The 287,457-nt window shown below is 51.8% G+C and overlaps 1 protein-coding gene and 1 pseudogene across 7 annotated transcripts; one reads left to right on the top strand and one right to left on the bottom strand.

The window, feature by feature from the left end:
• Positions 1-52,640: 52,640 nt before the first annotated feature.
• PHC2 (polyhomeotic homolog 2) lies at positions 52,641-194,319 on the bottom strand. Of its 7 annotated transcripts, XM_043500098.1 has the most exons (16): positions 193,924-194,220; positions 146,588-146,643; positions 125,036-125,251; positions 99,509-99,667; positions 98,498-98,575; positions 97,245-97,409; positions 92,024-92,113; positions 91,198-91,501; positions 78,542-79,002; positions 78,029-78,194; positions 60,643-60,845; positions 58,350-58,479; positions 56,819-56,933; positions 56,265-56,406; positions 55,231-55,522; positions 52,641-54,128 (listed from the first exon to the last, which is right to left on the bottom strand). In XM_043500098.1, exons 3-16 carry the CDS (start codon positions 125,162-125,164, stop codon positions 53,974-53,976), a joined length of 2,589 nt encoding a protein of 862 aa, XP_043356033.1. In that variant the 5' UTR covers positions 125,165-125,251; positions 146,588-146,643; positions 193,924-194,220; the 3' UTR covers positions 52,641-53,973. The 7 variants fall into 7 exon arrangements, with proteins under 7 accessions (XP_043356033.1, XP_038232853.1, XP_038232851.1 ...); XM_038376925.2 differs by lacking the exon at positions 146,588-146,643 and having other exon boundaries at positions 193,924-194,319; XM_038376923.2 differs by lacking the exon at positions 146,588-146,643 and having other exon boundaries at positions 92,024-92,179; positions 193,924-194,231.
• LOC119845219 lies at positions 133,763-135,629 on the top strand (annotated as a pseudogene).
• Positions 194,320-287,457: the final 93,138 nt, after the last annotated feature.

Consider the following 287,457-nt stretch of genomic DNA (forward strand, 5'->3'; position numbering starts at 1 on the left):
ACATATATCACATTGGGTGTCCAGGATTTCCAGGTTTATGGATCTTGGGTAGCAGATAGAATACCCCTGATCCGGGTTCCAGGGGTATGTCTATGTGGATTTGTTCTTGTGCTTTTTCAGGGAGTTTCTTGAACAAATGGTGTAGTTTCTTTTGGTAGCCCTCAGTGGGATCAGAGGGTAATGGCTTGTAGAAAGTGGTGTTGGAGAGCTGCCTAGTAGCCTCTTGTTCATATTCCGACCTATTCATGATGACAACAGCACCTTCTTTGTCAGCCTTTTTGATTATGATGTCAAAGTTGTTTCTGAGACTGTGGATGGTGTTGTGTTCTGCACAGCTGAGGTTATGGGGCAAGTGATGCTGCTTTTCCACAATTTCAGCCCTTGCACATTGGTGGAAGCACTCTATGTAGAAGTCCAGTCTGTTGTTTCGACCTTCAGGAGGAGTCCACCCAGAATCCTTTTTTTGTAGTCTTGGTAGGAAGGTCTCTGTGGGTTCGTATGTTGTTCAGAGGTGTGTTGGAAATATTCCTTGAGTCGGAGACATCGAAAATAGGATTCTAGGTCACCACAGAACTGTATCATGTTCGTGGGGGTGAAAGGTCACTTGTGTCACTTGCCAAATGCATGATAAGACAGCAGTGACATGCACCCCTCCATTACAGCCTGTTCCTCTTTCTGAATCTGCATGGGAAAAAGTGGTGATTGACATTGTTGGACCCTTTGATACTGCTCCAAGTGACTGCCATTATGCCATCACTTTAATAAACTATTTCAGTAAATGGCCTGAGGTAGCATTTACATCGCAAATCTCTTCTGCTACAGTAATTAAGTTCCTCTCTTCAGTTTTTAGCAGGGAAGGTAACCCCAAAGAACTGGTTTCAGATAATCGTAGTCATAGATTCATAGATTCATAGATACTAAAGTCAGAAGGGACCACTCTGATCATCTAGTCCTACCTCCTGCCCAACGCAGGCCACAGAATCTCATCTACCCACTCCTACAAAAAACTTCACCTATGTCTGAGCTATTGAAGTCCTCAAATCGTGCTTTAAAGACTTCAAGGAGCAGAGAATCCTCCCTCAAGTGACCCGTGTCCCATGCTACAGAGGAAGGCGAAAAACCTCCAGGGCCTCTTCCAATCTGCCCTGGAGGAAAATTCCTTCCCGACCCCAAATATGGGATCAGCTAAACCCTGAGCATATGGGCAAGATTCACCAGCCACATACTACAGAAAATTCTTTCCTGGGTAACTCAGATCCCACCCATCTAATATCCCATCTCAGGGGATCAGGCCTATTTATCCTGAATATTTAAAGATCAATTAATTACCAAAATCCCATTATCCCATCATACCATCTCCTCCATAAACTTATCAAGTAGAATCTTAAAGCCAGATAGATCTTTTGCCCCCATTGCTTCCCTTGGAAGGCTATTCCAAAACTTCACTCCTCTGATGGTTAGAAACCTTCGTCTAATTTCAAGTCTAAACTTCCTGGTGGCCAGTTTATACCCATTTGTTCTTGTGTCCACATTGGTGCTGAGCTTAAATAATTCCTCTCCCTCTCCGGTATTTATCCCTCTGATATGTTTATAGAGAGCAATCATCTCTCCCCTCAACCTTCTTTTAGTTAGGCTAAACAAGCCAAGCTCCTTAAGTCTCCTTTCATAAGACAAGTTTTCCATTCCTCGGATCATCCTAGTAGCCCTTCTCTGTACCTGCTCCAGTTTGAATTCATCCTTTTTAAACATGGGAGACCAGAACTGCACACAGTATTCCAGGTGAGATCTCACTAGTGCCTTGTATAACGGTACTAAAGCCTCCTTATCCCTACTGGAAATGCCTCTCCTGATGCATCCCAAAACCGCATTAGCTTTTTTCACAGCCATATCACATTGGCAGCTCATAGTCATCCTATGATCAACCAATACTCCAAGGTCCTTCTCCTCTTCCGTTACTTCTAATTGATGCGTCCCCAATTTATAACTAAAATTCTTGTTATTAATCCCTAAATGCATAACCTTACACTTCTCACTATTAAATGTCATCCTATTACTATTACTCCAGTTTACAAGGTCATCCAGATCCTCCTGAATAATATCCCGATCCTTCTCCGAATTGGCAATACCTCCCAGCTTTGTATCATCTGCAAACTTTATTAGCACACTCCCACTTTTTGTGCCAAGGTCAGTAATAAAAAGATTAAATAAGATTGGTCCCAAAACTGGTCCCTGAGGAACTCCACTAGTAACCTCCCTCCAGCCTGACAGTTCGCCTTTCAGTAGGATCCGTTGTAGTCTCCCCTTTAACCAATTCCTTATCCACCTTTCGATGTTCATATTGATCCCCATCTTTTCCAATTTAACTAATAATTCCCCAAGTGGTACGGTATCAAACGCCTTACTGAAATCTAGGTAAATTAGATCCACTGCGTTTCCTTTATCTAAAAAATCTGTTACTTTCTCAAAAAAGGAGATCAGTTTGGTTTGGCACGATCTACCTTTTGTAAAACCATGTTGTATTTTATCCCATTTACCATTGACTTCAAAGTCCTTAACTATTTTCTCCTTCAAAATTTTTTCCAGGACCTTGCATACTACAGATGTCAAACTAACTGGCCTGTAGTTACCCGGATCACTTTCTTCCCCTTTCTTAAAAATAGGAACTATATTAGCAATTCTCCAATCATATGGTACAACTCCTGAGTTTACAGATTCATTAAAAATTCTTGCTAATGGGCTTGCAATTTCAGGTGCCAATTCCTTTAATATTCTTGGATGAAGATTATCTGGTCCCCCCGATTTAGTCCCATTAAGCTGTTTGAGTTTCACTTCTACCTCAGATATGGTAATATCTACCTCCATATCCTCATTCCCATTAGTCAATTTACTTTCCTGGAGTTTAAAACTTTTCTAGCACAAAGGAACATTTTACACAGAAGGTCATCCCTATATTACCCTCAAGCCAATGGGGAAATCGAATGGTTTAACAGAATTTTGAAAGAGAGTTTGCAAACGGCTAAACTGGAAGGGCGATTGTGGATACCCTTCACTACTGATTTCTTGCAAGCATACTGAGCTATACGACATGCCTTAATGCAAAGATCACCCTCAGAGTTACTGCATGGGAAACAGATGAATACTAAACTGAACATTGGTGGAATGTTAAAGGCAGGACCTGATGCCCCAACTGAGGATGATGTGAGAAAAGCAGTTGAACAGAACCAAGCAAAGTCTAAGGCAGGGGTCGATAACCTATGGCACGCGTGCCAAAGATAGCACGCCAGCCGATTTTTAATGGCACGCTGCTGCCTGCTGGGTCCCAGCTGCCGGCCCCGCTCAGCCTGCTGTCAAACCCAGACTGGTAGCGGGCTGAGCGGGGCCTGTGGCCGGGACCCCGGCAGGCAGCAGTGTGCCATTAAAAATCCTGCCCACCCCGGCTGGCTCTTCTCCTCCCCCCTGCCCACTCCCCCATGCGGGAGGGTGAAGAAGCTTGGTCCTGCCGGCTGCTGCTGCAGGGCAGGCAAGCTCCCCCTTCCCCCGCCTCTTCCCCCAGCTTGCTGGGTGCCTGCCCCTCCTCCTCCTCCTGTCCCTGCCACTGATCAGCTGATGGCCCTTGCCAGGAAGGGGGAGAAGTGGAGCCACAGCGCTCTTGCTGCTCCGGGGAGGAGGCGGAGAACAGGTGAGGACGGGGCCTTGGGAAAGGGTGGAATCAGGGCATATCCCATCCAGCCCCCTGCCATGAGCTGCTCTGGGCAGCTCTGCCCTGACCCCTGCATGCCCCCACAACCCCAGACCTGACTTCTGCACCTCCTCACATGCCTCCAGCCCTCTGTCCTGACTCCTGCACCCTCCTCACACACACCCAGCCCCCTGCCCTGACTCCTGCACCCCCCACACATACCCAGCCCCCCCCACCCTATGCCCTGACCTTTGCACCCCCCACATTCCCAAACCCATCCTGAGCACCAAACGGGAGCTCCTGCACACCTCCCACGACATTCCCACCTGCACCCTCACACCAAATGGGAACTGCCCACATAAGCACTACACACCCAAACCTCCTGCCCCAATCCTAAGCCCCCTCCCTCATTCTAGCTCCTGGCCAGATCCTACACCCCAACCCCCAGCCCTGTGCTCAGTGCACTCCCACCCTCAGCTCAGTGCAGAGAGAGAGGAAGAGAATGGACTAGAACCAGGGAGAAGGTGGGTACCCACTCTATGTGGGCAGGGTCGGGATCCCAGACTGGCAACAGGCTGAGTGGGGCCAGCAGCTGGGACCCTGGCTGGCAGGAGCCGGTGGACGGAATACCAGACTGGCAGCAGGCTAAGTGGCAGCGGGCTGAGCCACTCAGTCCACTGCTGGTTTGGGGTCCCAGCCGCCGGCCCCGCTCAGCCCACTGCCGGTCTGGGGTTCTGGCTGCCAGCCCCTTGCCAACCGGGGTCCTAGGTGAACGGAACCCCAGGCTGGCATCGGGCTGAGCGGGCTGGCAGCGTAAGATCAGCATTTTAATTTAATTTTAAATGAAGCTTCTTAAACATTTTGAAAACTTTGTTTACTTTACATATGACAATAGTTTAGTTATATAATATATAGACTTAAATAGAGACCTTCTAAAAATGTTAAAATGTATTACTGGTACACAAAACCTTAAATTAAAAGGAATAAATGAAGACTCGGCAAACCACTTCTGAAAGGTTGCTGACCCCTGATCTAAGGCTTTCACAGACAAGCGGCGGGGTGCTCAGGAACCAAAGTTTGAGTGTGGTTCCTTCATTAGAATACAAAAACCTGGAATTTTGCAAAGGGGACCATAAATTCACAGCTCCTCTTAAAATCATAGAGAAGAAGGGACCTCGCACCTATCAACTTTCTGATGGGCGGGTATGGAATGCTTCTTATCTTGCACCTGCCTATGCACCAAGAGGAGATTATGCCAACACCAAGTCTGCATTGGATGACTTCACCGTAGTATCAACACAACAAGACATTGCACTGGAACCGGGGCTTGAGAGACGGCCTGTAAGACCCAGACGACCACCTGTCTGGATTAGAGACTATGTTATGTAGTATCTACAGTGTTTTCAGTATAATATTTCTGCCAACAGTATAGTGTCTTGTTTCATATTTGTTCCTGTGGTTAGAACAATAATATTTATTTTAATTGGGAGAGTTTCTTAAGAGAGGCGTGAATGTGGTGTTTAGATGTTGCTTGTAATTATTAGAATTGGGAGCACTGGCTATTGGGAGTCTGAAAGGACAGGAAACAGGAAGGAGGGTGTGGAGTTGAGAGGCTGGGAGAAAGCTACCGAGGGTGCAGAAGCAGTTTGGTAAAGAGGGTTCCACTTTGAAAATAAAGTCCTGTTGAAGCTTATTAGTACCTTGCCCAGTTGTTACAACATTTAGCGAAGCTGTTTCTATAGATAGTGAGACCCCAATGGCCTGACCCCTCCTCCCTGTATCAGTTCCTTTGCTGTAAATCATTTGACTGTTAAGTGTTTGTGATCCTCTTTTGGGGGCTCCTGGCTGGTGTTGACTTATCTGAGTCTCCCCAGAGCAATAGTGTAAATCACATCTGGACAACAAGACTGAAATCACTGGGCCTCTTTCCCCTCCAGGAGGAGTCTCTGCCCTTGCTGAGTAGCTGCAAAGGCCTCTTCCTTTAGCAACTGCCCTTCAAGGAATCCCGCCTTTGCCATGTCCTTAGCAGGCCAGGGCTGTGCTCGGCTTCATTCTAGATATGGTTAATGCAGCTAGTAACCCCTCCAAAAATCCCTGATCCCCAGCAGGCTGCAGCTATCCCAGTGCCAGACTCCACCATGCTGCAACCTGCTTCCAGCACCTAACCCTACTTGGATTAGCTAAACAGCAGCAGTGCCCCACTGACACCACCTAGCCGGGAAGGGTAAGGTGGCATTGTGCAATTGCCACCGACACCTTTCAGTGCAGCAAAAATCAAACTAAGGTCCCTCCCTTCAAATCATACCCGTTGGGTGGGCGCCACATCATTTCCCTCCCAATGGACATATCAGGGTAGGGCAACAAGCATGACTGGAGGCCTAGGAAGGCATCCAAAGAAGCAGAGATAGGAGAGATTAGGGCTGTTTGGACAGGAAATTTGATACAGAAACACTTTTGGCTTCTCTAAGATTACCCCATCTCCTAATGTTGGATCATATTAAAGAAGATCTGCATTAAAATCACAAATGAGTTTGATTCCCCATAGTTTAAATTCCAGGATATTACTAATTAAAAAGTCTCTTGGTTTTTGGTACTGTTTCTCTTCCCCTCTGTGTGAAACTTGCAAGCTGCTAATTGTGTTAGTACATTCTAAGACAGAGTCTTCTCAAAGCAATTCTTTGTAACAACAACTACTCACAGAGAGAGAGACTCAAAGCAATACTCTGTAACAACAGAAACAGCACCCAGAGACTCCCCGCCCTTTCGCCCCTGTATTAATCTCACTTTGTTAACAATTGTGATTAAAATAGAGATAGAGGATGTATGTGGATGGATGCTTGATGTGGATAAAAAGAAAAGGAGTACTTGTGGCACCTTAGAGACTAACACATTTATTTGAGCATAAGCTTTCGTGAGCTACAGATCACTTCATCGGATGTGAGCTGTAGCTCATGAAAGCTTATACTCAAATAAATTTGTTAGTCTCTAAGGTGCCACAAGTACTCCTTTTCTTTTTGCTAATACAGACTAACACAGCTGCTGCTCTAAAACCTGTCTTGGTGTGGATAATAACTGAATGACCAGGAAGGTGCCAGCCTAAGAATCCAGTGTCCATCGGCTGAAAAAGGCATCAAGTGGAAATAACCAGAGGACCCCTGGAGGGCAGACTGGAATCCACCCAACAGCCTCAAGAATAGGAGAACCAAAGAACAAGATAACATCTGGCAGCACAGAGCTGTCAGGAATGTGCCATCTGCTGATTGATTCAGCAACAGTATGATGAAGCAATTCCCATAGACTGGCATAGGAAGAAATTCCTATAAAAATAGACTCTAGAAAGTGAGAACTTTGGGGTCTGATTCTGCAAACCAACTTCCAGGAGCATCAGATGAGCATCTGACAAGGCCCCGTTCCCTCCTCATGTCCAGGCCACCTGGCCAGTGGCTTGGCATGAGCAACTCTAAGGCTGGTAACTATGATAATAACCTTGCAGAACCTGTGTATGTGTGTGCGTATGGATGAATGTGTGAATAAATATGAGATTGAATGGAATGTTATAGCTATAACTAACTGCTTACTATGATTCTTTCTGTATTCACAATAAATGTGGCATTTTGCCTTTTCCCCTTTAATAAGATCCTGCTGGTTTTTATTTTATTGGTATAACACTAATACAAGAACAAGGAGACATTCAATAGCAGTGCATGGCAGCCAATCTAAGACCGATAAAAAGGAACACTTCTTTTACACAGCACATAATTAGCCTTTGGAACTCACTTCCACAAGACATCACTGAGGCCCAGAGCGTCTCTTAAGAACATAAGAACGGCCATACTGGGTCAGACCAAAGGTCCACCTAGCCCAGTATCCTGTCTTCCAACAGTGGCCAATGCAAGATGCCACAGAGGGAATGAACAGAACAGGTAATCATCAAGTGAGCCATCACTTGACATGATATATCGGACTTTAGCAAAGTTTTTGATATGGTCTCCCACAATATTCTTGCCAGCAAGTTAAAAAAGTATGGATTGGATGAATGAACTATAATGTGGACAGAAAGCTGGCTAGACCGTCAGGCTCCACGGATAGTGATCAACGGCACGATGTCTAATTGGCAGCCGGTATCAAGTGGAGTGCCCCAGGCATTGATCCTGGGGCCAGTTTTGTTCAACATCTTCATTAATGATCTGGATGATGGGATGGATTGCACCTTCAGCAAGTTCACAGATGACACTAACCTGGGGGGCAAGGTAGATATGATGGAGGGTAGGGATAGGGTCCCACTGATCATTTTTGTTGCCCTCCGCTGGACTCGCTCCAATTTGTCCACATCCTTTCTGTAGTGGGGGGCCCAAAACTGGATGCAATACTCCAGATGTGGCCTCACCAGTGCCAAAGAGAGGGGAATAATTACTTCCCTCAACTGGCTGGCAATGCTCCTACTAATGCAGCCCAATATGCCGTTAGCCTTATTGGCAACAAAAGTACACTATAGACTCATATCCAGCTTCTCATCCACTATAATCCCAGGTCCTTTTCTGCCAAACTGCTGCTTAGCCAGTCGGTCCACAGCCTGTAGCCAGTGCATGGGATTTTTCTGTCATAGGTGCAGAACTCTGAACCTGATCAGATTTCTTTTGGCCCAATCTTCCAATTTGTCTAGGTCCCTCTGCTGGGGCACATGTCTTACAAGCAGAGGCTGAGGGAACTGGGCTTGTTTAGTCTGTAGAAGAGAAGAGTGAGGGGGGATTTGATAGCAGCCTTCAACTACCTGAAGGGGGGTTCCAAAGAGGATGGAGCTCGGCTGTTCTCAGTGGTGGCAGAGGGCAGAACAAGGAGCGATGGTCTCAAGTTGCAATGGGGGAGGTCTAGGTTGGATATTAGGAAACACTATTTCACAGGGAGGGTGGTGAAGCACTGGAATGGGTTCCCTAGGGAGGTGGTGGAATCTCCTTCCTTAGAGGTTTTTAAGACCCAGCTTGACAAAGCCCTGGCTGGGATGATTTAGTTGGTGTTAGTCCTGCTTTGAGCAGAGGATTGGACTAGATGAACTCCTGAGGTCCCTTCCAACCCTAATCTTCTGTGATTCTATGATCCCCTGCTGCCCATTCCCAGCTTCTGGCAAACAGAGGCTAGGGACCAGGGCTTTGGAGCTGTGCTCCTGCTCTGCTCCAGCTCCAGGCAAAAACCTGCAGCTCCACTGCTCCGGAGCTGCTCTGCGCTCCCGCTCTGGGCTCCATTCCAAAGCTCTGCTAGGGACACCGTCCCTGCCCATCCTGGCTAATAGCCACTGTTGGACCTATCCTCCAGGAATTTATCCAGTTCTTCAGCTCAGTGGTAGCTATTTGCTTTGTCCTGAGCTCTCAACTTCTCTGAATTCCTTCAATGTACATCTGATGCTCTCCTTGACGCTCAGTGGAATTTGTTTAAGTCTCTCAGGTAGGTGAAATTGAATTCCTGAGCTTTGTACAAAACAACAAACCTGAGCCACATGTGATTCAGAGACACACAGCCTCTGGCCTCTCCATCCCCCAGAGCCAGAACTCAAGGCTGAGTTCTTACACCAAATTGCTGAAGAATGTAATTGAATCTCACTCCATTTTCCACAGACTGACTGTGTTTAGTTCAAAGCCAAGTTTAGCCTCATGGCCTTCATTCAGCTTACCCAGATAGGCTTTTGGGCTAGCTATTCTCGTCTATTTTTGGGAGTTGTGTTGTAGCCAATCACCATGGATCTGTGTCCCCTCCATGTTAATTAGGCTGGCAATTACAATGTCCCTTGAGGACTTTCTGGCATCTCTGGCCCCTTTGCAGGTTATAGAAAGCTATGATTGGGGCAGAATTGCCAACTTCAAGAGATTAAAAATCCTGTCAGTCTCTTGATGTTTGGACTCCCCATAAATGAGGCAGGGGGTAGCTCCCTTTTATGGACACCCAACCAGCCAGTTAGCTGTAAAATCCCTCTTGGTAGCTGTTCTCTGCTTGCTTTACCTGTAAAGGGTTAAAAGTCCCCCAGGTAAAGGAAAGGAAGTGGGCACCTGACCAAAAGAGCCAATGGGAAGATAGAACTTTTTTAAATTGGGAAAAAAAAACCTTTCCCTTTGTCTGTTGTTCTCTCTGGGCTGCATGGACACGGAGCAGCAATGGTGTAAGCAGCTTTAAGCCAGGTATGATTATAGATTATCAATTCATACCTCAAGCCTACTTATCTGAAGCCTCAGCTATGTAAGTAAAATTAGGAAATGTCTAGAAAGATACAATCAGGGTTATTTCTTTTATTTCTTATTGGCTTGTGGATCTCCACTGTGCTAACCCCAGATGCTTTTGTTTGTTTGTAACGTTTAAGATGAACCCCCAAGAAAACTAGGTTGGGTGCTTGGTTTTTGGAATTGCTCTTTTAAAATCTAGCAAAAGCCTAAATTCCAGATGTATTTTTTCTTTTTGTTTTTAATAAAATTTACCTTTTTAAAGACAGGATTGGATTTTTGGTGTCCTAAGAGGTTTGTGCATATGTTGTTTAATTAGCTGGTGGCAACAGCTAATTTCCTTTGTTTTCTTTCTCAACTCTTCCCTGGTGGGGGGGAGAAGGGTTTGAGGGTACCCCACAGGGAGGAATTCCAAAGTGTTATTTCCTGAGTTCAAGGGGTTTTTTTTGCATTTGGGTGGTGGCAGCGTTAACCAAGCCAAGGTCTGAGAAAAGCTGTAACATTGGGAGTTTAATACAAATCTGGAGTGGCAAGTATTAATTTTTAAAATCCTTGCGGGCCTCCACCTTCTGCACTTGAAGTGGCAGAGTGGTGATTCAGCCTTAACAGCTGGTAATTACAATGCCCACCCCCCTCCACTCCTCAGATATTCTTGTCAACTGCTGGAAATGGCCCACCTTGATTATCACTACAAAAGGTCCCCCCCCCCCATCCCGCTCTCCTGCTGGTAATAGCTCACCTTTAAGTGATCGCTCTCCTTACAGTGTGTATGGTAATACCCGTTGTTTCATGTGCTCTATGTATATAAATCTCCCCACGGTATTTTCCACTGAATGCATCCGATGAAGTGAGCTGTAGCTCATGAAAGCTTATGATCAAATAAATTTGTTAGTCTCTAAGGTGCCACAAGTACTCCTTTTCTTTTTGCGAATACAGAATAACATGGCTGCTACTCTGAAAAATGTCCCTTGGGGACTTTCTGGCATCTCTGGCCCCTTTGCAGGTTATAGAAAACTATGACTGGGGCAGGACTGCCAACTTCAAGAGATCAAAAATCCTGAGTCGAACCCTCCCCAAAATTGTGTGATTGGTCCTAAAATCATGCCATTTTGAAAATTAAAGATCATACTGTGTTCTTAGGTCAGTCTCTTGATATTTGGACTTTCCCTGCCCATCTCAGGGAGTGGGCATGTGACAACTGGTGCTCCCCACTCTCCCACATGTACTGGGTAAGGTGATTTTAGCCCCTGCTGCAGGGGCTCTCACCCCTACATCTGCCCCTCTCCTGTCCAGCAATTAACCCTGTCCCCCATCAATTCAGTCCCCCAGCCCCCATCGTCACCACCCCGTCAGTTCAAACCCCCCACCCCATCAACCCCCCGACCTCAGCTCACCCTACTAGCACTCACCCCATCTGCCCAGAACCCACTATCAGTACAGCCCTCCCCCCGATCAGCACCCACCCTCAGCACTTCAGCCCCCCTACAGCTCCCAGGCCATAGGTCTGCCCTCTCAGCCTCACCTCTGCACTTAGAGCTCTTCACTCACGTCAGGTTTGGGGGGCTGCTTGGGGTTGCCTCTCTCACTTCCCAGGCTGGCAGGGGAGCAGCCACCTGGTGCTGACAGCTGGAGCCCTGGCATGCCCAGGGCAGTTGACAGGATTGCTAAGTAAAATGAAGCCTCACTTTTAGAACTCTCAAATGTTGGGATTTTTTTTTCCAGTTGATTCAATTGCTTATTTGAGGTTATATCTGAGCTGATGTTTCTCTGCCCTGTGCCACGCTGCCTCTTCCCCACTGGTTAGCCTGATCGCTTTGTGTATCTGAGAGGTACATACATCCCCATTGTCTTTCAGAGCACTTGGAAGTATCCTTCGGTTGCGGGGGGTGGGCTGGACTGGAAACCCATTTCAAGAATGTGCCTCAGCTGAAGAAAAAATCCTGCCATTTGAAGGTTCTATTGAGAGATCATGGCTGAGGCCTGATTTGACTGAGAAATCGTGACTCACGATCAACGTTGGAATGTGTGTGGGGGTGGGACTGAGGAGGAGGAAAGGGGCAGCCGATCGTGTGATGCTGTTCTGGATATAGGGAGAGAAGCGCTCACACTATGGTCAGGTCCTGTTGATAAAAGCCTTGTCAAGGGTTAATAACCAATGACTACTGTTGGAAGCAGGTCGTGGCCTGGTGCAGTCTATGTTCTAGCCAGTTAGAAGCACAGTAGCAGCAGATGTTTGGACGGCTTTGAGCCATGCTTATAAGCAACATATTGAACCATTGGACTCCATCACAATCTACAGCAATTGGTTAACCATCTATCAGCCTCTTACAGAGCCTTGGCATTGGGTGTGCCTAGAAAGGCCTCAGCAGCTTGGCATGTCCTCCGTGTGGTCAGATGCTGGGCTGATCTAATCTCCCAGGCAGGTCGCTCTGCAGCTGGCTCTCCTCTGGCAGGAACCCTTTGGCTGCGGCTCTCCTGGATCTTGCCCTGTCCTGTCAAGCCAGTTTCCTGGATGGAGCCCTGAGCCTGGCTGCAGCTGAGATCTGACCTATTCATTGCTTGGAAGACCCAGACTAAGGCCTGGCACTGGCAGCTGAAGCGGACTGGGAGCCAGGGGAAGGACTGGAGCCCAGGGCCCATGTGCTCCTGGCAGCCTGACCCATGGAGGAGACACATAGCTCCAGTTTGCACCAGCTGATCTGGTGAGTGACAGTGAGCCAGCCCATGGGCCACCCCTGCACGGACCCCTGAGGCCAAGTCCTCATCAGGAAGGGAGGGTCAAAGCTCCTGGCAAGCGGAGCGAGGACAAGAGTCACAGAAGCTGCCTGGCCAGCAAAATCCCATTAAGTTCCCAGACAACTGCTAGCCAAGGCCTCCCCCTTTGCCCCAGAGAAACTCTGGTGCTGATAGACGAGCCGCCCCCCCCCCAACTCACACTCGACTTGTGCCTGCCAGAGACAGCTCTGATGGGGGAAGCACCCCCTTGCTGAGAGAAACCACCGATTCAACGCAGGGTGCCGTGTTTGCCAAGCCCCAGGATGCAGGCATGTCTGGCTAAGGGCAGCCTGTCAAGAGAAATTTGGGGATCCGGGACATCATATTTGCTGGGACCCCACCCTCTCCCATGAATTTACTTACACAAACGTTACAGATGTTTGAGCTTTGGGCCCCAGTACAGCAGTTCCTCTTTCCCTGCCTCTCATCAGCCCTGCTTAGGGGTGTCAGCTCCTCTGCTCTTTACAACAAACATAATATACAGGAACCACCCAGGCATGGCATGGTCCAAACCACTGTGTTCATTAATGATAAGTGGAAGGCACAGCTACACACACTCTGATTCAGCAGCAGGGGTCTAGCCACACAACACAGGCAGCACCACTAAAGGACTCACAACTATTTAAAGGGGACACTACCCAATTCCTATATGCCACCCGGGGCATGCTGGGATGGGGTGGGCAGCAGGGTGGCTGGAGCTCTGGGAGACTGAAAGACTGTCAGGCAGTTCAAAGGCCTTTGGAAAGTGGGGGGGGGGGGGCAAACTTGTCAAATGATGCAGAAGTGTAGAGGTGAAGTTAGGCAGATTCAGCATGATTAGCTTTGCAGCTGTTAGACAATTAGATCCCTTTCAGGGGGAAGTTAAGGACTTTTTCAGGTAGCACCACAGACCTAGCTTGAGCTAGCTGTAACCACTGCGTAAGGAAGTCACTAGGACTGATAAACAAGTGAGTGTGATGCAGGTGGTTGTGGGCAGACGCACACAAAGCACAGCTGAACATGTCCACAAGCCAAGAGAGGGATGAAAGTGGGGGAGTCGGCTCAGAAGGTTTATTGCTAGCCAGGCTCATGGGGTGACACATGATAAGAGCCAGTAATATTCGGAACAAACCTGGAATTAGGGTACCATTTACCAAGTTAAGTTAAACCTGACAGCACCTTTGGGGTCCATTGTATTAATGCAGGTGTGTATGAGTTATTGTGGAAGTGTGTGTCCCCTCTGGGAGCGTGGAGGGATGCAAATGAACTTCTCCATCATCAGCCTTTGAAGCCCCCACCCCACCCGCTCAGAGGTATCCATATATTGCTTCAAACTGGATTCTCCAGAGTCCACTCGACAAAGAAAAGACTTCTGGCTAAAAAGCCTGGGTTTTAAGCTGACTTGGGGACTTCTCCTTGATCCAGCAAATGGACAGGACCCCTGTTCCCCTGGAGTGCTCCAGTCCTTAGGGGAGGGTTGGAAGGACTTGGCCTTACAGTACTGTTTGCTTGGTCTGAGCTGAAGCTCTAATGAACTTGTACCTACAAAGAAATCCCTAGGGTGGCATGGTGCCTGGTGAGTTTATTGGCATGCATGGAGGTGCTTTTACTGTTTTTAATATGCTGTCTCTGGGGTGCTCTGTACCTTCAGACTAACACAGACCTGCACAGGAAGTGCTGCATGGTGACAGATGTCTGTGGCAATCACTTTATCAGGCTCCAAAGAGGAAGCAAGCAGATCTGTGTAGGTAGAGCGTGAAGATAAGACGTTTTCCACCTTACTTCCCTGTTCTATTGGCCCCTGCGCCTATGCTGTGGTGGTGGTAGGCTGGGGGGAGAGGTGAATGGGGGGAGAAGAGGGCAGGCGAATGACTGCATGTGCACATCTCACACTGGAGGAATTTACCCTGAGGTGTCACCAAGAGGCAGAGAAGTGTGCTGTTCAAAAAGGCTGTGGCTAACTGGGGAGCTATGCCATGCTGCTATTTGCCAGGATGATGCCCCCACAGCTGGTGCAGAAATAGAAGGGCCAATTACCTACAAAAGGAGGCTGGACAGCCATCTGTCTTAGATGGCATTTAGGCCAAGTCTACACTACGGAGTTAGGTTGACTTAAGTTTTGTCGACAATCATGTCACCCTAATAAGAGCAGGAAAGCGTGTCCACACAATGCTCCTTGTGTTGGCTGAGTGCATGCATAGTCATTGCTCTTGCATTGACAGAGAGAGCATTGCATCATGGGTAGCTATCCCACAATGCAACTTGCCACTCATTCAGCAACCAATCCCTGTAACACACCCCGTTGCCTGCTCTGTCCCCATATCTACTCTAGCAACACCATCAGAGGACCCAACCACATGAGCCACACCATCAGGGGCTCATTCACCTGCACATCTACTAATGCGATATGTGCCAGCAAAGCCCCTCTGCCATGTACATTGGCCAAACCAGACAGTCTCTATGCAAAAGAATAAATGGACACAAATCAGACATCAGGAATGGTACCATACAAAAGACAGTAGGAGAACACTTCAATCTCTCTGGACATTCTATAATGGATTTAAAAGTAGCTATACTTCAATAAAAAAACTTCAGAAACAGACTTCAAAGAGAAACTGCAGAGCTACAATTCATTTGCAAATTTAACACCATCAATTTGGACTTGAATAGGGATTGGGAGTGGCTGGCTCACGACAAAAGCAACTTTCCCTCTCTTGGTATTGACACCACCTCATCAGTTATTGGGCATGGACCACATCTAACCTGGTTGAATTGGCCCTGTCAGCACTGGTTCTCCACTTGTAAATTCCCTTCTCTTCATGTGTCAGTATGTGTCAGTATATTTATGCCTGCATCTGTAATTTTCGCTCCATGCATCTGAAGAAGTGGGTTTTTTACCCACAAAAGCTTATGCCCAAATACATCTGTTAGTCTTTAAGGTTCTGTGATGGTGACCCCCATGAGGCTTTAGGGAAATATGCTTCTGAATATATATATGATATAACTGGAATATATTTTATGCTACATATGCCATGTAACATATTTATGTAAAGGCTATGATCTACTGAATCTATTAATCCTATTTTTATGCATGTATCATTTTTGTTTTCGCTTGATTTTTAAGTAACCTTTGTAAAGCGTTTGGTCAGTTTCTTGAGAGAGGAATGTGCAAATTAGGTGCCCATTCAAGAAGCACTTAGTGAACAATGGATCTTGGAATGCTCCAATCCACATAAGAATTCTACCTGAGGACATTCAAGGAAGCATGTGAACCATGGCTGCTATCTGTAAGTTCTGAGTCCTGCATGGGCATGTGACTTGGCCAAGTGACTCCAAAACTCCATCTTGGAGCTGGACTTTGCATAGGAGAGAGGAGGGGGTCTCCACACACAAGAGAAAGTCTATTTAAGCCCATGGGAGACCCCTCCATTTTGTCTTCAGCTGGCTAAAGAGAGAGCCTCTCCAACCCCAAGGATACCTGAAAGAAACTGGAACAAAGGACAGTAGCTACAGAGGGTGTGAATGATTGTTATTGCTGGACCCAGACTAGAAGGAGACTAGTCTGTAAAAGGAAGCTTACTGGAACTGATGATGTTTTATCTGTATTCAGCTTTCTTAGACATAGACTTGCATGTTCTATTTTATTTTGCTTGGTAACTTACGTTGTTCTGTCTGTTATTACTTGGAATCACTTAAGTCCTACTTTTGTATTTAATAAAATCACTTTTTACTTATTAATTAACCCAGAATATGTATTAATACCAGGGGGATGAGGGGGGGACAAACAGCTGTGCATATCTTCCTGTCAGTGTTATAGAGGGAGAGCAATTTATGAGTTTACCCTGTATAATTTATTTGGGGGTTTGAACCCCATTGGGAGTTGGGCATCTGAGTGTTAAAGACAGGAACACTTCCTAAGTTGCTTTCAGTTAAGTCTGCAGCTTTGGGGCACGTGGTTCAGACCCTGGGTCTGTGTTGGAGCAGACTGGCGTGTCTGGCTCAGCAAGACAGGGTGCTGGAGTCCCAAACTGGCAGGGAAAGCAGGGGCAGAAGTATTCTTGGCACATCAGTTGGCAGCCCCTAGGGGGGTTCTGTGATCCAACCCATCACAGGTGCCACCGGACTCCTTGTTGTGTAGACTAACACAGCTACCCCTCTGATACTTGTCACCCTCTGGCACTGGGAGCTCTCAGAATGGATTGTGGGGTTTCATGGGGACGTGCTCACCATCCCATGATGCAGTTCTTTCTGTCCTATCATTCCATGGGCTTCCTACTTTGTTTTGCACCATTTTTCAACAGCCCTTGTAAACTGTGCACCCGCTATCTCTGTCTGGCAGCACAGATTCTGAGCTGCTGACCAGTCTGGTGATGAGTGTTATGAACACAAAACTACTGGTCCTGCAGTATTTTGTGAGCTGCAAAACACAGAGTGAATCAGTGATGCCTGCCCTGCTGTCTGCCATGGAAACAAATAATTCAGGATTTCTTCTGGCATCCATGGACCAGCTTGTCATGGTGGACTGTCAGTACTGGACTTGGGAAACAAGCACTGAGTGGTGAGATCACACCACAATGCATCTATGGGATGATGAGCAGTGGCTGCAGAACTTTCCAGTGTGCAAACCACCTTCCTGAAGCTATATGAAGAGCTCACCCCACCACTGCAGCACAAGGACACCAGAGTGAGAGCTGCCCTAGTGGTGGAGAAATGAATGGTGATTGCTGTGTGGAAGCTGGCAACTCCAGACTGCTACTGATCTGTTGCAAATCAGTTTGGAGCTGGAAAGTCCACCGTGGGGGCTGCTGTGATGCAAGTGTGCAGGGCCATTAATCACCTCATGCCATGAAGGTTTGTGACTCTCAGTAATATGCAGGAAATAATTGATGGCTTTGTGGCAATAGGATTCCCTGACTGCGGCAAAGCGATAGATGGAACAGGTATCCCAATTTTGGCCCGCAACCATCTTGTGATCAAATACATCAACTGAAAGGGCTACTTCTCCATGGTTTTGCAGGCACTGGTGGATCATCAGGGCTGTTTCACTGACATCAGTGTGGGGTGGTCAGGGAAGGTATATGATGCATTCATCTTTCAGAATACTGGACTGTATAGAAGTCTGCAAGCTGGGACTTTTTTTTTTTTTTTCCAGATCAGAGAATTCCAATGGGGGATATGCAAATACCCATAGTGATCCTCGGAGACCCAGCATACTGCTTGCTCCCATGGCTGATGAAGCCTTACACAGGGAACCTAGACAGCAGGAAGGAGCACTTCAACAACAGGTGCAGCACATACTGAATGGCCGTTGAATGTGCTTTTGGCTGATTAACAGGTTGCTGGCGCTGTCTTTTTGACTGGTTAGACCTCAGTGAGGAAAATATTCCGATAGTCATTACAGCCTGCTATGCTCTCCATAAGATTTATGAATCGAAGGGGGAAAGGTTTCCCCAGCAGTGGGATGCTGAGGCTGATTTTGAGCAGCCAAATACAAGGGCAATTAGAAGGGAGCAGTGGGAGGCTGTTCAAATCCGGGAGCCTTTGAAGGAGCATTTTGAGAATGATTCCCAGTAATATGTCTGTATGTGATGCATTTGGCCAGGCAATGTTTGCTTGCCACCATGAATTACCCATGTAGTGCTTGCTTCTTGAGTGTTAATTGCAAGGAGCAAATATTTCTGCCTATAGCCACTGTTTCAATGTTAGCACTGAGCGATGTATGTACGTCATAAATAAAGACTCATTTTATTTCAAAGACTCAGGTTTACTAACAAGATAAAACACAAACTTTTGGACAAACAGGGGACATGAAAATGAGGAATAGTTTTACAGTTAGAGCTCTCAGAGCTGGGTGTAACTCCAGTTTGCATTGGAAAAACCAGTCACCAGGCATGGAGTGCACGGGATACTGTGAGGGACCAGGAATGCATGTTGAATGAGGTGGGGGAGTTTGGGGAGGCCATGGACTGGAGTACTGTAATGGTTGGAGGGGAAGTCGGGCATAGACTTGCTCTGATTGCAGGCTAATGAGGGACTTCAACATCTCTGTCTGGCCTTCTAGGAGCTTTATCATCTACTCCCACCCCTGTCTCCTTTCCTGGCTATCCAGCCTGAATCTTTAATTAATTGTCTCCCTCCATGCTCTTGTTTCACTATGTGCTGCATCTGTTGACTGCAGCACTTTGCGAAACAGATCCTCCTTACTCCTGGGTTGCCACCTTATCTGATAGATGCACTCCACCAGTGTGGAGGAGTGTGTTCGCAAGGGCTCATCAGCAGAAAGCAAAGAAGCAATGAACAGAACCAGTATTGTGAGTGTACTCACAGTCGTGAATCACAAAAGTTACACACCCCTCTTTCTTGTTGTCCCTTGGCTAGCACAGAGGTCACTGCAAGTCCCAATTATGGTGAGTTTGCAGGGAGGGAAGGGGGAAAGAGCAAGAAGGGACAAGGGTGGTTTTCAAAGGGGGTTACTATAAACAGCTAGGGAGTCTATTCTGAAATTGGTAGCCTTTTCCACAGGCTAGGATAATTGAACCCAATATCTCACTTCTAAGGGTAACCTAGGATGTAAGGGTGCATCTCTGCATGTGTGTGGCTTCAGACTGGCTCCATATGCTGCTCACCTGTGTGCCGCTTTGGCCCCTGCAGAAATAATTGTTGGTTGTCTCAGCAAAGGTTCCTACGGGGGGGGAGAAACAAGACAGCTCTGCCAAGAAACCTTCGGCAGAGGATTGCAGAATACGTACAGGAAGGTTTCCTAGAGATCGCTATGGAAGATTCAAGAGACGTCCCCATGTACATTAATGAACTTTTCTGCTGTGGCCCCACTGTGTAGATGAACAGGCTCTGTTGTTAATTTCTGTCCCTTATACCTCCTCTACCACATAAAAGTACATGAGAGCTCAACCTCCTCTCACCATCCAGTATGAAAGCAAAATGAGCACTTACCAGAGATCCTGTCCTACATCCTGTGCCCCAGAGCTGGAGTGCTGGGACTGGCTAGACCGCTCCAGAGTGAAAAGAGGTCCTTACTCACTGCACCACCTGATGACCCTGCTTTGTGCTCCATATTATGCTCCAGCTCCACTTCCTCATCCACCACTTCGTCACCAGGGTTGAGTCCACCGTGCAGTAATGAGGTCCCCCGGGGACTGTGGTGAGCAGTCTCAGGGGCAGAGGAGCCTGCGACTTGGACTCGAGAGAGAGAAGGACTTTTGCAGTAACAGGGTTCCCTTTGGACTGCTCGCTGCAATCCCCAGGGGAACCTTGTTACTGCAAAAGTCCTTCTCTCTCTCGGGTCCAAGTCGCAGGCTCCTCTGCCTCTGAGACTGCTCACCACAGTCCCCAGGGGGACCCCATTACTGCACCATCCTTCTCGCTGGTCACACACTCGCAGGGGTTAACCACCCCCCAAAACCACTCCTCTCTGAGCCTTCAGCACGCCTGGTCCTCGTCAATCTACTTTCATTTTACTGCTCCCCAGTCACTTACTGCAGGAAGCACCATGCGCAGGGTGCAGTACATCCCAATGCTAACACCAGTTGTCACGGAGGCCCCGGGCGATGCTCTGCAACTGCTCCCCATGAAGCCGGTCAGGATTTTGGGGAAATCTCCTTTCTGTGAGCAGACTGTCTTCAGGACACACAGAGTCTTCAGGACAGAGTCTTCAGGACACACAGCTCACTCCTTCCTGGGTCTGACCTTGGAGCATCCTCTGCCCCTCCGTGCGCTTCCCACAGCGCGTCCACCCAGGTGGGGTCCTGGGAAAGCCAGAGGGTCCTGCCCCCCAATTCTGCAGTCAGACGCGACTCTCAGCCAGCCAGTAAAACAGAAGGTTTATTAGATGACAGGGACATGATCTAAACCAGAGCTTGTAGGTGCAGAGAACAGGACCCCTCAGCTGGGTCCATTTTGGGGGGCAGTGAGCCAGACAACCACATCTGCACTTCACTCCATGTCCCCAACCAGCCCCAAACTGAAACTCTCTCCAGCACCTCCTGTGGGCTTTGTCCCTTTCCCAGGCCAGGAGGTCACCTGATTCCTTTGTTCTCCAACCCTTTAGCTCTCACCTTGCAGGGGGGAAGGGCCAGGAAACAGATGTTGGCTATTCTCTGTGTCCAGACCCCTGCACACACCTGTCCTCTAGGGCTCTGCAGCTTATCCCACCACCTAGATATTAAGAACTGCCTAGGGGAAACTGAGGCACCCACACTATATTCAGAGGAAACATTAAGAACAGTCGCGCTTCGTCACAGTGGGTTTGCTGCTGAGGATGGCCTGAAGCTCCTTGTAGAAGAGGCATGTCTTCAGCACCGCACCAGAGCTATGGTTAGCCTCACTTGCCTTCTAGTATGCTTGCCTCAGCTCCTTTATTTTGCATGATCCTGTTGTGTGTCCCTTTCCTGCCCCTTCTCCTGCATGTCACGAGCAATTACCCTGTAGGTATTGCAATTGTGTGAAGCTGCTACTGCACAGACTCCTCTCCCTATAGACTCAGTAGAGCCAACAGCTCTGGTGTGCTCCCCGCGGGAGAGCGTCTGCTGCGGAAACCTGCCATGGTCAGCTGCCAAGATGCTGTGTGAACTGTGCATGAAATTTCAGAAATTCCTGGACCTTTAAACAGGGGAGGGGAGCATACCTGTGTACCTTCAGGGCAGCAGAGTTCAAAATGCTGACCAGAGTGATCAGGATTGTATTGTGGGGCACCTCCTGGAGGTCAATTAGGGTGACGTAACCGAGCAAGGTGTCTACACAGACGTTGCATTGCTCTAATTACGTCACAAAAAGCTCTATGCTATTCAGAAAGGTGGTTTTATTATGTTGGCCTAGCAGGGGAGTTACATTGGCAGGAAGAGCATTTCCAGGGGTACATTTCCACTGCTAACTTTGTCTACAAAATTTTGTTGTGTAGACAAGGCCTTAGATGCAAGAAATCCTGCATCTTTGGCAGGGGGTTAGGCTAGATGACCTTTGCGATCTCTGCTAACCCTCTGGTTCTCTGATTTTATCTATATGGACAGTCCCAAGAAATCTGCCTTGCAATAAGAAAAGGAGTACTTGTGGCACCTTAGAGACTAACAAATTTATTAGAGCATAAGCTTTCGTGAGCTACAGCTCACTTCATCGGATGCATTTGGTGGAAAAAAAAAACTTTTTTTTTTTTTTTTTTTGCTGAAGACCTCCTGGCACTCCAGGGCGATCTCCTGCCCAAGACCAGTGGTTACTGGCTGCCGGAGGTGCTGTCCAGAACACACCAGGTTCAAGCGGTGGTCTCGCAGCCCAGCTCTCCACGACAGGTGTAGGTATCGGGACCATTGCTGGAGGGTCTGGGGTTGTTGCTCACTGGTGTTATCCCTTTGCTTTGCTGTAGTACTGGGCCAGGGCCCCCAAGTGCTCCCTCTCCTCCAGTGGGTCTGCAAGCTGCTCCAAGAGCGTGGCGTCCTGGGCTGCTGCATTGGACCGCCTGGAGGCATGCATGTGACTCCAGTGTGTGAACTCACCATGAGGGGGCATGGCAAAGGGTGTCCCTGGCTGCATGCCAGCAGGGTCATAACTAGGGTGGGGTAAGTGGGGCAGCTGCCCAGGGTGCAGAGCTGCCAGGGGTGAAAAAAATGGGGTAGCCTGCAGGATTGGGCCCAGCGGTATCAGGTTCCCCCCGACCCCTGCAGGATCCAGCCCAGCAGTGTCCAGCCAGAGCCCACAGTGCTCAGGCCCCTGCAGAATCGTGGGCCCAGTTGCCTGGCTGGAGCAGGCTCCCCAGCACTTGGACTCCGATGGGGTGGCAGGTGAGCAGGGCGCTGAGGGCTCCATGGCTCCTACTAAGCATGCTCAGTAACATCTACTGCCCTCACTGGGCAGTTCATAGTATGGGATCCACAGTGCTAGAGCACTATTAGCCCAAAGTGAATACAGCTCTGCAAGACTCCTAATGGAATCAAAATTAGCTCTGCTATTACACAGTAGAAAAAGGAGAAGACACATTTGAGAGACACCCCCAACCTCTCCCCCTTCACTCAACGTTGGAACCCATGTCCCTTGCTTAGCAAGTGCTACTTAGTTGATGGTGAGTCCCTCCATCATAACAAAAAGCCAAGTACAGTTCCATTGTCCTTGATTCACATAATCAGGATAATAACACTTTATTCTTCCTGCTCCAATAACAAAGAAACTGAGGATCCCACAGCAGCCAAAGTGACCATCTAGGCGGGGTGGGTGGGCCTATGCAAATGAGATCAGCTCCCGAAGTTCTTTTCCACAACCTGCCACAACTCACCACCAGATGTCAGGGTAGAGCTCATCCTGACTCTGCTTACACTTTTATTCTCCAATGTGTCATTGAGAGAGGCGGCTGTCTATGCTAGCCACAATCTTACTGCGGGGTGATGGGGAAATAATTGATTACCTGCCTTTCGTAACTGTTGTTCTTCGAGATGTGTTGCTCACTATGTCCATTCTGTTCTAGGTGTGTGCAGCCATGTGTGCAGCCATCAGAGATTTTTGCCTTAGGGGTACCCATAGGGTCAGCTGTGGCACCCCCTTGAGTGCCGCGCTCATGCGTTGGTATATCAGGCACCCCCGACCTTACACCCTCTCAGTTCTTTCTTGCCAGCAACTCCGACAAAGTGGCAGAAGAACAGGTAACAGAATGGACATGAGCAACACATCTTGAAGAATAACAGTTATGAAAGGTGGATAACCGTTTTTTCTTCAAGTGCTTGCTCATATCATTCTAGGTTACTCACAAGCAGTATCCTTGGAGGTGGGCTCAGTTTTCACAGCCTAGTGGCTTGCAGTACTGCTCTACTGAAGCAAGCATCGTCCCAGGCCTGCTGGGTAAGCGCGTAATGAGACATGAATATGTGGACAGACGACCAGGTGGCCACCCTGCAGATGTCCTGATAAGCACTTGAGCTAGGAAAGCTGCTGACAAGGCTTGTGCCCTGGTTGAGTGGGTGATTACAATCGCTGGAGGTAGCACCTTCACCTGGTAGTAGCAGCAGCGAATGAAAGCTGTGATCCAAGAAGAAAGCCTTTGACCAGACACCGGACAACTTTTCCTCCTGTCAGCCCCTGCGACAAACAGCTGTGTTGATTTGTGGAATGGCTTAGTCCGTTCAATGTAGAAGGCTAGCGCCCTCCTGACAACTAAGGAATGCAGCTGACACTCCTCCTCCAACTTACGTGGCTTTGGCAAAAAGACGGGCAGATCTATGTCCTGGCCCTTATGAAACTGGGAGACCACCTTAAGCAGGAAGGCCGGGTTTGGATGCAATTGGACCTTGTCCTTGTAAAAGACTGTAGAGTGTGGTTCTGAGATAAGTGCCCTAATCTCAGAGACCCTGTGGGCTGAAGTCATTGCGACCAATAACACAACCTTTCAAGAAAGGAGGAGGAGAGAACAGGAAGGCAGAGGCTTGAAGGGGGGTGCCATGAGCCGGGATAACAGAAGATTTAGGTCACATGGAGGGACTGTGTTCCTGAGATGTGGGTAGAGGTGCTTGAGGCCCTTGAGGAACCTGGCACTCATGTCGTGGGTGAAAACCAGCCTGCCCTCTAGTGGCAGATGGAAAGCTGAAATAGTAGCCAGATGGACCTTAATGGATGACAGGGACAGGTCTTGGAGTTTGTGGTGCAGAAGGCAGCCCAGGATTAATTGCAGCAAAGCCCGCTTGGGCTTAATGCCTTTATTTGAGGACCAGTACGTAAACCACCTCCACTTGGCCGTGTGGGTCACTCTAGTGGTATAGCCTGAAGAAATTGTGTCAAGCACGCAACGGTCCAAGGTCAGCTGAGACCAGGCCAACCGGAAAGGGCGTAGACAGTCAAGGAAAAAGCAGGGGAGTGGATCCTGGGCAGTGGCTGAAGGGTCATCCTCAGGCGCATCCTCAAAATGCCCATTTCTGGCTGCCCTGGTCTCTAGAGGGGCCAGGCTGGGCAGAGGAGCGGGATGATGAAGGGTGCCGTCGCTTAAACCCCTTGCCTTTCTCCTTCTTTCTGTAGGAGCTGGACCGGGCAGGACCCCCATACCCCTTTACGGAGGCGGAGGAGGTGGGGGATGGAATGGCTTTCTAGTCTGCTGAGGGGTGTGCAGACCCAAGGACCAGAGGGTGGCATGGGAGTCTTTAAGGCCGTGGAGCCATGTGTCGATTGCTGCAAGAAGAGTCCTGCTCCCTCTGACGGGAGGTCTGGAAGGACAGTCTGCATCTCCTGGGACAGTCTGGAGGACCACAACCAGGAGCTGTGCCTCATAACCATTGTGGAAGCGACCACCCTGGAAACCAAGTCCGTAGCATCCCAGGCTATCTGGAGGGCGCCTCTCACCACCACTTCGCCCTCATCCACCAAGGTGACAAACTCCTGGGCTCAGTCCTGTGGAAGGCTCTCCTTGAACTTGCTGATGGAGGTCCACAAGTTTATGTTGTACCTGTCTAGCAGGGCCTGATGGTAAGATGCCCGGAACTGCAGACTGGCCATTGAATACATTTTCCAGCCAAACAAGTCCAGTCTCTTGGTATCTTTATTTTTGGGTGTGCCACTGGCCTGGCCCTGTCTGGCCCTTTTGTTGATAGCAGACACTGCCAGAGATCCTGCAGGAGGGTGGGTGTACAGATATTCAAATCCCTTTGCCGGGACATAGTATTTATTTTCCACTTTCTTGGTAGGCGGAATGGAAGAGGGGGTCCTGCCACACAGATGTGGCAATTTTCAGGACCCCTGGGTGGACGGGCAATGCAATCTGGGCCGAGATGGAGGAGGGGATGATACTGAAGACTTTGTCAGACTCTTCCACTAGCTCCCCAACCTCCAAGTTCAGGTTGGCAGCCACCCTTCCGAGCAAGGCCTGGTGCTCCTTGAAATCATCTGGGGCTGCTTGCTTGCCAGGGGCCCACCACTGCCTCGTTCAGAGAAGAGGAAGATGATTGCACAGCAGAGGGAGGGGCGGCTTCCCCGTGCCTGTCTAGGGATGGGTCCTTGGGCACTGGGCCCGCTGTGCCACTCCCACAGGCCCCGAAGCCCAAGGCTGGGCTGGAGGCAGTTTTTCTGATGTGGCCTGAGAAGAACAGTGGGAGTTTGGGACCAGCACCCCATGGGCTCCAGTACTGATACAGGGTGGGCCACTGCCCCTGCTGCCACGCCACCACCATGCCAGTCTCATGGGCTGTCAGTGATCCGCCTCTCCTAGGTGAGGAGCTGAACTCTCCCTATGAGTCAGATGACTGCCCTTCCGGTGAGCAGGGCGGAGCCATAGATGCCTAAGTCTGTCACCTGACTCTTGTCGGCAACTGGTAAGGAAAGGGTGAGGAACGGTTGTTACAAGGAGGAGGGAGAAAAATTGTTTTTCTTAACCTCTGAGGACAGGACAAGAAGCAATGGGCTTAAATTGCAGCAAGGGCGGTTTAGGTTGGACATCAGGAAAAACTTCTTTACTGTCAGGGTAGTTAAACACTGGAATAAATTGCCTAGGGAGGTTGTGGAATCTCCATCATTGGGAATTTTTAAGAGCAGACAAACACCTGTCAGGGATGGTCTAGATAATACTTAGTCCTGCCTTGAGTGCAGGGGACTGGATTAGATGACCTCTTGAGGTCCCTTCCAGTCCTATGATTCTATGGTGCCTGCCCGAAGAGTGGAACCAGGGAGTTGGAGATGGCTGCCATGACCAGGAACAATTCCGCAATGAGGGGGACCGACACTGGGGGAACCGCCTAGGTGATGGGGATCTGCGCCATGGCGATCTCTGGCAGGAGGCCCAGCAGTACCGCAGGTACAGAGATCGGCATCGTGACTCAGGCATCCTATGCCTCGCAGGTGGCGAACTTGGTGTTAGAGACCTGGGTCTTTTACCTAATACTGAGGCTGCGGTGCCAGGGTCCTAGGTCATGGTGATGGGAATCGATGCCTGCGGTCCAGGGACTGGTGACGCTGTGGTGCTTTAGGAGGTCCCATAACCAGTTTGCTCTTAGAGGTCTGAGCCTTAACTGGGTTCATCGCCTGGCTTGGTGTCCACGGTGCTGACCAGCCTACTTGGTCCATGGCTGCCGGGCCCACCTTGTCTCAGGTGTACCTACAAGGGGCCATGATCCCCTGACACTCTCGGGAGTCAGAGGTGGATCCCTGGCTGGGCCTAGGGATCCAACCACAACAGTACCCCCGTGTAGTTCCAGGGCAGGCACTTGGTCTAACACCGTTCCTTTGCCTGTAGCCCCTTTGTCCTGTGGTGCCGATGGGCTCTTGGGCTTCAGCTGCTTCTTTGGCACTAGTGAGAGGGAATGGCGCCGGGCAGGTTCTGGTGCCGGCGGTGCACTGTGTGCCGACACCAAAGTATTGGGCGTGGAGTCTGACCGGGAGGGCTCCTAGGTAGGATAAAGTGCAGCCTCCATGAGGAGGGCCCTCAAGTGGAGATCCTGCTCCCTCTGAGTTCCAGGGTGAAAGTTTTGGCAGATCCTGCGCTTGTCTTTTCTGTGGGATTCCCCCAGGTGCTTCAAACAGCTCTCGTGGGTGTCACTAATGGGCATTGGCCGGGTACATGATGAACATGGCTGAAAGCCTGGGGAACAGGGCATGGCCTGCTCCGCGGCAAAGTCCCAGTCGGGATTCTAACTACTAAAGCTATTATCTAACTACAAAGGAGATAGAACAATGGGCTGAAGGAACCGCTAATGCTCTTGCAATGCAACAAAAGATGCTCTGACCAACCCTTACGGGCGGTAAGAAGGACCTGAGAGGGTGTAGGATCGGCGGCGCCTGATATACAGACCCCTGAGCACAGCGTTCAAGGGGGCACCACAGCCACCCTTAGGGATACTGCTAAGGCAAAAACCTCTGGCAACTGTGCACTGTGGGCACACGTACAACTAGAATGGAATCGACATGAGCTACCACTCAAAGAAGAACCACCAGTATCACTTTTTTTTTTATAAACAGAAATGCAATTTTATGTCTTTCTGAATGTTCCATGCTATTCAGTCATTGCTGTATCCATATTTATGTTATGGTTATTTTCAGTCCATGTTTTTTTCAGTACCTATTGTGTCAAAGTTCCTTCTCTACCTTGGTGGGTCTTGCGCTTATTGGCGGATTTGCTCGCCTTGGAGTTTCACGGCAGCCCTTAGTTTACCCATTTTCATGAACCCACAGTCCAGGTCAACTCCTCCTGTGTCTGACCAGGAGTTGGGAGGCTTGGGGGGAACCCAGGCCCGCCCTCTATGCCGGGTTCCAGCCCAGGGCCCTGTGGAGTGTAGCTGTCTAGAGTGCCTCCTGCAACAGCTGTGCAACAGCTACAACTCCCTGGGCTACTTCCCCATGGCCTCCTCCCAACACCTTCTTTATCTTCACTATAGGACCTTCCTCCTGGTGTCTGATAATGCTTGTACTCCTCAGTCCTCCAATAGTCCGCGTTCTCACTCTCAGCTCCTAGCGCCTCTTGCTCCCAGCTCCTTACACGCGCACCACAAACTGAAGTGAGCTTCTTTTTAAACCCAGGTGCCCTGATTAGCCTGCCTTAATTGATTCTAGCAGCTTCTTGATTGGCTGCAGGTGTTCTAATCAGTCTGTCTGTCTTAATTGTCTCCAGAAGATTCCTGATTGTTCTGGAACCATCCCTGTTCTCTTACCCAGGGAACAGAACCTACTTAACCTGGGGCTAATATATCTGCCTTCAATTACTCTCCTGTAGCCATCTGGCCCGACCCTGTCACATATCACCTCCCCACGCAACCTCTGCTCAACGCTACGGGGTTGGGCAACTTGGGACGTCAGGCAGTGTACTCGTGACAAGCCATCTGCATTGCCATGGTGGCTTCCAGCCCGGTGTTGTATGGTGAATTGGAAAGGTTGTAGTGACAGGAACCATCTTGTCACCCTTTCATTCTTCTTTTTATTTTGCTGCATCCACTGGAGAGGTGCATGTTCGGTCACAAGGATAAACCGTCATCCCAGAAGGTAATAACGTAGTGTTTCATAGATTCATAGATACTAAGGTCAGAAGGGACCATTCTGATCATCTAGTCTGACCTTCTACACAATGCAGGCCACAGAATCTCACCCACCCACTCCTATGAAAAACCTCACCCATGTCTGAGCTATTGAAGTCCTTAAATCATGGTTTAAAGACTTCAAGGAGCAGAGAAGCCTCCCTCAAGTCAACCATGCCCCATGCTACAGAGGAAGGCGAAAAACCTCCAGGGCCTCTCCAATCTGCCCTGGAGGAAAATTCCTTCCCGACCCCAAATATGGGATCAGCTAAACCCTGAGCATATGGGCAAGATTCACCAGCCACATACTACAGAAAATTCTTTCCTGGGTAACTCAGATCCCAACCATCTAATATCCCATCTCAGGGGATTTGGCCTATTTACCCTGAATATTTAAAGATCAATTATTTACCAAAATCCCATTATCCCATCATACCATCTCCTCCATAAACTTATCAAGTAGAATCTTAAAACCAGATAGATCTTTTGCCCCCACTGCTTCCCTTGGAAGGCTATTCCAAAACTTCACTCCTCTGATGGTTAGAAACCTTCGTCTAATTTCAAGTCTAAACTTCCTGGTGGCCAGTTTATACCCATTTGTTCTTGTGTCCACATTGGTGCTGAGCTTAAATAATTCCTCTCCCTCTCCTGTATTTATCCCTCTGATATATTTATAGAGAGCAATCATATCTCCCCTCAACCTTCTTTTAGTTAGGCTAAACAAGCCAAGCTCCTTAAGTCTCCTTTCAGAAGAGAAGTTTTCTATTCCTCGGATCATCCTAGTAGGCCTTCTCAGTACCTGCTCCAGCTTGAATTCATCCTTTTTAAACATGGGAGACCAGAACTGCACACAGTATTCTAAGTGAGGTCTCACCAGTGCCTTGTATAACGGTACTAAAACCTCCTTATCCCTACTGGAAATGCCTCTCCTGATGCATCCCAAAACCGCATTAGCTTTTTTCACAGCCATATCACATTGGCAGCTCATAGTCATCCTATGATCAACCAATACTCCAAGGTCCTTCTCCTCTTCCCTTACTTCTAATTGATGCGTCCCCAATTTATAACTAAAATTCTTGTTATTAATCCCTAAATGCATAACCTTACACTTCTCACTATTAAATTTCATCCTATTACTATTACTCCAGTTTACAAGGTCATCCAGATCCTCCTGAATAATATCCCGATCCTTCTCCGAATTGGCAATACCTCCCAGCTTTGTATCGTCTGCAAACTTTATTAGCACACTCCCACTTTTTGTGCCAAGGTCAGTAATAAAAAGATTAAATAAGATTGGTCCCAAAACCGATCCCTGAGGAACTCCACTGTTAACCTCCCTCCAACCTGACAGTTCGCCTTTCAGTAGGACCCGTTGCAGTCTCCCCTTTAACCAATTCCTTATCCACCTTTTGATGTTCATATTGATCCCCATCTTCTCCAATTTAACTAATAATTCCCCATGTGGCACGGTATCAAATGCCTTACTGAAATCTAGGTAAATTAGATCCACTGCATTTCCTTTATCTAAAAAATCTGTTACCTTTTCAAAAAAGGAGATTAGGTTGGTTTGGCACCATCTATCTTTTGTAAAACCATGTTGTATTTTGTCCCATTTACCATTGACTTCAATGTCCTTAACTAATTTCTCCTTCAAAATTTTTTCCAGGACCTTGCATACTACAGATGTCAAACTAACTGGCCTGTAGTTACCTGGATCACTTTTTTTTCCTTTCTTAAAAATAGGAACTATATTAGCAATTCTCCAATCATTCGGTACTACTCCTGAGTTTACAGATTCATTAAAAATTCTTGCTAATGGGCTTGCAATTTCAGGTGCCAATTTTTTTAATATTCTTGGATGAAGATTATCTGGGCCCGCCGATTTAGCCCCATTAAGCTGTTTGAGTTTCACTTCTACCTCAGATATGGTAATATCTACCTCTATATCCTCATTCCCATTTGTCATGCTACCATTATCCCTAAGATCCTCTTTAGCCTTATTAAAGACTGAGGCAAAGTATTTGTTTAGATATTGGGCCATGCCTAGATTATCTTTAACCTCCACTCCATCCTCAGTGTTAAGTGGCCCCATTTCTTCTTTCTTAGTTTTCTTCTTATTTATATGGCTATAGAACCTTTTACTATTGGTTTTAATTCCCTTTGCAAGGTCCAACTCTACTCGACTTTTAGCCCGTCTCACTTTATCCCTACATGTTCTGACCTCAATTAGGTAGCTTTCCTTGCTGATCCCTCCCATCTTCCACTCCCTGTATGCTTTCTGCTTCTTCTTAATCACCTCTCTAAGATGCTTGCTCATCCAGCTTGGTCTACAACTCCTTCCAACGAATTTTTTCCCCTTTCTTGGGATATAGGCTTCTGATAGCTTCTGCAGCTTTGATTTAAAGTAATCCCAGGCCTCCTCTACCTTTAGATCCATAAATTCTTCAGTCCAATCCACTTCCCTAACTAATTTCCTTAATTTTTGAAAGTCAGCCCTTTTGAAATCAAAAACCTTAGTTGCAGATTTATTTTTGTTAATCCTTCCATTTAGTTTGAACTGAATTAGCTCATGGTCACTTGAGGCAAGATTGTCCCCTACAACCATTTCTTCTATGAGGTCCTCGCTACTCACCAAAATTAAATCTAAAATGGCATCCCCTCTAGTCGGTTCAGCAACTGAACTGTTTCCATGGCCCATTTCAGAGCTAGGCACTCTCTTTCAACCACGGCATACTTATGCTCTCTTGGGAGGAGTTTCCTGCTGAGGTAGAGGATTTGGTGTTCTTCATCTCCGACCATCTGCGATAGGACAGCTCCCAATCCTACTTCAGATGCATCTGTTTGTAAAATGAATTCTTTGTTGAAGTCTGGGGCTAGAAGCACGGGGTTACTGCAGAGGGCTGTCCACAGATCCGTGAATGCTTTCTCTGCGGCATCTGTCCACTTCACCATGTCTGAACCCTGGGCTTTTATCAGGTCTGTCAGGTGACTCACTCTGGTAGGAAAATGGGGAATAAATCGTCAGTAGTACCCCACCACACCCAGGAATACCCGGACTTGCTTTTTCCGATTCGGCCGGGGCCAATTTTGGATAGCCTCTAGTTTGTTTAGTTGGGGCTTGACCATGCCCCTTCCTACAATGTAGCCAAGGTATTTAGCCTCAGCTAGCCCTATAGCACATTTGGCGGGGTTGGCTGTGAGGCCAGCCTGTCTTAGCGTGTCCAGAACCGCTTCCACCTTTGCTAAGTGGGTTTCCCAGTCTGGAGTGTGAATAATCACATCATCCAGGTATGCCGCTGCATAACTGGTATGGGGCCATAGGAGCTTGTCCATAAGATGCTGGAAGGTGGCAGGTGCCCCATGCAATCCAAAAGGAAAAACAGTATATTGAAACAGACCCTCTGGTGTAGAGAATGCCGTCTTTTCTGTCGCATCTTTGGCAAGGGGAATCTGCCAGTATCCCTTTGTTAAATCAAGGGTGGTCAAAAATCAGGCATTGCCCAGGCGGTCAACTAACTCATCGATACTGGGTATGGGGTATGCATCGAATTTGGATATCTCATTCAGCCGGCGAAAGTCATTACAAAACCTAGTGGTGCCATCAGGTTTGGGCACCAACACAATCGGGCTTGACCACTGACTGTGGGACTATTCGATGACTCCCAGTTCCAACATCCTTTTTACCTCTGACTTGATCTCCTCCCTTTTTGCTGCTGGGACCCGATAGGGCCTTAAAGTGACCTTTGCCTCAGGGTCTGTGATAATGTGGTGATATGCTTCGGTGGTCCGGCCTGGTTTGGTTGAAAACACATCCTGGTATCGGTTGATCATCTCAGTTACCTCCTTCTTCTGGTTTGGTGTCAGATCAGTGGATATCCTGATCTGCTCCTGCATCAGGGTTTCTTGGGCCACTACATACGCCTCTTGTTGGTGCCAAGGCTTTAAGAGGTTAACGTGATAAATTTGTTCTTGTTTCCAGTGTCCTGGCTGCCGCACCTTGTAGGTTACTTCCTCCACGGGTTCAAACACTTCATAGGGCCCCTGCCATTGAGACAAAAGCTTGCTTTCTGCCGTGGGTACCAACACCATCACCTGATCCCCTGGTTGGGACTGTCGGACTTTTGTCTGGCGATTGTAATGGGTTTGCTGGGCCTCCTGCGCCTTTTCCAAAAGTTCCCATACAATAGGGGTGACCCGGGCTATCTGTTCTCACATCTGCAACACATGGTCAATTATATTTCTCCCCTCATTGGGTTCCTTTTCCCAGATTTCTTTTGCAATATCTAGTATGCCACGGGGGTTGCATCCGTATAGTAATTCAAAGGGGGGGGGGGAAACCCAGTTGAGGGCTGAGGTACCTCCCAGATTGCAAACATAAGGTAGGGTAGTAGGGTGTCCCAATCCTTCCCATCTCGACTTACCACTTTCCTTATCATTGCCTTGAGGGTTCGGTTAAATCTTTCTACCAGCCCATCGGTCTGCGGATGATACACTGAAGTTCTCAGGGTATGTATATGGAGCAGCGTACAGAGGTCCTTCATTAGCTTTGACATAAATGGGGTACCTTGGTCTGTTAATATCTCCTTTGGTAGCCCCATTCGGGCAAAGATCCCCACCAACTCTTTAGCTATTGTTTTAGAGGCCGTGTTGCACAGGGGGACAGCTTCTGGGTAGCGAGTAGCATAATCCAGAATGACAAGTATATATTGGTGGCCCCGGGCTGTCTTCTCCAGGGGTCCCACTAGATCCATGGCTGTTCACTCGAAGGGGACCTCTATGATGGGAAGGGGTACTAAAGGTGCCCTCAAGTGGGGACGGGGACTGTGCAGCTGACACTCTGGGCAGGATGCACTGTACCTCCGCACTTCTTCATGTACTCCGGGCCAGAAGAATCATCGCAGGACCCATGCCAGGGTCTTCTCTACCCCCAAATGCCCCCCCCCCAAAATGGCTATGGGCCAGACTTAATACAGCATTCTGGTGTTTTTGAGGTATTAGGATCCGCTGTACCTTCTGCCCCTGTACTGGTGCAACCCGGTATAAGAGATTCTTCTTCATTATGAAGTAGGGTCCTGGTCCCTGGGTTTTCCCTTCCACGGGGACCCCATCTATTTTGATCACCTCCTTCCTAATATTGTCGTACCTTGGGTCTTCAGCCTGGTCCCATCCAAAATTTCCTCTCCCGGGGCTAATCTGCCCGAGATCTAGGGGGCCAGCCTCTGTTGCCTCTGGTTCAGAGGTGTTAGGGGGTGGGTCAGACTTGGGTGCTTCTCCCTCCTGGGTGGCCTCCTTTTCAGCTGCTTGGGTCTGGCTACCTACGAGAGTGAACCTCTGGCTTTGGGTCAGTATTCGGGTTCCCAAGGCCTTAGAATATCAGGGTTGGAAGGGACCCCAGAAGGTCATCTAGTCCAGTCTAGCCTTAACTGCCCTTCTTTCCCTTTTTGTCTTTCTATGCTGTGTGGGAGTGGAGAACAAATCTGGGGATATTTCAGAGAAGGTTGGGGGTTGACAGTCTACTGTGAATGCCTCACTACTTTCAGGGCTTCCCCCTTTCTCCAATTCCTCTACCGGAAGTAAGTCTCCAAACCCTGGGAAGTCCCTCCCTATGAGCACTGGGTATGGGAGTTTAGGGACTACACCTGCTGCTACCTCGGTAGTGTTCCCCTGAATCTCGATTTTTACTGGGACAGTGGGGTAATAACCAACTGTCCCATGGACACACATTATCCCCGTACACTTAGCCCATAGCAGCTGACTACACTTCACGAGCTTCCCCGAGACAAGCGCGAAAGCACTCCCCAAATCAACCAGTGCTGTGTTCTCTACTCCATTTAGCTTCACTGGTCTGGTGTACATATGTGGGGTTACTGAGACCCCCCACAAGGTGGATTAGGGAGCATGGGTCTGCCCAGTTCCCCAGGTTACACTGCATAGGCTCCTCAGCATAGGGACACTGTGCAGCCATGTGTCCCCACTCCCCGCAAGCGTAACATCTGTATGGAGTCCTAGGCATTCCCTGGTCTCTTGGTTTGGGTAGTCTAACATCACGATCCTCTTCCCCCTCAGTGCTCCGACTCTTTGTGGCTTCTGGTGGGCCTTCAGCCCCTCTCTTCTTCCACCTAGGCTCTCCTGGTGGCCCAGTCACCCGAGCTCTAGGGCTTGGTGCTGCTAGTTTAACAGGGGGTGCTTCTTCCTTAACTGGTCGGGTCAGCACCCTCACCGTCCTTCACCTTTCTACCAGCATGACAACCTCGTTGTAGGTGGAGGGTTCGTTCTGGCGTACCCAGGTGCAAAGGACTGGCGGTAGTCCTCTCATGTACCGGTCGATGACCAGAACCTCTAATATCTCCTCTGGACTCCGGGACTCAGTTCGTAACCACTTTCGTGTGAGATGGATGAGGTCATATAATTGGGACTGTGGGGTTTTGTTTTCCTGGTATCTCCACTCATGATATCGCTGGGCCCGCACTGCGGTCGTTGCCCCAGATTTGGCCAGGATCTCTGCTTTCAGCTGGGGTTAGTCTGCCACAGCCTCTTCAGGCAGATCATAGTAGGCCTTCTGGGCCTCCCCACACAGGAATGGAGCGAGGATGCCAGACCACTGTTCTCGAGGCCAAGCCTCCCGCAGGGCTGTCCTCCCAAAGGCCAGGAGGTATGCCTCTACATCATCCTCCCGCGTCATTTTCTGCAGCCAATTGCTGGCCCGCATGATCTGCGTCCCATCATGGCTGCAGTTCAGCTCTGTAAGGGCCTTTACCTGGTTTATCAGTTCCCGCAACATAGTCCGGTCTTGAGCAGCCTGGTCCATCAGCAGGCGATTAGTCACTTGCTGCAGCTGCACTGCCTCCAGTTGGGCGGCTGCCTGGACATGAGTAGCCTCCTGCTGGGCAACCGTGGCTTGTATCAGTGCCCGCACTACCTCCTCCATTGTGGTGAAAAAAATAAAAATAGACTCTCTTCCCTTTTTTTTTTTTTTTTCCAAACACCCTCCTTCCTCCGCTGCGCTGTGCACACCAGATCCCACTCCTAATACCAGTTGTGACAAAGTTCCTCCTCTACCTTGGTGGGTCTTGCGCTTATTGGCGGATTTGTTCGCCTTGGAGTTTCACGGCAGCCCTTAGTTTACCCATTTTCATGAACCCACAGTCCAGGTCAACTCCTCCTGTGTCTGACCAGGAGTTGGGAGGATTTGGGGGGAACCCAAGCCCGCCCTCTACTCCAGGTTCCAGCCCAGGGCCCTGTGGAATGCAGCTGTCTAGAGTGCCTCCTGGAACAGCTGTGTGACAGCTACAACTCCCTTGGCTACTTCTCCATGACCTCCTCCCAACACCTTCTTTATCCTCACCACAGGACCTTCCTCCTGGTGTCTGATAATGCTTGTGCTCCTCAGTCCTCCAACAGTCCGCGTTCTCACTCTCAGCTCCTAGCGCCTCTTGCTCCCAGCTCCTTACACGTGCACCACAAACTGAAGTGAGCTCCTTTTTTAAAACCCAGGTGCCCTGATTAGCCTGCCTTAATTGATTCTAGCAGCTTCTTGATTGGCTGCAGGTGTTCTAATCAGTCTGTCTGTCTTAATTGTCTCCAGAAGATTCCTGATTGTTCTGGAACCTTCCCTGTTCCCTTACCCAGGGAAACGGGACCTACTTAACCTGGGGCTAATATATCTGCCTTCTATTACTCTTCTGTCACACTATCAATGAGTTTACTTAAAGGTTGTATAGGAGGATACTATAGGGATGTTAAAGGATTGTGTGAAAATTAATGTGGCACCTACAAGAATCATATGGTAGCTTTGATTGTCTATGTACTGGGATAGCTCAGTGGTTTGAGCATTGGCCTGCTAACCCCAGGGTTGTGAGTCAATCTTTGAGGGGGTCATTTAGGGGTCTGGGGCAAAAATTGGGTATTGGTTTGAGAAGGGGGTTGGACTAGATGACCTCCTGAGGTCCCTTCCAACCTTGATATTCTATGAAATAAATGCATTCTCATTATTCTACAATATCCTAACTCAGATCATCTAATAAACCTGGTAGGGGGTGCAAATATACTTGCTTGCCCAGGGCACTAAAATGCCGAGTTACAGCTCTGCGTGCCAGCAGGTAAACTGGGAGGGGTACATCCAATCAAACTGAGCTCAGGGACAGTTTTGAGGATACAGGCAAACAAAGAGGCCAACCCAGATATGCAGCAATGTGATCTGGGATAGCAGTGGAAGGACCGCAAATAGTGGAATAGTTCATTCAAAATGGCCTGATCACTTTTGTTACAGTCTGTATGGTAACACCCATTGTTTCATGTTCTCTATGTATATAAAATCTCCCCACTGTATTTTCCACTATATGCATCCAAGGAAGAGAGCTGTAGCTCACAAAAGCTTATGCTCAAATAAATTTAGTCTTTAAGGTGCCACAAGTCCTCCTTTTCTTTTTGTGGATAAGACTAACACGGCTGCTACTCTGAAACACCTTATTATGCAAGGCATTGAATTTAGCCATATGGAGTGGAAATCTGTCAACTTCATGAAAAAACTTGTACAGATACAGAAAGACATCATCTTCCTTTCCAAATGCAAACAGATGGACATCATACCAAAAGGAGTGAAGGTAAAAAATCCATTACAATCTACATACCACACAGATTATGCTGGTAGATTGTGCCACACACTCTCAAAGAAACTGCAGAACCACCTGATCAACATCCTCTACAGCAAACAGGGAAAGATTAAGAATGAGCTCTCAAAACTGGATACTCTCATAAAGAACCAACCTTCCACACAAAATTCCTCATGGCTGGACTTTACAAAAACTAGACAAGCCATTTACAACACACACTTTGCTTCTCTACAAAAGAAAAAGGACACTAAACTATCTAAACTACTACATGCCACAAGGGGCCACAACAGTGGTTCCCTTAACCCACCCAGCAATATTGTTAATCTATCCAACTATACTTTTAGCCCAGCAGAAGAATCTGTCGTATCTCGGGGCCTCTCCTTTTGCCCCTCCACTCCCACAAACATGATACAGTTCTGTGGTGACTTAGAATCCTATTTTCGATGTCTCCGACTCAAGGAATATTTCCAACACACCTCTGAACAACATACGAACCCACAGAGACCTTCCTACCAAGACTACAAAAAAAAGGATTCTGGGTGGACTCCTCCTGAAGGTCGAAACAACAGACTGGACTTCTACATAGAGTGCTTCTGCCAATGTGCAAGGGCTGAAATTGTGGAAAAGCAGCATCACTTGCCCCATAAACTCAGCCGTGCAGAACACAATGCCATCCATAGCCTCAGAAACAACTCTGACATCATAATCAAAAAGGCTGACAAAGAAGGTGCTGTCGTCAACATGAATAGGTCGGAATAGGAACAAGAGGCTGCTAGGCAGCTCTCCAACACCACTTTCTACAAGCCATTACCCTCTGATCCCACTGAGAGTTACCAAAAGAAACTAGCATAATGACAGGTTTCAGAATAGCAGCCGTGTTAGTCTGTATTCGCAAAAAGAAAAGGAGTACTTGTGGCACCTTAGAGACTAACAAATTTATTAGAGCATAAGCTTTCGTGAGCTACAGCTCACTTCATCGGATGCATTTGGTGGAAAAAACCGTTTTTCCACCAAATGCATCCGATGAAGTGAGCTGTAGCTCACGAAAGCTTATGCTCTAATAAATTTGTTAGTCTCTAAGGTGCCACAAGTACTCCTTTTCTTTTTGCAAAAGAAACTACACCATTTGCTCAAGAAACTCCCTGAAAAAGCACAAGAACAAATCCGCACAGACACACCCCTGGAACCCCAATCAGGGGTATTCTATCTGCTACCCAAGATCCATAAACCTGGAAATCCTGGACGCCCCATCATCTCAGGCATTGGCACCCTGACAGCAAGATTGTCTGGCTATGTAGACTCTCTCCTCAGGCCCTACGCTACCAGCACTCCCAGCTATCTTCGAGACACCACTGACTTCCTGAGGAAACTACAGTCCATCGGTGATCTTCCTGAAAACACCATCCTGGCCACTATGGATGTAGAAGCCTCTACACCAACATTCCACACAAAGATGGACTACAAGCCGTCAGGAACAGTATCCCCGATAATGTCATGGCTAACCTGGTGGCTGAACTTTGTGACTTTGTCCTCACCCATAACTATTTCACATTTGGGGACAATGTATACCTTCAAATCAGCAGCACTGCGATGGGTACCCACATGGCCCCACAGTATGCCAACATTTTTATGGCTGACTTAGAACAACGCATCCTCAGCTCTCGTCCCCTAATGCCCCTACTCTACTTGCGCTACATTGATGACATCTTCATCATCTGGACCCATGGAAAAGAAGCCCTTGAGGAATTCCAACACAATTTCAACAACTTCCATCCGACCATCAACCTCAGCCTGGACCAATCCACACAAGAAATCCACTTCCTGGACACTACGGTGCTAATAAGCGATGGTCACATAAACACCACTCTATACCGGAAACCTACTGACCGCTATGCCTACTTACATGTCTCCAGCTTTCATCCAGACCACACCACACGATCCATTGTCTACAGCCAAGCTCTACGATACAACCGCATTTGCTCCAACCACTCAGACAGAGACAATCACCTACAAGATCTCTATCAAGCATTCTTACAACTACAATACCCACCTGCTGAAGAGAAGAAACAGATGGACAGAGCCCGAAGAGTACCCAGAAGTCACCTACTACAGGACAGGCCCAACAAAGAAAATAACAGAACACCACTAGCCATCACCTTCAGCCCCCAACTAAAACCTCTCCAACGCATCATCAAGGATCTACCCCTTCCTGCTTCTCCGTGTGGGCACCAGTGATACTGCCAAGAATGACCGTGAGCGGATCACTGCAGACTACGTGTCTCTGAGAAGAAGGATAAAGGAGTTTGAGGCGCAAGTAGTGTTCTCATCCATCCTCCCCATGGAAGGAAAAGGCCTGGGTAGAGACCGATGAATCGTGGAAATCAACGAATGGCTACGCAGGTGGTGTCGGAGAGAAGGCTTTGGATTCTTTGACCATGAGATGGTGTTCCAAGAAGGAGGAGTGCTAGGCATAGACGGGCTTCACCTAACAAAGATAGGGAAGAGCATCTTCGCAAGCAGGCTGGCTAACCTAGTGAGGAGGGCTTTAAATTAAGTTCACTGGGGGAAGGAGACCAAAGCCCTTAGGTAAGTGGAGAAGTGGGATACCGGGAGGAAGCACGAGCAGGAGCGCGTGACAAGGCAGGGCTCCTGCCTCATATTGAGAAAGAGGGACGATCAGCGAGTTATCTCAAGTGCCTATACACAAATGCAAGAAGCCTGGGAAACAAGCAGAGAGAACTGGAAGTCCTGGCACAGTCAAGGAATTATGATGTGATTGGAATAACTGAGACTTGGTGGGATAACTCACATGCCTGAGTACTGTCATGGATGGATATAAACTGGTCAGGAAGGACAGGCAGAGCAGAAAAGGTGGGGGAGTTGCATTGTATGTAAGGAAGCAGTATGACTGCTCAGAGCTCAAGTATGAAACTGCAAAAAAACCTGAGAGTCTCTGGATTAAGTTTAGAAGTGTGAGCAACAAGGGTGATGTTGTGGTGGGAGTCTGCTATAGACCACCGGACCAGGGGGATGCGGTGGACAAGGCTTTCTTCTGGCAACTAATGGACGTTAATAGATCACAGGCCCTGGTTCTCGGGAGAATAACATGAGGGGGAAAGGAATCCAGGAGAGAGTTGCTGTATTTTAAAGAATCCTTATTGAGGTTACAGGGACAAACCATCCCGAAGTGTAGAAAGAGTAGTAAATGTGGCAGGAGACCAGCTTGGAATACAGTGATATCCTTGCTGTTCTTAAACACAAAAAAGAAGCTTACAAGAAGTGGAAGATTGGACAAATGACCAGGGAAGAGTATAAAAATATTGCTTGGGCATGCAGGAGTGAAATCAGGAAGGCCAAATCACACCTGGAGTTACAGCTAGCAAGAGATGTTAAGATTAACAAGAAGGGTTTCTTCAGGTATGTTAGCAACAAGAAGAAAGTCAAGGAAAGTGTGGGCCCCTTACTGAATGAGGGAGGCAACCTAGTGTCAGAGGATGTGGAAAAAGCTAATGTACTCAATGCTTTTTTTGCCTCTGTCTTCATGAACAAGGTCAGCTCCCAGACTACTGCACTGGGCAGCACAGTATGGGGAGGAGATGACCAGCCCTCTGTGAAGAAAGAAGTGGTTTGGGACTATTTAGAAACGCTGGACGAGCACAAGTCCATGGGGCTGGATGTGCTGCATCCGAGAGTGCTAAAGGAGTTGGCGGATGTGATTACAGAGATTGGTTTACATTCATAACTGATGCAGCAAGCCCACAGGTGCCAGGGCTATGAACTGCCAAGCCTAGAGGTGCCAGGGCCTGAGCACAAATTAAGCCCTGCATGGGTTGCAGGAGAGAAGGATTTGGAAGAGGCACCAGGAATGCTGGCTCTGTGACTCATAGAAGATTAGGGTTGGAGGAGACCTCAGGAGGTCATCTAGTCCAAACCCCCGCTCAAAGCAGGACCAACCCCAACTAAATCATCCCAGCCAGGGCTTTGTCAAGCCAGGCCTTAAAAACCTCTAAGGAAGGAGATTCCACCACCTCCCTAGGTAACGCATTCCAGTGTTTCACCACCCTCTTAGTGAAAAAGTTTTTCCTAATATCCAACCCAGACCTCCCCCACTGCAACTTGAGACCATTACTCCTTCTTCTGTCATCTGCTACCACTGAGAACAGCCGAGTTCCATCCTCTTTGGAACCCCCCTTCAGGTAGTTAAAGGCTGCTATTAAATCCCCCCTCATTCTTCTCTTCTGCAGATTAAATAAACCCATTTCCCTCAGCCTCTCCTCGTAAGTCATGTGCCCCAGCCCCCTGATCATTTTAGTTGCCCTCTACTGGACTCTGTCCAATTTGTCCACATCCTTTCTGTAGTGGGGGGCCCAAAACTGGACGCAATACTCCAGATGATCCTCACCAGTGCTGAATAGGGGGGAATAATCACTTCCCTCAATCTGCTGGCAGTGCTCCTACTAATGCAGCCCAATATGTGGTTAGCCTTCTTGGCAACAAGGGCACACTGCTGACTCATATTCAGCTTCTCACCCACTGTAACCCCTAGGTCCTTTTCTGCAGAATTGCCGCTTAGCCAGTCGGTCTCTAGTCTGTAGCAGTGCATGGGATTCTTCCTTCCTAAGTGCAGGACTCTGCACTTGTCTTTGTTGAACCTCATCAGATTTATTTTGTCCGAATCCTCTAATTTGTCTAGGTCACTCTGGACTCTACCCTCCAGCGTATCTATCTCTCCTCCCAGCTTAGTGTCATCCGCGAACTAGCTGAGGGTGCAATCCGTCCCATCATCCAGATCATTAATAAAGATGTTAAACAAAACTGGCCCCAGGACCAACCTCTGGTGCACCCCGCTTGATTCTGGTTGCCAACTAGACATCAAGCCGTTGATCACTACCCATTGAGCCTGATGATCTAGCCAGCTTTATATCCAACCTTATAGTCCATTCATCCAATCCATATTTCTTTAACTTGCTGGCAAGAATACTGTGGGAGACCATATCAAAAACTTTGCTAAAGTCAAGGTATATCACGTCCACAGTTTCCCCCATATCCACAGAGCCAGTTATCTCATCATAGAAGGCAGTCAGGTTGGTCAGGCATGACTTGCCCTTGGTGAATCCATGTTAACTGTTCCTGATCACCTTCCTCTCCTCCAAGTGCTTCAAAATGGATTCCTTGAGGACCTGCTCCATGATTTTTCCAAGGACTGACGTGAGGCTGACCAGTCTGTAGTTCCCCGGATTCTCCTACTTCCCCTTTTTAAAGATTGGCACTACATTAGCCTTTTTCCAATCATCCAGGACATCCCCCAATCGCCATGAGTTTTCAAAGATAAGGGCTAATGGCTCTGCAATCACACGAGACAACTCCCTCAGCACCCTCGGATGCATTAGATCCGGAACCATGGACTTGTGCATGTCCAGTTTTTCTAAATAGTCCTTATCCTGTTCTTTCACCACTGAGGGCTGCTCACCTCCTCCCCACACTGTGCTGCCCAGTGCACCTGTCTGGGAGCTGACCTTATCTGTGAAGACAGAGGCAAAGAAGGCATTGAGTACTTCAGCTTTTCCCACTTCATCGGTTACTAGGTTGCCTCCCCCATTCAGTAAGGGTCCTACACTTTCCCTGACCACCTTCTTGTTGCTAACATACCTGTAGAAACCCTTCTTGTTACCCTTCACATCCCTTGCTAGCTGCAACTCCAATTGTGCTTTCGCCTTCCTGATTACACACCTGCATGCTCGAGCAATATTTTTATACTCCTCCCCAGTCATCTGTCCAAGTTTCCACATCTTGTAAGCTTCCTTTTTGTGTTTAAACTCACTGAAGATTTCTCTGTTAAGCCGAGCTGGTCACCTGCCATATTGCTATTCTTTCTGCACATCAGGATGGCTTCTTTAAAATACAGCCAGCTCTCCTGGACTCCTTTCCCCCTCATGTTATTCTCCCAGGGGATCCTGCCCATCAGTTCCCTGATGGAGTCTAAGTCTGCTTTCTTAAGTCCAGGGTCCATATTCTGCTGCTCTCCTTTCTTCCTTTTGGTAGGATCCTGAACTCGACCATCTCATGGTCACTGCTGCCCAGGTTGCCACCCACTTCTACTTCCCCTACCAATTCTTCCCTGTTTGTGAGCAGCAGGTCAAGAGGCGCATGGCCCCTAGTTGGTTCCTTCAGCACTTGCACCAGGAAATTGTCCCCTACACTCTCCAGAAACTTCCTGGATTGTCTGTGCACCGCTGTATTGCTCTCCCAGCAGATATCAGGGTGATTGAAGTCTCCCATGAGAACCAGGGCCTGCGATCTGGAAACTTCCGTTAGTTGCCGGAAGAAAGCCTCGTCCACCTCATCGCCCTGGTCCGGTGGTCTATAGCAGACTCCCACCACGACATCACCCTTGTTGCTCGTGCCTCTAAGTTTAACCCAAAGACTCTCAACAGACTTTTCTCCAGTTCCATACTGGAGCTCTGAGCAGTCATACAGTGCAACTCCTTCCCTTTAAACAGGTCTCTTAATAAAGCACCATTTTAGTTTTACACACGTGGGGTCCTCTCCTGTTCTAACGCAACAGGTGGCACATGACTCTCCCATGGACGTGTACTGTGTGGCCTCCCCCAGGTCTTCCCAGCTCTATATTCTACACAGGTTTTGAGGTTAGTTGGCTTGGGGGCCGGTGTGTTTACAGGAGAAAGGGCTGAGGTGAAAGAGAGCCAGTATGGGCCAGTGTGGCATCCGGTGAAAAGTGGCTGCCAGTACCAGCCCGTAGCAGCTGACGTAAAAGTGCTGCTGCAGCAAAGGACCCTGCTTAAAGTGCTGCCGTGGCAGCCCTTGAACGTCGTCGCCCCTTTCCACCCCCTGGGCCGCCGATGGGGAGGATGGGGGCAAAAGGAGCAGCTGCTCCGGGGCTGGCGATTTAAAAGGGCCTGGGGCTCCAGCTGCCACTGCCATGGTAGCAGTAGCAGCGGCCAGAACCCTGGGCCCTGTAAATCGCCAGTGGAGCCCCAGGTGGTGCAGGCCAGGCAGCATGAATGGGCTGGCTGGGGGATGCTGACCCCCAGCCCTGCCCCTTCTGCCCAAGGCCCCGCCCCTTCTGGGGGCCAGAGCCGGCCCCCTTACCGGTAAGTGTTGAGTGTTACTTTCACCCCTGGAAAGAACTTTAGAATGAACCCCCAACTTGACCCATTTCCTATGACATATTATCAAAAATTTCCACCAACTGGAGGACTTGGAGGTGGGAGCGGGGGGCAGGGTAGGGGAGTCAGTGAGCCCGCCCCTCCCCCTGCCACTCCACAGAGGGTGATACCACAGAAATCCTGATTCTGTAGCTGGTCATGAATCAAATGACGCTGCCCTGACCTTTCTATCACTAGCTTGTCCAAAGGTATGAGACTTCCCACTTTGTGCCCCTAGCCTGCATGCAGGGGCTGCTGCATAAATGAAGAAGCTTGGGACCCAGGGTCATGCAGGAGTTGGGGTGCTGGGAAGTGGAGCGAGACTGAGGCTTTGAGGTAATTCCTGTTCTGCTAATGATTCACCAAATCCAGGCAACTGATTCCTGAACAGGGCCATGTGTTGGGAGCCAGGACACCCACGCTGAACCTGAGCAGGCCAGAGGGCCCACACGATAGTTCTGGGACACTGTTCTGCACGCATCGTAGTGTTCAGCAGGAGTCTCTTGCAGGGACATGAACTCAAGGCTGCGTTCACCTTGCACATTTGCTAGGAACCCAGAACCACCCCTTGCTTTTCACTGCCCCCAGCAACATGAATCATAGAATATCAGGGTTGGAAGGGACCTCAGGAGGTCAGAGGAGAGGAAACGATTCTGGCCCCCCTCCCCAGTGACTCAACGTGCACAATCAGGTCTCGTGTTGTTACTGCTGGAGCTCACGCCAGTGATACCCAGAGTAGGGGTGTCTGGCAGACGGTGGTGTCGACTGGCTGCCAGAGGGCACATTATGTCTTGGGACAAGTGCCCCAGACAGCTTCTTTGGCACCTGCCAGTGGGCAGACCCCTCAGCTTTGGAGACACTCAGGCATTTCCTTGCCACATGCTAGCAGCTGGTGTGCTGCTCTCAGCATCCAGGGGAATGTGTGACTTGCATGGCGCACACCCAGGGGGTCAGGCTGAACAGTTTGTACCCATGGCAGAGCGGAGCAGGGAGATTTACCACTGTTGTTTTCCTGCTGAACCCCTCCCACTCCAGAGCAGCAACAGGAGGTCACTGTGACAAGTTAGAGGGGCCTCAGGGGTTCTGTGTAAGTCTCAGCCCCAGCCTTGTGCCTGGCTCCATGCAGGCAGCAGCAGCTGTAGGACTGGACATTCAGTAGATTTAAAAATAAATCAACTGGTGTAGGTTTGAAGGTGGCCCTGGCCCCACAGGATCTGTCTCCAATGCAGTGTCAGGCCAGGGTGAGTAGAACTCAAGTTAGCAGACCAGGGGTTTGTTAACCTAGGGCTGGAGCATCTACACTGATTTGTAACCCCATATCCCAGACTTCCTAGTTCCAGCCCGAAAGGTGGCAGCTCTAGCCCTTTGTTCATGGTGCAGTGTGGGAAAATGTTCCTAGCCATCAACATGTTTTGACTTGAAAGTAAACAAAGGTATCTACCCATCAGAGGAGTGATGTTCTGGAGCTGCCTCCCAAGGGGAGCAGTGGAGGCAAAAGACCTAGCTGGCCTCATGACGTCTCCGAGACGTTACGGAGAGATTGCTGAGGATCATCTGGCCCTCTGACTCCTCCCCCTGCTACTTATCCATGTGGGCACTAATGATCCTGCGAGGTCTGACCCTCAGCAGATCAGAAGTGACTACAGGGCTCTGGGAGTAAGGATGAGGGAGTTGGGAGCACGGGTGGTGTTCTCTTCAGTCCTTCAGTCAAAGGTAGGGGCCCAGGCAGAGACAGATGCTTCCTGGAGGTGAAAGCCTGGCTGCGAGGATGGTGTCACCAGGAGGGCTTCGGCTTCCTTGGCAATGGGATGCTGTTCCAGGAAGAAGGACTGCTAAACAGAGATGGGTCCCCTATCGATGAAGGGGAAGAGCATATTTGGATATAGACTGGCTAACCTAGTGAGGAGGGCTTTAAACTAGGTTTGAAGGGGGCAGGTGACCAAAGCCCACAGGTAAATCAAAACATGGAGACCTGGGAGAAGGGTCTGAATCTGGGGGAAGCATGGGCTGTTATAGCAGAAATAAGGGAGAGACAAGACAGAACTGAGGATGGGGGGAAATCAAATCAGTATCTTAGATATCTGTATACAAAAGCGAGAAGTATGTGGAATAAGCAGGAAGAACTCGAAATGCTAGTAAATAAACCCAACTATGACATAGTTGGCATCACGGAGACTTGGAGTGATAATACACATGACTGGAATATTGGTAGAGAAGGGTACAGCTTGCTCAGGAAGAACAGGCAGGGGAAAAAGGGAGGAGGTGTTGCCTTATATATTAAAAATGTACACACTTGGACTGAGGTTGAGATAGAAATAAGAGACAGACTTGCTGAAAGTCTCTGGGTAAGGATAAAAGGGGTTAAAAAAAAGGATGATGTCATGGTAGGGGTCTACTACAGACCACCTAAGCAGGAACAAGAAGTGGATGAGACTTCTTTTAAACAACTAACAAAATCATCCAAAGCCCAGGACTTGGTGGTGATGGGGGACTTCAACTCCCCAGACATCTGTTGGGAAAATAACCCAGCAGGGCACAGATTATCCAACAAGTTCTTGGAATGTATCAGAGACAATTTTTTATTTCAGAAGGGGGAGAAAGCTACTGGGGTGGGTGGGGGGCTGTTCTAGATCTGATTTTGACAAATAGGGAGGAACTGGCTGAGAGTTTGAAAGTGGAAGGCAGCTTGGGGAAAGTGATCATGAATGGTAGAGTTCATAATTCTAAGGAATGGTAGGAGGGAGAACAGCACACTAAAGACAATGGGTTTCAAGAGGCAGACTTTAGCAAACTCAGGGAGTTGGTAAGTAAGACCCCATGGGAAGCAAGTCTAAGGGGAAAAACAATTGAAGACCGTTGGCAGTTTTTCAAAGAGACATTATTAAGAGTACAAGAGCAAACTAGCCCACTGTGTAGGAAAGATCGGAAGTATGGCAAGAGACCACCCTGGCTTAACCAGGAGATCTTCAATGGTCTAAAATGCAAAAAAGAGTCCTACTTCCAAAAAAAGTGGAAACTCAAGTCAAATTACAAAGGATGCATATAAACAAATAACACAAGTATGTAGGGACAAAATTAGAAAGGCCAAGGCACAAAATGAGATAAAACTCGCTAGGGACATAAAGGGTAACAAGAAAACATTCTACAAATACATTAGAAGCAAGAGGAAGACCAAGGACAGAGTAGGACTGTTACTCAACGAGGGGGGGGGGAGACAATAACAGAAAATGTGGAAATGGCAGAGGTGCTTAATGACTTCTTTGTTTTGGTTTTCACCAAGAAGGTTGGTGGCAATTGGACATCTAACATAGTGAATGCCAGTGAAAATGAGGTAGGATCAGAGTCTAAAATAGGGAAAGAACAAGTCAAAATTACTTAGACAAGTTAGATGTCTTGAAATCACCAGGGCCTGATGAAATGCATCCTAAAATACTCAAGAAGCTGACTGAGGAGATATCTGAGCCATTAGCAATTATCTTTGAAAAGTCATAGAAGACGGCAGACATTCCAGAAGACTGGAAAAGGGCAAATCTAGTACCCATCTATAAACAGGGAAATAAGGACAACCCGGGGAATTACAGACCAGTCAGCTTAACTTTTGTACCCAGAAAGATAATGGAGCAAATAATTAAAAAATCAATTTGCAAACACCCAGAAGATAATAAGATGATAAGTAACAATCAGCTTTCTTTGACAAGGTAACAAGCTTTGTGGATGGGGGGGGGAAGTGGTAGATGTGGTATATTTTGACTTTAGTAAGGCTTTTGATACTGTCTCGCATGACCTTCTCATAAACAACGAGGGAAATACAACCTAGATGGAGCTACTATAAGGTGAGTGCATAACTGGTTGGGAAATTATTCCCAGAGAGTATTACCAGTGGTTCACAATCATGCTGGAAAGGCATAATGAGCGGGGTCCCGGAGGGATTGGTTCTGGGTCCGGTTCTGTTCAATATCTTCATCAATGATTTAGATAATGGCATAGAGAGTACACTTATAATGTTTGCGGATGATACCAAGCTGGGAGGGGTGGCAAGTGCTTTGGAGGACAGGATTATAATTCAAAATGATCTGGACAAACTGGAGAAATGGTCTGAAGTAAATGGGATGAAATTCAATAAGGACAAATGAAAAGTACTCCACTTCAGAAGGAACAATCAATTGCACACATACAAAATAGGAAATGACTGCCTAGGAGGGAGTACTGTGGAATGGGATTTGGGAGTCATAGTGGATCCCAAAGTAAATATAAGTCAACAGTGTAACACCGTTGCAAAAAAAGTAAACATCATTCTGGGATGTATTAGCAGAACACTCCTGTAAGCAAGACACGTAAACTAATTATTCCGCTCTACTCCATGCTGATTAGGCCTCAACTGGAGTATTGTGTCCAGTTCAGTTCAGGAAAGATGTGGACAAATTGGAAAAGTCCAGAGAAGAGCAACAAAAATGATTAAAGGTCTAGCAAACATGATCTATGAGGGAAGATTGAAAAAACTGGGTTTGTTTAGACTGGAGAAGAGAAGACTGAGAGGGAACATGATAATCATTTTCAAGTACATAAAAGGTTGTTACAAGGAGGAGGGAGAAAATTTGTTCTTCTTAACCTCTGAGGATAGGACAAGAAGCAATGGGCTTAAATTGCAGCAAGGGCGGTTTAGGTTGGACATTAGAAAAAACTTCTTTACTGTCAGTGGTTAAGCACTGGAATAAATTGCCTAGGGAGGTTGTGGAATCTCCATCATTGGAGATTTTTAAGAGCAGACAACACCTGTCAGGGATGGTCTAGATAATACTTAGTCCTGCCTTGAGTGCAGGGGACTGGACTAGATGACCTCTCAAGGTCTCTTCCCGTTCTATGATTCTATGACTGAGCTTGATAAGTTTTTGGAGGGGATAGTATGATGGGACTTCCTACAATGGCATGTAGCTGATCTGTGACTGCTAGCAGGAAATAGCCCCAAAGGTCAGTGATAGGACACTAGGTGGGGAGGGCTCTGAGTTTCTACAAAGAATTCTTTCCCAGGTGTCTGGCTGGAGGGTCTTGCCCACAAGCTCACGGTCTAACTGATGGCCATATATGGGATCGTGAGGGAATTTCCCCTGGGTCAGATTGGCAGAGACCCTGGGGTTTTTTCACCTTCTTTTGCAGCATGGGGCACAGGTCACTTGTAGATTTAAACTAGTGTAAATGGTGGATTCTCTGTAACTCAGAGTCTTTAAACCATGATTTGAGGATGTCAGTAACTCAGCCAGAGGCCAGGGGTCTGTTACAGGAGTGGGTGGATGAGATTCTGTGGCCTGCGAGGTGCAGACTAGGTGATCATGATGGTCCCTTCTGGACTTAACATCTATCAAACAAACTTGACTGTCCAGAGGACAAAGAAAGTCGTCCTGTGGGATCCTTTTCACACTCGAGCATGAATCCAGTGGGGCTGCATCTACACTGCAAAACAACAGGGCTTGAACCCTGGGTCCCAGCTTGACTCAGGCTTAGACCCTCCACCCCCATTGGGTCCAAGCCTGGGTTAGTGTGATTTGTGTGTAGACAGAAGGGAGAGTTAGGCTGAGTTTGAACCCCAGGCTTCCACTGCAATGTAGACAGACCCATAGTGCCATTGCGGCACTGTTGTTTCCATGCACAGTCTTTAGGTGTCAGCAGAGGCTCGAAATGCCAGAGGCAGCCTCAGGCTTAGCCTGTAAGGGGGGGAGGGAGGGGAAAGTTTACTGGGCCAGTAGCCATGGGGATGAGCTCAGCTGCCCCTGCCAAGGAGGCACGCCATCCCCTGCCCCACTGAAATCAAATGGGCTTTCCCAGGGGCAGCCCATTACCTCTTTGAGGTCATTGATCCCCACACAAACTGCAAAGTGGGCTAAACTCACCCCAGCCATCCCCCCAAAGGGCCCCTCCCCCTTGTGCTGGTATCTGGGGATCATGGCCCCACCCAGCCCATTTAACTCTTTCCCCATTGCTCAACACCCTGGTTATTGACATGCTCTCCTCTAGGTTGTCAGACGGAGGTTCCCCAGAGCACCCAATTATTGCAGGCAGCAGGCCTGCCACCTACCCACTCCAGATACGATGCCCTGGCACTGCGAGCGGGTGAGAGCAGAACCCCATGCAGACATGTAGGACCATACACAGCCTAGGGCCCTGGGCCATGAAATCAGAAGAGGGGAAGAGGTGTATCATCCAGGCTAACCCCAGGCAGGGCCGGAGCCTTGCCTGCAGCCCAGGTTCTGGTGACTTGCCCTACTTTAGTTGAGAGGGCCAGGCCACCTGAGAGCCAGCTCCACCCTCCCAAAGGGCCCCTCCCCCTTGTGGTCCAGGAGATCTCACTGGTGGGGGGGTTTCCCTTTCCCCCTAGTTACTGGCAGTGCTACCACTACGACTAACCCTCTCCCCGGGACACTCGCTCTCCTCGAGCTGTAGGTTCTCTCATCCCCACCTCCAGCAGATGGTCTAACTCCTCCGCTGCTCACCTCTGAACCCCCTTGGTTGTCCCACACCCTCCAGCACCAGCCACGGCCAGGGACGCTCCCCGGTGCCTCCTGCGTTGTGCCCCTCTGCGCACTAGCTCTCCATCCATTAGTCAGCGTGCAGTAGACTGACAGTGAGTTGCATCAAACCCATTTCTAAAGGAGCGGCCCGGCTCATATTTCCACCCTCTCCCACGCCTGCTGTGTGGTCCCTGGGCTGTTTGCAAAGCCTCCCAGTGCGTGATCAGCACACAAGGTTAACCCACCACTTACCCCTGGGCGTGGAAACCTCAAGCAGCATGAGCCAGCATTGAACCCTTCAGCGTTGTGCCCTCCACGCCCTGCGACACCATTCATAGCCAAGGAACGTCCAGAGGGAGATTGAATCTGCTCCTAAACTCCAGCTGAATGGGAGGCTAATCTGCCAGACTCTATTCTAATGAGGTGCTACCTCTCACCCCCTTCACTGCCCCACCAGCACTCCTGCTTTGACCCTTGCAAGCAAAGGGGAAGGGGGGAGGATACTGAGCCGGGGGGGGGGGGCGGCTTTGGACTTGTTGGCTACCTGAAGCAGGGCCTGAGCCACAGCATGAATGGTGCTACTGGCACCTTCCAAGAGCGGATTCTGCATCTGCTCCCACTGAAGCTAGTGGGAGCATCCAGCATATGCAGCCTGAGCAGAGGGCTGCAGACAGGAGACATTGGCCATCTCTGCCTCGGCGACTCCAGGTGGCAGGAGCATGCTCAGCTCCTTGGCACTTCATCTTGGAGCACGGCAGGGCACAGAGCACACTCCCCGCTTCCCCCCAGCAGCCTGAATCCAAAGTGCTGCCAATACCAAGGGCAAGCAAGTGCCATACTGAGGGAGCCAGGCTCTAAGCTAGGGTGGGAGAGACCTGGGATCAAGGCCCTGCCTGGGGAAAGACTTTTAGGCCCAGATCTTCAGAGGTGAGATCTTCCATTGAGCTCAACACGAGTTAGGTGGCCAGGTAGCTTTGGGGATCTGTGCCTCAGTTGCCCCCCACAGGGATATAAGCCCTGCCCTACATGAGGCAATCCATTGAAGACTGGAGGGGCTCAGCTAGCAGGCCTTAGGCTGTGACTATGGGGGAAAGCAAAGGATATGAACAGAGCTGGGGGGCAGTTGTTGGACCGTTTTGCCAAGAAACTGGCATTTCACTATGTGAAACCAGTTGTTTGCCTGTTTTCCAGGACTCTTAGGGGGAGACTGCTCCTGTTTGGGGCCCGTCCAAGAGGCGTGGTGTTTTTTCATTCGTTGGTTTCTAACTCTCTGCCCCCTTCTCTGGCCCAGCTGGTTGGTCGATCAGGTCACAGGGCAGCCAACTTTCCAGCTTGGAAGTTTCAGTTTTGAAAAATATTTTCAAAAGTGAAAAGAAGAATTCCAGCCCCTGGGCCCTGCTCAGCATCAACCCGACAGAGCAGCTGCTCTCACCCTCCCCCTTCCTCATGGATTTCACGAGCTCCAGCCACCCCAAGGGGTGGACACCGGCTTTTCTTCCCCTTTCATTCAACTTCCTCTCCAAACCACCAATTTCAGCTCTTACCACTGGGACACTGGGTAAACCGGAGCCAAAGCAGCACTGCCAGAGCCTTCAGTGTCGAACCAGGAGCCAGAGGCGGGTCTCCACCCAGGGCAGGGCAGAAAGGTTGCACCTAGCCGAGCCCCCGCTCCTGCTACTAACCAGCCGAAGGGGGGCTGGCGCCCAGCATGCTTCTAGGCCCAGAAAAGCCCCCGAGTGGAGGTTTGTGGGGGTTTTTTGTAATGTTTATTAAAAACCAGGGGAAAAAAAAGGGGTTTAAAAAGACCTTCCCAGCCCAGCCTCCCTCAGTCTAGAGCCAGGAGTGGCTCCCTAGGTGCTGGGGGACACTTGCAGCCAGCAGCTCTGCAGTAGGGAGGGGAGAACAGAGCTACATCTCTCCCCCTCTTAGGAAAGGAATGATTCTCAGTGGGGCTTGGAGCCCCCCACCCCGCTGCATGCAGGCAGCCTTGGCAGTATTATGGCAGCCTGAGGACAGGTGCCAAGGGAAGCCCCAGGGAGGCCTGTGCAGATGCCCCCCAAGCCAGCATGGGGGTTGCTCTATTGGCATGAGCCAGCTACACTGGCCCCAGTAGCCTGGAGGGACAGCCCCCCCCGCCCAGCACAGGGACGGATGCTCTTGGGGCACTGGGGCCAGCGGTGCCCAGGCCCAGGGAACACAGCAGGCCCTACTCCAATGCATCCCCCTGCCAAGGGGCACGGGGCACTCTTGCCCCCACACAGCCAGCCAGGAGCCTGCTCCCCATTGTGCTGTCCCAGGAGCAGGGCCCCCACCGCCCAGGAGCCATCACCAGTGGGACACGCTGGCTTCTGAGTTAACAGTCTGAGCCACAGGATACGCTGCCACCCTCAGCAGCTTTGGCCGCAGGCTGGGAGCACAAACGGGGGCCCAGGAACTGGCAGCCTGCCCTGGGGGAAAGAGGGGGGAGCCATGCCTGGCACCACAACCACACAACTTTAAGGCAACCGTCCTGTTTGGCATTGAGAGTAGGGGTTGGGTCCAGCATGAACCCCTCAACCTCTCCAGGGGGTGGCAAGTCTGCAGTTCTGGGGGGTGAACAGGGGGTGCCAAAGGGGCTGGAGAGGGGAGTGGTGCTCCTGTAGGTCACACAGCTAGGTGGGTAGAGGGGAATCAGCCCAGCCCTGCCTACTGCCAGCCAGCACCTGGCCATGGGGGCCACTGCCCCTTGAACAGCCCCATCCTGCCCTGCAGCCAGGATCCCCTCTCCCCTGTGCACTGCAGGGCAGTCTGGGACAGCAGGAGGGGAAACTAATGCTACAGAATATGTATAGTCCTCAAACCATAGCCTCCTGCCCCGGCAAAGAGGTGGGATGACAGAGGTATCCAGGCATCAGACCCCAGCTGTGGGATTCAGGGGCCCTTTGTGCTCCGGGCAGCAGGGAGCTCATGGGCCCAGTGTTGTCCCCCAGCTCCTATCCACAGCTACAGCCTGTTCCCAAAGGGCTTCCGTGGGCAGGTGCCTCTGCCCTGCGTGGGTGTGGCCAGGGGGCTGCCCGTGCCATGCACGCGGGCGCCTCTAGGAGTCCTTGAGCATGCTGATGCGGGCGTAGATCTTCAGTGCTGGGCCCAGCTTGATGTTCATGGCGCTCATGAGGTGATCCTCCTTCAGCAGCAGCAGGGCCTGCCCGTCGATCTCCTGGGCACGAAACTCCTCCGCGATCTCCTGGCACCCTGCAGGGAGCCAGTGAGCCCATCAGAGCGGGTGCCAGCCCAGCCTTCCACCACCACCACCCCCTTGGCCAGCTCTGCCCTCTCCAGGGAGCCATCACCACCTCCCTACACCAAGCAGATCTGTGCTAGCTCAGCGCTGGATGGGAGCCTGAGCCAGTGCAGGGAGAGCAGGACTGGCAAGGGGTGCTGTCCCCTCGCAGGCAGCCCCAGTTGTGCTGGAACCGTCTTGGCAGAAGAATAGAACAGAATCTGATCAGGTTACCCAGGCACCATGGCCACACCTAGCTCAGGGGAGCCCTCACTGGGGTCCCCTGGCAGCTATAACTGCAAACAGTGTTTTTGTTCCTGTCCCAATCTCTTGCTGCGAGCTGTTAAATAGCTCCTGTGTCCCACCCCACAGGTGGCTGCAGTGCTCCCAGGCAGGAGCAGGGATGCGCCACAACCCCATGCCTCCCACTGGAAGGGCAGTCAGCACAGGGCTCTGAGGTGCCTCGTTTGTGGTGGGGGGAGGTTGGGAAGACTCCTCCCTCCCAGGGAGGCCCAGACAAACCCTCTGCCTGGGTCACACAGAACAGCAGGTCAGGTCAGGGCATCTCACAGCGAGCAGGGGCTGAAGGATGATGACAGCAGAGGCCAGGAGAAGTCAAGGGGTGCAGGAATGCCCCTGGGGGAACCCCTGCAGGATAGACTGACACCTCAGACAGAGGGGGGGCAGTGGCTGTCTGAGGCCCCAGCATTGGAGGCAGGCACGCAGGGTCAGCACAGGTGAGAGGGAGGGTGGGGTGATTGATGAAGGCCCTCATAGCCTGGCCAGCTGCTCTCAGATTTGGGGGCAGAGTGGTTTGCTCTAGCTGAAACTGCTGCCGAGCTCACTAGCTTCTCTCTGGAAGTCAAAACCTGGTTCCCCATGCTCCTTCCATGCCAACTCCAGCCCATCCCTGGATAGCGCAGAACAGCTGCTGGACTCCACACCAGAGCTAGCTGCATGTCAGCAGTGGGCAAAGCAACACCCCAGACATGCAGGCCTCAAAGATCCCGCAGGCCCTGGCTGACCTAGGGCCCATGTGGCAGGGAGGGGAGCAAGTCCGGGAGGGTCCCTCACCTGGCAAGGAGCGGATGAATTCATAGACATCCTCCACATTCCACTTGGTGGGCTCGCTGGGCAGGAAGTGGTGCCCAATGCCCACAAGGTCCCGCATGTGCATGTCAGGCAGCTCCAGGTCACGCTCGCCCTGCCGCCGGCGTGAGGTGGACGAGCTGGCTGAGAGGGGTGACAGTGGCTCCTCGTAGCTCGAGTTATCGGAGCAGCGGCTGGAATCCTCCTGGCTGCGGTTGAGCTGGAGCGAGGCTGTGACGGAAAGCGGCACCGAGCCCGTGGAGAGGGACACCGGCGTCTGCAGGGGCAGCGGAGAGGTCAGCCTGTGGGGGCCCAGCCCCCCACCGCCCATGCAACACCCACCTCCCCAGTCTCTTCTGCTCTGCAGACGACTGGGAGCCGGACGCCTGGGTCCTATTGCTCCCTGTGGGGAACTAGGGCAGGACTCCTGGGTTCTATTGCTGGCGCTGGAGGGAGTGCAGTCCAGTGGTTAGAGGGCAGGGGTCGGAGCCCAAAGTCCTTAGTTCTAGTCTCAGCTTCAGCAGAAAGTTGATTGTCTGTCCAGAGGTTCTTAGGTTCTGTTCCCACCACACCCACCCCCTCTCAGCACATTACTGCCTCTCCCTCCTGACTGGGCAATGGGGCTAACTGATGGTTAAGATCAACCTTTTACCCCCAATCGGGGAGATTGCAGATTGTATTCCTTACGCCATCCGATCCCAACCCGAATTCCACACCCCTTGATAATCTGAACCTTATTCCCCGATAACCAGAAACTTCTACGCTTAAACTCTACACCTTTTTTTTTAATTTTATCATCTTAATAAAATTGTAACCCCACCTGCCTGCCCTACAGCGGCGACTACCCCTCTCAGCCCTCAGGCGAGCAGGAGGTGCCTGCAGAAGCTCAGCGATTTGCCAAGGGCCAGTGGGTAGCCCAGGTCCTTGACTTCTAGGCTCGTGCACTAGCTGCCTCCTGGGGACCCTGGGGGAGGGAAGGGGGTTAGGAGCACCACCCTGGGGGGAAGACTGCAGCTCACCTGTTTCTTGGTGTCCTTGCTGAGGACAGGTAAGGCTCCCTTGCAGGTGCGGCGGCGCCCGTGTGCGGTCGCCCCCGGTTTCTGGAGCTTGCTGCGGTCAGGGTGGAAGAGCCCCACCCGCTTCGTGCACCCCACGTTGTACCTGACAGGGGACCCAGGAGGGGGGTCAGTGATGGGGTCTCAGATCAGCGGCCTCACAACCCTGCCACGCTCCCCACAGTGGCAGGATGAGTGCAGATGGTGCCTGGGGGAGCCCTGCACTAGGCAGATGCACCAGCCACAGCATGGCCCTGCCAGCACCCCAACCCCCAGAGCCAACATGTTGGAGGGGGGGAAGAGCCCCTGGCCCCCGCATGAGGCAGATGATGCTGAGGGATGGAGTGGGACTCAGGGGCTTTGCCCACGGTGGCGATCACATGCACGAAGGGGTAGGGAATGCTAGATGGCCTTGCCCAGCAGCAGAGCCGGGAGTGCTGCTTGGTAGTGGGGTCAGGCGCCGCTCAGGGGCGGCGGGGGTGTTGGTTGGTTGTCAGGCATCGCTCAGTAGTGGTTACCTCTTGGCACAGGCCATGGAGCAGAAGCGTTTGGACCTCTTGAACTTGTAGGCGAAGTCAACACGGCCGCAGAGCTCGCACTTCAGCTTCGGGGGGTTCCCCTCCTCTTTGGATTCTGGGGACACAGCAGGACACAGGGACCAACAGACACACCTGGCTCTTAGTGATGGCTCGCACAAGCCTGGCATGCAGTGGGGCCTCAGCCACTGCCTGGGCAGAGCAACCCTGCCTCCCCCGGCATAGCCGCCCCCCCTCCCCTCCAGCACAGCCCCATCTGCAGCCCCTGGGCCACAGGCGAGCACCAGCCCAGCACAGCCAATCCTCCTCCACCCATCCCCCCACACACACAAGCACCCACCATAGGCAAGGCCACTTCCCCGCTCCCCCTGGCCAGACAGCCCCCCCAGCAGGCTGCTCCTGGCAGATGCCTTGGTTGCTCTAGGTGAGGGGTGACTGTCCCTGACTGTTCCCTCCTGCTCAAAGGCCAGACAAGGAGATATAGGAGCCCTGCAGACGCTCTGGCTTTCAAATTGCTGTGCTCTCCCATGCCAGACAGGCAGGCCTGCCTGCCTCTGGGCGCCATGGGATCCTGCTTTTGGTGGGTGGGCAAATGAGTGTTATTCCTGGAGCCGCGGGCCTGCGGCAACAGCACATGTGGGTCTGGCCTACACAGGGATCCTGAGATGTTCTTGCATCTTAACCCAGCAGCCCTGAGGAGACTGGAGAACATCTGGGTATTGGGGGCATCTCAGACTTTACGTGTCCCCCCACCACCACTTTACCCACATTAGCAAATGGTTGCTGCACAATCGGCTTGAATGACTCAGCCCTCTTTTCGTTCTGGCCCCCACTGCCAGAAACCAGGCTGCCCCTGAACCTGGAAACCAGGCCAGGGTCCCAGGAAAGGCCCCAGAGGATAGGCTCTGGCCCCAGCCCATAAGCCTACAAGCTGAAGGTTGAGAGCACAGCTACCTCTCAGCTCCCTGCTTATCTGCCCTCCCCCTTTCTGCATTTCCTTTGTTCTCCACCCTCAGCACCCTTTTCTCACCCACAAAGTGTTTTGCAGCCTTCATGGGCCCTCACAGCCCCTGGGAGGGGAGTCAGGATCATCATCCCCTCACTCAAATCTTATGGATGGGGAATCTGAGGCACAAAAGGGGAAAAGTGACTCTCTCATGGTCACCTAGGAGGGTAGTGGCAGAGGCAGAAATAGAACCCTGGTCTCCTGACTCCCAGCTCTAACCATTAGCCTGTGCTCCCACCACCCTATTCCCTGCTGTCGTCTCCTCCCCCTCTTCCCAGTGGGAACAGTGTCAAGGGCTGCCCTGTCTGTGCTAGGGTGAAATGTCCATCCCATAGCATCCCCTTTAATGGGGGCAGTGGGGAGGTTTGACCCTCAGTACCCACATCAGGCAGCCCCCGACCTCAGCTCTTAACGAATGCGATGGCCACTCCCTCCCCTGACTAGTGGCGTGGGAGGATCAGTGGCACGTGGCACAGTTCTCTAACGCCTCTGCTGGCCAGGGCCTACCTTGCAGATAGGGCTCCTCCATTTCAGAGTCAGTGGTGGTTGTATTATCCTGCTGTGGGAGTTTCTCAGCCAAAAGGCCCTGGGCATACTTCTTCTTGAGATTCCCCACGAGCAGTGAAGAGCGCCCCACCTGGAGAGCCGGAGACACAGGGCAAGACAGATTAGAGGGCCGCTCTGCCTGCAACCTCGGGCTGGCTCTCGGCAGGCCTCCAAAAACCCTGCAGCGGGCAGAAAGGAGGGGGCTGCTCCCTGCCCCTCTGGGGAGTTCGGCCTAGAACTCAGCTCCAAAACCACAGACCTTTGCTGGGGGAGTTGGAGGAGAGCTCCCCCAGCTGGTGGCAGTGGTAGGTCTGTTAGCGGCTCTGTGATGCAGCCACTGAAGGGCAACAGCAGTGACCCACCAAGCTAGGCTGTTCTGGTGGGCCAGCTAGGTGGGCAGGGGGATGCAGAGAAAAGCAAGGCTTCTGCTTCAGGCCTAAGCACGCAGCCTTTGCCATGCTCCCTGCTGCACCAGCTGGCTCCAAGCTGAGCTCTTGGCCTGCATGGAGCTGAATTACTCAGGGGCATGCCCTTGTTCACACTGGCGCAGCAGAAGCCCACTTGGGTTTGGAGTGAAACTTTGCATATCAAGGCAAACTGGCATTAGAGGGTGCCAGGTCCAGAGGCTGAAACGATTTGCCCAGCCCCACATATTGGAGAAAGCCGCCCCTCTCCTGTGCCTCTAAGGTGCATTTCTCCTCCACAGAGTGCAGCAATCTTTGCCTCATCCCTGCCTCCCCGCTTCAGCGCCCAGATCACGTGCTCAGTGCAGCCTCCCTCAGTCACACAGCGTACACACACAGGCCCCAGTCCTGCATTACCCATCTGCTGCGAGCAGTCTCATCACAGTTATGCAGGATCGGAGCCTGAGTCGAAGGGCCACATGAACACACAAGCATTAGTGAAATCCACCCTGGGCAGAAAGCCTTGGCACCACCGATATCCTGCAGGTTTAGGAGGGGCATGTATCTCATGCCGGGCCTCTGTGTGGGGGTGAATTTCATCTGCTGCAATTTGCAGAGTCTCACAGCTCAGTCACCGCTCTGTTTATTTTCCCCAGGGCTCTCTCCGCAGGGAGGGCTGGCTCCTCCCCTGCCAGCTCACCCGGGAAGACAGTCGAGGGAGGTTTTGGTTTTGTTCGGTGGAAAGTTGATCTTTTTCCTCTCGCTCTAAAGCGGCTCGATCATTTGCGCTCCAAGTGGAATATTCCCCTTCAGACAGAGACCAGGCTGAGATGAGACTGAGCAAGTTCAGAGTGGCTGGAACTTTACACCCCGCAGCTCTGCTCCTTCCTCAGGAGCGCTTTACACCATGCGCTGCTGGGCCGGTCGCTCCCTATACCGACCCAAGCGCTTCGGCAAAGTGGGGGGAGGGGTCATATAAATAAATTTCTACCCTCAGGCTGAAGCTGACTAGGCTCCAGGCCCCCTGCCCCCAGTTCCTGAGCACTTCTTAGCTCTGCTAGGAAGCCAGACAGGTTAACAATAACTTTATTTACAAGGACTTTTAAATAAATATTGTAATAATAAAACTGGTATCGATGCCCAGAAGTGTCCCCTGCCCCTTTCAAAGGCAGTAACTGCCATTCCATACTGTCACCTACAGTGCACGTGACTCCAAGGGTTTCAAAGCTCATTTGAAAACAGCGACAAGTTCGAATCATAACCCTTTGCTTAGTGCTTTTCAGCCCCGCCTCTCACAGCACTTCCCAAAGTCTCATTATCCCCATGGCTCACATGGGGAAACAGAGGGAGAGCAGTTAAGGCCCCCATTTTCCAAAAGTGGCCTTGGATTTTGGAGGCCTCAGGTGCTCCAGTGGACACACCTAAGGCCTGATTTCCTGAAGCACTGAGCACCCTCTGTGGGCGTGCACCATCCCAGACAAGGCCCAAAGTGTCTAAAACTGGGCACACAAATTCAGAGGCCCCTTCTAAAAAGGAGCCTTACCCAGGATCACCTGTCAGTGGCAGAGTTAGGACTGGAACTCAGGAATCCTGCCCCCCAGTCCTGTGCTCTAACTATTAGACCACCTGGCCCAGAATAGCACCCCACTGTGGGGGCAGGGTCTCACAGCAGAGGTGAGTGCCCCCCTCAGGCCTCATGAGCTGTGGCACGGCAGTGACTGGAGGCCTATGCTCAGCTGGCTCCTGCTCTCATCAGGGAAACGCAGAGCGGGAGCGAGACCTGCGCATGCGCCAAAGCGAGAACACAAAAAGAGAACAGGGTAAAGGGGGGAAAAGAAGAAGGTGCGTACCGGGAACGGCTCTGCCCCCTCCTGGATCACAAACCCTTCGATAACATGCGTCAGGACTTGTGGTTTCACAATGGCCTGTGGTGGTTTATTCTCACCATTCTGGGGGGCAGTGCCAGCAACAGTAGAGGCAGAGTTTCCGTTCCCTGATGTCATACCGGGGCTGCTGGGGTCGTTCTGCACATGAACACGGTCCTGTCCCGGCTCTGCAGGGGGGAGATGAGATTGAGCTGCAGGGGTGGGGCTTGCAGAGAGACACACAAATACACCCGCAAATGGTGACACACAGCGAAGTGTGCTCACTGCCACAGAGCAGAACGCAGCCAGCTCGAGCAGTGACAGCATACACACGGAGTGCTACAAGCACTTGCACACATGGATAGGAGTGGCAGGGTGGGCCAGGCCTCCCATCCCCTTGCTCTCCCCAGGTGGGGTGGGCATGTGGCAAGGCGGTTGATCTTAGCCTGTGCGGGATCTGCCCCTCTGTTCCATTCAAGCCTCTGCACTGTTCAGTGGGGCAGCCATTACCATACAGCTGACTCCCCGGCTGTCCCCCAGGGCAGGATGAATGGGCCCAGCGCAGCAAGTCACATGGCACTCTCCCCCCAGCCAGCCGGCACACACAGGCTGGATTGTATGCAGCTGAATGCTCTCCAAGAGCCCCCATGCGCAGAGTCAATGGACAGAGCACACTCCCCTCCAGCTGGGACTCTCCCAGGCACAATGAACAGAGGGGAGCACCAGGAGGTCTGTAGGCAGCTGACTCCACTGTGCCCAGATGATCTGGAATCAATCTCTACAGGGGATCACTACAATACACCAGATCCTGTGCACAGCCTGCCCCGCCCCGCCCCCCCCCCCCAAACTCTATCACTCCTGGCACTTAAACCAGGGTAGGCAAGCAATGAAGCATGGGGACCCCATCCCCCATGGAACCCTACGGACCATCCTTCTCTGACCTTCTAGGGCCTAAACAGACACTAGAGCCCTACCCCCAGTGCCAGGCAGCAGGCCTCTCCAGCCCCTCACCTCTGCCAGCCTCCTCATCTGACACTCTGCTACGGGAGGGCTCAGCTGGCCAGGGCAGGGTGCTGGAAGCAGGACCAGCTGGGATGGGGGTGAGAGCCTCTGGGTGCTCCGAGGATGCTCCCGCATACAATCTGGTGCGAAGGGGATCCCTGCCAAGTAGTGGAGTGATTCCCCCTTTGCTGCAGCCCCTGGACGCTGTCCTAAGTGCCCCCTGTTCCCCCAGCACAGGAGGGTCTCTGAGGGGCAGGGCTGGGCCAGCAGCACGGAGAACACAGAGATACTGGATTGATCCAGACTGCAAAGCTGTCCTGGGCTACTGTAGGTTATGCTGGGGCCAGCCCTGATGCTAAGGTAAGGAGAGCGGTATAAGAATCTGTAGAGAACAGGAAGGGCTGCCTAGCCGTTAGCAGAGCCTCAGCCCTGGCTGCCCCACACAAGGAGGAGCCATTAGAGCGCAGGGCCCACAAACTGGCTACGGAGCCTTTGGCTGATAGAGAATGCATCCGAGTCAAGCCCCGGCTGGCAGCGGGGGAACGTGCCAGTGCCCCCTGTTCACCGTGGCTGCTCTCTGGCCCCACGTAAACCAAAGTCTGGCAGGTCTCAGTCTAGTCCCATGTGGGCAGCTGTCCAATAATCAGGGACCACTAGCACCCCCTCCTCAGCAGTCTCAGCCACAGCACGGGGGGGGGGGGGAAGGGGCCCATAAGGCCAGACACAGCAGAACAGGCACACTGTGGATCCGGGGCCCATGATGTCCAAGCCCCTCCCTCCCCCACAACAGCATCGCCTCTGGGTCAGGGCTGAAACATAAAGAGGCCACATGCGTGGGATGCCTGTCCCACCACCAGACCATTTAACAGAGGTTGCCAAGCTAGAGCTAGCACTCAGCATTCGTGCCCCTGAGGCGCTGCTCCGGCCACCTGGGCAGGAGCTAGGCTGTGAGAACAGTGCTAGCAGGGCACAGCCAGGGGATTTATGGCATCGGTGTAGAGCAGGGCCCTGGAAGCACTCGCCTCTGTCTTAACAGCAGGGAGCCTTTCCCATGGCAAAGCTGTGTCACCCCCCAAGTTACCACGGCGCCTCTTCTCAGTATGACTGTGCAAAGTAAAGTCCCAGGCAGAGCCAGGGCTGAGAGCACGGCAAGGCAGCTTTGTGAGCATGCAGTGTCAGCACGTATCAAAGTACTATTCACTGAAGGAAACCTGCTTTGGACTACGCTACCCAGAATCCCTCACAGGAAGCACAGTGTGGACTCAGAGCAGCAGCCTGGTGATTTGCTTGCTGCAAACCTTGTGCTTGCAGTGGGTCCGGGTCCTAACCCCTACATGTCCGGAGAACAGCACAGGCCAGGGCAGGCCTGGTTCCCAGGAGAGCTGAGCCCCATGGATGTGTGCCAACCCCTGCAAAGGAGCCTCTCTTGCCCCCATCAGGGACATCAGTGCACCTTACATCCATGGCAGGGGGAACCGCTGCCCCATCCGGTACTCCCAGCCCACGCACCCTTTCCCTCCCCAGAGGGTGGCGTTTTCTTCTCCCTCCCTCCACCTCCGCCCCTGCCTTCCCAGCAAACATCAGTGCATCAGTCATTAAACATTAAACAAATGCAGTGGGAAGGGGCCCAGTGTGGCTGGGAGCAGGAGGTTCCCAGAACCGGCATGCGCTGGCTGGGCCCAGCCCCTGCTAGAGTCTCATTTGCTCCTCTTAGAACAATGTGGCTAGGCTAAGGCAGGGCAAGCAGGCTGCGGTTTAACTTACCGCCCTGGGGAAGGGGTGGAATCGGGCTGCCATGGCTGCTGGGCATGGCTGTGGGCTGAGTGCTGGGTTCAGACTGTGGGCACATGTGCAGTTAGTGTAGTGCACAGACTGTGCAAATGAGGGGAGCAGATGGGAGTGGGGTGGGGGCAGCAGGAGGCAGGGGCTGAGAAACCTAGAAAAATAGGGCTGGAAGGGGCCACTAAAGATCATCTAGTTAGCCCCCTCCCCCCCCAGGACAGGACCAAGAAAACACCACCTGTACAGAGTCTGCAATTAGAGAACCCCACATCTCTGCCCAATGGCTGGAATTGAGAGTCCTCCCCCTACTGCCCCCCATCCCCTGCAGCTGCAGCCCCAGCCCCATTCCCCTGTCAGGCTGGCCCTGCAACCCCCCACTCCACATTACAGTGCAATGGGCAGGACGAGGCACTCAGGGTGATGAGATGAGACCGGCGCAGGAGCCCAGACAGACCCAAGGCTCTGAAGAGGAGCCTGAGCACAGGCTGGGACCCTCTGTACTCCCTATAGCTCAGCCACAACCGGGTGGAGGAGACACACAAGGAGGATCATAGAATCATAGAATCATAGAATATCAGGGTTGGAAGGGACCCCAGAAGGTCATCTAGTCCAACCCCCTGCTCAAAGCAGGACCAAGTCCCAGTTAAATCATCCCAGCCAGGGCTTTGTCAAGCCTGACCTTAAAAACCTCTAAGGAAGGAGATTCTACCACCTCCCTAGGTAACGCATTCCAGTGTTTCACCACCTCTTAGTGAAAAAGTTTTTCCTAATATCCAATCTAAACCTCCCCCATTGCAACTTGAGACCATTACTCCTCGTTCTGTCATCTGCTACCATTGAGAACAGTCTAGAGCCATCCTCTTTGAAACCCCCTTTCAGGTAGTTGAAAGCAGCTATCAAATCCCCCCTCATTCTTCTCTTCTGCAGACTAAACAATCCCAGCTCCCTCAGCCTCTCCTCATAAGTCATGTGCTCTAGACCCCTAATCATTTTCGTTGCCCTTCGTTGTACTCTTTCCAATTTATCCACATCCTTCCTGTAGTGTGGGGCCCAAACTGGACACAGTACTCCAGATGAGGCCTCACCAGTGTCGAATAGAGGGGAACGATCACGTCCCTCGATCTGCTCGCTATGCCCCTACTTATACAACCCAAAATGCCATTGGCCTTCTTGGCAACAAGGGCACACTGCTGACTCATATCCAGCTTCTCGTCCACTGTCACCCCTAGGTCCTTTTCCGCAGAACTGCTGCCGAGCCATTCGGTCCCTAGTCTGTAGCGGTGCATTGGATTCTTCCATCCTAAGTGCAGGACCCTGCATTTATCCTTATTGAACCTCATTAGATTTCTTTGGCCCAATCCTCCAATTTGTCTAGGTCCTTCTGTATCCTATCCCTCCCCTCCAGCGTATCTACCACTCCTCCCAGTTTAGTATCATCCGCAAATTTGCTGAGAGTGCAATCCACACCATCCTCCAGATCATTTATGAAGATATTGAACAAAACGGGCCCCAGGACCGACCCCTGGGGCACTCCACTTGACACCGGCTGCCAACTAGACATGGAGCCATTGATCACTACCCGTTGAGCCCGACAATCTAGCCAGCTTTCTACCCACCTTATAGTGCATTCATCCAGCCCATACTTCCTTAACTTGCTGACAAGAATGCTGTGGGAGACCGTGTCAAAAGCTTTGCTAAAGTCAAGAAACAATACATCCACTGCTTTCCCTTCATCCACAGAACCAGTAATCTCATCATAAAAGGCGATTAGATTAGTCAGGCATGACCTTCCCTTGGTGAATCCATGCTGACTGTTCCTGATCACTTTCCTCTCCTCTAAGTGCTTCAGGATTGATTCTTTGAGGACCTGCTCCATGATTTTTCCAGGGACTGAGGTTAGGCTGACCGGCCTGTAGTTCCCAGGATCCTCCTTCTTCCCTTTTTTAAAGATGGGCACTACATTAGCCTTTTTCCAGTCATCCGGGACTTCCCCCGTTCGCCACGAGTTTTCAAAGATAATGGCCAAGGGCTCTGCAATCACAGCCGCCAATTCCTTCAGCACTCTCGGATGCAATTCGTCCGGCCCCATGGACTTGTGCACGTCCAGCTTTTCTAAATAGTCCCTAACCACCTCTATCTCTACAGAGGGCTGGCCATCTCTTCCCCATTTTGTGTTGCCCAGCACAGCAGTCTGGGAGCTGACCTTGTTAGTGAAAACAGAGGCAAAAAAAGCATTGAGTACATTAGCTTTTTCCACATCCTCTGTCACTAGCTTGCCTCCCTCATTCAGTAAGGGGCCCACACTTTCCTTGGCTTTCTTCTTGTTGCCAACATACCTGAAGAAACCCTTCTTGTTACTCTTGACATCTCTTGCTAGCTGCAGCTCCAGGTGCGATTTGGCCCTCCTGATATCTTTCCTACATGCCCGAGCAATATTTTATACTCTTCCCTGGTCATATGTCCAAGCTTCCACTCTTGTAAGCTTCTTTTTTATGTTTAAGATCCGCTAGGATTTCACCATTAAGCCAAGCTGGTCGCCTGCCATATTTACTATTCTTTCGACTCATCGGGATGGTTTGTCCCTGTAACCTCAACAGGGATTCCTTGAAATACAGCCAGATCCTCTCAAACACTCAGATCCTGCCCTCTTCCCCCATGGGGGCAGAAGGGATGGTGCAGCGCTGGCAGGAGAACGTGATTAACAATGCAGGAGTCAGGGTCTCTGCCCATTGTCAAGGAGGAGGAATGACACACAGCCCCAGAATGAAAAGGAAGATTGACAGGGAAGCCAGCTGAGGGTGGCTAGGAAGTAGCAACAGAATGGGGCACCAGAACCCTGTCTCCCTTCAGAGAAGGGTCTGTGTGATCAGAGGTCAGCAGGTGGGGTGAGTAGAGATGCCAGAAGGGGGAATGGACTGAGCCTGGAAACGGCTGGAAAGCCTGTGAGGTTGGGCGAAGCGCTCCGCATCACAAGGAGTCCACGGAGTCCAGCCCCAACAGGGATTCCCCCAGACCATGGGTTGTGCTGCTGATAGGGCTAGACAGACAGATAACAGACACAGAGGAAGGAACAAACATGTTCAGGGTCACCGATTGCCTTGAGGTTTCTGGGAATGGGAGCAAAGCGGGAGCCTGAGTTAAGGAGAACAATGGCCCCGAGGAGCCAGGCTGAGGAGGGAGTCCACGTGCTTCAGGGGTTTCCTCGAGCAAAGGCCAAAGGAGATGGCAGATGGGGATGGAGAGATCTGGAAGCAAGTCCCAGGAGCTGCTGGGCAAGAAGATGATCCAGATCAAAGCAAGCAATAGGGCACCCCGGGGACAGGGAGCCCAGACCCCGGGGCAGGCCTCTCCAGGAACAATGGAAGAAGTATTAGCAAGTCCAGAAGCAGACCAGACTGGAGACTCCAGCGGCTCCAGCCCAGGGAGATCAATTGCATCAAAAGCCCAGCTGGGACTGATGCTGTTGAGATAAGATACAAGGTTCTGGCCACCGAGGAAGTGCAGTCCCGGTGCTAGGGGAGCCATGCTCTAGGGGAGACTCCTGCTGTGCTAAGGGCGCTTGTGGCAGGGGGTAACCCTCTGTTCTGAGATGGGGCATCTCTGCAACACTCCCCTAGGAGAAAGCAGCACTTGCAATCGGAGTGGCTACAGACAGCTCAGGCTGGTCAGTGCTGGGGGTGGGGTGACCTTTGGTTTCTCCTGCACACCCCTTTAACATCAATGTCATGTTTCAAAAAGTTGCCAGAGGCCTCCATGCACTGCAAGGGGAGTAGCATCATTCCTCCCTGAGTTAAGTACCCCCTCCAGGAGCAAAGGGGAGCTGCCTCCATGGCCCAATCATCCTTTTCTTTTCTGCAGAGGCTGCCAGACAAGCAGCCCCAACAGTGACAGCTGCAAGGGTGGATTTCTTGTCATGTGGACACCTGTCAGTTGAGACCCCTCAACTCGTTGCATACAGAGGCTCCTGAAGTGATTTGAAAACAGCACTCCTCTGTCACTACCAGTCTGGGCTAGAGTCCAGAGACTAACCCCCTGAAGCAGCCAGCCCCCCTTCCTGCCACACAGTGAGTATTCCAGGGACTCCACCAGCCCCTCTGAGATCAGAAGCAGAAGAGAGAGAGAACGGGGATCCTCTGGGGCCTAGGAAATCCTCACCAGAAAACCCCATACTCACTGCCTCTCCCATCACCATCCCTGCAGCAGCACTGCAAACTACACTCTGACTACGCTCCACCTGGCCATGCCAGGCTGGGAGCAGAGGGAAGAATGGGGCCTGGCACATGCCAATTCACTAGGCCTATGGACCAGGCCCTACCGTGCCCCCGCTCCCCGGCATGGGTTGCAATGCAGCTCTGATCACAGTTTGGTAGCCTCAGCTGAGTGGCTTATTCACACTCTACTTGGAGGTTGGTGTGAGGAGCTGGCTCTTGAGTTTTCAGCCACCTAATTATGTCCGGGCCTGTAGGCGTTGTGGCTCGCTCTGCATCAGTACTGAATGCTAAATACTTCTGGGGCTCAATGCCTGACGGTGCTGGTGCCCCCAGCGACAGGCAAAGTCAGCGGGAGCTACGGATGCTCAGCACCTTTGCAAGGCAGGTCAGGAATGTGCACGCACACGGGTTCCAGCAGGTTCTAGGTCTGGGCGTTGCCCGAACAACCTGCTCCATCTGGATCTGGATTCTTCCAGTCTGCCGGGGCCAGCTACGGTTTCCATCTCGCACAGACGCCACACACGCAATCCACCCACCAGCCTGGCCACCCACCCGACCCACGTGAGCCCCAGGGCACAGCCACCCTCCCCCATCGCTCACACGCTGCACAGCGGCGGAGGGGCAACTCGTCCGGCCCGGGACTAGCGGCCTCCCCCCCTCACGGGCCCTGGAGGCACCCGCGGGCCGCTAGGAGCGGAAACGCCCATGCCCCTGCGCCCCCATAACGACCGGCCACCGGCAGCTGGGCTCCCTGCCGCCCCCCGCCGCCCGCGTGCTCCGCTGAGCCCGGGAACCGAGCTCGCGGCGCGGCCCCGCGCTGGGGTCTCCGGTGCACCAACCTGGGCGGCTCAACGGCGCAGCGGCCGGTCCCGCGGCCCCGCCAGGGGGCGGCCCCCCCGGAGCCCCATCTCCGGAACGAGCTCTCGGCTCAGACAAAGGGCCAGCCCCGCGGCCGCTCCCTGCGCCCTGGCGCTACGGCTGGGAGGGGGCCCAGCTCCGGCCCGGGGCGCCCAGCGCGGCCTCCGGCCTCCCGCGCCGGGGCATCGGCGGAGGTCGAGACAAAGGAGCCGCCAACGCCCCGCCGGCCCCGGGCTCCGGCGCTCCGGCGCTGCGCTGGCGCTCACAGGGCGCCCATCACCGGGGCGCCCGCGGATCGGACCCTCGCGTCGCCGCTCCGGCTCCGGCTCCGGCTCCCGGGCGGCGTCAGGCAGCGGGCGCGAACGGCCGCATGCCCCGGGCCGGCCCCGCCGGGGTGGCCGCGCTCAGCCGATCGGGCGCGGGGCGAGGCGGCGCAGCCTGCGCGGGGGGAGCGGGCAGGGCGCGGCGGCCCCTTTGTAAGGCTGCCGGAGCCACGCACGCGAGAGCTGCCATTGGCCGCCCGGGCCCGGGCCCGCCTCCAGCCCCCGCCCACCTCCCGGGTTTGCCCCCCGCGGCTGGCTCCGCGCGGCGAGCAGCAAAGGGGGGGGCAGCGCGGGCGGGGGCGAGTAGAGCAGCCCCTGCGCTGCACGGAGCGCGCCCCTCGCCCCGGGGGGGGGCACAGACGGCGACCCGGGGCCCTGCCCCTGCCCCAGCCCCAGCCCCGTGGCCACGAAAGCGCGAGGCCGGGCACGGGCAGGAGAGGCGGCGGGTGGGGCGCAGGGAAGCGGCTCGTGCCCAGGCGGCACGGCGCAGATGGGGGCCTCCGGCTTTTGCGGGGGCTGGTACGTCTCCACGGCACTTTAGCAGGGCTGCGGGGGAGATGCACAATTTGATGCTATTAAGGCTTGTCAACTGTGTTACTAGTTACTGCGTTTAAAATTGTATCGTAGCCTGCAAACGTGAATAAACTATCATAATACACACCCCCAATACCCACCCCCCACGTGCTACAAACTCGCACGCCACGCACAGACACGCTCCCCTGCACCATTCTCAAGCAGGTTGCGCACACCCTACATGTCAAATCAGGCACCTCCACGGACAGCAGGTACATACTTGATCATTCCACTATATCCTATCCTGTGTGGGTGTCAGTGTGGGAGGTACAAGTCTGAGGGCCTGAGCACAAGGCAGGGAGCCAGGGACCCCTGATTTCTCAACTAGGCCCTAACACTGGTTCCTTGTGTAAGAGCAAAGCCCTTTGCTGCTCTGTGCCTCAGTTTCCCCACCTGTAAAAGCAAATGTTTGCAGAGCGCTCTGGACTTGCAAAGCACTTTGTAAATATACTGAGTCAGGATATTTGTGTATTATAAATGTAATGTAGCCCTGTCTTTGGAATCCTGCCTTCCGATTGCTTCCTGCACCAACCTGACTGCTAGGAAACAACCCTGGCAAGCGGACACTGTCTCTGTGACAATGTGCAGTGCTTCCTACATAAAGAGGTTGTTATTTTAGATGAACAATAGTGACCTCTGGGTCAGGCGTCACCTGGTTGAAAGGCCTCTGCTATCCCTATGCACTGCACAGTTTGGGTCGTATAAAGCAAACCTTGTAACACAAACAGAAACAGGTTCCATGGCTTAAAAACAACAAATATGAACTCCAGTGGAGACAATGTTTTTTAAACTTCCCCATGCAGAGTTTTCAGCCCAAAGGCTGCAGAGCTGAGAACCTCAAAGTGAAACAGAAACTGAGAAGTAACCAAAGGGCAGCCCCGGATGTTAATGTTTGTTATTGCCTACACGATGAGAGACACTGAAAGAGGGACAAATCAGAGATTTTACGAGCACTTTCCCTTACAAAGATTTCATGTGATTTTTAGCAACACACATAAAGAAACCGCTGTTTGCAATATACAGGGTGCCGGAGTTACCATGACATCCACCAGGGATTTGGCTATTGTTCTTGGTTTTATGTGGAGGGTGCCCAGAGACTACAGTGATGGGCAGCTGGATAATATCCTAAGGGTTGGTCTATACTTAAAAGTGTTATCAGCGTATTTATGCCATTAAAAGCCCTCGTGTAGATAGTTATATTGGTACAGAAGTGACTATATCATCCGATGAAGTGAGCTGTAGCTCACGAAAGCTTATGCTCAAATAAATTTGTTAGTCTCTAAGGTGCCACAAGTCCTCCTTTTCTTTATACCCGTATAGTTGATGCCAGGTCCCTGATATACTGGTATAATGATAGAACACACCTACACTAAGCGGATTTTGGTGGTTTAAGTAAATATCCAGATACACTGGCAAAACTTTTTGTAATAAGATGAGGCCCTAAAACATAAAACCTTGGTATCAGAAGCCCGGTATGAGACCTAAGGCCTGAGTTAAAGTAACGGTCAAGACTTTGCTAACAGAAAGCAAAGTGAAGCTGTGAGCCAGAGGCAGGCTCTGCTCACAGAAGCTGACAAGGAAAAGGCTGAAGTTGCATAAAGATATGCTGTGGCACAAACATGTATCTAAAGTGTTTTTGATACCAGAACTGTACACAAATGGTACAAGAACATTCTTATACCATCCACATAAATAACAAGGACAGGAGCAAAAGGCTAATATGATGGATAGAGTTGTTTTGTTCGAACCAACATGTACAAGGTGAGAGGCAGCACCTCACTACGTAGAAGGGTGGTGCATAGTTACATAAAGGAGTTGCACCTCAATACGTCAGGAGCGTTATGTAACTTGTTTGTACCTGTGTATAAGAATGCATCTCTGGGGTGGTGTCTTTGTCTGGCCTAGGGGGTAGCGGAAAGTCCCGCCACCAACTGAGCTGAGTCCATTGCCAGGAAGCACAAATTCGTAGTATGCCCTGTAGGGTCTATAGGGAACTATCACTGTGCTTCGTCTGAGCAATAAACCTGGCCGACGTGCCTTCGTATCTTACTAGAGTCTGTGGTCATTGGGGGTTCTCTCGGGGTCTGCTGTGTTAGCTATCTGCGCAGAGCTGGGACAGCACACAGAAGGAACACGCACGCAGCCGACTGTTATCATCACCGAACACGAGCAGAGCACCACACCGGTAGCTTCTGACAACACTTTTCAGTAGACAAGGGGCTGGATTAGATTAGATAGATAAAGTCTGTCTGAACTGTACTTGGTGAAGGACCTGAGGTGATGGGCAAATAACCTTGGTGACTCCCCAGTCCTGCAGCTAGCCCCCTGTGTAAATCAGAACAGCTCACAGACTTCTCTAGTTGACACCCAGTTGCCCACTGGCCCCAAAGGGCCATTCCAGCAGCCAGGGGTAGCTGGAGTACACAGGCAGTTTGCCCCCACCCCCTTGCCCACAGCTGGTCTCTCACTTATGCCAGGGGAAAAAGGGGGGTGGCATCGTTCCATCATAGACGTGTGTGAATTTCAGTGAAGGCCTGATTCTGAGTTCACGTACACCTGTGTAAATCAGGACTAACTCCCATGAAGTCTATGGAGTTAGACTGGCATAAGGGAACTGGACCAGGCTATTGTGTCCTGTACTTTTGGGTCCTTCAGGACGGGAAGCACTGCAGCAGCGTGAGGAAGTAATTCTTTACGTTGTAACTACTGGTGGGAAGACATAGAATACATGAGGATAGTGTCTACCCAGAAACCACATTCTGTCCCACTCCAGCAATACAGAACAGCTTGGAAGCTCAATTCCCATCTGGTAACTGCCAATATCACTCCTCGCTTTTGGGTACTACATTTGCTTCTCTCCACTCCACCAGCATCTCTCCCATTCTCCACGACTTTGGTGAAAAACAGCTTCTTTAGATGGTACCTCAGCGGGATCTAGACAGGCAGAATATAGCCACCCAGGCTGGAGTGGGGCCCAGACTCTCTCTGTTGCAAAAGGATTCAGATGACCTTAAATGGCCACCACAGGTTATAATGGGCTAATACATCAAACTCTCCTGGCTTTTCTGCTCCTGCCCTGCAGAGGGACAGTGTGGAGGTGCAGGAGCTTTTTCCAAATTACGCTGGACTGCTGAATCCATACCAGACTCCTAAGAGGAGGGCACATTCCAGAGTTTTAGGCTCCATAGGAGCATCAGTTTGTGACAGGAAAAATCCTCCGGATTCTCTGGGCTTGCGTCTGTTGCTTCCAGTTCCTTTATACTGTTTTGGAGGCAAAAGGGGACCTGAAGGTGCCCCAGGGAAATCCTCCTGCATGGCACCCACCTCCCTCCAGCAGAATGGAATGTCCGTCAGGACTCTAGGCCAATTCCTTTCCCAGCTTGTGCTGTAAGGGAGCTGAGCAGGCATGGAGGGGTGCACCTGGAGTGCTCCAACCGTTCTCTGCTGCCCATGGCTGACACTGGGCTGTGGGAAATGAGAATAAATGAGAGTGGCCCTGAGGCTGCTCTAAGTTACACTAGGGGCTGGGCATGGCCAGGGGTTTGAGAAGCAGGAACGTGGCTTAAAGCCACCTGTGCCCCTGCCCCATCCTGTGCAGAGGAATGGGGTAACATGAATTTCCCCCTCAGCATTAGTGGTGGTCCCTCCATGTCCCGGCTGGAGCACATCAGAGGGTTGAAGAGATAGCACTGCAACCCCTGCTCTCCCCAGGTCCACCTGAGCCTGATCTGCCCTCACTGGCTTTAACCTCATGCTGCATCCCCTCCAGGCCAGACAGGCCCCCAAGCAAACTGAGTCAGGCAGAAGGGAGCTAGCTAGGATTGTGTGGGGAGGGACCCTGGAAGCACCTGTAAGGATGTGCAGCTGTGTGGGCTGAGCCCCTAATGACAGGCTCCTCCAGCAGCGAGTGGTGCGGGGAGGGGATGTCAATGGGATCAGAGGGCAGATTTGCACAGCCCTGCAAGGGATCAGTCCCTGCATAGGCTGCACCTGAATTCAGTTGTGAGCTCAGCCAGCCAGCCAGGCCAGGGATGGGTTGCTCCATTTCGTTTGTCTGAAGACGCAGCGGCTGCACCAGGAGCCTGTTGCCCTTCAACCCCAGTGCAGGCAAGCTCCCCCCCATGCATTGCCCCCCCAAGGTGCCTCAGCCCTGCCTGAGAAGGGAGCTCAGTCCTCGGCCTTCTACTGAGGCTGCCAGCAAGGGTAGACCCACCAAACGCATTTCCCAGAGGCCCTTGGCATGGTCAGATGGGAATTCCCTGAAGCCACTACACACTGGGCTGTCCTTTGTAACCCAAGGGGATTTGTGAGCCCAGCTTCCCCATCCATGGACCTTCTAGGCCCTGGGCTCTCCCAGCTGGGCTATGCAGCACATGGCTACAGACTGGGCAGCTCCCCAGGGAAGTGGGGTGTTGTCTCAAAGGGTAACTACTCCGAACGTGCTCGCTGGTTGCTGGAGACACACAATGTTCAGCCCCAGTCTGCTATTTTGGGCTGTGGTTTGGAGTTCATTTGGGTGGATTCTTGTCAGGATGTGGGAGCCCTTCAAAGAACAGCCCAAGGCGTTGGGAAATGGTAGGGCTGACTCTGAGCCAGTGCCCCAGCAGGACCTTGCAGGAGCTGGGCCCTTTCAAACAAGAGATGCACCAGAGGCTCTGGCCACTCCGCAGTGCAGGTCCCATGGCACTTTGCATGAGCATTATATTAGCCTGGGCATCCTGGCCAAATTCCACATGGCTAGCTATAGCCTGCCTCCCTACATCTCCAGGTGCAGTTTCAATTCACTGCTTTCTTCTACTTTGATTCCTGTTCTAAACTATTGTGGAAGGACTCCTGTGAACTGACATGTCGCAGCTGCATTTCAGTGCTCACAGATGTAAAGATGTACAGATGTAAAGGAGTGACTGGAGTTAGGGACTGAAGTCACGAGTTTTGGGTTCTCTTCCCTATCCGGGTTCACTGTCTGGTCTCAATCAAGTCAGATCCCTGCTCCATACCTCAGTTTCCCCATCTAGAGAATGGGGATAAGGCTATTTCCCTACCTTGCAGTGCTTTGGGATCCTGCAGGGTGCTGTAAAAAAGAAAGGTGAATGGGTGCCCAGGGCCCTGCCTGAGCATGGGAAGTCTGCAGCCTTCAAAGTTGCTGGCAACAAAGAGTGAGGACTTTCTACACTCCAGGGCTCCTGTATTATTTGCAATGGGGCAGGCCTCGCAGGCAGGAGCCCATGCTGGGGAATACCAGGCTAGCTGGGGGTGCATGTGGAGCCCACAATCATCCTATCCCTGGGCTCCAACCTGAGCAGCGCTAACCCCAGGCTTCACTGATGTCCCAGCTGCGCTCAGACTCAGGAGGAATCGTAGGGAGACAAGGGCCTCCTGCTTTCCTGGCACAGTGCATCCAGCGCTGATTCCAGCCATTCTCTGGTCTCTGCTGGGCAGGGATGGGAAAAGAACTGTTGCCAAGAATAAAGGGAGTGGTTGCTCCATGGTAGTTCACGCTCTGGTGGGACCAAGGACAAGGCACAGGCCTAGACCAAGCGTGGAGGGGGGATGAGGGAGACTGGGTATGTCTCTTTCATAGAGGTGGTGACTGCGACCTGACCTCACCCCAGCTCGCTCTCACCTGCTCTTTGCTACCCAGGCCCAGCTGAGAAGCAATCTCTCCTGCCTGCCCAGATGCCATGGCCTGAGCCTCGTGCCACCATTTACACCAGTGCACAGTGGGGGGTGAAAGGCCACCAGCCTAACTCGGCAATGTCTCCCCACATTTTGCGTTGGGCCAAGCTGCAGGGCCCAGGGAAACACTGTGGAATTCTCCTCCGTCGCAGATCCCCATGCAGGGGGCATTCTGCCCCAGTCTGTGCCAGGTTTGCCTGGTATTATCCCTTCTGTGATCATGCCTGCACACTGCCCCAAACACCCTTCACCCCACACGCACAACCCCCCATGCCCACTACAGCGGGCAAAGTATGGGAGATGGAGTCACTGGGGCAGTTATGTTCCAACATGGGATAATGACATGGAAAACATTCGTTTGTTGAATAGATGATCAAACCACATCTGCATACAAGAGCTCTACACACCCCAACACACAGTGCATAGCCCCACAACAACACCCACTCACCCACCCAACCCCACCCCTCCAAGACACACCCCAACACACTCCCAGCACACAACCCCATAACCCAAAACATGCCCCCCCTCCATGACACACACCCTCATGGTACATCCCACACAGGCTCCTCCCAAGGAGCATCTGCAGCTGTGAAGCCCTGTCACCTCCCGACAGGAGCAGGAAGATGCTGTGCCATAGGAGGCTATGGGGATGGATTCAGCCCAGTGACCCTGACAGACGGGTCCATGCTGTGCTGTGGCTTTTCCAGTCCAGGAGAATATTCCAGGGGCGTGGCGTCTCAGGGGAGCCTGGCTCCACTTAGCGGGCAGATGGCATTAATGAGGCTGGCCCCATGCTGACTATGCCCCCGGCACTTGGCATTCGGGGGCTGACTGTCCGGGGGAACATGACGTTTCCACCCCCAGCTCGTCTGCTGACTCGCTGCAAGTCAGATTGTTCAAGACAAGCCAGGGCTGGGAACGATCAGACATTGGAATAACAAGAATGACTGGGTGTGGGGAGAGGAGCCCTCCTGCCCCCGGCACGTGGCAGCCCCCCACTGACGGGAGTGGTCAGATAGCTGTGGTTCCGGCTAGTGACACTAGACTGGACAGATCTAGCCTGACAGCTCCTCTGGCCATTTCCTGCCCTGTGTTTTTGTGTCCCCTGACCTCACTGCAGCACAGAGGGTGGCTGAAGTCTCCTGCCACATACCTGCCATTTGTGCTGTTGCTGCTCATGGGCCGGCTGGTCAGTTCCCCACTAGCTCCCGGGCCCTGGCACAGTGCTGCAAGGGCTGGGCTGGGAATGCGGAATCTGACCCCCAACCTGTTTGCATTGGAATTCAAACAAAATAAAATCCTGACAAAGGCTCTGGCTTTATAAAACCAGCCAGATTGAAACGTGGGGCCTAAGGAGTGCAGTAGCACCCTGCAATGATGTGCCTTGGGCACGTCTCTGCCCGGGCTTCCTGCCTTACAGAAAAATGCTCCATGCCAAGCCGTGCCCAGCTCAGGGTAGGGAGCAAGGGATTCATCACAGCTCCCAGACACCAGCTCACAGCCAGGATGCAGGAGGCCTGGGGTTGAGCTGGGCCTAGAACAGGTTCCTCAGGCTGGTTCCACCCCAGCCAGTAGCCCTAAAACAGCACAAGGCTGGAAAACAGGGGAACTTTCTCAGCTGCCAACTGCGGGTTCAGAACAGCCGTACTCAGTGCAGTGGGGAAGGCAATAGCTTGACCAGATGTGGCAATAGCACCTCGCTCTCATCTCTTGTGTTGGGAAACATGCTGCTGGAATCCACCCCTCCGAGGCACTTCCACAGCTCCCATCAACATGTGCTGCAGGGTGAACAGGGCCATAGCTCCCCAGAGATGGGAGCAGCCAGCTCTCGGGTGCACCTGCACCAGTGCAGCTCCCCTGTAAAGGCAGGACCAGCATCACCAGTCAGGGAACCTGCTGCACCCCTGGCATTCCCTGGTGATGGGGCTGATGCCACCACCCATGCAGGCCTGCTACATTGCCATCATTACTGCCCAGGCATGCCAGCCACAGCACTGGGATTCCCCGCTGGTGTTACTGCCCAGGCACACGTCATGCTGCTGGCATCACAACACAGGCAAGCCACCGCATGACTGAGTCACTGACCGGGGAACCGGCCGCAGCACCAACCATTAGTGCTAGTCGCCCCAGGACACCTAGAGCCATGGTACTGTCTTCTAGCCGGGCAGGCACTGACTGCTGATGGTGTTTGGAGGGCGGCAGGAAGAGTAACTCCTCCTCTAAGAACCTGCTTTGCACCAAACCACCACTGCTCGGGGGCCAGCCCGAAGGACTTACACACTGCCAGGTCTGATGCCCTGGAGTCTGGGAGCTGCCCCTATCTGCCCCACACACACAGCGAGAGCCTTCTCCTCTGCAGCTGCTGCCAATGGCAGCAGCCTCCAGTAGCTCTTCACCTTGTCCTCCCTGCTCCTCTTACCCCCTGTGCGGGCACTCCTCTCTCTCCACCTGGAGCTCAGCCGGAGAAGGGGGCACAGGAAGATGTACATCCCCTGCAGGCTGAGCTGCTCCCCCAGCGTGAGTCAGAGCAGGCTGGGTGGCCTATGGAGATCCTGGTGGTGGCATGCTCTGGGGCATCGCCTGTTGGGCTGGGCACCGGGAGCTCACGTGCAGTATCTTTGTGCCTAGGGCATTCTCCCGTTCTGACTCTCTGATAGGCCCTGTGCACTGCTGGAGTGCACGTGGGGATCCAAAGGGGAGTGAGGCTGCAAAGCCCCTTGGGGTGTGGTTTATTTCCAAGGTGCTGCCCAGAACACACTCAGGAACTTTCCCCCATGCCCCAGCTTCACCCTGAACACTCCCCAGCAATCCAGCTCTGCCCCATTCCCTAAGCAGGGCCCTGCCCCTCCGCTTTGTCTGAGCCAGGACGCAAGATGTCTCAGAGCAGGGAGTAGGCAAGGCAGCCGCTCCTGGTAACACCCCACCTACACAGCCAAGGCTCCTTACCATGAGTAGGGGGCCTGTTGCCCTCAGAGACCTCTGGGTCCGGGGGTGCAGCTGGGGGCATCAGGGCAGCCTGCGGTGGCGGAGGCAGCTGAGCTGGCAGACTTTCTGGATTCTTATCAGCAGGAAGGCCATCTTTCCTGGCATTCTCCTGGATGCTGAGCTGAGGCTGTCAGAGCGGCAGGGGAGAAGGAGAGTGTAACAGCAGCCAGTGCCCTGAGTGATCCCAGGGCTCCTCCACACACAGGCAACACGTCGCCCAGCAATGAAACGAGCGCCTCTGGGGTGGAACATTGTGGCTGTTTAACAGCGCACCGAAACATCCCACAACAGTTGAGGCCAGGAAGTGAAGAAGAATCCTGTATCCAGCTGAGGGGGACACTGTTAACAATCAAACATTTACAGTAAGATCCCTACATTTCCTCCTCCGAATCACAACCAAACCCAAACCCGGGACCAAATCTCCCAATGTCCCCCAGTGGCTGGCACCACATTCCCCGCCCATGCCACACTCACCGTCCCGATGGCTGGCTGGAGCTGCAGGATCACGGCAGAGGCATGCTGGAACTTGCGCTGTGTGGCATGGTTCAGGCACCCGGGGTGTCCGTTCTGAGGCCCGCCCTCAGGCGCTGGCTGGGCTGGGCCCACGGCTTGGAGCCCAGGGGCATGCAGAGCAGGCTGGTATGGCTGGTTGGCACTCTGTTTGTGTTGACTGGAAGCCTGGCACTGCGGTGGGTGGGACAGAGGGGCTGGGCCCTGTGGGGCGGTATGGCTCTGGCCCTGCACCTGCAGGCTGGGCTGCACCGCCAGGCTAGGTGTGGGCGGGGGCAGTGGTTGCAGCTGGGGTGAGGTGTTGGCACCGCCCTGGATGAGCTGAGGCTGAGACCTGGGCTGGAGCTGCTGCTGCTGGATCACAAACTGGTGCTGGATCTGCTTCTGCTGCTGAATGAGCTGGTGGGGCTGCAGCTGGGCATACGCTGGAGGAGGAAGCACAGCACTGAGCTGTTCGTCAGGAGGCCTTCGCACTCCCAGCTGCGCAGCCCCTGCTCACGCACATGGAACGTTGGCCTCTTTGTTCCAGAGACGCCTGGGCTGGTCACGCCCGCCAGCCCCACCTGGGGCACAGCCACCCCTGCCCTCCGAGGTGCCCAGGCACAAGGTGCCTCACTCCTTCTGTTGCCCTCCTCCCATGCACAACCAGGGCCAGATTCCCCTTGGGGAGATGCATGAGGCACTGGACCGTAACTCCGGTGGCTTTATTGTCTCTGCCTAAGTGGCGCGCCCCTCCTTTGCTCCCCCAGGCACATTAGCAAGGGGCAGGCGGGCAGGGAACTGGCATGAGGGGGAGAGCACAGACCCTGTGCCGTTTGGTCTCCCGCAAACAGGGACCCTGAGCCCCCTCTGACTCCATGTCACTCATGGGGACAGAGGCCGTTTGCTGAATTCTTGCTGCTGCCACCAGGGCCCTTCCCTCTGGCCTCCTGGCCCCTCAGGCTGGTCATTTCTAACCCAGCTGGTTGGGAGGGAAAGCTTCAGGATGTGACCCACTGCACGATGTGTGCCGAGCCTGCAGGCTGGAACATGAGGAATGGGAACCGGTCCGCTCAGTGGATGTTCACTCTGGTGCCTAATGATATCACTGTCAACCACAAAACACTTTGAAATAAGTGGCCATCCTGGGATTGTGGGCAGAGCTTGGGCTTTGGGGTGGAGCTTCAGTAGAGTACAATTCCCCATCCTGCCTAAAATCTCTCTGCATGTCAGAAGCACAGGTCTCTTTTGGGTTGGGATACAATGGATCCCTAGGACTCCTGGAGGGAAAGTGCTGTGTGTGAGTGAGACCCTGCCCCATTCCTGGCAGGGAGGAAACACTCAGAAAGCAACAAGGTAAAACGGTGCCTTTTCCCTCATGTCTCGGCTCCCCGATGGGACGGCTTCCCCAGCACAGAGGCACGGTGATTCCTGCCAGCCTTGCAACAGATAGTGCAGCCACCGGGGAGCCAGCTGGAGCCATTCTGCCTTCTGCACCATCACCTGGCTGATGGGACAGGTACCGACCCCAGACTCCATCCCCAGTGAGGGGCAGAGGCAAGATAGACCAAGATGGGATTGCGGACCCCAGGGGGAGCCCTCTGGGCAGCTAGGAACATTCCCCAGTGACTTGGGAACGGAGCCCACTGGAACTGGAGCCATGAGGGGGAAAAACGGGATCACACTGGGCATTTGCATGGCTACTTGGCCAAATGTAACAGCTGTCAGGAGAGCAGAGCATTTAGCACAGGCCTGTGAATGGGATGCTAATCTCAGTTCTGTCACTTCGTGACCTTGGGCAGGTCAATGCCATGGTCTGTGGCCTCAGTTTCCCTGATTGCAATGGGGATAGCAATGCTGTCCCCACCCACCAGGACTAAGGGATCTCACGGTGCTTAGAACAGGGTTGAGGGCTCTTATATGTGCCAGGAACCCACTGTCCAGCCTTCCTCTCTCAAGGGCATTTCTCAGGCACCCATCAAGGAGGGATAGCTCAGTGGTTTGAGCATTGGCCTGCTAAACCCAGGGTTGAGAGTTCAATCCTTGAGGGGCCACTTAGGGATCTGGAGCAAAAATTGGGGATTGGCCCTGTTTTGAGCAAGGGGTTGGACTAGATGATCTCCTCAGGTCCCTTCCAACCCTGATATTCTATTCTATTCTATGATCACCTGGGCATCTAAACGGAGGACCTAGAGCTGAAGTGGAGGCCTTGGGGATGGTTTTACGCACAGAACAGCTTGCCAGGGGGGTGACACCTGGAGACTGGCTGTTTACAGCAGGCTGAGGGGCCAGTAGGGGCCTGGTACTGGGAGAGCTCTGGCATGGGGTGATTCTCAGCCAGCCCAGCCTCCCTGGCAGTGAGACCCACTCCCAAACTGGCCTCTCGGACTGGGTCTGTGGGCTTGGGGTGGGGGGCTGGAGTGGGTGGGGGGAGCTGCCTCTGAGAGTGGGTGAGGGAGTTGGGAAGGGCCCACAGCTTCTTTGAGGAGGGCCCAGCGGCTGGAGCTAGAGATGTGGCCAGAACTGGAACCGGTGACCCAAATGCCCCCGTACGTTGTGCGTTCGGAACCCACGGGCCCCAAGTCTGAGTCTGGAATGGAGCTTTGCAAACCCCAGTTCAGCCCATTCCCATGGCTGGAGGGCCCAGAGGAGCCGAGGCTGAGCTTACACGTCCTCAGCAGCGTAGCAGTTAAAGCAGTCGCCTCTGGCCAGGCAAGGGCTTGCCCTTGTTTCAGGGTAGACCCTGCTGCTCTGGCCTTTCCCCTCCAGCTGCAAGCTGCCCGCCCACCCACTGCACAATTAGCCAGCAGCCAGGAACTAAAGTCTGTGCCTCTGCGGCAGATGGTCCTCAGAGCTGGAGCTCCAGGCGCCAGCACTTAGCGGGGGCCATTCTGTGCCTCGGCCTGGCAGGGGGACGCAAGGGGGGGTCAAGACCTGACCTCAGGCTACATCGCAGCCATGGCAGCTCAGGGGAGCCCTTAAGGCCTGAGCTGAGGGAAGGAGTTGGGGGAAGAAGGGGCAGACAATTTGGATTTGGTGTAGCGCAAGGGCAGGGCAGAGGCCTCAGATCCAGTCCTCACACAACAGCTGGGAGTTTTGAACCAGGGGCCGCACTGAACCTGCAGCCAAACCCCTCAGCCCTCCCAGTGTGCTCAGCTGCCCCAGTTGCAGAAAGTCCCAGAGCAGGTGAGGTTGGCTTAGAGCCTGGCAGAGAACCAGATCCACCCCCGCCACCACATGATCTGACCTCAGCAGCTAAGGAGAGGGACACCCCACGCTATTGTGGAGTGGGGCTATTGTCTCCTAGTCACCCCTCCCAGCCATCATGCAGGCTCCTGGGGACCCCGGGGGTTGGCTGTATTTTGTGCCATCACTGACAGATCACGGGCTCACACTAGCCAAGCTGGTTTTAAAGGGGTCTCTCCACTTTGGAATTAGACAAACCAGTCTGGCAACCTACAATAGCTGGAGGTGTGGGCTCAGGGAAGGTCCCTGGTTCTGGGCACCCCGTGGGGGCACAGGGGTCGGGGGAAGGATCCCTGTCTGGGCTTCATGTGGAGTGCAGTGGGGAGGGTTTTGAGTGGGAAGGGTCCCTCTATGAGCTTCATGTGGGGCACAAGGGGCAAGTGTTGGGGGGCAGGGTCCCTACCTCGGCTCCTGTGGGTGCAGGGATCGGGGGGCAGGGTCCCTGCCTGGGGGCGTTATTCATTTCACTGGTCTGAACTGGTCTAAGAGGGACAAGCCAAAGCGCTCCCGGGCTGGCTAACTGTGGTTCAGTGAGAGGGTTTGCTGGCAGAGCTAACCAGCACATCGCTGGTGTGGACCTGGCCAAAGTCCCCCTGACCCAGGCCCAGGCAGGAGCTGCACTGCCAGGGGCTCAAATTCATCCCCTTCTTCCTTCACCAGGCGAGATATCCAGCGACACCCCAGTTGCCTCCTGATGCTCCCAGCGCCTAGCCCTGGGGAAGGCAGGGGCAGGTGCGTGGGAGAGCAGGGGTTAGGACCGGGTCGTGTTTAGGCCCTATAGCTCTAATCCCCCCATGACCCCCCTCAGCTTTTTAAATGCAGATTTGGCCTTTCTGCTTGAAATGCCTACAAAAAAGAGGAGTTGCCATGGCAACCTCAGCGCAGGAGGGGCGATGGTGGTGTTTCCAAAGCTGCCAGGTCAGTGATCAGGGCCGGCGGGGCTAGGTCCCGTCGGCCAAGCACAGATGGGGACAAAGTGGGGCCAGTGCCAGGGAGCTAAACCAGCTGCTATTTACTAGTGCGAGCGAGAAAGCTGGGGAGACCCTGGGCAGCTCCAGAATTCAGCATCCCACCCCCACCCCAGGCCCCTAGAGCTGGAGCTTCGGTTCTCCATGGACCAGGGCACGGGCCTCACTGCACACAGACCCCCCCACCCCACGCCACGCCCCCATCCAGAGATCAGCACCCCCAGCCCACTGGGCCCTGACACTTTGTTAAAAACACTTTCACCCACCACCGTGGGTGGGGCCACACTGCTCCAAAACTCTCCGCTGCTGGGCAGCGCCCAGGGCTCTCACATACTGTTTAGAGTGGGTCCCACCTGGGTGGGCGTCAGCCCCACAGGCTAGGTAATAACAACAGCAATGTAGCCAATCCACGAGCTTCTCCGACTTTCCCTGTGCTACACACAGCTAGTGCACACAACTTCATGGCTACAGCTGGGGTGGAGCTCACCACCTCCAGCCCCAAAAAACTCTGTTAGCCTTACGGGGTGTATGACACACAAGCAATGCTGATCTGTTCCAGTAGAGGGCAGTGACATACACACACACACACTCTTCATTAGTATAAAATTAGCATTTCCGCAGCACTTCGCCCGTTTAGGTCAAATATATGCCAAACCCATTTTAGCCTCCAGCATTTTCTCAACATGTTTAAAGCTGCCCCATAGTATCATGGGGTAACGTAAGTGTAGTAGAGGTGCATCAGCTCAGAACCCAGGACAGTTTTGAGTGAAGGGAGCCTTTCCCCTCCTTCCAGATCACCCATTTATTTTGCCGATTCAGCCTCAGAGTGTTATTAGCTACAACTCTTGCTCCTAACCAAAGGTACAGAAGATGCCATGCAGCCCAGGCTGTGTGGTTAGTGCAGCAGCCAGGTAATCAAGGATTCTGGATTCTGTGCCCCTCTTAGCTATGGATAGGGCTGTTCAGAAGACTGGGTGGATCGTAGCATCATCTAGTCAGACCTGCCTGTATACTACCAGCCATAGGACTGCTCTGACTTCATATCTGTTTGAACTAGGGTGTAGGCTTTTAGAAAAACATCCAATCTCGAATTTCCAGATTTCCAGTGATGGAGAGTCCACCACAACTCTTGGTAAGTTGTTCCAGTGGTTAATTACCCTCCCCTGTTAAAATCTGGCCTTATTTCAATCTCAAATTTGTCAGGCTTCAACTTCTAGCCAGTGGATCATGTTAGACCTTTGTCTGCTAGATTGAAGAGAACACTATTTCAAATTTCTGTTCCCAGGTAGGCACTATGGATTATGATCTAGTCACCTATTAACCTTCTCCTGGACAACTGAAATAGACTGCACTTCTTGAGTCTGTAACTACACGCAGTGGTCAGCTGGAGCCGGTTCGCACGAACCGATTGTTAAATTTTGAAGCCGTTTAGAACCGGTTGTTAAAGGGGTGGGTAAAACTCCGGTCCGCAGGCCACATCTGGCCCGCGGGACCGTCCTGAGCTCTCGGCTGGGCAGGCTCTCCCCTGAGAATCCCTTTTAATTTTTACTCACCCGGCAGTGCTCCTGGGTCTTCGGCAGCCCGGGTCCCCTTTACTCTCTCCGGGTCTTTGGCAGCACTTCGGCGGTGGGGTCCTTCAGTGCCACCGAAGACCCGGAGCCGACTGAAGGAACCGGTTCTTCAGCTTTTGCCAGCTCATCACTGACTACACGGCATATTTTCCAATCCTTTAGTCATTCTAGTGGCTCTTCTCTGAACCTGCTCCAATTTTTCAGTTTCCCCACCTTTGTAACATGATTCAAGGTTGTTGGTGCAAAGAATTAACAAGTGCAGTAACAGTATCCCCTAATGATCGCCGCAGCCAGGCCTCTCTGGCTGCAAGCAGCAAGGCCCAGGGGTCTGGGAGACAGCATGCCACTTGCAAGCTAGCCAGATCCCCGCCAGCAGCTCCAAGCAACGAGGGATTTCTACAGGCAGCCAAGTACCATCTGTGCTCAGGGAGCCCCCTCTGCCCACCTCTAGCTCAGCCCACCTGAGCACATCTGCTGCTTTTGGCACTCTCAGCTTTGCCCCATTAACAGGTCTGCTTTGAGTCAGACCCCCAAATGCACAGCCCCTGCAGGGGGATCTGCTGGGGCTGCTGCTCAGGTTTGCAGTCATTGTCTGGAGGAGCTGCAGCCCAGCTGCCCCCACAGCAGGAGGCATCTTATCTCTGGGCTGAGGCCAAACCCACTCGTCACAAGAGCCTGGAGCCCATTGTCTCTGCTCTGGCTACTAGCCAAGCCTGTGAAAGCCCCATCCAGGATGGGGCCACAGAGACACAACCCACCAGGCTCTGGAGAGGGGATGCTCCCCAGTGGGAAGGGTGGAGGAGCCCAGCTCCCCCATGCCTATGAGAACACGTCGGGGGAGAGGGGTCAGAGGTGCTCACACAGAGCTGGCTGCTGCTCCCCCCCACACTTTGCCAGCTCCCTTCCTGCTGAGGCTGTTATTTATTTATACCCCACAGCAAAGCCGCTGTTTCCATTGGCCACCAACACCACGTGGGAAGAATAGAGGCCAAAGCCAATAATGGCAGGAGGAGGAAGGGGAAGAAGAGGGAGGGGGAGGGAGCCCTAAGGAGAGCACAGGGCTCAGCATGGGCAGAGTGTGGGTTGAATGGGGAGTAAACAGAGAATGGGGTAAATGGGGTCACAAGGGGTATATGGGGTGAATGGGGGAGTGCGGGGAGTAAACAGAGAATAGGGGTGAATGGGATTACATGGGGTGAATGGGGGCACGGGAAGTAAACGGAGAATGGGGGTGAATGGGGTTGAGCGCCAGAGTAAGGCAAGTGCCGGGCGCCAGCCCACTTCAAGCAGTAGCACGTGTGCCCTCATCTTCCCCCCACACCGGCCCCCTGTTGCCCCCTTAGGACAGGCTTGGGAGGTTTAGCTGCTCAGCGGGCCCCTCCCCACGCATCCAATTGCTCTGGGAGGGGGGTAATGAGGGAGCCCCCAACAGAGCAGGAGCTGGCCCGAGGTAAAGCTGGCGCTAGGCTGGTACTGGGCAGCTCTGGGGGTCCAGCCCACAGGGGGCACGAGGAGTCGCTTGCATTGGGGAGGCCCCAGGAAAGGTGCTCCAATGAGGCAGCTGCTGGAGCCCCTGGGGAGTCTAGTTAAGGGCCCAATACACCTAGGGAGCTGGGGCAGAGCTCAGAGAGGCCCCGTGGGCCAAGGAGGGGAGCCTGGCCCAGGGACTGACACGGGGGCCTGCCTGGAGGCTGAACCACTGAAAGGCCCAGCCCAGAACGCCCCACACAGAGCACTTGTCAGAGGAGAGGCCAGCGGGTGATGGGCTCTGGGCACACAGCTGGCAGGGGAGAGGCCAGTGGGTGCCAGGCAGCAGGGAAGAGAAGCTGTGGCCTCTGGAGACATGGGTCAGTGCCATTGAAAAGATGCAGCCCCAGCCTGAAATGCAACAGGAAGATTCGTCTGCTGCCATCCACAGGGGTAGGCCAGAGCTGGTGGCACAGGCAGCCTTTGAGTAGCTCACAAAATTCAGGCCTAATGCCCCTTAATTGCCCCTCTCACACCCTCCCCGCCCCGGGCACCCAGCAGGGGAATGCACAGACACCAGCCTGGCTAGAAAGAGCGACTGCAGGTTTGGGGGTGCGTGAGTCAGCTCCCCGGCGGCCCCTGCCCACCCTCCCTTGTGCCCGACACGCTAGCCGGCCCCTCTGTGGAGGCAACTCAGGCCAAGCTCCTTGGGACGCTTTGGCTCTGTCCGTAGGGTTCCCTCTTAGCTCCTCCAAGGGGTCCTGGTTCAGCAGCCGTTCTCCTCCCTTCGCAGCCTCCCTTCGCATACCAGGGCACCACATCCCAGCGCTGGTCTGGAGCTCTTCAGGCAGAGCACCGCGGCGGCATTAATGTGCCCAGGCAATGCTCAGTCTGGAGCAGTGTCACAGGCTTTGCTCCACTCGCCAGCCTGGCACCTCCTTAGGGCTCATCTGGGCTCACTCACCACTGGGCTGACACCACCCCTGGAGGTCTCAGCCCCCTTTTCCCAATCTCACACAGCACTGCCTCTTTGTGCCTTGGCTCTGGGCCAGCTCACTAGAGTTCCTCCCCTGCTGGGGTGTCAGAGTCTCTCTAAACAAACTGCCTCAGGCACTCTTCAGAGTCCACCCCCCTGGCCATGCCACCCCTCCATGGCTGGAAGGGGAAGCCAGAGCTGCCCTCTACATGGGGTTCTAGCCCAGGCACCCTACAATCAGCAGTTAAGGCCCCTGCGGCCTCACTCCTTGCTGCTCTTTTCCCTACGTTCCTTCCTACTCCTTTCTCTCAACCCTGAGAGCGACAGCCAACTCTCTCCCCCTCCAGCCCCTTTCTGCTCTCCACTCCCTGGCTTTATACAAGCCCAGCCTGTTCCTGCCCAGCTGGGCTCCAGGTTCAATCAGGGCTGTATGTCCAGCCTACAGCACACCCAGGTGCCACCCATCCTGCCAAGTAGCCCTTTTGAGCCATTTTAAACCCTTCAGGGTGGTGTGGGGTTAACACCCCCTCACAGGCTGGAAAGGAACTAGCAGCCTACCTGCCCTGGCTGGTGAAAATTCACAGTCAGGGAGTGGTCTATGGCCAGTGCTCAACAGCAACTGCTTTCCCAGTAAGGGGATTCTGAAATGCCTGGTAAATGTCCCAACAGACAGCAACCCTTAGCAGGCAGGTCCTTGTGCTCTGCCCTGGACAGCGCCTTCCTGCGGGCATACGTGACTGTCTCCTTGACTGCAGAAGGCTGCAAATTAAGAGCAGCACACACAGCGTCCTCACTTGCATCTGCCTGCAATGTGACTGGTGGCTGTGGATCATGGGAAACCAAAACTGGTGCTGACAGCAGTCTGCTCCTTAATTCCAAAAAATGCTTCCTGCCATGCACCAAGTTCGCTCCTCCACAAATCCATGGAGAGGCTTCGCTGTCATTGCAAACCCAGCAGCTAATCTGGGAGATGAAGTTACATCGAGAAAGCGTTGCACCTCTGCTACTGAAGGTGGTTTCCACTCTGTGCAGATCAGAGCTGCCCTCGGCAGAAACCAGGCGTCCCAAACAATGTTCCCTCTAATTTTTCTCATCCACGTGTGGAATGAATTTTGCTATGTACACCAATATGGAGGTGATGTGAGGCGGGGCTGCAGTCAAGGGGTTCAGAGTGCTGGAGGGCAGGGGGTGCGGGCTCTGGCTGGGGGTGCAGGTTCTGGGGTGGGGCTGATGAGTTTAGGGTGTGGGAGGGGGCTCAGGGCTGGGGCAGGGGGGTGGGGTGCAGGGGGGTGAGAGCTCTGTGCTGGGGCCAGGAATGAGAGGTTTGGGGTGCAGGCTGCCCTGGAGCTGCAATGGGGAGAAAGGACTCCCCTCAGCAGCACTGGGGTTTGGGGAGAGCATCTCTCCCCGCTGCAGCCCTGAAGCTGGGAGAGGGAGGCATGTCTCCTTGCCGTGCAGCAGACCCAGGGCAGGGGGAGTTACGTGCGCAGCCATGCATGTGCACATCTTAGAGGGAACTTAAGTCCCAAACACCTTCCCTGTGGTGCAGAGCAAAGGACACTGGGAGGATTTTGCTTTCAGGCTGACAATCTGCAGCTTCCAGCTTCCTCAGATGTTCATCCAGTGACCTACCACCAACAGGTGTCCTCCAGACACACCAGGCAGCAAACTCCTTGTAGAGTCAGCCAGGAAGACATGTGCCAGCCTCTGAAATGTCCTGGGATGTAGCCAAGCCCCAATGGCATGCCTCCAAATTCAGAGCCCAGGCTTAGCAGTGAATGTCATTTTGGCCCCACGGGCAGGAGAAAGCAGTGCCCGCTGGGTAAGTACAAAGTGGAGAACCAGCCAGGCTGCGACACCAATCAAACATGTTCTCAATCCCTGGGAGCAGCTCTGCACCCCTCCAGCTACCCCTCTTGTCCCCCCTTCACTGAGCTCACGGGAGCAGCTCATGCGCGGGGGGAGCCTCAAAGGCCTCACTCTTCTCCTCCCGACCAAGCTGCTCTCTAACTCCGCTTGAGGCTGGACTGGGTCCGCAGTCTGACAGGCCTGGCTCCACCCAAGTGTCTCTGTGTGAGGTTCCTCCTGCACCTTGTTCTCCACTATCCTCCAGGTTGCTGCTGGCCCAGCTCCTGGCTCAGGCTGCTCTTCCTTCAGCTTGGCTGGTTATAGCACCCACTACCTGGGCCTGTCCCAGCCCCACCAACTGCCTCCACTCCCTGTTCAGCTGCTCTCCCTCTCCCGACCCTGCCCCTGCTCCATCTGGGGCTTCCCCCTGCAGCCAGCTCCTGTCTGCAGCCTGATCCTGGCACACATGGGGGCAGGAGACAGGGAATGGGCCAAAGTGCCACGCTCCGGTCACTCTGGCTCACTCAGTGTCTTCAACTGGCTCTAGGCCCCATTCCTCCCAGAATGGCCTGTGGCCAACCCTTGCCCTCCTCTGAAGGGCTCTCTGGGGTAGGGTTACCCAGAAAGTCCCCCCCGGTACCCTTGCCCCTCTCCTTTCACAAGTCACTACTACACACTCCCCTGCCCCAAACACCCTCCCCCCTGCCCCACCACGAATACATGGCCTGCACGCCAGGCAGTGCTGAACAGCTTCTGGTTTCACGTGGGGCTGGCCCTATGTGTGGATGCAGGGTTTGCCTGGGAAACAGTCACTGTGGATCTCTCGGGGGGGGGGGGGGGGTGTGGAGTGGGGGCAGTGCTGCAGAATGGCATGCTGGAACAGGGTCACAGAGTGCAGGGTACCAATCACACAGCATGCTCTCAAGTGCCAAGGGACCACATTCTCCACAGTGAGCTCAGCCAAGATTTGGCAGCTCTCCGGTTGGCAATGATGCATCTGCATCTCTGACATTAACAGTGGAAGGACAGTAATCAACGTGATCGGGATATGAGACAGTCAGGGCAGAATCCCTGGGCTGTTTATTTTGGTATTAAATGTAATTCATTCTTGGCTGTCCCACAGCATCTGTTTTCCATCTGCCTCTGATGCTTGCACTGACAGGGCGTTACTGTATCCTAGAGGCCAGAGGGGAAGTGGGAGGTTTTGGCACCTAGGAGGTGGCATGGGACTGTGGGATAAATACATCCGCTGAAGGTTTCAGCAGTGAAAGAGTAAAATTGCCATCATTAGGTTTCAGAGTCAACACATCTTTTAGATGAACAGCTCCAAACTATTAAGCCTCATCCCATATTGTGACCTGGCCCCTTTTGTGCTGGGAAAGTGGCACAATCTCCCCTGCTGGGGATTGCCCCTGCCTTGCAGTCCCCAGCATAGGAGCTGTGTCAGCACTACTGTGCTCCAGCAATCCCTAGCTGGCAGACACACTCAGGGGGCTGTTGGTGTAGGTTAGTGAAGACCCCTGGCTCCTGAACATGTACTGGGGTCAGGGCAGGTGTAGAACCAGCCTTGGAATCAGGGAGCTGCAGTGGTTTCCTTTGCAGCTCTCCCCTTTCCTTGGCTGAGTTTAGAGAATCCTGGGCTGAGCAGCTGGCCCGCTGTTTCAGGCTTTCTGCAGACTCAGGCAGACATTCCTGTGCCTGTTACAGCTCCTATTTCCCAAGTTCGGCCATAAGGCTGAACGATCTATCTGAGATTCTGGGGCCTGATCCTCCAGCAATGGGCAGATCCTGACAGACTGCACTGGGCCCTGCCATTGGCTAGTGGCCTGGCATGCAGCAGGGAGGGACAACCAAAGAATCCCCAGTGGGCAGCAACAGGTCCACATACTTGAGCTGTGGGACAAAGAGCAGGCAGCCAGCACTGCTGGGAGCTGCCCACCCAGCCCAGCTAGAGGGTCTGAGAAGTCATCACATGCAATACATGTACATGTGAACACACATGGCTACAGATAAGTTTCATGCTTTGGCCTGCACCTTCTGATTGACTGGCAACTGGGCTGAGCCCAGGGACCCAGCGTCGCATCCACACCCATGATTCATCCCCTCCGTGTCAGTCTCAAGGATGCACTCACCCTTCCCAGCCCTTGGACCCTTCTACTCCATCCCTCAGCGGGCACCACCGGCATGTGCAACAACAAACAACCAAGGGACCAGCACCCACAACCACAACCCTGGCACTAGGCCACAGAGCACCAACATGCAGAACCACCAGAGTGTGGGCCCATAGCACTGTGGCTTCACCACAGCGTATAAGCATGCGTCACCGCCACCAAGTACTTGCATGTGGCACTGCAGCATCTCTATAGAGCACCAGCACATGGCACCACTCACTGCTGCAGGGCACTGGCACACAGCACTGCGCACCGCTGTGGGGCACCGGCATGTGTCACCACAACATCACCACCCAGCACAGCCACATTGGTCATAGGTTCTGCCACTCTGCACCCCATGCACAGTGTGGCTCCCGCCCTCCAGCCCCCTCACCCAGGACACCGGGGGCCTTACCTGGGGCAATGAGTGGGTGGGTGGTCACCGGTGTCACTGTCCGGCTCATGGGGTGCCCTCGGTTGTCCATGCTGGTGGGCACGCTGCCATCTCCCTTTTTAAGGTGCTCTGCTGCCTGCTCAGCCTGGCTGCCCTTGGCGGCTGCAGAGGGAGCCGGCCCCGCGGCCTTGCCCTGAGAAGTGTTGGAAGCCGGCTGGCTGCTGCTTAGAGCTGGCTTCATGGCCAGGGTGGGGAGTTGCTGGGCTTGGGAGGAAGCCACTCCTTGTGCTACTGTCTGCTGGGCTCTTATGGCCAAATTCTGGACCTGAAGCAGAGGGGCAGGAGGGCCCAAGGCCTCAGCATGGGGCCCAGACACAGCCCCCAAGATGCCCATCCCAGGGACGGGGCTGAGCTGGCAGGATCAGCCCCTTCAGGCAGCCCCTGGGGACCAGAGAGCGACTGATGGGGTGGACACCAAGCCGCCAGGAAATGGCCCCACAAGTCTCTGATGGCACCAGTTCAGACCCCCTGGGCACAGCTGGATTGGAACCAGCAGGCTAGAGTGGAAAAGCCCCTCTGAACCACCCCCCGCCCATGTCCTTTCCTGCCGATGGCTCCTCCCCTGGCACCCGCCTCTCCTGCCCATGCCCCACCTCTCCAGCCAGTGCCTTGCATCGCAGCACTGACATCCCCAGCACATTCAGTCATGGGGAAGGTATTTGCTGACGGTGCCTTGGCACCCCTTGGTGGGAGTGCGTGGGCCGGCTCTGGGCACTCCAAGGGCTAGGCTCTCCTCACCCATGCCCCTCCTGCAGCCAGGGGAGGCAGGCAAGGGGGGCCGTCTCACCTGAGCAGTGGTGGTGGATGGCTGGGAGGTGGGGGCTGCACTGCCCTCGGGCTGCACCGCGGTGACTGTGGCCGTAGGAGTGAAGATGAGCTGGGGGGATAAAGGAACAGCACGGCCTAGGCTCCTAGCTACTTGCACAAGGTTACTTTGCTGGGCCTGGAAATTACATGAAATGTGTTGCCTTTTACGTCACCCGCTGCTGGCTCAGGCCGAGAAAGCAAAACCAGCAGCCCCGAGTCCCCCAGGGCTGGGGATGGCCCCGGGACAGGCCTTGGGGGCACAGAGGCAGCTCAGGCAAAGGCAAGGCCAGGGGAGATGGGTCAATGCAGAGACGGAAGAGCGGGGGGGGGGCGGGGCGTGAGACAGAGAGAGAGACTGGGTGGGAGGATGTGTAATGGGGGGAGTGGGTGTCTATGACAAAGAATACAGTTCTGTCACCAATTCTGTGACTTTCTGGGAGGTCTTCTGGGGTAGGGCTCGAACCACAGTGGGGCTGCAGCAGTGGGTGGGGTTGGGTCAGCATCCTTGGGGCTGGAGCAGCTGCCGATGGTCAGGCCCAGTGCCGCCAGGGCAGGAGCAGCGGCCGGCAGTCAGCCCAGGAGCCACCGGAGCAGCGGCTGGGGTGGGTCAGCCCAGGAGCCACCGGAGCAGCGGCTGGGGTGGGTCAGCCCAGGAGCCACCGGAGCAGCGGCTGGGGTGGGTCAGCCCAGGAGCCACCGGAGCAGTGGCGGGGCTGGAGCACCTGCAAGTCCCCGCAGTGCTCGGACTGTTTGCCCTCCCCCGCCCGCAGGTATTTTTAGTAGAAGTCAGGACAGGTCACAGGCTTCAGTGACTTTTTATGGTCTGCGACCTGCCCCTGACCGTTACTAACAACACCCATGACAGAATCTTAACATGAACAGAGAGAGAGAGAGAGAGAGACCTAAGAACGGCCACTCTGGGTCAAACCAAAGGTCCATCTAGCCCAGTATCCCGTCTTCTGACAGTGGCCAGAGGCAGATGCCCCAGAGGGAATGAACAGAACATGACAGTTATCGAGTGATCCATCTCCTGTCATCCAGCCCCAGCTTCTGGCAAACAGAGGTTTAGGGACACCTAGACATGGGGCTTCATCCCTGACCATCTTGAGTGAGTGAGAGACTGGGGGTGGGTGGGTGAGCATGTGTATATGACTCTGGGTGCAAGTGTGTGAGGCTGGAGGGCGGTGAGTGTGTACCAGGGTGGGGTGTGAGCACCTGACTGAGGCAGTGACAGGATGATTGTGCGTGTGGGAACTGGCATGGGGGAGGGAATTTCTGCCATTGGATCAAATGGTGGTGGTGAGGGATGAAGCTGTCGAACTCCACGGAGCTATTGCACAGTCTCTGTCAGAGCACTAATATCCTGGCCCCACGCGGCTGCAGCCCCACACGTGGGAACCCGATGCTCAGGTCAGGTCACTGGGATCTTATGGCAGGTCAAGCTGGAGAAGCGTGAGAGAGAGTCCTCGGGCTGAATGGGTCTGACCTCCCAGGTGGGATTCCCTCCCCGGCTCCGTCTGTCACACCTGCTGTAGGCCAGTGGTTTTCAATCTGCGGGTCGTGACCCAGTACTGGGTCGTGGAATGGAAGGCACTGGGTCACGGCAGCTCTGGTCAGCACCACCGACCGGGTCGTTAAAAGTCCTGTTGGCGATACTGACTGGCTAAGGCAGGTTAGTTCCTACCTGTTCTGACATTGCACTGAGCCCCAGAAGTGGCCAGCAGCAGGTCCAGCTCCTAGGCGGGGGGGCCACGGGGCTCCATGCATTGCCCCTGTCCCAAACACCAGCTCCACACTCCCATTGGCCAGTTCCCGGTGCCTGTGGGTGAGAGCTGTGCAGAGCTGCTTGCATACCTCCGCCTAGGAGCCGGACCTGCTGCTGGCTGCTTCCGGGGTGCAGCACAGTTTGCGGTGCCAGGACAGGCACGAAGCCTACCTTAGCACTGCTGCTGGCTGGGAACCGCCTGAGGTAAACCCACACCCCAATCCCCTGCCCCAACCCTGAGCACCCCCCCAAACCCAGAGCCCCATCCTGTACCCCAAACCCCTCATCCCCAGCCCCATCCAAGAGCCTGCACTCCCATCGCAGAGCCCTGACCCCCCTCCTGCCCCAGCACTGAGCCCCCCAAACCCAGACCCCCCCTGCACCCCAAAACTCTCACCCCCACCCCAAAACCTGTACCCCCAGCCCAGAGCCCCCTGCCATACCCTGAACCCCTCATTCCCTGCCCCATCCCACAGTCCATACCTCCGCACTCCAATCCTCTGCCCCAGCCCTGAGCCCCTCCCACACCCAAACCCCTCATCCCCAGCTCCATTGGGACGCGGGCATCAACAATTTTCTTCAACTGTGTCACCAGAAAAAAAGTTTGAAAACCACTGGCCTATTGGCCCGACTCTTGGGGAGTGCCCCGACTGTGAGTGATGCGTGCATGTCCCTGACTCTGGGGGCTGTGACCCTGACTATGTGTGTGTGACTAGCTGTGTGTGTGGGTGCACAGAGGACACGGGGGGGGGTGTGCACAGTGGACAATGGTGGCAGGGGGGCGACCTGGCCCCAGGAAATATTTTTTCTTCATGGCCGACTGGCTCTGGGAGGAGGCATCAAGCCTGGCAGCTGCTGCCATCAATAACCAATCGGAAGTGCCCCTGACAGACCCACTGTGAGCCGGGGAGCCAGCAAGCAGCCTGATCCACCACCTACTGCAGCCTGGATCGTGCCACGTAACCTGGGGCTTTGACCAGCAGCACCCCCCAGACTGCGCCCTCACCCACCTTGGAATCAGCACTCGCTCGTGCCCCCTCCCCTGTGTGCAGGCAGCAGGGCAGCTGTGAGCACCGCACGGCTGCAGGGCCAGCAGGGGGCGCCCTACCTTGCCAGGTGACGGATTTCTGCAAATCATGCGCCCCTGGGGGCCCAGTCCTTCCACAAAGGCGCCTTGCATCCAGGCTGAACAGGTGGAGCTGAGAGTCCTGCCTCCTTTCCCCCCAAGTGTGAAATCCTGGGACGCTGCTGCCAGGATTTGAACTGAGCTTCCCAAGAGACTAGAGATTAAATGTGTCACCTGCTTCCCAGACGCCTCCCTGTGGGCTGTCTGGGGGGATGGACCCAGAGCCCTGAGCCAGGACCCTCTAGCATGGAAGATACAGGAGTAGCTTCACTACCTAGCAACAGCATTAGGCTCTTATCCTCTTGTGTGGCCCAGCCATTGAGGGGAAACGTTCTAACAACAGATGACTGGGGTCCTTGAAAACCCCTGCCTGCCTGAGCCCAGCAGGCCCGGAGGAATGGCCTGGTGCCCTCCCAGCTCCAGCCTGGGGACCGTGGCACAATCCAGGCTCAGCCTCAGGCTCCCCACAGACCCCAGCAGAAAGTGCAGAGGCCAGAAAGCAGAGCTCCCCTCCCAGGCATCTGTGCAAAGTGCCCAGCCCTGGGCACCACCACCACCTCGCTAGACCGGCAGGCACCCCTGTTCCCCTGTGCCTACCCAAGCGGGGGTGTCCCCGGGCAACAGCAGCTCCTGCTGGGGTATCGGGGAGGCCCAGGAGGGGCTCTGGAACCAATGCTGGGGGCCCCTTCCCCTCTGCGTTCGGCCCCTGCTCACTTCCAGCTGGAGACCAAAAGGGAGGAAACACAGAGAGCCTCAGGTATAAACACTGGGCAGGGGAGGCACAAGCAAGGCCAGGCCACCCAGGGCCTGGAACAGGGCCATGCAGCCGAACTATGGCACAAACACAGGGAGGACCAGGGCTCCCTAAGCACTGCTGCTAAAGACACACCTGGGCCCAGGGCAGCTGCCGGAGGAGAAAGGGCTGTGGGGAAAGGGAGCAGGGGGCTGGGACAGGCGCTGTGAGGGGCAAACCGAGAAACAGTAGGGGGCTGCACCACCAGCTCGACAGAGCCTGTTGAGTACCCAGGCAGGAAACCTGCACCGCTGGCTGCTTCGGCATAGCTGACGTGGGAGAGCAGGGGGCTGCGTGTTGGGATTGAGGGGCATTGGCAAAGCTCAGGGAGAAGCCTGTCCTATGCCTTGTGCTAGCCAGAGTTTCAGCCTCATTCATTCATTTCCATGAGCACCGAGTTCCCCACTTTCTGTAGCTAAGAAGCCCTAGAGGCTTTTCCTTCAGTTTCCTCCGAACCCCGCAGCTCAGGCAGGCAGACAGACCCGCAGATGTGGGTAGAGGCACAGACAGACAGATTCACTCCCACCTGACTAACTGCCATGGGCGGGGTGGGGGTGGAAGGTTCAAAGAAGAACTAGAAAAGTTCCTGGAGGCCAGGTCCATCGACGGCTATCAGCCAGGATGGGCAAGGAAGCTGTCCCTAGCCTCCGTTTGCCAGATGCTGGGAATGGGCGATGGGGTGGATCACTTGATGAATACCTGTTCTGTTCATTCCCAGCTGGCACTGGCCACTGTTGGAAGACAGGATACTGGGCTAGATGGACCTTTAGCCTGACCCCGTATGGCCGTTCTTAAAGTGCTGAAGAACTCCATGGGGCTGGCCGGTTTCCCTGCTTTCCTCAGCACATGTCCAGCGCCACAATGCATCCGGACGGGAGCAAGTTCCCTTGACAGCCATAGGGCTGGCTGCTCACCAGCCATCCTGCTTCTCCAGCAGCACGGCACCGTGGGGGAAGCATGAGCGTCAGGGGCCTGACAGGGGACAGCGGCAAAGCAAGGGGACCCCAAAGGCATGACACACACAGGCTGCCTAGGCAGGACTCAGGGCTGGCGAGGGGTGGGGGTGAGCGATACGACCTCCCAGCCCTCAGTCCTTGCCAGCCTGTCACCAGGGTGGCCATGGCTCTGACGTGCCAGCATGCGGGGCTAGGAGCAGAGAAGGTGGCTCGTCTAAGGGTCACTGCTGCCCTCTGGTGGGGAGAATTGGAACTGCTCACAGGGTGAATGTGCAGGTGCCTCACCACTGCCCTCTGCTCGTAGCAGTCCAAGCTGCACATGGGTATGGGGCAGGGGTGCTATTCCAGCCCCAGGGATCTGGCACTTCCAGCGCCATGGCAGGAGTGGCAGGCCCATGACCAATGATCCTTTGAGGGGGGAGGGGGAGAGTGAGGGGGAGTTTACACTAAGGCCCCCCACCCTCACTAGCGTCTCTTTAAAAGCAGCAGGGGGGGGGGAGGGAGGGAGGGAGGGCGGGCAAGTGGTGCCTGCATGTGGCACATTCTGCGCCTGCCTCTTACCATCTGGGCCCGGAGGTACATCTGGGCCTGGCTGGCCGTCAGGGCGGGGGAGGTGGCATTCCCCAGGAGCACAGCCTGCTGGGCGATGCCTGAGGCGGCTGCAGAGTTCACGCTCTGAGCTCGGTTGATCAGCTGGGCGGCGGCAGGGGACGTGGCCAGGTTTATCTGGGGAAAGAGAAGGAGCCGTGGGATGGGGCATGCTGCCATTCAGACCCACTGTGGGCTCAGAGCCCCTCCCCTCCTGCAGGGATCTCCCTGCCTTTGCAAATGCCCTCCCGAAAGCCAAGGAGGATGGAGGCTGTGTCGTGGGGGAGGGGAGTCCCATAGCCTCTGGCCAGGAGAGGAGGGGGCAGCTGCAGTCAGGCTCCCTGTGTCCGGATGCCAGCCCAGGAGGGAGGGGGTGGAGATGGGTGCTGTGGGCACTGGGGCTCTGAAGTATGCTCAGCTCCTACAGGGGCTGAGACTCTCTTCCTCCCTCAACACCCATCTGCCAGAGGGCTTGGCCCCATGCCCCTCACTGAACAGCTGCACAGCCCGCCCCACCCCCGGGAATTCCCAGGCCAGTCCTGCCCAGCGCCCTGCAGCACAGTGCACAGCATGCTGAGTCCTGTGGGGTGGCCCCCGGTGGCTGGACTCAAGAGCTCTAGGGCCCTGCTCCCAGGGCTGCCAGAGGGAGCTGTTCTGGAGCTCCAGCAGCATGGTGAGCAGGGAGGTGTGTGTGTGTTAATACATGCATAGGTGCCAACTCTGTGGGTGATCCGGGGCTGGAGCACCCACAGGGAAAAATTAGTGGGTGCTCTGCACCCACCTGCAGCCAAACTCTCCTCCTCCCCCGTAACACCTCCTCCTCCTCCCCTGAGTGCGCCGCATCCCTGCTCCTCAGCCTACCTCCCAGTGCTTCCCCCTCGGCCTCTGTCAAACAGCTGTTTGGCGGCCTGTTGGGAGGGAGGGGGAGGAGCGGGAACGTGGCTCGCTCAGGGGAGGAGGCGGGGCCAGGGCGGGGATTTGGTGAAGTGGTTGGAATGGGGGCGGGGCACGGATGGAGTCAGGGTGGGGCCAGGGCCGGAGGAGAGTCAAGCACCCACCGACGGAAGCAGAAGTCGGCGCCTATGAATACATGGACGGTATCTGCTCCTGGCAGCTTCTGGCGTCACTGCCCAGGAAAAGCTGGAGCAGTCAGTGGTCCCACCAGGGGTTACTCAGCCCGCGGGGCCACACAGAGCAGAGGGGCACTGTCCTGGGGTTGGACTTACCGTGGGCTGCTGGGATGGCGTCTGTGAAGGGGCATTGCTGCTGGAGGAGCCGCTCTGCCTGTTAGCAGCCAGACTCGCCTGGAAGAGAGAGCAAAAGGCAGGTCATCCCCACCCCGAGCCCAGCACCAACAGCCCCCTGGTCCCTCCCAGCCCTTCAATATGGGGCCTGGGGGTCACAGAGTTTTTTTCTGGAAACGTTTGCTCTAAAGTTTCCCTGCAAACCCCAGCCCCATTAAAACCTGTCCACACCTGAATGAAATTAGAACAAACCCTGTCATTCAGCAGAGTTCATTCCGGCCATGACCCCATATGCATGGTGCCCCCTGGCACCAGCTGCGCAGCCAGACACAGGCTCACACCCCGCTGGGCAGGACTCGTGCCCAGAGCCAGACACTTGTCCCCCATTCCGATGACTGGTGTCACATCCAGGTGGCTGCAGGGGCTCGGCTGCTCCTGTTCACCCAGCTGCACTGGGGCACAAACAGAGCCAGCGTTCAAAATGCTCCTCTGGGTCCCCAACTCAGTGTGGGTAGTGCAGATCTCTGCCTGTCACCAGCACCGGAGCTGTCAGTGGGGCTTGTTCCCAACTCCTCCTCTCCAGCTGCCTCTCGCCCCATGGGGCAACAGCCCAGTGACCCACCCTGAAGGGCACAGAGCCAGTGGGCTGAGCGGCCCAGCCCCGATGCCCAAGGGCTCCTCCTTGCCTGACAGAGGGTCATGGTGCCCCACCTGTGTGATGGCCCTTTGGAATCCATGGGCGGTACCTAGATACCATGGTGATGGGCAGGTGAGAAGGCGGGTGCGTGGGGACGGCCGAGCGTGGGACAGACAGGTTCAACACACAAAGGAGAGATCAAAGTCCCTGTCCCTTGCCCATCACCGCAGTACGACTAGCAGGGGCCTGATTCTGGGCCCCTGGAGCCAGCAGGAGGGGAGACTCTGGCGTGGAGAGGAGACGGGTGCTCGCCCCACAGGTGTGCCCCAGGCATTTGTAACCCGCCACCCCCGTACCTGTTGCACGGCCGCCAGGCTCTGGAGCTGGGCGCTGCCGAGGTGCTGCTGCTGCAGAGCGGCCGTCTGCAGCATGAGGTGCTGCTGCTGGGCCGCGTACATCTGCTGCAGGTACTGCGCCGCAGTGCTGGGCTGCCGCTGCAGGGCCTGCTGGATCACCTGCAAGAGAGGGCGGAGGAGTGAGTCCCTCAGCAGATGGTGCCTGGGCCCCTGGGTGCCTGGGCCCCTCCAGCCAAGGCTGCATTTTGCTCTGAGAGCAGAAGAGAGGGAGGCCCCGGGCCAGATCCGGGGCTGCCCCCTGGGCCGCATGGAAAACAAGGCGATGTCTCGGGAGCTTTGCTGAGGGTAGGTCAGAGAGACCAGGGAGCGTTAATCGGCTGGGGGCCCCGATGTGCAGGGCTCTCCCATCCATCACAGCCTGGGGCCTGCCCACCTTGCTCAGATCCCTTCCCCCGCCTCCGGCGATCCATCCTCCCACACAAAGCAGGCTGACAGCTCTTCTCTGGCCAGCCTGTCTGGCATCTGACCCAGGCTCGGGGAATGCAGGGAACTTACAGTGAGTGATGGGGCTTTGGCCAAGTGGTTTTAGCCAGGGGAGTCCTGTAACAGGAGGCATCTGGGAATGGACTGGCCAATGGCCCTGCACCAGAGCATTTACACACCATGCTTCGCTTACACAGTGGACCAGCCCCAGCAAAGCCACAGAGACCCCCCACGCTTAGAGCTAAGTAGTGGGTGCTTTTCTCTGCAGCCCTGATCCCTGCAGCATCTGAGTGCCCGAGCGCCTGGCTGGATCCAGTTTTGGTTGTGGTTCTCTAGCACTCCCAGCCCAGTCACAGGCTCCGGGACCCGACATGCCCTGCCAAGAGCCTTCTGGGCGGCAGCAAGTCCTTTCAACTCCAGGTCCTTTCAGTAGGAAGTGAGCACTCAGCACTGCATGGGATCGGGCCCTGCGTGTACAAACACACTTTCCAACAGAAGAGCTGAAGCTGGGGTCCTCCCAACCTGCCTGCCAGGGCCTGGGTTCTAGTGCCAAGGCAGCACTGTTCATCAGCAGCTCTCAAAGGGGTTTACAGAGCGGTCAGTGACACTACCCACACCACACTCCTGGGGAAGCTGAGAAGCCACTGTCCAAGGCTGGGAATGGAATTCCGGGCTCCTGAGTCCCACGCCAGTGCTTTATACACAGAGTTCAGGGGGCCAGGTTAACCCTGTCCCAGCTAACGACACTCACAAATCACCAAGCAGAGCAATTGCTGAGCTGCTATGAGCAGGGATGGGGGCTGGGACTACTCCAGCTTTGTTTCGTGCACTGCACCTTTAAATATCTAGGAGCCTGATAGCAGTAGGGGGAACTGCCACTCTGTGGGGCAGGGCCACTGCAGCATGTTCCAGAGGAGATACCCACACTGTGCTCTCTCCCAGACACTTTACTTTTTCTTGCCTTGATTTCCCTTAATCCAAGTCAGTCATAGTGAAAGGCTCACTTTGATCTTAGTGAATGGAAAATACAGCAAGGTGTGTGCAGTGCCCAAGTCTGCAGACAGATCCCCAGCTGTGCCCATCAACATATCTCCACTGAGAAGGTTGATTTACACCAGCTACAGATCAGGCCCAGAAGCTCTGAGAGAGATGTCAAGCTTTCCTCTTTCATTTCAATGCGGTGCTAAAGGTGACTTGCAAAGAGGAAAATAAAGAGTTTGTGCCCTTTGTTGCATCTGAACAGGGGAGTAAAGAATGTCTGGAAAGGTTTGCTCTTTTTAAAAGACATTTTTCTGGTTGTCTTCTTGTCAGAAATCCAGCTCGGATGATCTCTGTTCCCTTGGAGCTATATGGAGGACAGAACTAGTTGCATTATGAAATCACATATATCAAGAGAGTGGCACTTGGTTCCTGCAGACAGGAAGAGCTGTCAAATCCAGTCCCTGGGGTTGGTTTGCATTTAACTCACATACCTAACAAATCCTTGGCAGAAAAACAGTCTTTGTTAAAGAGCCAACATCTCAGCTCCTTTGATTAAGGACTGACCTAACTTCCACCCTACTGCCCTGAGCCTTCCAAGGTGTCCTCCAGCCAAGCCTTGGCAGCCCTGATCTACCCCCTAGGGTTAATAAAGCCATAAAAAGAACCATCCAGACCTTCTCTGCATCAGAGAGAAGGAAAAAGGCCCAAACCTGCCTGTAACTTTGTAGCTCACCTCAGACTCTGAGGCTTAGTGGCAAATGACATGGCCACATTAACTCTTTCACTGCTGGTCATCTGATCACAAATATCTACCTATCGTAGTTAGTTATCTGGCCCCAGCACTGTAGTGTCTGCACTCCAGCTTAAATATATTTCTCCTCCCACCCCCCTGGCAGGCAGGGCAGGGCTGTTATTCCCATTGTACAGGGTGGGAACTGAGGCCCAGAGAGACTATGTAACTTTCCCATGGTCACAGAGAGTGTCTGTGGCCGAGCAGGGAGCTGGCCCTAGGGCTCTCCAGCCATGTGCTCACATCTTAATGACTGGTCCTCTCTAGCCCACCTGGGATCCGGGGTGGAGTCAGCCCTTCTTCATCTCCACTGTGACCTCTGGCCTGAATGGAGTGGTAACAGTCAGTTCCATGTTAGACCCTAGTATATTGACCATACAGTCCTGCCATCATGGGCATAAACCCACCCAGCATTTATTAATATCTATGAGACACCTGTAACCAAATGACTTTAAAGAGCTTTGCAGACATTCATAAACAATACCTTAAACAACATGCTGGGACAGGTCAGAATGCTCCCCTCTTTGTGCCTTAGTTTTCACACCTGTAAAAAGGGGGTGACATGCCCAAAGCCACAAACCAAGAGCAAGGGATAGAACCCAGCTCCCCTCTCTAACCAAGCAGGCTTTGAAGTTGAGAGCAGAGGGCACTGGCTTGGGGGTGAAAATCCTGATGAGAACATTGTAGTGCTCCAAACAAGGCTCCAAGAGACAGAAAAAAACAGATATAAGAAAACACTGGGCAAATCATTGCTCCCCTCTGCACCTCGCCAACAGAGCAAGGGCAGTGCCAGGTGAACTTCAACACACCTCCACTGCCCCCCTGCTGCCCTGGGCCATCCTGAGCCCCACCTCCAGCAGCACCATGGCAGCAGGTGTCAGATGCACCCAGACCCCATGGCACAGTGATCCCGGATCACCCCTCTCACTTGCATGACTGCTCCAGAGAGATCACAAGCCCATCCCCGCAGGCCCACAGCATCCCAGCTGCCATGGGCTAGGCCGAGCTGGACCTCGGAGCAATGATCAGACTCCATTTCACCCCCCACCCCTTCGCATAGAGATCCACTGCCCCTTCTATGCAACACAGCAAAGTTCATCCAATGGCTAAAATAAAGGGTTTATCAATATCCGCCAAGCCAACCCCCTCATCCCCTCCCCCACTGCAGCCTCCCTGGCACACCCCTCCCCCACAGCCCATTCAAAACACTGCTGAACTCATCCCCGGGCAGTGTTCAGACCATGTCACCGCCTCTCTAGATCCCACTGCACACCGTGTCAAAGTCCATCACCCCTGCAGCCCTTCGCAGCTCTGCTCCCCAACTCACCCACCTTGGGCTACTTCTGCCCACTCCTGGACACTAGGCTGGGCAGCCCCCCCATCTCCTCGGCGCAGCACGCCCTCCCTGAACTGATCTGTGAGCCCAATGCCCTCTCCTCTTTCCACCCCTCCCAGTGTAAGGCCTTTAATGGGGATCAGCCAATGGAGGAGCAGAGCACACTTGACAGAACCCCCAAAGACACAGAAACACGGGTGGGGGGTATCTGCAAATCACACGCTCCTCCATTGTGTCTGGCCCATGGCACCCACGGCATGTTGCTCGTTCTCTGTGGCCAGTGCGTCCACAGTGGATATAAACCACTGCTGTGCCGACCCCAGAGGGTCTGCCCTCCCCGCCCGGGGCAGATGGCCACACAAGGAGCAGGGCTCAGGGACCTCGGCAGTAAGCGTGTGCGCGCGCCCAGCCTCTGGGCACTGCCCCCTAGGAATGGTACCACAGCCATGCCTCAGTGCACACAGGGCCATGCCCGCATGCTCAGCCATGCCCCCAGGCAGGTCTTTCTTCTCAGGGGGCTGAATCCCAAAGGCGGCTGCTGCTCCTCCTCCAGGCCCAAAGCTCCGGCTGCTGAGCTGGAGCATGGAGGCTGGGGACCAGCTGGCAGGAGTGGGGGAGCTCGTTCTTGTATCATGCATGGGGGTGCAGAGGGATCGGGGGTCAGTGGTACCAGTCCCCCAATGTCAGGTTCCAGAATCAGGTCCCTGACTTTGCTGAGGCCCAAAATCAGAGAGAAAAGCTCCTTCCATGCAACCCCGCCCAAATACCCCCTCCCATACTCCCCCCAGCTCCTTCCCTCACCCAAATACCCCCCATCCCTCGCCCAACCAAATGCACCCTCCCAGCTCCTTCCACCCCCAGCTCTTTCCACCTCCGCCTCCCCCAAATCCCCCCCAGCCGCGCCGCGCCGCGCATTTACTTGGCTTCTGGCTGCGCCGCTGCTCCTCCTGCCGGGACGGCGCAAGCCGCAGGGTCCGGCCCCAGGGCTGGGCGCGCTGCCGGGTCCCGCGGCCGCTGCAGCCGCCGCCGGCCGCTCCCCGCGCCGGAGCGAGCGCCCGGCTCCAGCCCCGGCCAACAACAAAAGCGCCCCCCGCCTGGCCGGCCCGCGTGATTGGCTGCGGGAGGCCGCCCGCCCGCGCTGCTCCGGCCGGCGTGCGGGACAAAGAGCTGCCCCCTGAGCCCGCCGGGCCCAGGTCGGCCGCCTCCCCCGGAGCGGAGCGTGGCCCGGCTCGGCTGCGGAGCAGGGGGTGGCATTGGCGAGACTGCGGAGCCTGCCCTTTGCTGCAGCCCCGGGGCCAGCAGTGCCGGCGACAGGTCTCCTGCGAGCCCCAAGCAGCCCCTGGCCCCAGCTACGCTCCTGGTGCTGGCAGGTTGTTTTCAAGCCCTGGAGCTGGAGGAGATCCAAGGGGTCAGCTAGTCCCTTCCCAAGCCCTCAGCTGTTCTCAGGTGGTGCAGGGCTCTGTGTCCCTTGTTTTGTCACCTTACACAGCCTGGCCTACTCTGTACACAGGTGGAGCTTTTTCAGTTCAGGTGTGTGTGTGTGTGTGTGATTTGTACCAATCTAGCTGTACTGGCGCAACCCCTGGCAGAAGCTCTCATGGTATAAGCAGTAGTATGCCCGTATAATTACATCCACACTGCGGGAGCTTGTGCTGCTTGAACTATACTGATATAGTTAAAGCTGTACAACTTTCTAGTGTGGACACACACCCCCTAAGAAATCTCAGCCTTATGGGAGCTTTCCTGAGATGAACATTTCCCTTCCCTCAGTTTCATCCCATCCCACTACTTACTGTCACAGAGCAATTCTGCAGTAAACACCCCAGGCCCTGCAGTGCTGCAGTTGTGAGCCAGAGCGGTTTGGATCATTTGTGTACAATTAGTGTAAGACTTCCCCCTAGGGAAGAATTTTTACTCCCAAATACCTCCCTGAGCACTTCCTCCATGCAGATGACACTTTGTACCCCTATACCACAGTCAATGTGGAGATTTGTGCAACTTTTCTCTTTGTGACCAACTGCTTCACAGGAGGCCTTTAAATGTCTGGCTCCTGGAGTGAGCTGATAAAGATATGTTACATTCTATTCTGTGTAACCCTTACCCTTCTAGATCTGCCTCTCCTCTTTGCTCGCCACCCTTTGCTGTTCTAGAACCCAGTGCTACAAGGTGCCACAAGTGAGCTGTAGCTCACGAAAGCTTATGCTCAAATAAATTTGTTAGTCTCTAAGGTGCCACAAGTACTCCTTTTCTTTTTGCGGATACAGACTGACACGGCTGCTACTCTGAAACCTACAAGGTGCTTGTAATGCTTTAACACCAGGCATTATTTTTGTTTCCATGATCTGTGGGCAGCAGCTCTGAAATTAAGAAAGGATTCAGTCAGAGACAGACTAAGGCAGAGTGAACATTACTGTCCCATACACTCAGCTGTTAAAGAGAATTGCACCACAACTAACAATAAGCATGTCTCCAAGATCTACTTGTCCATTCGTGAGTTAGACAGAACTTGTAGGGCTGTGTAACAGTGCCACCTGGTGACTTTAAATAATATTACAGTGCTGAGCTTCCCTTGGTCATGTGACATTTGAAGCTACTCAGCGCTTTGCAGAACTGCGGCTCCCGAGTGAAAGGGAAGGAGACAGCAGAAGAGAGGAAATAAAAGGAGAGATGGCAGCACCTATTCTGTGCCAGGGCACAATGTGAGGTGGGCCAAGGATGGGCAGACTTGGGAATGCCCATCCCCCAGTCTGTTATGGGGGGCTCCCCCACTGAGGAACTAGGAAGCGCTCATACATGCAGTCTCTCTGTTGCACAACTGGGGTTTATTTTTGTTACACTACTTTTAGTCTCCCTAACAAGCTGTTAATGAGCTGCTAATTACTTATGTATATCAGGAGTTCAAGTGACTGCCAAGTCAAAACCTTGTGAGGAATGGGAAGCACCAGAATTTAATCCCAAAGGGACAGAGGCCTGGCTTCTCCCAGCACCAGTTTAGTGCTGTAGCACATCACAGAGAGAAGGGAGCACTGCAGGGGTGGCAAAGGGAGGACGGGGGGGGGGTCCTTACATTTTATTATATAATAATGATTTTCACTTCTACAGAAGCCTAGCATTCAAGAACAACCCTACAATAACAAAACCATATGCATATCACACTGCTCATGAGCAACACTACAATAACACAGCAGCGGGCGAGCAACACAATGGAAAGGTAGTGTGTTTCAATCCCACGCATTTTTTGCACACAAGCAACGGTGGGACACAATGATTTGAGGAATGTCAGGAGCTGGCTCTCTCCTGGAGCTGGGTTCCCCTGGGGTGCAGTGGAGGTTACATTTCCAAATGACTGGCAGCCGCAGGGTCAGGATTAGTTTTGAGGAGGGAGGGAGGGAAAGCCAGCACAGCCAGGGGTCCCTCTTCGCAGAGGGGAACCATTCAGAAGTCACACCCTGAGGGTTACAGGGTGGCTCAGCTAGGGAAAAAACTCCCCCTGGTGATTTCTCCTGCATGAGGAAATATAGGGTGACTGAGTCCCTTCCCCTACTGGTCATATGCCCCCTCTCTCTTCACACATCTCCTTCATTCACATTCCCCCTCTCCCTGCCCAGCCCCCATCATTACAGCTGCTCCAAAACCTGGGGAAACAAGCTTGGGGGAACTCTCCTGGTTTCAAAGTGGTTCCCATTGGGCCTATTTCCAGAACCAGTTCTCACCAATGTTTCTAACAGAATTGTGTTGAAGTTTTTCACTTGCATTTCTCCCGCAGGATGCCGGGGTTTTGGCCAGTGACAAATGGCAAAAGGGTTTCTGATAAAAAAAAAAATGGTGGGAAATGTTCAGGAAAATGAGAAGTGTCAATAGTGGTCAATTTCTCCAGATGGGTTTGATTTTTCGATAAGGCCACTTTCCCACGAAACAGCTCTTAGTGTGAAATGTTCCTGAGTCTGACCATCCTATTGTGGCTCAGCCACTCAGGGCTAGTATTACTCACAGAATGTCTGCCACTTTCGCTAAGGCCTGGTCCACACAATGTACATCGACCTGGCCATCAGGCCAGGCTGGGATGTGATCGCTGACTCAGTGTAGACCTGGCCATAGGGTGTTGGAATTGGTTTAATGAAACCAGTGTAACTTTGTGGAAGAACAGTGTATCACTGGTTTCAGAGTTGCAGCCATGTTAGTCTGTATTCGCAAAAAGAAAAGCAGGACTTGTGGCACCTTAGAGACTAACAAATTTATTAGAGCATAAGCTTTCGTGAGCTACAGCTCACTTCATCGGATGCATCCGATGAAGTGAGCTGTAGCTCACGAAAGCTTATGCTCTAGTGTATCACTGTAAGCCTGGTATATATCAGTTTAATTTGCCCTCTCTGGGCTTTTCTGCATGGGAAAGTTGGCCCAGTCTCATCTAAGGTGTGAAATCAATTTAATTAAAATGGTGCAAACCGTGGTGTGGGCACTCTTATGTCACTTTCAGGGTGGGTTTTTTCAGTTCAGTCATTCTGGAAGAGGTCTAAGGCACAAAACTTGTACCATTGTAACTCACACCAGAATGGCTACAGCAGTACAGCCCTCCCTAATGGGGAGGCAGCGAGACCTTTATTTCTGTCCTGTTCTGCGCCATTCTATTCTCTATAGCAGGGGTCAGCAACGTATGCCACACATGCCAAAGGCAGCACGTGAGATGATTTTGAGTGGCACTCACACTGCCCGGGTCCCGGCCACCGATCCCGGGGGCTCTGCTGCCATCCTGGGGTCCCAGCCGCTGGCCCGGGGCTCGGCAGCCGCCCCCAACTGTGGCCCACTGGCCCAAGGCTGAGGGAGTGAGGGGTGCAGACAGGGATAAGAGGGGGCACAGCTTAGCACCCCCACCTTAAAAATTGTTCCAGCGCCATTGTACTGGGATATTTTTAAGTCCTGATTTGCCGCTTACATCACTATCATGCCACGTGGAAGAAGTGCATCGTGATTTTTTTCCCCACTGCAAGTTGAGGCATACATTTGACAAAACATCAGCTCCTAAGAAAGCAAAAAGAAAAGGAGTACTTGTGGCACCTTAGAGACTAACAAATTTATTAGAGCATAAGCTTTCGTGAGCTACAGCTCACTTCATCGGATGCATTTGGTGGAAAAAACAGAGTAGAGATTTATATACACACACACAGAGAACATGAAACAATGGGTTTATCATACACACTGTAAGGAGAGTGATCACTTAAGATAAGCCATCACCAACAGCAGGGGGGGGAAAGGAGGAAAACCTTTCATGGTGACAAGCAGGTAGGCTAATTCCAGCAGTTAACAAGAATATCAGAGGAACAGTGGGGGGTGGGGTGGGAGGGAGAAATACCATGGGGAAATAGTTTTACTTTGTGTAATGACTCATCCATTCCCAGTCTCTATTCAAGCCTAAGTTAATTGTATCCAGTTTGCAAATTAATTCCAATTCAGCAGTCTCTCGTTGGAGTCTGTTTTTGAAGCTTTTTTGTTGAAGTATAGCCACTCTTAGGTCTGTGATCGAGTGACCAGAGAGATTGAAGTGTTCTCCAACTGGTTTTTGAATGTTATAATTCTTGACGTCTGATTTGTGTCCATTCATTCTTTTACGTAGAGACTGTCCAGTTTGGCCAATGTACATGGCAGAGGGGCATTGCTGGCACATGATGGCATATATCACATTGGTAGATGCGCAGGTGAAGGAGCCTCTGATAGTGTGGCTGATGTGATTAGGCCCTATGATGGTATCCCCTGAATAGATATGTGGACAGAGTTGGCAACGGGCTTTGTTGCAAGGATAGGTTCCTGGGTTAGTGGTTCTGTTGTGTGGTGTGTGGTTGCTGGTGAGTATTTGCTTCAGATTGGGGGGCTGTCTGTAAGCAAGGACTGGTCTATCTCCCAAGATCTGAGAGAGCGATGGCTCGTCCTTCAGGATAGGTTGTAGATCCTTGATGATGCGTTGGAGGGGTTTTAGTTGGGGGCTGAAGGTGATGGCTAGTGGCGTTCTGTTGTTTTCTTTGTTGGGCCTGTCCTGTAGTAGGTGACTTCTGGGTACTCTTCTGGCTCTGTCAATCTGTTTCTTCACTTCAGCAGGTGGGTACTGTAGTTGTAGGAATGCATGATAGAGATCTTGTAGGTGTTTGTCTCTGTCTGAGGGGTTGGAGCAAATGCGGTTATATCGTAGCGCTTGGCTGTAGACAATGGATCGAGTGGTATGATCTGGATGAAAGCTAGAGGCATGTAGGTAGGAATAGCGGTCAGTAGGTTTCCGATATAGGGTGGTGTTTATGTGACCATCGCTTATTAGCACCGTAGTGTCCAGGAAGTGGATCTCTTGTGTGGACTGGTCCAGGCTGAGGTTGATGGTGGGATGGAAATTGTTGAAATCATGGTGGAATTCCTCAAGAGCTTCTTTTCCATGGGTCCAGATGATGAAGATGTCATCAATGTAGCGCAAGTAGAGTAGGGGCATTAGGGAACGAGAGCTGAGGAAGCGTTGTTCTAAGTCAGCCATAAAAATGTTGGCATACTGTGGGGCCATGCGGGTACCCATCGCAGTGCCGCTGATTTGAAGGTATACATTGTCACCAAATGTGAAATAGTTATGGGTCAGGACAAAGTCACAAAGTTCTGCCACCAGGTTAGCCGTGACAGTATCGGGGATACTGTTCCTGACGGCTTGTAGCCCATCTTTGTGTGGAATGTTGGTGTAGAGGCTTCTACATCCATAGTGGCTAGGATGGTGTTTTTAGGAAGATCACCAATGGACTGTAGTTTCCTCAGGAAATCGGTGGTGTCTCGAAGATAGCTGGGAGTGCTGGTAACGAAGGGCCTGAGGAGGGAGTCTACATAGCCAGACAATCCTGCTGTCAGGGTGCCAATGCCTGAGATGATGGGGCGTCCAGGATTTCCAGGTTTATGGATCTTGGGTAGCAGATAGAATACCCCAGGTCCTGGCTCCAGGGGTGTGTCTGTGCGGATTTGTTCTTGTGCTTTTTCAGGGAGTTTCTTGAGCAAATGCTGTAGTTTCTTTTGGTAACTCTCACTGGGATCAGAGGGTAATGGCTTGTAGAAAGTGGTGTTGGAGAGCTGCCTAGTAGCCTCTTGTTCATACTCTGACCTATTCATGATGACGACAGCACCTCCTTTGTCAGCCTTTTTGATTATGATGTCAGAGTTGTTTCTGAGGCTGTGGATGGCACTGTGTTCTGCATGGCTGAGGTTATGGGGTAAGCGATGCTGCTTTTCCACAATTTCAGCTCGTGCACGTCGGCGGAAGCAGTCTATGTAGAAATCCAGGCTGCTGTTGCAAACTGGATACAATTAACTTAGGCTTGAATAGAGACTGGGAATGGATGAGTCATTACACAAAGTAAAACTATTTCCCCATGGTATTTCTCCCTCCCACCCCACCCCCCACTGTTCCTCTGATATTCTTGTTAACTGATGGAATTAGCCTACCTGCTTGTCACCATGAAAGGTTTTCCTCCTTCCCCCCCCTGCTGTTGGTGATGGCTTATCTTAAGTGATCACTCTCCTTACAGTGTGTATGATAAACCCATTGTTTCATGTTCTCTGTGTGTGTGTATATAAATCTCTACTCTGTTTTTTCCACCAAATGCATCCGATGAAGTGAGCTGTAGCTCACGAAAGCTTATGCTCTAATAAATTTGTTAGTCTCTAAGGTGCCACAAGTACTCCTTTTCTTTTTGAGAATACAGACTAACACGGCTGCTACTCTGAAACCTGTGATTATGCAAGGCACTGAATTTAGCTGTATAGAGTGGAAATCTGTCAACTTCATGAAAAAACTCGCACAGATACAGACAGACATCATCTTCCTCTCCAAATGCAAACAGATGGACATCATACCGAAAGGACTGAAGGTAAAAAATCCATTACAATCTACATACCACACAGACTATGCTGACAGCTTGTGCCACACACTCTCAAGGAAACTGCGGAACCACCTGATCAACATCCTCTACAGCAAACAGGGAAAGATTAAGAATGAGCTCTCAAAACTGGATACTCTCATAAAGAACCAACCTTCCACACAAACTTCCTCGTGGCTGGACTTTACAAAAACTAGACAAGCCATTTACAAAACACACTTTGATTCTCTACAAAAGAAAAAGGACACTAAGCTATCTAAACTACTATATGCCACAAGGGGCCACAACAATGGTTCCCGTAACCCACCCAGCAATATTGTTAATCTATCCAACTATACTCTTAGCCCAGCGGAAGAATCTGTCCTATCTCGGGGCCTCTCCTTTTGCCCCTCCACCCCCACGAACATGATACAGTTCTGTGGTGACCTAGAATCCTATTTTCGACGTCTCAGACTCAAGGAATATTTCCAACACACCTCTGACCAACATATTAACCCACAGAGACCTTCCTGCCAACACTACAAAAAGAAGGATTCTAGGTGGACTCCTCCTGAAGGTCGAAACAGCAGCCTGGATTTCTACATAGACTGCTTCCGCCGACGTGCACGAGCTGAAATTGTGGAAAAGCAGCATCGCTTACCCCATAACCTCAGCCATGCAGAACACAGTGCCATCCACAGCCTCAGAAACAACTCTGACATCATAATCAAAAAGGCTGACAAAGGAGGTGCTGTCGTCATCATGAATAGGTCAGAGTATGAACAAGAGGCTACTAGGCAGCTCTCCAACACCACTTTCTACAAGCCATTACCCTCTGATCCCAGTGAGAGTTACCAAAAGAAACTACAGCATTTGCTCAAGAAACTCCCTGAAAAAGCACAAGAACAAATCCGCACAGACACACCCCTGGAGCCAGGACCTGGGGTATTCTATCTGCTACCCAAGATCCATAAACCTGGAAATCCTGGACGCCCCATCATCTCAGGCATTGGCACCCTGACAGCAGGATTGTCTGGCTATGTAGACTCCCTCCTCAGGCCCTTCGTTACCAGCACTCCCAGCTATCTTCGAGACACCACCGATTTCCTGAGGAAACTACAGTCCATTGGTGATCTTCCTAAAAACACCATCCTAGCCACTATGGATGTAGAAGCCCTCTACACCAATATTCCACACAAAGATGGACTACAAGCCGTCAGGAACAGTATCCCCGATACTGTCACGGCTAACCTGGTGGCAGAACTTTGTGACTTTGTCCTGACCCATAACTATTTCACATTTGGTGACAATGTATACCTTCAAATCAGCGGCACTGCGATGGGTACCCGCATGGCCCCACAGTATGCCAACATTTTTATGGCTGACTTAGAACAACGCTTCCTCAGCTCTCGTTCCCTAATGCCCCTACTCTACTTGCGCTACATTGATGACATCTTCATCATCTGGACCCATGGAAAAGAAGCTCTTGAGGAATTCCACCATGATTTCAACAATTTCCATCCCACCATCAACCTCAGCCTGGACCAGTCCACACAAGAGATCCACTTCCTGGACACTACGGTGCTAATAAGCGATGGTCACATAAACACCACCCTATATCGGAAACCTACTGACCGCTATTCCTACCTACATGCCTCTAGCTTTCATCCAGATCATACCACTCGATCCATTGTCTACAGCCAAGCGCTACGATATAACCGCATTTGCTCCAACCCCTCAGACAGAGACAAACACCTACAAGATCTCTATCATGCATTCCTACAACGACAGTACCCACCTGCTGAAGTGAAGAAACAGATTGACAGAGCCAGAAGAGTACCCAGAAGTCACCTACTACAGGACAGGCCCAACAAAGAAAACAACAGAACGCCACTAGCCATCACCTTCAGCCCCCAACTAAAACCCCTCCAACGCATCATCAAGGATCTACAACCTATCCTGAAGGACGAGCCATCGCTCTCTCAGATCTTGGGAGATAGACCAGTCCTTGCTTACAGACAGCCCCCCAATCTGAAGCAAATACTCACCAGCAACCACACACCACACAACAGAACCACTAACCCAGGAACCTATCCTTGCAACAAAGCCCGTTGCCAACTCTGTCCACATATCTATTCAGGGGATACCATCATAGGGCCTAATCACATCAGCCACACTATCAGAGGCTCCTTCACCTGCGCATCTACCAATGTGATATATGCCATCATGTGCCAGCAATGCCCCTCTGCCATGTACATTGGCCAAACTGGACAGTCTCTACGTAAAAGAATGAATGGACACAAATCAGACGTCAAGAATTATAACATTCAAAAACCAGTTGGAGAACACTTCAATCTCTCTGGTCACTCGATCACAGACCTAAGAGTGGCTATACTTCAACAAAAAAGCTTCAAAAACAGACTCCAACGAGAGACTGCTGAATTGGAATTAATTTGCAAACTGGATACAATTAACTTAGGCTTGAATAGAGACTGGGAATGGATGAGTCATTACACAAAGTAAAACTATTTCCCCATGGTATTTCTCCCTCCCACCCCACCCCCCACTGTTCCTCTGATATTCTTGTTAACTGCTGGAATTAGCCTACCTGCTTGTCACCATGAAAGGTTTTCCTCCTTCCCCCCCCTGCTGTTGGTGATGGCTTATCTTAAGTGATCACTCTCCTTACAGTGTGTATGATAAACCCATTGTTTCATATTCTCTGTGTGTGTGTATATAAATCTCTACTCTGTTTTTTCCACCAAATGCATCCGATGAAGTGAGCTGTAGCTCACGAAAGCTTATGCTCTAATAAATTTGTTAGTCTCTAAGGTGCCACAAGTACTCCTTTTCTTTTTGAGAATACAGACTAACACGGCTGCTACTCTGAAACCTAAGAAAGCAAAGTTAGATGTCCATTCATTTCGGCCTTCTTGGACAGACACATTTGGATTTATTCAGAAGGAGGACCATGCTGTTTGTGCTTTCTGTTGTGAAAGTGTTGTTTGTTGCACATCAAGTGTTTGACGACATTTTCAAACGAAGCACGAGAAAATCTTTCTTGACAAAGCAGACAAGACTGAATCGATCAAAAAGGCAGAAGTAGGATATGAGAAGCAAAGCAGTGTTTTTAAATGCTTAAGTGTAAGTAAAAATCAAGCCACAGAAGGAAGTTACAAGATTGCACAGGTTTCAGAGTAGCAACTGTGTTAGTCTGTATCCGCAAAAAGAAAAGGAGGACTTGTGGCACCTTAGAGACTAACAAATTTATTTGAGCATAAGCTTTTGTGAGCTACAGCTCACTTCAAGATTGCACAGTGCATTGCAAAAAATGGAAAGCCGTTTACAGATGGGAAATATATAAAAGAAGTTTTTCTCAGCAGTTTGGAGGTTTTGTTCAATGATTTGCCAAATAAAGATGCATATCTAGAATAAAAGAATTGCCTGTCTGCCAGAACAGTTGAAAGACGTGTAAGCAAAATGGCAGAAAACATTAACAAAAAGCAGACAACTGCATTAAAAGACACAGCAGTGTTTAGCGTTGCAGTTGAGGAGAGCGTGGATATAAACGACGTTCCAAGTTTGGCAGTTGTTGCAAGATATTGTGCTTCCGATGAAATCCAAGAGGAACTTTGTTGTCTAAAACCCCTGCATGGCACATCAAAGAGAGAAGATATAGCAGAAACTTTTGTAAACCATTTTGAAGAACAAGGAGTTGACATCAGAAAAATATTTTGTGTGACAACAGATGGTGCTCCTGCCACAGTCGGAAAACAGAAGGGATTTGTCAAGTTACTTGAAGATCAAATTGGCTGCATGACAGGCAAATTTCACTGTATCGTCCATCAAGAAAACCTGTGTGCTACAATTTCTAATTCAGAGCTTAATAATGTGATGACTACAGTGGGGCAAATTGCGAATATCCTTATTGCTCGACCTACTTTGACTCACAGACAGTTTGAAGCACTACTAGAAGAGATGGACAGTGCTTATAATGACATTCCACTTCACAGCAACATTTGGTGGCTAAGTCATTGCAAGGTTTTGGTGCGCTTTGTAAACTGTTTTGATGCAATCAAGGCCTTTTTGTCGGAAAAAGGACAAAACTAACCCAAACTGGATGATGACAAGTGGCTGTGTAAGCTCATGTTTCTAACTGACATCACCGCTTACCTAAACAAACTCAACCTCCCTCTCCAGGGTGCAGGGCAAATGGTTCTGGATCTTTATGAGACCTGGAAGGCATTTGCTGTAAAACTAGCAGTTTTTCTCGGGATATTCAAACTTCGACTTTCCGCTACTTCCAGTATGTAAAAGAGCTATCGACACATTGCACTGTCAGTGTCAATGAGATTGGAATGTACATGCAAGAACTGGAATCAGAATTTTCTGACAGATTTCAAGATTTCTGGCGATTTGGACCAATGCTTTCTTTTCTAATTAAACCTGAAAAGTTCAGAGAAAGCAACTTGGATTTGTCTCTATTTCAGTGGATGGATGTTGAAGATTTCAAAATGCAGCTCATTCAGTTAAAAAGCTCAGAATTATGGGCATCAAAGTTTGGAGATCTGCGGAGTGCACTTAAAGCTACTGAGAAAGATCATGGGGCCTCTATTCTGACTTGCTGGACGTCCCTGCCAGTGAAATTTAATTGTTTGAAGAAAATTGCGTTTGAAATGCTTTCAGCATTTGGATCCACATACCTGTGTGAACAGGTATTTTCGCACATGAAATCTGTCCTCTGTCCCTCTCGGAGCCGGTTAACAACTGATCACTCACAAGCCTGTGTGCAGCTTAAAGTATCCAAATATGTGCCAGACATTGGAAACCTCAACAAAGAAAAGCAAGGGCAAGGATCACACTAAACTGATAAGATCTGCATTTTAATTTAATTTTAAATGAAGCTTCTTAAATATTTTAAAAACCTTATTTACTTTACATACAACAATAGTTGAATTATATATTATAGAGAGAGACCTTCTAAAAACGTTAAAATGTATTATTGGCACGTGAAACCTTAAATTAGTGTGAATAAATGAAGACTTGGCACACCACTTCTGAAAGGTTGCCAACCCCTGGACTCAATGGATTCTTTTCTCACCCTCATCACCGTAGTATCTGAGCCCCAGCCAGTTATGCATTGAGCCAAGTGACTAACATCTGACATGTGAGGTTCGTTGTCTATCTCCTCTCCCCAGGAGAGAATTGTTTGTGCAGTGGAGAGGTTTGTTTTGGTCGGGTTTTGTTTACACATCCAGGCTGCTCAGTGTTTGTATCAGTGAAGGCAGGATGGAGCAGCACCTGGCACCTGGACTGGGAGGTTTGGGATGGTCCTAGGTCCCCATGGGAGATAGTTCCCCAGTCTGGAGCTGGCCATGAGGAAGTCCTGTTGAGGGCAGACCAACTCACCCATATTGGAGCAGGTCCTCAAAGAATCAATTTTGAAGCATTCTGAGGAGAGGAAAGTGATCAGGAACAGCCAGCATGGATTCACCAAGGGCAACTCATGCCTGACTAATCTAATTGCCTTCTATGTTGAGATAACTGGTTCTGTGAATGAGGGGAAAGCAGTGGACGTGTTATTCCTTAACTTTAGCAAAGCTTTTGATACAGTCTCCCACAGTATTCTTGCCACCAAGTTAAAGAAGTATGGGCTGGATGAATGGACTATAAGGTGGATAGAAAGATGGCTAGATCATCAGGCTCAATGGGTAGTGATCAATGGCTCAATGTCTAGCTGGCAGCTGGTATCAAGCAGAGTGTCCTGGGGCTGGTTTTGTTCAATATCTTCGTTAATGATCTGGAGGATGGCGTGGATTGCACCCTCAGCAAGTTTGCAGATGACACTAAACTGGGAGGAGTGGTAGATACGCTGGAGATAGGATAGGGATAGGATACAGAGGGATAGGATACAGAGGGACCTAGACAAATTAGAGGATTGGGCCAAAAGAAATCTGAACAGGTTCAAGAAGGACAAGTGCAGAGTCCTGCACTTTGGAAGGAAGAATCCCATGCACCGCTACAGACTAGGGACCGAATGGCTCGGCAGCAGTTCTGCAGAAAAGGACCTAGGGGTTACAGTGGACGAGAAGCTGGATATGAGTCAGCAGTGTGCCCTTGTTGCCAAGAAAGCTAACGGCATTTTGGGCTGTATAAGTAGGGGCATTGCCAGCAGATAGAGGGACGTGATCGTTCCCCTCTATTCGGCATTGGTGAGGCCTCATCTTCAGTACTGTGTCCAGTTTCGGGCCCCACACTGCATGAAGGATGTGGAAAAATTGTAAAGAGTCCAGAGGAGGGCAAAAAAAATGATTAGGGGGCTGGAACACATGATTTATGAGGAGAAGCTGAGGGAACTGGGATTATTTAGTCTGCAGAAGAGAAGAATGAGGGGGGATTTGATAGCTGCTTTCAACAACCTGAAAGGGGGTTCCAAAGAGGATGGATCTAGACTGTTCTTAGTGGTAGCAAATGACAGAACAAGGAGTAATGGTCTGAAGTTGCAGTGGGGGAAGTATAGGTTGGATATTAGGAAAAACTTTTTCACTAGGAGGGTGGTGAAGCACTGGAATGGGTTACCTAGGGAGGTGGTGGAATCTCCTTCCTTATAGGTTTTTAAGGTCAGGCTTGACAAAGCCCTGGCTGGGATGATTTAGTTGGGGTTGGTCCTGCTTTGAGCAGGGGGTGGGACTAGATGACCTCCTGAGGTTCCTTCCAACCCTGATATTCTATGATTCTATGATTGTAGAGAGTTCCATAGAACCTGTGGAGCAGTTATTGCCCACGGTCTTCATCCCGCAATGTGAGGCTCTTTCAGCTATGCTTGCTGAGCACCTTGAAGATACAGACTGAGACCTTGGACTTCACTCTGCTCTGTGGGAAGGCAGTGTAGAGAGTAGGAGATGGACTGATTGGCTGATGTGCTCAAGGTTGCTGAGCAGACAGGCTGTACTAGCTGGAGTTTATTAAGTGCTGAAGGCTTGGTGCCTAGGTCTATCACTGCATAGATCCAGCTGGAAGGTGGTGAAGATATGAATAAAAAGGGCCAAGTCCTCACCTGCTAGCATAGGACAGTGTCTCAGCCAACTGGGGATGGGAGAAAGCGTCATCCACAGACACTGCTATGGAAGAGCTCAGAATCAGCGAGAAAGGCAGGAGCTTCCTGAACCAGCCCTAAATTGGCCAGTTGTGGGTGTGAATGTGCCACCAGAGGCAAAGTCCTTTGCCTAGAGTATCACCGCTGCCCCTTGGGTTCAGGTACAAAGGCGCTTGTCCCAGTATAGCTAGTCCCATGGGGGAGCGGAATAAGCTAGACTGGTCTAAGGCACCTTTATACAGTATAAGCGCATCCCCACAAGGATGGGGCTGGAAGCGGTATAACTAAGGCTATGATTTAGTCACAGGTATTTTTAGTAAAAGTCATGGACCGGTCATGGGCAATAACTAAAGTCATGGCACATGACCTGTCCATGACTTTTACTAAAAATACCCCTAACTAAATCTTAGGTGCTGGGGGGTGCTCCTGCAGACACTACTGCTCTGTGTGGGGAGGGTGGGGGGGGCGCTCCAGAGCCCTGCTGCTGCTGCTGGGGGCGGGGCAACCTGGGGTACCGCTGTTGCTTCTGGGACAGCGCATGGGAGCAGCTGCCTGGGGCCACCAGAGCAGCAACCAGTGGAGCTGGCCCAATGGCCACCCCAGCTTCTCGGGCAGCCCTGGGGTCAGCTGCACCAGCCGCTGCAGAAGTCACAGAGGTCCCAGAAAGTCTTGGAATCCCTGACTTCATGACCTCTGTGAAAGATCTGGAGCCTTAGGTATATCAGTAAAAACTCACACCGCAAACTGACAGCAGAACTGTGTGTAGAGCAGGCTAAACTACACCAGAATATGTGTCCCCACCGGGGCTGGTGCTGCTAAACCACATCAGTTTAAATCAAGAACTGATTTAGGTTAAAATCAGTGCAACCCAAGCAAGCAAGGCCCACGCTTTGCAGGGGAACTAAAGGCACAGACCCAGTTTCCAACTACTCTGGCTGTGTCCACACAGGGATCTGCCCCCGTCTGACCAACCCATTGCCAGGCTGTGTATGGACAAGGCCAAAGGCAAAGATTGTCGCTTTGAGGGGTAAATCCAGGATAATTTTCTGCAGCTGCAAATCTCTGAGCCCCCAAGAAGCCCAACAGCCACAGAAGACCCAGCCCAGGCCATTCCTCAGGCCATTCGAAGGTGCTGGACAGCTCAGACCCGCAGCACCATGGGGAGGCGCTCAGTGACAGGAAGCCTGTGAAAGGACCAGGCTCCGGGATAAGGCAGGGGAATGGGGGGAGCAGAGGGGTGCATCTCCCCTCGGGCACAGGACAAATGCCCTACCCTCTGCCCCCCAGGCAACCCTTCAGCCCTGGCTGCGCAGTAACCACTCCCCAGGTTGGGCTGGGGTGTTTCTGGAGCTCCCAGCATTTCCTGCCAGCACCCAGTGCCAGCTCCCCACCCCCTCGTGAGGAGAGGGGGGATATTGCATGCCTCTCCTGCTGCCTCCCCTCACTCCCCATCTGCACCCCCTGCCACCTGCTCCACAAATCTCCATTATATTTCTCTTGGGAAATGGCGTAATGTTCTAAAATCTTTTGAAGTGCAGGAAGGCCATTCCCACTGGGAAGGGGTATCAGGGCCATGCTTGTGAAGCTCACCATCTCCTCAAGGTACATCTGGACAGATTCTCTATCCCAGTAGGAACTGGAGCAAAGAGCCCCAGGGACATAGAATCATCAAAGATTAGGATTGGAAGAGACCTCAGCAGGTCATCTAGTACAAACCCCTGCTCAAAGCAGGACCAACACCAACTAAATCATCCCAGCCAGGGCTTTGTCAAGCTGGACCTTAAAAACCCCTTAAGGAAGGAGATTCCACCACCTCCCTAGGTAACCCATCCCAGTGCTTCACCACCCTCCTAGTGAAATAGTTTTTCCTAATAGCCAACCTAGACCTCCCCCACTGCAACTTGAGACCATTGCTCCTTGTTCTGTCATCTGCCACCACTGAGAACAGCCGAGCTCCATCCTCTTTGGAATCCCCCTTTAGGTAGTTGAAGGCTGCTGTTAAATCCGCTCACCCATCCCACCGCACTCTTCTCTTCTGCAGACTAAACAAGCCCAGTTCCCTCAGCCTCTCCTTGTAAGTCATGTGTCCCAACCCCCTGATCATTTTCGTTGCCCTCCGCTGGACTCTCTCAAATTTGTCCACATCCTTATAATCACTTCCCTCGATCTGCTGGCAATGCTCCTGCTAATAGAGCCCTATATGCCATTGGCCTTCTTCGCAACAAGAGCACACTATTGACTCATATCCAGTTTCTCATCCACTGTAATCCCCAGGTCCTTTTCTGCCAAACTGCCACTTATCCAGTTGGTCCCAGCCTGTAGCGGTGCATGGGATTCTTCCATCCTAAGTGCAGGACTCTGCACTTGTCTTTGTTGAACCTCATCAGCTTTCTTTTGGCCCAATCCTTCAATTTGTCTAGGTCATTCTGGACCCTTTCCCTACGTCCCAGCATATCTACCTCTCCCCCCAACTTAGTGTCATCTGCGAACTTTCTGAGGTGCAATCCATCCCATCATCCAGATCATTAATGAAGATGTTGAACAAAACCGGCCCCAGGAACAACCCCTGGTGCACTCTGCTTGATTCTGACTGCGAACTAGACATGGAGCCATTGATCACTACCTGTTGAGCCCGACGATCTAGTCAGCTTTCTATCTACCTTATATTCCATTCATCCAGCCCATACTTCTTTAACTTGTTGGCAAGAATACTGTGGGAGACTGTGTCAAAAGCTTTCTTAAAGTCAAGGTATATCACATCCACTGCTTTCTCCATATCCACAGAGCCAGTTATCTCATCATAGAAGGCAATCAGGTTGGTCAGGCATGACTTGCCCTTGGTGAATCCATGTTGACTGTTCCTGATCACCTTTTTCTCCTCCAAGTGCTTCAAAATGGATTCCTTGAGGACCTGTTCCATGATTTTTCTGGGGACAGAGGTGAGGCTGTAGTTCCCTGGATTCTCCTTCTTCCCTTTTTTAAAGATGGGCACTATATTTGCCTTTTTCCAATCATCCGGGATTTCCCCCGATCACCACTTGTTTTCAAAGATAATGGCCAATGGCTCTGCAATCACATCTGCCAACTTCCTCAGCACCCTCGGATGTATTGGCTCCGGACCCATGGACTTGTGCATGTCCAATTTTTCTAAATAGTCCTCAGCCTGTTCTTTCATCACTGAGGGTTGCTCACCTCCTCCCCATACTGTGCTGCACAGTGCAGCCGTCTGGGAGCTGACCTTGTCTGTGAAGACCGAGGCAAAAAAAGCATTGAGTACTTCAGCTTTTTCCACATCATCTATCACTAGGTTGCCTCCCCCATTCAGTAAGGGGCCCACAGTTTCCCTGACCTTCTTTTTGTTGCTAACATACCTATAGAAACTCTTCTTGTTACCCTTCACATCCCTTGCTAGCTGCAACTCCAATTGTGCTTTGGCCTTCCTGATTATACCCCTGCATGCTTGAACAATATTTTTATACTCCTCCCCAGTCATCTGTCCAAGTTTCCACTTCTTGTAAGCTTCCTTTTTGTGTTTAAGCTCACCGAAGATTTCACTGTTAAGTCAAGCTGGTCACCTGCCATATTTGCTATTCTTTCTGCAAATCTGGATGGTTTGTTCCTGTGCCCTCAATAAGGCTTCTTTAAAATACAGCCAGCTCTCCTGGACTCCTTTCCCCCGCAGATTAGTCTCCCAGGGGATCCTGCTCATCAGTTCCCTGTGGGGGTCAAAGTCTGCTTTTCTGAAGTCTAAGTTCCATATTCTGCTGCTCTCCTTTCTTTCTATACACACTGCACCTGCACACAGACAAGCTGCACACACACAGTGCATGCAAACACTTCAGACACACATACTGTACACATGCATACTATGCACACATGTTGCATGCAGATGCTACACACATGCACACACATGCTGAAGACACAATGTGCATGTATGCACACACTGCACACACACATATGCTGTGTGTGCACACGCACACGCTACACAGCTGTGTGCTCAGCTAGGGACTTGCTTGGAAACATGAACATCTTCACTTCTCCCTTTACCTCCCTGTGCCCAGTCACCCCACCATGATGTTACGAGCTCGCCTCAGGACATGGATAACACCAGCCCCCAGGATTGGGGAGCCCTCCCCCAATTTGCTGGCTGTCCTGGATTCCAGCAGCTGTACCCCGGGCAGCGGGCTGGATCTGTGACTCCAGGCAGATCAGTCAGATATTCTGGAGCCAGCACTTGGGGCTGCCTTTAAATACACTGAATAAATAAAGGGTCCCCTCCAGCAAGTGGAACTGAACCATCCCCTCCCCCAGTCCCAGGACCCTAGAGCATGACCCTCCGCCCACATTTGTTTCACTGACAGCCAGGGCTTGCTGACCCCAGGGCCTCCATGTGTAAGAGCAGCTCCATATTCTGGGTGTATCACAGCCGCAGCTAGAGATCCCGGCTGAGCTCAGGGCCTTGCCCCTCAGAGCTCACGGCCTGAATAGACCAGATAGATTATTAGCCCCAATTTATGGAGTGGGAAAACTGAGGCAGGGAGACAGAAACACGAAGAATCAGTAGCAGAGCCAGGGCTGGCATCCACATTGGCTGAGTGACAGGCCTGTGCCATGGCCACAGAACCATTGGGGGCCCCGCGGGCGGTAGCTTCAGAATCCAGGGATGGATCCCCCCCCCACCCTCTTGGGTATTTAGTGTCTCAACACATCTTCTGCATGGCTGATTAACTGCTATTGATTATCCCCCCTCTGCTGCCTCAGCCCTCCCCCGCCTCTTCCAGCCATGTTTCACTCCCATCCCTCCAGCTCTCTCTTTCACTCCTTCGTTACTGTCCACACCAAGCCCTCCCGTCCTGCTCAGCCCTCAGGGAGGGGTAGAAGAACATACAGATCCCTGGGTTAGGAAGGGCAGCTGGGAGCCAGGGATGACCAGGGCCCCTAGCCAAGGGGGTGGGATCCCAGGCATTCGCCTTGGGGTTCAGGGCAAGTGGAATTGCCCGAGGTGGTTCCCAGCTCAGACATGGTATTGCTCCCAGGAGCTCTGGTCACTGGATTCAGAACTGGCCCTGATCTGGGGTGCTTCTGGAGTTCCCTTGGTCCCAATGTGTGAGGCAATGGTAGAGCAAATGGGGGGCAGCAGGGGCGAGTGCCACCCGGCAGCCTTTTGCGTAGGTGTGGTGCCTTTCCAAACATATTATGCAGTTGATCAAAGGAATTTTCATATGGGGCTGGCTCCTCGCTCCGCCATGACTGCGGCCAAACAGGAATGACGCAGCGACCCCGTGTGCCAAGTTGCCATATGCAGGGCGTGGAGCCGGGCCCAGCCGCGCAGGAGCACCGGCTGCCCGGTGAGCGTAACATGGGCTCGCTCTTTAGCCACCCACTCCCAGGCCTTCCCTCTGCACTAGGCCGCAATTGGGCTTGTGGTGCACGCTGCGTGGGTGTCACGGAGGGGGCGGTGGAGTCGGCCTGCACCCATTGAACAGGGAGGCACTGCTGACAGCCATTGCCCCTGGTTGCAAAACCTGGCCCCACCACTGCTGAGCTCCTCTCAAATGTTCAGTGTGCAGCTGGGCACCCAGCCATCGCAGCACATGCGCCAGGGGCCCATGGCAGTCAGCTCTCATGGTCAGAGGCCTGGAGTCCAGTAGAGGGCGCTGCTTGACCACAGCCCCTACAGCCTGATGGGGTGCTGGCAAGGGGGCTGCTATATGCAGCTGGTCAGAGGGGCTTGGCCCTGCTCTGGCTGCAAAACCGAGGCACCCCAGAATGTCTGAAGCTGTGGCGGGAAGCAGCGGGGACTGGGAGCCCAGGGCCTTTGCCAAAACCAGGAACTCCCTGAGATTCTGTGTGTCCAGCGTGGGTTTTGTGTGCAGCGTGTAGGCATATGCATGTGCTCCGTGTGCGTGCACGCAAATGGTTTGTGCATGTGTGTGCAGTGCACATTGTCCTCTGTGTGTCTGTGTGCATGTCCTGTGTGTGTTCATGTCCTGTGTGTGTGCACACATGCTCGTGTGTGTGTTCTCTGAGTGAGCCTGTTTGCACTTGCAGGGACTGGAACACTCTGTGTCTACCTCCTAGGCAGAGGAGCTGGTTCCCCCAACCCCTGGCTAAGGGGTCTGGGTGCTGATTGTCTCCTGACTGGGGATGGCTCCCTAGGCAAGCAGGGAGAAATTCCAAGTGCACCGGAAGAAAAGAGACCCCAGGGTTTGTGAGTGGAAAAGTCCCACTGGTTCTCACAGAAAAGCTGCACCTGGATGCCCCAGCCACAGAGCCTAGCGGAGGGAGCCCATTTGCTGACAAACATACCGAATCGCAGAGTCATTTCTATAGCTCCTGCTAGGTTCAGGCCTATTGCTCTGCTGGACTTTTCTAAGGGGTCAAGGCCCCATCAGAAATGAAAGTACCAGGATGGGGTAAAGCCTCTGGACGAATAGAACCGACTGCCCAGCCAACCCCATGTTCTCATGGAATGCCTATGGGGAGGGTGCAAGTGTCCCTCATCTCACCCAGGAGGAGGCGCCGAAGGGCTAGGATGTATAGAGCCTCACTGGTACCAACCGATCACGGATACATGTGATACAGAGCTTGTCCGGTCAGCGCTGGGATCTCAGTGCACAAAGCTTGTCCCATCAGCGCCGGGCCTTGCAGGTCTCAGTGTGCAGAGTTTGACCTGTCAGCGCTGGGGCTCCAGGTTCTCAGTGTGACGAGCTCATCCCGCCAGCACTGTGCCTCAAGGGTCACAGTGCGCAGAGCTCGTCCCATCAGCACCAGGGCTCCGGGGTCTCAGTGTGCCGAGCAGGGTCTCTAAGAGGATGTGAATGGGGAGCATGGGGGTTGCCTGGTATTTTCTCCCATCCCAGCCACCCAAGAGTGACACTCAGCTCTAGGGCATCCCGGATCCTGCCCAGTCCTTGGCACTTCTGTAGCAGCACAGCTTGGATCCCACCCACACCCTGCAGCTACTTACCTGGACGGTCTGGCGGTCTGGGATCCCACTGTACACAGAGATCTGGGGCCCCGGCTGGCGCCCGTTGCTGCTGCTGGCGGTGCTGGTGCTGCTGGAGGGAGGTGGGACCTGCAGCTGCTCATTCTCCATGGTAACGGTCCTGGGCACCAATTGGGGCAGGAAGAAGGAAATACAAAGCCCGAGGTGGTGGGAAAGGGGATTCTGGTCAGGTTAGAGCTGGAAGGAGACAAAAGTAGGCAGTCAGGCTTGGGGCAGTCCCAACCCCTCATACCCCAGCTGGGGCATTGACCCCTCATACCCCAGCTGTGGGCATTACTGGCCCACAGCTGATGAGATGCTGCAGCCATGAGGAATTCTGGGGCCATATTCTCTGCTGCATACAGCATCAGGAGCCAGGTACGGTCTATCTCTGGATGCAGGTAAGAACAGCCTTAGGGCTGCTCTAAACTGTGCCAGCTGGCTGCAGTCCCCAAGGAACCAGCCCGTTCCAGGCAGTCTCTTTTCCTGCCCCTTCCTTCCCTTGACACATCCCCAGCCCCCTGATGCACACACGGGGCTGCCATAAGGAAGGTGCATGTAGGAGCTGATTCTGCTGGCTCCTTGCGGGCTAGGGACCCTAGGATCTCAAAGCACTTTGCAAAGAGGAATGAATCCAGCCTCACCAACTCTCTGGGTTGCGCTGTGAGGATAATTTGCCCCTTTAAACAGAGGGGAAAACTAAGGCACATCGATTCCAAGGCTAGAGGGACCACTGTGATCACCTAGTCTGACGTCCTGCACAGCACCAGCCAGAGACCTGCCCCACAATTACTCCTAGAGCAGAGCTTTGAGAAAACAGCCAGTCGTAATTTAAAAATAACCAGTGATGGAGAATCTACCACAATCCTTGCTATATTGGTCCAATGGTTAATTACTCTCATTGTTAAAATTGTACCTTATTTCTATTCTGAATTTGTCCTGCTTTAACTCCCAGCCATTGGGTTGCGTTAGACCTTCCTCTGCTAGACTGAAGAGCCCATTATTAAGTATTTGTTCCCCATGTAGACACTTATAGATTATGATCAATTTAACTTTAACCTTCTCTTTGTTAAGCTAAATAGATTGAGCTCCTTGATCCACGATAAGGCAGGTTTTCTAATATTTCAGTCATCCTTGTGGCTCTTCTCTGAATACCCTCCAATGTATCAATGTCCTTCTTGAGTTGTGGGCACTAGAAGTGGACACAGGATTCCAGCAGTGGCCGTACCAATGCCAAATAGAGAGATCAAAATAACTTCTCTGCTCCTACTAGAGATTTCCCTGTTTATGCAACCCAGGATCATACTGAGAGCTCATGTTCAGTTGATTATCCACCTCCCATCCCCCCACCCCCAAGCTTTTTCAGAGTCATTGCTTCCCAGGATAGAGTCCCCCATCCTGTAAGTGTGGTCTACATTCATTGTTCCGAGTTGAATACATTTACATTTAGCCATATTAAAATGCATGTTGTTTCCTTGCACTCACTTTACCAAGGGATCTAGGCTGTTCTGAATCAGTGACCTGTCCTCTTCATTATTTACCACTCAACCAATTTTTGTGTCATCTTCAAACGTTATCAGTGATGATTTTATCTTTTCTTCTAAGTCATTGATAAAAATGTGAAATAGCGCAGGGCCAAGAACCAATCCCTGAGGGACCCCACTGGAAACACACCCACTCAATGATGATTCCAGGTTACAGTTACATTTTGAGACCTATCAGTTTTTAATCCATTTAATGTGTGCCATGTTAATTTGATATCATTCTTGTTTAATCAAAATGTTGTGCCATACCAAGTCAAACACCTTATAGAAGTCTATTACTTCTACACAATGACCTTTATCAACCAAACTCATTATCTCATCAAAAAAAGAGATCAAGTTAGTTTGACAGAATCTATTTTCCACAAACCCAGGTTAATTTGCATTAATTACATTATCCTCCTTTAATTCTTTATTAATTGAGTCCTGCATCGGCCACTCCATTATCCAGTCTGGGATTGATGTCAGGCTGACAATTTCTTGTTCATCCCATTTACCCTTTTTAAAAGTTGGCACAACATTAGCTTTCTTCCAGTTTTCTGGAACTTCCTCAGTGTTCCAAGACTTATTGAAAAGCAACATTAACAGTCCAGCAAGCTCCTCTGCCAGCTCTTTTAAAATTTTGGATGCAAGCTTTCTGGACCTGGTGTTTTTAAAATGTCTAACTTAAGTAGCTTCTGTTTAACATCCTCCAGAGATACTAGTGAAATAGAAAGAGTGCTATTATCACCATATGTTGAGACTATGTCATCTGTTTTTCCCCAAATACAGAACAGAAACATTTAGGAAACACTTCTGCCTTTTCTGCATTATTATTGATAATTATACCATTTCCATATAGCAATGGACCAATACCATTGTCAGGATCCTTTTTGTTCCTAATATATTTTAAAAACTCCTTATTGTCCTTAACTCTGCAGGCCATAGAGGTCGCCTTGTGTCCCTTTGCTTCCCTTATCAATTTTCTACAGTTCCTAACTTCTGATTTATATTTATTACTATCACTTTCCCCTTTATGGCATTTTTTATATTTTCATTTTTATTTGTTACAGCTGCCTTCACTTCTCCTCTACTCCAGGCTGGTTTTTTAATCAGTATGGCCTTGATTGTGGCTTTTGGGGAATTTTGTAAGGTGTTCTTAAAAGATTCCCAGTTATCATTCACATTTTGTCAATTAAATTCTTATTCCTAGCTGAACTGGCTCATAATGGTTTTCAGCTTTGTGAAATTGGCCTTATTAAGGCACCATATATTATTGGTCAGATCTTTATTCTGCTTACATATTATGAATGTGATCAAGTCATGATGATTTATACTTAAGCTACCATTAATTTTTAGTTCCCAAGGATTGCACAGCATATTAGTGGGAATAGAACTGTGCTGTCTTGTTACCCAATCATGTGCCTTTACCACAATCCCATTCTTCTGTAAATGCTTGTGTAACCATGCTAACACAATCTGGCTCTTTGTCACCCTTTAAGTTGCTGGTTCATGAGGCTGCTATGGACTCTGACTAGCTTAGTTTGTCCCCTTAACTCAGGCAATAGAGGGTCACTCTTCTAGATGCAGAGGACTGGCGTTCAATTCCTGCAGACAGCCCAGTCAGGAGTGCTGTTACCAGTGGCTTTCATGAAGAGAAGCCTGTGGAAGTTTAGCTTGGCTGGCTGGAAAGCACTGCAGGTGCCTCCTGGTAGGAGTATCCTGGGCATAGGGTAGGTTTATTAGCAATCCTGAGGAACTGGGGGCAGGTCCCAGCCCTGGGCCTTATGCTACTGTTGGCTACACCAGTGGAGATTCAATTGCCTGCAGTGGAGTTCCTGTGAACGTACACATACATAGCTGGGCACAGAAGCCAGCCAGGCAGCACTCTCACCCAGGTCTTGGGGAAGAGACCCTCTGCCCGGAAGGAATCCTCCCTAGAGTCTGTGTTTCATCCGCGCGCTGGAAGGGCATCTCTGACCCTGGCCTGACTTTTGTTTATGGAACTTGGCCTTGTGATTCCTCTAACTCCAGCCTGGCAACTCTTGTCCCTGGTGGGCAGACCTCGGATGAGCTGCGACCGCCTATGCCCAGTCCCTTACGCTGATTCTCATCTTAAGAGATTCCTGGACTGGAGAGTCAATTGGTATGAAATTGTGCATTGAGTCCTTCCCATCTCTGTCTATTTCATGTACACAAAGACAGATAGCACCCCGGCCTGTGTGCACCACACAAGCCATGTGCTTAAATGTCCCTGCAGTCAGAAAGAATCTGGGCCCAAATGATACCAAGGAGTGGGAACATTGAGGTCTCATGATCAGGTTGCCAGGTCCACCCCTTTAAAATGTTTAAAGTGTTGCCCCTGATGTGCCCAGAGAATAGTGAAGGGCGGGGGCTGGGCTACTGACTTTTAGTCGGTTGATGCAGAGACTTCAGCCACGGCATCTCCAGCGTTGCCAGCCCCAAGCGTCCCGAAATCAGGAATCAGGTCCTCTAAAATCTGCAGCTTGGTTTAACAATCATGAGATTTTTAAAAATAATAGATCTGGGTTCTCTTTGCTTTCTGATTCTGGAGTCTTGAGGGTTCACATTTTCCAGTTTTTCTCCACAACCGTGAGGTCTAGATAGTCACCTTATAACCAAAAGGGAATCTGGGGGTATCACCTAATCCCAGGTGCTTGGGGTTCCAGCAAAGCACCAGCTATCACGAGACTCCCAATACATTGGGAAGGTTGGCACCATTGCCTTCCAGTGCCGAGAGATGAATCCAGCTGGAGCCCGTCCCTTAGAGATGAAATGACTGGCTGCTTTATACCCCTGCAGGATGATACTGGAGAATGGATCAGATTAAATAAAACTCCAGCTTCCTGGTAAACAGAGTTAAGTCACTTGCCAGCCCTGCTGTCAAGACAAGGGCTTATGGGCTGAATTGGGAGAACAAGCTGGGGCAACACAAGAGCCAGCCTGGGCCCGAATCCTGCATGTTTGTCCGAACACAAAGCACACTCCTTTGTTCCCCTCGGATTTCAGTGGGATCTGGCACCTCACTACCCTAAACTCCTGGGGAAATCCCTGTGTTCATCCACATGGTGTCTAACTTACATGAGGGAAGCAACATAGGGACATAGCAGAGGAAGGGACGTCCTGAGTCACTGAGTCCAGTCCCCTGGTATCGCAGCAATCAAACGCCATATAATCCCATTCATACATTTCTCAGGCTCCATTTTAAAGACAGCTAGGTTCTCTGCCCACCCTGCTCCTACTGGGCAGCTGTTCCAGAACCTAACTCCTCTGATCATTAGAAACCTACTAATGTCTAGCCTAGATTGATTCCGGGCTAGTTTATCCCCATTTGTTCTTGTGCCAACATTGTCCTTCAGCTTCAATAGCTTTTCACTTCCCTGGTGTTCACCCCTTCCTGTGTTTACAGAGAGTAACCAGAGCCCCACTCCAGCTGGGTTCTATGAGGCTGACCAACCCCAGTTCTCCAGGCTCCAGATCAGCTTTCCATGCTGCTGATCATCCTGGCAGCTTTTCTCTGCCCTGTTTCAGTTTGAATTCATCTTTCTTGAACATGGGTGACCAGAATAGAGTCTTGGGTTCCAGAGTAGGTCTGACCAGTGCCAAACAGAGAGGTAATATAACCTCCCTACGCCTCCTCCAAAGTTCCTTCTTTACACATCCAAGAGTAGCTACAGCAAAGAAAAGAAGAGTGAGACTCACAGGTGCTTGGACCCATGGCCTGACCTTGTGGTCTCTCTCCTGGCTAGGGTTGCCAACTTTCTACTCGCACAAAACTGAACACCCTTGCCCTGCCCCTGCCTGACCCCTTTTCCGAGGCCCCGCCCACACTTCATGCCATCCTTCCTCCCTCTTTGTCTCGTTCTCGCCCAGCCTCACTCACTCGCTCATTTTCACCAGGGTGACAGGGTCCAGGGAGCGAGCACCAGCTGGACATACAGGTGGTGCCCAGGGAGCCGGTGTCAGCTGGGCAGACAGATGGTGCCAAGGGAGTTTGCACTAGCTGGGCAGATAGATGGTGCCAAGGGAGTGTGCACTAGCTGGGCAGACAGATGGTGCCTAGGGAGCATGCGCCAATCAGGCAGACAGAGGGTGCCAAGGGAGCGTGCACCAGCCTGGAAGACAGATGGTGCCAAGGGAGTGTGTGCCAGCTGGGCAAAAAATCAGTGCTGAGGGAGTGTGGGCCAGCCAGGCTGACAGCCAGCCTGGTAGACAGATGGTGTCCAGAGAGCTTGCACCAGCAGGCAGACCAATGGTGCCCAGGGACTGTGTGCCAGCTGAGCAGAGTGTGCCAAGGGAGCATGCACCAGCTGGGCAGAGAAACAGTGCCAAGGGAGCGTGCGCCAGCCGGACGGACAGACGGTGCTCAAGGAGCGAGCACCAAGCAGACAGACAGGCGTTGCCCAGGGAGCATGTGCAAGCCGGGCAGACAGATGGTGCCCAGCGCGCACCAGCTGGGCAGACAGATGGTGTCGAGGGAGCATGCGCCAGCAGGTAGACAGACTGTGCCCAGGGAGCAGGAACCAGATGGACAGACAGAAGATGCCCAGGGAGCAGGCGCCAGTCAAACAGACAGATGGTGCCCAGGGAGCGAACACCAGTCAGCCAGACAGACGGTGCCCAGGGAGTGTGTGCCAGCTGGGCAGACAGTAGCCAGGGAGTGGGCACTACCTGGACAGACAGATGGTGCCCAGGCAGCAGGTGTTAGTCGGGCAGACAGATAGTGCCCAGAGAGCGTGCGCTAGCCAGCCAGCCAGGTGTCCCTCTCACTGTCATGAAAATCAGCTCCATTGTGGAGTCCGGAGTGAGCAGCAGGATCCTGCAGTGACTGTGATTCAGAGGCTAGGAGCCTCCCGTCACTGCAATGGGCTAAGGCCATTTACTGCTCCCCCAGACCAGTATCCCAGGCTGAGTGTCTGTCTGTGATTTCCCTGGGATCCGGGAGGCGGCCACCTTGGGACTAAGCAAGTGCTGATGGCCAGGAACCCTCTTGGCATGTGGGAGTTTTCCCAGCTCTTGTTCATTCAGTAGTGAGTAACCACCAAGGGCCACCTCTGCAGCTTGCCCACCCCTCCCCAGGCTGGGCTATTGACTCTGGTGTGGTGGCAGCAGGCTCAGGCTCCAGATCCACAGGTCCTTGTACTTTTCCCAATGACATCTGTTTTCCTTCCCTTGTTCTCTGTGTCACTTGGCCAGGGAGTGGTGGTGACACCGGGCTCCATGCCACCCTGGGGAGCAGAGTCGTGACATTTGCTCCCTTGCCTTTTGACACTGATACCAGGCAGAAGCCCAGTTCATTGTGCAGATCTCAGTCTGCAGTGTCTTTACACCCTAGCCTCACCCAGGCCTTGGCTAGCAGGACTAGTGGCTGGTCCTCTGCCCCCATGCTGCAGGGCACAGCAGGCGCCATGGCCCAAACTGGCTGACTCCAGTCAAGCTTAGCCCAAAGGGGGGTACCTGGGTCTCAAATATTTTGCTGATTTTGAAGAAAACAAACAGCAGTTTTGCCACAGGAAATCCGTTTGGTGAGAATGGGGCTAGAGCAGCCTGTGGTGCAAGGAGGGTGGGGACTGGGCTTCCCAATTCCCCCTTGTTTAGCAGCACAGATAGATGCATTTCCCACCATGGGGAGTTCCAGAGGATGGACATGCTGTGCCAAACTCGCTTCTGGTTTCCCCTGCTCTGTGCAGGAAGTGCCCAGGCCTGACACAGCATACTTCCCCCCAGCACTGGCACTGCTCTCCTGTGTATGGGAGGGGGGGGAGACAGATTCTGCCCACTTCCCCCACTTGCACGAGGAGAGGATGTAGCAGCCCTTCGGATGCTGCTCTCCCCCAGGAGTCTGGCAGTGAAAGATCTAACATGATCCAATGGCTGGAAGCTGAACCTAGACAAATTCAAACCAGAAATAAGGTGTACATTGTTAACGGTCAGGCAGGGTAAGTAACCACTGGAACAATTGACCAGGGTAATGGTGGATTCTCCATCACTGGCCATTTTAAACTCAAAACTGACTGGTTTTCTAAAAGTTCTGCTCTAGGGATTATTTGGGGGCAGATCTCTGGCCTATGCTAAACAGAGGTCAGACTACAGGATCATAATGATCCCTTCTGGCCTTGGGAGGAATGAATTACCAGGATCACCCTGGTTTCCCTTTTGGAAGCTGGGCATCACACCTGTCTTTGCCAGTCCACTGGGAACTCTCCCATTCCCCAGAGCTTCTATAAGCCTAATAATACCTAGCTTTTATCATGTGCTTTTCATCAGGAGACCTCAAAGAGTTTTACACAGAAGGGCAGTATCATCATCATTATTTTATAGATGGGGAAACTGAGGCCCGGGGCGGGGAAGTTACTTTTTCTAGGTCACGTAGCAGGCCAGTGGCAGAGCCAGGAGAATCCTGATCTCCTGAGTCCCAGTCCTGTGCTCTGATCGCTATTCCACACTGATTCAAAACTCAATTCCTGGACATGTACATCACCCAGCCATGCTGATCCAGACCTGTTTAGTTCCAGCCCGTGTATTCTCTTCCCTGCTGGGTTTGTCAACCACAGCATTTACCACTTCCCCTCTTCTACTCCTCCAGCCCCCTCTCTGTTCACAGCTATCCCCCAAAGCCCTTCTTCTTCTGCTTAGCCCTCGGGCAAGCCCTGTCTCCTTCTGCTCCCAGCACTGGCCCTGCAGCTCTTACTCAAGCAGAACTCCCTTGGACTCGGTCAGGGTTTGGCCTGAAGATACGCAGCAGCTCCAGCCACCTTCTTTTCCAGTGAATGCTTCACTGACTCATGAGCCAGATACCCAGCTGGTGTAAACTGGCACAGATCCAATAAGGGGCTATTGAAATCCATGAAGCTGCACAGATTTACGTAGGCTGCGGATCTGTCCTCATAGATCCTCCTTGGGTTGCCTCTTTCATTACCAGTGCAGGCTTCTCTTCCTGCCCTCAGATCTCTGAGTCAGTCTCTCATGGAGCCTCATTAGCTGCTCCTTTTCCCTTCAATGAAGCAGACACTTTCTCCACTAGGCTATGCAATCCCCAGGGCCCTGCTGAGCCTGGCTGAAATTGAAGCCAGTTTATTTATTCCACAGCCTGGCCCTGGATCCCTCGAGTCTTTTATGGGCTTGAGCAGACAAATGTTGTTGTTTTTTTATGGGCAATCCTGCTGCGATGGGTACAGCAGTGGAAATGGACGTGGAGATGGAGTTTCTGGCAGGAGGGCTGGGGAGAGGATTTTACAGCTCCAGGAACTGCTCTGCTGTTAGCAGACAAAGGCAGGTAGAGACCCATGAGCTCCCTTTTGATATATGGCATGGATGTAAATCTCTTCCTCCCTTGCAGACCTCACTCCACGCCGTGTACCTTTAAACTGCTCCACTGGGCACCAGAGCGTCATTCCTCTTAGGATGGCAGGCGGCCTTTGGCCCCATCAGCTCAGCAGAGTGGAGGTCTCTGAATGACTGACAGGAAACTCTCCAGGCTCCACACCTCCACATCATCCAAATGATGCCCAAATGAGGGCTGCTCTGGCATCTCACTGGGAGTGGACATCTGTGGACCAGGCTGAATTGAACCAAAAGGAGCAGATTGCAGCCACCCTCATTTTCAGACCAGAATCATGGTCTGCAGAGATCCAAATGCCTCTAGGGCCTTCATGGGCAGATTATGGGTGGGGCAAAATGCAAACCTCAGACAGGCAGCCTTAGGCTATTTCTACACTACACAGCTTTTAGCGACAAGACTGTGTCACTACAGCCGTGCCACTAAGTCACTAAAAGTTGCACAGCGTAGCTGCTGCTTGTTGGCTCTCCTGCAACAAAAAACTTCCACCCCCAAGGAGCTGCGTTTGCGTTATCATCAGAATTTTGTTTATAACAGAGTGATTAACAGGTGATTAAGATAAGAAGGGGCTATTAGGAGATTTCCTAAAGTTAAATGATCTGTTCCAAGCTTGGTGAACAGCAAAAAGTAAGTAGCCTAAATGATAGAAAGTAATTGTAGATTTTTCTACAATTGTTTCAATTGTTCTATTCAAGAGGTGGTAACAAGTTAATACTATCTTTCTTTGAGAAGACAACTGATTTTTTAGAAAGGAAATACAGTAGATCTAATCTACCTGGATGTCAGGAGGGCATTTGATACAGTTCCACATGAGAAATTATTAGTTAAACTGGAGAAGATGGGGATTAATAAGAGAACTGAAAGGTGGATAAGGAACTGGTTAAAGGGGAGACTGCAACAGGTAATACTGAAAGGTGAACTGTCAGGCTTGAGGGAGGTTACTAGTGGAGTTTCTCAGGGATCAGTCTTGGGACCAATCTGATTAAACATTTTTTATTAATGACCTTGGCACAACAAGTGGGAGTGTGCTAATAAAATTTGCAGATGACACAAAGCGGGGAGATATAGCCAATACAGAGGAGGGCCAGAATATCATACAAGAAGATCTGGATGACCTTGTAAACTGGAGTAATGGAAATGGGATGATATTTAATAGTGCAAAGCTATTGGTGACTACAATGATCATGTCGGCCTTGGTGTAAAATGCTCCAAGGAAGTCGCCACTGCTATTCTTGGGGCAATCATCTTGGCTAAACTATCCATTGTACCAGTATGACGAGTCTACTGGGGTAACAAGATTGGCAAGCCTCATAGTGTACCTTACAAGGTTACTGGTCATTGTGGGTCTGTTTTGGTGCATCTGATCCCAGCACCCCGTGGTACACGAATTGTATCTGCTCCTGTTCCAAAGAAACTGCTGATGATGGCTGGAATTGATGACTGCTATACTTCAGCTAGGGGTTGTACTGCTACACTGGGCAACTTTGCTAAAGCCACCTTTGATGCACTCTCCAAGACCTACAGTTATTTGACCCCTGGCCTCTGGAAGGAGACTGTATTCACCAACTCTCCTTATCGGGAATTCACTGATCATCTGGCTAAGACCCACACCAGAGTCTCAGTGCAGAGAACCCAGGCAACTGCTGTGGCAACTACTTAAATGTTTTTGTACAAAATAAAGTGATAAGTGAAACAAACAAACAAACAAAAAAGTGCAAGGTCCTGCATTTAGGGACTAACAACAGGAATTTTTGCTATATGCTGGGGACTTATCAGTTGGAAGTGACAGAAAAGGAGAAAGACCTGGGCATATTGGTTGATCACAGGATGACTATGAGCCATCAATGTCATGTGACCACAAAAAGGCTAACAGTCCTGGGGTACATCAGGCGAGGTATTTCCAGTAGAGAGAGAGAAGTGTTAGTACCATTATACAAAGCACTGGTGAGACCTCATCTGGAGTATTGTGTGCAGTTCTGGTCTCCCATGTTTAAGAAAGATGAATTCAAACTGAACAGGTGCAGAGAAGGGCTACTAGGATGATCTGAAGAATGAAAAACCTACCTTAGGAGAGGCACCTCAAGTCCTTGGCTTGTTTAGCCCAACCAATAGAAGGCTGAGGGGAGATATGATTGCTCTCTATAAATACATCAGAGGGATAAATATCAGGGAGGGAGAGGAGTTATTTAAGTTAGGCACCAATGTGGACCCCAGAACAAATGGATATAAACTGGCCATCAAAAAGTTTAGGCTTGAAAATAGGTGAAGGTTTCTAACCATCAGAAGAGTGAAGTTCTGGAGCAGCCTCCCAGGAGGAGCAGTGGGGGCAAAAAATCTGACTGGCTTCAAAACTGAGCTTGATAAGTTTATGGAAGAGATGGAATGACAGGACTGCCTACAATGGTGTGTGGCCCATTGTTGATTGCCTGTAGCATAAATCCACAATGGCTCGAGATGGGACATTAGATGGGGAGGGCTTTGAGTTACTACAGAGAATTCTTTCTCAGGTATCTTCCTCATGGGTCTTGCCCACTTGCTCAGGGACTAACTGATCACCATATTTGGGGTCTGGAAGGAATTTTCCCCCAGGTCAAATAGGCGGAGATCCTGTGGTTTTTTGGTTGTTATTTTATTTTATTTTATTTTATTTTTTTTGCCTTCCTCTGCAGCATGGAGCATGGGGCATGGGTCACTTGCAAGTTTAAACTAGTGTAAATGGTGAATTCTCTGTAACTTGAAGTCCTTGAACCATGATTTGAGGATGTAAGTAACTCAGCCAGAGCTTAGGGATCTATTACAGGAGTGGATGGGTGAGGTTCTGTGACTTGCAAAGTGCAGGAAGTCAGACTAGATGATCATGATGATTACTTCTGACTTCAGTAAGTGTATCTGAGTAAGAATAGATATTACCATTTTAAACCTAACCAGTGTCCCATAAGTAACTTACCACAAGATGTCAGGACATGTTAGTATTACAGCTGAGTGGATCTAATATTTAATTTTCTTTCATGATATACGAATTAGATTTTGTGCTCCTGTCAGATAATTTCTAAGTTATTATCTACAAAAACACTAGAGTTTTCAGTTGCCTAAGTAGCCCTTGGAATCATGGTTGCAATCCCCCCACAATCTGAAATGGCACCCCTGTGGGCAGGCACAGAATCCTCCCCACCCCATGTGTAGCCCCATTGGCTTGACTAGAGCCATCCCTCCCCCACAATATAGAAGTCAAACTACACCTATGGGGACCTTGGGTCTTTCCAGTCTGGGTCTGAATGTTGCAGCTTGAGCCCATGGCTTGTGCAGCCCCTGGAGATGACAGGGCCCAGCACGGCATGCTCCAGCCTGATCCAAGCAGAGGCAGAATGAAATAACACTTAGCACTTGTGTAGGAATGTAAGACCTAAAAACGGCCATACTGGGTCAGACCAAGGGTCCATCTAGCCCAGTATCCTGTCTTCAGACAGTGGCTGATGCCAGGTGCTTCAGAGGGAATGACCAGAACAGGGCAATAATGAAGTGATCCATCCCCTGTTGTCCAGGATCAGCTTCTGGCAGTCGGAGGTTTAGGAACACCCAGAGCATGGAGTTGCATCCCTGACCATCTTGGCTAATAGCCATTGATGGACCTAACCTCTAGGAACGTATCTCATTCTTTTTTGAACCCACTTACACTTTTGGCCTTCACAAAATCCCTTGGCAACAAGTTTCACAGGGTGACCATGCATTGTGTGCAATAATACTTCCTTATGTTTGCTTTTAACCTGCTGCCTATTCATTTCATTGGACACTGCTGGTTCTTGTATTATGTGAAGGGGTAAGTAACACTTCCCTATTCACTTTTTCCACTCCAGTCACAATTTTATAAACCTCAATCATATCTCCCCTTAGTGGCCTCTTTTATAAACTGAACACGCCCAGTCTTTAATCTCTCCTCATATGGAAACTGTTCAATACCTTAATCATTTTTGTTGCCCTTTTTTGTATCTTTTCCACTTCTAATATATCCTTTCTGAGATGGGGCGATCAGATCTGCACGCAGTACTCAAGGTGTGGGCGTATCATGGATTTATAAAGTGGCATTATGATATTTTCCATCTTATTATCTATCCTTTAATGGTTCTTAACATTCTGTTCACTTTTTTGACTGCCGCTGCCCACTGAGCAGAGTTTTCAGAGAACTATTCACAATGACTCCAAGATCTCTTTCTTGAGTGGTAACAGCTAATTTAGACCCCATCATTTTGTACATATATTTGGGATATTTTTTTCTGATGTGCATGACTTTGCATTTATCAACACTGAATTTCATCTGCCATTTTGTTGCCCAGTCTCTCAGTTTTGAGGGATCCTTTTGTACCTCTTGAGTCTGCTTGGGAATTAACTATCTTGAGTAGTTTTGTATCGTCTGCAAATTTTGCCACCTCACTGTTTACCACTTTTTCCAGATCATTTATGAATATGTTAAATAGTACTGGTCCCAGTACAGACCCCTGGGGGATACCACTATTTACCTCTCTCCATTCTCAAAACTGACCATTTATTCCTACCCTTTGTTTCCTATCTTTTAACCAGTTACTGACCCATGAGAGGACCTTCCCTCTTATCCCATGACAGAGGAGTGACACAGTGAGCCAGTGGCAGGGAAGACAGGTGTTCTTATGCCCAGCCACATGCTTTAGCTGCTGGACCACACAGAGGTCACTTGGGTGAAAACTCATAGATTCCAAGGCCAGAAGGGACCATTGTGACCAGGGCCGGCTCCAGGCACCAGTGAAGGGGCGGCACTCTGTGCGTTATTGGGGAGGCACGTCTGGGTCTTTGGCGGCAATTCAGCCGTGAGCCCTTGATTCCCTCTCTTCCCCTTCAGCGGCAATTCAGCGGCAGCTCAATCGGGTTTTTCTTTTTCTTTTTTTCTTTGCTGCTTGGGGCGGCAAAAAAGCTGGAGCTGGCCCTGATTGTGACCTCTGTACAACATAGGCCAGAGACCTGTCCCACAATAATTCCTAGAGCAGAGTTTTTACAGAAACATCTAGTCTTGATTTAAAAATTGTCACTGATGGAGAATCCACCACGATCCTTGGCAAATAGTTCCAATGGTTAATTACTGTCACTGTTAAAAAATGTATGCCTTATTTCCAGTTTCAACTTCCAGCCAGTGGATTGTGTTGGAACATGGAGCACTGGGTCCTGAAGTCTCTGGAGTGGGCACCCCAATATCTGAACTGGCACAATGCAGATCCAGCTCCAAAGTTTAGGTGTGGTTTGAGTAACCCCCACCCACCCTGCTTGTTGCTCTGTCTCCCACTAGTGGAGACTGGGGCACATATGGAGGCTGATGAGACCATCACAGACCAGGTTCAAGGAGACCAGTCTTTTAGCCCAGGCAGGAATCACTCATGCTTTTAGATCCTGAGGCCCCAGGTTCAGTCCTGCTGCTGCCAACCAACCTGCTCCAGGAGCAGAACATTACATTTGGTTCCTTGGTGCTGGCTGAGGATTGGCTTTAACTGCTGGTGAAAACAGCCACATGCTGGACACCCTGCTGCACCTGTTGTGTTGGGCATGAGTCGGAACACATGCCATGGAGACAGATCGAGAGCAGAGGGAAAACCAAAGTGCCTCCAGAAACGCAAGGGATTGTGACAGACTCAGCCAGGGCCCTCATCACCCTCTGCTCACCCAACAGCTAGCGCTGATTTAATTTCTCCTTCTCGTGGACACGAAGGCGTCAGTGTGCCAGTGAGAGGAGCCTGTGAGGTCCAAGAGCCAGAACCCCACTGCCCTGCTCCTTGTGGGGCTATCTGCACCTGGGCCAAGTGGGTGCCAGGCACTAATGCCCGGGCAAGCTAGGGGAGAGTCCTGGCTTGGCTAGCGCTCTGTGCCTACTTTGCACAATGTAAATGGCAGGGCAGGGACACACCTAACCCTGCCCAGGCACCCATTCATGCAGGATATTTCTCCCCCGTGTAGGCTGCGGACCCCACTGTCACATTGCAGAGACTGGCTGCCTTGGATGAGAAGGGATTGTAGGATGTGGGACTGGACCAGCTCTGGAGACTGGGGGCCAAATACAGAAGAGACGTAACCAGTGGTATGAGTTACGGGGGGCCAGCAGAGCCTGCTTTCCCAGATACACGAGACCCAGTACAAGCCCTGGAAAAGGAGGGAGAGAATGTTTGAGGGGGCACAGACAAGGACAATGGGTGAAATTAACAAAGACTGAATCTCAGGGAGGACTTCCAGATAGATCCAGCAGGATCGCCTCCAAAGGGAGGGCTGGGAGCCCTCCACTTAGGATATATAAAGCTAGCTGGATACAGCCCTGGGGATGAGCTAGCCTCATGGAGGGGGTGGCCATGATGGCTTAAAGGGCCTTTTTCATCCAAGGGCTGCCATGGTAAAGGCAGTGGCTTGGAGCCAGGGGCTCTGGGTTCAGATCTGCCATGGAGCAGTGGGCTCTTGGGCAACTCACTTAGCCTTTCTGGGCCTCAATTCCCCAACTGTGCAATAGAGACAATCCTTCCACACATGTAGGGCGCAGCAAGAATTAACCCCCCGGGGACTGCAAGGTGTTCAGACACCATGGGGACATGGGCTGCAGGAGCAGCTTGAGAGATGCATAAAGCTGCTCTTTCCTCTCCTGCTTATGCACAAACATGCTGGGATATGTGATCTTGGACCTGTACTGGCCCCATACCTGGTTATCTCCTGATCCCTCAGTGGAAGTGCAGGAGGCTGCCACCCTGCTGTTCTCTTTGCATGTCTGGCAGGGGCTGCCCCACACCGGGAGCCCAGGCAGGGATGTCACACCATGCTTGCTGCTGCAGAATCACACTGGGATCCCCAATGGGTTAATCAGTGTCTGCATCAGAGCAGGGGCTGAAGTAAATTAACCGACCTAGCAGAGGCCTCCCCACTTGCCCTTTTCTACCTCCCCCCTTGTCCATCTCAAACACAGTCAGTGCCAAAGCTGGGCCAACCCTTCAAAAGCTCTGGGGCTGGAGCACCTGCACTGGCGGCCCTGCCGAACAGCTTTTCCCCCAGGCCGGCCTCAGGCACGCCGACCTAGCGAGCAGAGGGACTAAACCCAGGGGAGAACTTCCAGGGCAACGGGTTGTAGAGACCTGCAAATCCGCAGATATCCACGGGCCATTTTTGCGGAGAGTGGACTGGATGTGGATACAGCTGCGCAAGGCCATATTCACCGGCTGCGCCTTGCCCGTGGCGTCCAGCTCGGGGGGCACAGTGCGCTTGGGGCCGGCAGCAGCAGCCAATGGCTGGGGCTGGGCAGCAGGTTGGAGTCGGGGCTGTCCAGCACCCGCTCGCCACGCCGCTTCCTATCCAGCAGCTCAGGCCCCTTGGGCAGCGCCAGCCTCCCCACCATGGCCCGGCCCAGCAGCACTGGCCGCGCTCCCATTCCTGGACCTGGCACGACGGCTCGTGGGCAGCAGGGCCTGCCCCCAGACATAGGGATTGGGAGCGGGCGGGGCCCCGGAGCCCCACCTTTCTGCCCCACTGTGAGGCAACACGCACTGCTGCTGCCATGTGCCATCGCTGGTGAGCCCCAGGAACAGCATGCAATGGGATGCCCCTTCTGCCCCAGCTGCCCCCCTCCATGCCGCCCTTCTCCTTGAGACCATGCCCCCACACTGTCCCTTACTCCCAGACTCCACCCTCATGCTGCCTTTTCCCTGCAAGACCCCCCTCCCCCACTTGCTCCCTTTCCTTCCCCCTGCCCCAGCACTTGTGAGATGGCTTGCTGCTGTGGGTGCGGATACAGGTAAAAGAACCTTATTTAATCTTTTTATTACTGACCTTGGCACAAAAAGTGGGAGTGTGCTAATAAAGTTTGCAGATGATACAAAGCTGGGAGGTATTGCCAATTCGGAGAAGGATCAGGATATTATACAGGAGGATCTGGATGATCTTGTAAACTGGAGTAATGGTAATAGGATGAAATTTAATAGTGAGAAGTGTAGGGTTATGCATTCAGGGATTAATAACAAGAATTTTAGTTATAAGTTGGGGACGCATCAATTAGAAGTAAGGGAAGAGGAGAAGGACCTTGGAGTATTGGTTGATCATAGGATGACTATGAGCTGCCAATGTGATATGGCTGTGAAAAAAGCTAACGCGGTTTTGGGATGCATCAGGAGAGGCATTTCCAGTAGGGATAAGGAGGTTTTAGTACCATTATACAAGGCACTGGTGAGATCTCACCTGGAATACTGTGTGCAGTTCTGGTCTCCCATGTTTAAAATGGATGAATTCAAACCGGAGCAGGTACAGAGAAGGGCTACTAGGATGATCCGAAGAATGGAAAACTTGTCTTATGAAAGGAGACTTAAGGAGCTTGGCTTGTTTAGCCTAACTAAAAGAAGGTTGAGGGGAGATATGATTGCTCTCTATAAATATATCAGAGGGATAAATACAGGAGAGGGAGATGAATTATTTAAGCTCAGCACCAATGTGGACACAAGAACAAATGGGTATAAACTGGCCACCAGGAAGTTTAGACTTGAAATCAGACGAAGGTTTTTAACCATCAGAGGAGTGAAGTTTTGGAATAGCCTTCCAAGGGAAGCAGTGGGGGCAAAAGATCTATCTGGCTTTAAGATTCTACTTGATAAGTTTATGGAGGAGATGGTATGATGGGATAATGGGATTTTGGTAAGTAATTGATCTTTAAATATTCATGGTAAATAGGCCTAATCCCCTGAGATGGGATATTAGATGGGTGGGATCTGAGTTACCCATGAAAGAATTTTCTGTAGTATGTGGCTGGTGAATCTTTCCCATATGCTCAAGGTTTAGCTGATCGCCATATTTGGGGTCGGGAAGGAATTTTCCTCCAGGGCAGATTGGAGAGGCCCTGGAGGTTTTTCGCCTTCCTCTGTAGCATGGGGCATGGTTGACTTGAGGGAGGCTTCTCTGCTCCTTGAAGTCTTTGAACCATGATTTAAGGACTTCAATAGCTCAGACATGGGTGAGGTTTTTCGTAGGAGTGGGTGGGTGAGATTCTGTGGCCTGCGCTGTGCAGGAGGTCGGACTAGATGATCAGAATGGTCCCTTCTGACCTTAGTATCTATGAAAAAAGACGGCTAGCGGATCGCGGGACGGATCGCAAGTTGATCCTGGAGGATGCAGATCCACATTTTTGTATCTGCACAGGGCTCTAACTGTTTGGCTGCTATGCTGCTAACTCTAAAGTGGGGTGAATGCTCTGGTCCCCTCTCAGCCCCCAACCTGCTCTATTCCCAAACGCCCGCCCCAAAGAAGGGCAGGCAGAGCAGGAAGGAGGGTTGATCCATTCACCCTGGCAATGGGAGATGTGCAATAGCCCAAGCAATTCACCGCAACCAGTACAAGGGTTCTCTCTCCCCAAATCCAGACGCCTTTGAGTTCAGTGTCAGCAGGCCAGACACCCAGCTGGTATAAACCTGTTTCATTCCATTGGCTTCACTGGAGCTGTGCTGATTTACACACCCACTGGGGATCTGGCCCATTTATCCAACGGAACGACACCAATTTACACCCCACCTGTAACTGGACCGGAACACTGCCCCCCCAAAGGACCTACAGTGCACACACAGCCCCAGCATTGGGCCAGGGAGCACCCCACCTGGAACTGATCTGGAACACCGCCCCCCAAAGGACCTGCAGCATGCACACAGCCCCGGGATTCATCCAGGGAGAGGGGCCCCGGCTTACAAGCCCCAGGCCCCACTTCATTCTAAGACTTCCCAACCCCACCCCTTTGGGCTGAGCCCAGCTCCCCCTGGCAGGAGTCTGAGCGAAGGCTGCAGACTTGCCCCACTGGCGAGAAGAGGGAAATTGGGAGGAGGAAGAGGAGGACATTCCATTAACCCTTTCCCTCCAGGGGGTACCTGAAGAAGGTGGGAGCAGTTAGATCAGCAGGTGGACGCTGTCCCATAGACAGACGGGGGGGGGGCATGTCTGACTGGAGGAGGGTAAAGGAAACTTCTGCTGGAGCCCTCTTGACACATGACCTTTGCTCCCTTCAGAGACACCTTCCCTGGCTCTGTTCAGGGGAGTGGAATTAGTGTAGGGTTACCAGCGCCTACCAGGGCGCACCAGCCCCAGCATTAACCCCTTCCTGGCATGGAGGGAGGCTGGCTCCTGAGTGTGGATTTCTGTTCCTGCAGATCTGCTATGGGACCTTCGTGGGGGGCAGTGGATCTTTGTGTACCGTGGATCTGCCTCTCACAAAGGCTCTGCTGGCCCCCTCTTACTGCAGCCCAGCAGAGCTTCCAGCCTGGCACCAGCTGCCCTCCACTCCCCTCATTGATTGCTGCCCTGTGAAACATCAGTGCCACACTGTGCGAGTGTTTGTGCCCTTGTGAATTCACCAGTGCACAAGGGCAGGGCTCCCTCCACTCCAGGGGCTCTGTGGCTGGGAGCTGGGAAAGGGCTCACTGCAGCTGGCACTGCCTGACGGGGGGAAAAGAAACAGCCCTGCGATGGGCTGATCTGGACCCGGCCAGGCAGCAATGTCTGACACAGGGATCTAGTCTTGGCCTAGTGAGAGAGACATCCTCTCCAGCTTCCCATTGCACAGCCCCACCTGCTCCCCATCACCCAGCCCCCTCCCCTTGCCCGCATTTACCTGTTGTGCCCATGGTAAATACAGCTGCTGCTGACCTGGCAGTCCCCTGGGAAGGTGCTGGTGTGTTCACTGGCGTCTCTAATGCAATAACAAGCCTCATGTCCATTGGAAAATCAGTCCATCCCACCGTCTCCATGTGCTCCCATCCCATCGCATGGCACATACCTGCCCCAGCTGGCATGGCCTGCTCTCCCTGGCGCCCCTTCCCACTCTTTCGAGGTGAGGAGCTGGGCAGGTAAATATTCACTCCCTGAGAGCGTACCTGCAGCCAGCACCACTGGAGCAAGGACCCCAAGCAAATGGGCATGTGTGAGTGTGTGGTTTTTGTGTGCTGACAAGTGAGCATGTGTGTGTGTGTGAGGGTGTGTCTGTGTGTGGTTTGTGTTTGGGGTGAGTATTTCCGTGCAGGTGTGTGTGTGTTTGAGAGTGTGTGTGCACATGTGTTTGGGGGTGAGTGCAACTGTGTGTGTGTTTGTGAGTGTGTGGGCATGCGTTGTGTTTGGGTGTGTGTGTGCAGCTGTGTGTGTGTATTTGGGGGGGTGAGCATGTGCACACGTCGTGTTTGGGGATGAGTGTGCATGTGTAGTTTATATGGGTTTGTCGTGCCGCAGGGCTCCAGTCTCACAGGGCAGCTCCAAGATTCCCCAGGTCCCAGTTCAGTGTCAGAGCCAGGCTGATGCTCCAGACATTCTCTGGGTTCTGAGAGGCTCTCCTCTATTCGAAGGATGTGCACAACACACACACATGTATCCACACACAGACAAATACACAGAAACACACTTGCTCATCCCCCTCCACCCCCCCCCCACTTGTTCTTTCACAGGTTGGCACCTCTCAGGGCCATAGGTGCTGGAACGAGGGATACTGGGGGGGCTGCCACACCCCCCCGTCTTGAAGTGGTTTCTATTATATATATAGGGTTTATAATTTGGTTGAATGACTCTCAGCACCCCCACTATATGCATTGTTCCAGCATCCCTGCTCAGGCCTGTTCTAACCCTGCATTTGGATGCCCTCCTCGATCTTTGGGGGCCCAAGCAGCTGGTGTACATGCCCATGCAGTGATGTGGGTGCCCCAGTGTGGATCCAGGAGCTGCACTATGGCCCCCCATGTGAAAACCAGGCCTGTCCAGTAGCTGCTTTGAAGTGCACCTTTCCCCATAGTCCTGGGTGATGGGGACAAGCTCCCTGCCCCCTCCTCCCAGAATCCATGCAGTTGTTGCAAGGGCCCCCTGCCGCCTTCTAACATCCCAACCTCCCTCTCCCCACATTATTGCAGATCTTCCCAGGCCTGGTCCCCACACAGTCTTCTCCCTTCGGTCTGTCCTTTCCACACACCCCCTTCCACAGTCCCCTGGCTCAAGCTCTGCTCTGAGACCCCAGGGCATCTCCCTGAGCACCGCGCAAACCATGAGGGACGACACTCACCGCAGCCCTGATCCCTGCTGCCTGCGCCCACCCGGCTCCGTCTCTCCCCATCTCCGACCCTTCTCCTCACACCTCCCCAGCCGCGGCCCAGCTCCTCCCCCAAACAAGGGGCGCAGGCCTGCTGCCTTTCTTACACAAACACACTTCAAAGGCAGCCGGGGTCTGGGTCCTGTTTCCTGGTGGGGATGGGGCAGGGGGAGGGGGGCCTGGCCGGCTGGGGGGCCTGGCCAGGAAACACGCCCGCCGGGCTGGGGCAAGCAGTAATAACATTTGCATTTCTTACTGCCCAGGAATGTCAGAACAAGAGGCTTCGGGACGGACGGGCGGCACCTGGTGAGCAGCCCTGGATAAAAGGCTCCTGCCCTGGAAGGAACCCCCTCCCCACAATCCCTCTTTCATGCCATGGCATCTGTTCTCATTTTATTTAATCACAGCCAAGAATGATTAAGTGCTGGCTGTGATCTCCCAGACCAGCTTTCTCTGAGGCCACCGGGCCTAGGTGCCACAGCCTGCCTGGCACGTGGGACCCACCCATGGCCTGGGCAAAACAGAGCAGGTTTTATTGGTGTTCCAGAACCAGCTCTCACCAGACTGACCGCAATGGCAGCTCCTGTGTTCTTCTGGTCTGTTTTCCATGTCACCAACGCATCACCTGGGGGACAAAAGAGAACCAGGGCTGGAATACTGGGGACTGCAGGTCGGGAGTGGGGGGCACAGGCAGAACGGCAGGGAAAGCACAGGGCTGAGATAGCAGGGGGCTGTAGGTCAGGACTCAGGGATATTGGCAGCGCTGTGTGAGGAGCCCAGCACTGGCATAGGGGGGCTGCAGGCTGGGATTGAGGGACACTGGCAGAGATACGTGTGGGGAGCCTGGGGCTGGGATAGGAGGAGGCTGCAGGCCAGGACTGAGGGGTATTGGCAAAGTTGTGTGTGGGGAGCCCAGGGCTGGGAGTCAGGATTGAGGGGTGCTAGCAGAATTGGGGTGCGAGGGGGATGGATCTGGGATGGACTAACAGAGTGGAGGGCCTGTGCAATGGGACTGAGGAGCAATGGCAGAGCGTGGAGAACCTAGGACAAGAGTAGCGGGGGTGGGGGGGTCTCAGCTCAGGGCTGAGAGGCATCTGCACAGTTTGAGGTGGAGGAGCTTGCCCATGTCCTGATCCCATTATTCTTTGCTCTAGACAAAGGCTTCTGTTCCTCACTTTCCTAGGAACCCTACAATTTCCCGAAATTCCCCCACAATCCAAACCCTTCCCGGGTACAATCTCCTTGCTCTTGTGGGAGCTGAGTCAAGGAGTCCCAATGGTAATTCCATTCCTTAGATCAGATTCTAATGCCTTGTAGTGAGAGAGGACAGGACAATCTGCGTGAGCTGGAGTGGGTGGCTGGGCAGAGAGGGGCTCTCTCCTGCAGAGTGCCTGAGGGAGGGAAGGCTCAGGAACATCACTGGAGACAAAAAACAGACTCCTTTTTCCAACAGACTCTCTCAGCTCCATGGGAGGTGGAGAAACCAGAGCAATTCCCCTATTGCTGTCTGGGGGCCGGGCAGAGTGCAAAACCAGCTGCCAGCCCTTCCCCATGCAACAGATGCTCTAACCATTGCCCCAGATGGATCTCTGCCCCCTCGACTGGCCACACTAGTTCTTCAGTGCAATACTGTGCCCTAGCTCCAGAAGTGAGACTCTGTAGCTCCAGAAGCAGTAGCAAAGACAGTACTTTTAGATCCAGAGCTCCCAAGCTCAATCCTGCAGACAGCCCAGCAGGGAGCTGTTCATACCCCAGACTCTGTGCTCTCAGAGGCAGACCCTGAAAGGTGCTGAGCACCTCCCCAGAGCTGCTGAAAGCCCTTAACTTCAATGGAAGCAGAGCGTGCTCAGCAACTCTTACCAGGCACGTGGGTCCCAGTTACAGCTGGTATTGGAAAGTACCATGTGGATTATCACACACTATCAATGGAATATTAGTAACGATGGGAATCACCTTAATAACCCATTCCCTGCCTTTCTGAGGCTTGGTTTGTTTTTAGTAGCCATGCAGTAATTATGGAGATTGTATGAAGATTATATCAATTAATTCAGCAACCTCAGCCCTCAATTTCATTTTTGGCATGCAAACTATTTGCAAAGACACTGGCTAATTAACCCTCACAAGCCCCTTACACAGTGGAGAGAGAGAAACCAACACACAGCCATCAAGCGTCTGGCCTGAGGCCACACAGAGCCAGTGGCAGAGCTGGGGTTAGAAATCAGGCTCTCTGAGGTCTCGTTTCAATGCACCAGCCTCCCTACCCTGAGAGGAAGGGCCAGTGCCATCCACTTGAGTTACTACCCCTCAAGGTGGGGGCCATGCCGGGGCAGAGTCAATCAGATCAACCCTGACCCTAAATCCTCAAGGAAGTGGATGAGGTCACTGACTGCAGCCTTACAGGGGTAGCTGGACAGACAGGGAGGGCACAGGAGGTAGCTGTGCGGAGTCTCCCACTCAAACCGTGGTCCAGAACCAAGACTGGAGCTGACCAGACTCTGAGGAGCAAGACAATGTGGGCAGCTTTAAAAAGAGCCTGCCTGGAGCATCAGTCGCTGCGCTGCTGGCTGCCTGGAAACAGTTAGTGACAGACGGCGCCTGGCTAATGGCTCACCAAGACAGAGAAGGAGCAGAGAGAGGAGCAAGAGCAGTGTGTGGTGATGAGGTGTAATAAGCTGCCTGAGGGGAAAGGCAGCCCCTTCCCTAGCACACACAGAGCAGAGAGAGACACATGCTCAGATCAGAGAAACACACAGGTGCAAACAAGGTGACAGACAGAAACATACACCCCCTTGGGAACTCAGACACATGGATCAGAGACACACACACACGGTGATACAGACATACAAACACACGCAGTGATGTGTACACAGACATGCGTGGTAATATGAACACACATGCACACAGAGACACATGCACATGGAGAAACTATGGCAGACTCTTCCCAAATATAGCATCTCTCACCATAAGCTGACGCTGGGGAAGCCCACGGCACCCAGCACCCCAAGCCCCAGAGCAGTGACCATAGCTGGGGCTGGGGAGAGAGCACAACAGAGACTCTCCACTCAGGGCCTCAAGCACCAGGGAGCACAAGGAGAGAGGTTCCGCCTCAGATCATCACGCGTTAGAGATGTCTCATCAGCCAATGCCGGAAAAAGCTCTGCCTGGCTGGGAGGAGAGAGATGGCATGCGCTGCAATTCTGTTGTGTGACAAATGCCAAGGGTTTGAACTTTGCTTTCATTCTGATATGGAACAAACTGAGACCTTACGAATTTTGTTGCAAAAAACCAAAACCTCAAGAGGGATTCCCCAGAACAGCCAAGTGGGTAGGGTACTTGTGTAGGTCCCCCACACCCCAGGCAAATGGCCCAAAGTCAGCCACTTGGGCATGTGTTTTGATCAGAAATTCCATCCTGGCCCTCAGGCACCTTCCCAATGAAGGTTTTGTCAAAGCTGCTCCATTTTCACAGAACATTTTGGTTCCAGGGAAATGGCCTTTTGTGACAGAAAAATAATTTGTCACATTTTTGTCACCCAGCTCTAGCAGAGGTCCCTGCCCCGGGATCAATAGCCCGAGCGCCTCTGGAACACACCTTCAGGCACTGTCTTTTCTCACATTTTAACACTTGCCTATGTGATTGTGCCAATAACATCACATTGAACTGAAGTGAGAAGCAGGCCCCTCCACACACAGAGCTGTGACTGTGCACCTGGGAGACAGACACACACACACGGAGCCCTGCCCTGCACCTGGGAGACTGACATAAAGAGCCACCTACACACACACACAAACACACATGCAATCAGACCTGGCCCCTGTCACATGTCCAGGTGCTAGGAGATACCCAACCCTGCACATGTGCATGACACATGCTCCCCATACATGCTTGTTCCCACCTAGCAGGCCAGTACCTGCTGAGGAAGCACCGATCTTGCAGGACTCCTGGTTGATGGAGTGCCGCAGGCACGCTCAGCCCCTGCAGGAAACCAGATCCTAATGGCCTCCCTAGTGCCATTTGCTGGCCCTGCACCAAGTGGTATCTTTTGGGCACGCCTAGCCCTGCTGGTTTGTGGGGCAGAAGGGCTGGGGCTGCATGGGAGCTATGCACTGATGGAAGCTTTGTTCCATCTGCCCCAGCGTGTTCCAGAGGTGACAGGGCAGCAGAGAGAGCAGGGTGCCCCAGCACCCTCCCAGTGAGCTGCCCTGCAGTATTGGCTCCATGATGCACAGAGCAGGAATGTTGGCTCTGCTTTGGGACACTCATCCCTGGGCAGGGATGATCCCATGCCCCATTCCAAGGGGACTGAGCAGGGGAAGGGGCAAGGTAAGAGACTGGGGAAGAGGAGGAGAGATAACAAAGGATACAGAATAAAGGCTGGATTCAAGAAGGAAAATGCCCGGGACAGAGAAAAACATGGGCTCCAGCCATCCCCATCTTTTGGGGCAGGGCCATAAGTCTAGGAGGCTGGTACATTTTGGATGCATGGTTTAATGGTGGTTTAATTGTTCCTAGCCAGGCAGCCCAGGGACTCCACAGAGCTGATCAGCTCCCAGGGGAGCAGGATCTAGGGCCTCACTGACCTTACCAAGCTCCCTACAGTTTTCTGCTGCTGGAAGCAAAGTGTCTTCTTGCTGAGTCACTGAAAACTTTGGCTTTCGAGTGCTTGGAAATTAAGACCCACATTTCCAAAAGCAGCCCCTGATTTCGGGTGCCTGGGTCTCAGTCCTGTGGCTTTTGTGACTCTCTGATCCTGGGGCCAGGGGTTGATTCAGAACCTGGCACAAATTAGACTAGCCACAGGGCTAATCTAACTTGCGCTGGCTACAAATTAACACTCCAGTCATGCCCCTCCCACAGCGCTGATCTGGACACACCCTCCAATGCGGGCTGTAAATGGAGGTGTGAATGCTGGCTCTGCACTGCCACGGCTGTCCCCAGCTGGCCAGGTGAGCCAGCTCTAAGGCCCCTTGGTGCCACGAGCTGCAGTGGGTGCCAGGATCTGGTGCCTAAATATAGATTAATTTTTGCCACCCAGGTTTGAAAATGTTGGCATAAACCTGCGGCACTGGATCATCTCAATAGCTCAGTTAGAAACTGCATTACTTCTCTCAGTGGAGAGCTTTAAGGTCCCTGGTTGATTCAGAGGCTGAGGAACCGTTATGCTCTCCGGGCATGGAAGAGGCAGCCTGACAGCTTCCACAGTTCAGCCTTCCCTGCGTCCATTTTATACGCTTACATTTTAAGCGCTGCCTTACCAATCTGGTTGACATATAAATCTGTCACCAACAGCTCTGTTGACACTAATCCACCCTAAACGCTGAGCTCATTGATTCACACTTGGGCCAGATCCTCAGCTGGGGTAAATCATTCTAACTATGTTGAAGTCAATGGAATGACACTGATTTATACCAGGAGGGGTTATGACCCATTGTACTCAGCTGCCTGAGTGATTCTAAGCAGGTGGGACCTGGAGGGTGAGGCCTGGAAATTGTTCTAATGGCTGAAATGTTTCTCTTCTTTTCAAAATTTTGGAAAGGGTCCTGAATGACAGCTCATTAGTTCTCAGCTACATACTGGAGAGCTAGAAACTCGACAGAAAAGCTTTTCTGCCCTAAATTAATCACCAAAAAATGTGTATCAATAGCTCATACCTGTTGACAATTAAGGGGGGGGGTGTCAAAAAACAGCTGATATGGACAACATGCCCATTAACTTGGAGTCACAACTGTGCTTTCATAGTACACACTCGTGCACCCACACACGTATCCATTCTCCAAATGAAGGCAATAGCGGTGGCTCTCTGCAAAGCTAACGTATTGCTCACTTTGCTTCGAGAAATGAAATGCTGCAAATGACACCTTCTCCCATGCTGTGGAAGGACGTTTCTATATTTGTCAGTTGCCCTCACTCAGAGGCCCCTGTTCTGGCCAGCGCCTTACCACCCACCCTGGAAGGTCCCAGAAACTTAGACATTACAGCCAGGAACAAACGAGAAAATCCCACATGGCTGGAGACATGGGGGAAATGGTCATTATGAATTAGTGCCCTTTGACCTTATGGCCACTCTGGTGAGGCAACATGTTACATCCCTTTTGCACTGGTGTAAATAACAACACAAGATGCAGGGCAGTTGGGAGTCAGGTCCTCAGGGACCCATTCACCATTTCCCAATGGCCCAAGGTTGGTGCAAGGGGTCTGCCGTGCTGAAAGGCATTCATGGCTGCCATCTTGAATCCAAAGCCAATCACAGACCTCGTTAGAGGCAATGTGTGCCAAGCACTCTCTTCCAGGCTTCATGGAAATCAGGCAATCAGGCCTCTTCATGAGCAAAGCCAGGTGCAGAGAATGTAGGCTCCTGCCCAAGGCCCAGGCTGCACGGCTGGTCGGAGCTGAGCTATGGGCTGGCTGCACAGGCAGGGGCTGTGGTCCAGTTGCAGGCCATGAGTGTTGGAGCCAGGAAGCCAGCAGAAGCAGCTGTGAGAGGGACTCTGAGAGGAAGCAGAGACAGGGCTTCTTGGGCACAGAACTGGCTGGAGGGGCAGGCTCTGGGATTTCTAAGCAAGGAAACTGCTGATGTTTGTTCCTCCTGTGTTCATGGAAAAAGGACTTTGTATGGCCTTGGTAAATAAATCAGATTATACCAAAAAAATTCAGAGGTGATTTGTAGCATCAATTTCTCCTCTCAACAGAAACAACCAGGCTAGGACTAGAATTTGGGCTAAGGGCTTGGGTCAAAGCGGGAAAACAGGGTGACAGAGCAGGCACAGGGCTCCCCCCTGGGAATTTCCCCAGTGCGGGAGCTCCTAAACATGGGGCAGAGCCAGCTCTGCCAACAACAGCCCTAGGTGCAGGGGCTTTGCTGGGACAGGATGGGGGAGCGAGCCAGGAAGAGGAGATTGGTGTGGCAGTGGCTGAGTGGACCTGTGCCTTGATGATTCTGTGCCCATGCGCAGCTTCATAGGAGCCACTGAGGCAGGGATTCAATTTAAGGCAGCTCTTGGGGCTACCCCAGCCTGTACCAGGGATGCACTGGCCCTGACACCCCTGAATAGGGCAGACACATACTGTTGCCCCACGTTCCAGTGTGGGCACGTGAACGAATCTGCCACTGAGATTTTGACCCCAAGAGATTAAGGAACCAAAACAATAGGGGAAAGTGAACCAGAGAGCTCTGAAGATGGCAAGATGGGTGTGCTCAGGCAGGCAGTACACACCATTCTCCAGCACCAGGGAATAGATTAATTTTCTGATATTAACGACAATCAGTTCCATTTACTTCACATTTTGGGGCTCTAGGTATTCCAGCCAGGCTCTACTCTGTGCAGATGTAAATAGACAGCTAAAAGAGATGACGGGCCGGTAGATTTGCACTCAGGAATATGTCGTGCAGTACCTGGGTATTCAAGGAGCAACAACACTCATTGCTGGTCCAGTCAATGGCTTCCTCTGTGCAGCCAGCAACAGTGCCATGGCAAAGGATTCGGAAACCACCGGTCAGGCACCCATAGAACTGAGATACTGGCCCAAAAACTCAGCCACTCGGGTTCTTTTGCCTTTGACATTTTCCATCTTGCAGTACAAGTCAGGCCCTTCAAAGGTGGGGAAGTCCCTAATTCTCATTGAATTCAGGGGCGATGAGGCCCCTTAATACCTCTGAGGCTCTGGGCCTAGATGCTCTGAAAATCACACCCGGTGCTTGTCTGCATCTGCAGACACCTGAACACCTGTCCCAGCAAGTTTACAAATGGACCAGGCTGGACAGACGCTCTCCCATTGCACAGCTGAGGTCCAGAGAGACGCTGCGACTTGGCAAAGGTCACAGGGAGCCCCTGGCAGAGTCAGGAAGTGAACCTCACCCTCGAGGGTCTGTAACCACCAGACTATCCTCCTCATTAGCACAGCTGCCCTTTGCAACAAAAGATTTACTAGGCTAAAGAGGCTGCACTGTCCTCTCTGCATCCTTGACTCCTAGGCCCTGCCCAGCAGCAGGAGTGGGGTGGGCGAGCCCAGTTGCAGCTCTTGGCAGCTGTGGCTAACCACCCCTTTGGACCCTGCTTTCTGTCCTCCCATGCCAGCAGTCACAGTTTATCCCCTAGCCAGCCAAAGGCCCCCCTCAGATAGGCTAATTCATTCCCCATTCAAATTAAGTGAACAGCTTTTAAATTTAAACAGAATTAAAAAGCCAACTGGAACCTTAATGGGAACATTAGATTAGCTGAGCCGGGAGCAGAGTGCGGAGGAAAGTCAGTTGGAGTTATTGCTGAGTGATTTCCAAAGAGGCCCATGTGGAATAGAGCCAGAGCGGAGTGGCTGACCCCAGGAGGGGTAATCAATCTGACAGGCTATGCATGCTATGCAAAAAGCAATTACTGAGCCCATCTCCACCATTGGCACAGCTGAGCAGCTACCCAAGCCGCTGATTACGGCAAATTATTGCACCCACTGATGGCCATGACAGCTTCTGGGAAGCCAGGGCTGAAATTCTGGTGAAGGGCAGCTTGAAAAGGCTTGGAGAGCTTGGGGGCCCAGACCAGGGATGGGAGTGTAGTGTGCTCCCTAGAAGAGGGGCGAGCCTTCTGGGAAGCCAGCCTAAAAAAGGCATGATGGATGGAAGATATTTGTACAGTGCGTGGAAAATGTCTAGTACTATTAAAGTGCTAAATGGTATGGTCACCAATGATCTATATTACAAACATGCACAAATCCCAGATATGCGCTCCTGTGATACAATACAGAAGGCAAAGCTGTTAATACTCCACTGCCCAAGTACCCTCTACAGGAAAGCGACTGGAGGACCCAGTTTTCCACCCAGGTGCCTCTACTTTTCTAGATAGTGATCATTTATTTACGAGCCGGAGTCAAATGGAAACATTACCACCCACAGATCAGCCCTGCTCCCGGCCAACATGCCATTATTCCTCACTCCTCTTTATCTGCTCCCCCGTCTAGCAGCGTACGCCCCTATCTGTGGGCACATGGCCACTTACACAGTGCAAACACCACCTCAAATGTCAAACTTGCCTTTGAGGATCCATGCTCCAGCTTCATCTCTGCAACGCAGGGCTTGGCTGTCGGAGACTCAAACCACCAGGGTTTGCCTTTCGATGAGGAAACAAGCCTGGGAGCGAGACAGCGTGTCCTGCTGGAGGATGCAGTTGGGTGCCAACGGAGTCCAAACACACACCTCACCATCCCATTGATCTCTCTTTGTTCCACTCCCTCCCCCCAGCCTGCCTCTGCACAGCCCTGCAATTGCATACACACTCTGAAGTGGGGGGTGGGGGGGCGAAACAGCCTAATTTCCTGATGATTATGATGTTACCTAGCAACAACCAATCAGGGGCTGGGCTTTTCGCCAGCAGTATTTCATGCAAATAGTTTGGAGAAATTGCAGGGTCGTCCAGGCTGCTTAGCCTCCTCTCAGGGGACACATTAGATGCTCAGATAAGCTCTGGCAGGCACATGGAGGCATGGGGCCCATGCCTCCCAAAACAGCCTGCGCTCCCCCACACAAAGGCTTCCTAGCCAGGCCTGGCACAAGCCTGATCTGCATCACAGTACTGAGGCTGCTGGAGACCCCTTACATCACCCAGCCCTTTCCCCAGGACCAGTGCCCACCATGCCGCCTCAAGCATGCCCAAGCTAGCCACCCATGCAGGGGAATTCACTGCTCAAGGCTCCCTGGTGCTGCCACAGGCCCTCAACTGCCAGCGTGAGCAGGTCACACAGATGCCATCTCAGCGGAGCTCTACTCACCTCACCCCTTTCAGCGGCCTGGGCCCCGCTCGCCCCCTCTCAACGGCCTGCTTTGCAGACCCTGTTCGTTGTGATCAAGTTCTCCAGCAGGAAACAATGGGCTGGATTCTGCCCTCAGCACCTCCAGCATCTGAGGAACAACATAGCCTGTTCTATGTTTATACGCTGATCCTCTATGCGGGGGCATCCTTGCTCTAGAGTTGGCGCCTGTGTTTTGCCTTCTCTTCAGGCCAGTGTCCCCATCTGCTCAGACTGCCTGGCATGATGACAACGCAGCGTGCAAATCACTGTATGCACAGTATGCCTTCTGCACCGCAACGCCTCTTCCCCTGGGAGCTGGGTCAGGATCGTTATCCCAACTTTACAGGTCGGGGAACTGAGGCCCAAAGAGGTTTGGCAACTTCCTAGGACGCCCAGGACCAAACTGGGAATGGATCCCGCATTCCCAACTCCAAGCCCTGTGCTTTAACCTCAGGATCATCACTCACTAGAAGATACTGTCTCCCTTTGACACTGCAATACAGTGGCCCCGTCAGCCCCAGACTCCTCCACCAATGCCCATTGGACACGGAATACAGGGCACACATCCCATCCAGAGCCAGTAAGAAGAGTCTGCCCTCAGGGTTGCAAAAGCAATGGAGCCGAGTGTTCCTGGAGGGGTTATGGGGGGGACCAGGCTGGAGGAGAGAAGGAAGCAACACAATTGAAATATGAACCCAGTCCCATCTCCCCAGCATCTCCATTTATTCTGCATAATTGCTTCATTTCCACGGCCAGCATGGCTGTGAATGAATTTCATTACCCAGTGTCTGTGATCCCATATTGATCACCAGGCTCCATCGATTCCTATCTCACTAATTAGCATATAAATTAGCCATTTGAGGAAGGCATTAGGAACAATTGAATTTTCTTTTCAATCTGGTTTCAGGAGGGTAAATGAGAATGGATGTGTCCGGCAGCCCCAGTCTCTGGGCTCTCCCCATGGAGCTGCAGAGCTCAGGGATGGTCCGGGTCCCACTGTTTGTCATGGGACTAATTCTCTTATTGGTTACACCAGCACTTGGCTCAGCTGCCCTCTGCTCCGGCTCCTGCAAAGATCCAGCTCAGCATGAGCATGCTCAGAAGTTTGGCACAGGGTCACACAGCCATTCCCCTACAGAGGTAACATCTCACTGCAGTGATCAAACCTGTCATCTCTGGATCTTAAACCCAGAGCCTCTTCTGCCTTGAGCTAAAAAACCCAGCTCTGTCAGCTGAGGCTCAACAACCTCACTCTGTGGCTCCGCCACCACTAGAGGGGGACAGCATGCCACATGGAGTGGGTGTGGGATTATCTGACTATATTGAACCATCTCACTCGCATTGGTGTTGGTAGCTATCTACAGGGCTCGTTCCTTCTCTGCAGCCCCTCTCCACAGCGTGGCTGCTCTCCGCAGCTCTGCCACAGAGACAGCCTTAAGCAGTGCTGTCCCTGAATTGCCAAGGCTCTGCAGAGCTGGGGGGACCACGAAGAGACGGCTTGCCACAGCCCCGCCAAGGGACCTGGCCTAGGATAACAGGACATAGGGGGTGGGAGGGTCAGTTACATTGGCTGCTGTCCTTCATTTCTGCAGTGCTCAGAATGTTCTGCCCTTGGATTTTCAGACAAGAGATTTTCCCAAAAATTATAAACAAAATCCCAAACTACCAGCTGGTAAGAAAATAGATGGGGGAGAGGAGGCGTCAATGAAAATGTCACCTACATTTTTCTCTGCCTTTACGTTATTTTGTTTGCAGGAGTGTTTGTCAAAAGCTAGAAAAAAAACTCTTGTCAACACTTCAAATTTGGATTGAACAAATGAGGGGAAAATGTTGATAAAATCCCTTCCCCAGCCATTGCCCAACCAGCTCTAGCTGCCTCTCTGCAGATCAATTAATTGTGGCAAATTGCTGGCACTACTATGATGGGTTTTGCACTTTCTCTTCTTGGATTGGGGTTCAGGGCACCATTTCTTGCCCCTGAACTGGAGTATTAACTGCCCCACTAGTGTCCTAGAGAAGGGGAATGGAGAGGGAGGGACCCAGGCCCGCCATCTACTTTGGGTCCCAGCCCAGGGGCCCTAGGGATAGCAGTAAACCACGAGAACTAGCAGTTCCTTCCCCTGGGCTACTTCCCTCTCCTCCCCTTCAGCTTGTAGGGCTTCCTGCCCTCCCTCTGCACAAACCAGGTGTCCCTTTACCTAGGGTCTTGGTCTTTTTAGCCCACCACAACACTTCTCCAAACTCTCTTCCTTCATAGGATATCAGGTTGGAAGGGACCTCAGGAGGTCATCTAGTCCAACCCCCTGCTCAAAGCTGGACCAATCCCCAAATTTTGCCACGGATCCCTAAATGGGCCAGTCAAGGATTGAACTCACAACCCTGGGTTTAGCAGGCCAATGCTCAAACCACTGAGCTATCCTGCTTCCCTCCAAACCGTTCTCTACTCCAACACCAATCCACTCTGCTTCAACTCCTCCTCTTGTGTGATTGAAGCATGGGGGTTTTATCATGTGACTGGCTTCAGGTGCTTTAATTGGCTTCAGGTGCTTTAATTAATTTATAGTAAACTTTCTTCCCTCTACAGGGAATAAGGCTCCCTTCTAACACTCTCCTGCTGCCCTCTGGCCATGCTGTATCACATAATGCACACTGACCGGAGCGCGGCTGCCAGTTTGATGGGGAGGCCCGGCTAAACTTTTTCAGTGTTTCACTACCAGAATGGGAGTCTCCTTCTGCTCAGGAAGGAGGGAGATGCTGCAGGAGCCAGGATTCCCTTGGTCCTCTACCCCTCACTCAGCTGCTCTTATGGGATCTCTCATCCGTCCAGAAGCAGGACATTCCCAGAAGTCCAAAAAGCCTGTTGGGTGAGATCTCTTTCCCAGGCCTGCAGAGTTGAGCAGTCTGGAGAGGCTGCACTCAAACTTTAGCCATCCATGCCCCATCACCAGCAAACTATCACAAGTTAGACCCAGTGAGGAGCTGATTTGCATCCCAGGCCCATCTTGTTGCACCAATAGTATTATGTTCATGGCACACAGAGACACTAGATACAAACAGAACACATCCTTGCTGGAAGGTTGCAAGGTACCACGACTTTATTTCTTAAAATCCAGAACCTAAACACACAAGAACCTAAACCAGAGAGAGACAAAGCAGGCTGCTCCCTCAGCACAACTCACCTCACTTGCTCAAGATTGGCTCTTTGCAGACTGACTGCTGAAAACCCCAGATTGCATGCTTCCTTGCACATTTCCTAGCCTGCAAGCAGGACAAGAAAACTCCTCAAAACTTAAATGATAGGTTGTAATTGTAACCCAGTTTTCAATACACCACAGACAGCTTTGGAAATGTCTTTTCTGTGGGTGCAACGTAGGCCATTGAGACATCTAAGTACCTGGTTGCACACACAAACTCAGTCAAGTTGCCTGCATCTCCATAGCATCTGCAGGCCTCATGCGCTTTACCCGACAACTGCCCTAGGAGATAGGCAAGGGATTGTCCCCATTTTACAGACAGGGACCAAAGGCTCAGGGGAGATGAAGTGACTCACCCAAGGAGTCTGTGGTGGAGCTAACAATTGAACCCAAGGCCACGCCCAGCCCCCATCTCCACTAGACCATCCCCCTATCCTGCAAGCACATCCATGGGAGCGGTCTCGCTGACCTCGGTCTGAAAGTTGGCAGAACAGGGGCCCCAGACATGGTCCTACCCTGAACTGCCTCCACACCAAGGGAAGGCACCTTTCCAAAATCTGGCCCTAATGTAACCAGGAATCCCCATCACAGGTGGCAGAGTGCTGGGCATAACCAAACCAAGCCCACTGAGGAAACAGCCCCCACCGCCAGCCCTGGCAGCTTCCCCTAGGATGGCTCGCGGGTATTTAGGCACCTCTTTCCCCTTGATTCCAATGGAAGTTAGGAGCCAAAATGCCTGAGGATCAGGATCTGCCCTCCTGAAGGCTTTGTCTAGTCTCATTTGAAATGGTCCAAGCAACAGGGCTCTCCCTCTCCCGCAGGGAGATGACTCCCAGCCTAACACATCTCACTGCCTGGAAAGCCATCCTCAGGTTCAGCCTAGCTGCTGCTTTGCTCCATTCCGACCCATCGTTCTTTCAATAGGCGCCAACTCCATGGGTGCTCCAGCTCAGCACCCACCAGCCACAGCTGTTGGGTGACACCGCCAAACAGTTGATCAGAGCCACTGCTGTTTGGAGGCTCATGGAGAGGCTGGGGGGAGGGTGGAGAACAGAGAGCAGTGGCCGGGGGCCTCGGGAGGGGGTGTAGCGGGGGCAGGGCCTTGGGGCAGAGTGAGGGTGGAGCACCTCTCAGCGCCTATGGCTCCTTCTGCCATGCTCCCTCTCCCTCGCGGGTCTCTGCGCCCTGCTGCAGTATGCAGGGGTCAGGCTGATCACAGGTGGCTTGGGCAGCTCTGTCCAGGGGAGCTGGCCATTCTGCAGAAGCCCCTCCCCACTCCTGAGCTGGCCATCAGCCAGGATATCCTTGCTCTCTGCAGTAGCGAGAGGTGGGGGGGATGGGGGGGGAAGGAGTTGGGGGGTGGGGGGACGTGTTTCCTGCTTCTCTCCCAGGCCAGTGATGTGGCAGGGAGTCCCTGGCCAGTGGATTCCCGGCCTGCTCTAAGCAAGGGTGTTCAGGCACAGCTCAGCTTGCTCCTTCCTGGACACTTCCTTCCTGTAACTTTGTGGAGAGTTACACCCCATGTCCTGCAAGCCTTGGTTGTGGGATGGTAAATAGTCCTTCTGAGGCCTGGGTCACCGGGGAGGGGGGTTACTGGTCGCACAGGACATGAGTCTGCTGCCGCCCAAGCCAGGGAGTTTTCAGCTGGGGCAGCGCTTGCTGCGAGCTCTGCAGGTCCCCAGGGTGTCAGGACGCTGTTATGTCTGTAGCGGAGCCTCTGTGCTGTGAGGCCGATAGGGCAAGGGAGCGCCAGCCAGAGGCTGTTCCCCAAGGGCGCGGGGGCTGTGACTGGGACACCAATGGCTCCTCTGCCTGACGGTGCTCAGAGTGTCAGCTGGAGTTGTGCTTATCCCACTTGCGTCTTGGTGCCCAGTGACCTTGGCAGGTGCCTCTTTTCAGGGCGCTTTATTCACTGCCAGGCGAGCGCTCTTCTTACCGAAGGGAATGAGAGGGATCTGAGGGAGGAAATGATGCCATTTAAGGGCCACTTAATCAAGCTATGTGGCTCTCACCACGATCAGCCAGGGGCCCATCATGCGCCTGGCATTACAGAGAGAACTGCCCAGGGAGGCAGCATGCTCTGCTGGACTGGGAACCAGGAGACTGGCAATGGCTCTGCCATGGGCCTTGGCCAAGTCCCTTCCCTCATCTGTGCCTGTTTCCCCTCCCGCCCTCTGTCTATTTATGTACATTGTTAGCTCTGCAGGGCAGGGCCTGTCCCACCTGTGTTTGTACAGCACCGGGCACTGTGGGCCCCTGACCTTGGGTGGTATGTTAATACAAAGTGTGGCCCTTGCTCTGTGGTGCAGACAGGCAGGAGCAGCCTGAGCTCAGGGCTGGGAGCCTTGGGAGTTCTAATCCCAGCTCTCGTAGAGACTCATTCTGCAACCTCAGAGCCTATTGCTGCCGCTCTCTGCCTCAGTTTCCTGACATGTACAATGGGAATCACACCCACCTCGCAGAGGAGGGAGGGTTAACTAGTGGGCATCCAGCACTCTGAAGCCAGGAGTGCCCTGTAAGTGCTAGGCACTGTTGTCATCCCGGCATCAGGATGGCATTCTGCGTTCTCTCGCAGCATCTTGGCCCCAGGAGAGGAGGGACAAGGGGATGGATCACCCCCTTCCACAACCCCAGCTGCTTGAAGGGAGGGGCAGAGAAGTGGTAGACCTGCTCCATGGACCTCCGCAGCTCATGCCGTCTCCCTTGAGTGAGGCCTGTTGGCAAGAGCTCGTCTGAGCAGCACTCTGATCCCAAGATGGGGGCCTGGTCAGACCTAGGCCCCTTGGAGGGCAATCAGGGGTGAAAGTGAGCCAGTACAGGCTGGTACAGCGTACCGGTAAGAAGTGGCCGCCGGTACCAGCCTGTATGCAGCTGACGTTAATGTCGCTGCCCCTTTTGCTCTCCCCCCACCCCTGTCAGCAGCTCTGGTGGGGAGAGGGGGCGGGAGGGTGGTAAAAGGGGCCGTTGGCCTGGGGCCTGGTAATTTAAAAGGGCCTGGGGGTCCAGCCACTGCTGCTGCTACCGCCCTTCCACAGCAGCAGCCGGAGTCGCGGGCCCTTTTAAATTGCCACCGGAGCCCTGGGCAGCACGGGCCAGGCAGTGTGGATGGGCTGGCTGGGGGAGGCTGACCCCCAGCCCCACCCCTTCTGCCTGAGGCCCTGCCCCTTCTGGGGACCCAGAGCCTGGCCCCTGTACCATTAGCCGACAGGACTGCTCTATGTAGGCGTCACTCTTCAGGGCTGTCAGTTGTGCCCTGGACTTGGAGAAGTTCTGGGTCCTGGGGCCCTGCCCTCATCTGGGGGGCAGACCGTTCTCTGTTCAGACAAGAGGAGTAAAATGTAAACAGGCTGAGCCGTCTCTGCAGCACTCCTGGGCAGATCGAGGAAGAGCCAACTGCACTGGTGTGTGGGTCACCCTCCGGGCCCCGATCCTGGCCCCAGTTCACAGTCAGGAGCCCTAGAATAGGTTGCACATGCGTCTGAGAATGAATGGTTTCAGAGTAGCAGCCGTGTTAGTCTGAAGTACTCCTTTTCTTTTTGAGAAGGAATGGAAATCCCAGAGGTGCTACTGCTCTGGAGGGAATGGGAAAAGAACCAAACACCTTTCACCTTAGGGCCATGGCCAGGAACCAGACCTGGCGCAACCCACCCTTGACCCCATGCTCCTGCAGGAGCCTAGAGCCAGCCATCACCACCCCAGCATGGGCAGGACCAGCCCCAGAGACAGTGGAGCGCTTGGTTGGGAAATGGACTGACTCAGCTCTGCATGGGAACTGAAAGCTGCCCTTCCCTGAGGAGAGCAGGGCGTATCCCCCTCTTTGCTGCAGCTACCTGCTCGGGTGGTTGGGAATGCAGATCCCACCCCAGAGTGGAGTCTGAGAACTGAAAACCGGGGGTCACTGCATCCTCCCAGCGCAGGGGCTCTGTGCGCTGACTTAGCAACGCTGCCCAGCCATCGCCCTGCTAAAGTCATGCTCACTATTCATCCTGCCCCATCTCTGTACTGTCTGAGCAGGTCACTGGACTTATCCTGACAACCCGCCAGGCTGCTGGCGTAGGACTGGGCTATCATCTTTAGTGGGCAAAGGGGAAACTGAGGTCCAGAGAGGCTGAGTGATTTGCTCACAGTCACACAGGGAGTCTCTGCCAGAGCAGGGATTTGAACCTAGATTCTTAAGTCCTGGGCTTAAGTCCTTCCTACCCACTGGTAATTCTTCCTTGCAAAAGCCTCAGGCTGCTGCTCAGTTCCCAGGCTGTGTGGGGTGGGGGCACAGGGCCGGTAGGAGTGTTACTGACCAGCTGGGAGGAGCTGGGGGCCCACCGTGCTGTTGAGGATTATTAGCTCTGTCTGGTCATAGTCCCTGTGATGTCTGGTGCCGAGGCAAGGTCAAGGGCTGTGGAGAGAGACTCAGTGAAAGGGCCCCTATGCAGTGCCACTCTCCAGACGCCAGCGCCGAGCATGCTGCAAGCACTATGAGTCAGCCCGGATGGTACACAGCCTGTCCCCAGATGGTGGGGGGATGGCAGGTTGGGAGCAGCCAGGGCGGCTCCTCTGTAGCATGGTCTCCCTGTGGAGCTGCGGGGGTCTCTGGGGAGCTCAACCTCACCAGGGTGAAGTGGCCCAAAGGGGGTGGCTTTCACCTCGTCTCCTGTACCCAGGATGCCTGCCGTTCATTCACTCTCTGTGTCTTAGCCGGTCGTCCAGGAGGATTCCCCGTCCATTAATTTCCACCAGTGAGAGGCAAGATGCAAACTGTCTTCGAGAAGCAGCTAATTGGAGGGGGAGGCCGGGGAGGGGAGGCATCTGATTCACTAAGTGCTGCTGAACTCACTGCTTGGGAAAGCAAGGGCCATTAATAAAAGCCCAGGCAGGATTCGGCTGCAGTGGGGAAGGAGTCGAGAAGCTGCTTTTTAATATTGCAGGAGACTGATGGCCCAGGCAGGAGCTAATGACCAGGACACACTGAACAGCTCCACGGCAGGGAGGAATCACACATACAAGCAGCTCTGAGTTGGATTGATCAGGCCAAAGTGAGTGGGGCTGGGTCACATAAACAGATGGGCACATCAAATGCCATCCCAGCCCTGGGCCCCTCCACCCAGCTCCGTTGCCTCTCAATCTCGACCCATAGCCCCCAGCCATCCCAGCCTTGGGCCCCTCCACCCAGCTCCGATGCCCCTCAATCTCAACCCACAGCCTCCAGCCATCCCAGCCCTGGGCTCCCCCAGGCACACACCCACAACTCTGCTGCTGCCCTTCAATCCTGATATGCATCCATCCTGTGGGTCCAGCACTGGCCTCCTCACACATAAATAGCTTTACTGATGCCTGTGCCCCTCAGCCCTGATCTACAGCCCCCTTGTTCTTCCAGTCCTGGGTCATCCCCTCCCCACAGCTCCACAGATCCTCCTCAGCCCCAACCCACAGCCCCCCTGCTATTCCAGCCCTGAGCTCCCCTGCCCCTGTCAAGACAGCTCAGGTGCTGACCTCAGCTAACCCAGGCCCAAGTCTCACTTAAACAGACACTGCTAACCAAGCCATCGTGCTTTTATTCTAGTAGTGCTGTCCTTCCCTAACCCCGTCGATTGGAGGATCTCAAAGCACATTACAGACTTAGAACCCCTCTGGGAGGAAGGTAAATACAGTAGAACGTCAAAGATCCGAACACCAGAATTACGGACTGACCGGTCAACCAGATACAACGTGAAACTGGAAGTAACCAATCAGGCAGCAGTGGAGACAAAAAAAGAAAAAGAAGCAAATACTGTACTGTGCCCGTATTGCATCTGAAAGGTAGGCACGGCTGGGCTGCCTGTCCCCACCCCCACGCCATCCAGAAGGGAAGTTCCAAGGCAGCTGGCAGAGCAGGAGCAGCGCTGGGGTCTGCGCTGCTTTCACCCCTTTCTCCTGCCCTTGCTGGAAGGCGGGGAACTGTTTTCACCCCCCTCCCCCAGCCAGGAGGGGGACAAGCTTGCAGTCTGACCCAGGGAAAGAAGCTGCCTGCAAGAAAGCTGCCGGGCACTGAGGAGAGAGTCCAGCTGCTGCTGGAAACTGGCTTGTTGTGTCAGCTGCTGGAACTGGAGCCTGAACGGCACTTTGTTCACAGTTACAAACATTTCAGAGTTACAGACAATCTCCCCTCCCGAGGTGTCTGTAACTCAGAGGTTCTACTCTATTGTCATCCCCATTTCCCAGACAGAGAAACCGATGCATGGAGAAAGGAAGTGACTTGTGCAAGGTCACACAGGGAGCCAGCTGCAGAGCCGGAAATAAAGCCAGTTACATGCTTTATCTGCAAAGCTACCCCACCTCCTCCGTGTGCTGGAGCCAGAAGGACAGTGCCAATCATTGTCACTGCGGCCCTCGGTCTGGATTAGACCTCACATGTCCTGAGGCAAACAACAACCTCCCGCCCTTTGCCACACAGTGCCCTTGAGGAAGAGGGTCATGCAGGGCAGGTTATCCTACAATGCTGTCATCCCCCATGCGATGGCTCCTGAAACACACAGGGTTTGTCTACACTGCAATTAGACTTGGGCTCACAGGACTTGGGATAAGGGGCTGTAGAACTTCAGTGTAGATGTTTGGGCTCAGGCTGCAGCCTGAGCTCTGGGACTCTCTCAGCTCGCAGGGTTTTAGCACCCAGGGCCCAGCCCGAGCCTGGACATCTACACTGTAATTAAACAGCCCAGCGAGCCCAAGTCAGCTGGTGTGGGCCAGTTGTGGGTTTTTAATTGCGGTTTAGACATACCCCGAGCGGCTCCTTCCTGGGTGGCTTTGTCTGATTCCTATAGAAGGGCTCTGTGTGACTGGTCCAATAACAGATATAACCTCACCTGCCTTGTTTCTCCTGGCTGAGGAGGGTGACAATGAAGACTTGACTCAAGCTGTAACAGATCTTTGGGGAGAGCAGCCAACTAGACAGCTGGTTAGACACCAGCTTGAATAAAGAAACGTCATCAATCTTCCCAGGGGAACTCTAACGGCCTCCTGCAGATAAACCTCATCTCTGACTATCCAGGCAGCCAATTCATCTTCCACCTAGCCAGCAACCTAGCCATCTATCCAACTAGCCTGCGACCTAGCCAGCCAGCCAACCAGCCAACCGACGGTTCATTCATTGCATCCACCATGGTAAAACCAGAACCCCAGGCACCCTGGGCCCAATCCCTTGGGGTGAAGACAGGGAGGGCTTGCCCCCACAGTGGGTGGCAAGCCAGGGTTTGACTCTCCAGTGCACCAGCCTGCTCAGGGGCAGATTAGGGTTTTGTAGAGCCCCTGGGCCAGAGAAGTGGGGACCCCTCCCTACTTCTTCCACTTGCAGTTCCCCCCCACAACCCCCGGCATGCCTGCAGTGGAAATGGGGTCGTGTCATGGGGGCTTGCCCCGCTCCACCCACCCAGTGCTCCACCCGGGGAGCCGGGTTGTGGTGCGGCAAGCAGCTGGAGCGCTGGGTGGGCAAAGCAGGTCGGGGTGCAGGGTGCCCATTTTTCCAGGGTACCCCAATTGGTATGGGCATGGGCCCCATAGGCCTAGCGGCTAATCCATCATTGAGCCTGCTATGCAGTCACTTGCCATGTAGATGAGCCTTGAGACTCCACTGAGGCTGCTAGAGTAAAAGTCCAGAGGACGTAAGATTGGGACCTGGCTGCCTGCTCTCCAGGGGCACAAGGGTAGTTCTGTCTCCATGGCCTCTTTGTTCCTTGGCCTCTCTGCTCAGGGGGCAGATCAGGCCAGTTGCGACGATGGGTTTTGTGGCCTGGACATCTGTCCACCAGTCACTGGCCTGAAACCCACCTCCCTGTTCCGCACAGGCCACCACACAGCTGTCCAGATCTCTGGTGCTCACAGCAGAGCAGGCTGACAGCTGAACAGCTGGCTGGGAGGTTAGAACCCAGCGACCAGGTGGATCATGGAAGCGACTGTCAGTCTGACTCTAAGGGCATCTGCCTGCAGCAAGGTTCGGCCTGCTGCTGAGCCTGGAAGGAGACAGCTTGGAGAGAGCGTTTGTGAAGAAACTCCTCAGGCAAGAACTTAGGCAGCCAACTGGCCATGACTTCCCTCTCTGCAGGCAGGTGTGCCTGGCTGAGCTGCCCTCAACCCGGAGTGAGCCTGATCTCAGCACTATTATTCCCAGCTGCTGCCTGGGGTGTTTAACAATGGCTAAACCAGGGCAATTTACTGCATTTCCTTGATCCCGGCTGGCTGGGGATTTTATTATCCAGATCCAGCAGGAGATAAATCCGCCTAATGGAGCATCGCTTGCTCTACCCTTCCTCACGCTGCAGCAGGGCGAGCTCCATTAGTGAAGGGCAGGGGAGTCTCCGCCCCAAACCTGCCACCCTCCAGAGGGTACACCTCAGTCAGCTTCAGCCCTGCAGCCTGGGCAGCCGTGCCTGGCAGTGTCAAGTCCATGACTCGCATGAGAACACTGGCTGTCGTGAGATCCCAGCCACCCACTTCTGGAGGCAGCTTGGGACAGTGCTTGTGCTTCACGCATTGTTGTGCTGCATCCTCATCCCCTTTGCACAGCTCCACCCCTGCCAACATCTCACCCCCAGGCGCCCACTCTGCAGGCTCTTGGCTCAGCCTGTGGGTGCTGGAAATCCTTCCCCAGCTCCACTGGGGCTCCAACACAGGCTGTGATTCCTTCCCTGAGCTCCCATTGGGCAACACAGCACAGCCCCACCCCCAACACAAACTGAGGTTCCCTCTCTGAGCTCCCATTGGGTGATGAACCATAGCCTCAACCCCTCCACCCCAGGGTGAGGCTGTGAATTCCATTGGAGCCCATAGACCCTCAGCTCCTTAGCATCTTCATTCTCACTACAGCGCCCCATGTGCAATGAGCCCGTGACCTCATCTCCAGGTACACCAGGCTTCCAGCGCCAGCAGCATGAGCCCCTACCCCTGAGCTGGAGGAATAATGCCCCTAAGTTGCAAGTAGTATGCTGTTATCCCCAATGCAGCCACCAGAGGGGGACACAATCACATCTGCAGCCCGCGGCCTATGGTGCTGTTTACACAGATCTGACAATAGCGGGCATGGTGACTCCTGAGTGGGTTGAGGAATTGTTCCAGCAGCTCTGGAAGGAAGCTCACAGAGACACATTGCTCCTGTGGGTGGATATAGGGAAGCCAAGAGATAACAGCTGACAGCGGATGCATGGCAACATGGTCTTCACTGCTCCCTTCCCTACAGTATTATATGGGTAGGATGTCTATGCACCCACTCATGCTACCTTTAGTAAGAGCATCCTAGGTAGCTCTGCCTGTTTATCAGCTTGATAGGCTTCTGCTATGAGTCCCCCTTCTTTGGTGTGCAGGCAGATAATGTCTCCACTCGCCCAGACAGCTATCCCTCCCTGCTTGGGGAACTCTAGGAGTCTGCCATGTGGAGAGAGATTCCCCATGTGGCTGACAATGCACTGTGAACACACACAGAAGGGGAGGCTGCACTGCCGATACTGGTCAGATGCCAGCAGCAGACCATGAGCTCCCAGTGTGATGGTGTGGCCAAGAACTAATCCCATCCTGGGATGCATAAACAGGGGAATCTCAAGTAAAAGCAGAGAGGTTATTGTAGCACTATTTTGGCCCAGGTGCGACCACTGCTGGAATCCTGTGTCCAGTTCTGGTGATCACAATTCAAAAAGGGTGTTGATAAACTGAAAAGGAGTCCAGGAGAGCTGGCTGTATTTTAAAGAAGCCTTAGTGAGGGCGCAGGAACAAACCATCCCGATGTGCAGAAAGAATAGCAAATATGGCAGGCAACCAGTTTGGCTTAAGAAAGCAATCTTCGGTGAGCTTAAACACAAAAAGGAAGCTTACAAGAAGTGGAAACTTGGACAGATGACTAGGGAGGAGTATAAGGATATTGCTTGAGCATGCATGGGTGTAATCAGGAAGGCCAAAGCACAATTGGAGTTGCAGCTAGCAAGGGATGTGAAGGGTAACAAGAAGGGTTTCTGCATGTATGTTAGCAACAAGAAGGTCAGGGAAAGTGTGGGACCCTTACTGAATGGGGGAGGCAACCTAGTGACAGATGATGTGGAAAAAGCCGAAGTACCTAATGCTTGTTTTGCCTCAGTCTTCACAGACAAGGTCATCTCCCAGACGGCTGCACTGTGCAGCACAGTATGGGGAGAAGGTGAGCAGCCCTCAGTGGTGAAAGAACAGGATAAGGACTATTTAGAAAAGCTGGACATGCACAAGTCCATGGTTCCGGATCTAATGCATCAGAGGGTGGTGAGGGAGTTGTCAGATGTGATTGCAGAGCCATTGGCCATTATTTTTGAAAACTCATGGTGATCAGGGGAGGTCTTGGACTATTGGAAAAAGGCAAATATAGTGCCCATCTTTAAAAAAGGGAAGTAGGAGAATCCGGGGAACTACAGACTGGTCAGCCTCACCTCAGGCCCTGGAAAAATCATGGAGCAGGTCCTCAAGGAATCCATTTTGAAGCACTTGGAGGAGAGGATGGTGATCAGGACAGTCAACATGGATTCCCCAAGGGCAAGTCATGCCTGATCAACCTGATTGCCTTCAATGATGAGATAGCTCTGTGGATATGGGAAAAGTGGTAGATGTGATATACCTTGACTTTAAGAAAGCTTTTGACACAGTCTCCCACAATATTCTTGCCAACAAGTTAAAGAAGTATGGACTGGATGAATGGAATATAAGGTGGATAGAAAGCTGGCTAGATTGTCGAGCTCAATGGGTAGTGATCAACGACTCGATTGTCTAGTTGGCAGCCGGGATCAAGCAGAGTGCTCCAGGGGTCATTCCTGGGGCCGGTTTTGTTCAACATCTTCATTAATGATCTGGATGATGGAATGGATTGCACCCTCAGAAAGTCTGCAGATGTCACTAAAATGCGGGGAGAGGTAGATACATTGGAGGGTAGGGATATGGTCCAGAATGACCTACACAAATTAGAAGATTGGGCCAAAAGAAATCTGATGAGGTTCAACAAGGACAAGTGCAGAGTCTTGCACTTGGGACGGAAGAATCCCATGCACCACTATAGACTGGGGACCGACTGGCTAAGCGGCAGTTCAGCAGAAAAAGACCCGGGGATTACAGTGGACAAGAAGCTGGATATGAGTGAACAGTGTGCCCTTGTTGCCAAGAAGGCTATCAGCATATTGGGCTGCATTAGTAGGAACATTGCCAGCAGATCAAGGGAACTGATTATTCCCCTCTATTGGCACTGGTGAGGCCACATCTGGAGTATTGCATCCAGTTTTGGGCCCCCCACTACAGAAAGGATGTGGACAAATTGGACAGAGTCCGGCAGAGGGCAACGCAAATGATTAGGGGGCAGAGGCACATGACTTACAAGAAGAGGCTGAGGGAACTGGGCTTATTTAGTCTGCAGAAGAGAAGCATGAGGGGGGATTTGACAGCAGCCTTCAACTACCTGAAGGGGGGTTCTGAAGAGGATGAAGCTAGGCTGTTCTCAGTGGTAGCAGATGACAGAACAAGGAGCAATGGTCTCAAGTTGCAGTGGGGGAGGTCTAGGTTGGATACTAGGAACAACTATTTCACTAGGAGGGTGGTGAACCACTGGAATGGGTTCCCTAGGGAGGTGGTGGAATCTCCTTCCTTAGAGGTTTTTAAGGCCTGGCTTGACAAAGCCCTGGCTGGGATAATTTAGTTGGGGTTGGTCCAGCTTTGAGCAGAGGTTGGACTAGACCTCCTGAGGTCTCTTCCAACCCTAGTCTTCTATGATTCCATGAAAGGGGTTCGGAGAAGAGTGACAAGAAAGGTTAAAGGATTAGAAACCCTGCCTGATAGTGGTAGACTCAAAAAGCTCAATCTATTTAGCTTAACAAAGAGGTTAAGGGGTGACTTGATTATGGTCTATAAGTACCTACCTAGGGAACAAATATTTAAAAACAGGCTCTTGGATCCAGCAGAAGGCAGGATAACCCAACCCAATGGCTGGAAGCTGAAGGTAGACAAAGTCAGACTGGAAATAAGTTGTTAATTGTTAACAGGGAGGGGAATTAACCATTGGAACAATGACCAGGGTGGTGGTGGGTTCCCTATCACTGGCAATGCTTAACTGAAGATTGGGTGTTTCTCTCAAAGCTCTGCTGTAGGGATCACTGTGGGCAGGTCTCTGGCCAGTGCTACCAAGGAGTCAGGCAAGAGGATCACAATGGTCCCTGATGGCCCTGGAATCTAGGACAGGTCCAAAGGAGATGCACTGCAGCTCCTCTGGGAGATGCCTAGAACACATGGCGATGGTGCTGTGGCCAGCAGAGAGTCTGGAGCAGCTTGACTTTGTGTTCCCTAAGGGTGTAAGTGACGGAGAGGATCCCCTTGTGAACTGCCACAGCCCTCTGCCCTTCTCCCCAGGATGGAGCAGCAGCAGCCCTGTGAAATCAGGGATCTGGGTTGAGAATCGTCTCATGGGGAAACTGAGCCCGGGGCGGGGGGGGGGGGGGAACTGTGGGCGGAAGCGGCTGGGCCAGTCACATAACAAGCTGGGGCAGAGCAGAGCAGGAGCCGAGCTATTCTTTGTCACCTCCTCTGTGGCGAGCACAGCGAAATCACTCGCTGTCTATATTCGTCATCTAGATGGGTCCATTGGCAATGCCCATGCTAGATTCACCACTGCACATCAACACTATTGAATTCTAGCTGCTGGCTGCCTTCAAGGGCCACAGGGTAATATTATGGGATAGCCTTTAGCTGGCTGCCCTTGCTTTGGGTGATATTTTGGCACTTTGGTTCCATTTATATGGAACCTGGGGGATGGATTGCCAGGTTGTGAATCAATCCAGGGCCTCTGATGAGATCGTAAACTAGCAAGAGGTTCTGTAATTACACTATCACCCTTGGGACTGATTTACAGCCGGCTAATCCAGTCAGCTCCAACAACTGTGTAATGTGCAGGGAAGGACCATTGCTCTGGCCATGGGGATGGGAAACAGCCCTCAGCAATGCCAGAGAGCTCCATCAGGGGGTGAGAGGGAGCAGCCAGCCAGCACAGAGCCCAGGGACACGGGACCGGTGAGATCTGGGAGTCGAGGCTATTTCTGGGATTTATTTCCTGGCCTCTTGAGGCCAAACATTCTTAGCCACCTTATCCCGGTCTCTGCTAGCAGCTGTGGTTTGGCCAGCACAGCGTGTGCGTATCCCCCTCACTGGACGTTTAGTGACCTGATTTGCTCAAGCAAGGGCTTTTGTGACCAGCTCAGCTCGGAGCTGGCAGAGTCTGACCCCAGGACCTCCCATGCTCTGGGTATGTCTTATGGCTTGAGCTAAAGCTCTGCAGCTGGAAGCAGTAGCAGAGGCATCAGTCTTTGCTGGCCTGATTCCCAAAGGTGCAGAGCACTTGTAACTCCCCTCAACTCCCAGGGGGCTTAAGATCCAGCAGATGTGGAGCAGCAACCCGCCAAACTGAATCCGTGAAGCACTCAGAGATGGAGGGTGTGGCAGGATTGCTGACAACTACTATGAGGCTCTCAGTGAGAATAACCCAGCCACTTCCCCTCCCACAAAATTCACCCAAAAGCCATTGCAACACCCCATTGCCAACTCTACCTTCCTGGGCTCCGGAACCAGCTCTCTGCTGTTTTATGCCTGAATCAGTGAATTATTTCTCAGGTGTGAGTGTCTGTGCACACACTGATGCTGGGATGGGCCCAGTGCAGTGCACTAGCATTTCAGCTGGAGGAACCGTGTTGCCCTAGTGTCTGAGGGGCAGTGCGCTAACCACTCATGCCCTGGCACTCATGGCTGGGCTAGCCAGTACTCACACTGGAGTCCCAGGGCTCCAGGTTTGTGAACACGCCAGGGGAACAGAGCAGCTCCCAGCTCAGCAGACGGCACGGTTATCCAGACACAAGCACGAGGCTCTATTCAGCTCCGTGATGTCTAGCTCAAAATCCCACCCTGCTGCCTCCTCCCCCAGATTACACCGCTTTCATGTCTTCTCCCAACCTGACGGAGCAGCCAAAGCAGGGCTGCTGTAATCTGTGTGCTCTCAACCCCCTGTCCCACAGGCCCTCGCCTTTCCTCTGGGGCGACTTTCTGGGGAGGAAAAGTGGGTCGGGTCTTTGTTTGCTCTTTTCTAATGGGTGACAAAGGCTTGAAGGTTTTATTTTCCTTTCAGCTTGTTTTCCCCCATTAAAAACCCAGGTCTCCTCTGCCCCGGGACACTCTACAGGCAGCTGGGGATGATGATATAATGGGAGGCTGAGAGCTGCAGTAACTGAGAAGAGGCATTTTAGTCAGACTGTTTAATCCTGGGATTTTGTTCTTTGCGTTTGTGCCTATTTAACTCCAGTGCCTAAGGGACACTTGGGAGAATCATAGAACCATAGAATATCAGGGTTGGAAGGGACCTCAGGAGGTCATCTAGTCCCACCCCCTGCTCAAAGCAGGACCAATCCCCAACTAAATCATCCCAGCCAGGGCTTTGTCAAGCCTGACTTTAAAAACTTCTAAGGAAGGAGATTCCACCACCTCCCTAGGTAATGCATTCCAGTGGTTCACCACCCTCTTAGTGAAAAAGTTTTTCCTAACATCCAACCTAAACCTCCCCCACTGCAACTTGAGACCATTACTCCTCGTTCTGTCATCTGCTACCACTGAGAACAGTCTAGATCCATCCTCTTTGAAACCCCCCTTCAGGTCGTTAAAAGCAGCTATCAAATCCCCCCTCATTCTTCTCTTCTGCAGACTAAATAATCCCAGTTTCCTCAGCCTCTCCTCATAAGTCATGTGTTCCAGTCCCCTAATCATTTTTGTTGCCCTCCGCTGGACGCTTTCCAATTTTTCCACATCCTTCTTGTAGTGTGGGGCCCAAAACTGGACACAGTACTCCAGATGAGGCCTCACCAGTGCTGAACAGAGGGGAACGATCACGTCCCTCAGTCTGCTGGCAATGTCTCTACTTATACAGGCCAAGAAGCTGTTAGCTTTCTTGGCAACAAGGGCACACTGTTGACTCATATCCAGCTTCTTGTCCATTGTAACTCCTAGGTCCTTTTCTGCAGAACTGCTGCCGAGCCATTCGGTCTCTAGTCTGTAGCGGTGCATGGGATTCTTCCGTCCTAAGTGCAGGGACTCACTGAAGAAAGGGCAGCTTGGTTAAAGATACAGGCTGGGATTTTCCAAAGCCTTCAGAGAGATGTGGATACTCATTTCCCATTCATTGGGTGTCCAAATCCCCTAGGTGGCTGTGAATAATCCCATCTCAACATCCCTGCCCCTTCAGTATGGGAGTGAGTGCTCCCAACAGACATCTCAGACATACCCAAGGAGTCTCTGGGCACCAGACTCAACACACTGCTATTTCTAAGCAAAGCCCACAACCTTTCACACCCCCCACCTGTCCCCATGCAATAGAAAGCAACAAACCAGGGCACAGCACCTCTGTCGGGGCTGCCATCAGTTCGACCTCCCTGGAGCCATGTGAGACCATCCCGTTCCCACGGCCTGGGATCACTCCCACCCGGGGAGAGGGAGAGCAGGGTGGGTGGATCCCAATGCCAACACCTGGTTCCCCTCTCATTCCCAGCCTGGTAAGTCAGGAGCATCCATGAGTCAAACTGGGGCACAGCTTGTGCAGAGGAGAATTTGGCCCGGCGTGAGATGGGGGAAGCACACCCAGTGTGTGCATTGCGCTGTATGGGAGAGAAGACTCTCCCCCTCGTGTCCCCTCATGCTTGGGTGTGGCATAGCATCTTTGCTCTCCCAGGGCCCCTGGCCACAGTCCTGTGATGGTGCGTCCCTTCCAGCAACTCAGCCCTCCGGCCAGCCGACCTCTCACTCCCAGCGCTTCCAGGTTCTCCAATCCCACATCCACACAAAGCAAAGCCCAAAGTTCTGTCTCTCCTGCCCCTGTTTCTGGGGGGTCACCTAGACCCACAGCCCCTCACTAGGGATCTCAGCACAGTCCCCCCTCCAGTGTTCACTCAACTCCCAGCATGTGACTGAACCCGCCATGGGCTCGCCATGGCGAGAACTACTTGGCTCCCGGCAGCTTGGTCCTTTCTCATGCTCAGCTACAGACTGAACCCTTTCTTGGGCCTGCTGTAGGGCAAGTTGCCATCTCCTGGAGCTTCGTATCTAGGGTTTGCCCTGTCCTGGGCAGCCTCCCCTGCCACCCTCAGCTCCCCTGGCTTCCTGTCCCAGCCCCACCCACCTTCCCAGGGCTTCGTGCTGGGGCTCAGCCCTAGTGTCTGCAAAGCTCTTCCTGGCACAGCCTGCCTGGCATCTCTCTGGAATCTCCCCTCCTCTACCGTGCCTCTCCGCCATTCCCCCAGCTTCAGTCCAGACACCCTTAGGCTTTGTCTCTGCTCAGGACAGCATGACTTGCCCCAGGCTCCACAGGCTCTGCATCCCAGACCTTCTCAGGACCCTGTAGTTCTGGCTCCAGGCCTCCTGGGCTGCTCTCAGCTCCCTCCCCAAGTCATTGTCCCCCACTTCCCTGTGCTCCTGCCTTCTGGGAGGCCCATCTCCCCACAGCGGGCTTTGATAACCACTGTCCAACACCCCCCCAGGTGCCACCCAGGGGCCTAGCTGGGCTAAGGTGCCTGTTAACCACTGATTAACCAGGGTGCGGTTTATAGACACCCCCCCATCACCACTGAGAGAACGGGAGAGTGGCCGATATAAATTCAGACTGACGTCATCTACAGCTCTGCTGATGAACTCAGCCCCGACCCACAGCCCTCTGCTCCCCCGGCCCTGGGGTCCCCTCCCACCAGTTCTGCCAGTGCCCCTCAGATCGATGTGCAATCCCCCCATTCCAGTGAGGGGTCTCCCCGGACCACAGATCATACCAGCTGTTCACAGAGGCTACGCTGGGCCCTGCAGGTGTGTAATAAGGCTCATTTACTGTCCCGGAGTTCCGGGGCGATGCTCTGGAACTGCTCCCTACGAAGCCAGTCAGGACTCTGGGGAAGTCTCCTCTCTGGGAGCAGCCTGTCTGCAGGGCAAGAAGCTCACATGGCTGCGACCTTCCTGGGTCTGACCTCGGAGCATTCAGCATCCTCTGCCCCTCCGTGCGCTTTCCACAGCAAGTCCGCTCAGGCGGGGTCCTGGGGAAGCCAGAGGGTCCTGCCCCCCAACTCCGCAGTCAGACGTGACTCTCAGCCAGCCAGTAAAACAGAAGGTTTATTAGATGACATGAACATGGTCTAACACAGAGCTTGTAGGTGCAGAGAACAGGACCCCTCAGCCGGGTCCATTTTGGGGGGCAGTGAGCCAGACAACCACGTCTGCACTTCACTCCTCGTCCCCAGCCAGCCCCAACCTGAAAACTCTCTCCAGCCCCCCCTCCTCTGGGCTTTGTCCCTTTCCCGGGTCAGGAGGGCACCTGATTCCTTTGTTCTCCAACCCTTTAACTCTCAGCTTGCAGGGGGGAAGGGCCAGGCCATCAGTTGCCAGGAAACAGGGTGTCGGCCATTCTCTGTGTCCAGACCCCTGCCCACACCTGCCCTCTAGGGCTCTGCAACGATCATACCCCCTTATCCCACCACCTAGATACTTAAGAACTGCCTAGGGGAAACTGAGGGACCCCCACAAATTCAGAGGAAACATTAAGAACAGTCCCACTTCGTCACATTTACACATTGATCCCTTATGCAAACAGGTGAGATTCCCACTATGGTGTCCTGTGGCAAGTCATAGAATCATAGAATATCAGGGTTGGAAGGGACCTCAGGGGGTCATCTAGTCCAACCCCCTGCTCAAAGCAGGACCAACCCCAACTAAATCATCCAGCCAGGGCTTTGTCAAGTCTGATCTTAAAAACTTCAAAGGAAGGAGATTCCACCACCTCCCTAGGTAACCCATTCCAGTGCTTCACCACCCTCCTAGTGAAAAAGTTTTTCCTAATATCCAACCTAAACCTCCCCCACTGCAACTTGAGACCATCGCTCCTTGTTCTGCCATCTGCTACCACTGAGAACAGCCTAGCTTCATCCTCTTCAGAACCCCCCTTCAGGTAGTTGAAGGCTGCTATCAAATCCCCCCTCATGCTTCTCTTCCGCAGACTAAATAAGCCCAGTTCCCTCAGCCTCTCCTCATAAGTCATGTGTTCCAGTCCCCTAATCATTTTTGTTGCCTTCCGCTGGACGCTTTCCAATTTGTCCACATCCTTCTTGTAGTGTGGGGCCCAAAACTGGACACAGTACTCCAGATGAGGCCTCACCAATGTCGAATAGAGGGGAACGATCACGTCCCTCGATCTGCTCGCAATACCCCTACTTATACATCCCAAAATGCCATTGGCCTTCTTGGCAACAAGGGCACACTGTTAACTCATATCCAGCTTCTTGTCCACTGTAACCCCTAGGTCCTTTTCTGCAGAACTGCTGCCGAGCCATTCGGTCCCTAGTCCGTAGTGGTGCATGGGATTCTTCCATCCTAAGTGCAGGATTCTGCACCTGTCCTTGTTGAACTTCATCAGATTTCTTTTGGCCCAATCCTCTAATTTGTCTAGGGCCCTCTGTATCCTGTCCCTACCCTCCAGCGTATCTACCACTCCTCCCAGTTTAGTGTCATCTGCAAACTTGTTGAGGGTGCAATCCACGCCATCCTCCAGATCATTAATGAAGATATTGAACAAAACCGGCCCCAGGATTGACCCTTGGGCACTCCACTTGATACCGGCTGCCAACTAGACATGGAGCCATTGATCGCTTCCCGTTGAGCCCGACAATCTAACCAGCTTTCTATCCACCTTATAGTCCATTCATCCAGCCCATACTTCTTTAACTTGCTGGCAAGAATACTGTGGTAGTCAAGGAATAACACGTCCACCGCTTTCCCCTCATCCACAGAGCCAGTTATCTCATCATAGAAGGCAATTAGGTTAGTCAGGCATGACTTGCCCTTGGTGAATCTATGCTGACTGTTCCTGATGATTTTCCTCTCCTCTAAGTGCTTCAGAATTGATTCCTGCTCCATGACCTGCTCCACGATTTTTCCAGGGACTGATGTAAGGCTGAGCTGAGGTCTCTGTGGAGCGAGATAGCCCTGACCAGGGAGGCTGTTTCAGAGCCAAACCTCTTCCTGGGCCCCTTTTCTCAGCTGCAGCAAACCAACCCTCTGGATCTGAGCACCCCTGAGCTTAGTCACCTCTCCCCCCATCCTCTCACAGCTGTGTGTGGTCAGACAGTGGCTCCCCCTGCCCAGGCTGCAGATCCCATTGCAGGAGGATTGAGAGCCCCCGGATCACACTGCTACAGCCACTGTGTGCACAGGCAGAAGTGGGGAGCAAGTGACTGGGTCAATCTCTCCCTGCCCCAAGAGGGGCAGCAGCCAGAGGTGAGGGCGGTGTTGTGGGACAGGACTTGTGAGACCTGGTTGTTCAGGGGCTGAGAGAAGGTTGAGGTTGGTTTGTGCCTCATTCACTCCCAGCCCTAGAGAGCTACACACCCGCATCTGGGCCTGCATGCCCTCCACGTAAACGTGTGTCCCACGGGGATCATGCCAGGCGGGGCTCAGCATGGGGCCCAGAACCCACAGAAAGCTGTCATGCTCTCGGGTCACCAGAAGTTGAGAAGAGTTCCCAGGTGCCATCCACTGGACGTGTCCCTGTGTCAGGGCCACCTCTCACATCCCCAGAGGGAAGTGCTTTGCTGGGATGAACCACCCGCTGCCCCTGGAATCAGAGATTAGATCTGGCCATTCCCGATTTGTCCCTTCAGATCTCGGTGTAGCACTCTGGGACCCTCGCCCTCTGAGTTCTCCTCCCACTTGCTCAGCCGTTGACATTTCCATTGCTTTCTCTTATTGGGGCCTGCCCATACGAGGTGCTGGCTGTCCCTGGCAGAGTGGTCTAGTGGGCAGGACAGAGGACGCCAACTGGGGGGACCTGGGCCGATGGTGCCATCCAAGGTGAGGGGTGTAAGGTGTCTTTCCCTGTGTCCTCCCAGTCCTGGGTTGCGGTAGGGGCAAGCCAAACTGCCGGTGTCACTCAGACAGCCCTGGGGCCTGTCTAAGTTACAGCAGCTGCCCTGGGGCTGCCCAGTGGGCTGCTGGGTGTCCCCACAGTGCTGTGTGCCATGGCCCCAACTCTGGGGCATCCCTCCTGCCTCAGTTCCACCCCACACGGCCCTCCGCCACAGCCTGGGATGGGCCACAGAGGGCAGCCTGACAACTGCATGCCACAGGTCCTGCACTGGAAGAGCCCTCCCCAGCCAGACATGGCTGCAACGGCCCCTTTGCCCGACTGTGGCCGGCTGGTGTAGAACGCAGGGGCCAGAGCAAGGCTGAAGATCTTTCCTCTGGCTCTAGTCCTGTCTTCGCCACCGGATCCCTGGTGACTGTGGGTCAGGCCTGCTCCTCTCTGCCCGTTTTCCACACCGCTGGTCTGTCTGATCTATTGAGGGAGGGGATCTTTGGCACAGGGACTGTCTCTCACTAGGGGCGTGGATGGCACCCAGCTCAATGGGGGCCCAATCTCAGCAGGGGTCAGCAGGTGCTTTTGGGATATACAGAATGAGAAGTCAGGCCCATGGCCTGAATCCTCATTTATCCTGCTCTGGCAGGCCAAGGGGCCACTGAGTAGCAGTCACTTAGAGTCACAAGCACTCCCAGGCCTCTATCAGTGCAGCACAGAAGGGCTCTAGAGAAGTGAGAATCAGGCCCTCAGGGACTTTGATTCTCTCCCCCCTCGTACAAGCCCTAAGAATAGCGACCAGGTCCCGTCAGGGTGCAGTGGGTGCAATTCCCCTCTCTATCAGCACAGTAATCTTGGTGTGGCCGAGCCAAGAGCTGGGCCCAGCCTGCCTGCATCACTCCATCGCTGAGCGGGCATTGCGCCGATCCCTGGCACCAATCTGGGGGCACCGGGAGAGCCGGGGCCTCCAGGAGAGGCATGAGAACAGGCCAGACGGAGAGGGCGGCTGGAAAGGCCAGGACTGGGCCAGCACTCGAGACAGACTGGGTGTGAAGAGGGGCTCAGCCAGCGGCGCTTGGGGGGTGGAAAGTGACACACGCAGGAATGTCAGAGATTTCCAGGCTCCCTCCCTCCCTCATGTGCCTGAGCTGCTTGCCGCCTACAATGGCTCTGCAGGGATTGGGGCAGATTAAGCCTTGGGGAGCTGGTGCTGTGCAAATGGGGGCCTCATAGTAGATTAAAAGAGCTGATGTCTCCTCCTGAGGTGGGGTGAGGGTCCTCCCTCTGCTGCACAGGCTCCGTGGTGGTGGAGGGGGGAATCCTGGTCACTGCGCTGCAGTCTGAGTAACAGAAAATCCCCTGACAAGAGTAACAGCTGCACCGCCCCCGTGATGCTAAGGGCAGCGCAGTGACAGCAGCGCTGCCCTACTGGGAACAGGCCCCACTTGGTAACCAGAGCGCGGGCAGCAGGCCTGAGGTCACGCCACGGGTTTTGCTGCAGGAGGGGCTGTTGGGCTAGGAAGCAGATACCAGAATGGCCAAATCTCTCTTCCTCATGCTAATGAGATCCTGAATTATGAAAGGGTGGCAAGGTGGCCTAGTGATTAGAGCAGGGGAATGAATGTCAGGGGAGTCTATATCTGACACTGACTCCCTGTGTGACGCTGGAGCAGTCACTTCCCTCCGCTGCCCCCTCCTTTAAAATACCAGTACTGGGGGGCTGAGCTGCCTCGTGTGTGCTGCAGTGACACATGCAGAGGTCCTATCACCATGTGATGCCCTCCCTGCCATTAAGATGCCATCCCACTTGCACCAGGACCACCAAAACACTCGCCTAATTTGGCACCTGACCTCAACAGGATGGAAATCTGGGGCTGATGGTGTCCCCCGTCATGCACCATGGAACAACAAGCCCCCTTGGGGGCTGGAACTGCAGTGCCAGGGCTGCTGGAGAAGAGTCTAGTGCAGGAGCTGCGGGCATGAAGCAGACTATGGGAGCACTGCTAAGAACAGAGCAACAACTCCTACAAGAGGCAGCATTATATGCAGGGTGCTTGGACTGCACTCCACGGATGGCAGAGATGGGTTGGGTGTGTGGCAGATGTTATTAAATACACACACAGTGATGGCAAAGATTCCTGGGCACTGTTTGCAAGAGGCGAGATGCCACCCCAATGCCCTGACAGAATTCAACCTAACATAAGAAGAACTTAAGAATGGCCATAATTGGGCCAGACCAAAGGTCCATCCAGCCCAGTGTCCTGTCTGCCAACAGTGGCCAACACCAGGTGCCCCAGAAGGAGTGAACTTAACAGGTAATGATCTAGTGATCTCTCTCCTGCCATCCATCTCCACCCTCTGACAAAGAGAGGCTAGGGACACCATTCCTTACCCATCCTGGCTAATAGCCATTAATGGACTTAACCTCCATGAATTTATCCAGTTCTCTTTTAAACCCTGTTATAGTCCTAGCCTTCACAACCTCCTCAGGCAAGGAGTTCCACAGGTTGACTGTGCATTGAGTGAAGAAGAACTTCCTTTTATTTGTTTTAAACCTGCTACCCATTAATTTCATTTGGTGGCCCCTTTACAACCCGCTTCTGACATAACTCTCTCCCTGCCATTGCAACCGGGGTCAAGGTTTTTCCTCGCTTCATTCCCTGAAGTGCTGTACTGTGTTGCAGTTCCCCAGTCCCCCCAGCCCCAGAGGGGCTGCCTAGTTCTTCTGGCTGATTCGCAGGCTGCACAGAGCTTGGTACAAGCAGCATGGTTCAGAAAGTCCTTAGGCACCCTCCCATCAAATGTAAGATCCACTCCATCCTCCCTGAATGGGGAAGACAGCGCTGAGCAAACAGCCACATCTGCAACCTGCCCGAGCGCCTCTTTGCACCAGGCTGACACCAGCATGGGCAGCACTGGTGAGGTTACACCGAACCCACAGCAGTGTCAGTGAGGGGGGCCAGGCTCAGATCCTAGCTCCCAGTGCAGGCCTCTGCCCGCACCTTGCAGCATGTGCAATTCATTTGATGGGTCTGCCTAAGGCAGCAGGGCCCAGATCCCCAAAGGTATTTAGCTCCTAACTCCCACTGATGCCAGTGAGAGTTAGGTGCTTAGTTACCTTTGGGGATCTAGGCCCAGGGTAAGAAGAACCGAGGGCAAAATCTAGTCAAGCACCTTCCTACCTGTCCTAGCATGGAGACGGGAGACCCTTCCTGTTACAACTTTGGGAAAGGCTTGCAGAGCTGGCCCCCCTGGGGAAGCTAGACAGAAGGTGGGGACGGAATGATAAAAGGAAAGGAGAGACAAGTACAGGGAGATCAAAGTGTCTGGGGCGCACTAGTCCCCATGAGGAAATCTCTGCTGTCTGGTACCTCTGGGGGTGCTCACACCTAGAAGGGTCAAAGGCGCAGCAGCCCTTGGAACTATTTTACTGATACACAGCTCAGAATGTGCCATTCCAAGATTAAGCATATTCACGTGCTCCTATTCCCGGCATGAACAACGGGACCTGGAGCCTCAGCACACTCTGGGTAGGAAGCCCCAGACTGCCTGTTCCTGATGCATGGAAAAGCTCTACCCATGGACCTGGGCCAGTGACAGTTCTGCACTGTTGTGCCTAGTGACGCAAATTCTAGGTTGCTAAGAATTTAGGCCTTGGAGCCCCATACAATCTCACCCCACCCCAGAGCAGAGCTCTGTGCAGTTCCCCAGCTTGTCTCTCTCACTAACAGAAGCAGGTACAATAAAAGATATGACCTCCTCCACCTTGTCTCACTAATGTCCTGGGCCGACATGGCTGCACCACTGCAGATATTCTCCCCTGTCAGACACTTACGGAGAAAAAATGAGAAGCCCCCCAGGCATTAATGTCTCCCAAAGTCAGTGCCTTCCAGTGTCCAGAGTAGCAGCCGTGTTAGTCTGTATTCGCAAAAAGAAAAGGAGGACTTGTGGCACCTTAGAGACTAACCAATTTATTTGAGCATAAGCTTTCATGAGCTACAGCTCACTTCATCGGATGCATTCAGTGGAAAACACTTCCAGTGGAAACACTGAGAGCCCCTTATTTCCAGAAGTGATGGTAGGTGAGGCCAGGAGAGACACCAGAAAGACCGGCACTGCACCATGTACCACGGAGAACACACTTATATCCCCTGAGAGCACCATGGGCTGTACCCTCACCCTTGGAGAGCAGCATGCAGAACACAGCAGCACCCCACAGTCTGGATCTCGCCATAGGAGACCCCTATGGGCTTCATTTATATACCACAAAAAGCCCTGTGGCTTGTGTCTGTGCCGTGACAGCACCACAGACAGTGCTGCAGGGCACGGCACACTCTGGAGAGCACTAGAGGCTGTACTGATGTCCCATGGATGGTGCCATGGAAAGGGCTGCATTCACAGTCAGGAGTCGTGGCCTGACATGTAACTAAGGCCCACGGCACAGCCTGTAACATGTACCACGGACAGCACTGCAGGCCACCACTGACCAGACCTGTGTACCATGGACAGCACCCTGGAGACTGCTGCTGGCCAGCTGTACCACGGAGAGCCCAGGAGAGGACTTTGGGGTTCCTGGGCACTATGGAGAGCATGGCAGGCTCCCCCAGGCCATGCCCAGGGGCCACTGGATGTGCCCTGGGCACTCACTCTCTTTCCATCACGTTTTTTCTTTTCCAATAGGCCATGCTCATGAGGGGGAGGGGCAACAAGCTAGGAGATGGGGGAGGGGCTGGATTTTGGCAAAGGGGGTGAGGTTTCTGGAGGGATATTTTGCATTTTCCCATTCCCCAATGCGAGTTGGATGGGGGTCGTTCCCCCGACAGATCTGTTTTAGGGGCAGAGAGAGGACGGAGAGCCATGAGACAGGCAGGAGAAGACGGATGGGCTTGTGGTACATGCAGCACAGGGCTTTGGTTTCTTAGCCCCAGCCACACAAAGGAAGAAGCAGGAATTGACTGTATGTATTAGCATCTCCCTGACGTGCCAAGATCTTGCATATATTTGCTTCTCATCAGTGAAAGCAATCCTCCCGCTCTCCTCAAACAGGAAGAAAGTCCCTACTACAAAGCTCCCGTCCCTCAGCACAGGTGGCTCGCGGTGAAGTAAACAGAGATACAGGCTTCAACTAAGCTCATTTGATGGACTCCAGATCCTGTCCTCTCTGCAGACTCCCTTTGCAATGCCCAGTGTCCTCCTCACCCAGTTCCCAAAGGACATCTCAAGCAGGGAGCTGTTCCTCTCGAGCAAGCCAGAGTCTGAGCTCCATGCACTGGGGGATCTGGAGTAACCTCATTGAAGTCGCTGGGTGCTCAGCACTGTGGAAAATGGGGCCACTTACTTAGGTGCCTGATTAAGGATATAGGAACTTGACTTTAGGCCATTTTTAGAAATCTTGCCTCCAGTGATTTCTTAGCTGCCCTGGGGTACTGAGGGCTCTGACTGCCCAGGTCTCAGGACCTATGCTGAAATCCTGCATTTCCTTTCTCTTAGGTACTCCCGTGGCCACCATCACTGCTGTGTCGCAGCATCTCACAATCCTTAATGCATTTATCCTCCAACACCCCTGCGAGCGAGGCCTATTAGCCCCATTGCACAGATGGGAAACTGAGGCATGGAGCTGTAATGAGTCGCCCAAGGGCACACAGGGAGTCTGGGTTAGAGCTCACCTCTTCCTAGCAGCTCAGGCTAGTGCGCCAGCCACTGGGCCAGCCTTTCTCCAGCCTTTGGATTTGTTAAAAAAAAAAAAGGCCCTGCCCAACAGCTCTCAGAGCTAGAACATCAGCTCTGAGCACTTTCACAGCCACTCTTTGCAACTGCAGAGACCCACCCAGATTCAGCCACACCCCTATGGCAAAATCACACCAATCAGCTGTGCCAAAAAGGACGCCCCCTTCCTCACACTGCAGCCTCCCCCGGCTCTCAGCAGGGAAAGAGAAGCCAAAGATTCCAGCAGGTTGGCACCCAGGGTTCAGAGGAAGAGGCTCTCACGTAGAGGGTGCTGTGCCAGCAGCCTCCTCCCCCTCCCAAGGGAACCCCTCCACTGATTACAGAATGCCAGTGGGGCACCAGGTTACTCTTGACCTGAGACCCTAAGCCACCCAGAGTCCCGCAGGCAGCCAATACAGGTCACAGTGCACTGAGGTCCTGGGATGGCCAGATACCTTCTACTCTGACTGAATTTTGGTGGCAGCCCCATGTCAAGCCATCAGCTGTCTAGTCTCAAGTGCCACAGATAATGGTAGTAAGGTCTGACTCTGGAGAAAAGGCCTCAGTCTTGTTGCAGGATCCAGCTAGAAAGCACTACCCTGGTCTCTGCTGCAACCTGATCATCTAACAAGGCCCCGAAGTTGCAGACTGGAGAGACAAAGAGCTGACTCTGCCTCGGAGGGCTGACCCTGCACCATTAGCAGAGTCTAGGGGCTCCAGCTGTTTCACTTATTAAACAGCAGGTGAAGGGGTAACTTGATCTCAGTCTACACAGGGAACAGATATTTAATAGCAGGCTCTTCCGTCTAGCAGAGGAAGGTTCAACACAAGCCAACGGTTGGAAGTTGAAGCTAGACAAATTCAGACTGGCAACAAGGTGCACATTTTTTACAGGGAGGGTAAATGGTTCTCATCCAGTGGTTACTGGACCAACTTACCAGAGTCGTGCTAGATTCTCCATCACTGACAATTTTTAACTCCCGGTTGGACATTTTCTCAAAGCTTTGCTCTAGCGATTATTGTGGGGAGCTCTCTAGCCTTGGTTATACTGGAGGTCAGATTAGATGATCACAGTGGTTCCTTTTGGCCTTGGAATCTCTGAATAACCAGTCACGAGAGCTGACATTTCTACAGCATCTTTCACCTGGAAGGGTCCCAGAGCATTTGATTACCCGTGAATCTGCATCTTGGCAAGTCATTTATCCCAGTGCAAAATCTGACTGTCTGGTCTTCTAGAGCTTCCCACCCATTGCACTGGCATAATGACAATACAAGCTGCATCTGTGCAGGGCAATGGAGAACCTGGCCCAGTACATACACTCATTGCTGAAGTGCAGCCACTGCTGAAGTGGCAAGTACCAGCCATTTAGTGGCACGCAGTAACACGATCCAAGCCGAGGACAGGAAGTGAAGAATACTGTATCCAATTGACGTGGAAGGCAGAACCTAAGTTCTCGGTAAAATGTACCTGTCTAAGATACCACAGAGTCTTACAAGAGGTACCAAGGGATGGGCAAATGTAACCCAAACACCTTCTGGGTGTGGTGTTCTGACCCATCTAGTGGCACCGAGACCACTTAGAAAGAGAGCACGCTTATGAGTTTGCTCTGCAGCCTTAGTTAACAAGCCGTTGGCTTTTAGCTCATGCACAAAGGTCCCAGGTTCAATCCCACCCGGCGACAACTGGGAGTCTGTCAGTGTGTCACGAAGTGAGACTGTTCTTAATGTTTCCTCTGAATATTGTAGGGGTGCCTCAGTTTCCCCTATGCATTTTTAAGTCTCTAGGTGGTGGGATAAGGTGGTGTAATTGTTGCAGAACAAAGGGCCAATGTACATAAATGGCTGACACTCTGTCTCCTGGCAACTGATGACCTGGGCTCTTCCCCCCTGCAAGGTGATAGCTAAAGGGGTTGGAGAACAAAGGAATCAGGTGACCTTCTGGCCCGGGAAAGGAACAAACCCCAGAGGAGGAGGGGCTGGAGAGTGAGTCAGTTTTGGGCTGGCTGGGGAAGTGGAGTGAAGTGCAGACATGGTTGTCTGGCTCACTGACCCAGCTGAGGGGTCCTGTTCTCTGTACCTACAAGCTCTGTTTTAGACCATGTTCCTGTCATCTAATAAACCTTCTGTTTTACTTGCTGGCTGAGAGTCACGTCTGACTGTGGAATTGGGGTGAAGGACCCTCTGGCTTCCCCAGGAGCCCCGCCTGTGCGGACTTGCTGTGGGGAGCGCACGGTGTGGAAGGGGATGCTGAATGCTCCAAGGTCAGACACAGGAAGGTGGAAGCTGTGTGAGCTTTTTGCCCTGGAGACAGTCTGCTCACAGAGAGGAGGCTCCCCCAGAGTCCTGACTGGCTTCGCAGGGAGCAGTTCGAGAGCATCGCGCGGTGACTCCGTGACAACTGGTGGCAGCGGTGGGATGTACTGCACCCCATGGATGGCGTTTCCTGCAGTAAGTGACTGGGGAACAGTAAAATGAAGGGGGGATAATGAGGACCAGGCGTTCTGAAGGCTCAGAGAGGGACGGTTTCAGAGGGCGGTTAACCCCTTGGAGTGACCAGCAAGAAGGACTTTTGCAGTAAGAGGGTCCCCATGGGGATTGCAGCGAGTGGTCCCGGGGCGGAGGAGTCTGCAGCTTGACCCTGGCAAAGAAGTGGTGACCTCAAGAAGGCTGACACACTAGGGGCTCTCCCTGGAAACTGTGGGGAGCTGAGAGCACACTGGCCTGTGAGTCCACAGCAACTTGGGAACAGCAGAGTGACGGCCTGTCACCGTCTCCTTAAGAAGGACATTATAACCCTGTGCAAAAAGAGAGGGTTATGCATTGGAAAGTTCACCAAAGCACAGTTAATAGTGCAATCTAAGGAGCATATTCCTGACCCAAATGGGGCTACAAGAGGATCTGGGAGCAACTGGAGCGGTAGCCAGGCAACCCCAAGACTTCTTTCCCCCACCAGACGGAGGTCTTCATGATCGGGTTCCCCACTGGGGATCAGAGAGGGATGGGATTGGAGCTGAGTCCAAGAGAGCGAGAGGACTGTGAGAGACAGCGAGAACCCAAGAAAGAGCTGCAGGAGACGTAGCAGCAGCATGAACTGGCGGTGGTGGAGTGGAGAGGTCTAGGGGACCTCCCAGGAGTGAGTGGGGATAGACCCCAGGGTGCTAGTTCTGCAGAGAACCTCGATACTAAATTGCTGCCCCTGGTTAAGGTGGGGGGGGCGGGATGTGGATGCTCACTACACTGCCTTTGAGCAGGCTGGTGATTTGAACCAGGGGGATGTTGCGGAAAAGTCCCGGTGTCTAGCTCCATTGCTGGGTCCCAAGGCCATATACAAAATCAGCCAGATAGGTGGGGTGGTGGACAGGCTCCCGCTCCTGACCCCAACCTATATGTCTGTGTGGAGTCTTCTGGGTTCAGGCCCCTTGGATCCCTAGTGGGAGCGGAAGGTGGTGGCCCATACAAAGACACAAGTGGGCAGGCCATGATTTTATATCTCTGCTCTCCCAATATCCCTTGGGACATTTCTGACTCAGAAGTACAAGTACTCAGCAATGAATCCCTAACACCAGCTCCTACAACATTTAGGTGTCCCTTAGAGATTTTGATCAGGCCTGACAATACCTGGTTTATGAGGTCTAGTCTACACTGGCAATGTTAAAGCGCTGCTGCAGCTTGTGTAGTGTAAAAAACCCACCTCCACAAAGGGCGCGGCTCCCAGCACTGGTGCACTGTCTACACTGGCACTTTACAGCGCTGATACTTGCAGCGCTCAGGGGCGTGCTTTTTCACACCCCTGAGCGAGAAAGTTGCAGCGCTGTAAGTGCCAGTGTAGACAAGTCCTCAGGCCCAGTGACATCACACCCCAAACGTAGCATGGCTTTCGGCCATAGAAGAGCACTGCACATTACACAGAGAGTGCAATTCAAATGAAGGGAGTGTTGCTCTCTAGCCATTCAGTAAATGTCTAAGAATCAGTCACTGCAGTTGAGGATTGGCTCTATTAATTACAAGAGCTGCCTAGTCTCTATTGAGTGGCTGGGTGAGTCCATGCAGGTAAAAGAATAATGGATCCAAGTCTTCTAGGAACTAGGTGGGTTAATTAGGCTTTTCTCTTTTTATCCAGGCTCCAAGTAATTTAGAGGTGAATCACAACCCCTCCAATTTACTAGTTAACTGCACAGAGTCATTGCAGTCCAGATGGAGCATCTATAGGGCTAGGTAATAAGTCCCATCTATAGGAATTTAAGTCATAATGTAGAATTCTAGAGCAGGGATAGAATTCTCAAGCATGGCTCAAAAAATTATAGAAAAAGCTGATCTTCAGTTGATCTGGCCCACAGATTTTTAACGGACAATGATTACTTTTTCTATAGCCTTTTTGGACCATGCTAGAGAATTCTATTCCTGCTCTAGAATTCTATAGAATTACTATAGGCAGGATCTCATTTTCTATTAAATTCTGTAGGTTTCCTAGAACAATTTATATCAATCGCATTAGCTTTCTATAGACCTATTGCTTTAAACATACTATAGAACTTTTCCACATGAGTTTGAACCAATTCATTCAGTCACGGAGCAGGAACACTCACTCATGTCAATCAGTGTTTTTTTTTCTGAGCTTCAGAATCTTTTTTCTGGAAGAAGAGAGGTTCCCAGCCCTAATTTCCACACTGGAGACCTGGGGGAAACCAGTGGGCCCTGGGCTGGGATTCAGGAGGCCTGGTTTATATTCCTGGCTCTGCCGCTTGGCTGCTGGATGATCTTGGGTCAGTCACATCTCTGACCTGTAAAGTGGAGATAATGATACTGACCTGCAATCTAAGGTGCTTTGAGATCTAGGGCTGAAAACTGCTAGATAAGAGCTAGGTATCACTAGTTGAGTGCTGCAGGTTTGTATTCATCAGTAGGCACAAACACCAGCTTTCCAAGACTCCAGCTATTGAATTTTGCTCTTGCATTTTATCAAAGCCTTCTCAATAAAGTTCTCTCCCTTTCATTGCCAGTTCTCAGAGAAGAAACTTTAGAAGCAACAGAAAAAGACTCAGATCACAGGTAAAATCTCATTAGTGCTTCAGAAAATGTCAGGGCCCTAAAGGAACAATGGCAAAGATCAGACACATGGATGGTCACATGCCTTCTCACTCTTTCCAGGTATATCCTGATTGTGAAATTCCAAGCCATAGACTTACACTCAGATATATAAAAAAAAGCTAGATAGTTTGATCAGCCACACATGGCCCATTCCAGTATTTGCTGCATGGGCCCAGCACTTGCACGGTGCTGAATGTCCTTTCATCTCCAAAGTCAATGGGAGCTTAGGGTTCAGAACACCTCACAGGCTCGGGTCCCCAGTCCACCTTTTGAATGCTACTCAAACGTACCATGAAAAAAAGAATTTTGAGGCAACCTTTTGGTGCTGCTTCCTTCCTTTGCCAGGGGCCCCCAACACAACCAGGCCTAGCAGCCCCTTCCTCCTTTCCTCTGGGTCTTTTCCTGCCCTACATTTTAATACTCAAACCATAAGCCTTTTGTTAGCACTATTTACCTTCTAGGAAAGAAACCTGAGAAACCCTTCCTGGGTTGCCATTAGCTGCTGAAGATCATCCCCTCAGTGTGGTCTAGAGCTAGGGCATTAGCTGAGAGACCAGTTCTACCACTGAGGGGTTGTACAGCCATGGGCATGTTCCTTCCCTCTCTCTCTCTCTCTCTCAGTTTATCTATCTGTAAAATGGAGCTAATGATATTGATGAACTTGGAGATCTACGAATGAAAAGCATTAGGTATACAATCCCTCTCCAGGTTACTTACAAGGCACATACCACTGGACTATCTGAGCACCTTCCCTAGCCCAGCTCCACAGAGCCATTATCTTCACTTTACAGCTGCTGAATGGAGGCACCCAGAAGCTATGGCCCAGATCCTAGGGAGGCACCCAGCTCTCACTGAAATCAGCAGGGCTTGGATGACTTGCCCCCACTCACACAAGGAGTCCACAGAGGAGCAAGGACTTGAATTTGGTTCTTCTAAGTCCCATGCTGCTGCCTGAACCACTGGGCCATCCTTCCTCCCTGTGCAATAAGGCCAAGTCTACACCTACAAATTACACTGACTTACCTACATCACTCTGGGCTATGACAAATGTCAAGCTTTGACTTAACTGCCGGTGTAGATGCATTTAGACCAATGGAAAAAGTCTTCCGTCAACTTAGTGACCGCCTCTCAGGGACATGAATTAACTACATTGGTGAAACCCCCCTTCCGTCGATGGAGAAAGCATCTACACTATAGTACTACAGTGGCACAGCTGCAGTGCCGAAGCTGCGCTGCTGTAGTGCGGATGTATCCCAAGAGTCACTAGCAACCAGGTGAGGTTGTGTAAGTGAAACACTTAGCCCCACAAAGCCCTAGAAGGGTGAGAACAGCCAGCTAAGGGAATCTTCACTTGCTTGCCATGCCACTCATCCCTCCCATTCACCACTCTCACTGACGCCACGGAGAAACCGGCTTCCACCTTGCAGACAGACGGACATACGGTGTCCCTGTAGCTCACACCATAAGTGCTCACCAGCCCGGTCAGCTTATCCTCCACTCAGGATGCTTTATTGTAAAAAGCTGACACACACAGTCTAGCTTCTTAACCTACCAACCAATCAGGTGAGACTCTGGAGTGGACATGCCTTACACAGAGCCTGCATGTCAACCAACTTGGGCACTGCCTGGCCAGTGGGGACATGAGCTCTCAGCTGGGAATGGCCTGCCCTAGCTCGCAAACTGGGGTCCTGCCTGCAATCACATCCCAGGCTATCTGTCTGGTGCTCGGAGCTTTAACCAGAAAGGATTTTGCAAATCACCTCCTTGAAATCAGCTTTCGGGTCTCAATGGAAAAACCAGGAGAAAGACTCTAGGCTTGGCCTCTGTTCATCCCAAAGAGGATCCAAAGAGCTTGCTTATCCAAGCCAGATCTTGGAACCTTCAGTCAACATCGGTCTCCGGGTGCTAGCATAACACAAGTTCATTCAACGCCTATGCCTCCTCACACCCCGAGGGCCTGATCCTCCAGCCTGTGCTCCAGAACAGATTCTGTTGATGTCAAAGTCCATAGGAGTTTTGCCATCAACCCCAATGAGTGCAAGTTTGATCCCTCAATCCTTTCACAGGCAAAGCTCCCACGGACTTCAGTGAGGTTCTGGACAGAAGGATTTGGCCTGAGGTTTCCAAGCTGTGAAGAACCAAGTGGGGATTATGAGAGCCCCAGGGATCTACTCTCTTGAACGCAAGTAAAGCCGTATACAACAGGAAATATGTCCTCAAAGCGGGGCGGCTCTAGCTGTTACTGCCAGCCATCTAGCAAGCTGCAGGCACATCCCATCCTGCTCCCTGTCGCTGCTCAGCATTATGTCTAAGAATCGTGTTCTGGTTTTTGCTGGGCCAGCATTCCTCCAGTCCCAGGAAGCAAAAAACCAATACAGAATGAAACAGCAACAGCATAGTCCGTGTTCTATGGGACCAGCCGTGAATTAATTCAGCCTCACAGCCCCTGCTGCCATGTGGGTGAGCATCACTAACTTCATTTCATGGATGCCAAAGCTGGGGCCCCGTGGGGTGAAGGGATTACCGGGCTGGGAACAGATCCCACAGCACTGGATGCCCAGGCTTGTGCTTAGTAGTGGCGTTCTTAGCCCAAGTTATGACTGTGTTAATGGAGATAGCCAGAGCAAGGAGTGGCAGAGAATGGGCATTGTAAGGAAACCAGCCACTTACTTTTCTCTTTCCTCCTTTGTGTTTCTCTAAGCAGATCCACTCATAGAAGGAAGGGCCCTAACCCTGGCTATGCCCTAGAGCTGGCCTGGAGCATCCTGCTGATACAATCATCAGGAAAGGCAGGTGGAGAATGCTACAGGCCAAGGAAGGAATCCGTCACCCGCGAGTCACAGAGAAGCTCATCCAGCAAACAGCTGTAACAAATCCACAGTGTCCTAGGGTAGGGGGACGGGCAGAACCCTTGAGATGTCTAAGGTCAGCTATGAACACACCGGCTGATTGCTCCTGGGTCTGTGCCATAAAAATGTCTCAAACAATCCAGCCTGGACAGGCTGCCATAAAGCAAACCCATCAAGCAGTCTCAAAGGGCTAGTGGCAGACAGACCAGGGAGCGAAGAGCCATGTGGAGAAGGATCATTCAAGGAATGAGCTGTGTAATCTATCAGCACTTTGCTGGGAATGCCCAGGAACCACAGCTCCATGCCTGCTCTTAGTACACAAGGGGCACCGCAGGCAGACCTGTCCCCTGTGTACAGCAAGGCAGATCTGTGCTCCTCAAGCCATGGGGATGCACATCAGGGTTTCACAAGCCGAGTACCCGGGCAGCCGCTGGGCCAAGGCAAGTGCATGACAGAATCCAGGGTAGGGTGACTAGAGGGCAAGTGTGAAAAATCGGGACGGGGGTGGAGGGGTAATAGGGGTCTATATAAGAAAAAGCCCCTATAAAATCGGGACATCTGGTCACCCTAATCCACCAAGAGCACATGGAGACGCAACAAACAACTATCAACCCCAGAGCCACAAAAATTCCCTCTACCATCGGCTCTGAGCCTGCATCAGTGGCAGTAGGGGATCAAAGTGAAATGTTCTACAGGGCACTCAGCAGAGCCATCAGCAGTCACAGCCAGCTGCACTGGCTCCCTTTCCCTCACCGGCAACTGCCATGGAGCCGGGGTTGTCCCCATGGCATGGTCCTTGCAGATGTGAGCTAATCAGCATGCCATATGGGGAAGGGAGGGCAGCAGAGAAAGGGCACCAAGAGAAGGATTAAATATTAACCCTTTGCAGACAGGGACAGGCATGGGGGATCAGCCAGCACACTCGTCCAGAGGAATGAGTGTGAGCAAACGCCCCTCCAGGAGGCATGCCCCTGTCCTAGGTCACTGCTTTAAGGTGCCACAAACATTCCTACTATAATTATGTTCAGCCTTTAATTACAGGCCTGTCTTAATTAGGTGACTGACACCTCACAGGTCCATTTGGTGGCTGCTTACAGTAGCTAGTAATAGGCATCCTTTACACTTATCTGGTGCATTTCATTTAAGCATCTCAAGGTGCCTTACAAAGCTGGGCCAGAATGATCACCCCAAGCAGAGAAACTGAGGCACAGAGCAGGGCAGGGACTCAGCGACGAGAACCACGAGTCCTGACTCCCAGCCGCCTTCTCTACCCACTGAACAGTGCTCCCTTCCACGCCCGGGGCCCAGACAGCTCTGGGTCACGTGCTCTGGAGCCACGCACCCAGCCTGCTGTTCTTGAAGGCCAGCAGGAGGTGCGAAGCCCGCTGCCTGGGCCGGGGCCCCGCGGTACGTACCTGCCGCCTGCACGTGTGCAGGGCATGTGCCAAGCAGCTTAGCGCGCTGCTCCCACCAGCCATGACAGTCTGGCCTCCGAAGGGTTAAGCTGAAGGTGCTTGTGTGTGGGGGGGCTCCGGCTGGGCTCCCCTAGGCCAGGGGCCTCAAGCCAGCGGAGCTCAGCCTGAGCCAGGGCGCCCGGGCCTGCAGCTGCTCCCTGGCTCTCACACCTCGTCGCCTACCAGTGGGCGCCTGGCGGTGCCCTGCTCTCCTGCTGCCTCTCCCCGTCAGACAGCCGAGCAGGGAGAAAAATGCCATAATTCATTAGCATTCCAATGTGGCTCACGTGCCTGGCGCCGCCAATGGCAGCCCCAGCCGGGCTGGCCTGGCCCTGCCTCCTCCAGCTCCTGGGAAACAGCCTTGGCAGGTCAGTGGAGCTGCAGGCCTCAGCCACTCTCCATAGCAACAGGGGCAGGAGGAAGGGGGGCGGTGTGGGGGGAGCAGAACTCCTTCCCCATGGAGCTACCGTGGCTCCCGCACAGTGCCTGGGGGGGCGTTTGTGGCTGGGGGACGCGGTGCCACCCAGAGCCCCAGCTGCCCTGGGGGGATCGGCCCCGCTAACCCTGCCCCTGTTCTGCCACACAGCCCAGCTCCTCAAGTGCCGAGCCCCACCGACACGACGGGGGTGAAGAGATTCGGAGGGCAGAGAGAGCCCTGCCGCCAAGCGCTGGCCAGCCCGGCGCGCGCAGTGGGCAGACGCCAATGCCGATGGGCAGATGCCGGCCCCACTGGGCAGATGCTGGTGGTGTGAGATAGATGCTGGCCCTGCTGGACACATACTAATGGTGTGGGCCGATGCCAGCCCCACTGGGCAGATACCACCCTCACTGGCCAGATGTGGATTGTGGGGGGCAGATGCCAGCCCCACTAGCAGTGAGCTGGCATCACCCCTCTTTGAGACTCCTTTTGGCCCTCTGGGCTCTGCCACCACTCACTGTTAGGCCAGTAGCACCGGGCCCATGTTTTGGTGGCTACCGCAGAGTGTGTTGTGGAATGGGTGTAAAAGGGATTGTTTATGAAGGCTGCTGGACACAGCCAGATGCTGTGGTGCCCACTGGCTTCCCAGATCGTACAGTCTGGCCTGCCTCATTTTGCCTCACAGGGACTCTAGTTCTCTGTCACCCTCCATCTTGTGCAGCGTGGGTGTCAAGTGGCACCAGTGCAGCGTGGGTGTGAAATGCTCCTGCTATGAGGTGGAGAGGGTTAAAGCCGTTTGCACGAGTGTAAATGGTGGCAGGGTGCAATGGGGTGTCCACCGCACGAGACTGGAAGGGGTGCAGGTGGCCAGGCAGGACTATTAACTCCAGAGGCTGCACTTGGAGGAAGAGCCAGGGAGCAGGGATTGATTGCTGGGCAGGAACAGGCAGGGCCTCTAAAGCCAGGAAGCTGGCATCAGATGGGGAGGCAGGGGAGCAACGACTGGGAAAGGCAGGAAATCACTCCTGAGAGGAGGGAGCCAGGATTGGCAAACCCGGGGGGCGGGGGGCAGGAGGAAGCAGGCCACTGTTGCTAGAGGTAGGGTCCCTGGGCTGGAACCCAGGGTAGAGGGCAGGCAGGCCCGGGTTCCCCTGCCAGTCACTGGAGGAGAGGCGCGGTCAGACCTGTGAAGGGTAGACTGCCATTTCATCCAGCGGGACTTTGATGCCCCTGGAAGGGGAAAGCATGTGGTGACCTGGCTGGAGGGCCGAGTCACAAAGAGGAGGCTGCAGTTCCTAGAGCGAGAGGGGCCACAGGGTGAGATAGGACCGGGGAAGACATCACCAGAAGAGGGTGAAATGCCTGGCACAGCTAATTCCCAGGGTGTCCAGGAGGAGGCACCACTAGCAGTGAGTGAATTCTGTGACACAGGGTGATGGCGAATCAGACTGAGCACCTCCCTAGGCCCTGCTGCTGAGTACATTAGAGCCACTAAGGGGTGGAAGTAGCTTCCACTGAAGCACTGCCTCATCCTACCCACCCACAGGTTGTCCAGGTTGACATTTTAACCAGTGTCCTGGGCACACTGGCGGGGGAAGCTCTGGAAATACCATCGCACACTCAGGGACTGGTGACTGTGTGCCTGTGAGACTGCATGGGAAGAGTGGGAGGTAGGGCAGTGAGACGCCTGCCTTCTCCCTTTCCTCTGCTCAACGGGGAGATGCAAGCCATCTTGCGTATGGCAAATAAACACGAGACCCAAGAAGTCATCTGCACCCCCGTGTGCCCCAGGCTGGCCCTAGGCTCTTGGGGTCAGGGCAAGGAGACTGCAGCCCAGCAGGGGGACATGTTGCTCTATTCTGTTTATTTTGTTGCTCCTGTTAAACACGCAGGGCCTCACAATGTGTCTGTGAGGAATGGGCTGTGTTAGAGCAGGACCTGCAGCCAAGTGTCTCTGCTAGATCCTCCGCAGGGCAGGCTAGCTCATTAGCTCCCAAAGTGACATTTCCCTCTATCAGGATCAGAAATAATTCCCAGGCACAGAGGAGCCCGTTCCTGTCATCTCCATCGCTGCAGGAGAATGAAGGAGACAAGACACAGCCCTGATGCACTGGGTTACTTCTCCAGAACATACATTCATTGACTCCTTATTAGGAAGATGAGCTGGTCTTGGCCATGCCTTTCTATCCAGGGGAATCCACCTACGTGCTCTCCAAGCCCGGGGAATGAAGGAAACGCATATGGCTACTTGTGCAACAAATGTGGCTCAGTGGAAGCAAGGCAGTTTCTACTCTGTTGCCTTGCTTTTGGAGGGGTGGGGTGTTCACCCACAGCATTCAGGGAGCTGAGCCTGCCTGGGGATGGGGAAGGAGAACCACATTAGGATGGAGCCATTTTGTTAATTGTGTCTAATTGCTCTGGGGTAGGTAAGCCTATTAATCTGGAGTGGCCCAAGGAAGCATCTGCTGCCTTAGGGCCAGCCAGAAAGTCTGGCATCAAAAAGGACAGTTACCTGTTCTGTAACTGGTGTTCTTCGAGATGTGTTGCTCATGTCTATTCCACAGTAGGTATGTGTGCTCGCCACATGCACCGGTGCCAGAAGTTTTTCCCTTAGCAGTACGCGTGGGGGGAGCACTGCTGTGACCCCTGGAGTGGCACCTCTATAGTGCGCTATAAGGGGAGCCGTGCGCTCCTCCCACCCTTGGTTCCTTCTTGCCAGACAACTCCGACAGAGGGGAAGGAGGGCGGGATGTGGAATAGACATGAGCAACACATCTCGAAGAATGCCAATTACAGAACAGGTATCTGTCCTTTCTTCTTCAAGTGCTTGCCCACGTGCATTCCACTGTAGGTGATTGCAAGCTATATCTGATGGAGGTGGGTAGGAGTTCACAGATTCCCTGGCTGAAGCACAGCTCTACCAAAACCAGCCTCATCCCTGTCGTGGGAGACAATTGCATAGTGCGAGGTGAACGTGTGAACTGAGGACCAGGTAGCAGCCCTACAGATGTCCTGGACAGGGACATGGGCCACAAAGTTAGCCGACAAGGCCTGAGCCCTTGTCGAGTGCGCCCTCACGATAGGTGGTGAGGGAACCCCTGCTAGGTCATAGCATGTGCGGATGCACAATGTGATTCACCAGGAAAGCCTCTGGGTGGAGATCGGTTGACCCTTCATGCGCTTGGCTGAAGTAACAAATAGTTGCGAAGACCTGCGGAATGGCTTAGTCCGATCCAGATAAAAAGCCAGTGTCCTGTGCACGTTGAGCATATGGAGGTGGCATTCCTCATTAAAGGCATGAGGTTTGGGGCAGAGGACAGGCAGGAAGATGACCTGGCTCATGTGGAAGGCGGAGACCACCTTAGGGAGGAATGCAGGGTGTGGGTGAAGCTGAACCTTGTCCTTATGAAAGACCATGTAGGGAGGGTCGCAGGTCAGGGTCCTGAGCTCTGAAACCTGCTGGGCTGACATGATAGCCACGAGGAAGGCTACTTTCCATGAAAGGTGAGACCAGGAACATGTGGCCAGGGGCTCGAACGGGGCCCCCATGAGGTGGGATAACACCAAGTTTAGATCCCACTGAGGAACGCGGGTTCTAGCATATGGAAAGGACTGATCTAGCCCCTTGAGGAAATGCCCAGTCATGGCATGGGGGAAAACTGAGCAGCCCTGGACTGGTGGATGGAACGCTGATATAGCTGCCAGGTGCATCCTGACGGAGGAAGGTGCCAGACCCTGAATTCTAAGGTGAAGGAGGTACTCAAGGATAAGTTGGAGTGGGGCAGACCCTGGGGAAGTACCCCGCTCCCCCACCCACCTGGAGAACCTGGACCACTTTGCCAGGTAGGCTTGGCATGTGGCTGGCTTCCTACTTTCTAGGAGGACACGCCTGATCCCTTGCAAACACCTTCTCTCCTCTGCATCTAGCCATTAAGCAGCCACGCTGGCAAATGGAGGGTGGCCAGGTTGGAGTGAAGGAGGAGGCCCTGGTCCTGGGAGAGTAGGTCTGGGAGGAGTGGTAACGGCCACGGAGGGGCCACTAGCAAGCTCAGGAGGGTCCCGTACCAATGCTGCCAGGACCAAGCTGGGGCGATCAGGAGGACGCATGCCTTGTCCATTTTCACTTTCTCCAGGACCTTGCCGATGAGGGGGAACGGCGGAAAGGTGTAGAGGAACTGACCCAACCATGACAGGAGAAAGGCATCTGAGATTGCATTCCTCCTCACCCCCGCTCTGGAACAGAACTGGTGGCAACGCTAGTTCTGTCGGGTTGCAAACAGGTCTATTTGGGGAGTGCCCCATGCTTGGAAGAGCTGGTGAGTGGAGCAACCACTCATGTTGGGAGGAGAAAACCCTGCTCAAGCAGTCGGCCTGTGTGTTGTTGATGCCTGGCAGGTGGAAAGCCTTCAGGGAGATGTCGTGGGCTATACAAAACTCCCAGAGCCTGAGGGCTTCCTGGCAGAGGGCTGAAGACTTCGCCCCGCCTTGCCTGTTGATGTAAAACTTCGTGGCTGTGTTGCTCGTGAGTACTCTGACCACCTTGCCGCGCAGTTGTGAGCTGAATGCCACACAGGCTAAGTGTATTGCCCTGAGCTCCCTGACTTTTATGTGAAGGGACACCTCCGAGGCTGACCACATCCCTTGGGTCTGTGAGTTCCCTATGTGGGACCCCCAGCCTAAGTCTGACGCATCGGACACTAGGTCTAGCGATGGGGTCGGGTCCCGGAAGGGAATCCCCTGGAGCATATTGACTGGGCAAGACCACCATTTAAGCGAGGTGATCACCGGCGCCGGTACCGTGAGGACTTTGTCCCACCTGTCCTGGGCCTGGGAGAACTCTGAGGCCAGCCACAGTTGGAGGGGCCTAATCCAAAGTCTGGCGTGGCGGACCATGTAGGTGCATGCTGCCAGGTGGCCCAGGAGCTGCAGGCATGCTCTGGCCGTGGTCATGGGGAACTCCGTGACTGAGGCTATGAGCCCCTTCAGGGTCTGGGACCTGCCCAGGAGAAGGGAGGCTGTGGCCTTGAATGCATCTAGGAGAGAGCCTGTGAATTCTATGTGCTGCACCGAAACCAATGTCGACTTGGCATTGTTTACTAGGAGGCCTAGGTTGGCACACGTTGCCAAGAGCAGCTCCACATGGTCCTGTACCTGAGACCGCGAGCTGCCCTTGAGCAGCCAGTCGTCAAGGTAGGGAAATATCTGGACCCCTCGGCGTCTGAGGTAGGCCGTCACGACCGCCATACACTTTGTGAGTACCCTGGGCGCGGTGGACAGGCCAAATGGGAGGACCGTAAACTGGTAGTGGTCCTGTCCAACCAAGAAACGAAGGAAGTGTCTATGCACCTTGAATATATGGATATGGAAGTATGAATCCTGAAGGTCCAGGCCTGCATGCCAATTGCCAGGTTCCAGAGAGGGTATGATATATGCCAGAGAGACCATGCGGAACCTGCATTTGGCCATGAACCGATTGAGGTCTTGCAAATCCAGGATAGGCCTGAGCCCCCATTTCACCTTCGGGATAAGGAAGTAACGGGAGTAAAACCCTTTTCCCCAGAACTCCCTTGGAACTTTCTCCACAGCTCCCAAGCTGTACAAATTATTAAAATGGGGGTGGGAGGGACTAGGGATGGTATGTTCTGTAGTGTTGATCTAAGGGCTAAATGAGTTGAAAGTGTTTCTAAACTCTGCTACTATCTAACACTAAGCCCTCCTGAGGGTTTGATTTTATCTTAGCAAGGATTTGTTCATTTGTATTTTTGGTAAATACCCCAAAGCATTCATTTTCAAGTGGAATGTGTATTGATTAAACACAAGGAAGAGCAAGAAATTAAAAGATACATTTATGCTGAAACTGGAATTGATTCTTCCAAACGAACGTAAGTAAAACCTATCAAAGTTTATACCTTTTGAAGACAAAATATCAGAGTTTCTTAATTTCATTAACAACCTTTCTTTGATGAAAAGGAAAGGGTTAATTTTATGGTTGGTCCTGATGTGTGAGGGGTATTCACTTCTCCTGTTTCTAACAAACAGACAGAGCCGAGGTGGAAGAGAGAGAGGATAGAAAAGGCAGAGGGAGTCCAGCTTTTGTTGACATTCTTGGAACACTGGACGGCTGGTCAGTCACAAATGGATGCTTTGGCTTGCAGGCTGACCAGGGCATATGGTGCTTGGACCTGGGTTCATGTTCTGCTCAGGGATGTCATCTGGTTGGATTTTTTCTCCTTAGACAGGGCAGGACTGTGGCCATCTCAGCTCGCTGTGCTGATGCAATTCTGCGGATTTCAGAATCTGATGAAAGGCCGAGAGAGTGGAAAGACGGGTTGGGAGAAAGAAGTGGGGCAGAAATTCACACAACGGAAAAGGGAGACAGATTAGCATCTTTATGTGGCTTTGGGGTGCTGGCAGTGAGTGTCCCGCTGTGGACTGGATGTCATAGTGATATGATGACTTTCAGCAATCACAGGTGGAAAACAAAGGAACAAGAGGAAGGGCTGCTAACTGTCCTTTCAGGAAGCGAGTCCTTTCGTCCAGTCTGCTCTCTCCGTAGGAGTGGGGCAGAGGACTCGAGCTGGGATGCAGAGATGGGCTAAGAGGAGAGTGTTGGGATGTGTTGGGGAAAGATGGCATAAGTTTTCAAAGTCTCTTTTTAACATACACCCCCAAAAGGGAAGAAGCAGGTTGCATGTTTATCCCCTCATCATTTCCACATCTTCTGTTTTTCCCAAGCAGGATTTCAACAGTCCCTGAATCAAATCAATCGACTCTTTTTGTTTGGACTAATCCAGTTGCTCTGTCCCATTCTCTCACATTGTTTAAAACATTTACTATTGAAAACAACATATGCTATATTCCATGAGTCTTGGTTATTGTAGAAAGAAAAGGAGTACTTGTGGCACCTTAGAGACTAACAAATTTATCCGATGAAGTGAGCTGTAGCTCACGAAAGCTTATGCTCTAATAAATTTGTTAGTCTCTAAGGTGCCACAAGTACTCCTTTTCTTTTTGAGAATACAGACTAACACGGCTGCTACTCTGAAACCTTTGGTTATTGTAGGTTATTGTAACAATTCTTAAAATGTCACATACTTTTCACGGGTTTCAGAGTAGCAGCTGTGTTAGTCTGTATCCGCAAAAAGAAAAGGAGGACTTGTGGCACCTTAGAGACTAACCAATTTATTTGAGCATAAGCTTTCGTGAGCTACAGCTCACTTCATCAGATGCATTCAGTGGAAAATACAGTGGGGAGATTTATATACACAGAGAACATGAAACAATGGGTGTTACCATACACACTGTAAGGAGAGTGATCAGATAAGGTGAGCTATTAGAAGCAGGAGAGCTGGGGGGGGGACCTTTTGTAGTGATAATCAAGGTGGGCCATTTCCAGCAGTTGAAAAGAACATCTAAACAGCGGTGGGGGGTGGGGGGGAGGAGAATAAACATGGGGAAATAATTTTACTTTGTGTAAAGACCCATGCACTCCTAGTCTTTATTTAAGCCTAAGTTAATTGTATCCAGTTTGCAAATTAATTCCAATTCAGCAGTCTCTCGTTGGAGACTGTTTTTGAAGTTTTTTTTGTTGAAGAATTGCCACTTTTAGGTCTGTAATCGAGTGATCAGAGAGATTGAAGTGTTCTCCGACTGGTTTTTGAATGTTATAATTCTTGACGTATGATTTGTGTCCATTTATTCTTTTACGTAGAGATTGTCCAGTTTGGCCAATGTACATGGCAGAGGGGCATTGCTGGCACATGATGGCATATATCACATTGGTAGATGCGCAGGTGAACGAGCCTCTGATAGTGTGGCTGATGTGATTAGGTCCTATGATGGTATCCCCTGAATAGATATGTGGACAGAGTTGGCAACGGGCTTTGTTGCAAGGATAGGTTCCTGGGTTAGTGATTCTGTTGTGTGGTGTGTGGTTGCTGGTGAGTATTTGCTTCAGGTTGGGGGGCTGTCTGTAAGCAAGGACTGGCCTGTCTCCCAAGATCTGTAAGAGTGATGGGTCGTCCTTCAGGATAGGCTGTAGATCCTTGATGATGCATTGGAGAAGTTTTAGTTGGGGGCTGAAGGTGATGGCTAGTGGTGTTCTGTTATTTTCTTTGTTGGGCCTGTCCTGTAGTAGGTAACTTCTGGGTACTCTTCTGGCTCCGTCAATCTGTTTCTTCACTTCAGCAGGTGGGTATTGTAGTTGTAAGAATGCTTGATAGAGATCTTGTAGGTGTTTGTCTCTGTCTGAGGAGTTGGAGCAAATGTGATTGTATTGTAGAACTTGGCTGTAGACAATGGATTGTGTGGTGTTGTCTGGATGAAAGCTGGAGGCATGTAGGTAGGCATAGCGGTCAGTAGGTTTCCGGTATAGTGTGGTGTTTATGTGACCATCGCTTATTAACACTGTAGTGTTCAGGAAGTGGATCTCTTGTGTGGACTGGTCCAGGCTGAGGTTGATGGTGGGATGGAAATTATTGAAATCATGGTGGAATTCCTCAAGGGCTTCTTTTCCATGGGTCCAGATGATGAAGATGTCATCAATGTAGCGCAAGTAGAGCAGGGGCATTAGGGGACGAGAGCTGAGGAAGCGTTGTTCTAAGTCAGCCATAAAAATGTTGGCATCCTGTGGGGACCTGCGGGTACCCATAGCAGTGCACCTGATTTGAAGGTATACATTGTCCCCAAATGGGAGATAGTTATGGGTGAGGACAAAGTCACAAAGTTCAGCCACCAGGTTAGCCGTGACATTATCGGGGATACTGTTCCTGACGGCTTGTAGTCCATCTTTGTGTGGAATGTTGGTGTAGAGGCTTCTACATCCATAGTGGCTAGGATGGTGTATTCAGGAATATCACCGATGGATTGTAGTTTGCTCAGGAAGTCAGTGGTGTCTCGAAGATAGCTGGGAGTGCTGGTAGCGTAGGGCCTGAGGAGGGAGTCTACATAGCCAGACAATCCTGCTATCAGGGTGCCAATGCCTGAGATGATGGGGCGTCCAGGATTTCCAGGTTTATGGATCTTGGGTAGCAGATAGAATACCCCAGGTCGGGGTTCCAGGAGTGTTTCTGTGCAGATTTGTTTTTGTGCTTTTTCAGGAAGTTTCTTGAGCAAATGCTGTAGTTTCTTTTAGTAGGTTCTTGTCAACTGCTGGAAATGACCCACCTTGATTATCACTCCAAAAGGTACCCCCCCCGCTGGTAATAGCTCACCTTACCTGATCACTCTCCTTACAGTGTGTATGGTAACACCCATTGTTTCATGTTCTCTGTGTATATAAATCTCCCCACCATATTTTCCACTGAATGCATCCAATGAAGTGAGCTGTAGCTCACGAAAGCTTATGCTCAAATAAATTGGTTAGTCTCTAAGGCGCCACAAGTCCTCCTTTTCTTTATACTTTTCACGGTTGAATTTAGGGTAAATGTTTAGGTGCAATAATCACAAGGGTGCAGACTCAGTGTATCCTTGTAGGGGAGGGATCACAGACATGGTTCATATTAGATCCTCCTCATTCCCTCTTCTCTTCTACTTCTATGTCCATATGTTCCTCTGCTCCCTCTCCCCTGACATATGCGCTGTTTGGTAATGGCTCTCTCGTTCTCTGACTGCACACCAAGAAATAAAGCAAATTTTCATAATTCAGATATGGACAAAGCCAAAAGGGCCTATTGCAATCATGTGCTCTGACCTCCTGCATAGCACAGACCCTAGGACTTTCCTGAATTAATCCCTGTTTGAACTGGAGCAGATCTTTTAGAAAAACATCCAATCTTGAATTAAAAATTCCAAGTGATGGAAAATCTACCACAATGCTTGGCAAGTTGTTCCAATAGTTAAAAATGTGCACCGTATTTCTAACTTCAACTTCCAGCCATTGGCTCTTGTTAGACCTTTGTCTGCTAGATTGAAGAGCCCTTTATTATCAAATTGCTCTTGCCCATGTAGGTACTTCTAGGCTGTGATCAAATCACTCCTTAACCTTCTTTTTTCATAGGCTAAATGGATAGATCTCCTGGTTTCAAATCCCTTAATCATTCTCCTGGCTCTTCTTTGAACCTTCTCCAATCATTGACTCAAGGACACCGGGGCAGCGTTCCAGTCTCAGTTGCATTGGTGCCAAATCCAGAAGTAATATAACTTTAAGGGTTATATTTACAAAGCTGCCTGGAAGATCTGGATGCCCAGTTCTCATACGTTTTAATTTGAAAATTTCTGCCCCAAGCTTGGGAAGAGCCCAGGGTTCCACCACCAAATTCTTTACAACTTTTAGTCAAGAGCCTTTTAAGAAGCAGAGTCTTTCCTGGAGCTCGAGGGAAAGGAATTCTCTCAGGGAGATGCAGCAAGCAACCATCACCCTGACACACAGGGTGAGCAAACCCTTAGATGCTTGGGGGTCCTTCCAACGGATGGCTCCTTTAAATGGAGACATTAACATTTATGTTAAACTATCAGCGACAACAGAGACTGGACTCAAACAACTGATACACAGAGATCAGACAGGCATCATTACTGGGCAGTACTCTGATAGTCCATGATGTACAACTGAGGGCCAGGTATTTTGAAGAGCTCCTGTACCCTGCAGATCTCATGGATAATGATGGAGAATCCCCACAGAGAACAATGGGAGCTCTTGAAAATTTGCCCCTGAACTGCATCTGCTTGGTCCAATCAAAGAAGTAGGAAATTGCTGTGCTGTTTGATGCAGAGAGGCAGAGTTATTTGCAATGGACCATATGTGCACTATAAATTTGTCCCCAATTTTAGAAAATAAATGAATGTCTTACACTTCTCCCCAGGAGCTAGTGTTCTAATGGCCCCTCACTAAAGAAATACTCTGTGCACAGGTAATGTTTGTTGCTACCACTTTTATTTGTTTTAGCAATAGATCCACAAGCCAGAAAAATGAGACCTAATGTGAACATAACCCATACTAACAGTGCGGCTTTGTCCCTCTTGACTGCGTAGCCCATGTGTGGAGGTTTATGAGACTGCTACTACCTTTAAATTCACAAGCCTGGAGGTTTTGTGTAAGTGGCAGAGGCTTATGATTTTTAGATCTAGATGTCCTGGGTTCAGTTCCCACAGAGGACTCAAGGAGGGGCATCATTAGGTGAATATTGCACGACCCCAACTTGAAACCACAGAACACAAAACAGTCTTCCACACAGTTTATGTATCATTGGATTTACACACCTGCTATTGGCAGCATCTCCAGTTTTAGGCATGTTTCAAGTTAGAAAGGCTCCAATTCAGCAAATCACTTCCAGCCCTGTTCAGCAAAACACTTAAGCAGATGCTTAGTCTCACTGATGTCAAGCATCTGCTTAAGTGCTATGCTGATTCAGGGCCTGGGGGAACCCAGCATTAGTATTCGAGCAAGTCTTGTTGGGCAGCTAATCTGAGAATGATTGCTGCTGGAATAACGGAAGACAGAATTCATTCAATTAAATTACAAAATGGTAAATTCAAAATAGAAAAAAGGATTTTATTTTCCACACAAGGTGTAATTAGACTGTGGAACTCATTGCCACAGGAACTTGTTCAAGCCAAGAACTTAGCAACATTCAAAAAGTGATTGAACATATATGTGGATAACAAGAATATCCAGTAATATCATCATTAAAACTAATAAAAATGTTGGAAGGAACAGTCAACCTTATGCTACAGGGTTTAATATGATCTATGACTACTATGATTACATGACTTATGAGGAGAGGCTGAGGGAGCTGGGATTGTTTAGTCTGCAGAAGAGAAGAATGAGGGGGGATTTGATAGCTGCTTTCAACTACCTGAAAGGGGGTTTCAAAGAGGATGGCTCTAGACTGTTCTCAATGGTAGCAGATGACAGAACGAGGAGTAATGGTCTCAAGTTGCAATGGGGGAGGTTTAGATTGGATATTAGGAAAAACTTTTTCACTAAGAGGGTGGTGAAACACTGGAATGCGTTACCTAGGGAGGTGGTAGAATCTCCTTCCTTAGAGGTTTTTAAGGTCAGGCTCGACAAAGCCCTGGCTGGGATGATTTAACTGGGACTTGGTCCTGCTTTGAGCAGGGGGTTGGACTAGATGACCTTCTGGGGTCCCTTCCAACCCTGATATTCTATGATTCTATGATCTATGATTCTATAACAATCAGGGGTCTGTATGAGACTTAATGTGGGGGCAGATTTTCCCACAATTGTTACTGTGGGGTCTTTACATCTTTCTCAGTAGCAGCTGGTAGTGGCTTCTATCAGAAACAGGACACTGGAGTGGATGGACCTCAGGTCTGATCCTGTTTGGCAATTTCTATGTTCATCGAATTAAATGGAAAACAGATTGTCCATTTTAAATTGTCCGGAGCAAATCCATGGGCTGAGAGAAGGACTAGCCATACACTTTAACAGATTCTTTTAATGAGGAACATGCTAGGAGAATGGACTTTATTAAGGAAGAAAATGAGGTAACTCTGTTCACTCCAATTACTGAATTTAAGCATCAGGCTTCAGATGGCTGAAATAATTAGCAGAGCAGCTTGGCAGAAAATGGCATAAAACATTACACCGACCTCCTTTGAGACTGAAAAGTTTATTGCACTGAATAATATCAGAAACAGGAGACCTCACACTTTCTGCTTAAACGTATGTTTTCACAGGAAAATAATTGTAAAAGTCATTGAATAACTGACTAGGGCCAGATCCTGCTGACAATGAGGTCCCAGATCCTTAAGGGTATTTGAGTACCTGACTTCCCTTGAAATCAATGGGAGATAGGAGCCTAAATACCTTTGAGGCCTGGGCCTGAATCCTGAACTACACAAATACCTTCGTTTGGGGGAGCCGTTCCAGTGGAGCTGCGCCCATGGACCCCAGCTGGAGGATCTGGCACGTGACGTGGTGTTGCCCTTCCCCATGTGACCAAAACTAGAATGGGAAGAAGAAACGCTCCTCAGTGGGTGTCAGTGGATATTCTGGTTACACCAATCTACAGCATGGAGAACCAACTTTCAGCTAGGAGACAAGTTGAGAGAATGCAGGACCCTCAACCCCCAGTCCCCTGCATTAGCCCCTAGAGACACTGCTTGAGAGTGGGGCAAGGATGCAAATGTGGGGGACCCAAGTTGTTGTTTGTGGAGTCTAGCGAAGATCCCCAGCCGGTCTGTGGGCACAGTGGACAGAGCTGTGGTTCCCATGTGGCATATTTTTATTTATAGTTTTTTTTAGTTTCTTTGGCTAAGAATTGAGATCTGGGCGATAGCTCAGAAGGGTGCATGTACCTTTCCCATCAGAGTCAATGCAAGACTTATCACCTATGGTAGCACACATATTTACCGCTATGTTTTTCCCCTTGCCTACAAGCACTAGAGCAGAAGAGTGAAGCTTTCTCCCTGCACCGAGTGGCAGGACTCAATGTGTGCCCTCTGAGCCTCCAGAAGAGTTGCTACACAGGGGGTGGGGTAGCTGAACTGGGACCATGTGCAACTTGGCCCTGGCTGGGAGCAAACCCATCTGGATTTTCCATCTGTCTCTGTCCCTGAGTGTTGGGGCTGAGGTATTGCCCAGCCCAGCAGTGAATTAGGAGGGGACCTGGGGCCTGAACTGCTGCATTCCAGAGGGAGACAGGGGTCTGCTGCCCCTGAGCAGGAATTCGGAAGGGGAGGACTCTGCTCTGAGCTAATGCTGCTCCGGGGATGTGGCTGAGAAGCACTGCAGAGCTGGGGGGCCAGGGGCAGGGATGGGGATTGGGGATCATCTGGGGAGGGGGCAGCTGGGAGGGCAGAGAGGTAACTATCACTAAGAGGTATTAGGAGGGTTATTCCTTCACTCACTTACTTCCCTGGTCCTTCTCTCATGAACAGAGAGCAACAATACCCAAAGTCCAAAGGTGCAAACAATTCAATGTTTATTGGGGTGAACTTCCAGCAAGCATGATTCCAGTTTCCTTCCTTAGTGTCCCCCTTCCCAGCTCTGACACCACAGAGCCTTACCTGTGTCCCTGTTCCCATTCCTGCCCTTAGCAAAACATGATTCCAATTTCCCCCCCCCTTCCCTGTTCCCATTTCCCTCCCACCCCCCACCCCCACTTCCTGATTGACTGCAGACTACATAGTAAAACTTGAGTTCGGTTTAGCTATACCTTAACCAATCATTTTACTGAAATTTAACGAACCAATCCTAACATATTGTAACATGATTATTTAACCAATTATATCCCACCACCTTAATTAGTTTACACCCAGCAAAATTAATTATACAGCAGACAGAATAAATCACAGAACCAGACAGAGATTATACAGACAAACAATAGGGAAATGGGGACTGCAGTGATAGAACAAACACAGGAGTGAGGATTTCACATCCCAGCTATTGATAAGTGAGTTCTTGTCAGACAGGATGCTATCAAACCAAGTTTCCTTTTACATCTTCTAGGCACTTCCCTTTCTCTGGAGGCGACAGGCATTATCAGGACAGGATTGTATCCTAACGGCCCAATAGCACCTTATTTCAATGTGACTAGTTTGGGATGTGAGGAGGTGACCGGTCGCTTCCCAGCTTATGGCTGCCTCTGTGGCTTAGCCAAAGGCCTTAGCCTCAGCACAGGGCCTCAGACTGTCGCAGTGAGACGAGGCCCTTACGCCGGCAGACAGTGATTTTGATTCTTTCTTTTATCCCTCTAGAACTAGCCAAGTGATAAGAATACACCTAAATTCTTAGAGTCTAGGCCTTTACAGACAGGCCTCAATATCTATATCCTAACAAGAGGGGGCCATGGGAAGGGCCGATGGGCAATGGGTAGGAGACCTGGGGCAAGACGATGAGGGAGGCTTGGGGCAATAATGATGGGGCACTTTCTCCCTGTGATGCCCAATGCTTGTCCCTCTTTATCCTCAAGTGCCCCCAGTGTCCGTCCTGTGCATGCAGACGGAATTCTTCACTTGGGACATAAGAATGGCCACACTGGCTCAGACCAAAGGTCCATCCAGCCCAGTATCCTGTCTACCCACAGTGCCCAATGCCGGGTGCCTCAGAAGGAGTGAACCTAACAGGTAGTGATCTAGTGATCTCTCTCCTGCCATCCATCTCTGACAAACAGAGGCTAGGGACACCATTCCTTACCCATCCTGGCTAATAGCCATTAATGGACTTAACCTCCATGAATTTATCCAGTTCTCTTTTAAACCCTGTTATAGTCCTAGACTTCGCAACCTCTTCAGGCAAGTAGTGCCACAGGTTGACTGTGCGCTGAGGAAAGAAGAACTTCCTTTTATTTGTTTTAAACCTGCTACCCATTAATTTCATTTGGTCGCCCTGTCAGGGTTTCTTCCCCACTCTGAACTCTGGGGTACAGATGTGGGGACCTGCATGAAAGACCCCCTAAGCTTATTCTTACCAGCTTAGGTTAAAACTTCCCCAAGGCACAGATTCCCTTCTTGCCTTGGGATCGCTGCCACCACCAAGTGATTTAACAAACAATCAGGGAAAGGAACACTTAGAGTCCTACTCCCCCAAAATATTCCCCCAAGCCTATATTCCCCCTTTCCTGGGGAGGCTTGAGAATAATATCCTAACCAATTGGTTACAAAGGGACTACAGACCCAAACCCCTGGGTCTTGGAACAATGGAAAAATCAGTCAGGTTCTTAAAAAGAAGGATTTTATTTAAAGAGAAAAAGGTAAAAGAATCATCTCTGTAAACTTAGGCTGGTAGTTAACCTTACAGAGTAGCAGAAAATTCAAAGAGCACAGAGGAACCCTCTCTAGCCTTAGTTTCAAAGTTACAACAAAACAGGGATAAACCTCCCTCTAGCAAAGGGAAAATTCACAAGTTGAGAAAACAAAGGTAAACTAATACGCCTTGCCTGGCTGTTACTTACAAGTTTGAAATATGAGAGACTTGTTCAGGAATATTTGGAGAACATGGATGATGTCCAGTCCCTCTTAGTCCCAAGAGTGAATGGCCACAGAAACAAAGAACCCAAAACAAAACCTCTCCCCCGCAGATTTGAAAGTATCTTTTGTCTGGTCAGGTGCCAACCAGGTCACCTGAGCTTCTTAACTCCTTACAGGTAAGGAGGAATTTAGGCTACCCCTGTGGTTATGACAGGCCCCTAGTTCTTATATTATGGGAACAAGTAAATAACTTTTCCTTATTCACTTTCTCCACACCACTCATGATTTTATATACCTCTATCATATCCCCCCTTAAATTCCTCTTTTCCAAGCTGAAAAGTCCTAGCCTCTTTAATCTCTCCTCATATGGGACCCATTCCAAACCCACAATCATTTTAGTTGCCCTTTTCTGAACCTTTTCTAATGCCAGTATATCTTTTTTGAGATGAGGAGACCACATCTGTACGCAATATTCAAGTTGTGGCTGTACCAGGATTTATAAAAGGGCAATAAGATATTCTCCATCTTATTCTCTATCCCTTTTTTAATGATTCCTAATATCCCGTTTGCTTTTTTGACTGCTGCTGCACACTGCGTGGACATCTTCAGAGAACTATCCACGATGACTCCAAGATCTTTCTTCTGATTAGTTGTAGCTAAATTAGCCCCCATCATATTGTACATATAGTTGGGGTTATTATTTCCAGTGTGCATTACTTTATATTTATCCACATTAAATTTCATTTGCCATTTTGTTGCCCAATCATTTAGTTTTAAGAGATCTTTTTGAAGTTCTTCAGTCTGCTTTGGTCTTAACTATCTTGAGCAATTTAGTAACATCTGCAAACTTTGCCACCTCACTGTTTACCCCTTTCTCCAGGTCATTTAGGAATAAGTTGAATAGGATTGGTCCTAGGACTGACCGTTGGGGAACACGACTAGTTACCCCCTCCATTCTGAAAATTTACCATTTATTCCTACCCTTTGTTCCCTGTCTTTTAACCAGTTCTCAATCCATGAAAGGATCTTCCCTCTTATCCCATGACAACTTAATTTACGGAAGAGCTTTTGGTGAGGCACCTTGTCAAAGGCTTTCTGGAAATCTAAGTACACTATGTTCACTGGATCCCCCTTGTCCACATGTTTGTTGACCCCTCAAAGAACTCTAATAGATTAGTAAGACATGATCTCCCTTTATAGAAACTACGTTGACTTTTACGCAACAATTTATGTTCTTCTATGTGTCTGACAATTTTATTCTTTACTATTGTTTCAACTAATTTGCCCGGTACTGACGTTAGACTTACTGGCCTGTAATTGCTAGGATCACCTCTAGAGCCCTTCTTAAATATGGCGTTACATTAGCTATCTTCCAGTCATTGGGTACAGAAGCTGATTTAAAGGACAGGTTACAAGCCATAGTTAATAGTTCCTCATTTTCACATTTGAGTTCTTTCAGAACTCTTGGGTGAATGCCATCTGGTCCCAGTGACTTGTTACTGTTAAGTTTCTCAATTAATTCCAAAATCTCCTCTAGTGACACTTCAACCTCTGACAATTCCTCAGATTTGTCATCTACAAAAGACGGCTCAGGTTTGGGAATCTCCCTAACATCCTCAGTTGTGAAGATTGAAGCAAAGAATTCAATTAGTTTCTCTGTGATGACTTTATCATCTTTAAGTGCTCCTTTTGTATCTCGATCATCGAGGGGCCCCACTGGTTGTTCAGCAGGCTTCCTGCTTCTGATGTACTTAAAAAACATTTTGGTATTACCTTTTGAGTTTTTGGCTAGCTGTTCTTCAAACTCCTTTTTGGCTTCTCTTATTACATTTTACACTTAATTTGGCAGTGTTTATGCTCCTTTCTATTTACCTCACTAGGATTTTACTTCCACTTTTTAAAAGATGCCTTTTTATCTCTCACTGCTTCTTTTACATGGTTGTTAAGCCATGGTGGCTCTTTTTTAGTTCTTTTACTGTGTTTTTTTATTTTGGGTATATATTTAAGTTGAGCCTCTATTATGGTGTCTTTGAAAAGTGTCCATGCAGCTTGCAGGGATTTCACTCTAGTCACTGTACCTTTTAATTTCTATTTAACCGCCTCATTTTTGCATAGTTCCACTTTCTGAAATTAAATGCCACAGTGTTGGGCTGTTGAGGTGTTCTTCCCACCACAGGAATGTTAAATGTTCTTATATTATGGTCACTGTTTCCAAGCAGTCCTGTTATAGTTACCTCTTGGTCCAGATCCTGCACTCCACTCAGGATTAGATCAAGAATTGCCTCTCCCCTTGTGGGTTCCTGAACCAGCTGCTCCAAGAAGCAGTCATTTGAAGTATTGAGAAATTTTGTCTCTGCATTTTGTCCTGAGGTGATATGTATCCAGTCAATATGGGATAATTGAAATCCCCCACTATTATTGAGTTTTTTTTATTTTGATAGCCTTAGCATTTCATCTTCACTATCACTGTCGTGGTCAGGTAGTCGATAATAGATCCCTACTGTTATATTCTTATTGAGCATGGAATTACTATCCATAGAGATTCTGTGGAACATGTGGATTCATTTAAGAGTTTTATTTCATTTGATTCTACATTTTCTTTCACATATAGTGCCACTCCCCCCTCCCCCCGCCACGACCTGTTCTGTCCTTCCAATATATTTTGTACCCCGGAATGATTGTGCCCCATTGATTGTCCTCACTCCACCAGGTTTCTGTGATGCCTACTATATCAATATCCTCCTTTAACACAAGGCAGTCTAGTTCACCCATCTTATTATTTAGACTTCTAGCATTTGTGTTCAAGCACTTTAAAAGCTTGTCACTCTTTATTTGTCTGCCCTTTTCTGATGTGTCAGATTCTTTATGACAGGTTTCAGAGAAGCAGCCGTGTTAGTCTGTATTCGCAAAAAGAAAAGGAGCACTTGTGGCACCTTAGAGACTAACAAATTTATGTGAGCATAAGCTTTCATGAGCTGCTGTAGCTCACAAAAGCTTATGCTCAAATAAATTTGTTAGTCTCTAAGGTGCCACAAGTACTCCTTTTCTTTTTGCAGATTCTTTATGTGAATGTTTCTCGTCTGATCTGGCCCATACTTTGTCCTCTTTCATCCTCTCCTGACTAAAATCTAGAGAATCTCTATCAATAGACTCTCCTCTAAGAGAAGTCTCTGTCCGATCCACATGTGCCTCTGCAGTGATCGGCTTTCCCCATCTCTTAGTTTAAAAACTGCTCTGCAACCTTTTTAACGTTTACTGCCAGCAGCCTGGATCCTTCCTGTATAGGCTCCCCCCATCCCCAAAGTTTCCCCAGTTCCTAACAAATCTAAACCCCTCCTCTCTACACCATCGTCTCATCCACACATTGAGACTCTGAAGCTCTGCCTGCCCACCTGGCCCTGTGCGTGGAGCTGGAAGCATTTCTGAGAATGCCACCATAGAGGTCCTGGAAAGGACCTTCCTTTTCAGCCAGAAAGGAACAAACCGTCATCATGGAAGCACAGTTGTTACAGGCACAATGGGCGGGCACAGAACATAGTGGGGTGATGGGGGGAGCTAAGGGCTGCAGGGATGCTGAGCCTGAACCCCCTCATATGTCGCTTACAGCTGGTCTCATTCACCCTGGCTGCCACAATGGCCCCCAGGGGCTGGGAATAGCGGGAATATGGAGGTGCTGTGGTCAGACCTCCTTCCTCCCAGCCACTGCATGGAGAGACCCCCAAGCAGGGAGCAGCCACAGCTCCTGGCCCCCATACGTCAGGCTGCAGGATCAGACCTGGAGCACAGCACATTTTTGCTGCCCTCTGCACCCCAGGCTGGGCTCCCTTGATGCCCACCCCCCCAGGCCAGACTTCTCCTCCAAACCAGAACAGGCTGCTGGCCGCGGCTATGGCTGTGGTGTCGAGGCGATTGGGGGAGCAGGCGGCGAGGAGGTGGTGAGCCCTGAGGACACCAGTCTAGCTCACCTATGCCCCATGGGCACCCTACCCCAGTGGGAGAGGCCAATCCCCTCCCCTCCATGCTAGAAACTCCACTGTCCCCTTCCTGGCCCAGGGGAGAGGCCGATGTGACATATGCTTAGGGAAACAAAATTCATGCAAATGCTTCCCAGGCTCATGCAAATGCCATTAAGCATTCAGAGCACAAGGGCCCTGCGGTGAGCTATGGGAAGTACAAAAGGAGGGGAAGCCAGGGAGGGAAAACTCTGGAGACAGGGAGACAGTGGACTGAGCGGCTGGCCAGACCCAGCCAGCTGAGACACAGCCCAGCAGGCAGACTGGTCTGGAACTATCCCTGTGGGTGGAAGTCCCCCGGCCAGCCCTCCGGGTGTCATAGACAAAGGGTAGAGGGGCTCTTGGATACGAACCCCAGGGAAAGGAATAAATCCTTTGTGAGGGCAATTGCCCAGGCGCCCGGCACCGGAGCCCAAGGGGGAACAGGCAGGAACATGGCCAAGACACAGGCAACCTCCACCTGGAATTGTATTCTTGAACACAGACTCCAAGCCCAGCATTATAGATGGGCCTGCAAGCTTGGCGCTGATGAAGGTGAGAGGATAATAGCACAGGCTTTGAATCTACCCCTCTGCCAATGCCCCTCAATTCCGACCCACAGCCCCCCTACAATCCCAATACTGGGCTCTAACATACCTAGGCTGGGCTCAACCAGTACTAGAAACACCAATGAATTAACCACTCTCAGCCTGCACAAAGTATCTATTTCTAGTCCTTCAGCCTCACCAGGGGCCAGATCATCACACCATCACGGCACAAGGCTGAACGCTGCCAGCCAGTGTAACCTGGGCGGGATACAAGATGTTTTCATGGCATGTTGGCAGCTGCTCAAGACTGGAATGTGAGAAGCAGCCCCAGCTAGGGGTGGGGAGAGGATTAGTGGGCAGACTGCAGGTGAGGTGGTAGAAAAAAGGAAAAATAAATTAGATTAGCCACATGATTAGTCTCACTGGGAGTAAGAGGTTCATTGTAGATCCTTCCCATCACCCGGTGCCATCATACATTCCCTTAGGACTGATAACCTTAGTGCCCAAACTGGAATTATCCCCAAAATTCCTGCTGCAAATTTAACAGGATACTGGATTCTCCTTCATGTCCTACAGTTGTGTGTTGCTGTTATGCACTGATATAAAGCTGCTATTCTCCACCACAGAGGTGGCTGCATTTCAGCACCAATTCCCAGCTGTACATTTTGCAAAGATCTTTGGGATAAAATGAACTCTAGGAATTATACTGATGGTCAGAGAGGGACAGTTGGCCAGACAGATACCCGGAACTCAAGGGGACTGGCATGAAAAATAAATGGTTTCTGAAGAACTCCAAGATCTGCAAGTCAGAGAGAGCAGAGAAGAGCTGAGCCATGCGAGTTCCCCGCAGCCCTTTGAAGAGCGCTCAGAGGAGAAAGATTCCCTTTGAGAGTGGAGGATCAGGGAACATCAAGCACTTCTCAGAGTTGGGAAGAGTTGGGGCTGTCACTGTTAGGTAATTACAGACTGTCATGACAGGCCATTGCTGCTAGCTTATCACTCATTAAGGGCTGCTGCTGAGCATGAGCCACTGCCATTGGAACAGCTGTGCTTCAGTGGCTGGGGGACGAGATCAAAGGTGGAGGTGACAGACACCTGAGAAGCAAGGCCCCTCACCCACACCCTCAAGGGTATGGGCATGTCAGGCAGGGTCACCCATTTTTCTATGGCTGTTCCCAGCCTCAGACATCCTAGATTCTGTTCCTTGCTTCCTAAATCACAGACAGAGCTAATCACAATCACAGAGCTCCTCTCATCCCCAATCCCTTTGCAAGAAAATGCAGCCACCTCTGGGGTGGGGTGGGTTAGTTTTATGATGGGGCACAGCAACACAGTCCTATTCTGGTTCTGCCAAAGCAGACAAAGCTATAACAAGAGCCAATGGCTGGAGGTTGAAGCGAGACAGATTCAGACTGGCAAAAAGGCTCACATTTTGAGCAAGGAAGGTAATTAACCACTGGTCCTGGTGGATTCTCCGTCACTGGCTATTTTTAAATCCAGACTGGATGGACTTCTACAAGAGCTGCTCTAGCTAAGCCAGGAATTGACTCAGGGCAGGTCCCTGGCCGATGTTATACTAGACGCCAGAGGAGATGCATACAGTGGCCCCTTCGGGACCTATAGTCTATGTCTCTGTGACCCAGGCGCATAGTCCCAACCCAGCATGAGCTGTGAGCAGGTTTGACCCCAGCATCTAAAAGCGTGAGCCTCGACCATGAGAAGGGCTTTAGCTGGAAGCTGCAGCCAACATACAGACCTCGTAGGTGGATCAGCCACTCTAAGGGGCCAAAAAGCCACACTCTCCTAGGGACTCCGTGTTCAGACAGGGTCCCATCATGGGCACAGCAAGCCATGCCACGGGGCACGATTCCTGGAGCTCTGGCTAGCTGGGTGCATCACATTCAGCCAAAATAATCCAAGGGCTTTACCTCCCCCATCCCCTGTCTTCCCATCTCCCCCCCAGGTAATTTCCAATTGAGAGCAAAAGCCCCTAAATCCCCAGTTTCTCACCTATTCCCCCATGTGTCCGGTCACCAACTCACCCAGGTGCCTGCCTTGCTGATGACGTCATCCACTGTCCAATCTGTGGCTTCAATTTTCAAGGCTGGCAACTGGCTATTTCCACCACCACCAATAACAGAACAAAGGAGCCACATGGACCCAAGCCTCTGACTAGCAGGGATGTAAATATTGTAGGCCCTGTCCGAAGCAACAGGCCTGCGTGGCAGATGCTACTGAGCTTATGCCTCAGCTCCCTCCAGACAGAGACTTGTTCTTGTCCTCTTAGCTCCTGGTGGGATGAATGACTCCTGCCTGAAAACTGGGCAGCTTGGCTCCAGATGAGGCAGAGTACAAAGCCCAAAGATGGCTCCTGAACGCGAATCCCAGATATCCGTGATACCTGGTTTTATCTTTAACCCAAATTCCCCAAATCAAATCAGCTGCTCCTCTCTCCCGCGGCCTGTGCAGAGCTGAGCTCACTCACTGGGGATGTGGAGGAGCTAATGGGGGTACAATGCCCCTCCTCCCCCGGCTGCCTTTACCAGGCCTCCCACGATCTGGCCACCCTTGGTGCCAGACAGTGGGTGGGAGCTGGCTAGGCTGCATACATTGCCAGAGCCCTGAGACAGGCCCAGATCCTTGGCCGGATCTGCAAATCAGCTCCCCGGGAGTCAGTGCATCGCTTCACAGCAGCCGAGGATCTGCCTAGAAGGCCCCAACCCTGCATCCATGAGCCGTGCAGACCCCTGGCATCCAACACTGGTCACAGGGCTGAGCCGGGGCCTGCCGCGTCTTAGGGGGTCCCTGCTGCCATCCCTGACTGAGCTGGTGAGCGGGCACCATCCTTCCTCAGGGACTTCAGGTCCAAGGGCTTTTCAGGACCCCCTGAGTTTGGGCAATGCTCCTCTCCCCCCAGCAACCATTCCTGGTCACAGGCTGTGCCGCAGTAATGGGGAAGAATTGTATTTGAGTCACTGAGCTCAGCAGGGGGCACCTCGCACCTCTGGGGAGCCTGAGGAGATGTCCACTGTGCAAAAAAAGGCCCAAGATAGCAAAGACTCAGAACCTGGGTGACCTGCCTCCTGCTCACGCTCTGGGGCTGGAAAATTGCAGCATAAGGCTGGACCCTCTGTGACTAGGCCCAGCGCAGGGGTGGGCCTAAGAGTGCAGCTCCAGCCCAAGCCCGAATATTTCCCTGCTAGTTCTAGGCCTGTAGTGCAGGCCAAAGCCAGCTGGCCCAGGCTCTGTGACTTGTGGATGCAGTTTTCGTTATGCAGGGTAGACATTCTCTGTAGTTCCTCTGGATAAGGGTGAGCCCTGGAAGTGGAGGGGCCTGAGCTGGCCCGTAGGGTCCTGATGTGGGGCGTCCAGAGCTTACAGGTGCAATTGCCCACTTGTGCCCTTTCCCCAGGGATTGGCAAGTGCAGGTTGGTGCCACACTGTCCTACTGTCACTGCACCTGGCACTTCCAAAAGCACATCGGCTCCCGAGGGGCCAAGGAGACATTATTGCTTTAATAGCTGGTGCATTATTACTTTGCTGGAAGCTTGCTGCTGTGAACGAGGAGGATGGTCTTGCATTAAGGCACTGTGCTGGATGCAGGCAATCTGGGGCCAATCGGGGCTCTGCCACAACCCCCGGGTGTGACTTGAACAAGTCCCTTCCTCTCTCTGTACCTCAGTTCCTCCATCAGTGAAATGGGACTAATAATATTGCCTTTGGCTACTGAGATCGTGAGCTCTGGGTCAGGCACTGTCTCTCGCTCTCTGCAGCACTCTGCATAGTGGGGCCCTGGCCTCAGCTGGAGTCTCTAGATGCTATTGAGGCTGTTACACTGGAATGAACAGGAGACCTCCAGAGTGAAAAGAACCAGCTGTAGTTTGAGCTAAAGAGCCCTGGCAGACAAGATCGTCCAGCAGCTGGTGAAGAAGTGGCTGTTCCTTCCCCAGAGAGCCAGCAACGAGCTGGTCTACATCGCCCACAGGCATGGCGGTGCCAATGTCCCCCGCATGGGTGACCTGTGTGACATCGCGGTGATCACTCACGCCTTCCACCTGCTGACGTGTCCCTAGGCCATGGTAAGGAACATCGCGGCAAATGCCCTCCAGGACGCAACAAAGAAGCAGATCGGCAGAGCTCCCTCCAACCAAGACACCGCCAGCTTCCTGAGAAGTTCCCTGGATGGCAAATTCGGACGGGACGGGCGCGACATCGCTTTGTTGTGGTCCTGCTCTCACAATGCCACGCGTCACCTCGGGAAGCGAATCGGCTGCTGCTGGGAGTGGTGCGAGGAGCGCCAGGAGCTGGGAGTCCTGGTGCTGCAAATCAGGACCGACGACAACACCATCATCACCCCTAGCGCCAGGGGCACGCTGGAGAGGACCCTGAAGGCGGCCATCCACTCGCTGCACATGGAAACCCTGAAGCGTAAACCGGACCAGGGTAAAGCCTTCGAACTGACCAGCAAGTGGGACGTCAGCAACCACTTCCTCGCCGGGGGCGGCTTCACCCATTTCGCCAATTGGTGGTTCATCCACCATGCCCGGCTCAACTGCGTCCCGCTCAACAGAGCCATCCGCCACGGGAACCGAGACAAGCGTTGCAGGAAGTGCGGCTACTCCAACGATATCCTGCCCCACATCCTGTGCAGCTGCAAGCCCCACTCCAGAGCCCAGCAGCTGCGCCATAACGCCATCCAGAACCGCCTGGTGAAAGCCATCGCACCGCGCCTGGGGGAGGTCGCCGTGAACTGTGCCATCCCCGGTACTGACAGCCAGTTGTGACCTGAGGTGGTAGTCACCGACGAGGCTCAGAAAAAGATCATCCTCATCGACGTCACAGTCTCCTTTGAGAACAGGACCCCGGCCTTCTGCAAAGCCCAAGCTCATAAACTGGAAAAATACGCCCCCCCGGCTGACACCCTGAGAGCGAAGGGCTACGAGGTGCAGATGGATGCCCTGATTGTTGGAGCCCTGGGCACTTGGGACCCCTGCAATGAGCGTGTGCTGCAGACCTGTGGGATCGGTCGACACTACGCACGGCTCATGCGGGGCCTCATGGTCTCGGACGCCATCCGATGGTCTAGGGACATCTATATTGAACACATCACGGGCCACCAACAGAACCAGGGGGCATGAGCTGGTACGACCTCATGCATCAGCTATGGAAAAGGGACTGAGAGACTTTTTCCATAGGACCATATGAACTGGAACCATAAACTCACTGAACATTAAATCCCACCAAATGAGGGTAAATACATCCTGATCATCGTATCCACTCATTATACTCCGCACCTAAACATAGCCATTATATGAACAACATACCCCCATATCTCAGTGTCTGTACTTTGACCCGTTAACCTTTTACCCCCAGTCGGGGAGACTGCAAATTATGTATTCCTTACGCCACCCGTTCCTAAACCGAATTCCGCACCCCTTGGTAATCTGTACTTATTCCTTGATAACCAGAAACTTCTATGCTTAAACTCTATACTATTTTCTTTTTACTTCAACATCATCTTAATAAAATTATTAAATCTGAGCTAAAGAGCCCAGGTCCCCAGCTGGGGTTGTCATGCCATGGTGGTTGCAGGGTTCCCTGCACTGAGCAGGTGGAAGGGACACACGCTGCAAATGCCACGGGAACCGGTCCCTGTCACAGGACGCAGCAACATGTTATTGGCTCCTATCACATCGGTGTGATTGCATCCCAGGGGGCAGCAGTTTGGTCCCAGCATAGTGTCCCTGGCATGGCATTATCTCCCATTGCAAGAGTGTCACTTTCAGGGCTCCCACCTCCTATCCCGTGTATAATGCCAGCTGGATTTAAAGGGGCAATATGCCACGGTGCAGCCAAGTTCCCCCGACTCTGTGGGATGTTTACATGGCCCAGTGTATCCTAGTAGGGTTAGAATAGAATATCAGGGTTAGAAGGGACCTCAGGAGGTCATCTAGTCCAACCCCCTTCTCAAACCAATACCCAATTTTTGCCCCAGACCCCTAAATGATCCCCTCAAGGACTGAACTCACAACCCTGTGTTTAGCAGGCTAATGCTCAAACCACTGAGCTATCTCTCCCCTGCACTGAGCTATCCCTCCCCCCACCACAAAAGCAGGATCTCACACAGCACTGGCATCTCAGCTGCTCCAGCCCACGGCCTGGCAGTCACTGCGGGATTGCCTTGCCCCAGTGACAGCCACTGGTGCAACACTGCAGAGCAAAGCAGGGCACGGGCTCAGTGCAGTAACCCTGCTGCATGCATTGCTGTTCGCCTCCCCCCCCCCCGCCCCCTGCCGTGGCCACTGGGGAGGTCAGGGTGCCCTGCCTGTGTCAGCATAGGGAGAGGTAGAGGTGGCTTTCTAAGGAGTTGTGCAGCCCTCTGCTGGCAATGCTAAGGAATGGTAGGAGGGAGAATAGCACAATAAAGACAATGGATTTCAAGAAGGCAGACTTTAGCAAACTCAAAAAGAAAAGGAGGACTTGTGGCACCTTAGAGACGAACAAATTTATTTGAGCATAAGTGCATCTGATGAAGTGAGCTGTAGCTCACGAAAGCTTATGCTCAAATAAATTTGTTAGTTTGGGAGGGAGGTTGAGGCACCCCAGGAGCATCAGAGGGGAAGCTGGGGGGGCTGCACCAGTGGGGGTGGGGACTGGGTGAGGGAAGAATCAATTGTTTTGCAGAGGACAGGCAGATATGGGGGTGACAGCTCTTGCAGAAGGGCCAGGATCCCCTTCCCCGCTACATATCGGCACGTGGGCAACACTGATTGTCCCCCGCAGACTGGGGGCAGATGGGAGGGAGTGGGTCAACAATCAAAAGACAGACCAGAAAAAATCTCATGATCTTTTGGATCAATTTTAGGATTTTCAGGAGTCGGGCTCATGATTTTTAATCTCATGAAATTGACAATATTAGGGTTGTGGGGGGAGGGATCTGGTAGGGAGTGGGGATTGGAGGGCCTGAGGTCTGTCAATGAGCGGGGATTATTTGAGGGTGGGGGAAAGAGAATTGAGGAGCATTTGAGAGGCTCTGGGTCAGGATTTTTATCTGACCAAATCTCTAATGATTCCCCTCCCCAGCTGCAGCGAGGTGGTTGCAAAGGGAGCTGCTGGGCTATATGGAGACAGTGTGCTGGGTGCTGTGGGCAAGAAGGAGCAGTGACATGGAAGTGCTGGATCTGCACTGTACAGGGGACACACACACACCCATCCACCCACCCCACCCCACCCCCACACACACCCCCTGTGACTCAAAGCTCACCACTATGCACAGGGAAAAACTTGCTTCTCCTCCCTGCAACTGGTCCCACAAAGATGGCTGGGAGTCGGGCACCCTTCCTCCAAACCAGCTCCCAAGAGACCACCAGCCTGGGGCAGGGGCCTTCGTGCTGCCAGGTAGGAAGGGGTTTGCCATCACAAGCCTCTGCCATCTTCCTCTGCCTTTTCACTCAGCCTCTCTCTGTCTTCTCATAACTTGTTCATCTCACAGACTCCAGCAGGCTGGCTGTTCACTGCTCCAGGCGGAAGGCTAGTTGCGGGAGCTGTCAGTGCTGGTGCTCCCTGCTCTGTAGCACATTCATTTCAAATTCTTATCTCAACCTTATCGCACGAACCTCTTGCCTGAGCTGCCATGGCTGAAACACCTGCTTCCAGCCCTGCGTGCTCCAGAGGCAGAGCTGTGCCCTGTTGTTAGAACACACAGAATCGTGGTGTGCCCGAGAGACGCAACAGGAGAGATTGTGAGATGGGGAGTTCAATGTAAATGAGTTGTTTCACCGCCCCCTGCTTTTCATGTGTAACCTTCTGCCAGGTGGAGTCAGTAGCAACAAGGGCCAGGTTCAATATCTAAGGGCTCCTTTTTAACAATACAACATAGAACCGTCTCAAGCCCTCACCCAGTAACCCTGGAAAATTACACACCACCGGGGTGCATCTACAGGCAACACTTCCCCTCTCACAAGCACTGAGTCAGAGGGTAGAAAAGAAACTCGACCATCAGCTGCCCACTCCCCTGCTGGCTGTTCGCTCACTCTACCGCTGCCTTCTCTACCGCAACCTCTGAAAGTCCTGAGGTCCCACCACCTAACACAGCTCTCAGTGGGGAAGCCTCACTGCTAGTGCAGGCTGGGCAGTCTCTTACCCCAGAGACACTGTCCTACCGGGTCCAAGGCTTAGCACTTATACCCAGTTATCAGTGATTTCAGCTCTAATCCACAGCAAAAGACTCTCAATTGAGTCTTCACCAGCTGTGTCATTAAGCAGTGGAGAATGCAAGGGTCAAATGGCATAGCACCATCAAACACAGCCAGGTAAAAACACCTGACCCCACCGTCCCTCTTTTTCCACTGGCCTTTGGCACCCCCAACCCCTGTTTAGCAAGTGCAATTCAGTTGAGGGAGACTCAGTCAGGTCTGGGTGTAGGCCAGCAGTAAGTCACCATCTCCCAGGAGCAAAAGAGAATCAGGGAAGAAACATTATTTCTTACAGTGTATGTATCTGTGCCTCCCAGGACTACTCCTGGGGGAATTCAGCTTTTGTCCCAGCCCTTGATAGGGCAGTGCCTAGAGCAGTTGAGGGCAAACTTTTTGGCTTGAGGGCCTCATCGGGTTTCTGAAATTGTATGGAGGGCTGGTTAGGGGAGACTGTGCCTCCCTGAACAGCCAGGCATGGCCTGGCCCCCGTCCTGTATCCAACCCCCCCTGCTTCTTGCCCCCTGATGGCCCCCCAGGGACCCCTGCCCCTTCCACCCCCCTGCTCTCTGTCCCCTGACCGCCCCTGCCCCCCCAACTGCCGTCCGCTGCCCCATCCAACCCCCCACTCCTGACTGCCTCCCCGGGACCCCTGCCCCATCCAACCACCTCTTCTCCCTGACTGCCTCTGGACCCTCTGCCCCTAACTGTCCCCCGCCCCTAACTGCCCCCCGCCACCCCATCCAACCCCCCCCTTCCTGACTGTCCCCCCTGGGACTCCTGCCTCATCCCCTACCCCGCTCCCTGTCCCCTGACTGCCCCCTGCCCCCATGCCCCTAACTGATCCCTGCTGCCTCATCCAACCCCCCTTCTCCTTCCTGACTGCCCCCTGGGACCCTGCCCCCATTCAACCCCCCTGTTCTCCACCCTCTGACTGCCCCGACCCCATCCACTGGTGGTGACTTACTATCCCCGGCTCCTAAGCACCACCCCAAACTCCCTTACCCTCTATCCAATCCCCCCTGCCCTCTTACCACGCTGCCTGGAGCACCAGTGGCTGGCGGCGTGGCTGCACCAGGACAGGCAGCTGCTCCGCGCAGCACAGAGCACTGGGTCAGGCCAGGCTCTGCAGCCCCCCTGCCCAGAGCATTCCACCGGTGGCATGGCGAGGTAAGGCTGTGGGGGAGGGGGAACAGCAGAGAAGGGGCTGGGGCAAGCCTCCTGGGCCAGGAGCTCAGGGGCCGGGCAGGAAGGTCCCACGGGCAGGATGTGGCCTGCGGGCTATAGTTTGCCCACCTTTGGCCTAGAGAGTAGATCTCCTCTAGCCCCTGGCCAGCCTGAGATCTCCAGCCCAATTCTGTAGGCCCAAGGGGTCCAGAGAAGCAGCCATGCCTTGAGATCCTTATCTGAACACCCTGTTCCTCTGGATGGGTCTATGTGCCCCCATTATGGCTGCAGCCACAAAGGGTTAGTATGGAAATGGCATGTGTTCTAGGCCAGTGTAATTCCATGTCTCCTAGAGCTCCTGGCCATACTGGGAGGACTCCTGCACCAGGAGCCCAGGAGATGCTCTCCACCAGTGGCAGGACATATCCTCTTCCTCCTCTAGTTCTGGAAGGTCACTGACTTCTGAGCTACCAAGCTTTATGCTGCACTGTGTTCCCATGGACCAATCAACCCTTCTGCTTTACAACATCTGACTGCGAAGTTGGGGTGCAGGGCCCTCTGGCTTCCCCCACTAAGGGGCAGAATGCCGTGGGAACAGGGATGCTGAATGCTCCGAGGCCAGACCAGGAGGCTGAAGCTGAGCAGGCTCCTTGCCCTGGACAGTGTGCCCCGAGGGTAGGGTTGCCAATTTTCTAATCGCACAAAACCAAACACCCTATCCCCACCCCTATCCCCAAGGCCCTGCCCCTTCCCCAAGCCCCCGACCCCGCTCACTACATTCCCCTTCCCTCGGTGGCTCACTGTCCCCCACCCTCATTCACTTTCACTGGGCTGGGGTAGGTTGTGCAGGAGGATGTGAGGGCTCCAGGGTGGGGCAGAGGGGTTCAGGGTGTGGGAGGGTGCTCCGGGCTGGGGCAGAGAGTTGGGGTGCAGGTGGGGTGAGGGCTCCAGCTGGGGGTGTGGGCTCTGGGGTGGGGCTGGGGATGAGGGGTTTGGGGTGCAGGAGGGAGCTCCAGGCTGGGAGTTGGGGCTGAGGGATTTGGAATGTGGGAGGGGGCTGCGGGTTGAGGCAGGAGGTTGGGATGTGGGAGGGAGTATGGGCTCTGGACTGTGGGCGCAGGCTCTGGGTTGGGGCTGGGGATGAGGGGTTCAGGGTGTGGGAGGGGGCTCTGGGCTGGGGCAGAGGGGTGGAGTGGAAGGGTGAGGGCTCTGGGCTGAGGATATGGGCTCAGGGCTGGAGTAGGGGTTTGGGGCTTGCGGTAGGGGCACAGGCTTACCTCGGATGGCCCCTGGTCAGCGGCGCAGCAGGGCTAAGGCAGGCTCCCCAGAAATGGCTAGCAGGTTTGGCGCCGAGGCGGGATGGGGGGGCCAGGAGCCTCCGTGCAATGCTCTTGTCCACAGGCACCAACACCCCAGCTCCCATTGGCCGGTCCAGAGCCAGTGCTCAGAGCGGGGGCAGTGTGCGGAGCCCCATGCCTCCTCCCTCCCCCCCCGCCTAGGAGCCGGACCTTCTGGCCACTTCCAGGGCACAGCATGGTGCCAGGACCGGCAGGGACTAGCCTGCCTTAGCGCTGCTGTACCACCGACTGCACTTTTAATGGCCCAATCGGCGGTGCTGACCGGAGCCGCCAGGGTCCCTTTTCGACTGGGCATTCCAGTAGAAAACCAGACACCTGGTCACCGTACCTGAGGGGAGCCATGCTACCTAGAGTCCTGGCTGGCTTCCTCCCAAGCAGTTACAGAGCATCGGACCTGTGACTCTGTCACACCAAGCTACAGGCCCCTGTGTGGGCTGCTAAATCCCAGCTCCTTCCCCTCTCCCCAAGAGTGGGCTGGGACCTTGGTGTTTCTATTATGCTTATTACCCAGCCTGGCTCCTTTGGGGCCCAATCCTGGGCGGTGCTGAGTGCTTTGACTTCATTGGAAGCCGAGGGAGCTCTGTCCCTCACAGGATCAGGCCTGTGAACAGTCATCCAGACTTACTTCCCCAGGAGCACACATATGGAAGCATCACCCTGAAAAGAGGCCAGGCCAGACCTGTCCCACCCCGTCCCCTAAAGCTGCTGTAGGACCCCATTAAACAGGGATAGGGCCTTGCACCCAGTTGTCCAGCCTAATGCCTGGAGCTTAAATGTCTACCAGTTTCCTCAGTAACTCTAGACAGAGCCCTGATCTGTGCAACCATCCAGCCACAGCCAGTTCCCCAAGCACAAAGTAAATGTGGGTTTCAGAGTAGCAGCCGTGTTAGTCTGTATCTGCAAAAAGAACAGGAGTATTTGTGGCACCTTAGAGACTAACAAATTTATTAGAGCATAAGCTTTCGTGGGCTACAGCTCACTTCATCGGATGCATAGAATGGAACATATAGTAAGAAGATATATATATATACACATACAGAGAAGGTGGAAGTTGCCATACAAACTGTAAGAGGCTAATTAATTAAGATGCGCTATTATCAGCAGGAGAAAAAAACTTTTGTAGTGATAATCAAGATGGCCCATTTTGACAGATGACAAGAAGATGTTAGGATACTTAACATGGGGAAATAGGTTCAATATGTGTAATGACCCAGCCACTCCCAGTCTCTATTCAAACCCAAGTTAATGGTATCTAGTTTAATTCAAGCTCAGCAATTTCTCATTGGAGTCTGTTTTTGAAGCTTTTCTGTTGCAAAATTGCCACCCTTAAGTCCTTTACTGAGTGGCCAGAGAGGCTGAAGTGTTCTCCTACCGGTTTTTGAATGTTATGATTCCTGATGTCAGATTTGTGTCCATTTATTCTTTTGCGTAGAGACTGTCCGGTTTGGCCAATGTACATGGCAGAGGGGCATTGCTGGCACATGATGGCATATATCACATTGGTAGATGTGCAGGTGAACGAGCCCCTGATGGCATGGCTAATGAGATTAGGTCCTATGATGGTGTCACTTGAATAAATATGTGGACAGAGTTGTTATCGGGCTTTGTTGCAAGGATAGGTTCCTGGGTTAGTGTTTTTGTTGTGTGGGTCTCTTTTAGAGGCATTTGCAGCTGTTGAAACCACTGGAGGGCAGCACTGGTGTGTCTCTGCTCTGCCTGCAATTACCCACTTCTCAGCTTCAGAGTCCCTCTGGGTGTCTGATTTGTGAGTAGTTCTCTGAGGCAGCCATCCCCATGGGCTCTAGGGTTTAACAGAGAGCTGAACAAGCTGTGAGGGGGTGGGGGAGTTTCTTGTCCTTTTATTGCCTTGTTCAATTCTGTTTGAAAAATTGCAATAAGATAAAGTCAATAGAGCAACCAGTGGCAGAGAGGATGGCTGGGCTTGTAGTTAAAGTACTGAGGGTAAAATTAGGTTCCATTCCAGGTGCTGCAGTAGTCTCCCCCATCACCTTTGGCAAGTCTTGTCTCTCCATGCTTCAGTTTCCCATCTATAAACTAGGACTAACAATATGTCTTGTCTGTTTAGACTGTCAGCTCTTCAGAGCAGCAAGGGGTAGTTAGTTAATAAATTGTTAATTAGTTAATATTTGAGGTTTGGGCCTCAGTTTCTTCTGCATTTTTAACATCTAATCCAATCACGTTTGCCATGCTTAGATGTTACTGTCAATACAAATAAAGGCTGGAGCCAGGTACTAAAACTAGAGGGTCGCGTTTAGTACCTCAGACCCAGCCCGTCACAATAGCTCTGAGCTTTGGCAACAGACAGAGAAGAGCGTATTATTGGATGGCTCCTCACCCTGCTCTGTTATGCTAGGCACTGCACAAACACAGCTCCTAGCCCCTGGCTGGGACTCCTACGTGTAACCACGTGGCTCATCAATGAATGGAATTGTTTCCTGTCTTGTCCCTCCCTGCATCTGGCTTGACGCCCATTCACACTCCAGTGCGGGCTGCAATGGTTGCAGCACGAAGGGCCAGAGCTGTGCCTGTTTCTCCCAGAGCCAAGGAGCAAACGGGCTTGCAGTCAGAATTACTTTTTTTTTAAACAAAGAGAGCAAAGTTAATCACGTGTGCTGGGGGGGGGGGGGTCCCCGAGGTGCTAGGATGTTCCCAGACTCCACCTAGGAGGGGAAGAGAATCCCAGCTGCCCCGCTACCAGTCCAACCCACTCCATCCCCGTCTACAGCCTTCTGAGAAGCAGGAATTGGCCCTGGAACACTGCAACACTCAGGCAGCACCAATCACTAGATCAGCCCTCGGGCAGGCCAGGACGGAATCTCGAGCATTCAGAAGAGGCACCCACTGAGCCCTAGGGAAGTGGCTCATTCTCATCCAGGCAACTGCCCTTGGCAGTGCACTGAATCCCAGACCTTAGCTGGCAAGAGAACCCTGACTCAGCTGCCTGCCCAGCTCATCCCCTCTGCTCCCCTGGCTGGCACCTGGGTGTGGGGTAAGCCCCAGTCTCTGTGGGGTCTGTCCTTGGTGTAGGTATGCTGCTGAAGGCTCCCTCCTACTTCCAGGCTGACTGGAGCATACAGGGAGCAGCACCCCTCAGGCTAAGTGTGGTTGTAATTATTTATTTGTACTGCAGCAGCCCAGCGAAATCGCAGTAGCAACCCCCCACAGTGCTAGGCGCTGTATGACCAGAACAAAGAGAAAGTTCCAGCTTCCACATGCACCAGGCAGACGCCATCTTTGCCCGCACACACTGCAGCTGAGTGGAGTTTTTCTATCACATCAATGGTTTGGGCCCCAAATGGAAATATTTGTTTCTCTCCAACTTTGTGGGATTTGGGGGAGTTTTCTGCCTTGGGAAGACAGTGTCAGAAAACCGAAATGAGGGAAAAATTGGCCTCATTTGGCTGTGTCTGGGCCTGTTATGTCCCTGCAATCTCCCCTCCCATGCCAGCTCCTTGCCAAGAGAATTCAGCTCTGCCAGCTTGGGCCGGACTAAACTCCTTGTCAGGAGTGTCATCCACATCCTCCAGTGGGAGGAGGGTTAGAAGCAGAGAGTTGGGTGGGCTTTCCTACCACCAACTAGGGATATGTGGGTGGGACAGAGCCTCTCCATTCCTCTCCCTGCTCCCCCCAACCAAGTCAGTCAGAGCTCAGGAGTAGGGTTGGCCCCTTTGAAGACAGGCTGGGGGTTGGGGATTCCGCACAAGAAGGAAGAAAAGTAGTTTTCAGGAGAGAGCTGTGACATTCTGTACCTCGTGGGAACACCCTACACCCCCATGTTCATCCTTATAATATGATTGTGTGGTATCTAATGCAAAGTTTGTCATGCCGTGTGTCTTTGGAAAGCTCATGATGTACTGAGCATTGTTGTTATAGTAATGTTATAGTTTGTAATTTCATGTATATAGTTATGAGGCTGAAAATGTGTCCTCATGGCTTAAAGCAAGCCCAGGAAAAATCTTCTCCAAAAGCAGAGGAGCAGTTCACACCTCATCAGGGCATGTATGGGACAAACCCAGCCCAGCCTCACAGGAACAAAGGACACGGACCTAGGCAGCAAGAAAGGATCTGGACTCTTGAGTGAGTCACCCCTTTCCTTTGGTCAGTTTGGGACTGTGATGAGGTAATGCTCACCTGACTTTGAAGGAGTGGGGGGCAAAGCCAAGAGGGAAGAAAGAACACGATAAAAGGGAGAGACATTTGCCATGCTCTTCCTCTCTCTTCCATCTCCGTCTACAGACATCACCACCAAACGACTGAAGCGCTGATCAAAGGGGAGAGCCTGGCTGAAGGGCAACCAGCCAATCTGTGGTGCGAAGCATCTAAGTTTGTAAGGGCATTGAAAGTGTTAAGATCAGCTTGGAATGCGTTTTGCTTTTATTTCATTTGACCAAATCTGATCTGTTATGCTTTGACTTATAATCACTTAAAATCTATCTTTCATAGCAGCAGAGCAGGGTAAGGCTGGCTCCCAGAGTCAAGGATTGGAGTGATCTAGCAGATCACCAGTCCAGATTACACCAGGGGAACATCACAAGAGCACAGTGTGTCTCCTCCTGGAGAGTCTACACTGAACCCAACACTAAGTGGCAGCTCCCTCCAGAGGAGCCAGGCTCAGCAGAGAGAAACCAGAATCCGAACTGTTGTATAGCTACAGACATTGAATGTGCAATACCTGTGCCCCACCACCCCCCAGTGACTCTAATGAGGCCTTGAGCATAGGGCTACAGGGCTGGGTCTGTGCCACATACCGTTGGTTGGACTCCACTAACTGATCCTTTCACCAGCTGGCCATTAGATTTCCAAGTAAGAGAAGTTTGCTCCTGGTGTAGGACCCTCCTTTCTAGGTTAGTTTAAGGCAGTGGTTCTCAACCTTTTTGTGCTGGCAACCCCCTTTGGGCTTAAAAAACCCGTGACCCCTCCCCTCAGAAATTTTTTTGACCCCATACCTTATTCTTGGGGTTTCAGCCCCCTGTGGCTTGCGGTGCAGGGCTCCGGTCTTCAGTCGCACTCGGGGCTCTGGGTTTCAGCCCAGCGTGGGGCTGAAACATGTAAATTAGCTTCACAGAGGTGGGGCCCCAGGCAATCACCCTGCTTCCTACCCCCTACTGTTATCCCTGCTTGTGACCCCCCTAACCCCATTCCACGACCCCCCCGGAGGTTTCGACCTGCAGGTTGAGAAGCACTGGTTTAAGGCATCTATGTTTGACAAAGTTGGTAACTAAACTAATTCCTCCATTTACACTTGTCTTGAATCCGTGTCCATTGCCATTAAGCCCAGGTGGCGACAGGATGGAATTGGTGGGGCAATTGGTATCATCCCCAATGTGGCCAGATATCTGGCAGGAATCCAGATTTTGTGCTCAGATCTAGATCATGACCAGGCAGAACGCAAAGCGTCGGGTCCTAGAGAGACCAACCCCCCCAGCATCACTCGTCCCTCCCAGCTCAGTTATCAGACAGGCCTCTGTGACTAGTTCCCCAGGAAGGAGTTCTTAGGGCACAGTCTTGTCTCTGGGTGTGTGTGCAGGGCGCCCAGAAGTCAGCCACAAGCATCCCAGTTCCCCTTAGGACTCTCTACTTAAGGAAAAGCCGAAGAGATCTTCTGAACACCTGCAGCATTAAGCTACATCTTCCTACGTCGATCAAAAGCATAACAGGCCAAATTTATCCTTGGTGTAAGCAGATGCAACTCTTTTGACTTCCCTGGGGATGAAACAAATTAGTGTAACAATAACATGAACACTGAGTCATGTGTATGATAACAGCACCCCATGTGGGGGGCCAAACCTCATTGTGCTAGGTGCTGTACAAATGCACAGGGAGGGACAGTCCCTGCTCCAAAGAGCTTACCACTTAACTAGACAGGGAAGACCAAGGATGGGCGGTAACTGAGGCACTGAGAGGGGAAGCAACTTTCCCAAGGTCCCACAGCACATGAATAGCAGAGCTAGGAATAGAACCTAGATATCCTGCATGCCGTGCCCACTAGCCCACGCTGCCTCTTGCCTCTGCTGTAGAGAGGAACATGAGTGGGTGACTCAGAAAAGCACCTAGTGCCTCTAGCTACTTGTGAAGGGCTCAGTGTGATGCCCTCCGCATGGGAAGCCACTCAGCAATCACAGTGGCATCAACAACACACAGAACATTAAAAAGCTGTAGGAGTGGGGGAAATCGATGGAAACACAGCCAAGAAAATTCATGCAAATTCCGCCCCCAGTTTGGTTTGCAAGCGCGTGTAGACTTGCAGGGACATTAAAGAATCAGAAAGTCACTGGGTGAAGAAGGTGGGAGCTCTAAAAGAGGGAAAATCTGCACTAGGGAGTATAGAAAATGGTGCCAAAGAGCACGTCAGGTGACAGGGAGGAAAGCTCAGCGGTTAGGGCACTTGTCATGGGTGCGGGTCACTTCTTACTGTTCCACAGAATCCCCATGTGACCTTGGGCAAATCAGAAGGTCCCCCAGCTCCTGTCTATCTAATGGGGGCTGGAAGCGGCGCCCCACCTGCGTGGGGACTGGGAAGACCAATACATTAAAGGCTGTGAGGTAATAAGGTAAAGAAAGATGATCTCTGTTCAGCTATTTCCATTGCTCCCATCACGGAGGTTCTGAGCATCCCCAGACATCTTTTAATTTACCTGCACGGCCCTGCTGTGTATCACATCCATTTTATAGCTGGGGAAACCGAGGCACAGTGATTTAAGCTCTCATTCAGCATGTACTTAAGCACATGCCTTGCTTTAAGCACACAAGTTGTCCCATTGATTTTGATGTCACGAGACATGTTCTCGGACTGTCAAATAGAAAACTTCTGGCCACTTTCTGCTCATGGATTGTACAGAGCTGCTAAGAGCAGGGCTTAAATTCAGCCAGAGCTGTCCAGAGCTGAGCTGCAGTCAATATTTTCAAACCTTGACTCCAGCTTGATACTGTTGTGATTCTCAACCAGGGTTCCGCAGCCTTCTAGGGGAGGGTGGGCACAAGCCAGTGGCACTGGAACAGGGGGGCCAAGGGGCCATGGCCCATCCACTTTTCTCCATTAGCCCGGCTGCCTGCGCCTCTTTTCCCTCCAAGGCTCCAAGAAACTAAAGCCCAGCCGGGGTAAGAGTGGCCCAGGGAGGGGACAGCTGTGGGGAGCTGTAGACCCTCCACCTGCCCTGTGTGGGGTTGTGGGAACATGGGTCAGGGGCTGCTCTTCATTAATGATCAGGAGGATGGTGTGGATTGCACACTCAGCAAGTTTGCAGATGACACTAAACTGGGAGGACAGGTAGATACGCTGGAGGGTAGGGACAGGATACAGAGGGTCCTAGACAAATTAGAGGATTGGGCCAAAAGAAATCTGATGAGGTTCAACAAAGACAAGTGCAGAGTCCTGCACTTAGGACGGAAGAATCCCATGCACTGCTACAGACTAGGGACCGAATGGCTCAGCAGCAGTTCTGTGGAAAAGGACCTAGGGGTTACAGTGGACGAGAAGCTGGCTATGAGTCAACAGTGTGCCCTTGTTGCCAAGAAGGCTAACGGCATTTTGGGCTGTATAAGTAGGGGCACTGCCAGCAGATCGAGGGACGTGATCGTTCCCCTCTATTTGGCATTGGTGAGGCCTCATCTGGAGTACTGTGTCCAGTTTTGGGCTCCACACTACAAGAAGGATATGAAAAAATTGGAAAGCGTCCAGCGGAGGGCAACAAAAATGATTAGGGGACTGGAACACATGATTTATGAGGAGAGGCTGAGGAAACTGGGATTATTTAGTCTGCAGAAGAGAAGAATGAGGGGGGATTTGATAGCTGCTTTTAACGACCTGAAGGGGGGTTCCAAAGAGGATGGATCTAGACTGTTCTCAGTGGTAGCAGATGGCATGGTGGGCTCTAGGAAATATTCTATGAGAATCTGGCTAAGAGTCACCCCCAGTCCCCCACCTGTCATACTGCTGACACAGGTAACACTCCCTGTCTTGGGGTCTAGCTCACTGCAAAGGCAGCCCTTTGCCCTCAGAGGTGGGAGCCCTTTCCAACCAGCTTCTAATGGAATTGCCGTGAAAGGTTCCCTTGTAACTGAGCTGAATGTTTTAGCTTTTGCCACCAGGGGGTACTAGCTGCCCTCCTATGACAGGCCTTAGGAATTCAGGGCTCTTGCTGTGATGAAAAGACCCTGCCTTGGGGTGGTGCCTTTTCTTTCCTAAAGTATCTTCCCTTTCTCAAAAAGAAAAGGAGGACTTGTGGCACCTTAGAGACTAACAAATTTATTTGAGCATAAGCTTTTGTGAGCTACAGCATCCGATGAAGTGAGCTGTAGCTCACGAAAGCTTATGCTCAAATAAATTTGTTAGTCTCTAAGGTGCCACAAGTCCTCCTTTTCTTTTTGCGGATACAGACTAACACGATTGCTACTCTGAAACCTTCTCTCTCTCAGTTTGTCTCCTTCCCGTGTGCACCAGAGGAGAAGCAAATGGGAGACGGCTTTCTGCTTTTGCAAGGGGCTTTGCATGCTGCCCCACGGCCACCCTTAGATCCATGGTACAAAAATACAGATTTGGTTGCAGATGAGGGCACCAAGCGCTAACTGGCGCATGTACATGCTTTAGCGGGTCACAGGGGTTTATGCACTGGCAACGGCACCCAGAGGCAGAAGGTTGAGTGAAAGTATCGATGAACCCAGTGCCATGGATTCCTGGAGCCTCTGCAAGCTGCATGTGCCTACAAGGCTAATCCCAGTGGTTAGAACAGAACTTGACAATTCTAGCCCTGGTACAGTCTAGTGGTTAGAGCAGGGAGACAGGACTCCTGGGTTCTAATCCAGGTTCTGGAAGGGAGTGTAGTGTGGTAGTTAGAGCAAAGGACTGGGAGCCTGGAGTCTCTTAGCTACCATGTCATTTTGGGCAAGTCAACATGTGGTTTTGCTTTGACAAATGGCTATACACAAGTGACCTCTTCTTTCTCCTGGCCCCATGCCACATGAGGGTGAGTCTGATCGACCTTCAGGGGCAAAGAGAAGCTTTGGCTGCTTTTTACTCCCCTTAGCCCCCCAGGGCCGACCCAGCTGTGAGAGAGGGAGCTAGACTGGTTAGTGCACTCCAGTCTGCCAACCTGTGCAGGCCCTAGAAGGCAAAGGGCTCTCCCAAGTGTTGCTGAGGGTAGAAATGGGAGGCGGTGGACTTGCACTGGGGCCTGGGGGTGCAGAATGTCAGAATGGTCATTACTGGGGATGCTGAAGGAGGTGGACAGGGCCCAGCTTGGTTCTCAGTGCCCAGGGAGAGTTGGCAGGGCTGCCTTGTGACATAGGCAGGTGTGATACGAAATTCACTGAGAGAGAACATGGGACCCCAAAGTGCCAACTGAACAGAGTCTCTGTGAGGCTCTCAGGGGCGGTGGTTATGGACTTGGAGAGCTCAGTGCTGGGGAGGAAGCAGTAAGCACGCATCTCCTCATGCACCTCTGCCAGGGACTGTGCCGCTCCAGCGGGCACTGCTGAGCTCCTTAGGCAGAGTCCAGAGGAGGCTGTGTGGAAATGCCAACCACAGGGAGAGGCATCTGCTAGTGGCATCTGCTCTTTGTAGTCAGACAGATTCTTAACAGCTAGCAAATTCCCCATCCCACTGTGCGTTCCCCAGATTCCTTCGTACATGCCGGCAGCACAATGTGGGTGCCAGGCCCTGCCTGCAGGCAGGAGACTCGTCCAGGGTGAATCGGTGCCACCCAGGACCCAGTGGCCATGGGTGTTGCATGCACATGAATGGCCTCTTGCTCAGTGCTGGTGAGAGCAGGTGGAGCCACGGGGAGCTTCACACACTCCCGCCAGGACTCATTGTTCAGCACATTGCTTCTCATTGTCCCCCGCCTTGGACCGCCCCCTGCTTGGAACATGTGGTGTTTGGAGCATAGGTCTCATTTGACGGGAAGGGGGAGGGGAGTTATCCCCAACTCGCCACTGGAGGAAACTACCAGGTTTCCACTTCGCCAGCTCCCAGCCTGCTCGGGATGGGCACAGCTGAGCCCCAGCCCCAGGCTCTCTGCACAGCAGCCTTCCCGCCAGGTGTCGATCCGCTGTGCAGTGGAGTGAGCGAGTGCTGGGTTCAGCCACCCAGAGGCAGCGTCACACTCAGCCAGCAGGGGGAGCTCCCCTCCGCTCCTGCGGGGATGGGGGCAGAGATTTCAACCACCTGGTGATTAACAGTTGTAAAGGCCAGTCTGGGCGCTCCCCAAATCTGTCTTCCAGGCTACAAAGCTTGGCCAAAAGAAAAGGAGGACTTGTGGCACCTTAGAGACTAACAAATTTATTAGAGCATAAGCTTTCGTGAGATACAGCTCACTTCATCGGATGCATTAGTCTCTAAGGTGCCACAAGTCCTCCTTTTCTTTTTGTGAATACAGACTAACACGGCTGCTACTCTGAAAGCTTGGTTAGCGTCACTGCACAGCGCCTTGCTGACTGGGATGTATCCAGCCTCAGCCTCAGCCCCAGCCAGTGGCTCTCCCGCTGGTGTCAGAAATCTCCTTTCAGACCGATCACATCACCACCGAACTGTCTCTTGGCTACTCTCAATGGATTCAGCTCCCCTGAGCCTCCAGCTTCCGAACCGTTTGCCAAGCTCTTCACCAAACCTTCTCCAAGGCCACAGTCCTCCTCGCGAGCCCTGGCGCAGGGGCAGGCCAGGGGCAGGGAAGGGCATGTGTCACAATGGCCATTCTGGGCAGCTCGGGCTTGTTGAGCTGCTCAAAGGCAGACCTGGCCATAACTTAGAATGGCTGCCCAAGTTATATCAGGAGCCTTTACAGCCCTCAAGCAGCCCAGTATTCCTGGGGCTCAAAGCTGGCTTAAAGCCCCCTTCTCCTGGGGTGCACCTCTGGGGGTTGCACCTCCTAGAGGCCAGGCACAGAATCGCACTCAGCTAATCTAGTTTCAGAGTAGCAGCCGTGTTAGTCTGTATTCGCAAAAAGAAAAGGAGGACTTGTGGCACCTTAGAGACTAACAAATTTATGTGAGCATAAGCTTTCGTGAGCTACAGCTCACTTCATCGGATGCATTAGTGTCATTCTAAAGTAGTGGTCACCAACCTAGAGGATCTCCCATTCAATCGTGATCTCCGGCGGTGCAGTGTGGCTGCCACTGAGGCAGGCTCCCTGCCTACCCCAGCCCCATGCTGCTCCCAGAAGCGGCCAGCACAGCCCTGCAGCCCCGGGGGGGGGGGGGGGGCAAGGCAGGGGTCTCCCTCTATGCGCTGCTCCTGTTGGCAAGCACTGCCCCCGCAGCTCCCATTGGCAGGGACAGCTGCATGGATGGTGCTTGCAGAGAGGGGCAGTGCGTGGAGCCACATGCCCCCCACCCCTTCCCCAGGGGCCACAGGGGCACATTAGCCCCTTCCGGGAGCGGTGTGGGGCCAGGATAGGCAGGGAGCCTTAGCCTCGCTGCATCTGCTCAGTGGGAGGCTGCACCCCAACCCCTATCCCTAAGCCCCCTCCTGGAGCCAGCACCCCATACCCCTTCCTGCAGCCGGAACCCTCTCCTGCACCCCAAGCCCCAGCCCTGACCCCCCTCCCAGAGCCAGCAACCTGTACCCCTTTCTGCACCCCAACCCCTGCCACAACCCTGACCCCCCTCCCAGAGCCAGCACCTGTACCCCCTCCTGCACCCTAACACTCTGCCCCAGACCGTAGCCCCCTCCGGCACTCAAACTCCCTCATAGAGCTTGCACCTCTCACCCCCTCCTGTCCCCCAATCCCCTGGCCAGGCTCAGCCCAGAGCCCCCTCCCACACTGCAAATCCCTCAGCCCCAGCCCAGAGCCCACACCCCCTCCTGAACCCCAACCCCCTATCCCCAGCCCGGTGAAAGTGAGTGAGGATGGAGGAGAGCAAGTGACGGAGAGTGGGGGTGGTGGAGTGGGGCCTCAGGGAAGGGGTGGGATAGATCCTGGGTTACTCTTAGATTCAAAAAGTGATCCTGGGGATAAAAAGCTTGGAGACCCCTGTTCTAAAGGGAATGTTCTAGTGCTACCACAAGTGATTGCGGCTGACAGTCTTACTTACACAGTAGGGAAGAGAAACTCCCCCAGTGCAGGTTTCCCGGGGTTAAAATCCATGCCCTGGGCTATGCAGCAGGTGACGGTCAGACTAGACTCCTGGTGAGACTTTCTGGCCTTAACTTCCATAGGTGAAGGGACACAGAGCCAGGTTTTCTTCTAAGGCCATTTGGTCTCTGCTCACTCAAATGATTGCGAGTTATCTCAGCCCTCTGCAAGGTACTGAATGACGCAAACTTTGTGCTGCTTGCGTGGGTGCGGATGGAGGCCTGGAGCCTGCAGAGCGCTGGGGCTTCAGCAACAACCCCAAGGAGAGGATACTATCAATATTTTGACAGGCCTGGCCTTCGGTCTTTAAAGGGACAGTGCACGTGGGTTATTTTTAATTGAACTCAGCTGCGGTGACTGAACCACATACAGCTCAAAAGCTTCATTCAAGAGCATGAGCTTCTGGGAATCAGCCCTGAACGCATCGCAGTGGTGGAGTGTGGGGATTCATACTCACAGGAGGAAGATAGTGTCTCTGCCATCCTGTCCCAAGGAGGTGCTCAGGTTCTGTTTGACAAATACAGAGAGACATATGGTGCTCAAACAAGGAAAGGCAGGAGGCCAAGATTAATGCACCTTGGAAACAGGTGTTAGGAGTCAGAATTGTATCTAATACATGGACAGGACTTCAATTAAAAGCTACATGTGTGTTACTGTAGTGTCTAGAGACCCCGGCCAAGATCAGGCCCATTGTGTCCGGCATTGTACAAACCCCAGCTTAGATCAGGCCCCACTGTGACAGGCTCTGCATAGACCCCAAGAAAGATCAGGGCAGGTGCTCCACTGTGCCAGGTGCTGTATGGACCCTGACCAAGATCAGGCCCCATTATGCCAGGTACTGTACAGATCCTGACCAAAGTCAGGCTCGCATTGTGCTGGGCCCTGTACAGACCCCAGTCGTGTGCCGGCCTCTCTGTGTACATGTCAAAAAGAAAAGGAGTACTTGTGGCACCTTAGAGACTAACAAATTTATTAGAGCATAAGCTTTCTTGAGCTACAGCTCACTTCATTGGATGCATTTACATGTCGTAAGAGCTTAGAGCTTAAGGGTAACATCTGCAAAAGTCCCACATGACTCAGGAGCCACCGAGCTTGTCTCTTGTGGTGAGTGGAGCTGCAATTACAGCACTGATCGTAATTCTCACCCTGGGTGTTAAGTCAGTGGGGGACCCTCATAGTTCAGCATGAAAGGGTCTCTAGATAGAGGTCATTAAGCCAGTAAGGAATCAGCATACATGAGATCAAAACAAGGCACTCTCCTACCAAAGCCAAAGTCCAAACCCAATAACCAAGGATGGGGATTATGACTGAAATAGTTATTTTGGTTCCAGTTCCAGAGAGGGGAAGGAGAGGGTGGTAGTTCGGGTGTTAGCCTGGGCCTTGGAAGATGTGTGTTCAAGGCCCCATTCTGCCACAGGCTCCCCTGGGTGCCCTGGGTGAGTCCTTGTCTTCCTGGAAGAATTGTAGGAGAATGGTCTCAACTCCCCGCCACCCTCTGTGGTTGCATTATATGTGTGTAAAGGTGCTTATTCTCACCCAGGAAGGGGAATGAGCTGTGGGACAGTCATCAAGGCAGCAGGTGCTGTCATGAGAAATATGTAGAAACAGTATTCAGTGAAAGCCCCAACTTCTCCTTCCCCTGCCCAGCAGGCGGGGTGGGGGTGAGCTAAGGTTGCAGGAGCTGAGCAGAGATGGCCTGTAATACAGAGAGATGTAATGTGCAGATGGGGCTTGGATTCACTGGAATGTCCTGGCTGCTGGTGACTGCTCCGGCTTCGCCGGGTTTGCATTGCTGGAGCGAGAGCTAAATCTGGCCCAGCAGTTCCTGCCCAAGCCTGACCCGTGGAGGCAGCGTGTGCAAGGCCACCAAATGGGGCACATCCCACGGGAAGCTCACAGCTCTGCAGCATTGCTCCTGTGGGTCAGCCCTTTGCCATGTTATGTCTGCACAGAGCCCGTGCTGCTTGTGTCAATAGTGGTCAACACTAAAACAAGAGGGGGACACCAGAGAGAGGCTGGGGTTTGGGGGCAAGATCAGGGAACAGTGGGAGGCTGATTCCCCAATTGCTTTGCCCCCCACACTTGGCTGACACACATGGGCTGGACACTTCAGAGGAGCTCAACACCCACAACTGGCTTCCTGAAGGAGTTCAGCTCCCACTTAGGCACCTTAGTAAGTAGGCAGATTTTCCAAAGGGCCCAGCCTGGGGGATGCAGGTGCTGCAGGGAGCAGAGTGCATGTCAGTTTGGTCACAGCATTACAGCTCTCTGCTTTGGTTCTGCTGTTGTTATAGGCAGGCCCATGTGGCTTCTTGCTTTGCGGGTCTTCCGTCACCATGTGATGCTCTGAGGGCTGTGGGAGTTGCCAGTCACGCTACCTTAGAGCAAGAAGCACAGCCCAGAGCGACTGACACAAGCTGCTAAGAAACCTCAGGGCATGGTCTGCAAAGCAGAGAAGCCGCACAGGAAAAGCCTGCAGGCTGCAAGGGAAACAACTTCTCTCCGGTTTGTCTGTAAAACATCAGCTCTGGGCCACTCTGAGAACCCTGCAAAGTTAGTTTGGGGCCAGCGACCATGGGAGGGAAGAGTTCAATGACAGGCCAGCGCAGCAGGGGACAGGGCCAGTGCAGGGCAGGGCACAGTGGCAGAATGGGAAAGGGCCAGGGCAGGGCAGTGCCAACACAGGGGTAGGGGGCTGGGCTAGTTTGCCTTCTCTAGAACATCCCCCCATCCAGGGCATTCGCTGGCATGAGAACCTAGATGATGGACGGATGTGTATGAGGCTGGATGGACAGACAGATGCTGGCAGCCTCACCAAAGGGACTCTGCACCCCACCTCCACCCTGTTTAGTCTTGCTACAGTTGAGACTTTTCTGGCTGGTTTTCCACAAAAAGCTTGCAGCAGAACTGCCAAATACAGTAGTGCCAACCTCAAATGTTCAAAAATCATGATTCAGGCTCACCAAAAATCCTGTGAGTGGCTTTAAAATCCTGAGACTGCGTAAAAAGACTGGGGTGTGTGTGTGTATTTTTATTTGCCTTCTGCTTTTTGAGCCTTTAGGGTGAACTGGAGTCTCATTTTGAAGCTTTCCCAACAGCCACAAGGACTAGACACTTAGGCCTGGTCTACAGTACGTGGTTATTTCGGAATTAGCCGAGTTACCTTGAAATAAAACTGGTTCCGTACACACGACCAAACCAGTTTTTTCAATTTAAAGGGCTCTTTACTCCAATTTCTGTACTCCACCTCAGCAAGTGAAGTAGCGCTAAAATCGAGATCGCAGTTCCGGGTTACAGGTACTGTGGACGCAATTCGACGATATTGGCCTCCGGGAGCAATCCCAGAATGCTCCCTTGTGACCACTCTGGACAACACTCTGAACTCCAATGCACTAGCCAGGTAGGCAGTAAAAGCCCCGGAAACTTTTGAATTTCCTGTTTGGTCACCATCAGCACAGGTGACTATCAGCACAGTCCACCATCACAGGCGACCATGCAGAGTCCATCATCTCAAGAGACCATGCAGTCCCGGATTCACAGACGAGCTCCAGCATGGTCTGAACGGGAGGTACTGGATCTCATTGCAGGTTGGGGAGATGAATCTGTTATGGCAGAACTACATTCCAAGAAAAGGAACGCAAATATGTATGCTAAAGTCTCCAGGGCCATGACGGAAAGAGGCTATTACAGGGACACAGAACAGTGTCATTCAAAAATCAAGGAGCTCATGCAAGCGTACCAAAAAGCCAGGGAGGTGAACAGGCGCTTTGGGTCACAGCCCCATACATGCTGCTTCTACCATGAGCTGCATGCAATTATGGGGGGGTGATGACACCACTACCCCACCACTGTCCATGGACACCTGCAAGGGGGGAATAGCACAGAGAGAGAAGGAGGAGTTTTTGGAGGACAAAGAGGAGGAGGAGGACAGTGCACAGGCAGCAAGTGGAGAATCTGTTTCCCCCCCTAGCTAGAAACTATTCTTAACGCTGGAGCCAATAGCCTCCCACTACTCCCAAAGCGGGCTCCCAGACCATGACCCTGGAGAAGGCACTTCTGGTGAGTGAGAGCTTGATCAGAGCCACATGGTGGAGGGTGGAGGGAAACCCAGCCGCGCTGGGCTGTTCGCATTTGGTTTAAAGGGCTCATCCCTGCTCAGAGCCTCATCGGAGCCCTGTGGTTTGTGTGTGGGGAGGTGGGGGGAGGGTATTGTGTGAAGCGATCATCCCAGAGAGCCCGCAGCCTGCCTGCAAGCTGAATTGTGTTGCCCAGCTGCATGTGGTGGCTTACTCACACCAAAGTGGCATGCACTTCAGTATAAGAGGCAAAATGAGACCTTGTACAGAAAGAACATGTGCTGTGTACTACGAATTGCCTGTTTCACTGAGAAACAGTGTCCCCTTTGTTCTCTAAAATGTATCTTTTAAAACACTACCCTCCCTTTTTCTCCTCCCGCAGCAGGTGCAAATGTTTCAACGCGGCCCCTATCTACTCCACCCCAGAGGCTGGTCCAGATTAGAAGGCGGAAAAAATGAACTCGGGACAACATGTTTGCCAAGCTCATGCAGTCCTCCTGCACTGATAGGGCCCAGTTGAATGCGTGGAAGCAAACAATTGCAGAGTCATGTAAAGCGTTACATAAATACGAAGAGAGGAGGGACGTGCGCAATGAGAGCAGGCAGGATGCTATGGTCAAGCTCATGGGGGAGCAAACTGACATGCTCCGCTGTATGGTGGATCTAATGCAGGAAAGGCAGCAAGACCACAGACTGCCACTGCAGCCCCTGAATAACTGCCCTCCCTCCTCCCCAAGTTCCATAGCCTCTCACCCAGAAGCCCAAGAACACGGGGGGAGGGGGGAGGCTAGGGGGATCCACACAGTCAACCCCAGAGGATTGCACAAGCAGAGAAAACTGACATATCCTAAATTTTGATTTGGTTTCTGGACTTGTCCTTCCCTCCTCTTCCACCCCCCTAACCCAATACCCCACTCCCCCATCTAGCTTCTGATGTCTCTCAATGTTTTGTGCAACAAATAACAAAGAATGGTTTTTAAACAATTGTGACTTTATTTCCTTTCATATATATATAGGGGGCAGGTCACTTTAAGAGAAACAAACACAACTCTCACAGCGTACCCTGGCCAGTCATGAAACTGGCTTTCAAAGCTTCTCTGTTGTGCAGCATGCCCTGCTGCACTCTTCTAATCACCCTGTTGTCTGGCTGTGCGAAACTGGCCACCAGGCAAGTTGCCTCAACCTCCCACCCTGCCATAAATGTCTCCCCCTTACTCTCACAGATATTGTGGCGCACACAACAAGCAGCAATTACAATTGGAATATTGTTTGTGCTGATATCTAACCAAGTCAGTAAACTGCGCCAGCGCGCTTTCAAACGTCCAAACACACATTCTACCTCCATTCTGCACTTACTCAGCCTATAGTTGAACTGCTCCTTACTACTGTCCAGGGTGCCTGTGTACAGCTTCATGAGTCATGGCATTAAGGGATAGGCTGGATTCCCGAGGATAACTATAGGCATTTCAACATCTCCAACAGTAATTTTCTGGTCTGGGAAGTAAGTTCCTTTCTGTAGCTGTTCAAACAGACCAAAGTTCCTGAAGATGTTATGTACCTTTCCCAACCATCCCACGCTGATGTCAGTGAAACATCCCTTGTGATCCACCAGTGTTTGCAGCACCACAGAAAAGTACCCCTTGCAGTTTATGTACTGGCCGCCCCGGTGTTCCGGGGCCAAAATAGGGATATGCATTCTGTCTATCGCCCCGTTGCAGTTAGGGAATCCCATTGCAGCAAAGCCATCCACTGTGACCTGCACATTCCCAAAAAGTCACTACCCTTGATAGCAGCAGCTTAATGATTGCTTTATCTACTTGCAGCACAGCAGCCCCCACAGTAGATTTCCTCACTCCAAACTGATTCCCAACTGACCGGTAGCCCTCTGACATTGCAAGCTTCCACAGGGCTATTGCCACTCGCTTCTCAACTGTGAGGGCTGCTCTCATCTTGGTATTCATGCGCTTCAGGGTAGGGGAAAGCAAGTCACAAAGTTCCATGAAAGTGCCCTACGATTACGAAAGTTTTTCAGCCACTGGGAATCATCCCAGACTTGCAACTCTATGTGGTCCCACCAGTCTGTGCTTTTTTCCAGGCCCAGAATTGGTGTTCCACAGCATGAACCTGACCCAACAGCACCATGATCTCTCAAACACAACATGCCGTGCCATCTGTGTCCATGTCCTCATCACTATAGTAATCGCACTGTTGTCGCTTCCTCTCCCAGTTTTGCAGGTACTGCACATAATGCTGGATAATGCACAAGGTATTTACAATGGTCAAAACTGCAGCGGAGATCTGATCGGGCTCCATGCTTGCCGTGCTATGGCGCCTGCACAGGTAATCCTGGAAAAAGGGTGTGAAACATAGGAGAGCAGAGTGGCAGTGGAAGCTGTGCTGTTTGGTTCATGGTAGCCGAATAGTGGCTGAAAATGGTTGTCTTCCGTGGCTTTCATGGAGCGGGGAACCCAAGACAGACAACATGGAGAAGCTCGGAAGTGTGGCAATAGCAGGAGAGAAGAGTTGGTGGTGGAAGCTGTGCTGCTCGGTTCATGATGGCCAAGCAGAGTTGAGTTGGAGAGGTGGATTCATAGTAGCAGGAGAACAGCGGTGCACCATCTGCTGAAAGCAAAAAGGCGTGAAATGATTGTCTGCCATAGCTTTCTGACAACACACACCCAGAAACACCCGTGAGAATGTTTTTGCCCTATCATGCACTGGGAGCTTAACCCAGAATTCCAATGGGCGGCGGGGACTACGGGAACTGTGGGATAGCTACCCACAGTGCACCACTCCGACATTCGATGCTAGCCTTGGTACTGTGGATGCAATCTGCCAAATTCACACGCTTTAGTGGGGATATAGAAGACTGAATGAATAAAATAGCTTCCGAAAAGTCAAATAGAATAATTTTGAAATAATTTCGTTCTGTAGATGTACCCTTACTTGCTCTTTAAGAATGAAGGTTGAAATCATCACAGACCCACTTGACTCCAGGAGCTGAGGCTTTAAGGAAACTAATAATTATCATGAGACTCATGATGCAATCATGGGAGTTGGCAGGGGAGCACTACATGTGGGGGGGAAGTGCTGATGCATAGATACTGCTCACCCCCGCCCCCCCCCCCGCAATGTTCCTCTGCACCCTCCTAGGGGGCTGTGAAGGGGGTAGCGAGGAGCAACACCAAGTGCTCCCTGCATCCAGGTCACTTTCCCCAGCTGGACTGGGCTGTGCTATGAGGCATCAGGAGCAGCTGCTCCCCTGCCCTCCCCTCACGCAGCCTAGGTCGGGAAAGTGACCTGGATGTAGGGAGCCCTGATGTCACTCCTCACTCTCCACAAAAGTCCTCTAGGGGTGCGCGGAGGAGCAGCATTCAAGCGGGGAGGAGTGAGCAGCAGGCCAGCTGCTCTGTGCATCCAGGTCAGTTTCCCCACATTGGTGCAGGAGGGGGACGGGGTTGGGGTGAAGGGGGCCAGTTCATGGATTAGGGTGCAGGAGGGTGGGAGCCTGGGGAACCCATGGGGACCAGGGGCAATGGGAGGGCACCCATGGGTGCCAGGGGCAAGGGAGTGTGCCATGCCCACAGCGGCCAGGTGTGCCAAAATACAAGTCACCCAGGGCACCATTTCCCCTAAGGCTGGCCCATATCTGCACAGTAATTTACTCTTTCTGACCTTTCCCCATCACCCTGCTCTTGGCTTACTGTCGTTCCCCCCATGGTTCCCTGGCTCTCCTACTCCACTGTTTCTGGCATTGTAACTCTGGGACAGGCACTTGGAGATCATGGCATTGGCTTGGCCTGGATTAGACCCTGGCTGGGAGAGAGAAAGCTCTTATGCCAACAGAGGTATATCAAACTCTGGGTAATTTATGGCCCCCAGGTCGGAGGCCTTTGCACTGACTTGATCAGACTCCATAGAGAGCAATACCCTGAGTGACTTCATAATGTACATACTGTAACAGCCCCACACTGGCAGGGTGAGCAGGCCCCGGTAACCAGCTGGAGTCCTGGACTGGCCTTTGGACTTATTGTGCTGGATGGGGTGATGTGCACCCAGGATTTGGATCTCATGGAGGGGGCTTACAGCAAGCCAGGGAGCAGCTCTCCCAGAAGTTGGTGGCCAGTCCTGCCTTTTTGAATTCAAACTGAAACAGGTCGAGAGAAGGGCTACTAGGATGATCCAAGAAATGGAAAACCTTTTTTATGAAAGGAGACTCAAGAAGCTTGGCTTGTTTAACCTAACCAAAAGAAGGCTGAGAGGAGATATGATTGCTCTCTAGAAATATATCAGAGGGATAAATACCAGGGAGGGAGAGGAATTATTTAAGCTCAGTACCAATGTGGACACAAGAACAAATGTCTATAAACTGGCCATCAGGAAGTTTAGACTTGAAATTAGACGAAGCTTTCTAACCATCAGAGGAGTGAAGTTCTGGAACAGCCTTCCAAGGGGAGCAGTGGGGCCAAAAGACTTATCTGGCTTCAATACTAAGCTTGATAAGTTTATGGCGGGGATATTACGATGGGATAGCCTAATTTTGGCAATTAATTGATCTTTGACTATTAGCAGTAGATATGCCCAACGGCCTGTGATGTGATGTTAGATGGGGTGGGATCTGAGTTACTACAGAGAATTCTTTCCTGGGTGTCTGGCTGGTGAGTCTTGCCCACATGCTCAGGGTTTAGCTCTCTATAGAGTCTGATCCAATCAGTGCAAAGGCCTCCGACCTGGGGCCCATAAATTACCCAGGGTCAGGAAGGAATTTTCCTCCACGGCAGATTGGCAGAGGCCCTGGAGGTTTTTTACCTTTCTCTGCAGTGTGGAGGACGGGTCACTTGCTGGAGGATTCTCTGCACCTTGAAGTCTTTAAACCATGATTTGAGGACTTCAATAGCTCAGACATAGTTTAGGAGTTTGTTACAGGAGTGGGTGGGTGAGATTCTGTGGCCTGCATTGTGCAGGAGGTCGGACTAGACGATCATAATGGTCCCTTCTGACCTTAAAGTCTGTGAGTCTATGACTCTCCCAGGACTGCTCACTTGGGCTGTAAGGAGTGGTGGATACTTCAGCCCAAGAATGCAGGGGAAGCAAGTCAAAGGGGCCCATGGGGCAGGGCCAGGGCCAGATTAACCATTTGTGGGCCCACTGCCAAAATTATTTGTGGACCCGCATGGGGGCAATGGAGCATGGTGCGGGGAGGTCAGTCCCTGAACCAAAGGGCTGGCCAGGGGCAATGGGGCATGACATGGCAGGGGTGGTCCCGCTCTGCCCAGCCCAGTGCAAGGGCACTGTTTACAAACCAGCAATCACCAGACGCACCCTGACCCACCCAGGCTTGTGCTGCCAGCATGACCCTTCCCCTTGGGGGCAGGCCCATGCCATGCCACATAACCCCTCTGCCCAACAGCCCCCAGACCCGCTATGCCGAGTGCTCCCCCACAGACTCCCCACAAATGCACAGCGCCCTGCTCACCACTACCCATGCCCAGTGCCCCCCACCCACAGACCCACCACTACTGCCAAGCACCCTCTATAGCCCCCCACAACTGCCCTGCACCCCACACAGAACCCCCACTCCCTAGCATCCCAAAACGCAGCTCTCCCCCACCCCCCACTGCTCTTCCCCACAGCCCCACCACCACAACTACACAGACCCCCAACTGCCCGGTGCCCCCTCACAGCCCAGCACCCACCACCACAGGCCCCTCCAGAGACCCACTCCCCCAGCCTGCCCCCGGCCACACTCACCAGCTCTGCTGGAAGGTGACTGTGTCTGCCGGGCTGAGCTGGCAGTGCAGCTGGGTCCGGTCCGGTCCTGGGGTGAGGAATCACTCTGGCCTCTCAGGAGCTGCGTGATCGTCCAGTCCAGGGCCTGCCCCCACCCCAGCCAGGCTCCCTCAGGACCCACTTGCCTGGAGGTAGGATGACCAGGGCATTTGTCCCATTGGCAAGAGCAAATGAACAAATGTCATGTATCAAAAAAGCTGGGTGTGATGGGTTGGATCACAGAAAACCCCTTGGGAACTGCCAACTGATGTGCTGAGACTATCTCTAAACCGTTTTCCATGGCAGCTTGGGATTTCAGTGCCTTGCCTGATTTGAGCCAGACACCCTGGCCTGCTGCAAACACAGACCCAGGTCTGAACACCACCCCCCAAAAGCTGCAGGCTTAACTGAAAACAGCTTAAGAAGTGTTCCTGTCTCCAACACTCAGATGCCCAGCTCCCAGTGGGGTCCAAACCCCAAATAAATCTGTTTTACCCTCTATAAAGCTTATATATGGTAAACTCATAAATTGTTCACCCTCTATAACACTGATAGAGAAATATGCACAGCTGTTTGCCCCCTAGGTATTAACAGATACTCTGGGTTAATTAATTAGTAAAAAGTGATTTTATTAAACACAAAAAGTAGGATTTAAGTGGTTCCAAGTAATAACAGACAGAACAAAGTGAATTACCAAGCAAAATAAAATAAAACATGCAAGTCTAAACCTAATACAGTAAGAAAACTCAATACAGACAAAATCTCACCCTCAGAGATGTTTCAATAAGCTTCTATCACAGATTGGATGCCTTCCTAGTCTGGGCACAATTCTTTCCCCTGGTACAGCCTTTGTTCTAACTCAGGTGGTAGGTAGGGGATTTCTTATGACGGCCGCCCCCCTTTGTTCTGTTCCACTCCCTTATATAGCTTTTGCACAAGGCAGGAATCCTTTGTCCCTCTCTGGGTTCCCACCCCACCTTCTAAATGGAAAAGCACCAGGTTAAAGATGGATTCCAGTTCAGCTGACATGATCATATGTCACTGTAAGACACACAGGTATATAGGAAGATTTACAAGTAAACAGAGCCATCTATAGTCGATTGTCCTAGTTGATGGGAGCTATCAAGATTTCAAACCACCATTAATGGCCCACACTTTGCATAATCACAATAGGCCCCCAGACTTATATTTCATATTTCTAATATCAGATACAAGAGTGATACATTTATACAAATAGGATGACCACACTCAGTAGATTATAAGCTTGGTAATAAGAAAAGGAGTACTTGGAGACTAACAAATTTATTAGATCATAAGATTTCGTGAGCTAAGCTCACTTCATCGGATGCATTTGGTGGAAAAAACAGAGGAGAGATTTATATATACACACACAGAGAACATGAAACAATGGGTTTATCATACACACTGTAAGGAGAGTGATCACTTAAGATAAGCCATCACCAGCAGCAGGGTGGGGGGGAAAAGAGGAAAACCTTTCATGGTGACAAGCAAGGTAGGCTAATTCCAGCAGTTAATAAGAATATCAGAGGAACAGTGGGGGGTGGGGTGGGAGGGAGAAATACCATGGGGAAATAGTTTTACTTTGTGTAATGACTCATCCATTCCCAGTCTCTATTCAAGCCTAAGTTAATTGTATCCAGTTTGCAAATTAATTCCAATTCAGCAGTCTCTCGTTGGAGTCTGTTTTTGAAGCTTTTTTGTTGAAGTATAGCCACTCTTAGGTCTGTGATCGAGTGACCAGAGAGATTGAAGTGTTCTCCAACTGGTTTTTGAATGTTATAATTCTTGACGTCTGATTTGTGTCCATTCGTTCTTTTACGTAGAGACTGTCCAGTTTGGCCAATGTACATGGCAGAGGGGCATTGCTGGCACATGATGGCATATATCACATTGTTAGATGCGCAGGTGAACAAGCCTCTGATAGTGTGGCTGATGTGATTAGGCCCTATGATGGTATCCCCTGAATAGATATGTGGACAGAGTTGGCAACGGGCTTTGTTGCACGGATAGGTTCCTGGGTTAGTGGTTCTGTTGTGTGGTGTGTGGTTGCTGGTGAGTATTTGCTTCAGATTGGGGGGCTGTCTGTAAGCAAGGACTGGTCTGTCTCCCAAGATCTGAGAGAGCGATGGCTCGTCCTTCAGGATAGGTTGTAGATCCTTGATGATGCGTTGGAGAGGTTTTAGTTGGGGGCTGAAGGTGATGGCTAGTGGCGTTCTGTTGTTTTCTTTGTTGGGCCTGTCCTGTAGTAGGTGACTTCTGGGTACTCTTCTGGCTCTGTCAATCTGTTTCTTCACTTCAACAGGTGGGTACTGTAGTTGTAGGAATGCATGATAGAGATCTTGTAGGTGTTTGTCTCTGTCTGAGGGGTTGGAGCAAATGCGGTTATATCGTAGCGCTTGGCTGTAGACAATGGATCGAGTGGTATGATCTGGATGAAAGCTAGAGGCATGTAGGTAGGAATAGCGGTCAGTAGGTTTCCGATATAGGGTGGTGTTTATGTGACCATCGCTTATTAGCACCGTAGTGTCCAGGAAGTGGATCTCTTGTGTGGACTGGTCCAGGCTGAGGTTGATGGTGGGATGGAAATTGTTGAAATCATGGTGGAATTCCTCAAGAGCTTCTTTTCCATGGGTCCAGATGATGAAGATGTCATCAATGTAGCGCAAGTAGAGTAGGGGCATTAGGGGATGAGAGCTGAGGAAGCGTTGTTCTAAGTCAGCCATAAAAATGTTGGCATACTGTGGGGCCATGCGGGTACCCATCGCGGTGCCGCTGATTTGAAGGTATACATTGTCACCAAATGTGAAATAGTTATGGGTCAGGACAAAGTCACAAAGTTCTGCCACCAGGTTAGCCGTGACAGTATCGGGGATACTGTTCCTGACGGCTTGTAGTCCATCACAGATCTAAGAGTGGCTATACTTCAACAAAAAAGCTTCAAAAACAGACTCCAACGAGAGACTGCTGAATTGGAATTAATTTGCAAACTGGATACAATTAACTTAGGCTTGAATAGAGACTGGGAATGGATGAGTCATTACACAAAGTAAAACTATTTCCCCATGGTATTTCTCCCTCCCACCCCACCCCCCACTGTTCCTCTGATATTCTTGTTAACTGCTGGAATTAGCCTACCTTGCTTGTCACCATGAAAGGTTTTCCTCCTTTCCCCCTCCTGCTGTTGGTGATGGCTTATCTTAAGTGATCACTCTCCTTACAGTGTGTATGATAAACCCATTGTTTCATGTTCTCTGTGTGTGTATATAAATCTCTCCTCTGTTTTTTCCACCAAATGCATCCGATGAAGTGAGCTGTAGCTCACGAAAGCTTATGCTCTAATAAATTTGTTAGTCTCTAAGGTGCCACAAGTACTCCTTTTCTTTTTGCGAATACAGACTAACACGACTGCTACTCTGAAGCTTGGTAATGATACCTTACAAGAGACCTTCTGCATGAAGCATATTCTAGTTACATTATATTCATACTCATTAGTGTATTTTCATAAAATCATATAGAATGCAACGTCATACTGGGTGCACCCCCCTAGTGGGGCTTGCAGGAACATGGGGTGGGGCAGCGATGTGAGGTCCAGGCAGTGGGGCTGGAGGGGGTCAGTGGAGCTCAGGGGGGTGGAGTCAGTCCTAGCCCCAGGCAGCTGTGCAAGGAGCTCGGGTGAGCCCCGGCAGTGGCGTGCGGAGCTGGGAGCAGGGACAGAGGTCAGCCCCTGCCCCAGCCCTGGAGCAGTGGTGCACAGTTGTGGGGGGGCTCTCAGCCCCAACCTCAGCTCAGAGTAGCACAGGGCATGGATCTGATGGGGGGTCAGCCTTGGTGGCGGTGATTCTGGCAAGCCCTGCGGGCAGCGGGAGCAGCTCGGGTGAGCCCCTGGCTGCTCAGTTAGATCACCCTACCTGGAGGGACCCAGCCAACTGCCAAATCCCCCCTGCCACTGCCTTCCTGCACTGGCTGAGACTGGCTCGGCTTCTCCATCAGTCCCAGGCCACTCGGCTCCAGGGAGGCAGGCGGGGCCCCCACAGATGGTGGGCAGAAGAGACTTCCCAGAGCCAGAGCTGCACTGGAGTCCGATCAGCAGGTGTTGAGGAGCCCTGGGCTGGCCTGCGAGCCACCAGGAGTGAGCGGTGGGCAGTGGGGAGGACCAGGGGGTGGAGAGGAGCCAGCGGGCTGGGGACTCAGGATGCAACACAGCAGAGCGGGCTGGACCGGGCGCCACTGTAAACCTGCTACTGAGCCTGGTCCAGGTCTGGGGCTGTGAGAAACAAGAGCAATAGAAATAATCACTGAGACTGATGGGCTGAGAAGTTGTATTCGGTGGGCTGGGCCATGGGAATCGTTCCCAGGGACTCACAGAGCAGAGGAGTTTCACCTCTTTCTATCTGGGGACTGTCATAGATGCTTAGGCAGGCCAAGGCCTCGTCTCTGCAGTGGTCAGGCCTCGGAAGGGCACAGACCCTGCCTTGCGGCACCTGTGGAATGAACTACCCCTGTCACAGGCAGCACAAGAGCCCGGTGCCTTATTCACAGGGCAGAAGGGCCAGAAATGGGCAGAGTCCATGGCACTGTTCCCTCTAAGCTGTGTGTGCATGCACGCGCACATATATTAAACCCCATGCGCACTCCGGCTTCGGCGGGGGCTTTTTTTTTTTTGTACTTCGGCGGCAGCACTCCGGCTTTTTTAAAAATTAGAGGGATCATTGGTTCATGGGTGCTGCAAGATGTTTAGCCAGCAGGAGCTTAACCAAACCAAAGGACTACGGCCCAGATCCTCAGGTTTTTAGGGGCTTGTCAGTGCTCCTGTTCTGGTGAAACACACTTCTGATGGCAGAGAGTCGGAGCTGGCCAAAACCATAGCATTGCAAGGCTGCTCTGTCTGCCTGCCTCAATGATCTCAGATCCCAGCTTTATGGACTGGCTGTGTCGCTAGTTCACCGGCTCTTTTTCTCTTGAATGAGTGCGAGGAAGAATGGTTCAGTGGTGCAGGCCCTCACTTGGGAGAGCCAACTTCATTCCACTGCTCTACCCTCAAATCCTGTGTCCTTGGGCCAGTCACACAATTGCTTTGGGTCTCAGTCCCTGCTCTGTACAATTGGGGATAGGAGCACTACCCTGCTCTCAGGGGTGTGTGAGGATAAAGTCATTGCCAATTGTGAGGTGCTCAGACACTGCTGACCGAGACAAGGTCAGTCCTGGAGATAGAGGTGCCCAGAGGGATAGAGCTCACACAGCTAGGCCTTGGAGTAAGAATCTTAGGAGATCTCTTCCTGTCCGTGACCTTGGGCCAATCAGCTCACCCCTCTGTTCCCCAGACTCAGCCACACAACAGGGATGAGGTTTTGATGCTGTTTAGGAGGTGCTGGTCAGGAGAATTAATTGGTTCAGACCTGCACACTCAACATGCTGCATCAGAGCCCCTCAGTGAGGCCTTGTGGATCAGGGGAAGTTAGGAGCCTAAATACTTTTGAGGATCTAAGTCTGTCTGCCTGAGACTGTAACAGCAGCTTCCCTTAAATCAGTTTAAAAGCCAATATCACTAACCCCATGAGCAGATGCTCTTCTCTCCAGTTAAGAGGAGGCTTCTTTCAGTTTGGCTTAAATTGCTAAAACCTGGTGATAAACTGCGCCCAAATAGGACACTCTTAATCTGAAATAATAGTGTGTCCCCCCTCTTGAATTTGCAGGGAAATCACTGAGGTGTGAACTGCAACTGAGTGAGTTCTTTTGGTGCAAGTGCATGGATCAGCTTTCGTCTAGGCCTCAGGACACTGAGAGTTTTGTCCACTCACAACTCTCTATCAGATGTTAAGTTAGCACCTAGCAAGGCCCGTCCCTTGATGGCACTGGCTGATGCTTCTTCAGCTGGAGCTCCACTGATTCAAGCCAGGCACAAGCCTTCAGCTGCTGCTGGTATTCATTTGATGTTAGTCCCCTGCTTGCCCTCAAGAGCCAAACAGGAAACCCTTTCAAGCACAAATCTTTGTCTGTACCCAGCAGGGGTTTCATTTCCATTGAAACACTTTGAGGGTGGGGTTTCAAACAGGAAATGTCCCTTGAAAAACAAGGGTAAATTTTATTTTGCAAAAGTGGGGAAACATTTGTGCAAACCACACACCTGAAACCAAAAACTCTAGCCACTTTGCAAGCCCCAGAGACTGGCAGCTTCCCCTGTCCTGAGGCCCAGATCCTCAAAGGGATTTAGGATCCCAAGTTTCATTGATTTCAATGAAAGTTAGGACCAAAATACCTCTGTGGATCTGGGCCTAATCCTTGGCTTGTTTAATATTCCTGTTGAAAAAAAAGAGCAATGTACCATTTCAAACAAAGCACGGACACAGGGCATCCCAAGGGATGATGGACCCGGGTGTTTTCTGATGTGAATGGGGCTGGGACAGGGCAGGAAAGGAGGGATTGGGATTGCCATTGGGTTGAGTCTGTTTCATGTCTGTTAGGTACATGTAACTGACTTCAGTATTTGAGAAGTCCACTTTGCCTTCTTGACATGTTAGGGGATTTATAATCTGAGCAAGTTAATCACTAGGGTTTGTGTGACAATTTGTTCTTCAAAAGCAAATCGTCTCCACAGATCATCACATGCCAACCGCTGGGTTCTGCCCTTCAGGCAAATGAGAGTTGCCTTAATGTCTGTTGTGGTTAGGACACAAGGCAGATCAAAACGGAGGTGACGTAGCACACTTGGCCAATGTTCATTCTTGGGACAGATGAGGGGCAAGCAGGTAGGACTGTGGTTCCTCTGAGTAGCTTTGTGTGGTGGGAGCCCAGGGCTGGGATAACAGAGGCCTGCAGGCTGGGATGGAGGGGCACTGGCAGAGCTGTGTGTGGAGAGCCCAGGGCTGGAATAGCAGGGGCCTGTGGGTTGGAACTCAGGGGTATCGGCAGAGCTGAGGATGGGGAGCGCAGGGTGGCTGCTGGAGCATTGGCAGAGCTTGGGGGAGCATGGATGGAATAGTCGGAGAGGGGGGCTGTGGGAAGACCAGGCTGGAATAGCAGGAGGCTGCAGAGCTGGGTGGGAGTAGCGTATACATCACCTGTCTGGGCTCTGCCTGGCACTCGCCCTGGGGTATTTGTCTCTCACTTCACACGCACAATAGTCACTGAAAATTGCTACACCGAGTCTCTATGAGAGAAGTCAGGCCCAGTGTGGCAGTGCGAGGGGGCTGCAGGCAGAGAGGTGCTGCGCGTCTTCACACCATCACAGCTTTCAGACATAGCCACATCTGGGCTTTGGTGCATCTGGTTTGGTTCAAATTCCCAGCTCCCTGCAACTTCTGAGAGGCACAGGGAGAGCAGCTCCATCCAGCTCCATATGAGCTCTGAGTGGCAGGTGAGAAATACAGCTAGAGAGAGTCACTCATCCGTGTTTCTCAGAGGGGCTCTGCAGAGCAATGGGCTCTGCGTTCCCAGCTCTGACCCAGAGAACGTCACCTTGCTCTCTCCTCTGCTGTGGTTCCCTTAAGGGAATAGTAATAAAGCTCCCTTTCTCCTCCACTGTGTGTCATCTCCTCGGGACAGGGAGCATGTATGCAGCGCCCTGCACCGGGGTGGGGGGTCTAAACCAGACTTTGCAGAAGAGGAGAAGCTTTTGTGCTCATGCACTGACAGGACGGGCGCATGAGCAGCTTTTGGTCTCTCTTGATTCATTTGCAGTCTAATTGCCACTCTTTCCTGGGGAATGTGGCATTTTTCTTTAATGAGGCTCCTCTGATCCCAGATTTCTTTCTTGTGATAATGATGCATCCCTGACTGTGCTCCAGCATTAACAGCTTCCTGGGGAGAGTGCTACAGGGACGTTACTATTTTATTTCATTTTCTCTTTCATTGCCTAGGGCCTCACACAGGGGCATTGCAGGTTTCATTCATTGTCATTCTGGTCTTTAAGGGGCTAGTGGCCACATAACAAATACAGACACTGTCAGTAGTTTTATGTTCCGGAGCAGACTTATGTCTCCAGTAGGGTTGGGCCAATCCCATGCTCAGGGCTCCCTGGGACTCTGGAAAGTGGGGGGTTGAAACCTGGCTCTGAGTTGAGCAGAACCTCCAAGCATGGGTGGGTTTGCTCTGCCAGCACTTGGCTGTTAGTCAAACAAAGAGAAGATTCCAAGGAGCTCAGGATGGAACCAGAGAGTCTGAGAAGGTACCTCACAGCAGCCTTCCCATTGCTGTGTGCACAGTCGCTCTCTGGGCGTAATGATCACCCCCAGGCAGGGGATACCTTCACCTTCCCAGCTCCAGCTCCATTTCCACTTGCCAGGCCCCTGCTCCCCTCCTGTTCCCACTTGCCTGGCCCCAGCCCTTGGCTGCATTTCCCAGAGATCACTCCGGAATGGTATACTCTTCTGGGCACCTCAGAGCCCAGAAAAGAGTAAAAAGAAAAGGAGTACTTGTGGCACCTTAGAGACTAACAAATTTATTAGAGCATAAGCTTTCGTGAGCTACAGCTCACTTCATCGGATGCATCGGATGCTGTAGCTCACGAAAGCTTATGCTCTAATAAATTTGTTAGTCTCTAAGGTGCCACAAGTACTCCTTTTCTTTTGCGAATACAGACTAACACGGCTGCTACTCTGAAACCTGTGGAGAAAAGAGTAAGAGGTTGCCCTTAATTCAGAGAAAAGCAACAACATAGTTCAGGGGCAGGATGCACTGATTGGCCAGTTGCTCATTAAATGACAGCTTGGCACAAGATGATTGGTGCGAATTCGAATGAGGAAGAGAGAATTCTTCAAGGAGACACAGGGCTGATACAGGAGCATCAGTAAGAACTTCCCACCTGGGTGATGTGCTAGTGTGGGGATGGTCTCCAGGGCAGTTCTCATTGCTTGGCCCAGTAAAGCCTGGCATGGACAAGCATGACCCAATGCACAGTAACGAGAGACCCTGCACTAGCAGGGGGTGGACTAGGGGGCTCCAGAGGTGTGTTTTGAATGACTCTCACAGCTCTTTCCGTTCTAATACTTAATGGGTGAGACCGAGCTGAGTTAAGAAATAGCACCAGATATCATAGAATCATAGAAGATTAGGTTGGAAGGTACCTCAGGAGTTCACCTAGTCCAACGCCCTGCTCAAACCAGGACCAACCCCAATAAATCATCCCAGCCGAGTGCTTTGTCAAGCCTGATCGTAAAACCTCTAAGGATGGAGATTCTACCACCTTCCTAGGGAACCCATTCCAGGCTTCAACCACCCTCCTAGTGAAATAGTTTTCCTAATATCCAACTTAGACCTCCCAATTGCAACTTGAGACCATTGCTTCTTGTTCTGTCATCTGCTACCACTGAGAACAGTCTAGATCCATCCTCTTTGGAACCCCCCTTCAGGTAGTTGAAAGCAGCTATCAAATCCCCCCTCATTCTTCTCTTCTCCAGACTAAATAAACCCGGTCCCCTCAGCCTCTCCTCATAGTCATGTGCTCCAGCCCCCTAATCATTTGGGTTGCCCTCTGCTGGACTCTCTCCAATTTGTCCACATCCTTTCTGTAGTGGGGGCCCAAAGCGGGACGCAATACTCCAGCTGTGACCTCACCAGTGCCGAAGAGAGGGGAATAATCACTTCCCTCCATCTGCTGGCAATGCTCCCACTAATACAGCCCAATATGCTATTTGCCTTCTGGCAACAAGACACACTGCTGACTCATATTCAGCTTTTCATCCACTGTAATCCTCAGGTGCCTTTTCTGCAGACTGCCACTTAGTCAGTTGGTCCCCAGCCTGTAGCAGTGCATGGGATTCTGCCATCCTAAGTGCAGGACTCTGCACTTGTCCTTGTTGAACCTCATCAGATTTCTTTTGGCCTATTCCCTCCAATTTGTCTAGGTCACTCTGGACCCTATCCCTACCCTCCAGTCTAACTAACTCTCCCCCCTGCTTAGTGTCATCCACAACTTGCTGAGGGTGCATCCATCCCATCATCCAGATCATTAATTAAGATATTGAACAAAACCGGCCCCAGGACCGACCCGTGGGGCACTCCGCTTGATACCGCTACCAAATAGACCATCAAGCCATTGATCACTACCCTTGAGCCCAATGATCTAGCAGCTTTCTATCCACCTTATAGTCCATTCATCCAATCCATACTTCTTAACTTGGTGGCAAGAATACTGTGGGAGAATGTATCAAAAGCTTTGTTAAGTCAGGTATATCACATCCACCGCTTTCCCCATAGCCACAGTGCTAGTTATCTCATCGTATTGCCAAGATAGCACCATAAATGAAAAGCTGCTTGAGTTCCAGATAAAATGGACCCGGATTGCTCTGGCCTCAGCTCTCCGTGTGTAAAATGGGAATAGCAATTCTTCCTGCCCGTCACCCTTCATCTGCTTGTCTATTTAATTCAGAAGCTGTGCAGGGCAGGGGTTGTCTCTCACTAAGAGCGTGCACTGCATCCAGCATGATGGAGCCCTGATCTCCATTGGGACCCTGCTGTGCTGCCATAATGTGAATAATCAGTGGAGTCATCTCTCATTTTAGTTAGAGGTTTGCAAACCAAGAGCCCGGTGGCTGGATGAGCGTAGAGGAATTGGCAAATATCCCTTTAACTAGTCTGGGACCTCTCTAGGGAGCCTCCATTTTCTAATGCAAAATCCACCAGAACCTAACAGCAGAGGGCTTGCAAACTATGGAAAGGGAAGCTCCCCAATTCCAATACACTACAATGGCTTTTTACACAGCCTAGTCCAGTGCGTGTAGCTTGGCTTTCTGAACTGGGATTTATTGGTGGCGAATAATCCTGCATCCCTTGAGCATCCAGAACTTCCAAAGCTTTGAGTGCCCAAAGAAGGCAGTTCCAAACCCAGGGGTGCTGGAACAATTTGTATAGTGGGGGTGCTGAGAACCACTGACCCAAACTGTAAACCCTGGATATGATGGAAACCACTTCAAGCCAGGGGGTGTGGCAGCCCTCCCCGCCCAGTTTCAGCACCTCTGTCCAAACCAATTTGTGATGGTACTTTGAATGGAGGGATCTGGAGGAAAGATCCCACTTACAGTGTAAGGCGCCATGCAAATCATTAAATTATTAACAACATCTGAAAGCGTTCAGACAGGGTCACCAGTCACTTCTCATTTCCCCAGCAGGTGCATGCCTGGCTATGAGTTGCAGTCACACGCTGCTGAGGAAACAGGAGGGTTCCCCAAACAGACGTGATGGCAACACTTAAAATCTGTGTGGGCTAAACAGTATTTCAGAGAGATTTCAGAGAGATCAGCTTTCTCTGGTTTCTATTAAACATAGAGCTGAGGTCTCTAATTCTGCCCAAACAGATGATGAAAAATATTACAGAGTATTTTGTCTGGATTAAAATGATGTGAAGTTCGCTGGCGCTCTGGTTCCAGTTTGGTTTCAGGACTATAAATAAACCATCCTCTAGGTCACCCACCAGGCAGGACTCACTGAATTTCTGTGCTGCCCCATTCGACATAGCAACAGTGTGAAAAGAAGAAGGGGTCAGCCAGTGGTCAGGGTTTGAGCCCGCCCACGGCCAGTTTCCTGCTCTGCTATAGACTTCCTGTGAGCCCTGGGGCAAGTCACTTGGGGACAGGGATGTAAAGGTATTTAGGAGCCTCACATCCACTGAAGCGATGGCTTTAGACTCTGTCTCAGGCCAACCTCCATGCAGTGGGGGTATCACTGCCCTACCGCCCAGGCTCTCCAGGTGCTCAGAGATTATGGTGATGGGGCCATATAAATACCTTTCACAGACAGAAACCAGGGAGACCAATAGCTCCATGGCTAAGGCACTGCCCCAGGTGTGGGGGGGTGGGGGGGTGGACATGGATTGAATCAGGCAGAGAAGAGCTGTGAACTAATGTGTAGCCCAATGGGCTATTGATTATTCTGGGAGCTTTCTCTTGACCTTCCTGCTGAATGCTCTGTCATAACAGACAGTTTCCTGCAAAAAGTTTTGGTTTTGACAAATCAGCATTTTCCAAAACAATTCCCCAGCAGCTCCAGGTGACTTCCCCAAGGACACGTCACTGGGGGTTCAGGCTGAGCAACACAGGGTCCTGGCTCCTGGGCCTGTGATCAGATCGCTAGACCATGCAACCTAGTTTGCCTCATGATGCTATGACAGGCAGCCAAGGAGTCTCCCACACTAGAGGTATCTAACCCAGAGCACAGGGGCATGGGTCAGGATCCAGCCTTATGTCTTAGTGCTCTTCAGATTCTACCCTGGCAACGAGTGATGGGCAAACTTCCCGGTGGTTCCAGCCAGGGAAACAGCCCCATGTTAATTTGCTCTGATGTCTTAGGCCTGAAGAACTGGGCTAAAAATCTTGTTGGAAGGGATTCTGAGGGACTGTTTGGGGTAGGGGAAGCAGGGGACAGCATGGACCTATGGGTAGGCTACAGGACTGGGCTGCAATAGACTTGGGTGCTAGCCCCACACCAGCGGTGCTACCCTGGGTTAGTCATGTCTACTTTCTGTATCCTGGCTTCCTTGTCCACCTTTCTGTCTGTTTACACTGTAAGCCCTTTGGCACAAGGGACTGTGTGGCACTCCGCCGGGGGGGGCCCTGATCTCTCTGGGGAAGTGTTGTTTGCTACCTAGAAGACAATCATAATTTAGCAGCCCTTGATACCTGACTTTCCAGTATTTACTGGGCAGTACACAGAGCAGGATGCTGTGACCATCACACGTGGCTGGGCCAGCACAGGATCTCGAGGGACCCCCAGAAAACCCTTTCTGGGGTGTCAAGTTAATTTCCAGGCTTTATCTAGCACCATCAATTTAAAACACAGGAGCAAAATCTCAAGCTGCTTCCCCTTCATGCAGCACCAGGATCCATGAACTTCAAAACAAACAGGAGACTCAGCCAAGCAGCCTCTACTGGGCCGCTTCTCTCTGCACAGCTCCCCGGCTTGTCACCCCATTCCAGCCCCTCAGCCTCACCAGCCCCAGATGCACTTGAGCACCTCAGGTGCAGTTAGGAAGCCCAGAGCATTCCCAGCTGGGATTCTCAACTCCAGCAGCACTGCTGGGATTAATCCCGAAATCCTTGCTCTGCCATGCTCTTGCTCAGCAAGGCTGGGGATGTGGTGACTAGTGCTCGGGGCAGCTGGTCATGAAATGCCTCCTCCTGGATTATTGGGACAGGGAACCTTGATATGAAATACTCCATTGCAAGGGTTTGATGCAGATCATTGGCAGCACAGGACAGGAGCTGGCTACTCCAGCCAGCCTGGTACTTATGCGCTAGGATCACTCTCTTCTGGACAGAGCCTGCAGAGAGGCTGGCTCCAGGGGACACAGGCTGGGAGCTGAACAAAGAGAATAGCACCTAGCTCTTTTCACCCAGAGATCTCAAAGCTCTTTAGCAAGGGACTCACTATCATTATCCCTATTCTACAGGAGAGAAACTGAAGCACTGCAAGAGAAGTGACCCCAGGTCTCCCCATGGCAAAGCTAGGAAGCGAACCCAGGTCTTCTGAGTCCCAGTCTAGTTTCCAATCCAATCCACCTGGACTCACTGTGCTCATCCTGAGAACAGAAGGCTGGATGGGGATGTGGCTTTGGGCTGGGGTGATTTGCAGGCCAGAGGAAAGGGGAGTGTATGGAGAAAGTGGGCCACAGAGCTAGGCTCAGGCCCTGCTGGGATGCTGGAGTTCTAGCTGGAATCACCTGTCTGAGGCTTTCCTGCTGTGGCTATTGTAGTGGCTTGGGGTTAACAGGACTTGTACATCCTGGGTGAAATGCAGCCTGGGCAGGTGGCCAGCCTGAGGCCACTGTACCTGTGAATCACTGATTATTTGTATTGTGGTAGCACCTGGGAGCCCCAGGCCTGGACAGGCCCTGCTGTGCCAGGCGCTGTACAAACACAGCCAGTAGTGAACACAGCCAGGCAAGGAAACAGAGGCGACTGCTCAGCATGGCAGGCCGTGGGCTCAGCACAGCAGCAGTGCAGCCATTGTCTAGTGGTTTGTAGGTGTCCCGGCAAAGGAGAGATCTTTAGGGGGACAAGGAAGTGGCTCTGTGGGTGTCTATGAGGAGCTCCTCTTCCAGTGCGGGAGGAATAGCTGGGGAAGGTGTTGTTTGAAAGTCACAGTGAAGTCCAGCTACGCCTGAGAGCCAGTGGGCCGTGTGCTAGTTCTGCGCAGGGATGCCCGTCATCTGCAGTGAATAAAGCCGGGAAGGAGTCAATACGCTGAATGTCTAATGAGTACTTGTGGCATCTTAGAGACTAACAAATTTATTTGAGCATAAGCTTTCATGAGCTGCAGCCCACTTCATCAACTAACTAAATTTGTTAGTCTCTAAGGTGCCACGAGTCCTCCTTTTTTTTTTTTTTTTTTTTTGTGGATACAGACTAACAGGGCTGCTACTCTGAAACCTGTCATGAATGTCTAATGGCTCTCAGCTGACCTTATCTCCCTGCTATTGGGCAGGATGGAAAGCCAGAGCCTAGGCTCCATCACATCACCCCTGCCCACGGGCAGTAAATGTTGATTTCTTCTGCCTGGCACCCACTGTATTTCCCACCTCTGACTGTGATGGAGTTTTCACACAAACAGCCGCTCTTGGGATACTTTAGGCCTTTCCCTTCCAGATCCCTTGGGAAGTAGGAAGGGCAAAGGGAGCCAAAAACTGAACAAGAAACACACCAGAAATCACTGGAGTCTTTAGGAAGGGTTGTCTCTGCGTTTTCCCACCCACACAGCAGCCATAGCCTCCTTGGGAATGACTTTTATTTCCGAGTCCAGGAAACAACAAGAAGGAACAAAGGTAAAGTCACCAGGGGAGAGTGCAGTGTGTTTGAGGGGCCATAACATGCTGCAGCAGCTTGGAGCAAAATGACCTCTCAATTTAAAGGTGCTGGACATGGCTTAATAGCCACATTGATCACAATTTCAGGGTTTGGATGAAGGTTCACCCACTTCTTATTTGATCCAAGCTGGTCCATGTGTTCTAACTGTATTGGTGATGGATGAATAAGTAGGAGCCACTGTGTTTGGATGGTAGCTCCTGTGATATGTGCATTGACAATCCATGAAAATAGCTCTCAGTGGGGAACTGCTCCACAGTGGAGATGAGGGCTGGCCCAGGCGAGTGACATCTCTTGAGAGCTGGCCAGAGCAGCCTTCAGAACTGACTTAGTTTGCACCCCCGATGCAATAACCCATTGCAGCAGCAGGGAATCACCAATGCGAGACCACCCTGGCCACACTTCCTCTGACCCCTGGCTCTGCTCCTCACAGGAAGGCCCCCTGCACCAGTGCCATTCACCAGGGGTGGGCGTAGGTAACAAGGATTTAGATCCAGTGAGCTCTGGTTCAGGAGAGGAAAGTGTCTCACCCTGGAAGTCCCCAGGCTGGAGAGCTCCCCTGCCTGTGCTTGCTGAGCTAATGCCCTATTGCAGCCGTGTCAGAAACCACTGCACTGCGCAATTCAAACTGTGCAGGTAAAAATTCAGGCCATGCTCTCGTCTAGTGATAAACACAAATGCTGCCCTCTGGCCTGTGGGGAAACCAGCCCAGGAGGGACTCGGCAGAGCTGTCGGAGGCCTAGCTGCACTCCCCATGCCAGGGCCTTTGCAGAAGCCCTGCAGAGTGTGTCTACGCTGCCCACTAAGCCTGGGCCATGCATCAGGTTGGAGTCCAAGCCCCTCTTCTGTCCACACACAAATCAGGCTGACTCAGGTCAGCAGGACCCAGGTCCTAGGACCCTGCTAGTGGGGTGAGTATCACTGTGACTTGGGTCCAAGCCCAGTCACACTGCAGTATGGATGCAGCTTAAGCCACAGACCTGAGTCAGGAGGTCTGTGCAGTGCAGTGTGGACGCATTAGCACAGTTTGAGACCCAGGTCCAGCCATAGTAAGTCCAGTTGTCCAGTGTGGATGCTCAAGAGCGGGCTAGGAAACCCCAAGTCAGCAAGACCTGGTCCCACAGATCCGGGTTTAATGCAGTGTAGACATACCTGAGCCTCCCTGGAGATACTCTGGGGCCTTCATGCTGCTCCCTGTCCCTCCCTTTCCTTCATGCAGCCCTTTTCCCTAAGCAGCCAGGACAATGTCCGCTCCTAAGCCAATGCCATTCTCCAAGAGGGTGCCAGGGCAGAGCTTTACTGCAGCATTGAGCAGCATGGACCCATCTCTGCGCAGTTCTGAAGGGAGGTAGCACCGCAGGGCCCTAACTAACACCTCCCTGCGCTCATCAGCCATGACCACCCGGGATCCAGGCCCAATCTCTGTCTTTGGTAACACAGGACAAACCTGTGGAGATCACAGGCTTTAAAGCCAGAAGAGGGCCATCTGTGAGGGGGAGGGATAGCTCAGTGGTTTGAGCATTGGCGTACTAAACCCAGGTTGTGAGTTCAATCCTTGAGGGGGCCATTTGGGGCAAAAATTGGGTCCTGCTTTGAGCAGGGTTGGACGAGATGATCTCCTGAGGTCCTTCCAACCCTGGTATTCTATGGTTCTATGATCAACAGCAGCTGAGCCGGCTATTAACATTAGGTGAGCTGCAGCCAAACCTATGACTCATGGCTCAGACCCATCCAATGGCCCTACTTATCCAGATGGCTCCAGTCCCTCAGCATTGACCTCTCAGTCTACAGATGCTGTCTTGGGAACCTGAGAAGAGCTGTCTGCTGGTGGGCTTCGGCTCAGCCCTTCTTTGTTGGCACATGGTGCATTTGTCAAAGGAGCTAGGCCAGCCTAGGTGACTTAGCCTGAGAAGGCTGCTCTGATCTGCAGCTTGGCTGAGCTGCCCCCCCAAGAGGCCCCGGACTAGAGGGCATTGCCTTCTTCCTTGATGCCTGCGCCATACTCAGCAACACAGGGCTGGATCGGGAGGATCTGGTTGCTACACTCACCGGCCCCGTGGAGCAGGAGCTGTGTGAGAACACGCGACAACTGTCTCTCTGCTAGCCCCTTGCAGGGGGTGCAGTGTGTCCTGGGAAATGGACTGAAACCTGCCAATTCATTTCCCGCAGACCAAACGAGGCACCCAAGGATAACAGCTTTCAATGTTGTCCCACCCCCAGCTGGATTCAGATCATGACCCTGCGACTCCGGGTTCCCAGTCACAACTCCCAAGCCCTCCTGTCCCTCCTTTTGATGAGCTGAAGTCCCAGATGCTGGCACAGATGGTCTGTCCTTGTAGAACCCATGGATGGAGATGTGTTCATCGTAATCAGTGTCGGGGGCAGTGATGGATGCGATGGAGACCCGCAGGACCCTGCTGTCCCATCAGGCAGGAGAGGGTGGAGTAATTCAAGCCAAGACATGACCCAGGCAGAAGTCTGTGGATGAGATGTGGCCCAAAGCTGTCAGCGATTTCCAGGTCAGCTGATATTCTAATCAGTGAGGAGGATTGTTGCAGAAAGGACACAGAAAGAAATCCTACTCCTCGGGGAAAGTACAGCAGCCTCCGTCAGCTCTGGCTGCTTCCTGGGGCACCGCATCTCTGGCAATAGCACATCAGCTGCACTGCTCAGCTCTATCCCCCACGTTAGCCAAACAATGCCTGTTTCCTTTGGAGTCCCTCCAGACAAAGCGGGAGCCAGGTGAGCTTCTGGCAAGGCCCTGGCCTCGCATACTCTGACAGTCATACTCTCATTTGAGCGGAAATCCACTTGGTTCTGGACCTGAGAAACTTGAACAACTTGTCAATGTATTTGAAACAGAGAGTGACCTAGGACCACAGGTTTCCGGGGAGATGGAGCCTCCGAGTCAAGCTACCATCCCTCTGCAGAGCCCAGGAAAAGATCTCGGGGCTTGTCTATACAGAGAGTCAGGCACGGCACATGGGGTGTCAATCTACAGCACGCTAGCCTGCCACGCCAAACCTGGTCTTGTGTATCCTGCTCCAGTGCATGGCAAGTTCCTTAATGCGCTTAGATCTGTTGCTGAATGAAATGGGAGAACATCACCAGGCATCAGCCAATGTTTAGTGCATGGAGCAGGGTCCACATGCACAATTAGCACACAACAGGTTTGTGATACATTTCCACCACAACCTTGCTGTGCACCAACCTCCCGTACAGAAAAGCCCTCAGACAGCAAAACCACTCTGCAAAATGGATCTTGTTTTTGTTCCTGTTCCTTCACATAGGATTAAACACTGTCATCATCATAGCATGCTGTGCAGTGCCCAGTTCTCCATCGGCTACCTCCGTGTACCACCCACACCGCAAGGCCAGCGTCCATCCACCGCCCCGGAGCACCCATCCACCCCCATGGCCAGTGTCCATCCACCACCCCAGAGCAACACCCACCCGCATGGCCAGCATCCATCCACTGCCCCAGAGAACCACCCATCCGCCTGGCCAGCATCCATCCACCGCCCCGGAGCACCATCCACCCCCATGGCCAGCGTCATCCACCCGCCCCAGAGCAACACCTACCTGCCTGGCCAGCGTCCATCCACCACCCCAGTGTACTGTTCACCACTTTTGGTGTGTCATATGTTACCTCAGTGCACCAGCCCCCATCTTGGCAGACTGCCCGCCACCCTTTCTTGGTGCGCCCTCCACCTACATGCATGTGTGGTATTGTGGCCTGTTCCTTTCACGGCCGAGCTGCCCAGCTGGAGAGTCCAGGCCAGGTGGTGTGAAGCTCTTGTTTGCTCTGCTCAGCCAGTTGGAAGCGGCTACAGAACAAAGCAGACCTCTTGGGAACACCTTAAGCTCCAGCTGAATGTTGACTGGACACCACCCCAGCTACCCTCCTGGTGCTTCCAGCGACAATCCTCATGCCTCACCTGCCAGCAGTGCCCCAGGTTTCAGGGCCTTACCTACACTCTCAAGGCCTGTGTGAAATGTGCCCTCCTACTTTCTCTGTCTTCCCATCCATCTCCCATCTTCCCCCTCTCCTTTTCTCTGCCAGCCACCTTCCACCCAGCCCCTCAACCCCAGTACCTCCCTCCTCTTGGCCCTTGGGAGGGAGGAAAGTATCAGCCCCATTCCCAGGGGGGTGAACACAGAGAGCTTTTAGGGTCCCACTTTCAGCCCCTGGGCTTTTGATTTTCAGAAGTGCTGAGTTCCCCCAGGTGCCATTAGCTTCCCCTAGAGTTATGGGTACTCAGCATCTCTGGAAAATCAGGCATTGGGTGGCTGAAATTGGGCCCCTGACATTGGAGCTTTCCCTAAATTTGCACGTTGGTGCCTAAGCGACTAGCCCAGGTCTCCCAGGAAGGCTGTGACAGACAGCACCTTAGCCAAGGAAAGCATGATTGCGCTGCTTGACCGACGATTCTAGCCATCTGCTGGGAGTGGTTGTTGGTGAAGTAAGGCCCCCAGGCCAGATGGGAGCTGAATGAGGATGGGTGTGGAGGCAGGGAACAGGCCAGCAGGGTGAACCAGGGTGTGTACCATGCAGCCTTCTGTGCTGGAATCCCTCTTGGCATGCAGCTGATTGCTTGCCTTATCCGTTGCCTGCTACCTTTCCAGCAGGAGACTGACAGCTCATTGCTGACTTCTAGCCCACAGGGTGGGACCCAGCAGGACTAATTACCCCACAGTCTTTTCTAAGGGTTTGCAGGATGGTAACCATGCTGCTTCTCTTCACTGTCCCCAGGATCCCCAGCATCCAGTAAGCCTGCCCCCCCACTGTAACGCCAGTGCTGCAGACTGTGTGTAAATACCAGCTCCAGGGGCTAGGAAGAACCACTCCATTCCCTGTGAGCAGGTATGCTGGCATCACTGCTAAGCAGATGGGATTCCACACTAAGTAAAAGGCAACCTAGTGCAGAGGGCAGCACAATACCTAGACACCTCTTAGACCCGGCTCATTAATTCAGGTCATTCTTAATATATGTAGTAGAGAGTAGATCAACGCTGTGGAGACCCAAAGGAAAATCCATGGCGGGTTAGTAGCCGGTTCCTAACAGAAGGGTGATGAGTTCTACGTCATCTCACCAGACATGGCAGCTCCGTGTATGAATGCTGTATCTCAGTCCCATCTCTATTTATATTCATATATTTGTCATGGTCCCCATCGCAGTGAAACGCCCGCCGCACCGAAATACAGAGGATCTGGCATGGACAGGGACCGAGCCTAGGAGCACAATACTCAGCACTTTGAACATGTGCCTGCTGCATTCAGCTGACCCAGAGCTGCAGTCTAGGAGCTGGCATCATTTGTCCTTTTACCCTAGGGCCAGGGATGGAGCAGCCAACACACTCTGCTTGTGACCTCAGGCTCCAAGCCATTCTCATGTGAATCTACTCCGCTTGGTTTTAATCTCCGGAAGTGGGGACGCAGCCGTTGAATCAGGGTATGTTTTTGTTGTTGGATTTAGGAAGTGTGTCAAGCTGTTGAATCAGGTATTTGTTCCCTTTCCATCACAGCGGCTCCTTAGTTTGTTCTGTTTGTCTACACTGAAGAAGTTTAAGACAAGCTTGGCCAGCCTGAATCCCACCAAGTTTTGCCTATTGTGTCAAAAACGTCCTAATGTTCGTTTCAGGCAAGAATCACTCCAGTGCGGGGGTCTGCGCAAGGCTCTGCAAAGCTTAGGCTAGGCTCCCGCCGTCAAACAGGATTGAAGCACCCAAACCTCCCGTGGGCTCCATGGAAAACCCCAGCTTCAAACTCCACAGTAAGGGTTTCAGTGGCACAGAAGGCCAGGTACAGACTGTCTGTAATCTGGTCAATTTCACATTATAAGCCTAAATTCCACAGAACTGATCTGGCTGTCTTGTCTTAGAATCATAGACTCATAGAATCATAGAAGATTAGGGTTGGAAGAGACCTCAGGAGGTATCTAGTCAAATCCCTGCTCAAAGCAGGACCAACCCCAACTAAGTCATCCCAGCCAGGGCTTTGCCAACCTGGGCCTTAAAAACATCTAAGGATGGAGATTCCACCACCTCCCTAGGGAACCCATTCCAGTGCTTCACCCTCCTAGTGAAATAGTTTTTCCTAATATCCAACCTAAACCTCCCCCACTGCAACTTGAGAACCATTGCTCCTTGTTCTGTCATCTGCCCACCACTGAGAAACAGCTGAGCTCCATTCTCTTTGGAACCCCCCTTCCAGGTAGTTTGAAGGCTGCTATCAAATCCTCCCTCACTCTTCTCTTCGGCAGACTAAATAACCCCAGTTCCCTCAGCCTCTCCCTTGTAAATCATGTGCCCCAACCCCCTAATCATTTGTGTTGCCCTCCGCTGGACTCTCTCCATTTGTCCACATCCTTTCTGTAGTGAGGGAACTGAAACTGGATGCAATACTCCAGATGTGGACTCACCAATGCTGAATAGAAGGGAAGAATCACTTCCCTCAATCTGCTGGCAATGTTCCTACTTATACAGCCCAATATGCTGTTGGTCTTCGTCTGTCTGTCTATCATCCATTCACAAAGTACTGAACCATCTCCAGTGTACTGCTAAGCTGTTGCATCATAGACCCTATTCTGCCCAAAACTATTTGGTGATTCTCCTCTAGCTCAGGTGTCAAGGATATGTCCTTCTTGGAGCAGGTGGTTTTGATGTCCGCCCACGTTGTCTTTGTGAAGCTCTGAGTAGGCCATAGTGTTTGTATGGTTTCCCCTGGTAAATGGCCAGTCTCTCTAGAAACTGAGTGGAATTAGCAAGACAGCTGCTTTGAATGTTTATGCCACTATTGCTGGCTGCTCTGGCTTCTGCCACTGGACAAGTGGAGACGGACAAAGGACCCAGGTGTGAGCAGGGAGAACAGAAAGCTCATCAGGGGCTAGTGACTGCCAGGCCCTGGCTTGGCCTGGGAATTTGTGCTGTGGAAAGGGCCTGTCACGTGCTGGCAACTGTGTGCAGCTCCCAGCACAGGCTGCTGGGCCCCACCCTTGCAGCAGAGAAGGCAGGTGGTGGGCAGAAGAATCCCCCAGGAACCTGTTGATGGCCCTCCATAAGGCCAGCCTTGCTGGGCGTCAGGATGGATGGTCTCTGAACCAATGAGGTATTGACAGACGGCTCCACCGGCCATTCATGAGCCCCTGCACTGCAGCTTGCAACCCCATGTGCTAGGACAGGGCTGCCACAATGCCCCCCAGAAGCGTTGCCATCCCAGCCAGGCACCCACTCCAGGGAATCTCCCTTAAAACAAGAGCCCGGTTACCTCAGGTGACCCCCCAGCATGGCTTGGTCACAGCAGTGGAGCAAGAGCCAAGGCACTGCCTGAATGGGAGGCTTGTTTGTGGAGAGAAAGTTCACAAATCCGCTTAGGGCTCAGGGCACTGGAGCAGCCATACGCTTCTACTTAAAAAGAGGTTTTGTGAGGGAAATTAAACTCATTGCAATTAGGGCACTAATTTTACTGTGCCACAGATTCACTGCTAGCCTGCTTACACAGCAAAATCCAGATCTCCAAATGTATTAGTATGAGTGAACCTGCCCCCCAACTCATTAATATTAATTATCCTACCAACCCCCTCTGCTCACTGACATACAGCACCCAAGCCTCACTTCTCATCAATATTAATTAGCCAACTAACACCCCCTTCACTCAGTAATATCAATGACCCCACCAGCTTCCCTGACTGATCATGAATATTCCTGACTTAGCTCACCACGATTTTATATTAATTACTACAAATTATTAATGGTAATTTGCTCAACCCCCACAATCATAATAGGCAATGAACCCACCATCTGAAACTCATTAATATCAGTTGATTGACAGGTTCTCCACTAAAGCATTGTGGGGGTTTCCTTTTTCTCTTTGTATTGTAGAGACAAGGTGACCACACAGAAGCTCTGCTCTAGGGCTGGGAAAGGCATGCGACCATCACAGCTAATACAAGGGGAACAGATTGGTTAGCCCAAGCTGTTAGCATATATTGTAAGGGACCATTCAAGGCAGAGTCATTTTCAGCACCTTTGTGTGCTGAAATCCAACTGAGTCATGTCCTGACTTGCCCAGGAAAGTGGTATCCATTCAGCAAAGGAGCTGGGTGTGGGTGGGTCTGTCAGACAGGGATGCCTGAGGCTGGACCATTTGCAGTGCCACGGAGGCCTGTGAAAGTGCCATGTGCCCGCAAGGAGGGAATGGCAGCATTTGGCCCTCGATGCTTCAAACCTGGTGTCCGGGAGAACAAGTGCCCTGAGGTGCCGGGTGATGGGGTCCCAGCCCCTGGGGGTAGGCTGGGGACACACTTGCTGTTCAGTCACCAAGGCCTTGTGGAGGTTTTCAAAGCTTGACACTTTCTGGTTTATTGGCAGGCAGAGATGCAGTGGGTGGGGGAGGTGAGCCAAGTTGCATCTTGAAGAGCAGCTCTGCTCTGGACTGCCTTTGGTGCTCCAGCGGTGGGGAGTAGGTTGCCTGCGAATACACCAGCCCAGTATGCTTGGGGCCTGGGGGTCTCACAGTGCCTAGCACTGATGACCCTGTCTCAAGCCCCACTTGCCATATGCACAATTCCAGCATTTGTCAAACACCTGCCCTCCCCGCCCCGCCCATTACCTTTCTCGTGGCAGGTTATCACACTTGGGTAAGGCTCATTTTCAGCTGTGCAAAGGAAGAGATTCAAACACAGACACTGTGAAAAGCTCTTCTGCATTCAACATCCCTGCTCACTCTGTAACCCCACATGGCACAGGGAAAGTTGGGGGGACATCCTTGTCCCCTTTCTATTCCCCCATAACTCTCCTACATTTGCTATATTAAAAAGTTAGGTCATTCCATAAGCAAAAACTTCATTTCAAAGGAATGAAGTTTGGGGAAGTGTGATACCCCCAAAAACAAACTCTAAAGAGCAAGGAAATGCCAAGTAACGGGACACCTCTATCCCCATACTACAGCCCATTCAGTACCAGACTCGAGCCTTGCCAGGAACTTCCTTCGGCCTCCAGATGATGATGAAACATGCTGCAAACATCACATTGCTCTTCGCAGCATCAGAGCTACAACCTCATGCTTCTCACACCCTCTGCACACCTAGCTTATGCACATTCCTCAGTGGTGACTGTCTGCTGTGGCTGTAATGAAGATTTTTACAGTATAAGTTGAGGAGATTTGCACTGACACCCATCGCTGGTGGATCCTGGCCTGTGTGGCTTGCAGAATGTGGTAATTACAGGAATTGTACGAGATTCATCGAAAGGGACCTGCAGAGCTAATGCTGTTTTTTTAAAATGAATAAATGACATCCCAATTTGTTCCGTATCTTCTTTGGAACGTGTATCAATAGCCTGGGGACAATGGCCACATTTCTGTATTTAGGAGAAATCGGCACATGTGTTGTATCATCCAATGGCACTGAGCAAGCACCTGTAGCTAGGGTTGCTGGTGACATCTGGCTGAGGCTCTGTGTTAGACTCAGAAAGCAGATAAATATACACCAGCATAGAATGCCACTAGGAAGCTGAAACCCATCTAGCCAATTAGCCCCTTTTTTCTGGCCTTGCTCTCCTTAGAGTTGCACTGTGCTCATTCTCCTGGGTCTTGTTTGTGTGTGATCTAAATAACGCCAACTCATGTGGAAATTGCTTAAGCTGCATGTGAGCGAAGTTCCTGTGCATTATGGGATGGAAAGCTGTATAGCAAGACGACATCCCCTGGCTGCACCAGAGCTGTTTCAAAGGAATGGGATCACAGCCATGGGGCCCCAAGGTGCAGCCCAGCCCAGGATTTTCCCTAATAGCGTCTTTGTTTTTGCAGTAGCCTTGACTTGTAGTTCATTGTATGTGGTTTCTTGGGAACTTAGAAATTGCCAGATCAGACCACTGATTGAACTGGTCTGAGATCCTAGTTCTCACAGAGACCAGTACTAGATGTTTCAGAGGCAGAAACGTTGTAGCGTGCTATCATGGAATAACCTACCCATGGGGGCATTTGCCCCCCGAGCCCCACTAGTTGGGAGCTGGCTCAGATGTTGCAGCAGAAAGGTGGACACCCTTCCAAAGCAGAGCTGTCAGTGCTAGAATAATCAACTTGCTGCTCCTGAAACAGCCTGCAGAACCAAGCCAAAACAGTGTGTACAGACTAGGGCTGTGACCAGCCTTTAATGGGGGGTCATGAGGACCTGGTCCATGACTAGGGCTCTTAGGCATTATGGCAATAAGAATAATAATGGCACCATAACAATCAGTCACTCAGAAACCTCTAGGGTGACCAGAGGGCAAGTGTGAAAAATCAGGGCAGGGGATGGGGGGTAATAGGAGCCCATATAAAAAAAGCCCAAATATCGGGACTGTTCCTATAAAATTGGGACATCTGGTCACCCTAGAAACCTCTCAGTAACAAAACAGAGCTTGGCTTTGGCTGGGCCGTCTGCAGGGCCTGAACCCTGGGATCTAAGGGCATGTCTGCACTACAAAATAAAGTCGACTGAATTTGACATACAGCCACCACAGTAATGAAAGAGGGGGTTCACGTCCACACTTGCTCCTTCTGCCAGTGGTGCATGTCCTTACCAGGAGCTTCCATCTACTGAAGTGGGGCAGTGTGGGACACTGACAGCCGGAGCCCCTCACCCTCACTCCGGGGCTGACAGCCGGAGCTGTTAGCTCAGTGCGGGGCTCACAGCTGGAGGCCCCTCCTTTCCCAGAGCTGAAATCTCGCTCAGCCCCCGGTGGCAGCAGGAGTCCAGCTGTGAGCCGGTCTGGGGCTGACAGTCAACAGGCAATGTAAGAAATGCAGCCTGGATTTCTACATAGACTGCTTCCGCCGACGTGCACGAGCTGAAATTGTGGAAAAGCAGCATCGCTTACCCCATAACCTCAGCCATGCAGAACACAGTGCCATCCACAGCCTCAGAAACAACTCTGACATCATAATCAAAAAGGCTGACAAAGGAGGTGCTGTCGTCATCATGAATAGGTCAGAGTATGAACAAGAGGCTACTAGGCAGCTCTCCAACACCACTTTCTACAAGCCATTACCCTCTGATCCCACTGAGAGTTACCAAAAGAAACTACAGCATTTGCTCAAGAAACTCCCTGAAAAAGCACAAGAACAAATCCGCACAGACACATCCCTGGAGCCAGGACCTGGGGTATTCTATCTGCTACCCAAGATCCATAAACCTGGAAATCCTGGACGCCCCATCATCTCAGGCATTGGCACCCTGACAGCAGGATTGTCTGGCTATGTAGACTCCCTCCTCAGGCCCTTCGTTACCAGCACTCCCAGCTATCTTCGAGACACCACCGATTTCCTGAGGAAACTACAGTCCATTGGTGATCTTCCTAAAAACACCATCCTAGCCACTATGGATGTAGAAGCCTCTACACCAACATTCCACACAAAGATGGACTACAAGCCGTCAGGAACAGTATCCCCGATACTGTCACGGCTAACCTGGTGGCAGAACTTTGTGACTTTGTCCTGACCCATAACTATTTCACATTTGGTGACAATGTATACCTTCAAATCAGCGGCACTGCGATGGGTACCCGCATGGCCCCACAGTATGCCAAACATTTTTCTGGGCTGACTTAGAACAACGCTTCCTCAGCTCTCGTTCCCTAATGCCCCTACTCTACTTGCGCTACATTGATGACATCTTCATCATCTGGACCCATGGAAAAGAAGCTCTTGAGGAATTCCACCATGATTTCAACAATTTCCATCCCACCATCAACCTCAGCCTGGACCAGTCCACACAGAGATCCACTTCCTGGACACTACGGTGCTAATAAGCGATGGTCACATAAACACCACCCTATATCGGAAACCTACTGACCGCTATTCCTACCTACATGCCTCTAGCTTTCATCCAGATCATACCACTCGATCCATTGTCTACAGCCAAGCGCTACGATATAACCGCATTTGCTCCAACCCCTCAGACAGAGACAAACACCTACAAGATCTCTATCATGCATTCCTACAACTACAGTACCCACCTGCTGAAGTGAAGAAACAGATTGACAGAGCCAGAAGAGTACCCAGAAGTCACCTACTACAGGACAGGCCCAACAAAGAAAACAACAGAACGCCACTAGCCATCACCTTCAGCCCCCAACTAAAACCCCTCCAACGCATCATCAAGGATCTACAACCTATCCTGAAGGACGAGCCATCGCTCTCTCAGATCTTGGGAGACAGACCAGTCCTTGCTTACAGACAGCCCCCCAATCTGAAGCAAATACTCACCAGCAACCACACACCACACAACAGAACCACTAACCCAGGAACCTATCCTTGCAACAAAGCCCGTTGCCAACTCTGTCCACATATCTATTCAGGGGATACCATCATAGGGCCTAATCACATCAGCCACACTATCAGAGGCTCCTTCACCTGCGCATCTACCAATGTGATATATGCCATCATGTGCCAGCAATGCCCCTCTGCCATGTACATTGGCCAAACTGGACAGTCTCTACGTAAAAGAATGAATGGACACAAATCAGACGTCAAGAATTATAACATTCAAAAACCAGTTGGAGAACACTTCAATCTCTCTGGTCACTCGATCACAGACCTAAGAGTGGCTATACTTCAACAAAAAGCTTCAAAAACAGACTCCAACGAGAGACTGCTGAATTGGAATTATTTGCAAACTGGATACAATTAACTTAGGCTTGAATAGAGACTGGAATGGATGAGTCATTACACAAAGTAAAACTATTTCCCCATGGTATTTCTCCCCTCCCACCCCACCCCCCACTGTTCCTCTGATATTCTTGTTAACTGCTGGAATTAGCCTACCTGCTTGTCACCATGAAAGGTTTTCCTCCTTCCCCCCCCTGCTGTTGGTGATGCTTATCTTAAGTGATCACTCTCCTTACAGTGTGTATGATAAACCCATTGTTTCATGTTCTCTGTGTGTGTGTATATAAATCTCTACTCTGTTTTTTCCACCAAATGCATCCGATGAAGTGAGCTGTAGCTCACGAAAGCTTATGCTCTAATAAATTTGTTAGTCTCTAAGGTGCCACAAGTACTCCTTTTCTTTTTGAGTGTTCTCACAGATACTGCATCACCCTAACTCAGTGGTGGGCAAACTATAGCCCGGGGGCCACATCTGGCCCTCCAGCTGGTTTAAACTGGCCCTCAAGCTCCAGCTGGGGAGCAGGGTCTGGGGCTTGCCCTGCTCCCATGCTCCAGCCAGGCAGCAGGGTCGGGGGCCACTCTGCACGCATGTGCCGAGGCTCCTGGAAGCAGAATCATGTCCCCTCTCTGGCTCCTATGTTTAGGGGCAGCCAAGGGGCTACCCACGCCCCAAGTGCCACCTCCGCAGCTACCATTGGCCAGGAACTGTGGCTACTGGGAGCTGCAGGGGCAGTCCCTGTGGATGGGGCAGCGTGTAAGCCGCCTGGCTGCATCTCCATATAGGAGCTGGAGGAGGGACATGCTGCTGCTTCCAGGGGCTGCTTCAGGTAAGTGCCGCCTGGAGCCTGCACCCCTGACCCCCTCCTGTGCCCCAACCCCCTGTCCCAGCCTGGAGCCCCCTCCCACACCCTGAACTCATTTCTGGCTCCACCCCAGAGCCCTCTCCCCAACTGTAGCCCTCCTGTAGCCCAACCCCAATTTCGTGAGCATTCATGGCCCACCATATAATTTTCATACCAAGATGTGGCCATTGGGCCAAAAAGTTTGCCCACCCCGTTCTAACTACATTAGTCTTAGCACTATGGCTCTTAGGGAGGTGGAGTCATTAGTTTGGAGCAATGGACAAATTACATTGGCGGAAGCAATGCCATCGCGTAGACACTGACGGAGTTAGGTCAATGCATAGGCACCGACTCTGTTGGTGCTCCGGGGCTGGAGCTTCCTGCCCTGTCCCCACACCCCAGCTCACCATCAGCTTTCCGCCCTGTCCCCATACCCCAGCTCCCCTCTGCCTCCGCCTCCTCCCCTGAGTGCACCACGTCCCCGCTTCTTCTCCCAGCGTTTGCCACCGCAAAACAGCTGTTTCACAGTGTAACAAGCTGTGGGAGGGAGGGGTTGCCAATTTTGGTTGGATGTATTCCTGGAGATTTAATCACATGACATAATCTTTCAATTAAAGAGTAATCTTTAATTCCTGGAGACTCCAGGCCAACCCCAGAAGGTTGGCAATCCTAATAACACAGCTGTTAAAAGCCTTAGCAGCAGTGGCAGCAACTTATTTACATTAGCATTCCTGCTACTGTGTCCGGCTGTGGAGCTGTATCAGGCAGTGTGACACGGGACATTTGTAGACAAAATGCTGGTGTACATAAGGCCTTGCCATGGGCCTGTTATAAGGAAACTTGTGCACATGCACCCTGACAGAAGGTCACAAATTGGCCAGGGGGGCAAGTCTAGAAGAGAAAATATTTATGCTCTATTAGTTATGCATTTCTTTAAATTATTACATGTCACACAGCAAGACTGCTGTAAGAAAAATATATAGCTGGAGTCTTTAAGCTGAGAATGATCCCTTGGGAGTATGGTTCATAGGAACAAGCTACAAAGGAAAGTGGTGGATTCTCCATCTCTTGAGATCTTCAGATCAAGACTGTAACGGACAATCTGCCTTAGTCAAACACAAGTTATTGGGCTCAATATAGAGATAACTAGGTGACATTCTCTGACCTGTGTCATACAAAGGGTCAGAAGAGATGATGTAATGATCCCCTCTAGCTTTAGAATCTGTGAGTCTATGAATCTTCTATGACTGGGGAACAGTCAGGTCAAAACTGGTCCCAAACAGAGGTTTTAATTATGTATATTATTGTACATTATGTACATTAAGGCTGAGATTTTGAAAGCCGCCTAAGGGATTTAGATATCTAACTCCCATTAATTGTAATTAATTTATGCACATAATCAGATACATCATTTTTGTTTTTAATATTTAAACAACTGAAATGAAATTGGATTCTGGCTTGTAGTTTTTATTTTTTCAGTCCTAGGTTATATTTGATTTTCAAATATTAACAAACAATTCTAGCAACACTTGGAGAGAACATTCCATGCTATAAAAGAGATTCCGTGGAAACAGCTGTTCTAAAAAAACAATCAAACTTTCCCTAACAGGCTTTGCAATCCAGCCATGGCATCATTTTACTGGTAGCTCCCGCAAAGGAGTCCTGAAAGTGAAACTGACTAGCAAGAAACATGAAATTGACTAGTCATTTATTTCATTGTCCCAGATGAAAGGAATGCAAAAACTAAAAAAACACAAAGAACGAAAAGTGAATTAATTCTTTACAGTTATTTCCATGTTAGCTTTGGCATACAGGAGGAGCTACATGGGTTTACAGGTAGGATCTGGCCCATGATTTTTAACTTGATAATGACCCAATAAACAACAGAGGGGTTAATCTTTGTATTAAATAGTAACTTTTAGGTGTGCATATTTCAAACACTGAGTAACAGTCGGAGAAAGCTCTGGAATAGGTATTTTGGGATGGTGTTAGTCAGCCATAATCCTTCTCTTCACACTGGGACACAATGTTTTGTTAGGAAAGTACAAACGGGATCAGCAGCTGATGTTGGCACTAGCCCTGGTTGCAGCCTTTCTCTGCAGGCTCTGCTCCACCACGAATGTATATAGCCCTATGGCATGGGACCTTGCAGCTCCTCTCTCTGGAAGGCTGGGCTCCTTTTTCACAGGGATAGGTAGCAAAGGGCTAAATTGTGGACTAAAACTCTTAAGCAAGTCCGATTCCAGTAGAGAGCAGTGGTAACACACACACCAGCCAGAACGCCTCTGGGTAGCTCAGCTTGGATAACTCATTATAAATAGCTGGATATCCCACTTGTTATCAGCATGGGCAATGGGGGATGAGAGACTGCACTGCTGCCCTCTCAGCTTCACTCCTTGGAGCTGATAAGCAGCCCTGGTGAGTGCTTGAACATATGGATCACAATGCATCAGGCAAGGGTCATAGTGCGTAGAAGGAAAATGCGGGATGGTCTTGTGGTTAGAGCATCCCAGATACCTATACAGCTCTGTTACTGTACTATGACTAGTGTGAGGGCATCACAAACTTTAATGTGTTTAACTGCGCCACATCCTGGGAGGCAGAGCAGGGATCTCACCCCCATTTTACAGAGGAGGAACTGAGGCACAGAAAGATACAGGTATGTCTTCACTGCAAACATAACCTGAGTAATTGGCTCCTGGGCCTTAGTACCTGGGTTAGCCTACCCTGGGTGTGAGCAGCCACACTGCAAAGCCCAGCCTGGGTTACTGGGTCATCGCTGGGGCTGCGCTACCCTGGGGATGTCGCTAGGACTTCTGGGGGTGCATCAGGGAGCCCAGCTGCTCTGTGATTCCTTCCCAGTGAATTGTGAGAGAATATGTCTGTCCTTCTAGGTACACAGGGGTCAGGGGACAGTGGGAAGGCTCTGCTAGACTATCAGCATGTGCGTGGTTTAGCCTGTGTATTCAATGCAAAGTGGGAGATATACAAACCTGAGCGAAAGCAGGACCTGGGCTTTTGCCTGTGCCCCAGGGTGGGCCAGCTATCCCAGGCGTAAAGCACCATCGCCCTGGGGCGCTAGGGGTGTGTGTGTGGAAGGGAGTCAGGTTAGGGGCAACACCGGGTGAGAACCTGGGTTCGCTATGTAGTGAAGACAAGCCGTAAGTGACGTGTATGTAGCAGAGCAAGAGACTAAACCTAGGCTAGTGCCGTCATCATGGGCCTAAGATGAGGAGATTTGGGGTTTATTCATGGTTCTGCCCCTCAATTGCTTCTGTTCTTCACCTCCCGGCCTTTGATCCAGTGTCTCTGGGTGCGAGTGCATATCACAGAGACTCTGAATGTGAGTGCATATTCTTCTTTGATCTTAAGAACAATATTCCAAAGCGAGTGGGAGGGAAGACAGGGCAGGGTGGTGTCTCAGGATACAGCTTGTGATGCAATCCAGGATATTTAACGGAACTCTTTTCTTCTGTGCCCCTTTCTCCTCCTTCCTTGATTTAGTTTTTCCTTGTTACTGTCAGTGCCCCGGGTGGGTCTGCACCCTGTGATGGGGCATTTGGTGTGTCCTTGTGGAGTTAGGGCAAGGAGGTGCGAGTTAGAACACCTGGGTTCTATATTTGTAACTGCCAATGTTTTGTTATGAGACCACAGGGCAAGCCACCTAAGTCAGAACTGTGTGCCTAAAGTTGGCACCTAAATCCAGATTTGAGAATCTAAATAATGGGGCCAATTTTTAAAGGTTGTCATGGCTACAGGGCTAGCTGAACTTTTGTTCTCTTTGTGGTCTCTCTGATGCACCCTCTCGGATCTCCAGCTTTGTGCCTGTACCTCTCCGGGGGAGTGGGGGGATTTCACAATGTGAAAATCGGCCCCATGTGTCCAGCATGCTTCCCCTGCAGGTCTGACTGAATTCGGGTCCCTCTGGCTCTTCCTTTTGTGGGGCTGTGAAGAGTGGTGGCACCAGAGCCTTCCTCCAGGACAACGATTGTTTAGTTTTAGCCAGAGAAACAAAGGATACGCGAAGAAGAAATTTAAAACAACACCTACGTACATGTCTGTCTCACCTTAAACCTTTCCATCCACTGCTGATGACCTAGGCAGAGCTCATTTCTTCAAGTACCCCAGCGGGTGCCTGTGTCTGAGTCTGGTTCCCTCAAACAACTTCCGTCCCTCTCCTGAGAGCAGGTCCTTTTTAATCCTCCCCCAGTTCTTTTGTTCTTGTGTGTCCAGGGCCTATGATCCATGGGGGCCAAACCAGCCCTGTCGGCTCAGGAGCTGATTGAGTCAATGCTCGGAGCCAATGGCTCTGTAATTGTCCTTTAACAATTCTCAGGGGTTTGCTGAATAGCTTATCTTGAGTCATTCCTTTCCTTCCTGTCTGCCCTTCCAGACAGACTGCTGATGAGCTAGATCAATATAGTTATACAGAAAACACCCCACTGGCCAGACTGACATACAGCATTCATAAATGATTGCAGCGCCAAAGCCACACCTGGTGTGCACACAGATTCCATTCACTTGCAGACTCTTGGGCTCTGCAGGCCATCAGCATCTGAAATCCAGGCTACTGATTTAGTTTCAGGCACTCAGTTTTGAAAATAAATTGGCCTTAACCTTTCCATGCCTCAGTTTCCCTCTCTGTAAAATGCGGTGCTAATACTGCACTTGCCTATACCACAGGGAGGTGTGAGGGTTAATGATGCAGGATAACACACACATTAGCTCATTTAGAAAGGAACACAGACTGATGGGGCAGGTACCCAGAGCTCCAACCTCAAGGTGATGGAGTTGCCAGTCTGTGTCCCAACAGAGACCTGAGAGTGTTACTAAAGGTGCATAGTCCACCAAGGAATAAGGAAACACAACCAGTTTTGAAGGGGTGAAGGGTTGGGAGCTGATGTTCTATGACATGGGATGTGCAATCTCCGTCCTTACAGCCATGCAGAGTGAATGGAGGCTAGACAGGATCCCACTCCATGCACCCCAGCCAGTGGTAAAGATTAAAGCTTGGCTGAGGTTTTGATGTTTTATATGGAACTAAAAGAGCAGCTAAAGGCAGAGTGGAGCTGCAAGGCACTTGCTCCTGTGGACTAAGCCATGGCGCTAGCCAAAAATGCTGCATAAAGCACAGGGACCTTCCACCTACAGCTGTGAAGCTTGGCCATAGATCTTTACATTCCCTAAAGTAAGAACTGTCCCTTTAAAGTGGGGGTGGGGTGCTCTTGTGCTGGTTTTGTTCTGTGTTTTCATACATGCTGAGGCCGTCAGTCCCCAGATGGGATCTTGAAAGTGGTTGTCTGTCCACAGGCAGCTGAATTCCAGACACACACACAGGGAGTCAGCAAATTGCTACCTTGTGGCAGATTACATTCACCTCTTTCTGTCCTCTTCCAAGGCCAATCCAACCCCCAGCTCTCAGGGATAGGAGTGCAGATTGGCCCAGTGTTCATTAACTCTTTGGAATTTGGGGTGGTAAGTGGTGCTCCTGGAATGACTGGGAGCAGAGTCATCTCCAGACTGAGTGACACCAAGGTGCAAAGGGAAAGAAAGGGCATGTTGTACTGGGATATACGGTGGTGGGTATTTCTTCGGGAGGTTACCTACCAGGGAAGCACATAGCAGATAAAGGCTGCCCCTAGGGAGGAGATGGTGGAACACTTTCTGCTCTTCCACTCCTTTAACATCCACGTCTGCGATCTGTTGGCCTCAGCACTGAGCGTTCCACTGCCGTGTGACCAGGCTTACAGACAATTGACTTTTAGACTTTTCCAGACACCAGAGGATTCAGCAGTTACCTTGCTAAGGGAGGCTGGACAGACATTTGCCTTATAGTTTCTGTGGGTCCCGGGCAGTTACTAACGCAGTAGTTCTGTGTTAATGATAGCAGAGCTCTTTGGCCTCTTTTCAGGTGCAGGGCTACTTGAGCAGTCATTCAGTTGATAGCAATGGCGGAGAAAAAACAGATGAGTTTGGCAAAATGGCAGTTGGCACAAGGGCTTGTGGCATCAAACTGACCTTTTCATTCTCAAGACAAAGAGTCTGGCATGGGGAAGGGTCGGATGTTTTCTTTTGTAGCAGTGCATTGTACCCATTGTGACTGTGATGTGTGGGGTTTGGTTTGAAGTTTTATTTAATAAACATGAACAGAGACAGAGGCAGAGCTGTTGGTCCAAGGTGGTGGGGCTGGAATCGTTTCCTGTTGGCTTGTTGGTGAGTCACATGCCACTCACTTACCGTAATGTTTTGCTTTCTGATGGATGCTACAGAACAGTTGGGTGCCTGCTCCATTCTAGCCGGGTAAATAATGCAGGGACGGGAAGGTCCATGAACTCTTCAGCCCCGGACATTCTGCCCTGGCCTCGGCAATGCCTCCCTGCACCGGATGCTAAGTCAAACATTCCAGTCGTCCTCTTTATGCAGATGTGGACCTGTCAAGTCCGGCTCCTGGGGTGGGGTCAGGTTCTGATGTCAGGTAGTCTTCACTCCGGATCCGGCCCGAAAGGCCAAAACCTCAATCCAGTTGAAAGCAATGGCAAAGCCCCTGTTAAGTTCAGAGAGACCAGGATATGGCATTGCTTGTGTGTCTTTGTTCAGACCTGACTGCTGGGATGACGTCCTCTTCTCAAGCTTCACCAGCTGAGTCCTGGGAGATCCCTCCTCCTAAACATCTTGACACTATCTGGCCAGTATTGGTCTCTGCTTGATTGCTGGGTTACACCCCTCTCCATTGCAATCTCCTCAGCCTGTCTTGGAATAAGCAGAAGGGTTTGCTCTGGACCCATGTGTTGCATCATAGAATCATAGAATATCAGGAAGGCGTCTCAGGAGGTCATCTCAAAGCAGGACCAATCCCCAGCTAAATCATCCCATCCACGGCTTTGTCAAGCCTGACCTTAAAAACCTCAAAGGAAGGAAATTCCACCACCTCCCTAGGTAACGCATTCCAGTGCTTCACCACCCTCCTAGTGAAAAAGTTTTTCCTAATATCCAACCTAAACCTCCCCCACTGCAACTTGAGACCATTACTCCTCGTTCTGTCATCTGCTACCACAGAGAACAGTCTAGATCCATCCTCTTTGGAACCCCCTTTGAGGTAGTTGAAAGCAGCTATCAAATCCCCCCTCATTCTTCTCTTCCGCAGACTAAACAATCCCAGTTCCCTCAGCCTCTCCTCATAAATCATGCGTTCCAGTCCCCTAATCATTTTGTTGCCCTCCACTGGATGCTTTCCAATTTGTCCACATCCTTCTTGTAGTGTGGGGCCCAAAACTGGACACAATACTCCAGATGAGGCCTCACCAATGTCGAATAGAGGGGAACAATCACATCCCTCGATCTGCTGGCAATGCCCCAACTTATACATCCCAAAATGTGGTTAGCTTTCTTGGCAGCAAGGGTACACTGTTGACTCATATCCAGCTTCTCGTCCACTGTAACCCCTAGGTCCTTTTCTGCAGAACTGCTGCCGAGCCATTCGGTCCCTAGTCTGTAGCGGTGCATGGGATTCTTCCGTCCTAAGTGCAGGACTCTGCACTTGTCCTTGTTGAACCTCATCAGATTTCTTTTGGCCCAATTTTCTAATTTGTCTAGGTCCCTCTGTATCCTATCTCTACCCTATAGCATATCTACCTCTCCTCCCAGTTTAGCGTCATCTGCAAACTTGCATCGCATTACAATGAGGCACAATTATTCCATCAAAAGGTTTTTTTAGACAAAAATTGGCCATTTTAATTGTCTGGGGTTTGGAATTGTTGTTTTTTTAACAGAATCTTTTTTTTAACCTAAAAACTAAAAAATATTGCATTTTGGGTAATTGTTTTTGGTTTTCAAAAATCAAAAGCTGTTCCTGCAAACCAAAATGGTTTCACTTTTTAAATCAAAACCTGGAAAGTTATTGCAAATATATATAATGCTCTTGCTATAAAATCCTAGTGGAGACAAAGTGCTGTAGCTTTTACCTCTGTGTCTCTAGCTAATTGAGGTCAGCTCCTTAAGTGTGGGGAGTTGTGTTGACTTTGACTAGCTACCTCAAGGTAAACATTACCTGTGCCTTGTCTCCACTAGGATTTCACATCAAGATAGAGATCTCAATATATTTATTATTTCTTGTTTGTATTCTCATAGCACCCAGGAGCCCAAGTCATGGATTAAGATGCCATTGTGCTAGGCACTGTACAAACTGAACAAAAAAACAGTTCCTGCCCTCACAAGCTTATAATCGAAGTATAAGATAAGAGACAACAGACAAATACAGACAGAGAAGAGCACAAAGGCAGTAAAAACAACCTTTTTGGCATTGAAGACATAGCCTATCGCAGGGACTCTCCTTTGGGTGTTGAGTCTCTGGGAGACACTGTGACTTTTTGCACCATTTTAATGTAAATTGATTGTTAAACCAGTTTAGTTAACTGGTGCAAACCCCCGTGTGGACAGTCTGATTTCGGATTGAGCAGCTTATTTTGGTTTAATTTCAACCTGTTCCCAGGCAACTTAAACTCAAGTGAAAAAGCTGCTCTCAGATTTTGTTTTCACTGCAAAAAAAAGTTGTGGCTTGACACAGATGTGGTGAATTCGAGATCGCGATCTCAATGTAAAACCCTAATGGGAACAAGGCCCTGTTATACCTCAGTGTAGCTAGTTGAGGTCACCCCTATGTCCCCCAGCTGGGGTTTAAGCCGACTAGCTTGCTGTAGCAAGGTCAGAACTACCTGTGCCTTCTCTCCACTCAGATTTTATGTCAATTTTGATACCAAAACACACCATATCTGCAGTGAACACATAGCCTTAAACTGAAATAAGAGCAGCCATATTGGGGTTTGCTCTGGTTTAGCTAAATCAGTTTAAGTTCCCCCCTTCGGTTAAACTAGGGCAACTTATACATGTAGACAGCTCCCAGGATTATTATGTTGCCTTACATTTGATGCCATCAAGGAATTAATCAAAACCAACAATTTATTGACAAGGCAGCACATGCACGGTGGTTACTGTGAGCCCAAGGGATACAGTTCGGCAAATATTAAAAAAAAAAACTTGAGTTAGACAAATCAAGACCAGAGGCTCTTCCATAGGCTGTTACTTAGGCTTTGTCTACACTACACAGCTTTCAGTGGCAGGGCCGTGTTGCTGAAAGTCAGGCAGTGTAAATGCTGTTTGTCGGCACTTTTGCCAACAAAATACTTCCACCCCTTACGAGCGGGGTTCACGTTGTCGACAGGAGAGGGCTCCTGCCAACAATGTGCTGTTTACACTGCCACTTGCCATGGCAAAACTTTTGTCTTTCCAGGGAGGGGTAGGGGGGGCGGTTTAAGCATTTGTGAATGACAAAAGTTGTGTCCCTCAATTGCCAATGTAGACAAAGCCTTAGTAAATTGATGCTCTAGCCTCTCCATCAAAGGGCATCTCCTGTTGTTTTCTCCTCTTGCACCACTTTTATACCAGGGTAACTTCTTTGACTAGCAGTGGAATTACCCCTGGTTTATACTTTGATCTCCGTCAGGTCCTCCTAAGCATTTTCTAGAGGTTTTCATTCTAAATCTTGCCGATCTTTGTAGCTGTTTCAGGGAAGTGATTTTATTAACCTGTAACCACTGAGAAACGAGATGCGCTCTTAGCCAATACGCATAGCTGCTCAGCTCAATGCAGCAGAGTTCATGCTCTGCTTGCTTGTTACTCTCCTGGAAATTTTGGTTGTTACTCTGACTATCTCTCTGGTCTTTTTGTCTTAGGGTTTGATCCAAAGCACACTGAAGTCAAAGGCGTTTGCTGGAGCAGGACCTTAGTTTGTAAGTCAAAAACATCAATAAAAATGAAATTAATTAGGTAAGATTTAAATTCCTTCTTAAAAGGATTAGGCTGCAATGGCTTCTGAGTCTCCTCTCTGGTTAAAACCTGAAGTGTGTGAAAGTGACATCATTGGCTGCCTTTTATTCCACATTTCTCAGGGAATTATGGACCAACCTTGGTCATTCCTTTGCCTTGGCCCGTCTCACTGACTCATGTAATGGCCTGGGCCCATTCAGGCACAAGGATTCTGTGCTTGGGCAATAAGGTCACAGAGCCTCCTTCCTCTGGTGCCAGTGATGCGAGATCTTTGTCCTTCTGCATGTGTTAGGTTCCACCTAACCCACTGATGCGCCCCTCAGAGTTCTCAGGGACCATGATCCAGATGATTCCTGGGTCCCCTGACTAGAGCTGGTTAGAAATGTTTGTGTCATTGAAAATATCAACTTTTTGTTGAAAACTAAACATTTTCAGCGAAAAACTGTTTTTCAATTTTTTAACAAAATTTCCAGTTTTCTGACAACATTTTTGGAGGAAGAGAGACGCTTTCTGAGAAAATTGCTACAGAAAACCCAATTTTCTTTTGAAAAAATGATTTGGTGCAAAATGTTTGCCCAGGCTCCCAGGGTAAAATTGGCTCTGTCACTGGGTGGTCCCTCTAGCAGAGTTGGGTCTGGGGGTGCAGGCTCTGGTGTGGGCACTTACTTCAGACGCTTACTTCGGGCGGCTCCCAGAAGTGGCTGGTATGTCCCTGTGGCCCCTAGGTGCAGGGGTGGCCTGGGGGCTCTGTGCACTGCCCTCACCCACAGGAGCTTCCCCGCAGCTCCCCTTGGCCATGGTTTCTGCCCAATGGGAGCTGCGGAGCCAATGCTCGGGGCCGAGGCAGCATGCGGAGCCCCCTGGCCACCCCTGCGCCTAGAAGCCAGACATGCTGGCTGCTTCTGGGAACTGTGCGGAGCCGGGTAGGGAGCCTGCCTTAGTCCCACCATGCCACCAACTGAAATTTTAGCGGCCCAGGCAGCAGTGCTGACTGGAGCCACTAGGGTCCCTTTTTTACCAAGTGTTCCAGTCAAAAACTGGACACCTGGCAACCCTAATCAAGCCCCAAAGGAACCCTCTGAGATGTACCTCTCTTAGTCTCTTTGATGGGATTCTTCTGCCCACCCAGTGCTGACTGTCACATAGGGGCATGTGGCCCACTGAGACCCAGCAAAATAGTTGGAGAATCCCTGGCAATCTCCTTTTTCCCCGCTACTAGACCTTTCCTCTGGGCTTTTTTCCATTCTCCCTCCCCTAATTTCTCTTCTTCCCACCATCCTTTCTCTCACTTCTAGGTCCACCCACAAATCTCTCCCACCACTCCAGCCCTTCCTCTCACACTCTGCACACGTGTTCACTAGCTGTACAAATCTACAAAAGGATGTCTCTCAGCATATGCTGATCATCAGGAAGAGATTTCTCCAACCTAGAATCACAGTGGTTAGAAATTAAGACTCCTTTATTGGGTTATCTAGGCCATTCCCTGCCAGGCCAGGCTTGAGCCCAGCAGTGTATTTCCATTGTTTTGCTCCAATTTATTCAAAATACCTTGAACAATGTAGTTTCTATTGTGCGTGGTTGGCCAGGTGCATGAAGCTGGGATGTTCTGACCTTCCTCTGGAGCATATGGTCTAAGTCACAGCAAGATAATTATACTGGACTAGGTTTCAGAGTAGCAGCCGTGTTAGTCTGTATTCGCAAAAAGAAAAGGAGTACTTGTGGCACCTTAGAGACTAACAAATTTATTAGAGCATAAGCTTTCTAAAACTAGACAAGCCATTTACAACACACACTTTGCTTCTCTACAAAAGAAAAAGGACGCTAAACTATCTAAACTACTACATGCTACAAGGGGCCACAACAGTGGTTCCCTTAACCCACCCAGCAATA

The sequence above is a fragment of the Dermochelys coriacea genome, chromosome 18 (genome assembly GCF_009764565.3).
Source record: "Dermochelys coriacea isolate rDerCor1 chromosome 18, rDerCor1.pri.v4, whole genome shotgun sequence".
In the NCBI taxonomy this organism is placed as follows: Eukaryota; Metazoa; Chordata; order Testudines; family Dermochelyidae; genus Dermochelys; species Dermochelys coriacea.

What these genes read in the sequence shown, in the direction of transcription:
- PHC2 (XM_038376923.2), bottom strand. Translation starts at nt 125,164, where the DNA reads ATGGAGAATGAGCAGCTGCAGGTCCCACCTCCCTCCAGCAGCACCAGC. An exon ending in TCCAGCCAGCCATCGGGACG is followed by an intron (nt 78,195 to 78,541) that starts GTGAGTGTGGCA and finishes CCGCTCTGACAG; the next exon opens with CCTCAGCTCAGCATCCAGGA. An exon ending in GCAAGGACACCAAGAAACAG is followed by an intron (nt 55,523 to 56,264) that starts GTGAGCTGCAGT and finishes CTGCCCCTGCAG; the next exon opens with ACGCCGGTGTCCCTCTCCAC.